The sequence below is a fragment of the Thermobia domestica genome, chromosome 10 (assembly GCF_964235325.1).
Source record: "Thermobia domestica chromosome 10, izTheDome1.hap1.1, whole genome shotgun sequence".
In the NCBI taxonomy this organism is placed as follows: domain Eukaryota; kingdom Metazoa; phylum Arthropoda; class Insecta; order Zygentoma; family Lepismatidae; genus Thermobia; species Thermobia domestica.
Window position 1 is genome coordinate 24,302,640 of NC_137463.1, and position 288,358 is coordinate 24,590,997.

The following is a 288,358-nucleotide window of genomic DNA, read 5'->3' on the forward strand; positions in this document are numbered from 1 at the left end:
GAAATGAATGAAATGGTGGAATGAAGAAAGTGGGAGGGAACGGGAGAACCCCGATGAAACCCACGCATACGGTGTTTGTCCACCACAAAGTCTGCAAAATGAAAACCTAAAAAAGAAAAAATAATAAATATATGAGAATAACAAATATATAACATTAACAAGAAATAGTAATAATAGTAATAGTAGAAAAAATAACAATACAAGAAATAGTAAAATATAATAGAAAGAATAAAAGATAAAAATGCAACAAGAATAAATAAAAAAGTAAACAACTAAAAAAATCAGAGAACGTGACAGTGTTACAGGCGCACTATAACGGTATGGACTGGCCTGAATTTTTAAATCAACCCTCGTATTCCCCCAGCTCCAATTCTTAGAAATGGAAGCAGCCAGCGAACAGTTGGAAGAGAACAATGCTTAGGAATTTGTCACCCAAAAGGTACCTCACTTCTCCAGACAGTCTTGCTTCCTCCCGCCAGTCCATATTCGGAGGAAAAATTTTGCTACCCTCGAAAGAAACGCCCACGCAGTGAGCTCTCATGATGATGATAGATTTTTACGTGATAATCTGAAAATTATTAATAATCATTAATTCCATAACTAATTGGAACTATCAGTGTTTTTGATGTGATTTCTATTAACCTATGAACCATTCATTATATATTATTAACAATATAATAATGCAAAAACTTAATGTTCTCTACGAACTATATTTTAATTAATCAGTGTATTCTTGCGCTATGAACTGGCAACTGTGCCACGCAGGAGGAGGAGGAGGAGAGAGAGCGTCGACTTCTGAAAACGACATGGACACTCACTCTAAGTCTCTCTCAAACATGTGAAGTTGCAAGTGTATATACCCTGATAGGGGAGAGAGAGAATATTTATTGTAATGTGAAAAAAAAAGCGTTAACAAATGTTAAGTAAGTTAAACGTACCCAATTTACGCTCTCCAACGCATCACAAAACATAGGAACAGTGCTACCAAAAATAAATGCTGCTTCAATAACAAGAAGAAATATGTGAATAAGAATTGTTTCTACGTAGTTCTCCCTCTAATGCAATGATTTTACCGAAGAACCACGTCATATGTCAAGGAACGGGACATTCAATTCATCACTTCCCAGCCATGGAAGCTAACTATTCGGTAGTGGACCAATAAATTTCATTTCGTATATCCGCCGGAATTGTCATGCGCGGTTCGTGTCGTTTCGAAATCTTTGGGCCAATATATTGTTAAGTAAAATATTATCCACAATTTGCGAATGTTATTATTTTTGAATCATATGTAATCCGTACAGTGAAAGTGAATGACAATAAAGTGTTCATTTAAAATTCTTGTTATTATTTTGAAGTGAAAAGTGCTAACCAGATGTGTTTAATAAGTTGTTTTCTTTTAGCGGTTAAAATGTGTATAAGTTAAAGTGTATGCGACATAAAGTATTTGTCAAAAGGTAAGGTATTCATTAACTGAGAAGTTCAAACATTACTTTCGTCTCTCACTATCCATCTGGCGTAAATCATGCATTGCCACCCCACTTTGTATTCTCTTACAGGCAGCGGACATCATATCTTGGAGCTGACGCATCAGCGATGGTGGGTATATGGCTTATGCCACTGATACATTTAACGCCCGAATCCTAGGACCGTAGGAGTGAGACTATTTGTTTACTTGCCAGTTCCTTATTGGATCTATCAGTCTTTTACAAATGAATGATGTTAAAGGAAGACTCCAAAAGAGATCCAAGGTTCGAATCCTAATAGTATCATGCCTGGCTTCCCACACGTAAACAAACTCTTTCATAAATGGCTTTCGTTACGGGAACTAACTCCTCTTGTAAAACAGGAACAAACGGTAGTCGAACCCAACTCCTTTCATAAATGGCGCCCGAACAGGGACAAACCATTATATCTGGCGCACCGAACAAAGACAGATGTTTTAGTGGGGAGAAAGCGAATTTTTGAACTTCACTATTTTGTATTCAATGTCTGGTGTGTTGTGTTTTGTAGTATAATATTTTACAATGTCAACTAACGAAATGGAAACACTGCTTGAAGCGGTGAAACAATTATCCGCAGATTTGGCTGCAACTAACCAAATGCTAAAATCAAATCAAAAAGAGTTGACCAAACAATTCGATAATCTAAAAATACAACTGGCTGAATTACGTGAAAAGTATGAAACGCACAAAAAGGTTGAAAGTAATTATCGAGAGCTGTTGAATCAGCCAAACACTGCTGAAAAAACGCAGGTAGGTCCTAGTGTATGCACATAAGAATGCGAAACAGTTATTGAAAAAGGAAAATGTGAACTTAGTAATTAATGTTCTGCGAAAGAAATATATCCTTGCATTCTTTTACATGTAGTGTTATTTACATTTTTATATTTTTGTGTTCATTTTAGAATATATAATTCATAAATCCACGTACAAAATGCTAGCGCTGAATTTAATGAATGTAAGAGCACAGATAGAGTTACAGTACGCTAACGTAATAAATGAATATAAGTATAGTACTGTTCCATTTTGCTTAGAAGAGTTTCAAAATGTTTTAGGCCTCAATGTAGAAACTCACAGTCTCAATAGAGTAGCGAAACTCGCAATTTGCGAATATGTATTTAATTTTAATTGTGAATATAGGAAAAACGTAGAAAAGGAGGTCAATCTCCGTGTACGTGGTATACGTAGAAGTAAGCAATACGAGAAATTGAAAGAGAAATGTGCTCGCGGTAAAAATGTATATTTTCAGTATGTAGCAAAAAAGTTGAAACTTCAATGTGATGACGTTAATGTCAAGAATAAGGTTATTGAAATAATAGTTCAACGGCTACAGAATAAGTACTCCGATGTCAGCTCTCTTAGTGATTATGATAGTACGTTCAATGGAGAGTTGAAAGAATTATTTTCAAGTAATGTTGAAAGTTCTCCTCAAACTAGTTTCAATGGTATCAAATCTATCCTCAAAAAACGTAACAAGGATGTCAGTTTACATACTATGTCAGGTAATGTGGGTAAAACCGAAAAGGAAAATAAAATCTCTAAAAAGGTTAGATTTATTGATGAATTTAACGTGTACCCGTTAGCACATGTTCGTCACAGTTGTCCTGAGGTTAGAACTAAAAGTTATAAGAGGAAATTGGAAAATGTTGCCGATGATATTGATTCATATCCAAACGCTGTTAAGAAAGGTAGGTTATCTGAGGTCCTAGAATCACATTTTGGTCAAACTAACGAAAGTGAAAATAGGTGGAATGAATTGTTTCAGTTATTGGATAATAACACTGTACAATTACAAAGCATTACAACCAAGCTGGAAAATATTTCTGTTTTACATAGCAATGATGTCTTTGCTCAGGAAAACGAAGTAAGTAATGAAAATGTCAGTAATGTAAATGTAAACACCGTGCAGGTTGACTTCATGGAGGCTACCTCCAATAGTAGTACGAGTGTGGTTAACGTAACCACCACTAGGGAAATAAAAAGTGATACTGTTGTAGTATTTTTAGACAAGAGTAAAGTCTGCATTTGTCCCTTATGTGATAGGAAGTGGATGGATCAGCTGTTTCCCCCCTCCGACTCAATGCTACTTGTTCATAAGAAATGTTTGTCTTTAAGTCCTGTAATTTTTGTGGTGTATACACGGCATGTTACGAATTACCCTAAAGTAAGCTGCGTTAGGCAACCAATTCAGATTGGTGAGTTGCATTATTTTTCCAGTGGTAATATATCTTTAGTGTTGCTAGAAGGTACAGTATGTACATTCGTAATTGTATGTTTTAATAGAAATGAAACCATTCCATGTTTGCTTGGCATACATCGTGCAACTAGTAAATCTGTAAAATTTAGATTCAGAAAAGGTAACAAAAGGTGTATTGAACCAAGTCAAAACGTTCAGATTGATTATCCACCAACCAACTCTTTATACTCAAGTCGAAATGTTATCGAGAAATGTAGAAACAAATTTTTGTTTGGAAAGCAAAAGGTTTTTCCACCGTGCGAAAATGAAAAATAACGAGAATTGGCAAAAAGGTCCGTAAATTAAGTAAGATATTACGCCTACGTAGAAAGTGTAAATTCTTCGCTGCCAACATTTGTAACGACACTCAATGCGTAAATGTTCCGAGTGTACAAACCAATCACAAGGTATCAGCTGATTCTCATAGTAAGGTACTACATAAATCCACTGCTTACAGAATGTTACGTTCTTGTATTAACAAAAATAAGTGGATGCCTAGTATGGAAGTTAAACTCAAAATTTTTGAATGCATGAGAATTTTACTCTACGATGTTGTACTAAATCCAATACGAAAAGGAATTGGGTAAACGATATTAATACATAGCCGGATTGCCCATTTTCCATATTTTGACCTTGCAATGAAAAATAAATTTTGGTCATATCCATTGCAAAACATTTTGTACAAAATTTCTTTTGTTATTAGTAATTATTTTTCATACCGTAAATATTTTTCAACACTGTTAGTGTTTTACAAATTTTGAATGTTTAAATAAAAACAATAATATTTTATTGTGTGTACCACGTTAATGGCTATAGCCAATAGATACAGGAAAATTTTGAATATTAATTTTTTCACTTCATACATTGTTGCACCTTATAATATATTGAAAGTGTTGGATGAGAGATAAAAAAAATCTTGATATTTCATACATACGTAATATGAAATTACTTGTAATAGCATATTTTTTCGTTAACACATTCACGATGAAATTTCATTTTTTGAATCATAGAAAAAATAGTGTTTCTTTCCAAAGTGCAAGAGTACATTTGCGTAGTGAAAATCATCAAATATAATGAAAAGAAATAAATTTGCGTAGTGAAGATGTGGAAAATCTCTAGTGAGTATTCCATCACAGTGTTGCAATTTTACAAAATTAAAAATTTGTCGAATCACAAATTTAAATATTCTGGTGAGAAACCATTCGGTAATAAACTTGAATAATCATATTTTAAATTACTGAGTTAAATCTCACAATTTTTAAATAACTATGCGTCAATTAATAGTAATGTATATTTACGATGTGTTACGTCAATTTATTTGTTTTAACCAATCAGTATGCCTCTGGGATTACTAATCAGCTGAGGATACTTGAATCTTGGTGTGGTAAGTTATTGTAGTAGTATTTTACACTTGTACCCACCTTCATGACGCGTCGTTCAGATGAAACGAATATACAATGAGACATCTTACTATAAATAAGTACTAAGTAAGTTATGTACATGCTAATTGTTAGCAACCATTGTTGCCTTCACTATGTACTAATCTTTTCGTTGAATACGAAAACATTTCAAGTAGTACTTAAAGACATTGAAGCAAAGGTCCCTCCACTATTATGGGTTATCCATATTATGTAATGCCCGGAGTAGGCAATTTTCTTATTAGTCCCCTCTATATTATTTTTGAATTTTAACTAAATGTTCTATCTTTTCACTATGCTTCGGGGATGGAAACATATTAATAAATAAATGGGGTAGGGTCTTGTATACTTTATGCAGGCAGTATATTTTTATATACTTCGAGCGTGACGAGCACACATGTGCCCAGTCTTGCATTTCATAGTAAATGAAATATTTTTAGTGTTATATTTACACATGTGCTTTTTATATGTAATCTTAATAAAAATGAATTAATCGTGTGCACTATATTATATGTTTTAGTTGTGTTGAATTATTTTGAATATTCTTGATAAATATTTTGTGTTAATATGTCAATGAACGTACATTTTTGAATTTTATGAATAATATTGGTGTTTCAAATATAATAAATTTTTATGCATTTAGCCGGAAGGAATACTTTATCTTTATGAAAAATAAAATCATGATAAGTTAAATTACTTAGTGATATATGCTATTTTTAAATGATATTATGTGTTTTATCCAAGAATTAAAAAGTAGTATTGCAGAATTTTAAGTAATTTTACTATTTCAAATTTATTGGTATACATTTAGTTTGTGTTATTGTGCATTGTTAAGTATGGCATTGAATACAATACCTTACCAATATGCAGGGACGTACGGAAGGGGGGGGACACGGGGGTCCGGACCCCCCCCGAAATTTCGACTTTTTACAAATTTTGCCTAATTTTAGGGGCAATTTTAGCAATTTTAATATAAAATAGCTTCATATTTAGTTTGAACCCCCCCCGAAATAAATTCCTGGGTACGCTACTGCCAATATGCTTTATTAAATATATTATTGTATATTTGGTTCGAATTTGGTTTGAATTTTGAAAAACAGTATGAAATACAATGCTGAACAGTATTTTGAATTACAAATAACTATTGATTTATATTCAAGTATTGAAATTATATTTTGTGTTTACATTTCAAGAAATAATTGAAATAAATGAAAGAAATAAACAAATAATAAAAATGAAAAGACTCAAAAGACATTTACGAAATGGCCCTCGCGTTATCGTAAATGGCCCTCGCGTTCGTTATTCTTCGAATTTCGCGATCATGTGCGTTCGAGTGAAGCTATAAACTGTTATTCTTCAGTGAAAACGAACTACAAATGACATTAACCCTCTATGGACTAATGGAGTGCTGTGATTACTGTAGTGTTGCAGTATGGTTATGAAGACTTGGATTCCAGGGTTCTTGCCCACTTCTGTGATACCTTCAGTGGACAGTCCGCCGTCCACCATATATAACGGTATGGACTGGCCTGAATTTTTAAATCAACCCTCGTATTCCCCCAGCTCCAATTCTTAGAAATGGAAGCAGCCAGCGAACAGTTGGAAGAGAACAATGCTTAGGAATTTCTCACCCAAAAGGTACCTCACTTCTCCAGACAGTCTTGCTTCCTCCCGCCAGTCCATATTCGGAGGAAAAATTTTGCTACCCTCGAAAGAAACGCCCACGCAGTGAACTCTCATGATGATGATAGATTTTTACGTGATAATCTGAAAATTATTAATAATCATTAATTCCATAACTAATTGGAACTATCAGTGTTTTTGATGTGATTTCTATTAACCTATGAACCATTCATTATATATTATTAACAATATAATAATGCAAAAACTTAATGTTCTCTACGAACTATATTTTAATTAATCAGTGTATTCTTGCGCTATGAACTGGCAACTGTGCCACGCAGGAGGAGGAGGAGGAGAGAGAGCGTCGACTTCTGAAAACGACATGGACACTCACTCTAAGTCTCTCTCAAACATGTGAAGTTGCAAGTGTATATACCCTGATAGGGGAGAGAGAGAATATTTATTGTAATGTGAAAAAAAAGCGTTAACAAATGTTAAGTAAGTTAAACGTACCCAATTTACGCTCTCCAACGCATCACAAAACATAGGAACAGTGCTACCAAAAATAAATGCTGCTTCAATAACAAGAAGAAATATGTGAATAAGAATTGTTTCTACGTAGTTCTCCCTCTAATGCAATGATTTTACCGAAGAACCACGTCATATGTCAAGGAACGGGACATTCAATTCATCACTTCCCAGCCATGGAAGCTAACTATTCGGTAGTGGACCAATAAATTTCATTTCGTATATCCGCCGGAATTGTCATGCGCGGTTCGTGTCGTTTCGAAATCTTTGGGCCAATATATTGTTAAGTAAAATATTATCCACAATTTGCGAATGTTATTATTTTTGAATCATATGTAATCCGTACAGTGAAAGTAAATGACAATATACTTCTTGTTATTATTTTGTAGTGAAAAGTGCTAACCAGATGTGTTTAATAAGTTGTTTTCTTTTAGCGGTTAAAATGTGTATAAGTTAAAGTGTATGCGACATAAAGTATTTGTCAAAAGGTAAGGTATTCATTAACTGAGAAGTTCAAACATTACTTTCGTCTCTCACTATCCATCTGGCGTAAATCATGCATTGCCACCCCACTTTGTATTCTCTTACAGGCAGCGGACAGCATATCTTGGAGCTGACGCATCAGCGATGGTGGGTATATGGCTTATGCCACTGATACATTTAACGCCCGAATCCTAGGACCGTAGGAGTGAGACTATTTGTTTACTTGCCAGTTCCTTATTGGATCTATCAGTCTTTTACAAATGAATGATGTTAAAGGAAGACTCCAAAAGAGATCCAAGGTTCGAATCCTAATAGTATCATGCCTGGCTTCCCACACGTAAACAAACTCTTTCATAAATGGCTTTCGTTACGGGAACTAACTCCTCTTGTAAAACAGGAACAAACGGTAGTCGAACCCAACTCCTTTCATAGCACACAAAAGCAAGTACACGCTCAACAATATTATTGTCCCATACACGGTAGGAATTCGACAAGAATGTGCCGAATACTCAGAAGAACAATCCATTCTTCACAATATAGACATTCAAACCACGCAGCAAATCACTATGCGTTACACGAGAGTGTTCGATACGCAAATGCGTCACGAGCACTTCATCTCGACGACGAGAAAGAGTTGATGGGTGTCATTCTCCAAGGTGTGACTTAACTACGTGAAGTTTATTTCCATTTGCTTGGTGTCTTCCCACTTGACAATGAGAGCGCAATAAAGTATGGACATAGTTACAGGGATCGGAAGAAGGAAGACAATGCTCTAATGCAATCCGGCCAAGGTGGCTTGTTTGGCAGCTGTTAGCACGTTCGTTTCCCGAATGTCGACATGATCCGGCACAAACCAGACAACGACGACACAATTCTGTTGCTGTAGTTGATGGCATCCCACAAGAATGTCTTGAACGAGCGTGTGCTTACTGAAGACATTCTGTAGGCTCATAACTACGCTCTGCGAATCGGTGCAAAACAGTACACGACATAACGAAAGCGTAAATGTATGGTCGAGGGCAAGTTTAATTGCAGTAAATTCAGCAGTATATACTGAACACAGGCGATGCAAGCTGACCCTCGTCAGTGACAAAGGCACAGCTAACAGAATCCTCATTTTTAGAACTGTCTGAATAAAACACATTAAAATCGGGGTACTGCTTCTAATGCTGCAAACTCCTGCCGGTATACGTGGAAACTGGTGTGCTGTTTCGAATGCAAAGATAATCGCAAATCAAGTGTTGGTGTACAGAGCAAACAAGGGGGTACAGCACGGAATGGAAGCAACGAGAGAGAGAGAGGGCCACACGAATTAGTCGGAGAAAACACCCTCACACGCGCGGATGTATCATAGATGTGCAGCACGAGAACGAGCAGCATACTGTTCGTAAATCTACCCACCACGGAGACAAGGTCTACAAGGGTGGTCAGCAACACAACTTACATGCGCAGAATAATTGCGGAGAATTCTCTCACGACGAAACGTTGAGGATTCGTCAGTCTCAACATAAAGACTAGCAACAGAACTAGTACGGAAGGCGCCAGTAGCTTGTCGAATATTCAAGTGATGGACTGTGTCAAGTTGTTTCAGCAGAGGGAAGCGAGCACACGCATAAGCAACACAGCCATGTGCACCGGATTAGACTACGGTATAAGCGGAGCAGAACAGTAGGCCTACGATCAGCTCCCCGAGTGTGGCGGGACAGAACACAAAGGAGATTCGGAGCGCAGAGACAAGAGTACTTAAGAGAACGAATGTCCGGTGGCCACATCAATCGACGGTCAATGATGAGACCCAGAAAACGGACTGTATCAACGAACGACAAACGAGTGCTATGGATATACAAGTCCGAGTCAATAAGACAAGTGCGTTGGCGGCAGTAATGGAACAACCAGTGTTTGAATACGGTGCAGTTGAGAGGAGTGAGAAGACTACCATAGAAGATTAACACATACTGGCCGTTTTCTACCCCAGTATCTCGCCTCCAAAAGCGTTGGATTACAGGACTACGCCATAACGGCAGAGCTCAAATACGAGGGCAGCTGGAAAAATTTACGCAAACTACTACTAACAGGGTGCTAGTATATTCCGCTATTACAAACTTTTGGAAAAATAGATCACTCTATGTCAGTGGTTCTCAACCTAATTCCTATTACAACCCCCATTTCATCACATCCTCTTGCCAGCGACCCCCTTATAATCTCTGGTTTGTAACATGTTTGTGTTGGATTTTTAATATATCTATTGTGGAGATTTCACGATATCCATCTATTTCTATAATAGTAGTATCTGTTTCTTGTATACTCGTATAGTGGATACAGTAACTTCCCTAAAAACGAATGGATTAACCCTTTCGTGCATAACGTCCACTGGAGCGGACACTGTTGATTGGTTACGATTGTGTTCTGTTGGAAGTCTCCACCCGCAACCCAAGTGCTTTCTTTCTCAAAAGAAGTTACCTGGGTGGCCTGACGATCTGAATTTTTCTGCCATCTAGCGTGAAACTCTGAAAGCAGGGTGTGACGTCGTCGGTAACAAAGACATGTCGGGTGGGACATGCTTGAAACAGGTAACAAAGAGGCATGGCGAGTTCTTCTGGAATATCTACTGACATCTTCTACGGAGGGCGTGCCAAGCATGTGACATTTGTTTCTTTTCTTTGTTACAATGTCTAAAACAAGCTGATATCATGATATCATCAGGTTCTGTTCTTGTATCTACAGATTTCATTCAAACTGACATGTCCTATGTAGTGCACAGTATGCATTTGAGGCATATTTGTCTGCAACAATCTGTCTACTGTAGTGGACTTCATGCATCCATTGAAGACATGATTGGTTTTGGAAAAAGTATTGCTTGCCACTTACAAAAATATACTTGGAGCCTCTGTGGCAACCAATGAGACTCATCAAAACTTCTAATATATGTATGAAATTCCAGTTGATGTCACCACACTTGACTCCAACACGTTATGGCAGACAAAATTGTTATGTTCAGAACACCTCCCAAAAAGACCATCTTTCTTGAAATCAAACTGAAATTAGAAACATGTAGACCTGTAACCACAAACTGCCATGAACGTATGTTACTTAGTATGTTGAGGATGACAGAAGTGAATCAGCATCAGCAAATGAAGAAAAATAAATTGAAGATCCTCCTCTGACTAGAAGCAACCAAAGACAACAACAACTAAAAGTGAGGTGCTCAAAATGTGGCAATAAATTTTCTCAAAGTGTTTCTATATTTCTTGGAAATATCAATGTAAATATTACAGGAAGTGAACAATTAGATTTATTTTCGCAGTTATTTACAGCTGATCTTGTAAATGACATTGTTTCAGACCAATCTGTAAGTGGATCAAAATGGCAAAGAACATTTTGGATTGACTCAGGTGAAATCAAAGTCTTTCTTGAAATAAATCTTATTGGTCTTCAGATGAAGTTTTACGTTGTAAAGTTGTAGCTGACATAATGTCAGTAAACCGGTTTGACCTCATATGGAGATATCTTCATTTCTATGATAATTCACAGCCTCCAGGTGCGAACGACAGACTATAAATTACGATATGTACTGAATAAACTGAAGGAGAGAATCGGAATTTGCTGTGAATGATGAAGAATATGAATGCATTGGCGGGCAAATCATTCCATTCAAGGGTAGACTTAACATAAAAATATATATCTACGAAGCCGAAAGATTGGGGTGAAAATTTGGGTAAGGGTAGGGAGTAGTGGTTACATGTTTTTAACTCTTATTACTTGTACCAAAATCACTTTGGCATGTTCTCTACAATATAACGTTTATTCCATTTATTTCAGTATAATTTTGCTAACTTTATGTGCCACAATTCAGAAATGATTATCTTACCCAAAATGCATGAGGTCCAATCAAGTGATGCTTCAGAGGAGTGTTTGGCGTTGTTAAACCGCAATAAAAGGGAATTCTATCGTCGATATGTGACAATGGATTAAATATGGCTTCACTATTACACACAAGAATCCAAAAGACAGTCAGCTGAGTGGACAGCAGTCGACGAACCGAATCCAAAGCGAGCAAAGACACAACAGTCGGCCAGTAAGATGATGGCGTCTGTATTTTGGGATGCGAACGGAATAATATTCATCGACTATCTTCAAAAAGGAACCACTATCAACAGCAACTATTACTGTGCACTTCTGGATCGATTGAAGGCTGAAATCGCAAAGAAACGGCCACATTTGCAAAAGAAAAAAGTGTTGTTTCAGCAAGACAATGCACCGTGTCACAAATCGATGAAAACGATGACAAAATTGAATGAATTGGGCTTCGAATTGCTTACCCACCCACCATATTCTCCAGATTTAGCCCTCAGCGACTTTTTCCTGTTTTCAGATCTCAAGAGAATGCTTGCTGGAAAGAAATTTAAGTCCAATGATGAAGTCATCGCTGAAACTGAGGCCTATTTTGACGAGAAAGAGAAATCGTACTATAAAAGCGGTATCGAAAAGTTGGAAAATCGCTATACTCGTTGTATCGCCCTCGAAGGCAACTATGTTGAATAATGAAATCGAGTTTTGTCAAAATTTTGTTTTTTTCTTACTTATCCTACGGACTTATTGAATGACCTGTTAAATGTAATTATAAACTTGGTCAATCACTAAAATACAGAGGTAAGGACTCCACATTGGAACGCAGGCACCCAAATGCACGTCTCACAATTTTTGCCTGTTGTTTAGTTTTCCGTTTTTTATGCTCCCTATCTGATGAGATACTTAGCGAAAGTACTTATAGTGCATAGAATAGAATAGAATAGAATATTTTTATTGTCATTAAATCTGCATATAGACAATACACAGCGTCAATTGAAAATTTACAAGTTAATTTCTTTTTTACCTATACCAATTTATGTTTTTCCTCGAACTCCTTAACATTATAATAACTAACCAATCATACACTTTATTTTTAAATTGAGCAATCGGTAAATTTTGCGTGTTATTGGTAACCTGTTCATGAATTTTGTACCTTGTATTGTATAGCTATTTTTGATTTTTGATAATCTGCTATACGATATATCAACTGCACATATTTAAGTATGTGCAATTTTTTTTCTTTAACCGCCTTCCGCTAAGTAATTAACAGATAAATACAGTGGTGGCTTGTGGAATAGACTAGGATTTGCAAGCTTCAAGGCAAATATTTTATTATTTTTATTATCATTGCTATAATAATAATAATAATAATAATAATAATAATAATAATAATAATAATAATAATAATATGAACAATCCCTCTCAGGTATGATTGGGGGATTGTTCATCTCCCCCGGATTGGGTTGGACTCTGCCAGGCAGTAGTCATACAATGGGATTCGGTAGCCTATGTGAGCTTATCCCAGGAATCCGAGTAACGGCGAGCATGGGCGGGAAGCTTGCCTTATAACTCTCGGGTTGAGTTGATTCTGAGTTTAACGTCCCGTTCAGCAGCGAGGCTATATGAGACGTGTACCTACTGATTAACGTGGAATCTGAACCACATGAGCTCCCGCCGGGAATCGAACCCGGGCCTCCCACGCCAAAGGCACGTACGCTAACTGCTTAGCCACGGAGGAGATCTCATAACTCTCGGGCACCATGCCTGTAGAACATGAGAGAATCTGACTTACTAACAGCAGGCTCGTATTTAGGTAAGTGCTATTCTGTGCTCGAGCAGGGCGGCAGAATTTAGGAGGCGAAAAATGTTGGAATTCTTTTTAAGATTCACAATAAAGTAATATTTAAAACTACCAACCCGCAGAGTCCCGAGCGAGAAAATATGTTAATGTGTTTAATTTGCTCGAATTGCACTAGTTACTAATTAGCTAGCATATCTGATTATTTAAAAAAAGTCATCCTCTCCCACCCCAAGGAGTGAGGATAAATTTGAACGTCAAGAAAACCCGGCAGTTATCTTCCTTATTTTCGACGTCGAAGTCGCTTTTCCCTTCCCTTTAACAATCACTATTATTAATAACACCAATATACCGTTAAACTCAGCGACCTCGAAACTATGAATTCAACACTAATATATGTCGTTTTCGATTATTTTTAAAAATCTCACCCCCTTCCTGGACCTTGAAGTTGAATTGGATTAAAACTTCACTATTCATCTCAGTGACCCCAAAAACTATGAATTCAACTCTAATATTGGTCGTTTCCAGGGAGGGAGGGGGGCATTTAGAGCACAGGGGCGCATAATATATAAATACGGGCTTAACTAGCAGGTCCGATTCGATCAATAGGATAAACTGGTAGGCACTCAGGACTTCGGTCTGGCCGCGCAAAGGGCGTATCCCACTCCTCTTAAGTAAGTATAGAAGTTACATTGTAACTGCGAATCAAGATAGAGGGATAAACCTGGAAGGTACACATAATACACAAGAACATCTGTGTCTAAATAGACGGACTACGGGCTGTATGAATCTAGCGGTACCGGTCCATAAATTAGGCCGAACAGCCGCAGCTCGTCGTCCTGGCAAGTGATACCTGGCCATAGACCACTTCAATCTAATAATAAATTATTATTATTATTTGCTTATTAAAAGAATTGTTTACAAAATCGACATTCAGTCACAAAAACTTATCAGAAAGACACATTAAATATAACGTAAGGAAATCATTTTCTTTGATAAATGGTATTCATCTAACTATCTAACTATACCCTTTTATGCTTAAGACTGGAGAATTTCTTAGTTACTTTTGTATTGAACTTCTTCATTGTTGTGATATAGTCTTCGTGTGTAGGCAAGATTGTTGCTAGGTTGACTCTATCTTAGACCATCGAATTCCTTAAATAAGTCTTCAACTCTTTCAATGTGCTAAGACAACGTTTTGATTCTGGTCTAGCTATTGGTGCTGTCACACTTTGTCCATCAATTTAACATCTCCAGTGGTCGCACTGGAAGTAAATTACTACCAGCACACTCATATGCATATACCTGTCTTAGGTATACTTGAATAGAGTAGAGCTTATTTTTATTTATTTTTTTAGAGCTGGTATAGTTTTTGGCATCTTAATTTATTACAGATATGGTATATTGTTTATATGATATATGGTATATAACAGGGTGGTTTCCCCAAGACAAGTTAAGTACAACATATTGAGGAAAACGACTTTATGCCCACCCTATAGATATGGATAACAGGGTTCAGCCTGTAAGCATATTATGTGAACTAAGCAAGGCATTTGACTATGTGGACCATAATATATTTCTAGAAAAGTTGAACAACAAGTCGGCGTAGCGAACCGAATCATATTTTTCACGAAGATAACAGGTTGTTAAATTAACATATTAGATTCCTCTCTCATCATATATCCAAAATATTATGTCTAATTCACAATCAAGCGAAAAGTTATTCCTCAAGGATCGATGCTAGGTCCTCTACTGGTCCTTGTGTATATAAATGATCTTCCTTTTGTAGCATTACAGAAGGTGACCTTACACTCTATGTAGACGATACAAAATTTATAAGGTCAGACTTGGGTTAAGAGGAACTTCAACGAAAAATAAACATTACTACTGAATAATTATTAAAAAAACTGGTTCTATGAAAACAAATTAATGCTTAATTCTTATGTAAAACTAAATGTTCGTTTTTAATTTTGGTAGGCAGGTTATTCAGCATCCTCTTTGCCTTACAATATATAATAAAAGTTGTGAATATGTACAATCAACAAAATTTCTAGGTATAACTATTGACAACAAAATCTAATGGCATGAGCATATAAAATTTCTCTGCAATAAACTTATCTCACCAATACGTATAATGAGATCTCTAGTACCAATATTAGATAACCAATCTATACTGTCAGTATACCATTCCTTATTTTATTCAAATAAGCTTACTATATCTGGCATAATGTTCTAGAGAACTTCATAGGAACTAAATAAATTTTTTGCTTACAAAAAATGGTGATAAAAATTATAACACACTCTAGTTATCGGAAAAGCTGTTGTGAACTTTTGAAAAAACTGCGGATGTTAACAATGTCATATATATACGAAGTACTATCTAGAATTAGATACACTTAAATGAATTTGAAAGTAATATGATAGACATAATTATAATATGAAAATCATTTAGCCGTAATCAGACCGAAATCATCAAACTTCTCAAAATCCGTCATAGTTAAAGGAATTAAAATGTATAATCATCTTCCAGCTGCGGTAAAAGAGAAAGCTGAAAGTATGACACATAAGAAAGTTATCTGGAAAATATTGTTGAGATTCATTTTATACTACAGACGAATTCATGTTAACAAATTTGAAAAAAGCATACATAAAACAACTTTGGTGAATGTAATTTCGCTGGTACACACATACACACACACACACACATATATATATATATATATATATATATATATATATATATATATATATACAGTAAATTCGTTGTACAAAAACAAAGGAGTGATTCCTGAGAGTAAAATAAACAAAAAAAATTCCAATAAACATAGGGTGAAAACCGCGTCGTTTACGTGTTATAGGCTGCCGAAAGCGTGGGAAAACAAACTTTAGAGTTAAATATTGCACAAACTACTGAGCGTGAACGTGATGCGGCATGATGTCGTCAAAGGATCCTAACCTGCTCTATCCAAATTTGCAGTTTTCAAATTTGTGCAATGGCAGCGCAAGGGATTCCCCAAAGGACTTTAGGGATTCCCGGACATTTCATGACGTAAATTGAGTGGACAAGAGCATGTTAAGGACATCTCACTGCCTAGAAATAATACTACGTGGCAGGTCAGTACTCGTACACGCAGATTAAAAGATGGCGGATGATGTAAAAATCACTGTGCGTGGTTGCATACCTTCTCAAAAGTACTAGTAAAGACTATACAAGAATTCACTGGAAACGCCACGTCGCTACAACGTAAAAATAGTACAACACAAGCCAATAGGTAACAGAAAATAAAGAAGTTCCGATTGCTGATCTGCTCATGTTAATGACATCACACCAAAATGATTATCTGTACAAGTTCGATTCTTCAGCTGGGGAGGAATATTTCGAATAATACAAATTGTCTTCTTGATCAGAAACAAAGATTATCAAAGGTTTTTTTTTTATTGGAGTTAAACATTAAACTTAAAAATATAATATTCTTCCTGGTATTTTTGTCCAGATATTGTAGAAATTATTAATAGATTGATTTTTTATAAGTTGATTGTATATAGGAAAAAGGACCCATACCAAAAAATGATTTAATTTCTGAAGAAATATTGATCTATATTGTTGAAGGAACATACATTCAAATAAAATATGATTGAGAGTATCTTTACCCTTGTCACACCAGCAATGATAAGTATTATTTTTCTGGATTTGAACTAATTTAATTGGTCTAAGTAAAGTACCTAATAATATTCTGTAATAAGTGATTATTTCTTTTCTAGACCAATTATTAATTTAATCCCTTGGTTTGTGAGAATGGAGTTCTACTTTCCCAGTATAATGTCCAGAGCTGGATCTATTATTCTGTTACCATTGTGATATTTCTATAGAAAGCGCCGGTTTACGATATAGTAATAACTTTGATAAGGAATTTGAATTTTAATAAAACATCTTTACTTGCACTCTTTGTTGCTGTATCAGTGACATCGCTATATTCTAAACCTATGTGAGAGCACATAAAATAAATATGAATAATAAAGTTTATATTACAAAGTTTTGGAAAAGATGTTTAATATTTAGAATGATCCATTTAACCTGATGATACAATGCCTGAAGAACACTAGAGAATTTGTATAAATACATCAATTTGATATATTATGATGTTTGATGTATAATAAAGCCTGGCGAATACCAAAAGCTTCTGCTTCAAAAATCGATAATGATGAAGGTAATTTATATTTCAAAGTTAAATCTTTTTTGGTATAAATATTGTAGCCCCTACTGAAGAATCTGGATATTTAGATGCATTGGTATATATTAAAACAGTATGAAATCGTAATTTTTGTAATTGTTCTGTCCAAATATTTTTTTTATATATTTTAGTTGGTAATTTCAGATTATCAATTTTAATGAAATTTGTGATATTAGCTTCAATACTAACGAGGTTATTCTTATATTGCCGAGCATAACAAGGAATAAGAGGTACTTAATGGATGAAAGGTTTAAAGTATTTTAATCCATTATATGTTTGATTAATCCATGGACGATTATTGAAATATGGTGGATGTTTTATATGAAAAAGATTTTCAATGCATTGGATTTTGTAAATCATTAAGGAAGTAGTACGACTAAGCCTGTTAGAATACATTTTCCAGCCGATTTTTTAAAAAGAGAATAGTTGGTGGAAGGAAATCAGTTTCCTCTATAAGTGCTTGTTTCGACAGAATCTTGGTTCTGAGAAAATAATTTCAATCAGCTCATAAATTATGTTTTTCAATCATTTATAGAATTGGTTTACATTACAAGAATAAAAAATTCCACCATAAATAAATTTGGCTACCACTCTTTGTTTCAGAATGATTGAAATGCTGAAAGAATTGATATTATATTTGTTTGATGCTTTGCATTGAAAAAACTTAAAATATTAACTACTTCCTGAGATAGATACTGTAAATGATATTTCTAATGTATTTTTTATCGAGAAATAATCCTAAATACTTGATTTTAGATTAATTAGACAATTGAATATTGTTAATATTGAGAGTAGTGATGGTTAGAAATGTACTTTGAGAAAATATTATAAATTTAGTTTTCTTCCAATTTATGTTAAGTCCATTTTGAGTAGCCCAGTAGATCAGTGATTGAAGAAAAGATTCTAGTTTTGTTTTTCCTTATGCCCAAATTAGCTGTTAACATATGAACTAGAATGTCGTCGGCAATTGAAACTAATTGAATTGAGTCAGTACTAAGTTTAAAGAAATCATTGATATAAATATTAAAAAGTATTGGACTTAATTTACTACCTTGATGAAGGCATTGAAGTAGTACGACAAGTGTTATAAGATTTTCAAATTCTAATATAGGTTTTCCTATTAATTAGTGCATTATGAATATGTGAATAATCTTGCCCGGGATATGTAAATTATATAATTTGGTAATAAGAATATCCAATATTACTGAATCATATGCTTTTTTAAGATCAATGCTAGTCGCTAAAAGGTATTGTCTTGTGTCAAATGCGTAATGATTATACAATATTACTGGAGCTAATGCATCATGAGTTGAAGTATTCTTTCTGAACCTTATTAATATTGCTATGAAGAGTCTGATTACATTTTAAGAACCAATTTAAACAGTTGAGTATTAGATGTTCAAAGATTTTGTACGTACATTTGATTAATGAAACAGTACCGGTACGATAATTCTCTGCTGTTCCAATAGGTTGTTTTGTTTTAGAAATTGGAATAATTAAAATAATTAACACCATTTTCCATTCCAGTGGTATAATACTAGTATTCCATATATAGGAGTATTTTTAATCCTGTTTGTGGTAAATTGTTGTAATGAGAATAGGTGACGCCATCAATACCTCGAGAGGTAGATTTTGTAATGCTTTTAAGTACAATTTCTAATCTTCTAATGTAAAATCATGTTCTAGGGTGGAGGTTTGATTACTTAAGAGTTGGGTTTGTAATATATGTCGTGAATTATTATCGAAAAGTGGAGACAAAAGATTGATGAAATGCTTCTACCCAATTTAAACTTCGAAAATACATGGGTATGTCCTGATTAGACATTTTTAGTATATTGTCTCCAGAATTTTCGAAGATTATAAATCAAAGTTCTAGTTAAAAGCTTATTACAAAATTCCTGCCAGTTCTGTCCTCTGCTAATTTTAATTATTCTTTTGGATTGCGCTCTTTTAAGAACAATAGTGTACAGGGTCTTCCAAAAGTCCTGCAAAAAAGTAAAAAGCTGTAACTTTGTAACCATTTATTGTATTTGTACAAAACTTTTAGTGGACTTCTAAGAAAGTCTGAAATTTTATTTCCACGCATTTTTCAACGCCAAACCTCCAGCTGAGCACCATTTATGTCCAAACATTGCTGAAGTCTTTTTGGTAATCCAAGAATGGCATTTCGACGTGCTTCATTAGTAATACCCCGTAATAATCACGAACATGTGTCTCAAATTCGCGTGGATTCTCAATTCCCCAGATTCTACAATTATGTAGTAAAATGCTTACTAGAATGATTCTCTTAGCACAGTTAGGAACATTTTCATTCATTCTTTTTATTACTACAGAATCGTAGGTCACTTACATGTTGATGTTGGTCACGGGTTTGATTTCCACTATGATAACAATAAAACGTTTCAGAAGTAGGACTATTTGAAATATGATAATTCTTTTAATATTGATCGTGTAGTCATTTGATACCGTTAAACTTGTAAGCGAACTCTGAGCTGGGAATTCAATTTTAATTTGTGCTTTTTTTCTCTTTCGTTTTAGATATTTGTTTTCTTTGCCTATTTCTTTTTTGTTTTACCTTACCTTTTCCTCTTTGAATATGGCTACCCCTGAGTTTACTGTTTTACGAGAAATTAATAGACATTATCGGCGCTTTAATCTCGAAGGACGAATGCTTGAAATTCAAATCAATATTCCGACCAGTGACACCGATATTGCAGAGTGGGTTCAGACTTCCTTCCAGCATATGTTGGATTACTTATTGGAAAATGGCGACGAATCATCGATGCTTGGATTATCCATTTTATCTCATGATGAGAAGAACAAGCCGTTTTATTTATTTTTTAGGCGTGCAAGTAATTTGACACTGGAGACTTCATGGGCTTCCTTTGATCGCATCCTTCAAAGTAAAGATAGTTTTCTCATGAACGAACCGTTCATTGTACATTTTCATCATGTGGATGTGCCCCATGGATTAGTGCGTCAAGGTCTTTTATCAAACGAGGAGTTATTAAAGTGCAAGAAAGGCATTCTACGAGTGAAAAACACCGAAAAGGAATGTCTGGTTTATGCGATTGTGATTGCTATTGGACTAAAGAAATATAAAGATACAAATAAGAAACTGTACAGACAATATCAGGACCAGAGCAAGTGTGTTGTTATTCCAGACGTACTTAAACTTTTGTCCAGATCCTCAGTGAATTTAGATAAGGTGGATCTGTGGAAGATTTGCGACAATTGCAATGATACTTGACCGATTATAAACTTGCATACGCCAGCTTTTCCGGAGATGATATTCTGTATGAAGGGCCTGGTGGCGAAGACAAGATTCCAATCAATTTAATATTCATGAATTCTCATTATGACATCATCACATCATTAACATCTGTTTTTTCTACCAACTACTATTGTGTTGCGTGCCACAAAAAATATGATCATCGTACTGCACACGTCAAGAACTGTTCGGCCATGTGTGAGAAATGTTTGCAGAAACCGCCATGCTGTAAGACCAATACGGAGAAGCAGTGTCCAGAATGCAATCGTGAATTTTATGGTGAAACATGCTATACAAATCATCTTACTGTACCATATCATATAGGCCAACCGATATGCAAGGTGGTAAAATAGTGTTCCAACATTTATTCGTTACATTTATTCGTTTGTTCATACAGGTGAAAGACAACATGATTGCACAGATTATTTTTGTAATGTGTGTCGTAAACACGTTATGCCTACCCACCAATGCTACATGAAGCCTGATACGACTCAATTAAAGCCTGGAGTATCATCAGTGTTACATGCCAAGAAGGCTATGATTGTTTTTTATGATATCCAAGCCACACAGGATATTTTCTTTGATGAAGACACGTTCATTCATAAGCCCAATTTACTGGTGGCCCAACAAGTATGTTACAACTGTGTTCAAGATGAAGATATACATCATCCGTGTGAAGTTTGTGGACAGCGTGAACATATTTTTCAAGATGATCCGATCAATGCCTTTCTTGTGTATTTACGTCAATCACGACCCAACATCAAACTTATTGTATCTTTGGCACATAATTCTAAGGTACATTATGGTCATTTTATTCTTAAATCCTTAGTGGAAGAACATAAATTGAAACCTACTTTGATCTTGAACGGAATAAAAATTTTAAGCATGAAAGTGAATCACATCGTTTATTGATTCCTTAAATTTCATGTCATTGGCTTTAAGTAAACTATCCAAGGCATTTTATTTACCGGCGACCAAAGGATATTTTCCACACTTTTTTAATACTGCTGCAAATCAACCGTATGTGGGAAAATTACCGGACATACATTATCATGGTGCAGATGAAATGAAAGTGGATGAACGAGAGAAATTCATAACGTGGTACACACCTGTTCACAAAAAGCTGAAAACTCGTTCAGAAACTAAGTCCGAAAAAGTGAGCCTAAATCTGTCACAAGTCCCGCAGATATACACATAGGGAATTGCATTTTCCCTCCGTTCTTTATATAGACACTAGTTGCAAACCGTACTGTCATCCGAGCGATGTGAAAATGTAAAAAAATCAAACTATTTATTTCTGAGATTAATATTGATTGCACACTTCATGTACAGTTCCAATATGCAAAAATAATCAACATCCTAAGTAGAAATTACTAAAAAGACCAAAAATGATTATTTAAAACTTCAAGTGTCAACCTGTGCTTGGAGCGATACAATTATCAATATTATAACGCATTTCCTTCTAAGTGCTTCCGTAGCCAAGCGGGTTTAGTAATGCTGATTGAAATTTCTGAAACGAAGGGCGACGGTTCGAGCCTCCGTGCGGAAAGTTCGTTTTTATTTCTTCCTTTTTTAAATACATGGGAACATTGTTATAAATATAAATTTGTACTTTGAAGTGCTTGGAAAAACAATCAGACGAACTGTCACTTTTCAAATCTTTGTTACATTTACTAGCCCGCCATTTCCATAATTTATGTACGAAAACGTCATCACAGACGTCAAAAATGTAAATTATTCAGTTCCTGATATATATATATATATATATATATATATATATATATATATATATATATATATATGTGTGTGTGTGTGTGTTGTGTTGTGTTGTGTTGTGTTGTGTGTCACACAACTCTGTAACACTTGTTTTTCGGGAAAAATGCTGAACTACGAAAACATGATGTATGCCTTGTCGCAGCAGACGAGTTTGTCCATTTAAGCCTACGAGTAACGAAATCACCTACAGCCAAACAGCTGCAATTGATTCATTAGTCATGGCTCATCGTGGTCAGAATGTTCGCGAGCAGCTTACTGCTCTTGTTGAATACGGTGGTATGAGTGTGAGACAAGCTAGCGAACGTCTTGGTGTTCCCTGTTCTACAGCATATACTTTGTGGAAGAAATACTCAGAAACAGGTAACGAGTCTAGAAAACCTGGCACTGACCTTCAAAGGGTTTACACCACACAACAATATCGGGCCCTAGTTGGTGTAAGCCGTCGCAATCCTTTCATGTCATCCCGGCAGTTAATGATAGTGTCTCGTTTTCCTGGCTCCTTCCTCACCTCTCGGCGACGCCTTAAAGATGCAGGGTTTCACGCATATCGAGCCGCGTGTAAGGAGCAATTGACGGATAGTCATAAAGTTGATCGACTAGCATTTGCTGAGGCAAATATTGGTCTTAACTGGGATCATGTAATCTTCACAGACAAAAAGATATTCTCTTCAGCCCAAATGATGGTCCTCGACTTGTGTATAGACCCACAGGAAAACGTTACGATCCACAGTACATGCACAGAACGCATCGAATGGGGCATGTTACTATTCACTGCTGGGGTGGCTGTGTAAGGATACAGTTGGTGAATTACACCGTATAGAAGGCCGATTGAACAGCCAGAAGGATCTGGATATTGTGCAGTATGGCTTGCTCCCCGCTGCGAGAAATTTACTTGAAGACGGCATTGTAGAAGTTCAACAAGATCATAGCTCAATACATGATTCCCATCTAGTTCAAGCCTGGTTTCAAGAGGAACCCAATGTTGAGCTAGTGGACTGGGTTCCAAGAGGATTTGACTTGAACCCAATGGAAAATCTATGGGCGGAAGTTACAAGAACTCTATACGAAAATTGGCCTGATCCCCCACCAAGGACAGCTGACGCACTTTGGGAGCTAGTTTCTGACGCGTGGAAAGAAATAGCACAAGCACATCAATATGTCCCTAGAAGATTAAGATGCGTCATCGAAGCTAACGGCGATTATACGAGATATTAATACCTGAATAATGATTTGTCTTCATACCCAGGTGACCTTCGAACTCTTTCAAAAACTCACTAAGTTTTTTCCATTTTTCCTTTAATATTGCTTTCATTGGGACGTTTGCGTTTCGTCGGAATCTGCAATATATATTTAATTCTGCTCCTTTGCTTACTCTACACAGATAGTCCAGTGGTTAGCATCTGTGCCTTTGGTGTACGGGGTACCGGGTTCTATTCCCTCTAGGAGAGGCTTATGTTTTTACCTATCTGTGATAATTCTGTGTTCGGGCTCCTGTTATTAAAGAGGTACTGCTAAAACTATAAAACTAAGTGAAACAATTAAAAAAAATAGTTACTGTTGAACGTGCGATAAGTCAGTTTTGTTTTAATATCTAAGGCCTAGCACGTTCGTTGTTGGGTCTGATAGTGGCAGGTTCAATTTCCGTTAAGGGTCCATGAAAATTTTACTTGAACTGGAATTTATTTGCATGAATCACCCGTCCCCTTTAGCCTAAAGGACTTAAACGTTGAGAAAAGTATATGGTAAAAATGAAATAAATAATAACACAGTAATAATTCTATTAATCTGTATCTATCTACATAGGATATAAATGAAAAAGACGTCGTCTATCAGAACAAAAAAATGGCTTGACCGTTCGAAATTATTTTTATTAGTTAACACTTTCACCTACCTCTGACTCATGGGCACCCAAAAGGGGCAGGGTGGGCCGCCCTCTGACTCACGAAATGTATACAAACAGAAATACCAAACATAATATATAGCAACAATGAAGATAGCCCATCCTAGAACATTTTAGGGTGCCATGCGCGGACTGGCTTGTTGTTACGCCATTTTTATTAAAATGCGTATCCTAACAGAAGAGGAGTTAAAATTTATGCCAAAAATAGAATATCTCACATTTGTGAGATGAAACTTGACCCCATGCCATTAACGTCGCCAATATCTAGTGGCCCACTTGCCGGTAAATGTCGATCGTCGATATAGCAACACATCAAAGGATTGCCGCTAGTGTGTCTCTGGCGGCAGGGTTTCGTCGAGTCGAAACAGACATCTAGAGTAGGGGTGTTGCAGTTACCACCACGTAGCGGCGATGACGTCTTTTCGGTCCGTCTTTCGATTCGTCGCGGAGAATCGGCGAAGGGACCAAAACGACTTATCGCCAGTCATGTGCATGCGTTTATTATTATATATTTGTTTTTCCTGACGAATGTTCCTAAAATGAGCTTCGGGGTCAAGAGTAACCCATGCTTCTACATCACAAGGTTGCTGTTTTGCGTCATTCCGGGAGAACTTTATATATATATATATATATATTGTAAGTGCTTTTTAGACTCATCTCAATGTAAATGAACCATGCATATAGGCTACTTAACATATTTTAGTGGAGTAATTTTGTAATTCATTGGCATTTCGTCGCGTCTCTGCCACCGGTGGCCCACTGGTGGTATAATTTTCAAAACGGAAGTGGGGCCACCGCGGATCGTTGCGGTGGAGCCATCAATTTTTGGCGAGAGGTCGCTAGTTACCTATCGATGGTCCACCGACGCTTACGGCACGGGGTAACTCTAAATTAAATTTAATTAGGAAATCACTATAGTTGCTATAAGAACTAGTTTTTGAACTTAGACTGTGTAATATTGGTCGTTTGAGGCAATCATTTCCTAAGTTCAACTTCGAGTATCTTCGGGAAACAGTAAACCGAAGATGATAGGTTCGAACCCACAATCCAACGTTCACAATCGAAAACATTCTGTAAACCTGTATTTTCCTCTTTTAAGTGTAATAAGGTATGTTGATCCGTTATTAGCTGTACTGTAGAAACAATTCATCATTGTAATACTTAAGGATAAAGTATTTTGAAATTATGTATACATGGGAGCACATGGTCGTTGCCTCAATCCAGCTATAATCAATGCCCTGAATTTCCTTCGTGCAGTTCAAACCGATTTTCTTGCAAGCTGTTATACAACGACAATTAGTCTAGTTGTCTAAGTGTCGAACTGCTGAGCCAAAGGACGAGGGATCGAATCTCGGAGATGGACATTTTCTATTACTTGCAGAATTATACATTTCACCCATAATAAAATGAGCATTCAAACAGTTTGTGTTTCCGTGGAAAAGTAAGAATTTATTTCAAGTTAAACTTGTGAGCAGTGAAGCAAAACGAATTGGGCTCATGGTTGTCCGAATACCTGACAATTTGAATAAATCATACGACACGCCTTTAGTATGGAGTTAAAGAGCTTTCTGATACGTATAAAAAATTTCACTGACCTAAAATCCATTACGAAATAGGACCTAACAAAAGCTTCAAAACCACGTCTGCGTCATTTCGGTGAACGCTGTATCGAAACTTCCTATATAAATTTCACTCACTTGACGTCTAGTCAGTCAACCGTACTTGGTTTGTTAGCTAACTATATTGAAGGGGTATAGACGAAAAATATGCAAAATCCATTTTTCAATTTTGTCAGGAAACGAAGAAAATGTGACGCCCTTATGTTTCAGAATTTTTGAACTATTTTTTTGGGAGAGGTAGATTTCACTCATCTGTTGTAAGTAGTGACTACTGCTGTTAACCATTGCTTTCTTTCATTTTGCATTTACACATCCTATCCTCTTTCAAGTTCGGTTCCACATGCCATTACATTTAGTTTCATATATTCTGTTCGATTAAATGCACATTCCTCAATCTCTTATAACATGTCCAAATTAACAAAACGGTACTCTTACTTTCTTTCTAATAATGATGATTTAGATTTCAAGAGAGTTAATTTTAAATAAACTTGCAACCAATTTGTTAATTACTACGAGCATTGAGTTCTTCCTCATTGTGTGTTGATATATATATTCTTCAGTGTTTACATTCTAATAATAATAAATATTTATGCCAAAATAAGATATAATTGCAGTATACGAAGGTTAAGTGGGTAATAAAGCAGTTCAAGCCAAAAAATGAAATGAAATCTTTGAGTTTTACGTCCCATGGTTATGCCGGTTAGGCTAAAGGAGACGGTGATTATGATAAATGAATGAAATGGTGGAATGAAGAAAGTGGGAGGAAACGGAAGAGCCCCGAGAAAACCCACGCACACGGTGTTTGTCCACCACAAAGTTCACTTGGCGGGATCAGGGTTTGAACCCGGGACCCCATGCACCAGAGGTGAGCGCTCTACCACTGAGCCACCGCTGCCCCAGTTCAAGTTAATATCTTAGTTCAATCTGTAGTATAGATTACAATTATCGTTAAAAGAAATTGAATATTCGCATCCAAAATTGATTTTATCTAGGTAGGATGGATAGGGATGCGCACGAGACAAGATTTGAGGCTGTCTCATTTCGACAATATGCTGTAAAAGTGATGTCTCAACTCGAAAAATGTATATTTTTCTATTGGAAGAGCTGTGTCTCGACTCGAATTTTGTCAGGAAAATTCTGTCTCGACTCGACTCTGCGCATCCCTAAGGATGGACTGTTTGAAGAGCCCAGTATACCAAAGCTGGCGGGGTAACCAATTACACCATTACGCAACATCTATTTCAGATACAACCATTATTATACACTTCATTTTCACAAGCTTCTTCTTATAATACCTATACAGATTTCCTACTTAAATTCAATTATAGATAATTGTTTCTTATGTAGCAGATAATATTCATGCTATGCAGTATAAAACAAGTACATATTCAATGTAAATAAGTAAAAATGTAAGATATTACAGATTACTGGCATTGCGATTTAATCCGATTTTAAGCAGTATATATTTTCTACACAATTGTTCAAATTGCTTTATAAGAATCCAGATTCTGAGGTACCCTAAGTTTTTGTAATGAAGAAAACAAGTATATATATATATATATATATATATATATATATATATATATAGATAGATAGATAGATATATATTAGGGGACTTCTGGGTTTGGTACCACCACCCCGAAATTCCATGTTTATTCAAATAAAATATGGTAAAGTGAATGAAATATCTTGTAGAATGTTCACATTTCTAAGAATGAATTTAGCAAAGCCCCCCGATATAAATATTCTAACCCCATCTCTCATGTAATCTCCATAGCAACGATTTCAGAAGAAACCAATGGAAATATTAACCGTGTGTTGAATAAGGCGGGCACTTCACCGAAGAAAAGAGAAATAAAAACATTCCAAAGAAATTGAAATGTCTTTAAAATGAGATGACATGAGTATGGCCGTTAGACTAGGAAAGAAAGAAAGGAAAAGAAAGAAGAAGAAAAGAAGAAAAAGAAAAGAGAAGAAAGAAACAGTATCTAACCTGTCCACATAAAAGAATAACCCTGAGAGAAAACATTAAAAAAAAATAACTCTGCAATTTAAATTATTTCACTATTTCCCTTTTTTTTAACCAGTCACCGTTTCAACGATTACTCCATCTTCTTCTGTGCTATACAGCACTGAATATATGTATATATCTAGATCATATTTAGAGGAGTAATAATATATTACTTCATAATTTCGATTGATACTGTTTTCAGTGCATGCCTAAATTGGGTATTGATTTTACTCTCATATATATATGTATATATTCATTCACTATTGAAATATTCTTTATAACCAAATCGGAGTAAATCCACACCATCACATCAACCTAAAATACATAAATACACAAATAAATTAAAATGTTACTAAACTACCATTAGTTGCTAGGATGCATTGGTCTACAAATTACAGAAAATAAAGAAACATTTTTCCAGCTGGAAGTTTTATTTACATTTAATAATTTGACATATTCAAATAAAAAAAAAAAATATTAAACTCCGAAATAAACACATTAATATTTTCCAAAATGGAAATACCTCCGTCCACAACGGAAGTAAACATGGAAATGGTTTTAGCAGTATTTCACATAAAATTTGCAGTATCAAATGATTTTCAAAACAGTTAGTGGTTAAACAAAAAAAAAATCTTTTATGGCTTTACGAGACAAAGAAAGTTTTATGAAATTTTTTAAATAACATTGAGTAAACTTGCATAAAAAAAAATAGCACAAAATTTCTGAACTTTAATTCTCAGGGAAGTGTTCCATCGCATTAAATATGTTGAAGTTTTCCATATTCTTCCAAAGTTATTGCAGAACAATGTATATATCTTTAGGTCAACTATTTGCAAAGAAGATGGTGTATTTATGAATAAAATTTAGTAAATCACAGTTCCTGTAAATTATTAATTCCTTGCCACTACTTGTTTCACTGTAATTTGGGCATACTTAAATTCAAGGTGATTCATAATCTATATATCTTCTTAGTACATTATTCCTGTCTATCCAAATTAATATAGTAATTTATTTCCAAACTTTATGTTGATTCCGGCATATTGGGATATCTGCGCTAACCTGTCACTATTTGCACTTCTAGAATAAATTGGATGTGATTTCGCACTATAGCAACTCCAAATGAATAACTAGGGAAACACTGTTCTATAAAGATGAACGCACTAAATTGACGTAAATTAAACTTTCAATTTGGGTGTTGGAGTTTTCTTTTGGAATGGAATGATTATTACGGATTCTTCACTGATTACGAAAATTTTCATAGCTCCTGAAGGTACTCTCGCCCATACAGAGAAATCATATACAAAAATATTGACTTTACATGGCAACATCGAATATAAATGTTAATATTTTAATTTTCCATCAATTGATTTCGAATAGAGGTTAAAATTTTGTAACAATAATAATTCCAGAAAATGTCGTCAGTATACCCATCAATGATTAAGTGAAACGACGCAGAAAATTGAAATTGAAGTGCAAACAAGCAATTTACAAAAGATTTTCTTATTTAATTAACTAGAAATCTTAAACATAGGTATTACGATATGAAACAAAATTACTGGTAATTACATCCAACAACAGATTCTGCTGTACAGTCTCGGTCTAGTTAAAGGGTATATTAAGTTAGTTACAAAACTATTATAGTAAGAGCTTTTAAATTCGTAATAACAGAAGCTTGTATATCTATACAGTAGTATTCTCGTATGGACGATAAATATCAAAAAAATTAAAAATACATAAAATAAAAAAACTTCCACAAATCTCCAACTCAAGGTTTTTTTTTCAATAACAGTTTCTTTTAACTCATCCAGATATATTTACAAAATAAAAAAAAATCATGTTAATTGCGTACGCAGGTGATTAATATTCCTCCTTATTGGTGATTAGCTAGGCCTAGCTGATGTTAAGGATACTATTTTGCTATAACTGGCAGAAATATAATCTGTGGAACCACTATGAATATCGGATTTCAGGTATATTTAATGGAGACTAATTTCTCAGCAATATGGAAACGACTTCCAAGATCATGAACCCATTTCGGAACCAAAATCCCAGAACTTCAGTTATAAGTCCCCTTAAATGAAATATATATTGGTAACATGTCTGTTAGAGATGTCTCTATTATAAATATTAAAAAAAAAGTACTTATATCAAGGAATATACAAATGGCAAAAAAAAAAATCTAGTTCGAGGAAAGAGAGAAGAAAGAAAAAAAATCAAAGAGCGAACATCGAATGCCTCCAAGCCGATAAAATATCAAGTAACATTAAAATTTATCCTTTCCCCATTCCAAATAACGCTAGCTTCTTAGATTTTGAATAATCGACGTCTTGGAGTCATCGTTGATCAGAGATACAAGGAAAAGAACCGAAGTACCAAATGAAAAACCGAACAATTTTAGGTCGTCGAAGATGATAAAACTTGCAACCATTTGTTGACTTAAACCGAAACAATTTAACATAAACCCCAAAACGTACGGTCCTCACAATACAGACCGATTTACTATCCTGAAACCCGCTAGAAGTCTGTGACCAAGCAGAGATACGAAGGAGGACTACCGTTAGAAAGTTCCCCCTTAGTACCTGCGCCCTAGTTATTCCGTCTCCGCTAGACGACCTTCAGAATTAGAATTTACAATAAAATTTCTATATAACAAACAATCTTCGTTACCACCAAAAGTCTGTTAAAAGCAAAGAAGACAATAGAAAGGAAAATTTTCCAAAAAAAAAAAAAAAAATCCCGTTCAATAAAAATGTAAGTAAATTAGTAATATAATCAAAAGATGAACTAAGTAAATATATTCTTTTTCTCTAAATCATCATTATCAATTCTTCATCCCGACATTTGACATTAGATTAGCATTATTGTCAAAACAGTCAGAATGTCAGCCGGCTTCAATAAGAGATAAATTACATGTCCGGAGGAAAGCTTGGAAAATAAATCGGATAGTTATAGTACAAGTCCATCGGTGATGTAAAATAATGTTAAACTGTCCCACTGTGAGCTCACACACATGTCCCCCATATCACGACATCGCTCTGCCCCGAAGGAACCATGACAAATGCCATGAAGTATACAAGAAGATGAAAACTTCTTCTCACATGAAAACAAAGTAGGAAGAAAGTACTTAATGCTTATATTTAAAAAACTAGGAACAAAAAAAAAACTGGAAAATACCGAAAAATAAAAAAAATCTATAGGATGTGTTAACCTGTATTACTTTTTCCTCACCGAATCTTCTTCGTTATTGGAAATATTATAAAAATATAGTATAATAACATTACAAAATAATATGCGTACGTATTAGGAAGTTTCGCAAGATATCAATACGCATCGATATTATGATACTATTCGCCTTCACTTCCACACCGAAGTGCGACTAAATTCCACTCCACCCAATCTTATGAATTAGCTTTCCGAAATTATAATATTTGACGATAGGTCTGGGAAACTCCGATCGCATTCACACACTCACTCACTTAATCTAGTGGCCTGTCATATGTATATTCATTACTGGGCTTATATTTTTATATGTTGGGTTCCTATTATATTCATAATATTCATAATCACAAATCAACATATCTATATTCTCAAGTACTAGTCAATACTACGGAACACCACCCAATTTACAAAATAGCCCATAGACTCGATAATCCTATACTATAATATGCTTTTATAAATATATATATGTACCACTATTTGTATCGTAATAAAGGTTGTCATATGTAAACAATACCACCGGGGTATTGTATACATATAAAAAATATATATAAATACTCCACGAAAACTCCCGTTCCATTCATCTAAACTAATATTATTTATCATTCCTACTACTTTCAGCTGCTCACATTTTACCATATTACTTCGAAAATCGCTAATTAAATTTCTGGCTTACCTTCCAATAAACAACGCATTACAGATTTATTGTGAAAGCTAACCGATGCGCACACTATTCGGTAAAATATTCTGCTATTTCTATCAATAACTTCTGTTAAATATCCTTGTATTTACTATCTATTAATTTGCTCTGCATATCAACAATCAGCTTTGAATACGACGCTGCTAGCGCCACATCTACAACTACGAACGGATCCTAAACTATCCAAGCACAACGAAGCGATTTAATTACTGCAATAGTTAACTATTGAAAGTTAAATTTTACGTAATAACAGGTAAAATTTTTAATGACACGTTAAGCACTCTCGAATACCACATTGGCCAACGAAAATGAATATTCAATATACACACAATGACTCGTTATCAAAATTTTCAAACACCTGGATTCCCTCACTAAATTACAGTGGTTCACATCCCTTCGCTATCACTAAATTATCCATGATGCAGTCTATCACCATTCCCACGAGACAAAGAAACATCGCACAGCGAAGAAACACGCATGGGAACTCACAGTACGAACCAGACTAAATATCTATATACGGAAGTTCGAATTCAGAGTGGTTACTAACACGAGAATAACCCGGCACTAAAATTTCAATACAGAAGTGACCATGTCAACGGGCTAATCATATATAAACAAAATAAATATGAGTCCATTATAATCACTAGTGTGTATCCCAACCAAAGCAATAATAAATATACACTACAAACTTATACACACATAAAAATATTATTAACCAAATAATTATTAATCTAAGATGGATGGTGGGATTAAAAATTCTTGCTATTGTAAAAAAAATATTATATGACGAAGCCATCTTTTAATTGTTTTGAGTAAATGACAAACATGCGAAAATGGGGAGAGAGAGAGAGTGTAGGTTAAGGTCCTACTATTTCATAATGTTCTGATGTTAAGGAAACAACAACACAAAACTCACCTAGGAACTGAAGGTTCCTAAGGAGGAAATGAAAACTTAGCCAGCTACATTACACCCTTTTTGGCACTCAACACCCTCTTTAGCCCCGCATGGCTACGTGTTCAATTTTCACATAAGCAATACGTCGTACCATTTTGAACTTGAGTCACATAAAAAAAATAATAATAATGTTTGCTTTCAGTTTTACATAAATCAAACGTGAGCGAGAGTAAAGGTAAACCAGAAGACTTTTATAGTTCAACAATTAGACATACTCAATAATTTCCAAATATGGCTGTCCTTATTTACTTAATGAAGTCTGAGTATTAGATCGCAAAACACTATTTCTGTCTATCTGTGAAATTTGATTATTCGAACATATTTGTTGTACTTACAGTTTCTTCACTTCCACACCGAATTGCGAATGAATTTTATGCCGGAAACTTTTAAACTAAAAAAATTTTGATAACCAAAAAGGGCTTGATATTTCCACCACGGTATATGAAGAAAAGACGCTTCTACATCTCTTCCTCCCAGCTTCTATAAATCTGGAAGCTAAAATCTGACCAATGACATTTCTTCTATCCACCTGTGGCAGATGTTACGAAGGAAAAAAAATATCCGCTAGCATTTGCTAGTAATTATTTAACTTATATTTATTCAATAAATATAAAGGATTCTGTAAATAATATTCTGTACTATTATGGTCCCAAAAAAAAAGAAAATTCGATGCTACAGATCTGTTACGTTTAATTATTAACTGAAATTTCTGTTTTCTTGGTATAGCGCTGATGCTTAAGAAAGCACAAAAAATCTATATGAAAAAAAATAAAGGAAAGAGTGGGGGGTATGAAAAGATTTTTTTTTTTAAATCTCCAATCACTGTAAGGATGTTACAGTTCTCGGGCCTGACCGAAGAAAAATTTTGATGTTGATTTACCGAACAGCAAAATTTTTCTTATACAATAAATATCATAACCCTATTAATATACCCGCGAAAATTATCAAACATCTTACATAACATTGCATACACACTAAACTTATTTTACTTTTGTTGGGAAACACACTATAATGATTACTTTGGATAATCCTTAAGTAATTGTTCGAACTTTTCCTGCGTACAATTAAATATTTTTAAATTTTGAAAATTATGTGTTCCAGCACTATTACCCTTCAAGGTGTGTAAAACAGCACAATTTCTCAAAATCTTATAGACTAGATATGGACCAGTATATAGTTTCATCCATTTGACAAGATCGTTGCTATCCTAATTTGTTATTTGTATAGCTGTCTCGTTGCCAGTATAGTTCGGTACCCTAATACTAAGGTCACCTTCTTCTCTATTAGTTTCGTTCCGGTTACTGTCTCTATTGTTACTATTACTCATATTGTTGACATTACCACGACCTCTTCGTCCGTTTCCTCGTCTATTATCACTACCTCGAGAATTTCTGTTATTGCCATTATTGCTATTATCATTATTATTATCATTCTGGCTCGATTCCCTATTAGGTCGATTGTAAGGTTGATAGCTATCTCTAAATCGGTAGTTGTTATATAATCTTCTCCCACCATTGAAATTCCCAGAATTAAATTCTCTCGGATATCTATATCCTGCTTGCCTATAGCTCAAAAAGTCCGTCTGACAACTTGTGTTCACTTGCGTGGTCACTGGTTTGTAAACCTTGGCCTGCCTAGCGAAATACTTCCGAGGAGTAGGACGTGAGTCAAAACTCGGCTTAACTGATCCTAATGCAGCTATTCGCGAAGCCAATTCTGAGATATCTTGACACAAATGCGAAGCTATAGCTCTAGATTCCTCAGGTGGAAGACAATTTGTTACTAGATCCACAACTTCAGCTTGATTCGGATTGTCGGAAATGCTATAGTATAACTCGATTATTCTCCACGAGAAATCAAGAAGAGATGAATATTTGTTTTTATCATAGCGCATAAACTGGAGTGCGCGTATTTGGGCCCGCTCTATACGATCACTGCAATATGTTTCTTTGAATAATACTACAAAGTCATTATATGTTTTAATTTTGTGCTTGTTGGCTTGAAACCAAGCGAAAGCATATGATGTTAATGATTGCTCTACTATGTGCAAACGTTCTTTATCAGAAAAGGGATACATAGACAAGCAATGTTCAAGATTTCTCAGAAAATGCTTCGGAATTCCTGACGAAGTGTTACCTTCAAACTTTGGAAATTTGTCAAAATCTCCTATTTTGACTTTCGAACACATATACGGTTCCATGGTTAACTGATTATTCGGTAATGCGACTGTATTTGTTACTACAGGCGACATGATAGGACATCCAGCAGAAAGAGTTACAATAGGTCTACCAGTCCACGGCTCCCCAACAGGAAAGTTACCACTAAATTTAGGAATATTAGTTCCGAAATTGGCACTTCCGACCCCAGATTTCAAATTCCCAAACCAAGAGGAATTGAGTTCACTATTTGGAATATTATAGCTATGTGGAGCTGAAGATGATACACCCATACTTGACACAGTAGTTGTAACCGGGTTCAGTTTCGGAAAAGTATTCACAAAACTAGTAGTAATTACAGAATCTAAAACCGGCATAGAAAACGATATAGTATCTTCAACTGACTCTACCCTTATTGTTTCCATATACGGTCGTTTCTTTGAAATACCGGCCAGTGGTTCAACACGGTAAGTAGAATCTTTTATTTTTGAAGAATGTATTTTATCGCTAGTTAGGACATATGGTTCCTTGTTTTGGTTTTGTAACTCAATCAGTTGCTGCCTAATAGTATCGTTAACCTCACTCACAGATTGAATTTTCACCTCTAAATTGTCAATGGATTCTTTATGACTAAACAATACTTGTTCACACTTGGCTACCTTGCTTGAGACTGTGCATGTTGACTCCTCTAATACCATGACCTTTTCATTTAACACTTTATAATTATTATCCGTTACATTCTTAATATGAATAACCTTTTGCTCTATCTGCTCTATCTGATCATCAATTTTTTCATTCACCCCAATTTCAAATTTCTGCATACGCTCCGACAACTCATCCACCCGCGTGGATACATTATTGATTTGTCCCGTTAAGTGTTCTACCTTTTTATCAATCCTATCTCCCAGTTCCGTCATATCATTTCTTACTTCCATCATATTAGCATTCATTTCCGTTTTCATTCCCATCATATTAGCATTCATTTCCGTCATCAACTCCATTAATAGCCTAAATTCTTTACTCATTGGCTCCTGCTTACTTCCATTATTGTCGTCAAGTCCATTGTTTTCGCGAATAGGAGACTTATCTCCGCCCTCACCACCATTTGCTATTCCTAAATTTACTCGAGTGGACTCTGCCACTATTTTCTGAGGATCAATTTCCTCTAATTGTTCGGATGATCTTATAGTTTGCGAATCCTCCGAACGAATTCGATACTTAGTGTCACATCGTGGACATTTCCATTCTGGATTTCCCTCTAAATCTTTGGCCCGCTCAGAATTATCTGTAATAGTAACACATTCGAAATGATACCAACAATTGCAACTGGTACACTCTACTTTACGATGCGGACTAACACGAGTGTCATTGCACTGGACACACTTAGTGTCGTTACCATTTGCATTAGCTATAGATGCGTTTACTGACGCCATTTCCTAGAATTTACGCTTGAAGAAAAGAACAAAAAATATTTTACCAAACAAACAAATATTAATAACACTTATATATATATATATCACAATTACCATGTGAGTGCCTCAGGTGTATGTAGCTTGCTATTTCTACAACTCTCTCCTTATTTTTCTTTCCCCCATTACTTTTTACTTAATGCACTTGAATACAATCTCAATGGAAACTCATGAAGCAATTTATCTTTCTCTATATGAACGATGATATAGGAAATTCCTTCTCTCTTTCTGGGTTGTTCCTTTATGAAAACTTTTTTTTTTTTTACTCGATCGCCTAAAGTTTTCTGTTACCAACCCACTATGATCAACACTTTCTATTAATCAGTAGATATTTTCATCACTATAACAACAAAGTCTTACGTTACGGTCGCCGGAATTCTAGTAACTCAGTAGCGAACGAGACGGTACGAAATCCTGTCACATGGTCGACAAAACTCTAACCCCATCTCTCATGTAATCTCCATAGCAACGATTTCAGAAGAAACCAATGGAAATATTAACCGTGTGTTGAATAAGGCGGGCACTTCACCGAAGAAAAGAGAAATAAAAACATTCCAAAGAAATTGAAATGTCTTTAAAATGAGATGACATGAGTATGGCCGTTAGACTAGGAAAGAAAGAAAGGAAAAGAAAGAAGAAGAAAAGAAGAAAAAGAAAAGAGAAGAAAGAAACAGTATCTAACCTGTCCACATAAAAGAATAACCCTGAGAGAAAACATTAAAAAAAAATAACTCTGCAATTTAAATTATTTCACTATTTCCCTTTTTTTTAACCAGTCACCGTTTCAACGATTACTCCATCTTCTTCTGTGCTATACAGCACTGAATATATGTATATATCTAGATCATATTTAGAGGAGTAATAATATATTACTTCATAATTTCGATTGATACTGTTTTCAGTGCATTGGATGTTTCGATTGGATGTATTGGGTATTGATTTTACTCTCATATATATATGTATATATTCATTCACTATTGAAATATTCTTTATAACCAAATCGGAGTAAATCCACACCATCACATCAACCTAAAATACATAAATACACAAATAAATTAAAATGTTACTAAACTACCATTAGTTGCTAGGATGCATTGGTCTACAAATTACAGAAAATAAAGAAACATTTTTCCAGCTGGAAGTTTTATTTACATTTAATAATTTGACATATTCAAATAAAAAAAAAAATATTAAACTCCGAAATAAACACATTAATATTTTCCAAAATGGAAATACCTCCGTCCACAACGGAAGTAAACATGGAAATGATTTTAGCAGTATTTCACATAAAATTTGCAGTATCAAATGATTTTCAAAACAGTTAGTGGTTAAACAAAAAAAAAATCTTTTATGGCTTTACGAGACAAAGAAAGTTTTATGAAATTTTTTAAATAACATTGAGTAAACTTGCATAAAAAAAAATAGCACAAAATTTCTGAACTTTAATTCTCAGGGAAGTGTTTCATCGCATTAAATATGTTGAAGTTTTCCATATTCTTCCAAAGTTATTGCAGAACAATGTATATATCTTTAGGTCAACTATTTGCAAAGAAGATGGTGTATTTATGAATAAAATTTAGTAAATCACAGTTCCTGTAAATTATTAATTCCTTGCCACTACTTGTTTCACTGTAATTTGGGCATACTTAAATTCAAGGTGATTCATAATCTATATATCTTCTTAGTACATTATTCCTGTCTATCCAAATTAATATAGTAATTTATTTCCAAACTTTATGTTGATTCCGGCATATTGGGATATCTGCGCTAACCTGTCACTATTTGCACTTCTAGAATAAATTGGATGTGATTTCGCACTATAGCAACTCCAAATGAATAACTAGGGAAACACTGTTCTATAAAGATGAACGCACTAAATTGACGTAAATTAAACTTTCAATTTGGGTGTTGGAGTTTTCTTTTGGAATGGAATGATTATTACGGATTCTTCACTGATTACGAAAATTTTCATAGCTCCTGAAGGTACTCTCGCCCATACAGAGAAATCATATACAAAAATATTGACTTTACATGGCAACATCGAATATAAATGTTAATATTTTAATTTTCCATCAATTGATTTCGAATAGAGGTTAAAATTTTGTAACAATAATAATTCCAGAAAATGTCGTCAGTATACCCATCAATGATTAAGTGAAACGACGCAGAAAATTGAAATTGAAGTGCAAACAAGCAATTTACAAAAGATTTTCTTATTTAATTAACTAGAAATCTTAAACATAGGTATTACGATATGAAACAAAATTACTGGTAATTACATCCAACAACAGATTCTGCTGTACAGTCTCGGTCTAGTTAAAGGGTATATTAAGTTAGTTACAAAACTATTATAGTAAGAGCTTTTAAATTCGTAATAACAGAAGCTTGTATATCTATACAGTAGTATTCTCGTATGGACGATAAATATCAAAAAAATTAAAAATACATAAAATAAAAAAACTTCCACAAATCTCCAACTCAAGGTTTTTTTTTCAATAACAGTTTCTTTTAACTCATCCAGATATATTTACAAAATAAAAAAAATCATGTTAATTGCGTACGCAGGTGATTAATATTCCTCCTTATTGGTGATTAGCTAGGCCTAGCTGATGTTAAGGATACTATTTTGCTATAACTGGCAGAAATATAATCTGTGGAACCACTATGAATATCGGATTTCAGGTATATTTAATGGAGACTAATTTCTCAGCAATATGGAAACGACTTCCAAGATCATGAACCCATTTCGGAACCAAAATCCCAGAACTTCAGTTATAAGTCCCCTTAAATGAAATATATATTGGTAACATGTCTGTTAGAGATGTCTCTATTATAAATATTAAAAAAAAAGTACTTATATCAAGGAATATACAAATGGCAAAAAAAAAATCTAGTTCGAGGAAAGAGAGAAGAAAGAAAAAAAATCAAAGAGCGAACATCGAATGCCTCCAAGCCGATAAAATATCAAGTAACATTAAAATTTATCCTTTCCCCATTCCAAATAACGCTAGCTTCTTAGATTTTGAATAATCGACGTCTTGGAGTCATCGTTGATCAGAGATACAAGGAAAAGAACCGAAGTACCAAATGAAAAACCGAACAATTTTAGGTCGTCGAAGATGATAAAACTTGCAACCATTTGTTGACTTAAACCGAAACAATTTAACATAAACCCCAAAACGTACGGTCCTCACAATACAGACCGATTTACTATCCTGAAACCCGCTAGAAGTCTGTGACCAAGCAGAGATACGAAGGAGGACTACCGTTAGAAAGTTCCCCCTTAGTACCTGCGCCCTAGTTATTCCGTCTCCGCTAGACGACCTTCAGAATTAGAATTTACAATAAAATTTCTATATAACAAACAATCTTCGTTACCACCAAAAGTCTGTTAAAAGCAAAGAAGACAATAGAAAGGAAAATTTTCCAAAAAAAAAAAAAAAAATCCCGTTCAATAAAAATGTAAGTAAATTAGTAATATAATCAAAAGATGAACTAAGTAAATATATTCTTTTTCTCTAAATCATCATTATCAATTCTTCATCCCGACATTTGACATTAGATTAGCATTATTGTCAAAACAGTCAGAATGTCAGCCGGCTTCAATAAGAGATAAATTACATGTCCGGAGGAAAGCTTGGAAAATAAATCGGATAGTTATAGTACAAGTCCATCGGTGATGTAAAATAATGTTAAACTGTCCCACTGTGAGCTCACACACATGTCCCCCATATCACGACATCGCTCTGCCCCGAAGGAACCATGACAAATGCCATGAAGTATACAAGAAGATGAAAACTTCTTCTCACATGAAAACAAAGTAGGAAGAAAGTACTTAATGCTTATATTTAAAAAACTAGGAACAAAAAAAAACTGGAAAATACCGAAAAATAAAAAAATCTATAGGATGTGTTAACCTGTATTACTTTTTCCTCACCGAATCTTCTTCGTTATTGGAAATATTATAAAAATATAGTATAATAACATTACAAAATAATATGCGTACGTATTAGGAAGTTTCGCAAGATATCAATACGCATCGATATTATGATACTATTCGCCTTCACTTCCACACCGAAGTGCGACTAAATTCCACTCCACCCAATCTTATGAATTAGCTTTCCGAAATTATAATATTTGACGATAGGTCTGGGAAACTCCGATCGCATTCACACACTCACTCACTTAATCTAGTGGCCTGTCATATGTATATTCATTACTGGGCTTATATTTTTATATGTTGGGTTCCTATTATATTCATAATATTCATAATCACAAATCAACATATCTATATTCTCAAGTACTAGTCAATACTACGGAACACCACCCAATTTACAAAATAGCCCATAGACTCGATAATCCTATACTATAATATGCTTTTATAAATATATATATGTACCACTATTTGTATCGTAATAAAGGTTGTCATATGTAAACAATACCACCGGGGTATTGTATACATATAAAAAATATATATAAATACTCCACGAAAACTCCCGTTCCATTCATCTAAACTAATATTATTTATCATTCCTACTACTTTCAGCTGCTCACATTTTACCATATTACTTCGAAAATCGCTAATTAAATTTCTGGCTTACCTTCCAATAAACAACGCATTACAGATTTATTGTGAAAGCTAACCGATGCGCACACTATTCGGTAAAATATTCTGCTATTTCTATCAATAACTTCTGTTAAATATCCTTGTATTTACTATCTATTAATTTGCTCTGCATATCAACAATCAGCTTTGAATACGACGCTGCTAGCGCCACATCTACAACTACGAACGGATCCTAAACTATCCAAGCACAACGAAGCGATTTAATTACTGCAATAGTTAACTATTGAAAGTTAAATTTTACGTAATAACAGGTAAAATTTTTAATGACACGTTAAGCACTCTCGAATACCACATTGGCCAACGAAAATGAATATTCAATATACACACAATGACTCGTTATCAAAATTTTCAAACACCTGGATTCCCTCACTAAATTACAGTGGTTCACATCCCTTCGCTATCACTAAATTATCCATGATGCAGTCTATCACCATTCCCACGAGACAAAGAAACATCGCACAGCGAAGAAACACGCATGGGAACTCACAGTACGAACCAGACTAAATATCTATATACGGAAGTTCGAATTCAGAGTGGTTACTAACACGAGAATAACCCGGCACTAAAATTTCAATACAGAAGTGACCATGTCAACGGGCTAATCATATATAAACAAAATAAATATGAGTCCATTATAATCACTAGTGTGTATCCCAACCAAAGCAATAATAAATATACACTACAAACTTATACACACATAAAAATATTATTAACCAAATAATTATTAATCTAAGATGGATGGTGGGATTAAAAATTCTTGCTATTGTAAAAAAAATATTATATGACGAAGCCATCTTTTAATTGTTTTGAGTAAATGACAAACATGCGAAAATGGGGAGAGAGAGAGAGTGTAGGTTAAGGTCCTACTATTTCATAATGTTCTGATGTTAAGGAAACAACAACACAAAACTCACCTAGGAACTGAAGGTTCCTAAGGAGGAAATGAAAACTTAGCCAGCTACATTACACCCTTTTTGGCACTCAACACCCTCTTTAGCCCCGCATGGCTACGTGTTCAATTTTCACATAAGCAATACGTCGTACCATTTTGAACTTGAGTCACATAAAAAAGATAATAATAATGTTTGCTTTCAGTTTTACATAAATCAAACGTGAGCGAGAGTAAAGGTAAACCAGAAGACTTTTATAGTTCAACAATTAGACATACTCAATAATTTCCAAATATGGCTGTCCTTATTTACTTAATGAAGTCTGAGTATTAGATCGCAAAACACTATTTCTGTCTATCTGTGAAATTTGATTATTCGAACATATTTGTTGTACTTACAGTTTCTTCACTTCCACACCGAATTGCGAATAAATTTTATGCCGGAAACTTTTAAACTAAAAAAATTTTGATAACCAAAAAGGGCTTGATATTTCCACCACGGTATATGAAGAAAAGACGCTTCTACATCTCTTCCTCCCAGCTTCTATAAATCTGGAAGCTAAAATCTGACCAATGACATTTCTTCTATCCACCTGTGGCAGATGTTACGAAGGAAAAAAAATATCCGCTAGCATTTGCTAGTAATTATTTAACTTATATTTATTCAATAAATATAAAGGATTCTGTAAATAATATTCTGTACTATTATGGTCCCAAAAAAAAAAGAAAATTCGATGCTACAGATCTGTTACGTTTAATTATTAACTGAAATTTCTGTTTTCTTGGTATAGCGCTGATGCTTAAGAAAGCACAAAAAATCTATATGAAAAAAAATAAAGGAAAGAGTGGGGGGTATGAAAAGATTTTTTTTTAAATCTCCAATCACTGTAAGGATGTTACAATATATGAATAATTTTCATTTTGGTCGTGTGGTTTTAGGTATTCAACTGTGTTCACATTTCTCATTTTAGCGTTTTCGTATATGAATTATGGACATGCCGGGCTAGTAAATGTGACAGGGGTTTGAAAAGTGGCAGTTCGTCTGATAATGTGTTTCCAATCACTTCACAGTAGAAATTTATACTTATAAAAAAGTTCTCATATATTTAAAAGAAAAGGAAAAACTTTAACTTTCCGCACGGAGGCTCGAACCGTCGCCCTTCGTTTCAGAAATGTCAGTAGCAGTACTAAACCCGCTTGAGCACAGACGCAACTTACAAGAGATTGTGTTATAATATTGATAATAGAATCGCTCCAAGCACAGGTTCCTACTTGGAGGTTTAAATATCCATTTTATGTTGTTTTCAGCAATTTCTACTTAAGATAATGGTTGATTTTGCATATTGGAACTGTGCATGAGGTGTGCAATCAATATTAATCTCAGAAATAAGTAGTTTGATTTTGTTTCTACATTTTCACATCGCTCGGACGACAGTGCGGTTTGCAGCTAGTGCCTATATAAAGAACGGCGGGAACATGCAATTCCCTGTGTACAGATCTGCGGGAATTATGACGGATCTAGGCTCACTCTTTCGGACTTAATTTCTGAACGAGTTTCCAGCCTTTTGTGAACAGGTGTGTACAACGAACACCAGAACGATACGGTACGTTTATTTTCCAAGAAGAATTGGTGAAATATTGTATCCAGGACGTCAACGTACTTCGAATGGCTTGTATATCTTTCATTACCACTTTTGAACAAGAAACTCACGTCAATCCTCTCTTGGAGGCTGTCACTTTGGCGAGTGCGTGCAATTTAGTATTTCGACGAAATTTCTTAAAACCCAATACCATTAGCATTCTTCCTGCACGAGGATACCGTCACAGTAATAATCAGTCACGGATTGCTTTCCAGTGGCTTGCCTACGTGGAGGAAAAAGAGGGACATCCAATTTTGTATGCAGCAAGAGGAAAAGAAGTTTTTGTTACTGGTTTTCATCTGGACGGCTACTACAAACATCCCGACACTGAAGAGGAACACGTGTATGAATTCCAAGATTGTAGGTTCCATGGCTGCCCTCTTTGTGTCCCTACAGGCCGTGATCAGCCCATTTATGAAAATTTCGAAGAAACTATGAACTATCGCTACGAGAGTACACAGCGTAAAATGAAATTATTACGGTCCATGGGATATAAAGTACATGAAATGTGGGAATGTGAATTTCGTCAAGTGTTAAAATCCAATCCAGCATTGGCCTCGTCTTTAAGCACACATCCTTATACTAATAAGACACCGTTAAATCCAAGAGACAGCTCCTATGGTGGCCGTATTAATGCCATTAAATTGTATCACGTCGCAAATGAAAATGAAGGCGAAGGAACTCGATATTTGGATATTGTTTCGTTGTATCCGTATATCAATAAATGTGGACGGTATCCAATTTACCTATGGGAGACCCGGGTTCGATTCCCGGCGGGAGCTCATGTGGTTCGGATTCCACGTTAATCAGCAGGTCCACGTCTCATATAGCCTCGCTGCTGAACGGGACGCTAAACTAAAATCAACTCAACTCAACTCCAATTTACCTACAGGGCAGGGCTTTTTTAAAGCTACCTTTTTGTATCCAAATGGATACCCAGTCCCAGAACTTGGATACCCAGGCCCAGCAGTTTGGATACCAGTGCTCCCTATAAAAATCTTTAAATTACTTGAACAATACTTGGAAGAGTACTTGAACAATAAAGGGCCTATCCAGTTTGAATGATGTAAACAGACCTTTTGGGAGATGGCAAAAATTCAGCTTAAATGTGGAAGAGATTATGCATATTCTAATTCGAAAAGCAAATTGTCCTAAAATGGATGGAATATACTCAAAAACAGCACGAAACACTAACATCAATGTCAATGGAAAATCTACGGAAAACAAATAATTCCTCCACTTATCTCAAAAAACAAAACAGGGAGATGGCTGAAATTAAGTTCCAAATGTAGAAGAGACTACGCAGATTCTATATTCCTAAAGCAATTTGTCCTAAAATGGATGGAACATAGTTAAAAAGCACGAAACATTAATATTAATGTCACGAAAAATCAATGGGAAACAAGAATCTCCTCCACTTATGTCAAAAACCTGAAGAGGGAGATGTCTAAAAAAAGAAATTGTCCTAAAATGGATGGAACATAGTCAAGAAAGATCACGAAACATGGAAAAGTCAAGTCAATGGAAAATCAGTGAAAAAAGTGTTGTCCACATATCTCAGAAACTGTAACAAGGGGATGACTAATAGAGAGCTTATTGCAAAGATATAGTGAAGAGCTTATAAATGATGTATAGCACATACAGTAGGGTATATATACATATAGGTAGAACATTGTCAAAAATCAAGTTGATTGAGTAAAATCAATAATAATGATAAAGTATAAGTGTCTTCTTCGAATTACCCAGGTCACTCCACGCGGAGGTTACGTGCTTGAAATATCACATCTTGATTTGGAATCTCCAGACTCGATTTAGCATGCAACGTGACTTTTGATCTGATCACGTGAAACCGTCTGGTGCTTATGGTAAACCGGATAGGCTCTTAGTTGAAATACTTGGTTCGCTTTCCAGAGATTCTCAATTCTCATTATCGCCCAATTCCAGTCTTCTCAAAGATTGTTCTCTTTAACGTATCCTGGCCTAAACATTTTCTGGCAACCAAACATTTCATGTCGGCTATGGGCAATATCGCTATTTGAGATTTGTTTAGACAATTTTTCTGACATAATTAATAGATGGCACAAACTTGTAAGAAAGTAAGAGATTGTCCACTTAGTACAAAGCGCTATTTTTAACAATTTTTGACCCTCTTTGTTGCAGTTACCTTCAGTAGAGAGGCTGAGCTCCAAAATTTTAGGATTTCTTTAGGAAACGAATCAAATGTTACTCATAATCTTCAAGCCCCTTCTCCCAAAAGTTTGGGATTCCTATACACGAAATATTCCTAGGAGAAGCCCCTATCAAAATATCTTTATAAATCTGTCGCTATTACCTTTGTGCCCATCCACCTTTTCCCGTATACTCAGATACTAGAATCTCTAATACTGAGTCACTGTATACTTTTCCGTTTTTTCTTCAGCGCGAGTTTTCTTAAATATTGCCAGAAAAAATCCTTTTCTTTGGTAATCAATCAATGCCATTTATTCGGGGATAGTAGATCATGTTTAAATTCCGTGACAGTAATTGTAATACAGGTATTAAGACTGCTAGTGATATTAACGGCTCTGTGAAGCCTATGGGAGAAACCTACTCAATTATATTCTAAACATGTAAGAAACCAAACAATGCAATTGAAGTGTGAAAATAATACTAGAAATTAATCAGTTGTAAATAGAATAACACGCTTTAAAACAGGAGAGATTTAAACCATAAAGATAAATTTTGATTACATTGTTTCTTAAAAAATAAAATATTGGTAGTAATATTTAGTATTGAATACATACGTATACACCTAAAATGATTTCGTTAGGGAAATGTTTAGTCAGGCTCACATATTGTTATTTCTTTGTTGAGTTGTTTGTCTTGTATTGTGTGTTTTTTGTCCTCTCCATCTCTCTAGTCGCGTTTCTTTGTCATTGTCCTGTCTATGTCCAACTTAAATATATGGATATAAAAATAAATAAATGAAGGAAAATATCCAATCATGATAGCACAGTATGGTTTTATCTTTAAATACCGACCTGAGGACGGATCTGAGCCAAAATGTAAAAACATGTCTGCTCCTGTATTAATGGCGATGTGTTAAATCCGAAATGAAACGGCTAGCAAAAGTCTGACAAATACGTCATTTTGTATGTCATTATTTCAAAAGTGTACATTACACAAAACTGCGCTTTAAAAACTCTGTGCGTTTGAATTTTGCTATGTGTGTGTAAAGGGCCCTTTTGTGCCTGGATACCCAGTAGCGATTTCTTAAAAAATGCACTGCTACAGGGAGATCCAAATATGCCTGCCATTCAAGATGTGAACGGTTTAATCAAGTTAAAGATTTTGCCTAGCAGAAATGTCTTTCATCCAGTACTGTCATTTCGCTCAAATAAGAAGTTGTTATTTCCACTTTGTGCTTCTTGTGCCAGAGCATTAAATCAAGATTCTGAATGTACACATTCCGACAGTGAACGAAGTCTAACAGGAACGTGGATGTCCTATGAATTTCAAAAAGCCATTGAACTTGGGAAGTAGTTGAAATTTACGAAATTTGGGATTACATCACCATATATGATCTTGAACCCAAGACCGGAGGATTATTCAGCGAATACATCAACACATTTTTGAAATCCAAGCTGGAAGCTTCTGGATGGCCGGCTAATTGTGTCACCGAAGAAGAAAAGCAGCAGTACATTCAAATCGTACAACAACGTGAAGGCAGATGCAGCAAATATAATGAAATTCAGCACGTCGTAGTCTTGCAAAACTCTGTTTGAATGCCTTTTGGGGACGACTCGCTATAAGAGACAATTTCAGCCAAACGATCATCATTAACAACCCCAAAGAATTGAATCAGAAATTAACTGCTCCAGATATAGAAGTCAACCAAATTTTACTTGTCAATGATTTGTTCTTATTTATTCCTTTGATTTCAATGATTTACCTTTATTCTTACACCTTTATACCTTTATAGATGATGTTCCAGTACAAAATCACAATGCTAATGTTGTCCTTGGAGCATTTACGACGTGTCAAGCTCGTCTGGAGCTCTACAAATATTTAGAACTGCTAGAAAGAACTATATTTCGATACAAATTCTGTGATATTTACGCAGCGACCATCAAAGCTCACAATAGAACCAGAAGTATTTCTTGGTTCAATTGCAAACGAACTGGAATCAATTGGACCAAAAGCATACATTAAAAAATTGGTGTCTGGTGGCCCAAAACAGTATGGTTTAGAAATCTGCGATCCCGATACGAAATCAATCAATTAAGTATGCAAAATTCGTGGATTCACACTCAATTATACAGCAAGCCAAAAGTTAAATTTCAGTAGTTTGGAGCAAATGATCGTTAATCAATCCAGTGAAAAAAAATCTCCATTAGCGCGCCACACAAAATCTACAGAACCCAGGATCGTCATCTTGTTACGAAACCTGAAGAAAAGAAGTACAGTTTCAATTATAAAAAAACGCCGATTAATACCAGATACATACGAGACATTGCCCTATGGGTATAAAAAAGCCAAAACAGAATAACAGTCATATTTTCCCTAATCCCACCGTCATCTTCCAAAGACGGGCAAAGAGTCAACCGTAACACGAGACATGCTTCAGCGATGCACGAGTTCCTTCTGATGCTACAGCGGAGACAAACTCAGGTGCAGAAGATGACATCACCTTGCAGAAACCAGTGGAGGAAACGAATTCAGGCACGTCACATTTGCTTTTCTTTTTCTCATCTGACTCTCTTGATCAGTTAGTTTATATTCTTGTTAGATGTTAATAATCTGTTTTTCTTCTTTTACAGGTAACAAAATAAATATTACCACGTATATTCATATGTTTTATTTTCTCTTTACAGAATTTGTACCCGTCACAGACACGTCTTTTCTTGAAGAAAAATAAATGCACACAAACATGGAGAAAAAGAAATTCTGTATTTTATTTCACATCCTAAAATAAATGTACAGAAACATGAAGAAAAAAGTAATTCTGTATTTTATTTCACATCCTAAAATCAAATTCTTTTTCTGTACCGTGATTTCAACTTTTTCTGCAACAATGCCAATCACTACTTTACCTTTGGGATTAGATAGGTTATGTAGCATCTTTTTCTCGGTAAAATAAAATTTCTGTAATTGTTGTTTTGCGAAAAAAAATCAAAACTAAATTTTTGTTTGAGAACTTACCACGTATATTCATATGTTTTATTTTGTGTACGAAACAAAATTCACTTTCAGAAAATTTTTGTGTACGAAACAAAATTGTTTTCAGAAAATAATTTGTGTACAAAACAAAATTCTGTTTGAGAAAAATTTTTGTGTACAAAATAAAATTCTGTTCCAGAAAATTTTTTAACAAAATTTTTGTGTACGAAACAAAATTCTGTTTCAGAATTTTTTTGTGTACGAAACAAAAATCAGTTTTCGTCACGAAACTGCTCCGACTAAACGAATCGATTCATTCTGATAGTGTTGGCAACACTGAAAAATCACGCGACCATTGTTCCGGATTCATTGTTGTTACAGCGAACACAACTAGACTCGAACCAACAATCTTAAACGTCTGACTTATCTCTAAATACAGCCAACTAAACAATAAGGTTATGTTTATACATTTCAATGCCAATGCTTAGCACTGAGTCAGCAAGGCTTTCCTTCAAGGTCAAAGTCGTACACGAAGTAAAATAGAAGATAACACAGATCTTCTTTCTATATAAAACATAAACCTATTGTGAAAACTGCTAGCACTGAATGGGGCACGGTGACTCAGCGCTTGTCTCTAATGTGTGAGGTCCCTGCTTCAATCCTCAGTCAAGTAAGTTCATGTTTTCTCCTGTTTCGTCATATCATTTCTCATCATCGTTTCCCTGAGCCTCGAGGGGACGTTAAACTTAAAATTTCCTGAAACTAGCACAAAGGATCAAACTCGGACGACTGCAATGTCTATAACATAATAATCAACATATGTAAGGTATCCATGTACATCCCTGAGGTATATTTTAAGGAACGAAATGGATCACGAAGTACATATCAAATTTAAGGAAATAATCTTAAATATGCCTCCAAATAATCTTATAACGTAATAAGGCTCCAAAATCAATCGTTGATACTTATCAAAGGAAACGGACTATACATACACCCTATAATGTAAGAAATAAAGATAACAATCTTCAAAATTTTATACCATAAAAGGAAACGAAATAATCCCCTCAGTGGGACTATCCCATAAAGACGGAGCATATAAAAACAAAAAGGCATGGCCTAACACCACGTGACCCCTGACGTAATCCCAAAGGCGATGCTAAGATGGACGCAGGGGCGTATCAAAGGGAACAAAAATAAGGTAGGCTATATATACACCCTATAAGGTAAGAAAGAGAATAACATTCTTCAAATTTATACCCATAAAAGGGAACAAAACATACCTATAGGTGAGACTACCCCATAAAGGCGGAGCGTAAAAATATGTAAACTAGAGGGGATGGGGCGCAAAATTTCGGTGGGCGCCATACTCCAGGGGCGCAAAAGTTAAAATTAGGTACCACAAAATGAGCTATACATATATCCTATAAGGTAAAAAAGGAAATAACTATCTCCTAATTTTATGCCGTAAAAGGGAACAAAATAAACCCCTTTTGTAGAACTACCGATAAAGGGCGAGCGTAAACCATGGAGCGTGGCCTAGGGACGCGAGGCGCAAAAGTTGAAATTAGATACCGCAAGGTGAGCTATACATACACCTGTATTTCATCAAAAGGTAACAATCACCAAAATTTTATGCCGTAAAAGGGAACAAAATCAACCCCTCGGTGGAACTATTTCATAAAGGCGTGTCCTAACACCACGTGACCCAAAGAGGCGTGGCCTTAACATCACGTGACCCAAAAGTTGCGGCCTAACATCACGTGACCCAAAAGGCGTGGCCTAACATCACGTGACCCTATGACGTCAAACCACGTGACCCCAAAAATGGGCGCCCGTGGTGCAAAATTTTGGCGGCGGCACCGGGCGCCATACTACAGGAGGCGAAACAAGTTCGGCCAAGTCATGCAAGTATTACTTGTACAGAAGCTGTATTTTATGTGATACAATCATGGGCGGCGATTAGGGGAGGCAAGAGGGGGCAGTTGCCCACCACTTTTTTGAAGTGATCCTCTAATGTATATAGTTTCATTTGGAAACGTAGTTTTTGTATGTATTTCTGGTTCATAGAAAAAAATGGTGCCATTTAGTATTCGCCGTTGGGTGAGTACGTATTGGTTATTTGTCTTCCCGTGGAGTTAAGAAAGCTACAGGAATTGCATTTTAATTAGAAGTCAAAGCAATTAATATTGCAATTGCGTGTTTCTTTAAATGTCGTAGCATATGCTTGTAGTATTGACTATCTTTAATTTTCTAAAAATAATAACATAAATTTTATGGCATGTGTGGAATTAAAAATATAAGTTGTTCATTAATCCCCAGTTTCAATATAGCTTCAAGAAAACAAGTCTCATTATTCATAACTATGATTAATATTATCATTTCTATTTATTGATTTTGCAGTTTGTTATTAAATAATCTAATCACACAGTTTTCCAGGCAGAATTTTAAGATGTTCATAAACAATGAATCAAATCTCCTCTTACACTTTCATTGTTTAAGAGTACAAAGGGCCAGTACTTACTTGCGTTGTTCTTGTCAGTTTACTTAATATAATATAAAATACTATATATACCGTATTATTAATACAAGTAATTCATATATGCATACAGGAACAAGTTGATATTCTGTATTATGTAATCTTATATTATTATCTGTATTCGTAGTCAAAATGATTGTTACCGTGCTGAATAGATTGCTCTTAATATAACTATATGAAATCTTAGGACTGTAAAATCATTCAACTAAATTCAGAGTATCACTGAAAACAGATTCTCCGTATGGACATATTTCACTGTACTTTATTTCATAATATACATAAAAGTTATTAATTCGTATTTGTAATGTAACAAATAGAGGAAAACTACAATTTTAGTAAAAATATCACATACTATTACAAAATAAATAAATAAATAAATAAAAATAAATTACACTTTTAAGAAAATAAAAATGCTTTTAAGGTTATAACCTTGATATTGACATTTTTTATTGTATTAACCCTGGATTGTTATACTTCTCTGATGTCATACTGTTGGTATACGTATGAGCCACGCGCTCACATCTGTTTTTCGTATTGTTGTCTGTCAACCATGGTATTTACAGAAATATATTAGAGCCATTAATGATGCAGGAAAAATGTATTTTAACAATATTACTTTGTTTTATAGTGTTTTATTTATGAGAAATGGTGTTACCACATACTTAGAATTTCAAAAAGTCATTTAATTTTTAAAATATTTTTATGATAACTTAGCAGCTCATAATCACTCAAAAATATTAGTCAACATAACGTAAGGTAGTCCAACATTTTTCTTTGATAAAACCAAATAATTGTTTCCATCATTATATATATACTCTGGTTTATATTTAAAGACATGTAATTTTTAGATGTTACAAACACAAAAGTGTTAATGTTATAGAAAACATTACTTGCGTTATATTGACTATATGGTTTTGTCTGTATCAAAAATTAAACACATTTGTTGTTAAACACAGTGAATATAAGTATAATGCTAACAAACTCTTTGTTGCTATATAAAGGAAAACAGAATAATTACTTACTAAAGTGCAATTACACATAGTAATCTTAGTTTAAACAAAGTACTTAAACCCCTTGAAAATGATACATTATACTTCACTGACTCAATGTAGCCATGTTAGGATTTCCTTTCGATTACTCTTATAACACGAAAGTGCAAAATTACACACGTGTAAATAAATAATAAACTGTGAGTCTATAAAAAAAAATATTATCGCCGTTAGTATACGTGTAAGCGCCACGCTCATATTCACGATATACTATTTTTTAACAATGTTTGAATTTCAACTAGCTAGGTTGCGCCACTACAGTAGCTACATCCCTTGACTACAGAAAGTACAAAAGACTGCTAATAATTTCACAATGCTGCTGTTAGTAATATATGAGAAATGAATGAGTTTACCCTGAAGTGTGCGCTGCGCTCATATGTATACCAATCCAGGGTTAATAAAACAAAACTAATCAATGTACCAAAATAATGATGATTATGTATCAGTTTCGGTAATGTAACATCGCCTTCGTCAAACACAGCATAACGTGTTTGATGAAAGCAATGTTCCATTGCCTTCATTGATAACGTGTCTGATGAAGGCGATGTTACATTGCCTTCATTGATAACGTGTCTGATGAAAGCGATGTTACATTGTCTTCGTTGATAACGTGTCTGACGAAGGCGATATTACATTGCCTTCATTGATAACGTGTCTGCTGAAGTCGATGTTACATTTCCTTCATTGGTAACGTGTCTGATGAAAGCGATGTTACATTGTCTTTGTTGATAACGTGTCTGATGAAGGCGATGTTATATTCCCGAAACTGTAACACAAATATTGTTAATATATATTTGATACTTTCGTCTGTTTTGTTTTATTAACACTGTAGAATATTTCCAACCTTATGGTGAACAAGATACAAATTGCTTTTATTCTATAAAAAAAATATAAGAAACATTTTGAAGCAGAATGTGTAATTCTTATTTTTGTGTAATATTGTAGTATTGAAAAAATTTAATTTACAACTTTTTTTTTAAGTGCTTTTACTTTTAAGCTTATAACCTTGTATAAACTTTTAACTCTCATATTAACATTTTGTTTTTATTCTACAAAAGATATAAAAGACACTTTGATCCAGAATGTCTACTTCTTGTTTCTGTAATATAGTATTTAAAAATTTTAATTTCTAACTTATTTCTTAATATCAGCAAAGAAAATTCAAATAATAAATGTATATTCCGCTAAATAATTTATTAAAAAGTACCTTTTTTTTTAGAAGATTATGGTAATATAAAAATAAATCCTAGTGACTGTTGTCCTTAACAGGTTGACTGCCGTGGGTACCACTAATGGTACTCACATTACTTGCCACGGTTGCCGTGAGTACCAAATTTGGTACTCGCCACATGTTTTCCTTTCTTTCACGTAGGCCTATATCGGTACTCAATTTCATGAGTTTTATCATGTATTTGGACAGCATAAAAATCACTCATTAAAACGATAGCTTTAGCATTCAAATATCTTTATTTTTAAGAAAGTTATTGCATTATAGATATAAGAGAGTTCTGTCCGTATATTATTGTTCAAACTGAGGTTTATAATGTGGATTTCTGAATGCTCAGTTTCGTTTGACCCCAGAATTGCAAATAGTGCACACTTTGCTGAGATATGGAAGTTGATGACGTAATTATGCACGAGCACCATCTTTGATACTCATGGCAATCGAGATAAACATTTGCTCTTTTCGCATGAGTACCGAATTTGATACTCGGGCATAACTGCGTCATCAATTTGCATATCCAGGCAAAGAATGAATCCCCAGGGAGGGACAAGCGGGAATTTGTCCCTCAAACTTGAAAAAAAAATACTGCTGATTTTATGCAATTTCCCTTTTGATGCGAGAGAATACAGTTTTTTGTCCCCCTGGATAAAAATATAGACGTCCCTAAACCAAAGTCTGAGCTTTGGCAAATCTGGAACTCAATACTCGCCACAATTCAGGCAAGGTGGGAGGGACAAATTCCCGCTTGATCTTCCCAGCGGATTCATTCTTTGTCTCGATATGCAAGATGATGACGCAATTATGCCCGAGTACCAAATTTGGTACTCATGGGAAAGAGTAAATTTTTATGTCGGTTGCCATGAGTAAGATGGTACTCGGGCATAATTACATCAACTTGCATATCTCAGCTAAGTCTTCCTTTTTTTTTCAATTTATGGGTCAAACGAAACATAATGTATGTACAAAAAGTAATGTGGCCTTGGGGACAATATGCATGATAATGCCTTGGCAGTCAACCTGTTAAGAGAAGAAAAGAAAAGGAAAATAATTTATGCTTATTGTTAGAGAACAATAATGTTTACGATTTATGATGATGAATTACATGACAGAATAAGAAATTGTTGTCTAATATACTTATTTTACATTCGGAACTACGTATGACTTGAATAAGAATAAAAATAAAATCCGACCAAGGCAAAGAGTTACATATATTAATAAACTGTGTTACAATTTCGGTACTACTTTCGTCAGATATATTACGCCTAACTTAGTTCAGGAAATAACTTCAAAGTGAGAAAAGAAAAAACAGAGGTAAGAAAATCAATGTTTCCAGTGCAATAAGCTATTATGAGTATAAAAGAGGAAGAAAGACATAAGAATAGCAGTGACAACATTGAAAGAAAATATAAGCACGATAGAAGAGGAAGCTACTAATGTGTTTGATGAAGGAAATGATAAATTGACGAAACTACAACACGGAATATTAATATAAAGACATTTTCCACTCGGTTAATTTTACTTTTACTTTACAAATTTTTAACAAACTGTTATTATACGATGACAATCTATGAATTATCAAAAATATATGTATAAATTTATTTTACGCCACTAATCTTTAATGGTTAAATATAATAATAAAAAATATAAGGAGCTTGTATGTTAATGTTCATAAGCCTGCACTGGATGTTTTAATTAAAAATTATATATACACACATATTAAGAAAAGTGACCCAACTATGTAACTTGTCGGTCAATTGACTCGAAGGAGTCTTCTAATACGAAATGTCTTGGAAATAGTTTATGTTATTCAACTTAATTCCACAAAGCACATCTCGATAATATGTCAACTGGGATGTTTAAGAACAGAAATTGTTGAAATCATAAATATTTTGAATGCAACGACCGAAATTTAGATTACCCATAATAAAAATATTGTGCATAATTAATGTTCTGGACGTAACAGCCTAAGTTATTATTTTCACTTTGTACTGTACAAACATTTCTTTTTGTATAATGTTAATGTATCTGGCCATGGATTTTTTTTGTCTGAGTTCTGGTCTCTTTTTTTAAAGTACTTACGTTAATTTAATGCAATGGGTCCCAACCGATGTATCACGCGATCTCATAAGGTATGTCGCGAAATTTTAGAATTTAAAAATGATGAAGTATGTAATAATAAGTTACAATCAATTTTGAAACAGTCTACCAGTCGCCTGCGGGAGCAACAATGCTTAGTGCTACATAGTCACTACACTATATATACTTGAGATCTTATACTATAATAATTTATATTATTTTTAATAAAAAAAATCAAATAAGTGCGTCGTGATGTCGGGGCGATCAAGTAAATTGTGTCGTCAGTGAAGAAAGGTTGGGAACCACTAATTTAATGTAACATGATTATAACTCAATAAATCAGTTAGTTTAGCTTGTAATTGTAGTTTTCTGATCAGGAAACGATAATCTTGAATAACTCTTTCGTTCATTCAATATCCTTGTATTATTAACCCCGCAATACAACCACTTTTCTCAGTAAGTATATCAAATATATCGAAACTAAAGGGTATTTTGTTATTGGAGCGATAGCATTTTGTGATGTCATTGTTAACAAAAGCATACAATTCTAACAATCTGCCTGCAACAAGACAAGTTGGTTTTGGAAAATAAACTTTCCTTAAAGTTACACCGCCACTTGTGATGCTTTGGATAACATTATCTCCAAGAGCCAGTTTATATTCTACGGCTTCACTGGAGTCAGAAAATGTTCCCAACTTAATTAAAATTTTCTTTTCTGCTTGTTGAGATGCTGCATTTCTGGTACTACCATTGGCAACTGGGCCAAAGTCAAAATGTGGGAGTTGATTGACACTTACAACTCGATTGATACTTTCTGTAATGATTACCAGACCAAGCAAAATAATGTCATTTTGTGTTCTGAACATGATTTTATATTCCGGTTCATTTCCTGTATACTTCACTAATTTATCATACCAATTAACTGTTCTTTCATAGACACGTCGAGATGTATTATTACTTAAGATACTAGGTAACGAATATTCTGAAGGCCACATAATGCTCTTAAAAATAATGATTTTCTGTTCGGCGCTCAATAAATCTGAAATCATTAGAACTTGTTGACACTCTTCAGCTGTGAAGGAAAGGAATCGGATTTTTCCTATCATTTCTTCACCTACGGCGGTCTGAAGATTAATAAGAGTGGGATGTACTTTAGATTTAGCACATTGATGTTCTGCCCATTTCTCTACAGCAGTGAAAAGTACACTTTCGTTCCTCACATTTAAATTATCCAAATCGAGAAGCTCTGACAAAGTTTCTGGGCTCGAATGGACAAAGCTTGGATCTTCTATCAGTTGTTGCGTTTGTGATTTTAACACCTAATGAAAATAAAATGATTAAATAAGTAAATATTTAGAACTTAAGTCTACTTAAACGTAGCGGAAGCAAGTAAAAAGAAATCATTATTCTCACATGTGAATATTCTCTATGTTATTGGCAATATGGCAATACACTATTCTATTCTGTTACCTGGCGACAGAGTCTCTGTTCAGGTATTGTTATGATAGTGTGAGAGCAGCATATTCAATGTCCGAAAAGGGAGAGATTTAATTTAAAGAAATTAGAAGAGAGCCAGGTAAGAGAGGAATATCAGATTTAAGTTTCGAATAGATTCTCGGTTTTAGAGGATTCGGAATGTTGAGGATACTTAAATTGAAACTAGAGATAGCATTAAAATTTCAGAAAAAAAAAAGACACGCGGAAATACGTAGGAACAAACCATGGTTCGACCAGGAATGCATTAAATTAGCAGAGAAGAGAAAATAGACAAAATCACGTTGGCTACAAAATCCGAATGAAATAACTACTCAAAATTTCGCAGACATCAGGCGGGAAACTTCCAAAACTTTTAGAACAAAGAAACGCGATTTTTTGAAAGCTAAAATTAAGGAACTTGAAGATAATAGTAAAAATAAAAACATTTGGGACATGTATAAGGAGATCAACGAATTTAAGAAAGGCTATCAACCTCGTGCTTATATATTAAAGAAAGCTGACGGAACGGTCCTCACTGATAGAGATAGCATCTTAAATAGATTGGAAGATTTCTTTGACGATTTGCAGAACACGCAGCTAAAATCTAATATGTGTGGAGAAAAGTAGATACACACCGCAGAACCGTATATTCCAGAACCCAATCGAATAGAAGTAAAAATCGCTATAAAGAAATTAAAGAAACACAAATCTCCGGGTGTAGACGAAATTTCAGCTGAGTTAATTTTAGCTCGAGGCGAAAAATTGTGGAACAAGATATACAAACTCATTCTCCTTATCTGGAACAAGGAAGAATTGCCACAAGAGTGAAAAGAATCAATCATTGTTCCAATTCACAAAAAAGGCGACAAAACTGACTGTAATAATTATCGAGGCATTTCTCTTCTTTCAACATCCTATAAAATCCTCTCAAATATTCTATTAGCAGGATTGACCCCATACATAGATGAAATTATTGGAGATTATCAGTGCGGATTTAGACGAAATCGATCAACTATCGACCAAATATTTACCATTCGACATATACTAGAAAAGAAGTGGGAATACAATACCCCGGTCCATCAACTATTTATTGATTTTAGAAAGGCCTACGACTCGGTTAGAAGAGAAACATTATACAACGTTCTTACAGAACTTGGAATACCGAGAAAGTTAATTAGATTAATTAAGATATGTTTAAATGAATCCCAAAGTAAAGTCTGGGTAGGAAAATTTTTGTCCATGAGCCTTCAAGTCGAAAATGGCCTGAAACAAGGAGATGCGTTGTCGCCATTATTATTTAACTTCGTTCTGGGATACGCTATAAGGAAAATTAAAGATAGCAACCAAAGTCTAGAGTTGAACTGTATTCACCAAGTTATATGCTGAAGATGTAAATTTAATAGGGGATGATAGGAGAACAATAGAAAGAAATACAGAGATCTTATTAAACGCCTACAGGGACATGGATTTAGAAGTAAATGGAGAGAAAACTAAATACATGGAAGTGCGTCGGGACCGTAATACGGCAAATTATGGATGCGTTAAAATATTAAATAATACTTTTGATAAAGTGGATAGTTTTAAATATCTAGGATCAATATTAACAGAGGAAAATCATATTCACGAAGAAATTAAATGTCGACTAAAAGCAGGGAATTCATGTTACTATTCGGTTCAAAATCTCTTGTCGTCGCGAATTCTGTCGAGGAATTTGAAGCTTAAAATATATAAAACGATAACCATGCCTGTTGTTCTGTATAGTTGCGAAACATGGTCGGTTACTCTGAGGGAAGAACACAGACTGAAAGTATTTGAGAACAAGATCCTGAGACGAATATTCGGACCCAAGAGGAACGGGAATGGGGAATGGCGGAAACTTCATAACGAGAAACTACATAATTTATACGGTTTACCCAACACTGTTAGAGTAATCAGTCCAGGAGGCTTAGGAGGCAGGTCATGTAGCTAGAATGGAAGAAAGTAGAAACGCTTTCAAAGTCTTGACTGGAAAACCATTAGGAAAACGATCATTAGGAAGACCTAGGCGCAGATGGGAGGACAATGTTAAGATGGATCTCGCAGAGATAGGAATACATAGCAGAAGCTGGATCCAATTGGTTAAGGATAGAAGTCAGTGGAGAGCTTTTGTGAACTCGGCATTGAATCTCCGGGTTCCATAGGCCATAGAGTTAGTTAGTTAGTGTGAGTGCAGCCAACGCCGAGCTCTTTTCGGACTTGGTCCAACCGGCCCTTTAAGCTTCTGAAAGACATGGAAGTTCCATAAAGAAAGATCAGGATCATAGATTAAAGGAGTCAGGGCCTTTGTCAATGGTGTATTATTATTAACATGCGCAATCTCTAGTGTTATCATAGAGGAAAGTAACACTCCTCGTTCGAAGACACTTTTTTGATTTCGAGGTTCTGCCGCAAGGGTGTTGAAATATCGACTCACATTGATAACATCTCCGAAAAGATCTGTGGTGACTGTTATAACTACCAAAATATCTGTACTCGTATCGCATTGGAAATAAATAAGCAATATCTCAATTCACCTCCGACTTGAACTAGATCTAGGAAGAATGGTGCAATAACTAAACCATTATTAATCTAGAACCATTAAATTTGCATCAATGACCCAATGGTCTTATCCAACTAACTCAATTGAGTAACCTTCGACCTTATCCTTCTATTGCAACCGGAAGCTATAGATATGCCACTTCCGGTTTTAACATTAAAACCCATAGTTTCAAAGTCTACCGTTGTTTCACAATACGCAACGCAATCCACTTGTTCATTAAAAGGAAAAAGAAATGAACTGAAATGTATTTTAAGTTGTCAGTTAATATTACTAATAGGATTTGAAAATATTTAATTTTACACGTATAACGGATTTCTAATAAATAAATAAATAAATAAAAATAAAAATCAATTATTATTTATTTCCATTATCACTATTACTGCTTTTATAATCACATTGTATGGTTTATTTGATCCAAGAGAGCCTAACTTTAAAAGAAAGAAACTTCTCGTCGTACCCATCTTTTTAAATGAATCCTACACCAATTCATATTTGTTGATTTCTTTAATATTTCGATGTGAATACAAATCAGTCAGTCCATTCAAGCGTTATTGTATGTATATTTTAAAATATTATTATTATTAGGTTTGCAAAGTGCGTTCCCCAGATGCAGCTATGATAGAAATGGTGAGGGGAATGCGACATGCTACTGTTATACAAAATTAGGATAAGAATCTGTAAGATTAGTAATCAACGGAGTAACATTCATTGCGACAGCTATTGGAACGATCGCTCTAATGTTAGCGTAACATAATAAGTTATCGGTGCATTCACTTGTGAAAATCCTCTTATACGCAGCGTTAAGATAAGATTCTGTAAGATCAGTAATCGGCGGAGTAACATTCGATGCGACAACTATTGGAACGATCTCTCTAATGTTAGCGTAACATAATAAGTTATCGGTGCATTCACTTGTGAAAATCCTCTTATACGCAGCGTTAGGATAAGATTCTGTAAGATCAGTAATCGGCGGAGTAATATTCGGTGCGACAACTATTGGAACGATCTCTCTAATGTTAGCGTAACATAATAAGTTATCGGTGCATTCACTTGTGAAAATCCTCTTATACGCAGCGTTAGGATAAGATTCTGTAAGATCAGTAATCGGCGGAGTAATATTCGGTGCGACAACTATTGGAACGATCTCTCTAATGTTAGCGTAACATAATAAGTTATCGGTGCATTCACTTGTGAAAATCCTCTTATACGCAGCGTTAGGATAAGATTCTGTAAGATCAGTAATCGGCGGAGTAATATTCGGTGCGACAACTATTGGAACGATCTCTCTAACGTTAGCGTATCATAATAAGTTATCAGTGCATTCACTTGTGAAAATCCTCTTATACGCAGCGTTAGGATAAGATTCTGTAAGATCAGTAATCGGCGGAGTAATATTCGGTGCGACAACTATTGGAACGATCTCTCTAATGTTAGCGTAACATAATAAGTTATAGGTTCATTCACTTGTGAAAATCCTCTTATACGCAGCGTTAAGATAAGATTCTGTAAGATCAGTAATCAGCGGAGTAACATTCGGTGCGACAACTATTGGAACGATCGCTCTAATGTTGGCGTAACATAATAAGTTATCGGTGCATTCACTTGTGAAAATCCTCTTATACGCAGCGTTAAGATAAGATTCTGTAAGATCAGTAATCAGCGGAGTAACATTCGGTGCGACAACTATTGGAACTATCTCTCTAATGTTAACGTAACATAATAAGTTATTGGTGCATTCACTTGTGAAAATCCTCTTATACTCAGCGTTATTGAATAAAGGACAACCAAATTTAGAATTCAATACTCTACTAATTACTATGTAGTACACATGAATTTTCTAACCAACTTTCGCACTGTTAAAGTTTAAATTGTATATCTTCATTGTATATATTGCATCACAATTATCTTTAACATAGCCTTACGACGTGTGGGTAAACTTGAAAATTTAAAAGTGGAAATGGACAAATGTAAAGTGAACATAGTGGGCTTAAGTGAAGTGAGATAGCCAGGGAAAGGCGAGACAGTATCGGGAAATTACACAATATTCTATTCGAGTGGCGTGAAGGTAGAGAATGGTGTCACGATACCAATAAAGAACGAAGTAGCAAGAAGTGTAACCAAAGTGGAACGCTGCAGTGACCGCTTGATGTTTGTAAAACTAAATGCAAAACCAGTGGATATTGTGATAATACAAACGTATATGCCAACAACCGACCAGTGGCGGAAATGCAAACCTGGTTAAAGGCGATCAAGAAAAATGGGAGGAAAAATCGAAAATGGAACTTAGAGCGACTAAGAAGTATGCATAGTGATGTCAAAGAAGAGACTGAAGAAAAATTCGGTGTAATTGCTGATATGATAGACAATGTAGAAAAAAATAGTTGGGAAAAGTTAAGCAGAATCTACTTGACATACATTGGCAAGATGAAAAGAGCACCGAGAAAACTACGGATAACTGACGCAACACTTAAGAAGATGGACCAACGCAAAAGGGCGAAAAGCACGGACATCAAAGAATACGGAAGGCTGAATAATGAATTGAGAAGAGAGACGGACAAAGCCAAAAAAGTACACGGAACAGATATGTGAAGAAATAATGGAAATCCAATGGCGTGGCAGATATGATGTGATGTATCATAAAGCACAAGAATTAGGAGGAAAAGCTAACAAAAGTATACGAACGTTTGGAATCAAGATCAACAAAGTCATGCGGTCACTGACCATCAAAGAATACTTAGAATTTGGGAGGAATACATAAAATATTTGTATGATCAGAAGAATCGCCCTAAAGATATTGCGATCGAAGTAAAGGAAGAGGTGGATGATGACGAGAAAGAACCCAGTATATTGAAAAGTGAAGTAATACAAGCAATCAAAGACATGCGAAAGAGAAAGGCCATTGGAGATGACGACATACCAGTAGATTTGCTCAAGGAATTAGGAGACGATGCAATGAAAGCACTGACTTCACTTATTAACAAGATCTACCTGAGTGGAGAACGGCCAAAGGATTTTCTTGATGTTACAATGATTACATTACCCAAGAAAAAGCAAATAAAGAAATGCATCGAGCACAGAACCATTAGCCTTATTTCCCACACTGGAAAGATAATTGCACGCATATTGAACAGGCGGCTGGAAAATAAGATAGAAGAAATGCTGGAGGAAGATCAATTTTGATTTCGGGAAGGAAAAGGCGCTAGAGATGCCACTGGGTTGATGAGAATTATTTCAGAACGAGTTTTAGACGTAAAGGAAGAGTTGTGTTTGTGTTTTATAGACTGACAGAAAGCTTTCGACAGGGTAAATTGGACGAAACTTCTGAAAATACTTAAAGAAATTGGGGTCAACTGCAGAGACCTACTACTTATTCGCAACCTGTACATAGGGCAACGAGTCAAGTTTGCCCTTGAATAAGGAGAAACCAATAGTGTGGAGATCGGAAGAGGAGTCAGACAAGGATCTGGTATGTTGACCCAATTATTCAACATTTATAGTGAATATTTAATGAAGGCACCATTAATAGAAATTGGAGATTTTAAGATTGGAGGGCAGATTATTAACAAGATCAGGTATGCAGATGATATGGTTTTTATAGCTAGAACCGAAGAAAGACTACAGGAGATGATTGACAAAATAGTTGACACTGGAAAACTATATGGAATGGAAATCAACAACGAAAATTCGAAAGTCATTAGAATATCACGTGGAAATTCGCCCTTACGGGTCAGACTAGAATAAAGAGAACTTGAAGAGGTCAATTATTTCAAATATCTTGGAAGTGTTTCGTCGAAAGACAAAGACGCGCATTGCACCAAATAGATCAAGTCAAGAATTACCATAGCCAAAGAAGCATTCAACAAGAAAAGATCACTCTTAACTAGCAGCCTTAATATTGGACTAGGGAAGAAATTGGTCAAGTGCTATATATGGAGTATTGGATTTTGGTTCAAAGACTTGGACATTACAGAAGTTAGAGAAGAAATATTTGGAGAGCTTCGATATTTGGTGTTGGAGGAAGATGGAGAAGATAAAATGGACAAAAAGAGTAACAAACGAAGATACTTTAAAACGGAAAGGGGAGAAGAGAACGCTTCTAGCCAGTACCCTTCGAAGGAAGGTCAATTGGATTGGACACATGTTGCGAAGAAATTCCTACCGCCATAGAAGGAAAGCGAGGAATAGGAAGAAGAAGAACACAAGTGATCAACGATTTGAAAAATTGAAGAAAATATTGGGAGTTAAACGAGGAAGGTGAAAATCGAGAAACTTGGAAGGAACATTTCTAGGCCCAAACTGAAAGTTAAGAAGAAAAAAAGCCTCATTAGTCCCAGGATCTGCCTAAAGGCAGAACACTTAATAAATAATAATAATAATAATAATAATAATAATAATAATAATAATAATAATAATAATAATAATAATGTTAACTGTGTACGTTTTGCGATATTAACGGTAACACTTCGAAAAGTGCCTTAGAAAATGATAGTTTCATCTCTAAATATTTTTATTTCTAAGGATGAATCAGAAAGAGTATTATTATTACTTTTTAAAACAGTCTATCTAACTATGGCGTCGGACCCACACAGCGCGGGGTCTGGGACAAATGCTCCCCTTACTCCACCCACGGAATGTCTCTACCTAGTCAAATTACAATCGTGTCAGGATCTGCAAAACACTATCCACAGATGTAACTAATTCAATATTTGGCACCAGAGATCCAAAAGAGAACCGTCACAATTTTATGCGAAACTTACAGTTTTAAGAGACTTTAAAAAATTCAGGTGCGTATTTATATTTTGGAGAAGTGTACATTTGAAAAACATTTTTTCCCTCTTTCGAAAACTGAAGTTTTATTTTCTTGTGCTTATTATTTTGAATAATCATAATTTTTGTTTTTAAAGATATTAATTTATTCACTGTAAATTACAGAGGTTGTTCAGTCTACATTTGGCCAATTTCGACTTACCTAAAAATTTGGAAGAATCCATGGCGCCAGGTCCGTAAGTGCTCGGTGTGTTTTCCTTGGTTCCTAACAATAGCCCGACAGCGTAATTTCCACTGTAATAGGCTTCTCTGAAGAACTGGGAGAGGAATCTTGTTCCATTCCCTTTGCACAGCTTTCCAAAGTCCTTCCACAGTTGTCCCACGCCGTTTTCCCAAAGCCCGTTTCAGCAATCCAAATCCACAATAGTCCATAGGACTTGCATCTGGAGATTTAACAGGTACCTCATTGAAAGGTATCATCTGTGTACCACTTGCCTCCTCCATCTCCCTGTAGAATGCGAGGGACGATCGTGAGGTATGTGATGAGGCCTTGTCCATGTGAATGCGCACCAGATTGGCGTCATTTCCGTACATTGTTGGAATCTCATGCTCGTAGATCGGCCGCATGAACTGCTCCTGAAAACACTGCAAATTTATCTTGCAGTTTTCCACCACCCTACGAATCTTCAGTTTACCTCGGTAATAGTAAGCAGTAACGACCATGAACCCTTTTGGGAAGGATTCCTTACAGACACGGACCCACCTTCTGAAGTTTTTAGCGCCTTTCTCTCGGTACATGATGGCTCTCGGTTTGCCGCAGTCGGAAAGGTAAATCCATGCTTCATCGAGCGTTACGACATACATCCGCCTTTGTTTTGCCAGATGCCGTTCGTACAGCTTCCGGGCGTTACAATTTCGTTCCTTTTGGTGGGCGTCCGTGAGAAGATGGCCGCGAGCTTTCATGATTTTTTCCAGCTTGAGTTGATGGTGTAACGTCCGGCTCACAGTCCCCAAAGACACGTCAAGACGATTAGCCATACACCTTTTTCCTGGCGGATTTTCTCGCATTGCCATTTTGCGAAGTTTCCTCTGCATGGTGGAGGTGACCTTGGTGCATCCCCGCTTCCTAGGCAACTTCGTTGGTGATCCAAATGGTGGAGCTTCGTTGCCCTTGTACTTTTTAATAACATTATTCCACTTTTTTTTATTCCACTTAAACTGATGTTGCAACCATTCTTCTTGCACTGTTTTCTAATGAGAGAAACACTAAAGTGGGCGTCATAAAGAGCCACAACATAGCCTTCCCAAAACCGGCTTAGTTTGGGCGGCATTTTGGTCACAGAGCGGAAACCCACACAGGAAACAAATTTAACACAACACTCACAACAATGGCCTTGTTTTGTACGTTATTGTCGTCCGCGCGGAAAAGCAACTCCGTTCCCAGGAAGCCACTGCAAAACACTGCAGGACGCCACGCGCCAGGTCGGGTGAGTCTATTCTGCCCGGGAGGGGGAAGGAACGAAATCGGCCAGACGTAGGCTGAACAACCTTTGTACTTATACTCCATTATGATTACAATTAATGAAAATTATATTAAAATACCTACCCGTAAACTGATATCTTTTAACAATGAGTTGTCCAGGTATTTCGCAAATTCGTAAACAAAAATAACAGAAGAGACATTGATGCTTTCCTCTACATATTTAATACATTCGTTCATCAATTGCGGTATACAATACTTGTTTGCAGCGTACATCAATTCACATGCCTCAAACACATCAGTTAGAGGACTTTTGAAACTGCCATAGTACATCCATCTTCAAAGACAAGAAAGAAGTAAATAAAAGGAATTGTTGAGAGATTGCATAGAAAGATAAAAATAGACAATTGATATTTTATATTTAGAGCTTTCACAACGATTGTGTAAATATTATACTATTATAAAATCAGTGCGTAAGTTCGTTTGAAGTACTCTCTGAAATATTACACTGATTTAGACAATTCTTTCATACTGTAATTGGAAATATTCCTTCTAGGTCATATCTAACCTATTATCAAACTTTAAATAAAAATGCTTTAAATAAAATTACAGGGCTAATTGTAATATTATTTAATGCCGTTTTCCAAATGTTGGTCATAAAAATGAAATGAAACAAAATCTTTTAATTTAACGACTCAAGATTATGCCTCTCAGGGTAAGGGAGACGATTATGAAGGTAAGGAATCGATTATGGAAGAACTGGTGGAATGAGAATGTGGAAGGAAACGGGAGTACCCCGAGAAAACCCACGGACACGATGTTGTCCACCACAAACGTTGGTCATAAAGGCAGAACATTTGGCATATGAGTGTTTCAGAAAATACAAGTTTCATTCACCGACACGAATTCAACATTATTTTAGCGTTTTTAAAAAATTTTCAGCAGTTGAATGCACAGACAGCAAAGTTGCAATATGTATGTTTTTTGATATTCAATTAAACTTTTCGTTAAAGATATTCACTTTACTAGACTGTTACGTTGCTCACACACTGTTCATGAAGTTTTGATATTGATCATAATCAGAAACACAAGACAAATATAATGGCAGAAGTAACAAAGAAATAAGAAACATAAAACAGATGAAATAATGCAGCATGTAAAAGAGTCATACCGTCAAGACATTGGCCACAAGCATATTACATAAATTCTCATCGCCGTAGAACATTATTCATTAACATTATAAACAACGTATTATATTGCACTATTACGATCAGTTTTCTGCTTTCCCATAAAATTACCTCACCGTTTCAGCACGCTTTTCAAAGATAGAAATCCACGGATACTGCAGTGTTTGATTTCTTGTGAAAGCTTACAAACACATTAAACGCCAAGCAATATGCAATAGGCTTATTCACTGATTTTTCCAAACTTTTGACAATGTAAATCACGAGATATTACTAAAGAAATTTTATAATTACGGCTTAACAGATACAGTTTACACTTGGTTTTCTTCGTATTTGATGAATAGGAAACAACTTGTATACATCTCGAGATGTCAAAATGGTCGACTTGTAAGATACAAATCATCTAATGGCTTTATCAAGGATGTCTTCTAAGGATCGTTTTTAAGTCCTATTCTTTTCTTGATGCATGTAAATGATTTACACCAAATTCTTGACGCCGAGAATATAGTCTTATATACAGATGGCATTAATACTTTGGTAAAAGAAAGTACAATCTCACAATTAGAAAATAATTTTAAACTAACTGTTGGAAAACTCACAATTTCAGTATTGAGCAACAATTTGGAAACAAACGCAGATAAATCTAAGGTTTTATATTTTCATCTGTAACCTAAACTGTTTGAAACCTTATTCATAGAGAATGATTGTTTAACTTTGAATTATTCTTGTTCTGCTAAATTTCTAGGATTAACTATTCAAGATAGACGTGTATGGGAAAAACATATTTCTAAATCTAAATAATAAACTACGAAGTTTAGGTTTCAATTTAGACATGAAAGGAATCTTTTTTTTTTTTTTTGGACAAACTTTGCTTTTATTGCACTATGGTAAGATTTTTCATTGCCCAATTCTTTTGGAGAGCATTGCATATTGCTTTATCTACTTTTCACATAAAAAAATCAATGCATTACGAATAATTTTTAACTTAAAATCACTCTGTAAATATATTTTAATTCCATAAAACACTAACCCTTCCATCTCTGTACATATACAAAAGGTCGGTTCACATTTATGGAAACGAAGTGGAATGACCACCAGGGGCGCTAGAATCGCACAGACAGTAAGCCACAGCAGAGCAATCAGAAACCAGTTGTGTGTAGAATTCGGTAGCAGGAAGTGAAGTGCTGCGAGTGTAAAATGCCTTCAAAAGTGACCCCATTCTGGGAGGAGTAGGCTACATCACTGCTCTTTCCGAGGAAAATTATGCTTCTTCTTTTAGTTAAAAACTTCCATAAAGCTTTACATAATAAATAAATAAATAAATAATAAAAATAAAAATAACACTTTGCCGTAGTTCTCTCCTTCTAACAAGAAAAGAAGAGTATCTGTATTCTGGCGAAAAATGAATACTTCAAGAATTGAACAAAATGGATCATACCAGAGAAAGGCAAAAGAGTAAATCGTGGACGCGGTAGACTTTTTAAAGATAGAAGATTCGTGCTTTGAACATGTCAAAATATAAAGAATATTAATTCTGGTAAAAAAAATTCGCAAATGGTGCAAGAGAGCTACTGGTGAAAAATGCTTTCTATGTTGTTGAAGAGTTTTTGTTGGCTGACTTTGAAAATATGTATAATATGTATGCAAATCCACTTGTTAATGTATCGAAACTATCTTCATAAATTATATATATTGCTAATATTAATTATTATGATTGTAATCTTAATTATTATTAATCGGTGTTTTTGTAATATAAAACCTAAGTTGGTGTTTTAATAATGTCATATTCTAAGTATTATACTTCTTTACCGGTATTTTGTATTTTACTGTACTATGTAGTGATATTCCTAAATGTATTGTATTGTTCTATGCATTTCTCTTTATTATGTACCCTGTATTTTACTGTATTAGAACTTGTATTCTCATAGTCATTGAAAAATTCTATACTTGTTAACATATATTGAAGTTAAAAAGATCAAAAGAACGCAAGAAATTAATCAAAAACTTACAAACAAAAAAAGAAAATAATACAACAACGACGAAAAAGAAAAGAAATTAACCCAATGCAAGCTAATCTACCAGAGATTTTTTTGTCTAATTATCAAAGGATACCATGTAATTTACATTATGTTTTATGAAGCAAGATAGCCTTCATTTTCTTCAACTTCTTCCATTGTCAGAGCTGCTATTCTGACCCCTTACCCAAGGGCGCCGATTTCTCTGTAAATTTGGCGAGGGTGGGGGTGGGGGGCACTCAGACGCAGAAGGTATATATATGAGGATGTTAAGACAAATTGCATTCAAATTATGCCAAATATTGTATATTTATAAATACACTAGCCCCTCCCCCCCAAGGATCAGCGCCCTTGCCCTTACCATTACAAGAATCGAACTGTAATGGTATATGTCGTTTAACTTGACTATTTATATGTGTTTTCATTTACTTTTTGTTTGTTTGTTTGTTTATTTAGAATTTCATCTGTGTTCTTTTCTATATTCTTTACATGCTCTACCTGTGCATGGAATGACCTTCCACCCACCACACGACAATCACATTCAATACGTCTACTTAGAAAGTCGGCTGAGCAAGTTCTTCCTGATTTGATTGAGGTTTACTGAAACCTGATAACAAAACTGCTTATTTTCTTTCCTTTTTCTTCATTCTTCTCGTGTGTTTTTGTACTCTTTTAGTTTTACCTCAATATTTTATATGCGTACCAGTAGCTGATTGTATGTGCTTGTGAATTTGACATTGTTTTTCTTGATCTATTACTACTGTTTCGTGTGTACTTGATTATATGTATATCTTTTTCTATGTTAGATATGTATTATTTCGTTAAACACAAACAATTTGCTGAGCAAAACAATATATTCACATTAAGAAATTGCATACGTGTGACAGTTTCACCAACTAACACTTTGGCTTCATCAGACACTATCATAGATGTCTCTGATGAAGCCAGAGCGTTAGTTGGCGAAACTGTCACACGTATGTAGATTTTTAATGTGAATATATTGTTTTGCTCGGCAAGTTGTTTGTTTGTGTTTAATTATACACCAAGCAAAGCTTATACTTATGGAAAGTATTATTTCGATTTTGTTTTTAATACTAGTAACTGTAAAATTTATATTGCCATGGTTAAGCGGAAGACAAGGTATGATTAACCGTACCTTCATTATATAAAGTAAGACTAAATAAATAAAATTATTTTTCACTTTTTCTATCAAAACTGCAAACACTTTATCTGAGATGCTAAAATTTTTGTTCACTGAAAAAAAGTTTTTGAACACATTATTCTTTTCTACATGGTTAATTCTGAACTATTCTCAAGTTACCCACGGATTAATATATATATATATATATATATATATATATATATATATATTTGTCTGTCATCACTGAAAATATTTACAATTATTTCCTGCTTTTCCTTCCGTTGTGTTTGAGACTTTTTTTTGAAGCAAAAAATTATAATCAGCAAATATGAAAGTTAGGAAAGTCATATATGAAACTTAAAGTAACATTTTCACAGTTTTCTGAGTTAATATTATAGCCAGAAGTAGGAATGATTGGATAGTGCCAGAAATAATACACCCCATATTACACCACAATCGAATATTTTACTAACGCTACCGTAGAACAGTCTTTTAAAAAATAGTCAAGATGGAATTCACCTTCCATTGGAGGAAAGTTCACCTTGCATTCTTAGGTGATTTTATTTTCAAATAGTGAAGTAATGGGGGAATGTTGAAAAGTCTGAAAGAACATATACACCATACTGAATAAAAATGGAATAATTTTTAAGAAACTTACAATGGAACTTCGGTTTAAAATATCGGCAGGATATAATTAAACCCTTTATTTTTGACTGACTTTAATACATTACAGTGCGATTATTAGGAAGCCTCAAAGATAATATACGCCAAGTTGCATCAAAGTCGAATAATTTTGAGGAAAGCTAAAGAAAATTATTTTCTTATTATATTATTAAAACAAGGAGGCCTTTAAGTTTTGAGGAACTTACTTCCTTTTATTTCCTTATCTTTGACTGATTTCAAATGCATACAACAGGGATGATCAGGATGTGCTAACAAAAAGATATACATTATATCTCGTCAAAATCGAATAAGATTTTTCAAAATGTTTTTCTTCAAGCAACATGTTTCTTTAAATTGCACTGATGATGGGAACAGAGCAACGTTTAAAACATGTGTAGGTATAATTTGTGCAACAGAATGTTTTAGGTGAGTTTCGGAGCTTCAATTCAGTTTGCAGATGAGAATTAATCTTTACAGAGATTATACTGAAAAACTGTTTTGTATGAGTATGTACAAACTATTAACTTGGGTGAGTTTTACCCATTTATTCTTGATGGAAGAATAATCTTATTTTCCAAGGATGGAACAACACAGATAAGTGGACAGGCAGGTATGCAAATGCCGGATGAGATGAATGGTGAAGACTTGCTACGGTTGCTTCAATAATAATGCCATTTTGATTTTTACAATCAAATATTTACTCAACTAGACACAACAATTACATTTTTTAAAGTGCAGTAGTGATATATATATATATATATATATATATATATATATATATATATATATATATAGAGAGAGAGAGAGAGAGAGAGAGAGAGATTAATAGATTAATAGATAAGGCATTCATAAGATTAATTTTTCAAAGATTGCTAGATAGGTAGTTCCCTTCTAAAGAAGACTGTACAGATAAAAATTGATTCAAAATTAATCCGCCATGATCAGTGCCGTGCCGTGGAAAATCAGCACCCGGGGCGAGATTATACGACGGCGCCCCCATACATATGAGTGAGGTCGACACACCCAGCCGCGAAGCGCTATGGTTGGCGCGAAGCGTATGAAAATTTTCAAAAATAAACCCTGCTTTTCCTTGATTTTGAGCACTTTTTATATTTTTTCCTTCCATTTTAAAATAAAAAATGAAATGAAATCTTTGATTTTTACGTCCCACGATTATGCCGGTTAGGTTAAAGGAGACTGTGATGAAATAATGAATGAAATGGTGAAATGAAGAAAGTGGGAGGAAACGGGAGAAGCCCGAGAAAACCTACGCACACGGTGTTTGTCCATCACAAAAAGTTCACTTGGCGCGAGCTGTCCTTCCACTTTATATATGTGCATACGCGTTTTTCTAAGATGAGTAACATTTTCCCTTGCTCTGCCCATGGCACGGTACTGACCATGATAAGGCTGTAACTCAGTCCACTGTGCCTCACATGTAGTGTGTGAGGTTTAGGAATAATCAAATGTCTTCCTTGATGCGTTTGAATGAACGTAAGAGACATGATACTAAGGATGAAATCTACTTAGGATTACAAAACGTGATCCTCTTATGTACAGTGCAAATTATTTCAATGTTGCAATGTGGCTAACAAAAATGGATATTCACTAACATAATTTCTCAAAAGAACTGCGAAAATGTTACTTCGAGTGTATGTATCAATATTTCTTATCTATAAAGAATACATGGTTATCTTTTTACTTACAGCAACCTATAGTCAAATTGGTTCCAAAACCACGCCGATTTTGGTGGGGAAAATGTTTAAATTGCAGTCAAAAAGAAATTACTGTTTCTTGCTTTCGTTTGGAAAAGAACTACTCTATTTCCGAATTTTTAAATTTAGAAAAAATATGCTCCTTCAATTTTATATTTTTCTGCTAATTGAATCTTGTTGGCAATTGATGGAATGGAAGATGGCTAAGCACATTGAAATAAAAATGTTTCAAGCATGATGCTTAACTGTGTACATTTTTTTTGCATACCTCATTCATTTGCACAGGTAAAAGCAAACAGAAAACTGTGTCACGATCACAGTGTGGCAGATGTTTCGTCTAACTCCACTATGCTTGCCTTCTGATGAATATGAGATATGAGGTTTTGTTCCACTGTTAATAGTTTCCTGACTGTACTGCTCCTCGTCTGCGCTGAAAGAATAAAGCTACCGTTTTAATTTTTCATTGTTTGTGTTGCAAAACCACCTACACAGCAGTAACAATAGCATGAGTGATTCCTTGAAATTACTCACTGTACTGTTCTAGATGCCTCAAGGGTACAAAATGGAATATGCTTTGTTTGCGATCAAATAGAGTTGTGTTCATGAGGATGTGAATTCACTAACTTTTATGCAGCTTTAGTTTTAAAATGTGTACATACTTACTCCAACATTTTTTTGAAAGCATCAGGCTGAACGTCGGGCACAGAAATTACTGGATTCTCCTCTTGACCCTCTGACAGCGAACCATATAACATCTTTTCGAACACTGGACTATGTAGTGAAAGTATGAGTTTATGGGCTCGAAATTCCTGTAAGAAACGAAGAAGTAGTGCACTAAAGCAAACGCCAACAATTTAGGCGGGCTGCGCGCGCACCTTACAGCTCGCTGTTGTCAATTCTCCCTTGTCATGTGCCACCTCCTTCCCCTCCTGTTGCAGGAGTAAGCAGACGACAGCCGTTTACCTAGACACAGCTCAAAGCCTGCGTTCTGCCGTAACTAATCTTCAACAAGCGCGCGAAACATGAAACCTTGACAGTGACTGAGCAAGACAAATGTAAATGTGGCAAGTGCGTAGGTTGCTAGTTGGCTCTTGCTCTCTCCACCCACTTTTTGTTGCGCGCGCAACCCGCCTATATTTTTGGCGTTTGCTTTAATATACACACTGCATTGATATATCAAGTATGATTATGAAATTAAAACGCAACAGAAGTCTTCAATTCTAAAATAAAAGTCGGGTCAGAGAAATTAATTATTGTTATTAATTGTTATGTTCAAACGTGTAAACTCAACTACTGAACGGAAAAATGTCAACGGTCAACTAAGCATGGATCTCCTCATAAGTCTGAATAACAATAATTAATTTTGTTAATTAATTGTAACAGATTCCATGAGATATAGTAGTCAGCCAATCAAATTGCATTAACAATAACTTTGTCAGTAGTTAACCAATCAGATTGCATCACCTTATACAGTGAGTTGACTAAATTTCAAAATGTTGTAGCGTATTAGGTATCATGTATTGCCTTTAGACGATGAGTCATGACTACAACTCTTAACATTCAATAAAGTTACCCATCAGTTTTCTAAAGTTTGAGGTAAAAATCAACCACCACCAATGATCTTAGACTATAAGTTGTGACTAAAGTAGAAAGTATTGTTTTATATCAATCGATTATTGAACATTCAAACTTCACGTCTCATACTAAAATTTTGTTTATCACAATTCCCAAATTTAAAGAATGGTTCTACGTACCTCTCCCATAGTGCATCAATATACCTATTGTGTTTTTCAGATGTAAAGCATCACGGGCAGTAGCCAATGCTGTGCGATATTCCGCGCGGTGTTGCCGGATTTCGGACTCCCCTTGCCCTTCTCGCTCTTCCTCTAGTTGAGATTATTACACATACATTGGCAATATTATTCACAATGTAAATATACTATTCCAGCAAACTCAAAGATTTTGGCTGTGTATCCTAGAAGTATATATAGCAACTGAATAACCTACCTATTAACTTATTCCAGTGGAACTGCTAAACGTTCGTCTTCAACACTACTTTCACTATCGTCTATGTCAATTAATATTTCGCCATTGTCTGAATCTGACTCTTGTAAATTTTTTATTATAAGTTCCAAAAATTGTAAACACAAAAAATTATTCTTCGAGCTTCACTTCGTAGCACTTTTTTTTTTAAAGAAAATTCAGCACTTGTACTCGGTTTCCTTAAAGACATTGTCAACTATAATTTTGGAGAACAAATGAACTACCACGAAAGAAAGCAATCTAGATACTGATGAATTCTGTTTATGCTAGAAGAAGAGAAGTTGCGTTCCTACACACACAATCAGCTCCTTTGCTTCCATGTCTGTTCCTATAATAACATACTCTTATACTTGATGTAGGTCTCACAACAACAATCCATCTGATTCGTAAGCAACACGATATGGTCGAGTTTGTTGTGGGTTACAATAATTTATGACACCACTCAGACACCTGGTGCTTTTGCATCCCTGCTAGAGGAGTAAAGAAGGAGTACGTAATTGGCCACACATACGTAAGGTATTGAAACGAAGAAAAAAAATCATACTGCGTTTCTTCTGTCGAATAAGGAAGAATCTTGCATGAAGGCAATTTCAAAACAATATTACGAATGTCCCATACCTTCTGTTCTTCCACATGAGCTCCCGCCGGGAATCGAATATATATATATATATATATATATATATATATATATATATATATATATATATATATATGAATCAAATTGCAGAGGCTTGTTATTTAATTCGATCGCTTACTATTCTCAAGGGTGTAGAAACGGGGGAAAAGAGGGCCTTGACTTTCCAAACTATTTCCAGCCCCGAAATGAGGTTCATCTAGTATATGTTTAGTAAATTTATTTAATAGTTAATGCAAATTAGGAACGTTTATAATAAAATAAGATTTTTTAAAAAAAGAAAAGAGAAAACATCATCAATACAGTTACTGTACCTAATTACAAGGACTCTGATTTCTCTGTAAATTGGGGAGGGGGTGCATTCAGATGCAGAAAGCATATATGATGATTTTAAGACAAATTGCATTCAAATTATGCCTAATATTGCACATTTACAAATAAAATGAGGGGCCCTGGCTCCCTCAGTCCCCCCAGGATCTCTCACTACTATATTATTGCATAATAATATCTGAGTTGATATTTTTTCGAGTTTTTTCCTTTTAGTATTTTAACCTACATAAACACAAAGTCGGATAAACAGACTGCTAGAAACAGCATTTGTTTTCTTATGAATAGCTTATTGATTTATCTCTTACAATCCGCTTTACAACTTCAGTACTGTCAAGATCCGTCTTTTGTTAAGGTAGCATCGAGAAAACATAATATGTGTATAGTATACATGGTGAGTTAAAATGCTTTCATATTCTGAAAGAGGTCATTTGTTCTGTTTTTAATGTGTGAAAAGCTTTCCTTCCTCTGAAAGTAATGTTCCCCTAGAACAACCTGTAGGTTACACCCCTGATTATCCTTTAATAAAAGTTGAGTTCCATTTCCAAATCGAAGAAAAATCCACTGGAAATTAGACGGGACTCAACGCTCGTTTTACTAATTGTTTTATATGGAAACCTTTCAAAGCGTGTATCATGACAACCAGTTATCATAAAAAGATGTAGTTTTCACGTATGTGTTCGTAATTCTTTTCTCTACTTCGTAAAGTGAGCAGTTAATGTGCTAATACAATATTTCTAATAAGCGCCTCTGCTATTGTCAAGATTCGCAGTAGCGCGAGAAGTCAGCGTGCAGAACTGCTTGTCGCGAATTGTCAACACCGCTCAAAGCCAATTGGACGCCGCGTAAAGCCAACTCAAGGCCATGCCGCTTCTCATCTGAAATCTGCTGTAAGTCTTTGAATTAACCATATAATTATATGTTGTAGTTTGGTCTCAATTAGGTCAATAACGTTCGTCAATTGTTTACCTTAGAAAGAAATAAGCAGAACCAGCTGTGGTCTAGAAGCGTATCATTTGATAACTTTCAAATTTAAGGAGTACCGCAACAAATTTTGAAAAGTAGCATTAAAGGAAATGATTTCCTGTACACGACCATATATTCATAAACCTCATCAGTGTCAATAACACTGCTTACGTTTATATTTTGGTCCATAGGCAGGAATAATCCAGACCAATAAAATCCATATTACGTAATTTCATTTTGGCAATTCTCAAATTTAAGCAAAGTGATCCTTCAAAGTTTAAGAGGAACCTATCAATGTAGAAATGTCTTGAATCCATATCATATCATAGGTCAATAAGTGACCATGTGACCATACTGTATTGTGACTAAAGCATTTTGGTGAAGGGCGATCAATATTTTATTGGCTTTGGCTCAATATTTTGTAAACCTTGTTATATTAAATGCAAATAAAATTCAATCCCCAGTCTGGTGCTGTAGGTCATTCACACATGCAAAGAAAACAAGGAAGTCTCATAATAATTTAAAACTATGTCTAGTTAAAACATTCTTCTAAATAGGAAATATAAAAATATGTTACGTAGCAATGTATCAAGGAAATAATAACACTTCCCACTTCACGTTATGAAGTAAGTCTAAAAATGTAATGGTAAGCGGAAGAAATGACGCTACCAAAACTAGGAAGAAAAGGTAGGTGGACGAAAAAGAGTAGGGAACGAGAGAGAGTTCTGAAGTGACCGTCTGACTGGAAGGATCGGCATCTCAAAATTTTCACTCGTCAAAGTCTGGGTGAGTACAATGCTGGTTATTAATTGATATCACACTTTATTATTCGACCTTGTCTCAAAATTCGTTTAATTCTTATCCTACCTTCAAAATTCATTATGACAGCTATTATAAATTTTAACGTAAGGCCTCAGCACCAGATTTGGGAAATTTTCTGATCTGATATCTCTACTTTTATTTCTACAATCTAATTCATCCATCTTAATTAATATTTGCTCTACTTAAAATTTAATGGTTAAGTTTATTATAAGAAAACTCTTCAAATTGCCCCCATGCTATTATGGTTATTAATACATTGAGTTGTGTGTGGATAAAATTGTATATGTCAACGTCCGGATTCTCGGTCCAATATGTTGGCATATGTTATGGTGGAATAAGCGCCGAATTTTGTGGCTAGCGCCCGTGTTAGAAACACGTTATAGAACAATTTTCCGTTTAAAATATAGATATAGATCCCGAAGCCACACATATGTGAGTAAGGAATTAAATCATGCAGAGAAAAATTACATGGGATATCAGATTTGTTATTATGCAGGATGGTGCTGATATATATGTTTGAATATGTGCATACCATTTCCTATAGAGAATTCTGTGGTAACTTACAACAAAGAAATATTACATATACATATAGATACGTTTTGCGTTCATGTTTGAGTTGTTTTTCATATGTCAGGCATTCTTAGGATATCGTATTGCAGTGCATTGAAACAGGAAATGCTTATGTAGACATTAGCGTGTGCGAAGGTTATCTTGAAAAACGAAGTTAGTTTGAGTACAGAAATCACGTTCAAAAATTAAATATTATTCTTATAAAACTTATGAGCAGACGTAGGGTGAAATTAAGATCAGATATGGCGACCCCTCTATCTCCCTCCCATAATGTTTCTCAATCTAGTTCTCAGTCTGGAACACCCAACCAAAATTCACGACCTATTGTAAATGTGTATAGCAATGCTTTTCCTTTTCCTAAATATGATCCGAAAGAAATGACTATTTAGCAATTCTTTTCTGCATTTGACGATACTATAAAGCTAAACAAATTATAGTTCACTTGTATAGTAAATGAATATTTCTTTGAGTTTTTTCTTAAGATGACTTGGTTTTTATTTATTTATTTTTATAATAATGTGTTCTTGAGATTCTTTTCTTCTTGTTTTTATTTTACTATTTTTTTAAAAATTAATTCCAGTAGATGTCATGAATTGAATAATAAGTTTTATAGATGTCCAATTACTCGTGGCTAATATATATTTATATGATAACGGTGCATATCCATGAATATGATACAGTTTTTTCATAAGGTTGTCTTTAAAATGTTGATATAATTCGCATTCAACAGTAAATGGTTGATGGTATCTATTCCTTTGTCACACTAGCAGTGATAAGTTTCCTGTTTTTTAGTTTGATATAATTCATAGGGTGTTAATGCAGTGCCAAAAAGTAATCTATAGTAGAGGATGATCTCTCCCCTGGTCCATGACTGTAGAAGTTGGTCATGTTTATTTTTTCTTGTTGTATTAATATTCCAGTAAAATTCTCCTGGAAGGTGTGTTGTTGATTTCGCCATGAAGTTAGTTCATTATTGATCGTTTTTATTATGTCTGGATAAAGGTTTTGCGGAGTAAGCTTGAATGGAATCATGATTCCTTCCGTACATGCACTTTTGACAGCCAGGTCGATTGTGTTGCTATTTTCTATATTTACGTGCAATCTCATGAATCCAAATATTATTGAATACTTTTGATTGACCATGTAAGAATAGAGATATTTAATATTAAGTATGATCCAAGTAGCTCTATTATTCCAAGCGCTGTGGCAAGGGCGGTTAGTACACTTAGTGAATCTGTACATATAAAAGATTTGATGATTTTATGTTTTTAGACGTATAATAGAGCTTGTCTCATGGCGAAGGCTTCACCGTTATAAATGATCATATGATGAGTTACTTGGAATTTGTGAGTGATATCTCCATCTGCTATATAAATTGCTGCTCCAACATTCGAATTGGGATATTTAGATGCGTCCGTGTATATAAATGAGTAATCTTGAACATATTGCTGTATTTGGTCTTGACATATATTTTGAGAAAGTTGATTTTGAAGTTGGACATTTTTGAGCAACTGTTCCATTAATGTAAGAAGATATTATAGTTTTAATGTTAACCAAGTTTACAGAATATTTCCATGCATAGCAACGGAGAGACGGTAATTTATGTATATATTTATAATGACGTTGTAATTTGATGTATGCTCTAACAATCTAAGGTTTGTTTTTGACGTATGGAGTTTTCCTGTTTTCCATTATAGTAACTATTTTTTGAAGTTTTGAATTAATTGGTGAAGAGGCTTTGCTGAAGCTGTTAATGATAAACTTGTAGGCTTGCTTGAGGATCTCTAGTTGAATCGGCACGCATGTAAATTTATTTAAAAGTGCTATTTTCGGGCAAACTGTTGGCTGTGAGAAACTTACTTTTCTATATATAGTATATATAATATATAGTATTTGTTCCATCTTGCTATATAGTGTTTATTGATGGTATTATAAAATTGCTTCCGAAGAGAATGTTTGCTTGACATCCTTGTTTTAAAATCGTAATTAGCGTAAACGGATTAATTCCCCATTTTTTCGCTGATAAACGTTTAAGTAGCCGTGAGTACTGTTCAGAATTCCTTAATAAATGTTGAATGTGATGATTCCAGTTGAGTTTCTTGTCGGGATATAGTCCCAGATACTTAATACAAGATTCAGATAGAAAGTTTGATGTTATTATCTGTCAGTGAGTGTTGAGATAAATTTCTTTTCCGAGAGAACATTATGTTTTTTTCAATTAAGATCAAATCCATTATTATGCATCCAAGAGACAATTTGTTTTACATTATGTTCCATTTCAGTGATGCCTTGTTCAATAGAAGCTGAATTACTTAAAATTACACCATCTGCGAATGATCCTATAGTACTGTCATTCCAATTTAAATTGATTAAGTCTGATATGTTGAATAAAATAGGACTCAGCTTACTGCCCTGTAAAAGACCTAGGGACATTTCTCATGGTTGCAAGTAGGAGTTTTTGTTTTTTATGTAAACGTTTCGATTAATAAGAGTGTTGTGGATTATTCTGATTATTTTTTCTGGGATTTGATTATTTTTTATTTCATTTTTCTAGTAAGTATATCCAAAATAACATTATCATAACTACCCTTAATGCCAGAATAATTTACTAACATTGAGATTCTAGTAAGAAATGCTTCATAAACATCTAAAATTAGTTGAGCCAGTGCGTCATAAGTTGAAAATTTCCTTCTGAATCCCGTGATATTAAAGACAAATTTTTGATATTCTAAAAACCACTTAAGTCTATTTAGTGTTAGATTTTCAAATATTTTGTAGACACATGATAATAACGCTATTGGTCTGTCATTATCTTTTGAACCTGCGGATGTTTTTGACTTTGGTATTGGAATTACAAGTACTTTTTTCCATTCTAGTGGTATATTGCCAGTGTTCCATATATGATTATAATATCTTAATAATAGTTGCAATTCTGATAATGGTAAGTTTTTATAATGCTTATAGCTAATTCCATCAAATCCTGGTGCAACATTGCGATGAATACTGTTGATAACTGTTTGTAATTCAGTCATACTAAAATCTATGTCTAGTTCTGAACTAAGGTTGCTAAACAAATCTTTCATTAATAGTCGATTATTATTTGCTGTACAGGAGGTTAGTTTTTGATGAAAGTGATCTATCCAAGATAAATCGTGAAGATATAATTGCATATCCGAATTGAGTAATAGTTTTTACATTTCTTCCAATAAGACCAGATTTTGTATGATGATGTTCGGTCTGATAAAGTATTACAAAATTCTTGCCAACTTTGGCGTTTAATTTGATTGATTATCTTCTTTGATTCTGATTTTTCCTTTGGTGTTCTATAAAGAGGCTAAAAGTACGTTTCTTAAGGAAATTCTTAATTGCTATATGACAAGCATTGACACTTTGTTGACAGATTATTCCACCATATGGGTTTTCTATTATTATTATTATGTGATTTTTGCATAACTGTGCCCTTAATCGCAGTTTTCTTAGATTATTTAGCGACGATGAAGTAGATTTGATTATTTTAAATAAATCAGTCGGTTGTGTTGAAATTGTAATTTTGTAATCTGAGCACATGAAATTGGAGCAAACATGTTGAAGTTTGGGTCGAAGTCCGTGTACATCAGGATGTGATAATTTTGCTGTGGTTCTTATATAGTGGGTTTTGCAAATTTTGGAAGATGATCACTACTTCACGGGTGAAAGTATGTAGACCACTCAGTTTCTATGTAATGTACATATTTAGTTGGATCCAGTGCATTAAATGAATTTACGTAAATACGAGTAGAACAGCCATCGTTGAGGAAGGTGTAATTGGAATTGGAAAGAGTTTGTAGAACTGCTTTTCCAGACTTGTCATTTCTGTTGGACCTGCATATTTTCGAGTTGGCATTGAAATCGCCTATTATATAATTTATGTTATGACTTTTATCCAGTAACATATTCCAAAAGTTGAGGTCTGGTTGTATTTTCGGATATATATATATATATTTGACATTTTTATGTTTTCGATGATTAAGCCTAATGATTGAGTATGACGATGAATGGCGTTGAAATCCAGAGTGAATGTTTGATATTGCATATGTTTTTTTTAAAATAGATACAGCTATGCTTCCGTGAGAATCGCGTCGAAATTGATTGGTGCAGTGATAATTTTTAATTTGTAAAGGAGTCCCGGAATTACACCATGTTTTCTGAAGAAAAATAAGGTCTGGAGAAAATATATTGATCAGCAACTGTAGATAGTCTCCTTTTCCATAAACACTCTGGGTATTCCACTGTAATATCGTAAAACGTTGATAATGAGTTCCTGCCACAAAAAGATTTTTTTTAAAAAATCTAAGATTGAATCTATATTATTGAGAATTATTACAAGTTGCGAGGAGTATCTATTTTCCAGAGTGGATGTAAAGAACGATGTGAGGTATTTTTTGATAACATCCATTCTTTTTTGTATGTCACATCTATCATATCTTTCATGTTATCTTTGTTTAATATTATTATTTTGGATTACTGTTGTATAATTATGAGATCTCCATGAGATTGGGATGAATGGAGACTGATTTGTCTTCCTCTTTGTTCCGAATGATGTATAATCTTTTTGAATAAAATTAGTTTTTTGAGAATATTGGTTTATTGAAAGTTTTATTTTGTAGTTATAATCATCCTTTGAGATTGGAGTATGTTTAGGTATAACTTCTGAACTACTCTGTGCTGCAGAGTTATTAGTACGATTTGAAGAAAAAAGGAGGATTGTCGTGGTGCAAGTCCAGTTAGATTGAAACTTGATTTTGTTGCAGCATTTAGCCTCGGCATTTTATTATCAAGTTGGTTTTCCTCCTTTTTTCTGGAGGAATGTCGGGATGTTCGTGTTGAGGAGTCACTAGCGGAAGCATATCCTCTTAGCATGCTGCTGATGAGTAGGTTTTTGTTAGTGAAGTAAATGTGAGAGGTGAGTGAAATGCTGATGATCTAGATGAGTTTCTGCATTGGACTTGGGAATTAATTGTATCCGTTTGCAATGTCTTTCCAAAATGGTGTTTGGTTCATTAAAAGATAGTCTTTCTCGCGCCATTAATTTCATAATCTTCTGCTGGCGCAATCTCTACGGACAGTGAGGAAGTTTGCAATTCCCGCAATTAATGCAATGTGGAGGACTGGAACATGAGTCCGGTATGTGATTACCGCCACATTTTATACATAGAATTTTATTGAAGCGACAGCTTGCCCTCCTGTGACCAAATTTCTTACATCCATGTAAACATTGCGTTATTATTGGAATATATGTATGTACTGTACGTTTTATATAATACTGAAGGGAGGACTTTCGAATCGAATGTTAAAATAACTGTAGTAGTAGGTTGTAATTCGTTTTTCTCATTTTTCTTGTATATTGTTCTTGCTGAGGTTACTGGTACATTGCGTTTTATATCATTCAATAGGTCATTAATTTCCACCTATTGAAAGCAATACTTTTTTACGATGCCTGTCAGATAGATTGCATGGTGAGGAATGAAAGCTTCCCAACTGTGTTGAGTTAAAATGGAATGTTCTAGAAATTTATTGGCTTCTTCTTCCTAACTAAGTAGTACTTTGACTAGATTACAGCCTATACTATTTACTTTTTCTCTTCAAGAGATTTCAGCGAAAAATAATTTTCGGCTGATGCTCATTATATGTTTACGTCCTAATTCCTCGTTTTGAGATTTTAGAAAAACGTAGTATGGTGCTAGGTGATGTATTTGGTATTTGATTTTATCTAATTGATAGGTATATGTTATTTTTGTTCAATGTTATCTTACTAATTCTTTCAGATTTGATGCAGGAGTAACTTTTTCATTTCTAATTTGTTTTTGTTTAGGCAACGATTCTCTACTTTGATCCGTTTCCATTTTCTCTATACCTTGTTGTGAATCTGTTACCGTACTTATTATTTGTTCAGCCATTTTTACATAAATGATTATTTATACGATTAAAATGCATATTCTATATACGGAAAATATTATTTAAGTTGAACACTAACACAAACACTGCGAAATTAGAAACAATATTAATTAAACCTACGAGAAATAATATGAACGGTCTCACCCGCTAAAGTGGAAAGTTCTAGCGCTTTCTGGATAAGAGCACTGTCTATTTGTAAAATTTGTCTTTCTTTTGGAATATCTTATTATTTTTACCCACACTTATTTTGGGTAATGATTGTCTATGGTTCTATGACACTTTTAAGAAACTTGGACACTGAATAGTTGGATCTGAATGTGATTTAGAACTTGACATTATAAATTCAGAAACAAGACGTAGTTACAGATTTCTCTATTCTGACACCATACTTCTTCCTCACCCGCTTTCTTTTTCCTACAAATTTCTGCTGAAAACGTAACATTTCAAAATATGCTTTTTCAGTCAATTTCGATGTGTGTATTATTGTATATAATTTCCGTTGTTTTCTTCCCTTGGTAGTTACCGTACATGAGATGTTTTCCACCACACTGAAATTTTAAGCACATTTAATTACATGTGAAAGTGCATAGATTGGAGATGTGGTTAAAATAAATTTGAAGACTAAATCTCAAAATATTAATTCCCTCTTTCGTAGCTAAATTCAATTTAGATACGAAACGATGGTGGGCACGTGCCATCAACTTAGAAACAAGCAAATTAAGAATGAAATCGTATGTAACTAATACATAAACTTTAAAACAGAATAAAACAAACCGTAATCCAAACATGTAATGTTAACACAATACATGTGGCTTTGAAATAGACCCCTACTTGAGGACTGCTTTATCTTCAGAGGACAAAGACCATAATCCTGACTGGCATTACAGTGATAGTCTTCGCTCACATTGCACATACATGGCATCATGGTAATAGAGAGAACCGACATATAATGGAAATGTGTAGCGTAGAGTACATTTCAGTAATTAAACCATTAAATTAGTTCTATATCATACAATATAATCTTACCGACGCAATAAAATATATATTCAACTTGAAATCATTAATTCTACGATTTAGCGCATATATTATCGTACCTCATTGCCAACTGTAAAATGACAATCGACCAACAACTGTGTTTCCATAATATGACGTAATTTGTCTGTCAAGTTTGGGGTATTTTGCCAGTAATCCATTATTTACATTCTGAAAAAAACATTAATTAAATGTAAGTAAAATAATGGGCGAGAAATCGAGACAAACAAATCACTGTTAGTAAAAGCGAATGATAATAATTAATATTTGTGGTAAAATTATTATATTCTACATGAGGAAAAAACTATTATATTTTCAAGTTTATGGTTTACGCTAAAGGATAAAGAATATTCAGTACTAGTTTTGGGTAATGATGACGTTTCTTGTAAATGAAATCAACGTGTTATTAGTAGATTGTTTTACTAATTAACAGAATAATAAGACAGAACAAGGATAACGATAAAAGAATAAGGTGGACAAAAACTTTGTGCGTGGGTTTCCTGGGGCACTTCCGTTTCATCCCACTTTCTTTATTCCACCATTTCTTTTTCATTTCTCACCATCACTGTCTCCTTTAGCCTAACTGACATAACCGCGGGACGTAAAACTCAAAAGTAGAGGAGAAACCTAACTACGGGCTCACCCTCTTCCCACCACCGCTAAGTGACCCGCCACTAGCCAATAGTATTTAGCGCAGTACTTTAGTTAATTTATACATCATCCACAGTACTTTATAGTTATATCCATAAAAATGAAATGAAATCTGTGAGTTTTACGTCCCACGGATATGCCGGTTAGGCTAAAGGAGACGGTGATGATGAGTAGTGAATGAAATGGTGGAATGAAGAAAGTGGGAGGAAACGGGAGAACCCCGAGAAAACCCACGCACACGGTGTTTGCCCACCACAAAGTTCACTTGGCGGGGGCTGGGATCGAACCCGGGACCCCAAGCACCAGAGGTGAACGCTCTACCTCTGAGCCACCGCGGCCCCTACATCCATAAACAATAAGTACACTTATATCTAATACTACAACTAACTTATACCTAACTTATATCTACCCCTTACATCTACAACTCTTCTATCTTATAATGCCCCATGGTATGGTATTTATCCCATTCTTTAAGACATATCTCTTATCATGTACACAAGTTAAAACTAACTTATTTACTTCTATACTATATATACCTTATATCATGCCTATAACTTCCAATCAAATTCATCTACTTATAGTAAACAGTCTTTATGCTCGTCAAATTTAAGTTCTTTGCATACAAAACCTTTTTTACACTTTGGCTTTCTTACAACACTTTTCCTTATCAAACTTATCTTTAAAGTCTTTGTCTGTTAGATCCATTTGAGGTGCTTTTATTGAGTACATCTTAGATATTTAACCTACAAGCTCTTCTATAGTTGTGCCTTTAACCTTATCCTTCATCTTACCAAGTATTTTCTTAATGATCTGGGATACTTGTATCTGTTATCTTGAGATTAATCACTTGTGTCGAGGTAATCAACATAATTTTTTATGACTTCGTACACATCTTCTGTTTGAATATGGTAAATATAGCTATCGGTATCTGTATAACATACTCCATTTTGTCTTGGTATTTTGGCTTCCTCACATTATAATGGGAGTCGTACATTAAATAATCTGATAGATCTAAGATACTCATTCCAACATATATTGGTTTATTGAAAGTCAATTTGGTTTTATTCGTTATTATTGCACACAGATTATCTGTATAAATAATCCTATCTTTAAAATTTGGTTTAGCAATTAGTTTTTCTGCTCTTGCTTGATCACATTCTATTTTATAGGTTACATCTCTTTCTAACATTTTCCATTGTCTTCCCGAATACTGAGTTATTCATGAGCTTGTAAAAGTCTTTCTCAAAATCATTTGTTGCTTTAGTTCTCATCTGTTTGTTTAAATCGATATAATTATTTAACCAATCTGCTTGTTCAAACTCTATTACAATATGTATTTGCTCAAGTTTCAATCCAAGCACGAGCGTCGTTTCAGATTTTGCTTGGGGGCAAGACCCCTTGATATAAGTAAAATTTTGCGTTTGTCACTGATTTACTACTGTTCTATTGATAAAAACTATATACATCTCAAACTCAGGGGGGGCAAATGTCCCTCCCTACCCCCCAAAATGACGCCCATGAATCCAAGTGTTAGACATTCTTTTAGGTTTCGATAGTGAATCACATATTTTTCTCTATCATATAGGGTTGTTAATAGCTTTGATTGTTTTGAACCAGGTGGACACATCTTTTGAGGAGCCAATGGATAGTCTGGGATAGTCATGTATTTATTTTGGATACTCAAGATCTACTTATAATGTATAACAAGTATCGGAATTGTCTTGTATATTTGTGAAGTGTATTTCTCTTATCTCGTCTTGGCTTAACCATCTAAATCCCTGTACATGATTCATAGCCCAGCCGTATAGGTTATTGACATCTAGGTACATAGTGTAAGACTCTTCTTTATTCTCATCGTAATCTTCCATATACTTATTGTTTGCTTTTACATATCGTCTCGGGCTTTGACTAATACCACCTCTTATTCCTTTCTCTATCATCAAGATCATATCGTAATCTATTAGTAACTCTAGTTTTATATCTGACATCTTTAACATTGCATCCCAAGCTAAATTTGGTGCTGTCATATACCATGCTAGATCAAGACTATAAACTTTAAGACATGTCTCTCTAAAGTTCTCAAACAGATCTGTTAATAACAACACATCAGATTTTAGATATAGGTCATGGTATTATCCGAAATTATCTATCTATATATATAAAAGAGAACGTACAAATCCTTTGTCCGCTCATCACGCTAATACGGCTGAACCAATTTCTTTTATTTTTGGGGGGTTATTAGGATTTGGACCCTAGATGGTTTTTATCATATCACTTTAATTTTCAATTACCAGTGTCTTGAGATAATTGACCATTCAGGTGTCCATTACGTACAAATCCTTTGTTAGTTCATCATAGGTATAAAAATAAACGTATTTATATGCAACCCGCATGACCGTGTCACTCGGCGGGTTAACATAAATGACAGGCGTTATAATGGTTTTTATCATATCACTTGAAAGCGAAAAAGTAAAAATTATCTAAGTAACAAAGTTTATTGCGTTCGGGGGTGACCGCAGCGAATCGGGGCGGGTTAACATAAATGACAGGCGATATAATGTTAACATTTACTGCAATCTTCTATGGTTTTTATCATATCACTTGAAAGCGAAAAAGTAAAAATTATCTAAGTAACAAAGTTTATTGCGTTCCGGGGTGACCGCAGCGAAGCGGGGTGAACGCTGCTAGTTTAACTTTAAATGCTTCCCATACTTTCTTCGCATGCTCATAATCCTCATCACATATGTGTATTGGTAAGGTTGTTGAAAAATGCTTCCTTTGCTGGCAATTGTCTCCGTCTAAACTTATCCAGTCACTAACATAATCATACGGGTAAACACCTTTTCTTATTACAAGTTTCAATTGTTCTTCATCAAGATAGAAGTGTTGTTGTGAGTCATTTGTTCTCTCGTAAGATTTGATGATAATTTACTAAACTGCATACCATAAATCTAAATGAATCTTTGAATTTTAATTTGATAGTTTCAACTTTCTTACTGAATGATATGTATTGTTGTTCGTTATTAGGTATTAAATCTATTTGTTCTTTATTACATCCTAGCTCTTTTATAAACAAGTGGGAGTCATATCATGATAAGTTATGTGTAATCATTGGCACAAACTTAGGTACTCTAACTTTTAGATTACAATTGTTACATAATGCGGCTACAAACTCCAGTTTTATGATCGTGATGTTTTACTTTATGATTCTCTGGTGTATATTCTAGTTTACAGTAAGAACAGGATGTAGATTCGTTGAACTTCTATCTGTTCACGTGTTAAAAGTAACTAATTTTGTCTATACATATTTGATATTTGTTTGGCTTCTTTCTTTAACATTCTTATGAACTTCTTAGCTGCATCTTTACCTCTATACACAACAGGATCTGTTTTACTTCCATCACTTTTTACAATATGGTAACAGAACCCAGATGGCTTATGCAGTTGATATTTTTGGTATATGATAAGTTTTCTGGATAGCATTATTCACATCCCATAACCTTGTGCAATAAACATTCGAAATCAGCGTAAATCACAAACGGCATCTTAATCGTATATTGGTAGTTCTGATATTCAACATATGTATCTTCTGGTGGCATTTCTATTTTAACAGCTTCGTGAGTAGAACAATCTCTCTCATGTTTATCTAATGCATCTTGTGAGTAAAGGTAGAACAAGCATATATCACATAAATATTTTTGAGCTCTCCATTTAGTTATTTGACTGCTAACTAATTTATTCAAGTCTTTAATCCAACAATAGTGTGTTTTAGTTTCTTCTTTTACATATAATTGATTCACATGTGTCTTCTTTGTTTTGAGTATGATATAAAATGTATATAATGTATTTTTCGTTGTATGTATAAACGTTAAACAACATATCGAGTCTTCTTTCAATTTTTGGGATGCCAGTTTTACAGGACAATCGATATCTTTTAATTTTTCTTCCAAGCCTTTAACAACATGCGTGTATTTTGATGGTCGTTGTAGATGTTCTTCAACAGGATGTAATGCACAAGTAATTGAATATAAGAAATCTTTTCCATCTTTGTTCTTTACATTAATAACAGAATGTTTCCTTTAAATTTCATTTGGTAGTTCTATATATGATGATTCTCTATACGGTGCATATTTATCAATAGCTAATTCTGTGGTTTATATTCATGAGAGCCCATCCAGAAACTCTAGCATGAAGCTCATCCATTCTTGTTCTTAATATTTCTTTAGCATCAGTTGTGAACTCTTAGATTGGTTGATTGAAATATATCTTTGTTATTAGTGTTGAAGTAAAAGTTTTGAATTTCTTTATTTATCTTATAGTGACATTCTATCAAGAGATTAGCCTTTATCGAACCATATTTCTCTAAGCTGATGTTCAGTCTATTTATTAAAGTCTTTGGTGTTGAAGTCAAATATTGCTCTAGAGGATCATGTTCTTTATAATCTGTTTTGAATCCCCATGCCTCTAATTTTGATTTAAATGGTGAATCTTGGAGCTTTACATCAATTGGTATTGATTCAGGTTTCACTCTAGGTTCTTCAATTACTTCTTCTTCAAATGGAAATAGTGTTAAGGCTTTTTTTCTATCTAGTCTTTTAGGTTTGAGTTCTAAAAGATGTCCTTCATAAATGGGAATACGTTCTGTTTTCTTAGGCTTTCTTTGAATGTTTTAAGATCATCTTTCTCTAGTAAGTTAATAAGTTCAGCTTTCCGCAGTCGGGAGTAACCTCTAATACTCTTTCTCTGCAGAGCTGCTTCAACTGAATGACAGGGTATCTATTATAACTCATCTTATTTCTTAGAACAAGTAAACTTTTGTCAAATTCAATTTTTGTGATCCATCCTTGTCTTCTCTCCGCGACTATTTATTCAGTATATTCGTAGCTAACCCCTATATCTAAAGGCATTCCGTCTATCCACAACCTGAGGACGCGCCGTGCTGTGGCGACAGGAACCCACATTACATAGATGATATTATCATGAAAGTTTTACATACTGTTAATCAATTGATGAACAACACTGTTATTCAGTTGAACTAGCCCTAACAATGTTTGATGAGTGACACAGTTATTCAGTTGAACTAGCACTAACAATGTTTGATGAGCGACATACTTAATCTAGTTTCTAGGTTTTGATTCGAAGCTAAGTATATGTTTTGTAAATCCATTACTAAACTTCTTTAAACCTTTGTACTGCATAAATATTCTCATGTTTTTCAAATCACTCTGTACTCGCTCAGTATCTTCGTTGTATCTATCTGGTAATGTACTTTTAGGAGTATCATCTAAATGTATTAATACCTGTGAACCATTCCTCGTTTGGATAATATTTCAAGCTGTAATTTCATAGAACTTAGACTTATCTAGATCTGCAAGTTTAACAGGTTGTAGCTCTTTGTGTTTAGATTTTTCAGTTAAGTAATAGGTTGACATGTTTTAACTTTGTAAATTCATATGATGGTATAACGTAGATGGTCTCGTTAGCGGTATTTCTTCAAGTAAAATCCGTCCCCCTTCATGTTAAATTCCCTGGTAACGGGATCTTTCAGACTGTATACATTTTTGTCAGTCTTTGACAGAATACGGACCTGCATATAAAAGTAGCAGTTTCTTTGTAATTTCTGAAAAAGCATCACATTTTGGGAATCTACGCACCAACAATCGTATAGCACAGTTCGGTGCTGTTTATCTAACTTTCTCTTTCTTGCTTGTGCATTTTTCTTCAGATTCTTTGCTGCTATCTCCGAGTAATACTGAATACTCATACCTTTCTACTTCCGGTATGTCAAAGAGTTTAGCAACTTCCTTTGACATAGATTGTCCGAAATGCACTTCATAAGGGCTAAGGTTTGTCGACAGATGTTTTGACAAATTTAAACACTTCTCTATCTTATCTCGGTATTTTGGCCGTTGATACTGCTTGTCATGGCACAACTTTCTTAACATTCTCACTGTCGATTTAACCCCTACTTCCGCGATATTTCCTTGCGAATAATATATTGTACTATAGATAGGTCTATAGATAGGTTTTATTCCTAGCTCTTCTAGTTCTCTTTTCCAGCAGCAGTTGGGAACTGTGACCCATTATCTTTTACGGCAAGCTTCACTGACGGACACAGCTTAAGAAACTCCTTCAGTTTCCTTAAGGCAGAATTTGTGGTGGCTTTTCTAGAAAGCATCCACACACACAAGTATGTAATTTACGTTACCAATTCCTACCGGCAAATGCCCTAACCAGTCTAAACAGATCATGTAGCTATGTCTATTTACGACAACAGGATTAAGTGGTCCAGGCTGGTAAGAGTGTGGTGCTCACGCCTTCTGACACAGCACACACGAAGCCGTGTACTTCCTTATGGCATTTCTCATCTTTGGTCCGACGAAATATGCCGACAGCATTGGCACGAGTTTACTCGCAGACAGATGACCACGCTCGTTGTAATATTCGAGCAGTGGCTGCACAAGCACTTCCGGTATGCATATGAGTAGCCCTTCACAATCACGCTTGCATAGCCGACCATTGGAAAACACAAATTGGTGGTTGCTACTTTCTCTGAACACTCTTTGTTCATTAACTTTCTCTTTATTTCTCCATACACTGGATCTGACAACTGCATCTCTGGCAAGATAGAAATCAATTTTCTCAATTCATTAGGAATCTCAGAATGTCATCATCGACTCGTTTAACACTAACTTTTCTTCTCGTCAAATTCCTTTCTAGTGTAGGGAGGATACCGTAGCAAGTAATCATTTAAATTGTCTTTTGACATCACGTACTCGAATTCGAATTCTAATATGCTCAAACGGAGCACCCTGAGCACCCATCTCACAAGCCTCTGTGAAGTAAGTCGACATAATAGCAAGAACCTAAGATATTGATGGTCTGAACGAATTTTGAACCAGTTACCAACCAAATACTGTTTGAATTTGTTCACGCCATCTATCACCGCTGCTAATTCCTTTTCTATGATTCCGTAATTGCGTGCCGCTGAATTAAATATTCTCGACGTCATATCTATTATCCTAATGTTGGCATGATCGTCAATCTGATATAAATGTGATGAACAACTCACATTGGATGCTTCGCATTCTAAGATCAATTGTTTGTTAGGGAGTGGTCTCTTAAATACTACTTTTTCCTGAAATACTTCGCGAATGCTATTGTATGCCTCTTCATGAAATAAAAGCCATTGAAATTTCACCCCCTTTTTCAAAAGCTGGAAAAGTGGAAAGAGTATTTCTGAATATTGAGTGCTGAAAATCCTATAGAATTAACAATAGCCAACAAAACTACGTAAATCTCGTACGTTTCTGAGTTTTTTAAATATCAGACTTTCTTCATCTTCTCTGGACACTTCCGCATGCCTTCGGGAGAAAGATCATACCATATGATGATTATGCGTTGCTTCACAACTCACCCTTTTAAATCTAAGTGTTAAAAATTTTCCGCGCAATTTTCCCAAAACTACATCAAGATGATGCATGTGCTCATCAAATGTGTGACTAGTAATTGCGATATCATCTACGTAGTGGCCGCAAAACTCTCTACATTCGTCACCTAGAACGGAGTCAATTGCCCTTACTTACAATGCAAGACTCTGTTATGTTCCGAAGTGCAACTTAACGATAACGTAAGAAATGCCTTCGTGGAGAAATCCTAAGTGCTGTTGGCTAACTTCATGCACTTTATTTTGGAGAAAACTTTCCATGCTGTCCACGGTTGAAAAGCAGCGTTTGTCGTACAGATCTTGTAGTTTACTCAACGCTGGGATTGGTTGATTCATCTCATTCCTCGTAATCTCTCTCAATCTTCTTGCGTCCAGACTAATGCGGGTCTTCCCGTCCTTCTTCGGGACCACGATCAGTGGACTCGTGTAAGAGGTTGGCAACTTCTTCACTATTCCCTAAGCTAGCCATCTGTTTATGGTATTAGCCACCTGAACTTTGTGCTTCATTGCATAAGGATACATTTTAGCTTTTATGGGTCTGTCATCTGTAATCTCGATGGTTTGTTCATAATTACGAATACATCCGAGATTCAAATCAAAAATCTCCCTGTGTTTATTTAGCACGTCAAATAGCCGTTGTTTCTCATCCCTACTCAAATCAGTATACTTCTCTACATATTCTCTTATCTCACCTGGTGTAGCCTGGGTACGAATCTTTTTCCATTCATGGGGCGAGTATACTACATTCGCCAGTTCAGCGGTGGTTAGGAATTTCATATAATCGAACCGAGTGCGCAGTGTTGCCGTCTCTCTCTCACGACATTCTTCTGCATTCAACAACTTCAGCTGGACATTCGTATGGGGTCCTCTATCCGACACGCACATACTACTTAAACTAGAGAACTCATTATTTCTATCGACTTTTTCTTCTTGGAACTCCCAAGATAATTTTCTTATAAATAAATCATTTTCTTCGATTTCAATGTCCCGAAAAGCAATCTCTATCTTATAGGGATAATTCAACTGCAACACGCCCTTGTGGTAGTTAAGAACGGCTCTACTCTCAGCAAAGAATTGCGATCCAATGTTCAAATCTCGGTTATGCCCTTTTACTATTATGCGAACGATATAAAATGACCTTCCAAGTATTTCAAGCTCCAACATCACCTGACCGAGAATTGAGGCGACAGATCTCCCAAATGCTGAACTAACTCTGATGTTAGTAGATTTTATGAACGCTGGTGGAGGGTCACGACACTTAATTTTTCCCCATAACTCTGAGCTCAATGCGCTCACCGTCGCTCCTCTGTCAATAAGTGCCAAATATGATTTCCCAAACAATACTACTTCCACTTTCGGAAGGATAATCAAATCATTAGTGGGCATCTTCTCTGTGCCCTCATCTGTGGTCTCGAAAAATCGCGTTCGTCTCTCCAAACTTTTTCTATCTAATTTTATTTCTTTACCTTTTCTTAACACTAAACAATTTTCCCTTTGACAAACGTCGATGCTTTCTCCACACGAAAGATATTGTCTCACTACAATTTCTCTACATTCACTACAGTTATGCAACTGTTTATTTCCTTCAATTACCCTTAAAATGATTCCCAATTTCCATCATGATTATTGCAACTACTAACTTCTAAATTACGCACGCTCCAAGGATTTAATTTCGGAGGCTCAGACAGAATATTCAGAAAACACTCTTTCTTCTCGCCATCTGTAAGCATGCGAGAAATTCTCAGTTTCTAAAAGCGCTCGGGCTATTAGGTCATGATCGGTTTGGAGTTTGTTGTCCTCTTGATATTTGACCTGTCCTCTGATCTTGTGGAACCAACACATTGATTTCCTATGGGTAGTTGTCGTCCTTGTGGCTACCCACATTTCTTCTACCTCTTTGGCCACGCCTACTTCCTGTTATCGAGCCACGAGACCCCACGTTTTGCGCTTGCCAGTTGCCATCACATAACTGCCAACTATTAGTGTTGCCACCTCTACTGTTGTTGCCTCTCCCATCCCTCTGATTGTAAGGTGCACTATTCTAATGGGCTCTTCTGCGAACGCGGGTGGGGTTATACGGCCTATTATTTCCGTTAGAGGGTTGTATCTGCTCTTCCTCATCATCGAGTGACATGTTTATCCCCCTTCTAGCATTCGAGCTATTATTACTGGGTGGCTGATCGGTAGCCTGCAATTCTCCTACCATATTCAGGAGTTTCTCAATTGTTCGTGGTTTAGACGAGATTATGCAACGTTAAATCGAGAAAGGCAACTGTCTCGGTAACACACGTAACAAAACTTGTGGCAGTGGCGGATCCAAAATTCTGTTGGTGTGACTCCAGAGCAACTCCAATAAATATTCAGTGGGCTCTTTGCTTCCCCGAGTCTCGAATCCCGAAGTCAATATCGACGCACGCAACTTCCCGGTTTTGTCAGATTTTCTCATTTTTGGTGTATAATATGGACACGTGCTTGGTGCCGTTGAAAAGTATTTCTATCCTGAAAAAACGAGGTATGAACCATGATACTACGATAAATAGTAAGAAAGCAATGGTTGTTTGAGTGAAAGTCTATGAGTTACTATTTACTTCAAAAAGTTGCAATCCTAAAAGGGCTAGAAGGGGTTAACGGGGTTTGTTCCCCAGGCGCCAAATAGGGAGGGCGCAAAATTGGACAAATAAATGAGGGAACGTCTTGGTTTGGTTGGTCAGAGGGGCGCTAAGGCGAGTTCTTGCCCCGGACGACAACTAGCCTAGTTACTTCGCTGGCTGTAAGTCCACGTCTCATATAACCTCGCTGCTGAAAGGGGCGCTAAATACTAATCCAACCAACTAACCTTGTCATCCTTATTTCATATATCGATTTATTATCTAGGAAAGTACTCTAAAATTCGACTAATAACATGTGCATTTCATGTAAAAGAACACCGAAATTTTCTTGACTTAGTACTGAAAGCTTTCCAAGTAATGGCTTCAGTTAGATGCTTAGAGTTTAACAACGTAAGTTGCCTTTCCCATCACCAGAAACATAATGTAAAATCTACAACGTTAATTGAATTAAATACAGCAGATGCAAATTGGCATGCTTTCTGTATTTTTTCCGGATTCAACACTTTTGCTGCGAAATGGTGAGGTATTACAACAAGAACACTGCCTACGACTTGAATCTGCAAGGGTGGATCATAAGTAGGCTAGAGAGAGGAGACACTGTATGAAAAAAATAACAAAATAGGAAACTTAAAAGTTTAAACTATGAAAAATATCAAAATCTAATTATATATTTTTTTAAAAGATGAAGTATATATGTATAAATCACGTTACATATATATTACGTCACGTATTCATGGACTTTTCTAAGACATATTACGCATAGGTTTACGCCATTTATTTCAGCAATAAAGGCTTTGGAAAAATAATACCCAAAGGCCAAAGAAATGAAAAGTACAGTAACTGGTTAATCAGAAACTACAATCGAAATGTGAATGGTCCTTGTCTGGGTCAATCCATACGAAGTGGTCCAGAGCAGGTTGCTCGACCATCTCCGAAAATTATAAAAAAAAAACATGAACTTTGTGATGAACCTTGTGTGATGAATATTGTTTATGAGAAGTTCAATAACACTATTCACGATATCGTATGTACAAGTGTTCCTGAATGGCGGCTATCTTTGTTGTCGGTGGAGTGCCAATGTTTACATTTGCAAACGTGTACGAAAAGGACAGTTGCTCAGGTCTTACGAATCAGTCGAACAAAAAACAAAAATGAATGTTTACAGGAGAGACAGAGGTACGCGGAGAATACGTACTCACGCTTCTAAATAAATATTCAGGGCTGCAAACCAATACATGGAATCACCAGAAAAAGTACAGAAAATTACAATTTTAAAGGGCTGTATTTTGGAATGGCAAGGTTGCTTTACATCTATTCTATATAACGCAACCTTGTGAACATATTAACTTCCGTAACTGGGATTGGATTTCAATGACATTTTGTTGCTACATTGAGTGCCTTAATACCGTGGTCCAGTTTGACGATGGATGTAGTGAGTGCAAGGGGGAGCTAACGTGGCAATGATCCCATATAGACGTGGCAATGATCATGGAGCTAGAAAGACGGAACAAACTCCACTCGAAAGCTTTTGCACAATTGAACACAAACGAAAGCGAGCCTAATTGCTGAACCATGTGTGGTTTTTGAGATCTAGCATGAAACATCCAAATATTTAAAAATTTCCGGGCTACGACCATCGTAACGCACGTCCTTTCTTCACGTTTTTACCATGTCCTCACTTTTTTCTCGATGTAATATCAGTCATGATTTTTTACAGTAGTTTATTCACATACAGAATTACTTTGTGGCCTATGCAGCATTTTGTTTTTAGCACTTTGCCCTCCTGAGATATTACGTTCCAAAAATGGCATAAAAATCACAAACGTCAGCTTTCGGACCCTCATAAATCTATGGTGTCAATAGTATCATAGCTGTGGATAATTCTGCAGACTCTTTACATGCAATAGTATTCAGCACAAAGCTTATGAACCTAACACTTTAGTCATTCTAACATACAGTCCCTTTAAAAGTGTAATTTTCTGTACTTCTACTGGTGATTTCATGTATTAGTTTACAACCCTGGATATTTATTTAGAAGCAAGAGTGCATATTCTGCGTGTGCCTCAGTCTCTCCTCTAAACATTCGTTTTGTTTGGTGTTCGTCTGATTCGTATGTCCTGAGCAACTGTAGTTTTCGTACACACTTACAACCACACATTTTTGCGTTCGCTCAGCCAACGATTAGACTCCGTAACGAAAGAAGTCAGCAGTGTATGATGTGAAGAATGCATGCTGCTCTGCCAGATTATCAGGGAATGTCTCCCTCCTAAGAAGTGCTCAAAATGCCAGGATAGATAGTAGTCACTGAGAGAGGCGTCAGGAGAATGTGGTGGATAAAGAAGTGTTTCATACTGCAAATCAGGGAGAGTCTGTAACGTCCCTTGAGCAACATTTGCACGTATATTGTCAAGTAGCAATATGATGTCATGTATTTTGACAATTTCTGGATGCTTGAAGGCAATGTTACTGTGAATTTCATGGTGTTCAGTACTGTTAATGATTGTTTTGATGGGAAAGGACATGATGAATCAACCCGAACATAAATCTCCCTATGATCAACATCTTCTAAGGTTTTTGGAAGCTTCGATCAGTTACTGTCCTGACCGTTTACAGTAGTCGTAACACATTCATTTTACATCAAAGAGCCGACTCTTGTACAGCGGGGGACACTTCTAAATGGTACACCTTAGCCGTAAATCTCCATATGGCTGTACCATTTAGAAGTATCCTCCGCTGTACACATGAGTGCCGACACGAGATCGATGACACAAAAATGACAATTCGATGTAGGAAACTTTCTTGGTGTTTTTTTACACTCACAGAACTGCACATCTCCACCAGTTATGCTTATTGGCCGTTGTCACCTCAACGCTGTCAATATTTTATTCGCGTCGGCACTTAACACGTTCGCTGCGGTAGTATGAAACTGAGCTTTTATCTCAGTGCTATGCGAGTCAGCATGTGTCTCGTTGAAAGTTTCTCCGTCTGACAACTGTAATGCTTAATTGAGGATTGTCCTCATTTGTAAGCTAAAAACAGGCAAATAAATATGAATATGACTCGTGCATAGATCTTAATTTGAGCTTCTCTCCACAGATGATGACACAATCTTTCGAATTCACACTTCAGACATCTGTTGAGAGAATCTGAAACTACATTACGCCAAAGCAGGACGCGTTACCTGACTCGTGCAGCACGTGGATACTGGTAGTGTTAAAAATCTGTACAAACGAAAATACCACAAACGTACAGAGGTAATGTAATGCATAGAACGGCACCTCACGGAAATGTAGTCACACAAGCCACCGGTGACTCGTAACGCAGCGAACGTGTTAAGTGCACAACAGTCCGAAAGAGTCCGATGCGTCTCTGTATATATTATGCATCAATCTTATCAAAACTGGGATTCTGTCAGCCTCTTCAAGTATAAGGACAGATTTCGGCCTGGTTTGTTCATGAATTTACCGAAATTCTTTGTATTCTGTTGCTGGCCGGTAGCCAACCCAAAAATGGAGAGGCGGCTGAAGTTAGGGGGCCCAATCCAATCATATTATAGTTCATCACCATATTATAGTTCATTTGCAAGCATATGATTAAAATTTTAGGGGGCCTGCCCTGTTGTCAACAGTACGATACACTTAGATGTAGTGGCAGCGAGCATCTTAATTAATAGTTAGTTCTTTGAGAATGCAGATATGTTTTAGTTTATCGTTAAAATACAAAATATGTTAAACAAATTGCGATGTACTAAAACGATTACTTACCGTTACTTTCGATATACCAACGGCTTGAATATTTACTCCTGGAATTCACAATCAGGTTGATCACAAAGGTTTTGTTCTTGTTTTGCTGTCGTGTTTGCATGTTTCACTTCGATCACGATGACTGAAGGACAGCGTCGCTTACATACGTGGATTTTGCTAAGGGGAAGGGAAATATCGCATGACATGACACACTAAGCAGACATACTTGGCACTTTTTTTCTCTCCCTATCTCCCACACACGTTCAACATTGAGAAACGGGAAACCCCCGATTGAAGAAGAATTTGAGACAAATTTGTATTGTATGCAAGTGGATTTAAAAAGCAGAGGCAATATGTTTTATTACAATTTTGACTTGACATACCGGTTATCTAAATGTTGAAATACGGTGAGGGTATGTTTCATAAAAGATTGCAATGTTATTTACATAATGTCTCAAAACCATTGGAGAGCTTCTCCGTAATTACGGGGGGTGGCGCATGGAGTAGTTCTTTCCCTCCGCCTCAACTTTGAGAAAAATAAAAACTATCATGTTTATGTTGTATTATAGAGAGTTATACACGAAAATACTAAAAAAACAGTTCTTATACAAACAATACAAACAATTATTGCACAAAAATCAGTAACACGTACACTACTTTTCCACATAGCTCCCGTAATTTTCCAGGCATTTTTCACAGCGTGGTATAAGTTCATGTATTCCTCCGTCATAGAATGTTGCCGCCTCTGTTGTCAACCATGTGGTAACATGTTCTTTCAACTCTTCATCGTTGTTAAAGCGCTTACCACCAAGGAAAGACTTCCGATGCAGAAAGAGATGGGAGTCGCTAGAACCTAGGTTGGGACTGAATGGAGGATGACCAAAAATCTCCTAGCCAAACCTTTCAAGGAGTTGTTTGGTTATAATCGCAGTGTGTGGTCGGGCGTTGTCGTGAATGAAAACCACACCTTTTGAGAGCCTTCCTCTGCGCTTGTTCTGTAGTTAGGGATGCTTACGAGTCGAGACACACTTTGTAAAATTCGAGACCAGTCGAGACAAACGTATTTCTCGACTCGAATGTTCAAGTCGAGACTGCTCGTAAAAATCTCGACTCGACTCGAATGTCTCGAAAATCTTTCTATAATTTTTAATATTATTTTGAAGAAAGTATCCACTCAGAAACAGCCTTGAAACCAATTCCAGCATTTATTACTTTAGAAAGGTACAGAATGCATAAACGTAATAGTTCACCTTTCGAGATCAAGATGTCACAAGGCCAGGAGTGTGATGGAGTGGTTCGAGGACATGTAGCTCCAATAGTGTGCAGCACTGTACCACTACACTTCACTTTTATGTTTAGTGATAATAGTGCATTTTAAATTTGTGCATACTTGTATATGGTGCTATTTCAAACAAAATATTTTAATGCTGAGTTGGCAATACTGCTTCACCTATGGCAACACTGCTTATGGTTTTCGATAGGGAATTTTGCTCTCATTATATTGTGCAATTTTTGATTGCTTTAACGGTTTCAAGATATTTATTTTAAACATACATAATTCCATGAAATAATTTTGGTCCATGTTCCGTTAAGGGGGTCCAGAACTACACTGGACCCCCTTAAGCTAACCTAACCTGACTTGACCTGACCTAAGCTAACCTAACCTAACCTGACCTGACCTAAGCTAACCTAATATAACGTTATATTATGTAATCGAACGAAAATCAATAGAAAGAAGTAGTGTCAAAGACACTGGACCCCCTTAACGGAACATTGACCATAATTTTTTGCATATTCGAATTTTGAAGTCCCTTAGCTCCTATGCGTCTGGTCCATAGCACCTTAAATTTAGCTCATTTTTATTTCTCATGATGCTCTATCAGATCTGCTATGTTGCAATAAGATTTTAGCGACAACTTATGGGACTCTCCCGTGTGAGTTCTAGCTAAGAGTCTGCATAGGCTTTTTTCACGTGATCGTGATACATTTTCCTGTGACTGTTCGAGCAAATAACAGAGAACGCACTGCAAAACAGTAGATACTGATACGTTGGTGAGATCTGCAGAATGCAACCACTTCTTTGAGATATAAAACAGATAACTAGTTGGATTATGTTAACAATAAAAGTTTAGGTTACAAATAACCATGTGAGCACTATCCTGATTGTTACATAAATGATACCCGGTGTATCATCCCGTTCCTTGGGTACATATTGAAATACAGAAAAACAAATTCGAAAACAACAAAAATGTACCGTATTTCTTGTTATTCATTGTAAACAAACTACCTAAACCCTAACATATTTGAAAACCCCCTCGTGGCTATATGTTAAGCGTACTCGCTTGCTGTGTAGAAGACACGGGGTTGATTCCGGTTGGAAATTCGTACAGTTGGGATTCTACGTCTCATATAGAGATGTTCTCGGTGCTGAAAGGGATTTTAAAGTCCAGAACAATGAAGGAATTTGACCTGTTTTAAAGCTAACAAAGAAATTCGGTTAATAAAATTGTGAATGCAGTGTGGAAAATTTAAAATATCATGGGGAGTGCTGAAACATTATTATCTTTACATTAGTTAAAGAATAATAAACATCCCTTGTTACTGACTTTACATCTTAATGATATTTCACATAGGGCTTACTCATCTCATAAGACATAATTTTAAAATTTGCAGAACGTTGATTTATGTTTGTATTTAATAAGGTGCGTCGGAGTACTTTTACGTACCAGGTTTATTTTTTCAACGAAGAATAAGAAAATAATAGCTGAAAATGAAAAACTAAATAAAATTTTTAGTTTTGCGTCTTACGATTATGCCCTTGAAGCTAACGCAAATACATGATTAATGAAAGCACATGATTACGGAAGAATTTGTAGGTTGATACTGTGGGGAGAAGCGGGAAAATCCCGAGAAAACCCACGGATACGATGTTGTACACTGACAATTCATATGGCCTTGGATCGAATCAGAGACCTCTTACATCAGATGAGCGTTGTACATCTTTTCTTTCAATCAAAATTTCTTTTCGATTCTTATTTTCTCCATAGGGTCTATATTCTTTTCATTGCCAGTATTTCTTTCAGAAACTATGTTCCGGGGGGGGGGCACACTTCGTATTCCGGGGTGCACTGCTGATACTATTCTATTTATTATTATATTATAGACATATTATTTTGATCTCCTCCGGGGGACAGTGCACCCCTAAAAAGCATGCCTGGAAGAAACACTGTTCATGACTACTAGATTCGACAGAGAAACAAGCACAGGCACATTGAAGACAGTTACTAATCCACGTACTCTTCAAAACGAGTAGAATCCCTAATGGTTTTATCTCAGGATCATCAGCCTAAAATTTCAGACCTCTCGACATTGCCCCCAACTGTCCTTAATATTTTTGAGATTGTGTCACTGTCGAGTTCGGTAGAAATTCATAAGAGTAAAATAAGAAAGAGTTAACAAGTTAAAAAAAAAAAAAAAAAAAAAAAAAAAAAAAAAAAAAAAACTAGTGTAGCGTTCAGCTCTATTATGGGAGATCCATCGTTCGTTTGCACACTACGTAAGTTTTCAGTGGATAACATCGTACTCGTGTTTTTTTCTAGGGATTATTCCGTTTCCTCTCAAATTTTAATCTATCAATCAGTGGCGTATTTAGGGGAACTTCCGGGCTTAAGCCCCCCCGAAATCTTACTAAAGTATATGAAATATCTTGCAGAATTTTCACATTTTCAGGCAAAGTCCCCCCCCGAAAGTTAGCAAAGCCTCCCCGAAACAAAATCGTAAATACGCCACTGCCATCAATTATTTCATGGTAGCCTAAAGAGCATAAACGAGGGATGCGAAATTAAAAATTTAACTTCATTTTTTATTTTCAGTTATTTTTTCATCTTTCATGGAAGGAAGAAGACAAAATGTTGATACATAAACGTATATCCGAAGCATCCTTGAACTTTTCAGCTAATAAGTGGAATAATAATCTACTTTCAAGAGCGCCCATGTTGTGGTTTCCATAAGCAACATTTCAAATATAGTTTCAAATTTTGCGGTAACCGGTCTAAAAATTCTATTGGGTTTTCGATCTTTCAAAGTACAATTTCCTCTAGGGGGGGGGGGGGCGATTGCCCCACCTTGCCTTCCTGTTGAGCGCCCTTGTCTACTTTAAACGAAAATCACGTTTCGGCTCTTCCCATGGCATCTTCATTATCCACATTGTATTGACAATTTTATTATCACGAATTACTTTGTTAGCTTTAAAACGGATTACGTTCCTTGATTGACTTAGAATTCAACATGTCTTTTAGTACCAAGAACATCCCTGTGGGACACCGTGGAACATATCTGTAGCGTCCCACCCAATAAGCAGATTTTTATTTCACGAACGTGTGTAATGCTTAGTGCAAAAAATGTGCGTTCATACCCGCATTAAAAAAAAAAAGAGTTCTTCATAATTACAAGAGAATCAAATTTACAGTACAATTGGGTGGGGCCAGCAAAACGCTATCCACCTGCACATTTACCCAGGGTAAAGACAAAAGCTCAAAGCTCTTGACAATTTAGTGCAAAAAAAATGTGCGTTCATTTCCACATAAAACAAAAGAATGTTCGGTACATAATTCAAAGGAAATAAAATTTAAAATTGGATGGGGCCAGGAAAACGGTATCCAACACTGAAAAAAAGAATTGTAATTAAATTGCCAAACATCAATGTAAAATCATTTACCCTTTATTTTGTAAGTTGATATACATTTCCTTAGATTAAATTACAAAATTTGCTGTGTCTTTTTACAGATTTACAGTAAATTTATAAGAAAGTATGATATTTTTACTGATAAAAATGTAATTTTACACCCTTTCATATTAGTAATTTTACTTTAAAGGGGTAAATTGATTTACATAGAGGAGTGGCAAACAGATTGCCACCATTTTTTGTAAATTTACCTACGAAATTTTTTACAGTGAACCTGTCCGCTTGAGTAAGTTGTAGAAAATTAACTAAAATCTACTGAGAACTGAGCGTTCATTTCCAAATAAAACAAACCAAAAAAGTTCGTCAATACTTCCAGAGACATTGATCGACCTTCAAGGAATCGACCCGTTCTAGGCAATTCCGTGCCGCCAACCCGCGTTGTCAACACATGGAAATTAAACATATCGGAAAATTTAGTACAAACCAGTTGAGGAAGCTCCAAGAGCATTACCACAACGAACTTAAAAAGAATTAGTTTTTCTTATTAACTTCTACAGGTTTTATATCAATTTTTGTATGTACTTTATTATGCTCATTAAACAATTCTTGTAATATATTTATAATTTCCTTGAGTATTAAATTTTTCCTCTCATATTTTAAGAGTTCTGTTAAAACGTTCTATGATATATTGTTTTATGAAGACACATGCTCAAAATGGAGGGTTCAAAATTGAAAAATTTGCAAAATATCATCTCTCTATCTCCGGTTCCCGAGATATGGTTCCTTAAATCTCCCGAAATCTGAACTTTTTTGGTCAATATCTGGGGAACGGTTACCAGTTGGCCAGAGGCCACCGGTTATTATTTGGTACCAAAATGCTCATCATTCTCTTAGGTATTGATCAACACCAATATCATCTATCTATGACTTACGGTTCCCGAGATATAGCTCCTTAAATCTCCCGAAATTCGAACTTTCTTGGCCAATATCTAGGGAGCAGTGGCCGGTTGGCCACCGGATACTATTTGATACCAAAATATTCACCATCCTCTTAGGTGTTGACCAACACCAATATCATCTTTCTGTGACTTATGGTTCCCGAGATATGGTTTCTTAAATCTCCCGAAAACGGAACTTTTTGGGCCAATATCTCGGGAACAGAAAGAAAATGAAATGAAATCTTTGAGTTTGACGTTCCACGATTATGCCGGTTAGACTAAAGGAGAAGGTGATTATGAGAAATGAATGAAATGGTGGAATGTAGAAAGTGGGAGGAAACGGGAGAACTCCGAGAAAACCCACGAGCACGGTGTTTGTCCACCACAAAGTTCACTTGGTGGGAGCAGGGTTTGAACCCGGAACCCCAAACACCAGAGTTGAACGCTCTACCACTGACGCACCGCGGCCCCTCGGGAACAGAAAGAATGACGCGAAAAATTCCTTCACTTCTTTCAGATAGTTTTTGATGCTCTATGGAATGGAAGGCTCAAACATGAAAAATTCGCAAATAACAGACACAAACACACACAGAGACAGAAGGCCTTATGCACAGTCGTTCTGACACGTGATTAGTACCATATTAGAGTTCGACTAACATGTTTCTGCAGTAGGCAGGCCTTTAGTATGGCGCTAATTATACGTCAAAACGACTCTGCATAAGACCCAAAAAATTCAGTAACGAAGTTAAGTTCGTTGAAAATGTACGTTGTTTTACACACACACACACACACACACACACACACACAAAAGTAAATCGATAGCAATACTTTCGGTGATATCGACCTTCAAAGAACACACGTAAAAATGAAACCTGTCGGAGAATTTAGTGCAACACTATACGTTAATTTCCACATCAGACAAAAAGTGTGAGTCAGCACTTTCGGACTTTGGTTCTCACCCGCTGTGTCACGACACACTTGTATGTCATGTAGTCCCAGCGGCATAGGGAAGGGGGGGCAGAGGGGCCGGACGCGCGCACAGTCCAGTTGTCAAAGTTAGAAAGTACACGCAGGCACGTAGCCAAGGGGTATCTGGGGGTTTGGACCCCCCTTCGAAACCAGAAATGAAAAAAAATAAGGAAGGATAAAACAAAAAGAAACGAGAAAAAGTTTGCCAGTAAAATAGTTTAGATTGATCGAGCCCCTAGTGTGATAACCACAGTATTTCATGTCACGTCCCCCCAATTACGAAATCCTGGCAAAACGAACCAATATATGTTGCCAGTAAAATACTTTAAAATAATCGAGCCCTTGGTGTGATATCCACAGTATTTCATGTGATGGACCCCCACCATTACGAAATCCTGGCTATGTGCCTGGAACACGGAAATAATCTACACATCCGCACACAAAGAAAAACATCTCTTTAGGCAAGGATTCGACATATTTTTGCTTTGGAAGCAAGTTGTAAGTTTTGCACAAATCGGTAACTGTACAAAATAAAAAGACGCACTAAGAACTGCGTACGTACTTTCAATTAGAATATACCATTTTCATAAAGGTATATTTCAAAACCTTTTTTGCTGCAACTGAACGTGTGCACGCTTTATGGTAATTTTCGATGTATCTACTACAGTCTCGCTACGTTCTGCACTTCAATTATATATTGTGATAATTGTTGCAGAATTTTCTTCAAAGAAATTTTAACTCTTTACCCACTCCATAAATCATTAATTGACAACCAACGTTTCCATTTCAGTATTTAGTCATTTTTGCCGAAATATTTGAGGAAGAATCCCGCTATCCAATTTTCTGGGCGGGACAATCCCCTCCTGGAAAATTTGTGGGGGGACGCGTCCCCCTCATCCCTCCGGCGGGCACGCCCGTGGCAGGAAACATATGTTAGTCTAACTATTTATTATGGCTCTAATCACGCGTCAGAACGACTCTGCATTGTCAATTACTTCGATGACATCTGAAGCTGTCCCTACAAAATGGCAAAATTGACAACAATGCGTAACGCCAAAATACGAGCTAATGTAGTAAAACGGCTATCAATTTCGAATTCAGCATCCTGAAATTAGTCAGAGTCAGAGGTTTTCCTTTCTGTAACCGAACTGACGTCGGCCAGTGTAATTAATTACTTGAATATAATCGATTATCTAAGGACAAGGTTATAACAACAAAGTATCTAACATATATTACTGAAGTATTATTCAGCAATAAAGTCAATGCTTTGAATTTACTAAACCACTTAAATATGTAACTAGTGTTATTTTCCTTAGCAGTACAACACAATCAGTCTCTTTGAACACAAGCACTCATCCAAGTTTTGCAGTTCTTTTGAAATCTTCAATGCAAGCTACACGTATAAGCACACGAAGACTGTTGTGACAGTAATTTTATTTACTTTTTTTTTTTTTTTTTTTTTTTTACGTAAATAAGCATTGTTCGAAACCTGCGTTATTATACTAATTAATGTCCAAGTGTTTGAGTCACCAACCGAGATTCGAAGCGCATCTTCTTCATTCTTAAGAAAAAATCACTGATATAAAATCACGGAGGTTTTTTTTTTTTTTTTTTATTAAGTAGAATGCTTAATTTCTTATATGCGAGTTGGTTGTAGGTTCGATAGGAATGCGTTCAAGGAGAGACCTGAGAAAATTTACGCAGGACAAAACATTTCCCCAAGTAAAAATAATCTAAAATCTCTACTGGATTCAATAGGAGGACTCATAAACTTAACACGATAATCATGTCCATGAGCTTTCTGGGAATTCTCTAGTACTATTATCCAACTACGTTAGAAATCAACAATATTATTTCATCTTTGTTTTCTTTAGCTAATGGAACATACTCATAAATTGTTTCTTTTTATTAGCTCATGAAATGTATATACTTGATTTAATTGATAGAGATTGGTAAGTAGTTGTCCATGTGAAAATTTAGATTTTCTGAAATGTCTTGAACACACGAGTTAACATTTAAGTCAACAAATAGAGATATGATAGTACAGTAATAATAACAAACTACGGGGGTAACTCGGCTATTCGGCTATTCAAGTAAATTACTTAGGCAATAATTTAGTAATTTTGTATACATTCTAAAGTGCTGAATGACTTCTTTGGAAATTTGTATTCATTTATTTATTAACCACAAATAAAACTCGGGATGTAGTTTTGCATATTTTGAACAAGAATTTTTCAAAACGTGATATTTTCTTTTCTTTCTTTTTTTTTTTAAAGCTGCCTACTATTTTAAGGTTAATTTGTATTTCTGGGCTGTGTTGGCGGCTACGGTCTAAGACAATCCTGGTTAGAATCCGCGACCCTAGCCACTACCTCGTGTGGCTGGGTACGGCTTACTGCATTGTTGATAGAAAGAGGCGTTAGTGACATCTGGATTTTTAAGTTTTAATACTTTCTATATTTTATTTTTATTCTTTTAAAACTTTTATAATGAAATGAGTTTACCGGAGAAAAAATAGTCACCCCTCTGCAAACAAAAAGTTGTTTTCTGATGCTCCACAGATATCGATGCAGAATCTGTGGATTTTCCTCATCGAATTGGGGCGGTTATCAGAGCCAGATGTGGTGTCTCAGTATTAGTGTGATCTATCCATGGGATTACTAATTTTTTGTCTGGTGAGTACCCATTGTCCCATTGACATCTGACATACCAACTAAGCTTTCTGTAACTGATACATTTATCTGTTATAAGTTATGTAGCTCAAATGAACATATATATATTATTTTTCGGGCTGTAGCTATTACAGCAGTTTACATTTTCATTTAATTTTGTGCAGGTGTGTGCCAGTTGCAGTAGCATACTAAACCAAAATTGCATGTGAAGAATGCTCAGAGTCAAATTGTCGAAAGTACTAAGGCGAACACTTTTGACTGATTCACTCACTGCCTCAAGATTTACAAAAATCAACTTGTACAAGATCTATGTGAAGCATTTACATCAGCCGACATCGCAATAATCAAGTTGCAAAATCCAAAAGTGGAGGAGTTTCTTGAGAAATACTGTAAATACTGTCATCACCTTCCGAGTCAACTTTAAGGAAAATATGTATTCAGAAAATTATGACAAGGAACTAATTCATTAATATTACCTTGATTCCTTGTTAAACGCAAATGAATTGTTTCTGCTGTAAATGCAATTTGATCTAATTATTTGTTTTATAAGGACTAAGACGTTATTTGTATCTATTACTTACTTCTCACATTAAATTTATGTTTCACGTCTTAATCCTTATAAAACAAATAATTAAATCAAACCGCATTTACAGCATCAAGATCTGTGTTTTACATTACAGGTAATTTACAACTTTTGATTCGGATTCTGCCAACCGTGTCTCGTAAGCACAAAAAAATTGCAGAGGAAAATGTTACAAATAAGTTTGCTCACGTTCATATATATATATATATATATAAAATGAAATCCACAAATCCTAAAGAAACTGGAAAGAAGTCATCTACCGCTGCCAGGTCTTTGCAATATTTGGAAGAATTAAAACATCAGCTCGATATAGTTTCTGGGCAGTTTTGGGAAGTGAAGTAACGAAAGTAACGCGTTACTTTTTAAGTAACGTTTCCTAGTAACGTCCATAGTTTGCGTTACATTTCGGATGAGTAACTATTATATATATATACATATTTTCGGAAACAAATGTTTATTTCCTGTAAGTGAATTTCTCAGAATGGAACAATGGAGCATGAACTATGTATGTCATTGACCGACAGTCACCGGCACACAAAGAAACAGATAAAATCTTAGAGCCATTGCTGTTTTTGGAAGATGATGCAGCTTCAGGGAAACCACATGTACTGATTGCAAGCACCTGGAAGATTTTTGTCATAGATTTTGACAGCTCCAAATCAATACATTCAGTGAGTGAACTACCAGAGCAATGGTAGTCCTTTTTACTTTGATTGGTTTTGTTTTAAGAACGAAAATATTTTACCGTTCGAACGTTCGAAAGAATACCTTTTTCTCAAAAGCTGAGGATGCTGGTGGACTGAATTTAAAAGTCCAGTTTCTAAAGTGCACCGGTGGGAAATATTTATCAACAGCTAGGGTGCCATAATTAACAGTATACAGTAATGGATTAATATGAAATTTTAAACTTTGTTGTGATGAGTGGGCCTGCTTTTTTACTAGAAAATAGTTCGTTGACCTTATGTAATATTGGAGTTCTCTCAAATCAGTTTGCGTATCCTACAGTCCCGTTGATTATAGAGTTTGGAACAACTAGCTTTAAAAAGCATGTATTAATTTTAGAGTTACTGGCAAGTTTTGATTCATCCCCAGTTCATATGTTCTCATTTTATTAGTTGTTGTGTAATGCTTCTCTATAATCTGTACTTTTAATTTTACATAACACCATTGTTACTTTTTAGCAGAATAATAACAAGCAGCCATTTTTTTTTCTAACGCAGTATGGTGTTTTAGTCAGTATTACATTATATGAAAATGTTCATATAGCTGTCAAGTAAGAATTTGTTCTTGTATCTACATAAACCGATTCAGAACGTAAATATTGCGTTTATAAAGTCAGCGAAGCACATCAAATTTCCAATGAAGTAACTGTCCACATGAAAGGATATAGCAGCGCTACTAATATCAACCTACAGTTCTAAATATTAACGATGATTGGGGAAAATCAGAATGTGCAGTAATAATAATAATAATAATAATAATAATAATAATAATAATAATAATAATAATAATAATAATAATAATAATAATAATGGTAGAGTATTAGTATGGAAAATTGAAGTAATAAAATTTTTTTTTTTTTTTTTTACATATTCATAGTTTTGGACCTAAAAGTAACGCGTTACTTTCGAATTAGGGTAAAAGTTACTTTTGGGGGGCAAGTAACGCGTTACATTTTAAGGAAAACTAAAGTAACTTGTAACGCGTTACATTTTTACAAGTAACTTACCCAACACTGGTTTCTGGAAATGTAAGAAGGACTTTTGCTAAAATGGAAGATCTTCAAAACAACAGATCATATTCAATCTTACTCCAAATAAGGGATGTACAAGAACGTAAGCACACATGTATTCCTAATCACTTCATGCTATGTGGAGCAAAGCTTCTCGTGATGCAAAACTATCTTGACAGACAGAAGATTTAAACTTCTTCTGAACTCTATGGAGAGATCTGTCGATATTTACTGCAAATTAATAGTTCTGCGTATGACACGAAGCATGTACTGAGGAAGTAATTTTGTGACTAAAGTAATTTATTCCATTTATACTTAAAATATGGAAAAAAAAACTCCGAAATAAATTTTCATATTTCTTCATGTTTTGGCATTTTCAATTTGATATTTTCCTGAACTTTTCTTCATAAAAATCTGTCTTTAGTGATTACCAATAGCTCTGGTACGTTTTGATGAGAATAACAACCACTAACCACCAAATTTTGAATAACAGCTAAAGAGTGACTGCTCATTTTAATCTTTTCTCGGAAAAAGGACTCATGCCAGAAAAGTGATAATCTAATTATGATTCTCAGGGTAGGTATAACAGTCAATGTATGCTTTTATTAAATATCGGTAAATCGTACGTGCCAAATTTAAAGACGGTATTTTGAATTTCCAAATTCCCAATACTTAAATGGGTAACTATAATATTTGGACCAGATTCAGATTGTTTATATGAAAATAAGAATTTTTAACTTGAATATATTTGCTAAAATACCCCTTTTGCCAGGAAAATGACATTCAAAATGTATCGAAAAAAATAAGTTTCGTTCATAAGAATACCATTTATTCACTTTTTTGCAATTGGCAACTTTGAATTTTGTCAAAATATTAAAAATTCTGGTATCTCAATCCTGAATACTCTATTAACAGGTGAAATGTTCAACTTCCGCAATAGACAGGTGACCAATGCAAGCCGATATATTTTTTTCTTTTTTAAGTATGGACTCAGTGGCCTTGAGAAACATCTTCGTTAGAAGGACACATCACTTTTAAATGTAATTACTAAAGACCGGAAGTTATGGCAAAATAAAACACCAAAAATGGCAGGCAAAATAGAAAATTCCAAAATTGTTCTAAAAAAATGGAAAAATAAATTCCAAAAATGGCACTTTATGTGGCAGAAATGAGCATATTTGTTTTACTTTTAAGACTTCATCTTAGTAAAAATAAATAAATAAATAAATAAAATATAAAAAGTTGATATCTGATTACACAGATTATTAAAATAGCAAAATAATTGTGAATAAAATAGTCATTGCAAGAATCACTAATTTCATTCATCATCTTGGAATTATGAGGAAAGAGGACACATCAAATTTTTAGGAAGAGTACATAGTACATAAATATTAGCAGTTTTTGTAGCTCAAGAAAAGCTTAACAGAAATAGGCTTATGTGTATGTCTATGAAAAAGAAACGTCTAAAAAATTAGCAGAGATAAGCCCACCTTGGCTCTTGGGAAAGCAGTCCTGCTACATAGTGTATAGTTCACTTCTTGTTGCAGGAAATAACAAGGAGTTTTTCTATGTCTATGTCGCCTGTCTGTTAAGATTAATTTGAGATGCGAAAACGATCTTTTAACATTGCCGATGTGAGAGGAGCATATTTAAAGCACGCGATAACAATGAGATCCAAACCCATATCAACCTTGCTCTCACCATCCAAAACTTCGGCATAGTGAGAGAGGAACAGTAACTCACAGAACAGCATCAAGAAACAACAAGATTGAATTCCTTTAACTGAAGAAATCATTTGTTATCGCACATCTTCTACCGTTTATTCTTTCCAGGAATTTGTGGGACTCAGTTGGTTAATAATGGTTGTGGTTGTGGGACTCAGTTCAGCCCCTGACGGCTAAGAAACCTTAAATTCTTATCTCACTGATTGACAATGCGTTCCTCTCTATCAGTTAGCAACATGACATGCATTTCTCGCTGCAAGGAAAAATTAAAAAGAAGCAGTTAAGAAATGGCGTTTATCAAAGATTTTTCTTAAAAATGGCAAAATATGGCATTTTGCCTTAACTTTCGCTCTATAGTAATTACAGACTTTGCTCACTGCCAAAAATGTAGCTATAAGGGCGTCATCTTCAAATGCAGGCTTCCACTTGTATGCTTTGAAGCATTTTATCTTGTGATTTATTTTTCCTTTTCCCCTGGTTCTTCACCCTATCTGATGAATCGTTTTACTGAAAGAGCTTAGGCAATTTCTATAAAAACAGATTATTCATATAAGTCATTGATATATACATGCATGAACAAATGGGCATGCATGCTTATAGTATTATCTGTATTCGTGGTCAAAGACGACTTTTTACGCGTTGGATAGGTTGCGTTTAATACAAGTTTAACTAAATGAAATCATGGGAGTGTAAAGTCATTCAATTAAATACTGGTTATCGCTGGAAACATATTTTCCGTATGGGCATATTTTACTGTGCTGTATTTTGCAATATACGTACCGTACTAAAAAGTAATTAATTCATATCCGTAATGTAACAAATAAGAGAAACAAAAGCTACAATTTCGTGTACAACTTCTGTTGAGAAGTAAATTAACTTGTTTTTATTTTTTTTAAATCAGTAAAAATATCATATACTCTTACAAAGAAAATGTTTATTTAAAAAAAATACATTTTTAAGAAAATATAAACGCTTTTAAGCTTATAACATTGATATATAAACTTATAACTTTCATATTGACATTTTGTTTTTAATTCCATAAAAGGTACAATCTAGACAGAATGTCTCCTCCTTGTTTCTATAATATTAATAGTGTTTTTTAAAATAACTTTTTTCAAATGTTTTTGCTTTTAAGCTTACAACCTTGAGATATACACTTATAAACTTTGATATTGGCATGTTTCTATTCTATAAAAGATACATTATAAAAGACATTTTTATGCACAATGGCTACTTCTTGTTTCTGCAATACTAATAGTGTTTCTAAAAAATTAACTTATAACTTCTTTTAAATGTTTTTGCTTTTAAGCTTATAACTTTGGTATATAAACTTACAACTTTGATAATGACATTTTGTTCTTTATACTATAAAAGATACAATATAAAAGAGATTTTGACACAGAATGGCTAGTTTTGTTTCTTTAATATTAGTTTTCTTTTTAATTACAACTTCTTTTAAATTTTTTGCTTTTAAGTTTGTAACTTTGATATTGACATGTTTTTATTCTACGAAAGATACAATATGAAAGACATTTTGACACAGAACATCTACTTCTTGTTTCTATAATATTAATAGTCTTTTTTAAAAATAACTTTTAAATGTTTTTGCTTTTAAGCTTATAACCTTGGTATATAAGCTTATAAATTTTGATATTGACATGTTTTTATTCTATAAAAGATACAATATAAAAGAGATTTTGATACAGAATGGCTACTTATTGTTTCTTTAATATTATAGTTTTTTTTTAAAATTACAACTTCTTTTAAATGTTTTTGCTTTTAAGTTTGTAACTTTGATATTGACATGTTTTTAGTCTATAAAAGATAAAGTACGAAAGACATTTTGACACAGAATATCTACTACTTATTTCTTTAATATTATAATGGTTTAACAGATTAATTTATAACTTCTTTTAAATGCTTTTGCTTTTAAACTTATAACCTTGATATATAAACCTATAACTTTGATATTGACATGTTTTTATTCTATAAAAGATACAATATGGAAGACATTTTGACACAGAATATCTACTTCTTGTTTCTGTAATATTAATAGTGTTTTCTAGAAATTAATTTATAACTTCTTTTAAATAATTTTGCTTTTAAGCTTATAACCTTAATATATAAACTTATAACTTTGATACTGACATTTTGTTTTTAATTTCATAAAAGATACCATATAAAGCAACTCTTGATACAGATTCTTAATTTGTTGCTTGTGTAACGTTCTATATTTTTTTTTTAAAAATATAATTCTTTCCTAACTATCAGTAGGAAACTCGAACACTAAATGTGTATTCCACTAAATCAATCATTTAAAAATATCCCTTTCTCGAGGATTATAGTAATATAAAAATAAATCGTAAAGAAGTTCGGTATTTTGTAGACTGTCGTAGGGAAAAAAATCGTAGATTTTTATTGTTAAAGAACATTCGTGTCGTCTCTTACTCATGATGATATATCAGATGACAGAACCAGAAATTGTTATCTAAAAAGCTCATTCTATATACGTATCGCTTAAATAAAAATAAAATCTGACCAACACAAAGTTATATTAATAATCTTTATCACTGTTTCGGTAATATAGCATTGTCTTCATCAGACACAGTGAAAAAGGAGAAGATACAGGCAAGGGAATTAATGTTTCCGGTAATACAAGCTATTATAGGTATAAAAAAGAAAGAAATAGATAAAAAGGAAAATGATGGTAAAAGTAAAAGAAAATATTAACAGGAGAGTGGGAAATATTTTAAATGAAGGCATTGGTTATTGTTATTATTATTGTGAAGTATTCTGCCTGTTGGTAGGTAATGGGACTAATAGGCTTTTTTTTTTTTTTTTTTTAAATATTATTATTTTAGTTTTGGGCCTGGAAATGTTACTTCCACGTTTCATGATCTTCAGCTTCCTCTTTTAACTCTCAATAATTTCTTCTATTTTTCAAATTATCGATCACTTGTGTTCTTCTTCCTATTCCTCGCTTTCTTTCCATCTTTCCTTCTATGGCGTATGAAGAAGACAATTTCTTCGCAAGATGTGTCCAATCCAATAGGCCTTCCTATGGAGGATGGTGTCTAAAAGTGTCCTATTCTCTCCTATTCGTTTTAAAATACCTTCGTTTGTTGCTTCTCTGTCCATTTTATCTTCTTCTTCTTCCTCCAACACCAATTTTCGAAGCTCCTAATATTTCTTCTCTAACTTCTGTAGTATTAAGTCTCTGAACCATACAGTCCAATGCTCCATATAAGCACTTGACCAACTTATTTCTTAATCCAATATATATTGCTGAAGGCATTGATATATTGCCGAAACTGTAATATATTTAATACGTATATGATAGTGATCTATAGATAATCCATAATATATAAGTTTATTTTATGCATGTAGTCTTTGGTTCTGGTAATAATAATAATAATAATAATAATCATAATAATAATAAAGAATAAGAACCTCGTATATTAATTGTCATCAACTAGCACTAGAATAATTTTCTAAATGAAATTATATTCATACGTACTGTATATTGAGGACAGTGACCAAACTATAGATCAGTGGAAAATTGAGCCTAGAACACTTGAGGTTGTAAAAGTATATATATATATATATATATATATATATATATATATATATATATATATATATATATATATATATATATATATATATATATATATATATATATTTATTTATTATTATTTATTACAGTGAAATTTCATTTCAGTTACACTTTAGTCATTTATATTTTTTTTCAAGAGTCATTGCTAAGTGTACTCTTTTTTCACTTTCACGATCTGGTAACCCTAAACAACGGTCGAAAGTATGATAGGACAAACAAAAGAATCTCGTGGATTCTATATGGAATCGGTAATATGGCAACGATATGTCTGAAGGAATAACTTGTTGAATTCATAAACCTTTGACGAGGAAGGTCCATAAACCATGAGATATATGTAGAAGTACTTTCAGTGCATGATCGCCATCTTGAACGGCGCCATATTGAATCGCGGTCAAATATGATAAATAGCAAGGGGGTCATGTGGAGTATTAAATAGCACTGGAATTTACTCCTGAATCCATTTCCGTAACCAAACTTGACATATCTGGTTTCACTTCCGAGTTAAGAGCTCTCTCACCCACAGGAACATATAAGAACTGTGCAAGTTAAATTTGTGTTATGCTACACGGTCGTGCGAACACTTGCAGGGTTTTAGCTAATGCAGTAGTAGTAACTTGATCTACAATAGCCACTATACCAATCAGATCTTGAGCCTAGTGAGAGAAATCGTTAATTAAATTGAAATGCATGTAGTGAAAAATGGAATAGCAGCACTATAACAAATTATATATATTTCAAAGTGCGCTGTATATATGAGTCTTTGTGTTGCGATTATGCATAGCATTTAAACGCAGTAATAAAAGTTAGGTGCAACGGTACATATGACTTTACAAAGATATGTCTTGAAGTTATTAGAAAATTAATAGAAAAATTTTATAAACTGGCGCACATAAGCAAATATTAGCCTACTAACCTCTTGCCCTTCAGTTGTGATCATGGAGATCCATAACGAAGTGATTAGCGCACAGCATCGTGTAGCAGTACAAACACTGAACAAATGCACTTTCGTCACAATCTTCATGACCACAGACAATATTTTCTACTTGCAACATAGTCTCCAGAAAATTTGTAAATGAATGAACTATTGCTCTTGTGACATACCAACATTTCTGCCATGCATATGCAAGCATGTCCTTTAGGACTGGCGCACAAAATTGATGATATACAACAGAATGCATTCTCATTATGAAAATTCTGTCATGTAACTTGTTCTGATTACTATAAGCAATGAATTTATGTTAAAAATAATCCTCAAGTCTCCGAATTACCAGCTTATATTACCGAAAAAAGTATACATGAAGAGGCTGAATAAATTTAGTGGTCTTTGGGCGTATAACTTCAGCACGAATGTTTTTACCATGTAACAATTCTCGCACGTCTTCACCCGTCTGTCTACTCCACGAGTCAAGCAACAGCACGGAATCCTCTTTCACATCAGGAATAAACACGTCTTTTAGCCACCGTTTGACGTGTTCGCGAGTGAGTTTACCTGATTTGCTCGCATGAATAACAATGTTGAGAGCTGTCCGTGTAGCTAACTGTTGCTTCACTTTGGGTGCGAACACTCCTTTACGCTCAAAATTACTTACAAGTTCGTGGCGCCCTCCATCGGTACTGCTGGAATTCAATATAATGTTGGCCCACCCTTAGCCTTGATGACAGCTTCCACTCTCGCAGGCATCCTTTCAATCAGGTGCGGAAGGTTTCTTGAGGAATGTCAGCCCATTCTTCACGGAGTGCTGCACTGACGAGATATGTCGGTGTAGGTCGGTGAGGCATGGCACGAAGTCAGCGTTCCAAAACATCCTAAAGGTGTTCTATAGGATTTAAGTCAGGACTCTGTGCAGGCCAGTCCATTACAGGGATGTTATGGTCGTGTAACCACTCCGCCACAGGCCGTGCAGTATGAACAGGTGCTCGATCGTGTTGAAAGATGCAATCGCCATCCCCGAATTGCTCTTCAACAGTGGGAAGCAAGGTGCTTAAAACATCAATGTAGGCCTGCGCTGTGAGAGTGCCACGCGAAACAACTGGGGGTGCAAGCCCCATTCAAGAAAAACACGACTACACCATAACACTACCATCTCCGAATTTTACTATTCGCACTACACATGCTGACAGATGACGGTCATCGTGCATTCGCCATACTCACACCCTACCATCGGATCGCCACATTGTGTACCGCGATTCGTCACTCCACACAACGTTTTTCCACTGTTCAATCGCCCAATGTTTACGCTCCTTACACCAAGCGAGAAGACGTTTGGCATTTACCTGCGTGATGTGTAGCTTATGAGCAGCCGCTCGACCATGAAATCCAAGTTTTCTCACCTCACGCCTAACTGTCATAGTACTTGGAGTGGTTCCTGATGCAGTTTGGAATTCCTGTGTGATGGTCTGGATAGTCTGCCTATTACACTTTACGACCCTCTTCAACTGTCGGCGATCTCTGTCAGTCAACAGACGAGGTCGGCCTGTACCCTTTGTGCTGTACATGTCCCTTTGTGCTTCACGTTTCCACTTCACTATCACATCAGTGGACCTAGGGATGTTTAGGAGTGTAGAAATCTCGCGTACAGACTTCTGACACAAGTGACACCCAATCACCTGACCACGTTCGAAGTCCGTGAGTTTCGCGAAGCGTACTATTCTGCTTTCTCACGATGTCTAATGACTACTGAGGTCGCTGATAATGAATACCTGGCAGTACATGGCAGTACAATGCACCAAATATGAAAAACGTATGTTTTGGGGGTGTCCGGATACTTTTGATATATTATTATTATTATTATTATAATATATATATATATATATATATATATATATATATATATATATATATATATGTGTGTGTGTGTGTGTGTGTGCGTGTGCGTGTGTGTGTGCCTAGTCGTGTTGGGGAAGTGTGTATTTGGATGGTATATGCGTGGGACAGAAGCCAAAGACTGAACGACTGCTGTAGTGTGTTTCAAACCTAACTCTGACAGAGTTCTACCAGATGTCATTTCGTACTCAAACCTAGACTGATCTGTATTAAAGATGCATTCATTCACTGTTGTACAGTTTCTCATGTATTATTTTATTAATTTTAATCTCAAACTTTTGGGTATTATCAAGTAATTCATCTTCGTTTTCAACATCTTTCTTACAAATTGAGTAATCCTTCGTGAGCAAATCCTGTGCTCTTTTTTTAAATTTGTTAATGAAACCACGAGAAGCACGGAATGGATAGTTCAATTTCCTCGCTGTCAGTAACATCCACGCTTTCAAATGAAAATTATGTACCGTACGTCCTTTAGTGCGATAAATGTTGAATGTCTTTAGTACTTCGTATTTTAGTAGTGACATGACATGAGAGCGAAGAGGTTTGTTATGAAACTTCAAAACCTTATACACAAACGCCGTATTGCATTTAATTTCTTCGCTGCAGCTGCAACATTGTTACGTTTCCCATTCTTTTTCAATAATGCAACGTGCTCCTGAATTTTTTGTATTTGTTAACGACAGCTTCTGTTACACGTACAGATTTAGTCCGGCTTAGAGATGACATCTCATACTCGCTCGTAGAATTCTCACTGTCACTAATTGATGGACTAGTTATCTGTTCCAAATCCTCTTCGTTTGTCGAATCTTCATGCTCACTCTCTGTGTCAGTGTCTGCATCTAATGTGTCACTAACTGTTAGAGAAACATCATCATATTTGCTTGCTATCATTACAAGCAATGTACCTGCAAATGTCTTATCTTCTATCCCATTCTCACTCACAACATTATATTTGCCACCACTACTTGATTTAAAATGTTGACTACGTTTATCGGATTAATTGTTCGCATTTTATGCACGGAACGAATGTTTCACTGGTCAAACAAATGCGTTCGTACGGAACGTCACACGCTGCCAACACCAAAATCGCTGTACTACTACCGCTTGTCATTCGAAGAGAGACACCATACACCTCACTGCACACCCATGTTGCAATGCCTGTAGGAAAACTCTAAATTCTGCGTGCTATGTCTTAAAACTCTAAACAATAGTCTAAAGTCAAAGGAAATAATAAGTCTACTTTGTTAGTTTTTAATAATACGGAGTACAATATTGGGGAACTTCACCACATTCCCATAGAGTATTTCAAACACCAAAAAAAGCCATATATATCATTGTGAGTGATAAAGCACATGAATATACAAATCCCAAAATGAATTTCTTGAGTTGTCAAGTACGTGATTTAAATAATAAATCAATCCTCGGAACACCTGTTACAATTAGTTATTTATCAGTTTTGATATGAAAACTAGTCTTGCCCTTATTATAAGCGAGTGTTTTATCGTTAAAGGTGGAAAGTTGCAGATATTTAATTATTTAATATTAAAGGAGAAAGCAAGGAAAGAGGCTTGTTTTATGGATTGCAACTTGATATTGAATCTTCTAATAATCTTTATTGACATCTATTCTCAGCAGATGTGTATGCATTCTCTTATCACTAATAGCAGAACCAACACAAAAAAAAGTGAATTCTAAGTTTCCAGGTGTATCTTCTTCTAAGAATAGGCTGTGAACTGATAATTTAAATCTCCTTCATTTGTTGTAACTTCGTGCATTAGCAATAAATCAATTGTATTTACACAAACTAACAATAAATACATTAAAATATTTTAACTTCGTAATATGCATGGTAAATTATAGATTAAGTATGAGTATTGGAAAAGAACGCAATATTCTGCTACAATGAGGGTCTTTGCGTAAGGTTTCAAGATTGGAGAAAAAACTTAACACACTATAATGGACCATGTAAAACTGCCTAAAATAGATTTTTGGTTTGATTCAGTTTAACGTCCCACACTTATGCCTGCTACGCTAAAGGAAATGTGGACCTATTGATTATAGTGGAATCCGAACTATTTGGTCGTTCAACTAATATGGACCAGTTTATATCATTTTTCTAATATATATCCGAACAATCCCTTTGGTATTCTCTGCTCGTCAGTGCTATTAAAGATGTGTTTCATCAACCACCAGTCTATTCCATCGCACTTCGAAGTAGGTATAATTTGTAGCATGCTGCTATTCCACTTTTCAATACAGGTATTTCAATTTAATTAACGATTTCTCTCACTAGGCTCAAGATTTGATTAGTATAGTGGCTATTATAGATCAAATGACTACTACTGCATCGGTTAAAACCCTGCAAGTGCTCGCACTACCGTGTAGCATAACACAAATCTAACTCGCACAGTTTTTTGTTCCTGTGGGTGAGAGAGCTCTTAACTCTGAAGTGAAAACAGATATGTAAACTTCGGTTACGGAAATGGATTCAGGAGTAAATTTTAGTCTATTTGATACCCCACATGACCCCTTGCCATTTATCATATTTGACCGCGATTCAATATGGCGCCGTTCAAGATGGCGATTATGCACTGGAAGTACTCCCGCATATAGATGCTCTACCTTGATTTACAATGTTGAAGTCAGATCTACCGAAAGCTTTTTCATTGTGTGCCAAAAGGGTATACTTGGACATTGCCTACTGAATTGCAAGATGGCTTCGGTGTAGCAGCTCAAAGAAGCATTTGCGCATCGAGTGACTATTACTACGTTACTTAACAACTCGAACTGAATCTTGTTACTAATTTCCATTAAAATTCAACTCTGACGGTTTATGGACCTTCCTCGTGAGTCAAACTACCGAATTTCAAGTTGCCCGTACTGAACATATTTTGCATTATTACTGTTATGAAAATGATAGACTTAAGTTATTGTTGTCATTATACATAGTACGAACCAGGGGCGGATCCAGAGGGGGGAGATCGGGGCGATCGCCCCCCCCCAGAAGAGGAAGCTTTCTTATTTTATATATATAAATAAAATCCATCCCAAAGTTTGGAGCCCTTAAAAGTAGCAGTGTGACTACCCACCGCCCCCCCCAGAAGTCGGTCCTGGATCCGCCCCTGGTACGAACATACATTTTGACGGTGCTAATGTATTTAGTCATAGTCTGATTCTTGTCTCGTTTTGACGAGCTACTAATGCAACATGCAACATTATTATAATCCAATAAATCAGCTCTTTTAACTGTAGTTTTCTTCTCACGAAACAATACTCTTACATAACTCTACTGCGCAGTCAATATCCTTGTATTATAAATCCCCCAAGAAAACCAAGTTGCGAAGTAACTATATCAAATATATCGAAATTGCAGGGTTTTTTGTTACAAGAAAGAAAACTTCTTGTACTTCTGTAAATATTAGTGTACAATTGAAACAATCTGCCTGCAGTGAGGCAGGTTGGTTTCGGGAAGTAAACCTTTCTTAATAATACAGTTTCCCGGTCAATGGTGATTTTCTCAACATTGTTGTTTTCAATAGTCCAGTTATGTTCTACGACTTCACTGGAATCAAAAAGGGTTTCCAACGTAATTCTGATTTCTTTTAATGGAGACTGATACAAGGTACTTTGTTGCGTAATGAAAATTAAAAGCCCGCATAACATAACATCATTATGTGTTCTAAACATGATTTTACATTCCGATTGATCGTGTCCATCATACTGCACTAATTTATCGCACCAATTTACTGTTCTTTCATAAACGCGTCCCGAATTGTTTTTGCTGAAAATGCTAGGTAACGAGTACATTGAAGGGCGCACTATGCACTTAGAAATGATGATTTTTTCTTCGGCAGTTAACAAATCAGAAATCAAAAAAACTTGTTGAAACTCTTCAGGCGTGAAGGAAAGGAATCGGATTTTTCCTATTATTTCTTCACCCACGACTTTCCTTAGTCTAGACTGATTGGGAGGCAATTCTTGTTTAGCACACTGATGTTTTGCCCAATTCTCTACAGCAGTGAAAAGTACAGCTTCGTTCCTTACATTTAAATTATCCAAATCAAGAAGTTCTGACAAAGTTTCATGGCTCAAATGGACAAAGGATGGATCTTCTATCAGCTGTTGCGTTTCTGACTTTAAAACCTAACAAAAATGAAAACAAATTCATAAATACACACTATACTGTACTTGAGTCAAATGAAACATAATGGAAGCCAGTAAAAAGAAAATAAAGTAATCACATGTCAGTAGTCTCCATCACCTCCAATTTACTTTTGTCACTGTGCTGCCACGCATAACACGCTTCTGTTGAAGAAGTTTTGTGACTGTGAGAGCTGTGAGAGGAGACAATGTTGAAATGTCTCCTTGCATGAAAAAAAAAAAAAAAAAAAAAAAAAAAAAAAAAAAAAAGATCAGGGATATAGACTGGAGGAGCCAGAGTTTCCTAAAGGTGATTTTGGCTGAGTAGGGTTTAGCTTTTTCGTAAAGAAAAATAACGCATTCTGTTAGAAGACAACACCTTCTATTCTTAATGACTTCACTCACTCAGAGATGTTACGCAGTGACGAGCACTAGTTCATTTTAGGCATCCGCCAAATTTCATTTCAATATTTCTCAAAAATAAAAATATGAAACATAGTAAATATACACAGCACCGGATCTATCGTGCGTGCAATACATGCATTTGCACGTAGTGGCATAATATAAAATTAAAGTATATGAAAAATATTTAAACTTAATACAGTATTTCTTGCTGGAATCTCGTTCCATGATGGCCTTAGTTAAATTCATTAATTTTAACCATTTCCATAATAGGCCTACATTCACAAGTAGTGTTCACTTTGTATTAATTTATGCTCACGTGGGCACTGTTAATACAAGGCTTATTTTTTAAAAAATTAGGAGCCATATTGAAACAAAACGAAAATATGCAAAGGAAGAAATTTAATTACCTCTGTTCCTGTTCATATGTACATTCTATTCCGAAAAAATGACCTCATTAGTAATGGCTGTTTTGAGCCAAAAATGTTCGAAGTCCAACTTCGGGTATCTTCGGAAATAGTAAACCAATGATGCCAGGTTGAACAACATGGACGTCATGATTGGGAAGACATTCTAAAAACTCTAAATATTTAACCATCAAATATGTCAGTTCGGGAAACAAACTAAGCCAATTGCTAAATCAAATATTCTACATGTATTTCGTTAATGGTTATCCAATATTGGACTTCCAAAGGCAAAACTGATTAAACTTATTGACAACTCCCAGTCACGACTTCCCTTCACTTTAAATTTAAAATAGAGAAAGACTGAGAAAGGGATATAGAGGAAGTCAAAGGAAAAGTGAAGGAAAGCAGAAGAGAAAGAAGAAGAAGAGGGGTGCCAGAAAATCTTCGCAGATAATGGAGGACAAAAGATTTTTATGGGATAGGTATATTGGATAATCTATGGTAAAACAGAAGATAAAAGAGGGAGGAGAGGAAATAGAAACAATAGAAAAAGTTCGGGATAATTATCCAAATACGGTAAAGAGATTCACATGAGTACTAAAGGTACTTCATATTCCAATTCTATTGCTCGAGAATCTAGTTTGAACTGTTCATGATAAGACATGTTCCCTCATATCACTCTGACCTGGATCCAGGCAACTACACAAGTTGGAGTTACTCTGACCAAGCTCAGATGATGAGAAGTGCTAAGTTAATCGTTTTATTCGTTGTCTCTGATCATTAAATAATTTTGATCCATTCACTGACTTATGCAGTGAACCAAACACATGTTTGAGTTAGCAAGAAAAAAATCCAAAAGATACGCATATCTTCCATAAATCGGAGTTCTTGAAGTTTGGAACAAAACTGTTATTACCCCTAGTTTCATTCCGTTGCTTCGGCATGCCTTTCAGAACCGATTTGAATTAATCAGAGATTAGTCACCTTCATGACCTAGGTCATGATTCATATGTAAACATATTTTCCAATTAAACATACACAAAACAAAGATTATTAACTTGCATTAAACTTTAGAATTCACTACTTAAAACTAGAATTATTCTTCACTCACCCACACATTCATACCGTATTTGACAATGTATTGATACAGGTAAATAGTGCTTCGAAAGGAAACTATCACCTATATACAGTTTCGTAACATTTATTACACAAGAAAAGATGTTAGTTACATATACATACATATATATTAGTATACATAGAACATACTTTTGAGTATTTTTATGACCCTTTATTAATGATTACTAGACTAAGTTACCTGAGGGATATGGATTAAAAATCCATACATATTTAATGGTAGAATTCAATAAGGTTACAACTGAATTGAATATCCATAACTACAAATCGAATCTCGTTAGTTTTTAAAAGAATAAATAAAAATAAAGGAAGGATTTTACTACGCGAGTCTATTTGCTCGACGTTTCAAATATTATCATTCATTTTGCGTGTCCATATTTTACTCATTAAGCGTCCATGAACGTAATATCTCCCTTACAATGTACACATACGATGATATTTATTCATTTCAAGGTAGCACATACTAAATTTACACAGTCATTAAATTATATTACATTCGTTTTCTAAAACCACTTAAAATTCCACTATTCAGATCTGAATGAACTGAATCTTTATTCTTATCACTTAAATATGTGTATAGTCCAATTGAGATTTACTGAATATGTCAAAATTAGGGTTACACTGATACAACTTAAAAGCAGTGAATTAGTAAAATTATTTATTAGGATCGATGTCATGGGTGGACTTGTCATAGTAACTTGGAACTATATTACAAACATTGCTTATCACTGCTGCGATCACAGTCCCTTAGATGAATAACACTATTCAAAGTTGGAGATTCATAAACAGCGGAAAGGAAGAAACAGGGATACAAATGTATAGGAGGATTCTGGGTTCAAGATGTTTATGGATTCATTTGGTACTGATCATGTATCACGATAACCTGCCTCTTCACTACATGCACTATGCAATTAGTAAGGTGATACATATATGTTAGCTACATATATAGGTTGAATTACATCACAAGGAAAAAGGATAATATTTAAGTGCAAGATACTCTATATCTAAATTTTATCTTTTGTCGAATTCATGAAAACTATAGCAACGAACATATTGGTTCTATCGCAACCGATCGGAGAAGCAATGAAACCCTTCATCTGCATCAAACGACGTACCTTCATATCATACTATATTCTTCATATAAAACGTACATTTGTTACATGTTTATAATTCTAAATACATATATTTACTCATTTACAATTTGCAGATAACTATATCGTTTACTATAATCTCAAGGTTGGACATATATATATATCACATATATGTATGCGACAAAGAAAATCGACAAATGAAATGAGTAACCACACGAAACCACAAAAACCTATACATATTTTATTTAATCCTTAGTGGTTCAAACATAGTAGATATCAAGAGTAACAGGTAGGCATGACCGCGAAATAATATACACTGTGCAAGGTAATAATAAGTACGTGGTGAAAATCGATTTATAGCATTAAAAATTTGGCAGTTTACAGTACAGAACAAACAATTTAAAAGAATTTAGCAATAAGTTTCGTGGCCCATGCACACATAATCAGTAGCTATTCATCTCTAATGTAGTGTTGAAACGTAATTGAGCGCAATAACCACGACGATGGTGGTGGCCGAAATATGTCATATTGATATGTGAAGGTTGAAAAATTGTGTAAAGTATTTTAATGTTATTTGACTGTGAGAAAGTGAAAGCATAATTAAATTATCCACCGGATAATCGTTCACGACTACAGTGGGCCAAACTAGCGATGGTAAACTGTCCCTTGGTGTACGACGAATATATATATATATATAACCCCACGAATTATAACTTACAACATCTAGTACAAATCTAAACAAATATCTAGATAATGTCTCTAAGTTTGCATTAGTTACGCTAAATGGTTATGCAAATTGTGAAGTTAAAACAATGAGCAGGTTGAAAAAATATATATATTAGGATAGAACATACGAGGATAGACAGAAAGAAGATAAAGGTATACAGAGGAAGATAGAACAAAAGAAGTAGACGGACTATCAAAATGTACAACCATTGTGTTGATTTGAAGCCAAAAATATTTCTATGCCGAAAAATTTGCAGCCTTCACCATACAGGCCCAAAATGTCTCCCTATGCGCGAGAACAAGTCCGTGATCACGATAAGAATCTCACAAAGGATAAAAATTTCATGAAATTCTTACCATTCACTGTTCTGGCCAAGCTCATAGGGATTACAGCCGGGTCTACCGGAAGGTTGGTGTGGTCTCTTAATTAAGAAATTTCTAGCAAAAAATCCAATTCCTTAGAAAACTAAGGAGAAGAGGTTAAGATATGGAGAGAGATAGCTTAGAAGTCAGCATGTAAAGAAATATCCAAGACGAGGATGACCAAAAATTTAAAAAATAAATAAATTTGTAATGGTAAGTTAAGATAAGCCAAATCTTCCTAGTCACTCCCAGTCCGCAAGACTCGTGAGCTCTTGACGTACCAATTAATTTCAATTACTATATCTTTAAAAGTAATGGAAATGAAGCTTCATGAACATGGACTTCTGGCACCCTGGTACGGGAAAATCAACTTTTACCGTAGTAAACATATTCGCCTTTATCCATCCCGTCACGTATGTAAACAGTAACTGATTTAATTCCGTAAGGTAATATTGAAGAAAGATAAAAATTAACAGCACACCAGTATTATCACGAGTCAAAAGTTATGAGCACACGTATACTTTAACTGGACAGCCAATTCATTAATTAGATTATACGTTTTGTAATTTCCTTTAAAATGGACGAAAATATTTAATAAACAAACACTACTCACATCGTCAGATCAAGTATACCGTTAATGCATACAAACATTTACAGATCAGGTTCGCTTGAGTCACTAAAGTGCGTAAAAGGGGAGAAAATTTATGAAAATTTCCGAAATACTAGTCGTTTCAAGCAACACTATTCCTTTTATCACTCGACCGATTCATTTCAGTCGCGATGCTTTCATCTCAATTTAAATAATTACAATCAGGCAGCAAGTTACCAGGTGTAAACATAGCCAACCATGTATACAACGTTCCCTTCCGTACGAATTTTTCAATGTCGGGGCCACTGATCGAACATTTACTATTATGCACAAACAGTCATACAACTGTTTTTAAATCATGACCCTAACCAATGGCAAAAAGAGTAAACTGGGCTCACATCTAATACAAGGTGTCTTATTCAACTACACTTACTATATTTTCATATATAATTACTTATTTTTATTTATTTATTTACGTTTCACATCATAAAGACTCATACTCAAGACACCCGATTCTTAAATATGCCCACAACTGCCTATAGCAGTCACATTCTACATCTTCAAATCCATACGCCACTCTGAATAAATACTTAAGCTACTCATTATAACCTATATTCACATTATCCAATAAGAATGATAGAGTAGGGGCTATAAACTTAAATAAAATTCGAGCACTGACCACTACACGGGAAATTCGCACGAACCAAAATTCATTTCTCCCGAATACGAACGACACCCTATGTTTACACTCTGCAGCTTGTTAAAAGTATATATGCAAACAAAATTGAGTAATTTTACTACTTTACACTTCTAACATGCATATTGCAGTGTGAAATGATTCACGTTTCTGCCCTGTACTCATTTATAAATGTATATATTCTGAAAATCAACGAGTTAAGTATTCACAGAAAAAGAAAAAAGAAAGATATTTAAAGCTGTGAAATAGTAACAATTCCGGCCTTCGACGAGGGGAGTAGAGTTATGAATAACCGATGATAGTTAAGAATATAAGCAAAGTTTAATTTTATTCGCTGTTCGTTTATTTGACTACAGAACGTATAAAAATTTTTAGGATAGGTCAGCAGTAAGGTATTTTATCGATTCAATTACTCACGCAAATTGTAGCCGTCTAACAATTTCAAACATACTTTAAAGAATAGTCATTTTAAACTACTTAGCTTCTTAAGAATTTCAGTAAACAAAAGACTCGCGTTTGTGCGATTGTTTTTTTGCGTCAGATAGCACTGTGAAGTGAAAATTAATATTTGAACTGGGGAAATGCGCTGTGTACTATTAAAGACAAGCTACATGTTATATATTATGAAATAAATATGCAGAATCACGACAGATCTGATTTATAAATGAATTAGTTATTAGGTTAAGCCAAAAGAGATGAATAATTGGGAATTCAGTAATACATTGTCATTAAATAAGTTACTAAATATTCTCACGCATACCTTACTCTACTCAAAACACACATATATTGCTACGCAGATATAAATACATATTACTACACAAAATTCACTAATTATCGGACCAGGACCAAGGTGTTTGCAAATAAGAACAAAGTGAAAGGAACTAAAATACCAATTCGTGAAGACCTGTGTTCTCAGCGCTTGCAGCTCTACAAAGCAGCATCAGCTCGGTTTGGCTTTAAGGGGGCAGACTACTAAATATTTTTCACAAGCTAACAATTTTTCTTTTGCCTGTTTTTCGTAAGTGAAAAGAGATAATGAAAGGTGACTTACCACAATAATAGATAATTTATTCTACACCTGAAAATACGAATTGGAAGAATAATCAGTGTTGCCATCCATAGAAATGAAAGTGTGGCTAAAATTTGAATTACCCAAAAATCTTGATTAAGTCAGAGACTAGAAAAATAAACTCAACGGTAATTGATGACTTATCATGATATCTGTGTTCCTTGTTAACTACTTCTTAAATATTATTTGTATTTATTTTTTATTTATTTTGTAAGAACTTATGTAAGTTATTACAAAATAAATACAATTATTATTTAAAAAGTAGTTAACAAGGAACACAGATATCATGATAATTCATCAATTACCGTTGAGTTTATTTTTCTAATATCTGACTTAACCAAGATTTTTGGGTAATTCAAATTTTAGTCACTGTCATTTCTATGGATGGCAACACTGATTATTCTTCCAATTCGTATTTTCAGGTGTAGAATAACATTATCTATTATTGTGGTAAGTTACCTTTCATTATCTCTTTTCACTTACGAAAATCAGGCAAGAGAAAAATTGTTAGCTTTTGAAAAATATTTAGTAGTCTGCCCCCTTAAGAACACTTGGACTTACGATAAACAAATTGTAGTGAAACATGGAAATATTAAGCATTATATTAGTAGCCTTGCTCAAATAGACAGCATATAGGTGCAATCCTGGTAGCACGTTTCTGTGAATAATTATAAACACTTTCTTACAATATATTTCTATTCAACTTTATTTTTGTTGCTAGTTTCGTGAATTATTTTTATAGTTCAGTGTATTTAACATATCTTTCAATAACTATTTCAATTTGTATTTGTACTCCACTTCATATTCCAAAGCTAGGGATGTCTAAGTTACATATATTTTTCTTGTCCAGTGCCTACAACATTCTCCTCATGTGTCGGATTTCTTGTGTGTCTAGTTGTGTTGTTTATATATCAAGTGTCGGCAGCACACACTTTGTTCTGTGTGTGTGTGTTCATGCTATTATTTTGCTGTTATGTCGGTATTTCATCTTTTTTTTTTTTTTTTTTTTTTTTTTAATGAACATTCTGGTAGGTAGAACTACCGAATATCTTGTACGTATGTATAGGGAAAGGATTCTTGTAAACATTTCAGGTATATTACATTACATTGCATCTGGCTATCTTCTCAGGATAGGACAATGAATGACACATTCGCAGACTTAAATATGGCAACCTTGATTTCTAACTGTTTCAGTGGGCTTGACACTTCCTCCCTCATAGAAAGTGACAATGACCTTCCTACCTCCCCTTTGGAAACTACCTCCCATGACTAGAGACTAGAACTTGCCGAAGGGAACTTCAACGCTACCATTTCAACGCGTAAAGCCTTCTTTCAAATTTCGTGGAAACTGAAAGCATTGTATCCTCTTTTAAACATGTGCATGCAGTACTTCTTTCTGAGTCTTGGCTACAGGATTCCCTCTCAAACAACCTCGTTCATTTATCAGGTTTCTATCTCTTTACAAACAATAGAAAGGGTACACGCAGCGGGAGTGTGGCAATATACTTACGAGACAACTTCCATGTCAAACTTCTCTCTCAGTCAGCTGGTGTATATAACAGTAGTTCAGAATATAATATACTCGAAGTCACTGTAGGTCACCAGACATTGCTTTTGAGTGTTGTGTATCTTCCCCCTGTACATCTTTCACAAACTTTGTTGACGATATTACAAAACATTTACCCATTTACCAGCAATCCATAGTAATGGGTGATACAAATTGGGATCTTTTAACAACGAAAGACGAAGGCTTGCAATATCGGGATACGATCTCGGGCCATAATCTTGCTATCTGTCCTCTTGGTCCAACCCATCATATAAGGAACTCAGAATCATGGATAAATGTGATACTGGTATCCAAGGAAGAACATGTAATTAGCCATGGTCAAATCCACACACCCGGCATCTCGTACCATGATATGTTATATATATCCTACAAACTTCGAGTTCGGCAATATAAAGCTAAATTCACATCATACAAAGACTTTAGGTACATGAATGAAGTAGACCTGAACATCGACGCTGCCTACTTGCCGTGGCACTCAATAAACTGCCTCCCTACAGTTGACGAGCAGGTAAATACTCTAAAGTCTTTAATAATAAGTTTATATGATAGACACGCCCCCGTAGTTAAGAAACGCGTTTCGCGACCTCCATCATTATGGTTAACGGATGAATTACGTTCGTTAATGGCACGGAGAGATAAAGCTTATAGAGCATATAGGAGACATGTTAAAAATAGTGATCCTTCTAGTGATAGCACAATAAATTCCAATACAAAATTCGAAAACTACAGAATATTAAGAAACCGTTGAACTCAAGAAATAAGGAAGGCAAAACGGGGCTCTGCCTATGAAATACTTAAATTCGAAAATAATGGAGCAGTTCTTTGGATACGGCTAAAAGCATTAGGTGTTGGGAGAAACATAACTAAGAATGCAGTTAACTATACGCCAGATGAATTGAAAATTTTTTCTGTCAAAGCCGTATGATACCAGCTTCCATGAAACTTCAAACGATGAAAATATTGTAGCTTCGGAAATTAACTCTCTGTTCTCGTTTTCTCACGTACAGCCTGCACACGTATTAAAAGCAATCCAAATAAAATCTCAAGCTACTGGTACAGATGATATTTCAATAACCATGATCAGGAAAATCCTACCGCATGTACTTAATCCTATCACTGACATATTTAATTACTCTCTTTCCACAGGTACTTTTCCCACAGTATGGAAACTCGCTAAGGTCCGCCCACTTCAAAAAAGAACAACGCTGACAATCTCGCAGACTATCGTCCTATCAGTGTCCTTCCCGTGCTTTTAAAAGTTTTTGAATATATTGTAAATGATCAAATTCGGGAATACTTAACAACAAATAATTTATTGGATACTTTTCAATCTGGTTTTCGAAGTAATCATAGCACATGCACTGCACTAGTAAACGTAACGTATGATATAAGATGGGCTATTGATAACAGAAAACTGACGCTTCTGACTCTACTTGACTATAGTAAGGCATTTGAAACGATTGATTTTACATATTACTTCAGAAATTATCATTATTGTTTAATTTTTATGAATCAGTGGTTAAATGGTTTCATTCTTACCTTCAAGAACGTAAACAAAGAATAGTGATCAATCAGGATCACATATCGACATGGCATTGTATCAACAATGGAGTGCCGCAGGGTAGCGTACTAGGTCCCCTTCTCTTTGCCCTTTACATTAATGATCTCCCTAAAGTTCTCACATACTGTAAATACCATATTTACGCTGATGATTTTCAGTTATATGCTTCTTTTCCTAAACAAGATATTAATAATGCGATTGAGAAAATAAATACCTACATAATTAGCGAATTATAATACGGCTCACGGGTTATAATTAAATGCAACAAAATCGCAGTGCATCTTAATTGGCTCCCCAAGAATTCTCTCTTCTATTAATATCTATCAGCTCCCAAATATAAAATTGTCCAATACTGTTATTCCATTCTCTACAAGTGTCAAAAATTTGGGAGAAAGACTAAATCAAAATCTCTCCTGGTCAGATCAAATAAATGGAGTTTGTAAGAGAGCATTTGGTGCCCTGCATACGTTAAATCGACAGGGTTGGCAAAAACCATGGTTTTTATTGAAAAAAACAAAAAAACGTTTTTTTGGGTTTAAACCAGCTTTTTATGGTTTAAATAATTTGCTCTATGTATTTATATTACACATGGCCAGAAACAAGTGTTTTGCCTTGGTCTTATTATGCAACAATCGGTTTATGCTGGAAGGGTCACATAAACTTAAAGCGGAATCCAAACCGCTTCTCGACTTACATCCGAGAGAAAATGCCCTCCATTTGAACTCGAAACCTGGACTAAGTGGCCACAAAAGTGATACGTCTGCCGACTCACTCACGAAGGACTCCTGATAAAAAATATGTTATACTGATCTTTACGTACTTGTTAATATAATTGTCAAGAGTCATTTCAGAAGGACAAAAAGGTAAAACAGTTGCACAATTGAAGCCATTATACAGAATTACATATGGACAATTTCAAAATACTGCAGATTACAGAAGAACTAATTTAGTCCAAGTTAGTTCACTAAGATTTTTATTAGTCCAAGTTAAAGAAATACAACGACTTGACTTGCATATTAGTAAGAAAAGCGAATAAAGATACGAATTATTTGAGTCCACTTTGGCTCTGACCCATTTATACATAAATAGATACCAAAGATACTTCTGATTTCAATAAATGCCTCTCGTGGGTTTTGTATGACCCTCTCCCTCGAAAATACGGCATTTCGATGTATTTTATCAATAGTAAACATTATTAAAACGAAACAATATTTAGAATTTTTCTTTGATTACAATTGCATATCAATAATAAACTATAAAAATCACAAAAGAAACATTGATAAACAGAAGTTCCTTTTGAAGTATAAACTCTTTGAGTAATAAATGGGGAATTTAGGCCTGAATATAATACAAATAATATACGGGAGTGAAACGTGATAACCCACAAATGTGTGTTCATCAAGATTTTACGAACACTTACACTTTTACGAACATTTTTCTTTTTTTTGGGGGGGTTTAAACCAGTTTTTTTTTAAAAAAAACCAGCTGGTTTAAACCACCTTGGTTTAAACCAGCCAACTGTAAATCGACTAAGAAATTTCTTACCAATATCTCTTAAGATCAAACTTGTCAATGTACTGGTGTTTCCACATCTTGAATATTGCGACTCAGTCTATTCTGATCTAACCGAAAATCAATCAAAGCGCTTGCAAAGAGTGCAAAATGCCTGCATTAGATTAATTTTCAATTTAACTTACAGGGAACATCTCACGTTTTATAAAAAACTGTCATGGTTGACGTTAGTTGAAAGAAGAAATTTACATAATCTTACCCTATTGTACAAAATACTTACTACAAAATACTTTAATGATCTCCCTAAAATTCTCACATACTGTAAATACCATCGTACGTCAGAACCATCGTACCTAGCCCGTAGATTTTTATATTTATCAGACTTTCATGTTAGAAGCACAAGATCACAAGATAATTTCGTGCTCTCCATACCCCGTCACAATTCTGATTCATACTCAAAATCCTTCACAGTAAGTACTACACGCCTCTGGAACAGTTTACCTCAATTAATACACAACGTTTCCGCAGTTGCCAAATTTAAAAAATCTGTAAATTCTCTTCCCTTAAGTAAAGATAAGAATACTGCTAGCACATGAGGCATCTTCGTTTTACCAGATTATTAATAACCCATATATGAACACACAACCAATAGGTAACCTATGTTAATTTGTACAGCTTATATATTCATACTTCTAGTACCGCTATATGCAATATGCAATTTAGGTTTCTCCATGTTATTTTGTTTCCTCTATTTATATTATTTTCAATTTTTGTTTTGAAGTGTTTAACTATTTTTTTACTTAAGTAGTATATTCTTTTTTATGTGGTTCAGTACTTTAATTTTTTAATTGTTAGTATTTTCTATGTAATGGTTTTTTTTAAAAAAAGAATGTATGCACGTGGTTAAGTGCTCGGAGAAGGCTGCAGAGCCTTAACTTCGCCACGTAAAAGAAATCATAAATAAATAAATAAATTCATGTTAACTACTACTTTAATGATGTCTCTTATTCATACATACGGTTCTGTTCTGCCAACTCAAAATAGTGGCGGAGAATCCCCAAAAGTACCTCAAAGCACATCATAGATGCGTTTATCAAGCATTAGCAAGATAGGTAATTTAAGATGTACCTTAAACTAATGGAAACAATTTGGGTTTACTCAAAGTGCTCTATTCGTAATAAGGCTACATTCCAAACTGTTTTAAAGAGTACCAACCCAGGTTGAGATGGAGGAGATTACCATTATTTTCCCCTTCCCTGGACGTGTTTCTCGCTACACCACTGAGCCTGGGGAAACTTAATAACATAAATATGATTAATTTTTGAAAGTAAAAATTCAGTTATATGTAGGCTTGTTCAAAAAACTGGCCATCCACATCTCTTTGAAACACCCTGTACTCTTACCCAGAGTCGGAATCAAATAAAACTGACCATCCACATCTCTTTGAAACACCCTGTTCTCTTACTTTGGATTTTCTTTGGCCAATTGAAATCTTTATTTAGAGACAGGATATTAGAATGACCTACGCACGGTTGCCAGAACATGACGTCAGACTTGGGTAATTTGAACAAAAATTTGAAAACTGTATTGTATTAATTTTTGTACTTTTTCCATACATTTAGCACTGTATTACAATACATCTGAAGTAGACACGTTATTTATATATAAACACAAAGATAAAAGAAATAATAATAGTGTTAATTACATACACTAAGTTAATAATTATGTCTTATATTTTGTCTATCATTATTAAATATAGAGTAAGTAATTATTACTTGTAGTGTATGTAGAAATCCTTGGATATACCCCGGTATATCTAATGCTAAAAAAAAAGTAATGACACTGATTTACTTAGATCGTGTAAAATTTTTATACAGTTAGCAATTCATATCTTCCTCTACCAAGTAAAAGCATCGTTGTTATAAATATTTCTGGAGTTCTTTTTAAAATTTAGCAATACAGTTCTGAGTCTTTGTATCTTTGAGAAGTTTATTGTAAAGCATGATACTAGCGTATTTACACCCTTTCTCATACAATACAGTTCTGTGTTCTACAATGGAAAACATTTGTTTCTTGTATCATGATTATGTTGTTCTACTCGTGTAAGTACACTCTCTAAGGGTCTCTTTACAAATATCACTAAATTTAAGACATACAAACAGGGTACTGGAAGTATACCATTTTTTTTAAATATTGGTTTGCCGTGGTCCTTTGGTTTACCAATGCCATCATTCTTATTATTCGTTTTCTGTATCGCAAAAATTACTTTGACTTTGTATGTATTCCCTCAAAATATAATGCCATATGTTAAATTTGACTGGAATAATCCAAAGTAAATTGTTTTAAAGGTAGAATCTTTTAATACGTTTTTAAGTAGCCCTACTTTAATTGCGAAATAAATCTGATTTAATTTTTTACTAAGCTTACTTATGTGCACACCACAGAAAAAAAAAATTATCTATCCAAATTCCTAAGAACTTGGTTGATTTCACATAGTCTATTTTGTTATTTTCAATTAAAATATTCACAGGCTGTGCATGTTTGTTGCACAAGTGATGAAAATTGATGCTTGTGTCTTTTAAGTGTTCAATTTGAGCTTGTTTTTTTGAATCCAGGGACATAGTATAGAAAGTATTTAATTTGAACTACCTTCAACATCCTCATTTTATTCCCCTTTTACTATAGTATTAGCGTCATCTGCATAAAGGGACAGTTCTGCTGGAACAATATTAGTTGGTAGGTCGTTAATGTATGTCAAAAATATTAACGGCGCTAATACGGATGCCTGTGGCACTCCACACGATATCTCTTGTTTCACCGATATGTGGACTGTAGTTTGGTATGTTTCTCTGTTATTGTATGTAATTTGTACTATTTGCTGCCGATTTTTCAGATACGATTTAAGCCATTTGGACGTGATGCCTCTTATTCCATAATCTTGTGGCTTTGAAAGAAGATTTCTATCTGACATTAGGTCAAATGCATTGGAAGGATCAAGGAAAACACCTATACACTTCTCCTTATTATCTAAACTTTCATGTGCAATTTATAGGAAATAATATATTGCAGTTTCCGTTGATTTCTCTTTTAAGAAGTCATGTTGCTCGTGTGTTATTAGATTATGTTTTAAGTAAAAAGGATGCTACACGGACAGTCATAGTGGTTTCTACAATTTTTAAGAAAGTTGAGAGAAGTGACATAGGTCTATAATTTTCAATATCTGATTTGTTGCCTTTTTATATATTGGTTTTATTTTTGCAATTTTTATATATTGGTTTTACTTTTGCAATTTTTATTATAGTCGGGAAAAATCTTCATTTAAAAATGACATATTTATAAGGAAACACAGGAGGTCAGCAAGATATTTAATGCTTTTCTTTACAATACTTGGCGATATGCCATCGACGCCAGCTGACCACTTACTTTCCATTCTCATAACCACTTTTATTATTTCTGTATTAGTAATTGAATGTACATAAATCGTATTGTTGCATTTTTTTGAACATTTCCGAACTGGGCAATGCTGACCCATTATTGTACATTTATCATAAGTTGCTGTAATAATTGTCAGGCGTTCTATATATACATACAATTACAAGGTTATAATCTACAATTTCTAGTGCACAAATTTCAAAATGTTTTTCTACATTTAAATATTTAAACCTAGTGCATTCTTACATTTTAGGCCCCTTTCCCCATATATACAAGCTTCCTCTTTATATGTATTGGAAACAATGGTAAAAGTCGTGGATAAATCATACTTTTGAATTCTCTATCTGGATAATTTGAAGTAATATAGTACAAACATTTTTAATGCTGGACAGACTGCAAAAGACTGGACAGATTGCAATGAGAAGAATTCAGTCTCAACTGATTTTCAGTTACCAGAGGCAATCGTAGGGAAGAGTGACGTAAAATCTCAACCTATGTGATGAAGAAGATGAAGATGAACTAAGCGATGAAGTAAAAGAACAGCGTGTGGCCAATCTCAGCAGCAAAGAGGTGGGTGGGGAAAACGTAGTGGTGTGGTGTGGAATCTGGAGACGCGCATTATTGGACCGTACTTCATCCACGGCTTCCTGACAGTGAGAAATATCGTGATCTGCTCAAGGATGATGTTTTCCTTGCTCTCGAGAATAAGGACGGTGATTTCCCATCTTTTTTCCAGCAAGACGGGGCTCCACCTCACTATGCGTTTGTTCACGCCAATGGCTCGATAGACAATTTCCGGTACATTGGATCCGAACCAAAAACGGTAGGTGTAAATGAACTGCACCACTGTCCCATTTAAAATTCCAAAGCTTCCAAGATGGCCGCCATGGCAACCATGTCGTGCAATATGGTCCATTACCCACCCCAATAACATATACCATGAACCAAGTGTGAACGCCAAGCCGTTCGTGTGCTACAGGGGTGTTAACCGACTTATGCCTCACCCTGTAAATAATTAAGATTGTTACTCATATTTGTAGTTTTCTGTGTTGATGCAGTGTTTTTGGTATTGTATTTTCCATGGTATATATGGTTTATGTGCGAGTATATGTTTGTCAGGGTGAACCATTTACCTTGGTACGTTCTTTGTAACTTTTAAACTAATGAACAAAAACGCTGATATTTTATACTGAGAGAGAGGAGACTGTTTGTTATACTTCGTAATATCACAATGTTAATAGTTCTGCCAACCCAACATAAAATTATATTGTTTTCAAACGGCTCTACCTCACGTTATAACATACTTCAAATCTGAATGTTAAATAAAAACTCTGTTATTTTTCAGTTGCAAATTAAAATTCACACAGTTCTGCTGGATAATATACATATTACAATTCTGCCTTGTACTGTATGAATGAGTCGTAGTTGTTAATGCAAATAGATTCTTTTGTTCGATTACATATATAGTTGTGCGATAAGTATATAAAATAAGTAATGTCAATAATTTACATTTTTAAAAAAACATTTTCACATGAGGGTTGTTTAAGCATATTAAACATTCTAATATTTTTTTCTGTGTGTATTCGGAATGTACTAGCACTTATTCTTGAATACCACCAAAATATAACACCATAGTTTATTATTGAAAAATCTTTACTACAGTATAAGGACTTGACAGTTTCCTTGCACAAACTACCTTGCAGTCTACGAAATGCGAAGCACAGCGAACTGAGTATCCCATGTTAAATTTTCATTAACATGTACCCCTATAAATTTAATAGATTTTGATTGATATAATTCTGCATAGTCTATAGTGAGTGGTATAAGTTCATTTCTTTGGTCCAGGAATCGAAATTTGACAATTCTAGTTTTTCCTAAATTCATAGTTAGTTTATTTGTTTAACCAATTAATAATTTTGTTAACGTCTATCTACTGAGCCTTCTTGCTTCGTCTACTGAGTCTTCACTGACAAGAACATTTATACATTAGCATACAACGTTCATTTGACACAGCCTAAATTGTTAACTAAATCATTAATGTACATAACAAAAGAGGGCCTAGTATTGACCCTTGTGGTACTCTTTTTGTTTGTCATTTTTAGTATTGTTTCAATTTTTTAATAATCGATTTTAAAACTGTCTGATATACAACGTTTTTGACTGTTAACTTTGTTTTGATAATTAGAACCAAATGTCAGCTATTGAGTTATAATTTTAATTTAAACAAAATATGATTTATTAATGGTTGCAGGCTTCGTTCTTTTACAAAATTAGCAAATAGTATAGTGGTAACACATAGAATAGATTGTTCCCTTACGGGATACCAATTTTTACTACCCTATCCACAGCTCAAGATAGGACAAAAAAAGGAAAAATGATTTACACCGCAACCTCCAGTCCCATCTTTCAGAAATAGTTTGATCTTTGTTAGCTAATATGCTCGTCTGTTGTATGTTGAAGTGATGATCCCCGCTGCTTCCACCCACCTTTTTTATTTGAAAGTTTATCTTGTCGTTTACTTTTCACCTTGTTAAAATTTACTTTAATACTTATTTATCTAAAGATTGGGTGTTAGCATGCGGGGTCAGGTTTAGTTCAATTCAAATCTGGTTTTTATTTATTGCTATTTAATGTTTCTTTAAACGTAATCTTTAGTCATCTACTATCTTAAAAATATTTTAAACACTTAATAACAAAATTTTTCCTTCGTCTTCCCAGGCGGGTATGTAACAGTATAGATGATTTGAACATTTCTCTTCTACTACTTACCTCTTTACAGACGCTAACAGTTTGACTACGTTCAGATAAATACTTCATCCAATTGTATGCCACATTTCTGATGTCATAAGAATACAAATTTTCTAGCATAATACCATAGTCTATAGAATCAAATGTCTTAGATAAATACCAATTACCAATATACCATTTACCAACTAAATTACCAATTACATGCTTTCTTTTGCTTATATCCATCGCTACATCAGAAATGAAATTAACGATTGTAGTGTTGGTTGATTTCTGGCTTTGAAACTATAGTATCACGAACATCGAAAAAGCTAAATTTTAGAGGGTTCTACAGCAGTAATAACGCATAGTGAGAGGAACAGGATAATGCATAAGTACCTTACCGTCGAATACTACGGTTATTATATGATGTATTTCAAACAAATAGAAACAAAATTATAAGGAATTGAATAATTTTACTTCTTTCATACTACTTTATTTTGAAAAAGTGTTTAATAAGTATCACATGCAATTCCCTAGATGGTTTTCGGATAAAGATCATAGTGTCGTGTACAGCAATTTGATATCTCAAATCATTCTGAAGGTATGAAAAGAAATAGTAAAATTTGATATATTGCTTAAAACGGCGTATTTGTGGGTTCTTTTTAAAACAATTTTTGATTTACTTTGCTGCCGTAACATTACAATAATATTTTTTGGTAAGTGTAATTACAATAAGTTCTCGAAAATACATAATTTTAAACAGTGTTACAAATGTTAACAGTTTTTTTTTTTTTTTTTTTAACCGTATCTCCAGAACAATTTAAGGTATAAAATTGCTGTAAGCGGCATTGGAATCTTCAGATCTATTGAAAACCATCTACGCAACTTGAGAAGATACATTTTAAGTAGTTTTTCGAAATAAATGCTTTCGAAAAAAAGTCAAATTTTAATCCCTTGTAACTTTGTTCGTATTTATTAGAAACCTATTATATCATGATCATAGTATTACACACTAAAGCACTTTGGATTTGTGTTGTCCCGTCTGTCTCATTTGCGTCATTACTGTTGTAGAGGCTACCAAAATTTGGATGTTTGTGATACTGTAGTGTCTTTAGTTTGCAACACTGCATAACAAATGTAACATTATAAGTTTTCATTTAACATGTAAATTTGAAACAAGTAATAAAACTGACGTAGTGCCATTCAAAAAATGAAACTGTTAAGTTGGCATCATTGTGATATCACAGAGTATGTCAAACAATGCCCATTTGCTGATATTTTCATGGTTCAAAATTTAGCCCTTTTTTATCCATTAGTTTAAAAGTCACGACGGAGTTATCAAGATAAATGGTCAGATTTTTTTTACTCACAAACAACCGTCATTAATAATACACAGTGTTATACAAGCGTGCTTTTGCCATACAACACTACGATTATAACGAGAACGTGTTTGCAGCCCCAATTATGGCTCTAGTGGTTAATTTACCAACTATACGTCTCACAGTCAAGAAATTTAAGACTTGTCAGGATATACTATATCCAAGGAAATTTCTTTGGCAGATTTGCGTCCATTTGTAGATAATCAAGGGTTATTGCAGCTAGGATTTTTGCATTATAGTGCAATAACAATTAATTCCCCCCCCCCCCATCTGTTCATTATTTAACTAGACTCGTCGTCATAGTAGAACATTTGCTTTTATTGCATGCAGGACAACTACTGTTAACATTTCTACGAGAATAATATTGGACTCCTCATGCTAGACAAGTTATCAAACTAGTATTATATAAATGTTAACCGTGTTTCAAACTGCAAGTTGTAACATCAGAACGACTAAAATATCAACTTTCATCACACAAAATGACCTCACGTTCATTTCGTAATACACAAATTGATTATGCCAGACCTGTGATACTCAAGAATGCACCTAAAAGCCATATCATGCGCAAGGACTATACGTACAGCTATATTTATTTGCCTAGCAATTACAGCTGTTCATTTGGAGTTAGTAACAGATCTAACAGAATCAACATTATAGCAGCACTTACATTTATATCACGAAGAGGAAGATGTTCTCATATTTTCAGTGGCAATGCATCCAATTATGTCGGAGCAAATCATGAACTAAATTCATACCACAAGCTATTCATTTGAGGAAGGCTCCAGGATTCAAGCCATAACTTGACATTTTATTCCTCCGAGATCTCCACATTTTGGTGGTCTTTGGGAAAGTGTCATCAAGTCAATTATCATCTAACGTGAGTAGCTTAAAACACCGCACTCACAAATGAAGAACTGAGTACTACACAGATAGAAGCATGTCTCAATTCTATACTACTACAGTTTTGTAGAATGACGCTATTGACCCTACCTATCTTAATCCTGGTTATTTTCTTGTTCCTTCACCATTGACAAGTTTGTCTGAACTAGACTTAACAGATGCTAAAGGAACTTACCTAAATGGCAACGTATTTAACAGATGCACCAATACATTTGGAGGATACAGGGGAAAACACGCTAAGTCACATTTCGTAAATTTTTCAGGAGAGAGGTTTTTTAAAGCATGGACAAAGCGGATTCTTTCTTATATGGGACTCCTTTAATCGTTCAGAAAATGGGATCAAGCTGTTACTTTCGCAGTGTTGTTATACTATTTGTAAGATGCCGCCTTTAGCTGTCTGAAGGGACAAATATCTCAAAATCATGTAATTTGGATTTAGCGTGTTTTTCCCTTGTACCTTTCATTTGGAGACGTAGGTTTACATATTATCTTCAAGGATTTCAATATCGGAACAAATAGAAGAGGATATAAGAGAACTCGGAAGCATATTGAGGAAAGAAGATAACCTTCCACGTTTCACCCTTATCATGACATGTGGGAGTAGTCCACAAAGTTTACAAGGGCAAGATGGATTTGTATGGTGGTAAAAATCAGAACAAAAACTGGGAATTATAACGTTCGATAACCAAGTGGTTCCTTGGAATTAAAGCATTCTATCAATTCTGTATTTCCTTATTTGTTGATTGCATCCAATCAAGAGAAGGAAGTATATAGGAACTGTATTTCCTTTAGTTGTATTAACAGTACTGATATTTGAAGGTTGGCAGCAGCACTACCAAAACAAAAGAGTATGGTGAGCAGTGTAAGGAGTTGAGCGCACAAGTACTAAATGTTCAACATCATTTTGTTAAAGGTTTGAAACTACAATATTCTGCAATAGGATTCAATTTCTTCCAAATAGCATCAATGTAGTTTTGTGTATTCAATATACTTTGTACACAATACTTTATACTTTACACAACAGTTACTTTATATGCATCACTGAAAACCATTAGCATCATTGAGTTTCATTGTGGTTTCAGATTTCAAAAATATTTTCTTCTTCTTCGAAAGCTCAAGTTCTGTTTTACAATGTGTTCATTATTTAAAAAGGAATACCATGATAATTTTTCTTTTGGGGGATTCAATTTATTAATCTTAAGAGATTTTTTTAACTAATTTATTCCTCATAGACACCACATTATGATCACAATTAAGTAATGACACTCATCAATACTCGTATAAGCATACGTACCTTTAAACAGATATCCTTTAACTGTGAGTTATCTATGAGTTTCGCAAATTCATAGGCATGAATTACTGAAGTGTAATTGATGTTTTCCTCTACACATTTAATGCATTCGTTCATCAAGGATGGTATACAATATTTGTTTGCAGCGTATATCAAATCACATGCTTCAGTCACATCAGTTAGAGCATCTTTAAAACAACCGCAGTACATCCATCTTCAAAGGAACGTGAAAAAAGAAAAGAAATTAAAAACATTGTTGTGAGATTACATTGAAAGCTAAAATTAGACAAGTAAAATTTCATACAATGTATAACTTTCACTAATATGTGTAGATCTTCTACTATATTATACAGGAAGTTTGTAAATATTACACCGATCTGGATAATTCTTTCATAATTGAAAAGCATATTTTTAAGATTATGCTCAGTGGCGGATCTAGCTCGGGGCCGGGGGGATAGGCCTTCCCAATTTTTTGGGTGACAAAAATAACTGATGCTATTATTTATATATTTTTGAAAGTTTATAGTAAACTCATGGTATACCTATCATAGGCTGAGGTCTGGCTGGACCCCCCAGTTTTTACCTTCTAAATCTGTCACTGGTCATGCTTTAATTAAATGTGCTTATTACATGTGTAATTTTAACATTATTTCATACTGTTTTCAATCGTTGGTCATAGAGGCTCAACATTCGGCATATGAAGGCTTCAGAAAGTACAAATATATCAACCACTAACGAATTCAACATGGCGGAATCAGGGAGAATGCTTTTTTTTTTTTTTTTTTAACGTTTAAGTGCACAGGCAGCAAACTTGCAAAGTGGATGTTTTTCTGATACACGTAGCTAGAAAATTTTGTTCACGTGCACGAAATTAGGGGATTTCATCTTGAAACGGTAAATTCAATTTTGCGGGAGCTAGGAACAGACCACACAGACGCACACAAAGCCTGAATGTACAAGTAAAAGCATAAAATTTGCTTTGATAAACATATATGCTCATCTTATACACTTGCTTGACTTTTGGAAATTTCATTTCTAAAGATGGGAAAAGGTGTTGAACAGTTGACGTAGTCATCTATTTAAGTCTTCTAGAGACTTCTTAATAAGTTTGTTCCCAAAGTCTTCATCTAACTTCAAAATGTTATAACTTAAAAACAGATAATTGTATTTTAACGAAACGCTTACTGTTCGAAAGAAGGAATGTTCAAGTTTTGTTTGGGGTAGTGGAATTATTTTTCCTTTATGGACTCTTAGCAAATCATAATTATAAATACACACTGCAATTACTTTCCGTAATAGGTTTGTTAAGTCCAAGTCCAAAATTTGGAGGCCAATAACTCAGAAACTAAGCGTACCCACTTGACCAAATTTGAAATGTTGGTAGATCAACAAGCTCAACATACGTGTGAAATACCATGATGCAGGCATTTGATTTTTCATCTATTCACTATCAAATTTAGGGTTTGGACTTTGATTACAAGTAACTCGAGGACCAAAGATCTGCAAAATATGCTACTTCATGAAGGTCTACCACCATGCAAAATTTAGTCAAGATCAGGTGAGCTCCATCAATTCGCTTTTAGTTGAATTTCTTGATAATATTGAGTTCAAACCCAAATTCGATGGCCATTAACTCGAAAACTATAGATCTGTACAAAGCTCGTCTACCTTTACCACCATCCAAATTTGATCAAGATTGAATTGGTTTTATCGATCGTGATTTTAGATTTTTTTTTTTTTTAATTTCACCAATTCCAAACCCAAATTTGATTGTCAATAATTCGAAAACGAATGGTCTGTATATTACCATATTTCGTTAACATTAAGCTACACGAGGTCAACTACTATACTAAATGTGGTCAAGATAGGATTAGTATCGTCGATACTATGCCATGTATAATGGCATTTTAAGAACCCGAACTTTCATGGCCAATAACTAAGAACCAAGGCCCGTACACCATCATATTTCATATGTGTACTAAAATTGTCATAATTTATCATCTTTTATTTAAAACAAATGTGCCTTTTTGATTTTATGTTTTCTTCTTAATTACCGTGTGGCAGAGATCTTTGTCTAGCTTCCCTAAGATAAGCCTGCCCTATGAGGCAACAGACTTTGTTTCATTGTTCACAATTTCCTGGTTCTACTGCGTCTCGGTTACAGTCGATATGAGGTTCGGCTTATAGCAGAAGTGGAAAATTTATATCAAAGGTTCTTTTTTATTTTACACATTTATGTATGCAAAAAACCATCGAGATGATTTGTTCTAAATAATTCAAGAATATACAAAATGGAAATCTTCTTTGTTTGGGTGTGAATAAACTTATGCTCATGAGGATATGAATTTACTTTACTTTTATGCAGCCTTAAAAAAATTAAATACTTACTCATGTATTTAAGTACATCGTGATTTTATTAGGAAGACCTAGGCGCATGTATGTAATAATAATAATAAAAAAAATGTAATAAACGGCCATTTTTATATATATATACATTCAACTAGAACTAGAATATCTACACAAAATTTGGAATTGACCTATGAAAACGGCACGTTTCTAACACTTGTGGTTTTCGAGATCTCATTGTCGAAAGGATTGAAGACAAACATAAAAACCTAGCATTTTAATATATAGACTAGCTGAACTTGCGCTGTCTACTCAGTGCATCGTTCTGTTATGACCATGAATCTCCTTCCCACTGTGCATGTCTCCTTACCCACACCACTAACGCTCTCGCCTTCGGTGCGACTGATCCCGGGTTCGATTCCCAGTGGGGGCACTCGGTCGAAAAAGTGTCAAGCGCTTTTTCAGGCCAGCCAGCCATCCTGAATGAGGTTTTCCTGGACTTTCCTTATTCACACCAGGCAAATGCCGGGATGGTATCTAAGTTATAGATCCTAGGCCGCTTCCTTCCTTCCTTTTCCTCGGGTAGTGTGCTCGCCGAGGGACGTCATCCCTCAAAAACGAATCGAGCTAAACGGCCATAGATGCCAAAAGCTCAGAAATCTAAATCCTATTCCTTACCCATCCAGGTAAAGGATAGGAGACTCACAAAGGAAGTGAATTGCTATGTATATAATTATAGATGTTGGAGTGAGTTTGTAGTAAATTTGTAGATGTAACACGATATCAAGTGGAAATATTTTTTTCTAATAAATCGCGCGTCTCCTGAGGCCTTTGAAGTTGCCAGCATGCAATAGGTTTTGCCATTCAGATATAAACAAAGCGCCTGCAATGTCCGTCAACCAGCCATACGCAACTTTTCTACTGGTTGCCTAACCGTAGTTTCGGCCTGCAACAATGTTAATCTTATGGGTCCAAAACGGCCCTTGAAATGTTGAATAGAACAATACCGATTTTTTAAAATTTGAATGAAAACTGGACAATCTACACAAAATTTGGAATCGACCAGCGAAAGCGTTTTGGAATCGACGTTTCTAGCACGTGTGGGTTTCAAGATCTCATTGTCGAAAGGCAATAAACATATAAACCTAGCATTTTAATATACAAACTAGCTGAACCTGTCGCTCTACACAGCGCATGAACATGAATGATGAATCTTCTTGCCATTTCTTACATCTGTACATGTCCCATTACTTACACAAATGAAAGACGTCTTGATAAAAATAGGCAAGGGGTACCATAAAGGGGAGATTTTTTCAATATCTCGCACCGTTCGCATGATTGATCCTACTTCCGGTTGGAGATTTTAGTTCATGTATGATCAGTGTTTTTTTTCTTCTTGCATGCAGTAAGCAAGTACATTACACACACTTAATTATACTATCAGTGATATATGTGTTCATTGAACAAAACACTCCAAACCATAAGGATTCATCTTAGCCTGGAGAAGTGGTTATTCTTCGTTTTCATTATAATTTGGCCATGAAACAAACGCCTGTGAGATATACAACTCCTGTATATAACCATATTATGTTGGAATGTACAACTCATAGGATATGATGCCTTTTTAAAATTTCAACACTTTCAATATACCCCTAAAAAATGTAATAAAGAAATAACGGCCACATTTTTTAAATATTCAATTAGAACTGGACAATCTACATTGGATTCGCCCAGCGAAAACGGCACGTTTTTAGCACTTGTGGTTTTGGAGATCTCATTGTCGAAAGGATTGGAGACAAACATATAAACTCGTCTTTGGAGTCACTTCCTTCGAAAAGGCGTGGGATCCAAATCCGAGATATGGCACACAATAGGCTACAAACTTATCGCCACAAGTATATGCAGAGTTCACTTCCTCTATGGTTAACAACAACCATCTGGTAATGATAATTAGTCCAAATAAAGATATCCAGATGGCGTACCAAAAGGCAGGACATCTCTATCACACTCACTATGCTACAACGAATGTTCTAATTTCATGATCTACCTCTTGCAACGCTACTCTGCGTAACGATACTCAGCATTGCACTTTATTTTCTGACATTGACCTACCAATAATAAAACGTTGTCTGAAAATATTTCGACACTTTACTAAAGCAAGGAACTTGAATTAAATTTCTTCAAACATCTTGACAATTTGATGTTATTAGGAGTTTCTAGTACGAAGCGCAGTGTAGCCACATCAAGCAACCTTTTCATAGTAGAGTACAGGGGAAACCACACTTATCTCACACTGGTTGAGGATTGAATTCTTCACTTCCTTCAACATTCAATACAGTTGAAAGGATACGGTAGTGAGAACCTGAATGGTATTCTCGGGAACAAACCTTACGTGACAATTTTTTTACGAAGCTATCCTACAAAATAGCTTCACACAGTTCGTCTCGTAACTTGCTTTGAAGGATTTTATTTTATTTTTTTTTTAAATGATACACTCAATGTACCACATACTTAATTCAGTGATTTAAATCCATTATACGGTTAATTAAACTACATAACTCTAATCGTATACCGTCATATTGACTTGTACCACAGAAATGAATATATTTAAAGAATCTATATAATTATAATTAACTACGATAATAATTGTTCGTTTAGCATATGCAATATAAATAGTACTCCAAAATTTCCTTTTAAATACCAACTTTTTTCAGTTTCCTTTCCGTTAAAATAGCTTAGATCTTAAAAGAAAGTTTCATGCCTTAAAAAATTATGAATCTCACTATTCGCTGGACTCTGAAGTCCACACATTGTTTAATATTTATTATTTCAAAAATAAAAATGACATTACCATAATAAGTAAAATATCTGTTAACTAAGTAAATTTTTACTCTACACCACGAACACTGTTTCTGTTTAAAAGTCCCTTTTCATTATATTTCGGTTATCTCTGTGACCATGATCCCAGGCATGTACAGTGTGAGCTAAGACTAACATTATAGTTCCATTTAAAATAATGTTCCTTGTTCTGTAAAGAGAAAAGAGCTTCCAAGTACTCTAGAAACCACATTTACTATCAATTAAATTACACGCTTGTCAATTTTAATCTAATCACTTCCTATATGTTATCGTAATATCACTTACCATACAAGTCGACATTTGAAGTTTAAATGGCGGTTAATCCCCTACATCGACCCGTCTAGACACTTGGTCATGGTCATAAAGCTGACAGGGTGAAAGTCTTATATCCATATTTTAACAACACTGAAAGAAATGTGTTCAAATATTTCTTCACTAGAACAGTAAAACCTGAACTGAACTAAGACCCGGGTAACCTTGATCATCGATGGAACAATATCTTACTACTTGTAAGTTAAATTACAAGAGCAAATTAAAATACAGTTATTTATTTCAGAACTTATACATTGCATAAGCTGCAACCAAGTGACATCATTTTGTAAGACAATTCCCACATTGTAACTATAACAATAAATCAATTTAGAAAAAAAAACAAAAAAAAAAAAAAAACTGTATTTCTAAACTTATGCACAGAACAAGCTTGAATCTAATGATATCAGTTTATGAGGCAGCCCATACGTTGGAATTTGATGTTGCAACATTGATTCAGTCTTTTTGAAGTCATCAGTTTAGGAAAATGTGCTCTGACACGAATAATTGTATAATAAAACTATACAATTAGATTTAAAGGTCACGTAATTACAGTGAAGTGAAAACTACGAGTGATATTGTTAGAGGTTGCTTATTATATAATTTTTTGAGGTAGTGGAATGTACTGAATATATGCTATAAAAGTTCTCTGTAGAACTGGTAACACGCCAGGAATTAACTCCATAAAAACAATATAATTTCTTTAAAGTAAACTTGTATGGTACGTGATATTGAAATATAACGGTGACATCTTATGATAAAAGTTCAGTGAAGTGATTGAATTAGTATTGACAAGAGTGTAATTTAACTGGTAACAAGTGTGGCTTCTGGAATACTTGGGAGTTGCTTTCCCTTTACAGGACACGGGACATTATTCTGAATGGAATTATAGTGATAGTCTTGGCTCACATTGCACATCGGATCGTAATCACAGAGATGACCGGAATATTTTTCCGATGTTATTTATATGGGACATCTTTTACACCCTAAAATTATTGGGCACTTCCTGTAGGGCTACAATGATTAAATTTGGCATGATTGTAGCCTTCCGAGATTAACCCACAAGAAAATTGTCAAAAATGAATATTTTTAATTTTGGGTAGATCTAAAGGGGGTATGTAGAAATCTTCCATGTTATTTAAATAGGCGTTTTCTTGGGATACAAAATTTTAGCTTTTAGCTAATTAAAATAGGGGGAAAAAAACTTGAAAATTGGTATAATTAAGAAGCCCCCAGCTGGCCAAATTTTGGAAATATTAAAAACAAATGCATGAACTTCATTCTTGATGCAAAGGCTGATAATAACACATGCGAGATCGTAAGCCGAGCAAATGTGGGAGTCTGGGAGGCGAGACCCCAGCTGGTCAAAAACCAGTAATTAAAATAGAGTCTTGAACAGGAACGGTGTCTGAGGTGCAAGATAAAGAGTTTATTTATAATTATGTACCATATTCAGTAATTGTACCACTGAACCGGTTTTATATCATGCAATCTGATCTAATTGATGCAATAAAATCTACCTTCAATTTCAAATCATTAATATGTATAATATGGTTCAGTGTAAAATCACCATACCTCATCGTCAACCTTAAAATGACAATCGGCAAACGACTGTGTTTCCATGATATGACGTAATTTGTCTCTCAATTCTGGTTTCTGTTCCTGCCAGTTATCCATTGTATCCATTGTTTATATTCTGAAATTAACCAGAAATTTAACGATATTAATCAAATTTACATAAAATCTCAAACAAATCACTGCTAGTAGAACTGAATGATAAGACATTTCTATGGTAAAATTAATTATATTCTCTGTGAGAAACAATCTATTTTATTTTCAAGTTTACGGTTTACGCTAAAGAACAAAGAATATTCAGTAATCTTGGGTAATGACGACGGTTCTTCAATTAAATAAAATCAACGTGTTACAAGGTTACACTGAAAGTTTCGGGAAAATGACAGAACGCAAATACATCAAAGTATAGCAATTTTTTTTTTATTGCTTTTCAAAGTACTTCCCCTGTGCAGCAATGCACTGTTTCATGCGATACAACCACATCTTGAAACGGTTATGCCACTCCGAAGTTGGAACCTGCGAAACATGCAGTTTGTATGCCTCGATGGCTTCTTCTGGAATGCAAAAGCACTTCCCACGCAACATGTTCTTGATTGTTGGGGAAAAAATTCACTGGAGGCTAAATCAGGGGAATAAGCCGGATGTGTCATGACTAGACTTCGGATTTTTGCATATTTGCATGTTTTTTTCCTGATGTGATATTGATATGCTCTTTAAACAGAAATTCGTTTCAGGTGTTTTGGGGTAAAATAGTAGAGTTTTATAGTGCATATATTTGCATATTTCGGAGGTTAGTGCATGTTTATGTCGTTACTGCATATAAATGCATATCTAAAGGAACGACCAAATTGATAGTTTTCAATGTCCAACAACTTTCCTCATAAATTGAATTTCAAGTTTCTGATATAAATTAGACTCAAGATCTTAAAATGGTTTATTGTTGTCGGTTTACAATATCTTCCAAGGTCATGTGAAAGGAGAATAACAAAAGGGTGAGTGATTCATCCTCCCGACAATGATGCGTGACTGTCACCTTTTTGGAAGAAGATATAAATAACGGTGTCAAATCACCCACAACAAAATTTCCACGTCATCCATCTCAGAAGTTAAAGTTGCTACTGTTGTGTGTGTGTGGATTTTGAAATTGTGTGGTCTTGTGGCAGTATAAGAATGCCAAAAGAAAAATCTGGATCCATTTAGTTGTAGTGAGACATCTTCAAACTCGAATTTTAACTAGCTCAGAATTTTGTCCAATTTTTGTCCACCCAAGAAAGAAATTTGTACCATTCAAATAAACGAGAGAGGGCCATTTCAAAATTTGTTCTCATCGATCACCTGTAGTGCGGAGTCTTAAAACTTGAATTTTAACTACCTCAGAATTTTGTTCAATTTTTTTGTCCTTTTTTGTCCACCCAAGAAAAAAATTTGTACCATTCAGATAAACGAGGGAGGACCATTTCAAAATTTCGGCCACTTCAATCACCTGTGGTGCGACATCTTAAAATTCGAATTTTAATTAGCTCAGAATTGTGTCGAATTTTTAAACATTTTTGTACCACCAAGAATAAATTCTGTACCATTGAAATAAACCAGGGACGGTCATTTAAAATTAGGCCACTAAAATTACCTGTACTAAGACATTTTCAAATTCGAATTTCAGCTATCTTGATGGTACAAAAATCTCCAAAAAATAGGGAAAATTCTAAACTAGTTAGAATTCGGATTTAAAGATGTCACACTACTGGTGATTGAAGTGGCCAAAGTTTTGAAATGGCCCTCTTTTGTTAATTTGAATGGTACATTTTTTTATGGGACAAAAATGTAAGGAAATTGGGCAAAATTCTGAGCTAATTAAAATTCAAATTTGAAAATGTCGCACTACAGGTGATCGAAGTGGCCGAAAATTTAAATGGCCCTCCCTCGTTTATATGAATGGTACATTTTTTTTTTGGGTGGACAAAAATGGACAAAATTCTGAGCCAGGTAAAATTCAAATTTGAAAATGTCGCACTACATGTGATCGAAGTAATAAAAGTATACAGGTATAACAATACACAATTCTCCCTCATACTTATTTTGTCTATCAATACAAAACTTGGTACACACACTTCTTATCCCCTATACTATTTTTCGAGATACATTTAGATTGTCTACTTTTACCCGAGGCCACTCCAGATGGGTCCAAAGTTGATGGGAGGGATTTTTCCCATTCTTTCACCTGTTCAAATGCATTATGGGCCCCAATACATAGCACCTCTGGAAAGCTTGTTTCATGCTGAAGAGAATTAACTATAAATTATGGTTTTCCAATGAACAGTGTTGATGCGATAGCTATTTCACTGCGATTTTCTTTATACCAACAGAGTTAATGGACCACAGGGACTTACTCCGTTGTCCATGGTACCTAATTTTTTGTGCATGAACATATCTTTATGTTTATCGAATAGACTAGGTTTGACTCGGATGTCCCGATGGCACGTTCATGTCTGTTCCTTGTTAGCTAGTTAATATTCAATTTTGAAGATGTCTCACTACAGGTGATCAAAGTGGTCGAAACTTTCAAATGGCCTTCCTTTGTTAATTTAAATGGTATAATTGTTTTCTATGGTGGACAAAATTCCTGAGCTAGTTAAAATTCAAATTTGATGATGTCGGACTACAAGTGATCGAAGTGGTTGAAATTTGTAAATGGCCCTCTTTAATAATTTGAATGTTATAGTTTTTTCCTTGGGTGGACAAAAATTGAACAAAGGTGTCGCAGTACAACTACATGGGCCCGAAAAATCTTCTAGAAGTTACCTCCTGAAGCAATAGATTGAAGTTGAGAGACGTTAAAAATTCAAGATGAAAATATATTTTTCAAAGTGTATGCTAAACAAGTAATACTTTCAAAGTAAGTAAGTTTGTTTTCAGAAAAGGACATTCGTTTGTTCGACAGCAAAAGCTCAAACTTCAGCAACGCTCTTTTTTTTTTTTTTTTTGCCTTATATTTTCATAGCAGTTTCAAGTCTGGTAAGAAGTTTATGCAACTATGAAACAGCCTAGATGTAGTTTTCTTTTTGCATACTTGACAGAGTTCATTCCAAAGAAACCGTTGAAAAATGTATTTCGGGAAGAAATGAACAACCTTTTTAAAAATGAGCTCTAAATATGAGAGTATTTAAATATAAGCTTGTGTTGCTTTCATACACACCTCTGTCTCGAAACGTAAATTCCCTACTAACGAGGGAACCTATCCAAGTGTAACTCTGACTTCGAGTCGAGACTATGGCCGGTGGATACCTTGTCCCAAAAGAACATAACACGAAAAGGGATACATTCTCGATCGCAACCATTGCGAAGATATTGTCACAACTTAACGGATTTAAAAGCGTGGCCATAGATATTCTGATGTAGATTGTATTGACATTTTGACCAGTTGCCCGTTTGCACAGGGTTATCGTAGAGAGTTGAGATTTGTTCTATCTTTTTTTATTTAACAATAGCTTTCATACAGTATGCTTCTTGACCGCAGACAGTATGCTCCATTTGCAAATTTTGAGTTGGACCCCGCCTGGGACCCTGCGAGTGCCCCGGGGACTCAATTTTTCATTCAAAAAGTGCTGGGCTTCCCACACTAATTTGATATGTATTCGCTGAGTTTCCTTACCCGACCGTTTCCGAAAAGTCTGGCCTGGAATCTGACTTTGTAATGTATAGTATGGAGCTCAATTTCAAACTTTTCACGCTTATATCTCCGCAACGGTTGCGATCGAGGATGTATCCGTTTTCGTGTTATGTTCTTTTGGAACAAGGTGTCTAACGGCCATAGTCTCGACTCGAAGTCAGAATTACACTTGGATAGGTTCCCTCGTAAGTCTTCAGTTATGTTTTCGATAACTTTCCCTTCTTCCCATTTATTCCTTGTTCAAATAACTTTATTCCATTTAAAGTATCAATATTATAGTCTACATTGTAAATTATTGCCGTTTGAGAGGACAATGCTACGGTAGAAGAAAATTGGATACAAAAAATAATTTCAAGTGGATTTATTTTCTTTTAGACAAGAACATAAGGGTTTTTAATATAGACTTTTAATACAGTAAAAATTGCCTTCAACAGACCTCTTATTAAACGAAAATTTATTTTAAACTGAAATATTTCACGATCCCATGAATTTAAAGGTAAAATAAAATGTGTTAAATTCTCTTGATTATGCGGAACCTGTGTTGCGAACAACGGATATTAAAATACACTTTTTAACAGAAATTTTCAAGTTCCGTAATGCACTGTTTAAAAAAAATTTAGACATTCTGTGAGAGGATAGGTATATGAACTACGTTGTTTGTAAAGGTCTTCGTTTACTTGTTACCCTACACATTTACGCTTTAGTCCACCACAATGTAAGGCCCTAGATACCGTGCGGATTTTTGAACGAAGTGCAATTTACATAGTTATCTGCAAATACCAATAACGCGTTCTCTAGCTGTTCTAGAGACATGCACAAGGAGCATAATATACACAATAGATCAAAAGGGAGCCAAAAGTAGAGGGAGGAGCGCTGAAAAAGGCATAGCATCTACTTCTTGTCTTGGCATTTGAAACCGTATGTAGGCTTTTTTTTTTTTGTTTGTTTTGTTTGTTTGTTTACTGTAAGTTTTATGTGTATTAATTCGTAGCATAAATAAATAATATAATTGAGTATGTTAGGCCTATATACAACATTTTATTTTATCTTACTATGTCCATTATATATATGTACCTTATTTATTTTTCTAAGCATAGAGCTATCTTGGTTAAGTTTGAAACCTTTAACGGAAATATTTGCGAGCCCTGTTCAATTTCTCTAGGCAGGTTTTATTATGAGCTTATGTCAGAAAGGTTTATTTACTTTTCTTAGTATATTTATTCTTTATTCACAGATACTTGGCGCATTATTTGTAAAACAATGGCGGATCCGGGATATGATCAAGGGAGGGGCTAAACCATAGTTTGCATCTTTATCCAGTGTAAAGCAGGATTGAAATACATTTTATCCCGTTTATACCTGAGCGTCAAGGAGGGCCCGCCTGTATATATAGAAGTAGATGTATTTTAATTTCACATACTGACTGTGAACTGTTTGGACCCGAAGAAACAAAATTTATTTAAGAAGCCTTGGACGCTTGCGGAGCTGAAAACATTAAAAGCGACCTTGCATTTATCAATACTCATTTCAGTTCATAACGAGATTAGGAGAGCGATGATTAGGACTCTTTGCAGTGCATTTGAACTGTTTGATTCAATAACGAAGCAGAAGCCCTAAGACCAATCGGACAAGCATTTCTTCGAAACGCATATTCAATAGACGCGAAAAATCCTGGCATTAAATTCTTGTCTAATGTGAATAAAGTGTTCCTAAGAACAACGACGCACGAATTTCAGATTTAACAGCAAGTAACATTGCTTCTTTGAAATACTATCCCTTAACAACCCGTGATACGGAAGGAACATTTTCGATGTACAGTGATATTTAAACTGATAAATGCAAGTTTTCAGCAGAAAACACCGAAAACTACATAGTCGTATATTGTAGCATGAATGCATCATAGTTATACACAAATATACGTAGTTCAAGTAATATAGTTTTTTTTTTTCTAAAAATAAAATTCCTCATTTAACTTTAGCTTTTGATTGGTGCATATTTACAATTTTTACTGCATATTTGCATATTTTCAGTGCATATTTTCGTGATTTTTACAGCATATTTGCATGCATATTTTGCCGTTTTTAAGTGCATATCGATCCGAAGTCTAGTCATGACTTCAACGTTTTCCTGGTCCAGAAAATAACTTGTGGCAACTGCTGTGTGCGAGCTGGCATTGTCATGATGCAGAGTGATTCGACGGTTGGAGTTACACTTTCTGATCACATTCGGTACTTCTGAGAGACATATCGTTGTGTATCATTCTGCATTGACTGTCCTACGATTCTCCAGTGGGCCAATTGCAATACTACCTAATTTACCAATAAATGGTGCGATCATTTGTTTGGAGACACTGTGTGCACGAACAACTTTGGTTGGTTAGGTTCATCGCGGATCACCCACACAGTAGAATGTCGCTTTGTTTTCGGTTCGTTTTATCACCTGTTACGATGTTAAGCGCCAAATTAGATGATCCAGGCTTGAACTGTTTCGTCATAGATTTGCACCACTTCACACGGGCCTCTTTTTGTGCTTGAGTTAAATTTTGTGGGGTTCAATGAGCGAAAAAAGTTTTTTCATATCTACATGATCATGCAATAATGTTTGTATTTGGCTCATGCCAATGCGTAAGGTTCCCTGAATTCCGCGATAAGTCACATGTCGATCAGTGTTAATTAATTCACGAATACCTTCAATGATTTTGGGCACAATGGCTATCGATGGATGACCTCCATTATCCTCATCACTCACAAGTAAAGGGTCCAAATAGATGAATCGCGTTGCAGGATGAGACATAGTGCGCCTAAAGTTATAGCGGCTGGGCGCCATAAGAAAGGGAAGGGGAGGAGTTAAAGTTGGTAGGAGAAGGGCTATGTTATGTTATAGAAATACATCAAATAAACTGTTGAATCGTAAAATTAGTGAACGATAGACAATGCAAACGGTGGTGGTTTCATATATTGGCAAAAGGAGAATATGCAGAGTAGATCATGAACCTCCGCCGCCATCTTGAAATCTACGATATTTTTTTTAAAAAAAATGGAAAGGTAGTCATGTGATATATCAATTAGGTCCAGCATGTTCTCAAAAAGTCAATTATGAACGTTAGTAACCGTTATTTGTACTTAGTTAGAAGATTTAGGATCATCTTTATAGTTATTTGCAAAAATCTCGGAGACTGATACTCGCATGTTGAAAGTTTGGATTATCACGAAAACACATGTAAGTTAAACATAACTACAAGCCAAGAAAACTAACAGTGATATTTGATATCCAAGTTATATATTGTTACATTCAGGGCCGGATTTCCCAATAGGCCCGGTAGGCCCGGGCCTATGGGCGCAAGCTCCCAGGGGGCGCACGGCCGAGAGAAAAAAAAATAAAAAATATCTGAAATAAAAATAATTAGCCATAACTTAACATATTTTTTGAATTGATTTAAAAAATCAGGCTAATAAAGCATTCTGATTTTGAAGTTCATTGGAACAAATAATTGTTGGTAAAGTTAACCAATCTTTTGTTAATACATTAACGGTATTTTGTTAAACCCAGAACCAAGTAAATTCCTCAAAAAACATGCAATGATAAAATTGCATCGTGGAGTGGAGTTTAAGCAATTAACATATAGGCCTGATATAATTTTTTAATAAAGGTTTTTAGGAAAGTAACTTTAACCAGACTAGGGGGCGGAAAAATTATTGGGCCTAGGAGCGCCAAAATGTTAAATCCGGCACTGGTTACATTATTATTTATGACATTACTTCCAATTTGCTCCATATAGTGCCGCAGAGAACTGTTCCGCTCTGGAAGAACTGCTTCTGCTTTTTTCTTTCTTTCTTTCTTTTTTTTTTCTTTTTTTTTTTTGTGCTTTTGGTTGAAACAATGTGGAGTTTATACAGCTACCTTTTGTTAAATGCCATACTGACTAATATAGACCATAACACAATAAAATCTGATAGATTACAATGCAATTAGTACTAGTGTTGTAAAAAAACGTTTTTTTTTTCTGTGAAGTTTTTTTTCAATAAAAAACATTGTTCTTTTTCATGTTTTTTTTCAAAAGTCTGTTTTTTTTCTGGCAACAATTATTTATTGATTTATGTTGCAGATTATTGAAATAATCAACAGAACTTGAGTCGAAGCCCTCGTAACTTACAAATCGTTTGTTTCTTTGTACCTATACGAGCAAAACGTGTGATTATTCCTTTCGGACTCAGGTCATTTTTGGCGTTTTCCTACATTTTCAGTTAGTGACTTATTGCTCAAAAACCATTCATTCGATTGATATGGTTAAGGCCTTGTTTTTTAGAAAATGGATATGGCTATGTTTTGGTGTAAGTTGCATTGCAGTGTTCCCAACGGGTGGGAAATTATTGAGGTAAATGTATTGGTGAAAATTTACAAAAAATTCCCTAACCGAATTTCAATTTTTTTTTTTTTTTTTGTATCTAGCACCACTGCTGTTATATGAGTTCAAGTCACCTAAATAAATTCTTTGGCGTGTTGACAAGGTACAGCGAAATCCCGAAGTCGCTGACTTCCATTCAAAGAGGGAAAGAAAAAATTCTCTGTCATCATACACATGAAAGTTTGACACTTTTTACGCCTCAGAAGCAAAAATCAACAAATATGCCGGGGCTACAGCTTCTCTAATTATCCTCTTGCAACATTTTATGGTGCGTTCTGTAGAGCACAGAGGAAGCTTTCAGGTAGTGGTTCGTTTGTTTCAATGTAGCCAGCAAGAGGGTAATAATAAGAGGGGAAAAAGGAAATTTTCCGAATTTCTCACCTAAAATCAGGAATTAATTGTTTTGGCTGGAAACACTGCCATCAGACAGACGAAAATTATCTGAAAATAAACCTTAGTACTCCAAGAATATATCCTACAAGTATCATGGCGACATCTAACAAAATAATCACGAAATTTTAAAAAATATCTAATTCTACCTCAGAAATTCACCATTTTCTTACCAGTTCCACAACATGGTTTATTATAAACCTCAACTGTACTTCTTCTAATTACTCTAGTGAAACTTTTTATGGTGCGCTGTGTAGGCTAAGAACGAAGCTTTTAGACACTGGTATGTTTGTTCGAGTGTAGCTAACAAGAGGGAAATAATAGAAACAAAAAAGGAATGTTTTTTCAAAATTTGCCCCTAAAATCTGGAATTAAAATTTTCTGTAGCTGGCAATACTGCTATCAGGCACACACAGACTATCTTAAAATAAGCTGTGATATCCCTATAATATATCCTTCAAATACTGTGAGGATATCTAATAAAAAATATCTCAGTCCACCTTAAAAAAATCACAGTTATCTTTCCAATTAGAGAACAAGGTCTACTGTAAACCTCAACTGTGCTTCCCCTAATTATCCTATTGAAACTTTCTATAGTGCGTTGTAGGGAAAAGACGAGACTCCCAAATACTGGTACGTTTGTTCCGATGTAGCCAACAAGGGGGAAATAATAGAGACAAAACAGATTATTTTCCCAAAATTTCCCCCTAAAATCTGGAATTAAAATTTTCTGTAGCTGGCAACACTGCTACCGGACAGACACAAACTATCTTAAATTAAACATTTTTACACCACTAATATATCCTACAAGTATTATGGCGATATTTAAGGAACAAACCTTCTAATTACCAAAAATATATTACGGTAAACATAAAAGGTAAAAACTAGAAAAATCAAGGTCTAGAACCTAAATACGAATTTTTCGTGCGCCCCCTAATTACCCCATTGTAAAGATCTGTACTTGCGTTTGTTAAGTAAGGACAAATGTTCGATTGGCGTAAGTTGACTTGCACTCGGACGTATAGGTACGGATTTATAAACAAAAATCTCGAATTTTTTGCCCAAATTTAGGGACGTTTTAATTTCTCTAATTGGCAACACTACGCGCAGGCCCGTCCAATTGATGTCAACAGTTAGGTATCCATCCAAGGTATCTATCTGGTAAGTCTTAAGGAGGTCTTTCTACAACGAAGGAAGCTACCGGGAAAAAAGGAGTAAAGGAAATTCGAAATTAGAAAATTCTCAAATTTTTGACGGGTGAAATTTGAGAAGGAAATTCGACACCAGAAGAAAAAGAAATTAATATGATAAACTATGGTCCAACCATATTTGGCAAGAATAATATCCCGATATCTTAATTAGTGTCCACACAGGAGCGGATTAAAAATGTGACACCCGTGTGTGCCACTTTGGCCACCTAGTGTATATTTGATTACAATTTTTTGACTACTAACCCATGTTGTTGTTGTAGTTAAGGTCTCGACTAATAATAATATCGTTGTTGGAAACAATAACTTTATAAGGAAAATTTTCTCTCCTTTTTACATCTTAGTTCCAACACCGTTGGTGAGAAATGCAGGGTGTTTCAAAATGAATATCGGGGTTTTAAGTCTTCGCATACTTATTACATTTTACGTACAATTATAAGCAATGCATCAAATAAAAGAGCACCTCAAACAGTCTTTGCTACAAGTGTCCGATGTGAGATTTATTCGTCACATGGTACACATCTAGTCGATAGACGAGAAAGGCCCATAAACCTTACGCCATAGGGCACAAAACACATTCAATTTAGGGGAGTCTCGTTTCAACTGTACCATCTCCTGAGGATTTGCTGACGGCCAGATGCAAACATTATGAGCGTTCACATTAGCTCTTAGGTGAAATGTCGATTTATCACTGGAGACGACACGATCCAGAAAATCTACATTGTTATGCAGCAATATTTCACTTGCGAAATTGGCACGTAAACCGTAGTCTGTAGGCTTTAGACCTGTAGCAACTGCAAACGATAAGGACGTAGTTGCAAGCGTCTCCTTAATATTCTTCACCCAGACGGTTGCACTGTACAGATTCAGTCTTTATTAAAACACAAAAAGCTTTCTGCTCTCTAGTCTCCATCTTTGCTACTTGCTCTTTCTAACGGCAGACAGAAGAAACAATGCATGTACATGCGTGCGTACAAAACTGTTTGAGTTGCTCTTTCATTTGATATAATATTTATAATTGTAAGTTAATTGTAATAGATACTACAAAGTTTCAAAACCCTAATATTAATTTTGAAACACCCTGCATTACTTCAAATTCAGTCATCCTATATTCATGTCTTGTATATACATATACAAGAAGTGCCATTATTATCAACTACTAACTTTCATCATCATACACACGGCCGTCCCTAGGTAATTTGTCGCCCCGTGCAATGGCGTAATTTGCCGCCTCCCAATTTCACCAGAAAGAACAAATCTTAAAAGTCATGATTTTAAGTATGCTACTCCAGCATGAACAACGAAGGGGAGGGTAAGTATAGTCGCACTCAGAAAGGCTTAAATACTAAAAATGCAATCCCGTTGTGTCTGTTTTTTTTCTTTAAATATTAATCTATTATGTTAGTGAAAGATAAAGCAAACACACCTGCAGAAGAAAGATGGTAATCCTTTTTATAAAATTCAATATCAAGCTTCAATCTCAATGTATCGGTTTGCAATTCCAATGCAACTAGTTCTTTTATCTTGATTTCTTGATTTTTCTTCTACATCTGTTAACATTATTTTAAAAAGTTGTTTCTACTTTCAATGATAAGGAACTTGTTTCTGACAAAATCAAGACTAGTTGTCATATCAAAACTGTGATAACTTACTAAATGGAACAGATATTCGCTACTATTCGAGAATTTAATTCTTGCATTTGAAAACAACCAAGCAATTTGTGCTCGGATTGATTCGACCATTTGCTTTAGCATTGTCCATGTAACCTTAAACTAATGCAACCTAAACATAATTTATGAATGTAGTATTCAAATATGTCAGCTTAGTAAATGTAACTACCATCATCATGAAGTCTGTTTCCAACAAGAAATATTTAATTTAAATAATACAGTTATAACTAGAGACCGGATATTAGGCAAAATGCCTATTCTTTAATGCTAAAGATATGATCAAAAATAAGGTTTTAAAGTTTATATCGGGGGTTATAGTTTCGATTTAAGCCAACTTTATTTTGCCTATTTCGCCCCTCACTGCATAAATAATTGCTTTAGTGCCTAGTGTTGCGTATTCCATGCATTTTCTTTGAAATAAGATTTAATTGGGAAATATATATGATTTATATACTGTAAATAACACAAGCACATGGTACATTACAATCTCTCTCTCTTTATATATATATATACAGTAGAGCGTCGATTATCCGAAGTAATTGGGGGACATGGGTGTTCGGAAAACTGGTTTGTTCGGATAATCGAACTGTACTGTACTGTACTGTACTGTACTGTACTGCACTGTACTGGACTGGACTTCTACAGCCAGTGCCAAACCGACAGAAGTGTGCTGATTGTTGAAACTCAGCGACTGGCGGCTTGGCCGGTCAGCAGCGCCTTATGAAGGCCCCATTAGAAGCAATGTTCCGCCAGCGGTGGCTCAGTGCGGCGACTACTGTGGGAAACTTGGTTTGGGAGTGAGGGGGATGATGGACAGTAGGGTGGGAGGGTAACAGGTGCGAACGAGTACACAGTTCGGTTAAGCGATCGTTCGGATAATCGACGCTCTACTGTATATATATATATATAATATGAAATACATATCAAACTTCGTTTTTCACATATAGAATGAAAGAAGACATTAACAAACAGGTATGTTGCTATATTCTTTGAACACTATTTATGACTTTAGTGCCTATTTTACTGCTTATTTTTTAAAATTTTAAGTGCCTATTTGCCTGCCTATTTTCCAAGTTTTTAATGCCTAAACATCCGGTCTCTACTTATAACAGATTTTGCCGGACCTTCCAAACTTGCCGCTCCATGCAAATGCACGTGTTACAGGTATGGTAGAGCCGGCTCTGCATATCATGTATATCTAGTCGAGAAATTATTTATATATGATATTTAGAAAAATACTATTACTCTCTGTCCCACCCTAGGAAGATTATAAAACGGAAATGACGTTCAACTAGCGCGATGTTGCCACTTATTATGAGTAGGAGGAAGCCGATTTGAGAAAATAAAAAAGAACACAAACCAAACAGCGCAGCGGTAAGCGACTCAATAATAATAATAATAATAATAATAATAATAATAATAATAATAATAATAATAATAATAATAATAATAATAATAATAATAATAATAGAAGAGGAATTGTAATTACTTACCTCACGTAATCTATTCCTGGAGGCAAGAAGCACCCAAATCTTTACTCCACACAAGTTCAGTGGGAGGGAGTTCGCAATGATAAGGGGGAGACGAAGAACTTAATGCCTTCTATTCTGTAGGAGACTTCTGTGTTAGAAGCAACTTTATTTAACATTTGTATTACTTCAAATTTGTTGCAGCTTGAATCACATTCAACACTTTTCTTTTTAACCACTCTACAATTTCTTTTTTGGAACATGATTTCGTAAGGATTTTTTCGTCTTTTATTGAGTATGTGCGGTCATTATCTATAACAATCACGGAATTTGGTGGTACATTCGGAAAGAGTATTTCTTGGAAATATTCATATTCTGCTACTCAAATTCTTTGTGATAATCAGCTGTTTTTGTGCCGCGAAAAACGAGGTCAGCTCCAGGAATTTATCCACTCTCAGTCATGGTATGAATCACACTATTACTCCCCCCCTTTTTTTTCAGAGATGCCTTGACGCCTAAGGACAAACCCTCTCTCCAGCTTCACTGCCTGGTTTCGAAAATATGAATAAACGTTTAATAACATGATTTTTTCACCAATAGAAAGAGGTTTCCCTTCTTTCTTTGCTTCTTATAACAATGTGGGAATTTTTAGCCACTGTCTCCAAAAATACCACTATAGCAGTTAAACACAAAATTAACTACTAACAGCACTAATAGTAACACAGATAACACGGAATAACTATAACAAGAAAATAACAAAATAAAACAAAACAGAAGAAATTTGCACAACAAAATTCACTGAACTATCACAGAACACAATGAATCAAAACTGTCATCCCGCTTCCGCCGACGTGGCAACAACTGAGCTCATGTTGCCAAACTTACCTTATCGTAAGAAGTTTAACTGATAAAGAATGAGTTTGCATACCTCTATTATTATTCTAACAGTCAGTCCTACTTTCTTCGTGTATCTACTGCAAAAGTAGCTCCATTTTAAAAAAGTTTTTCGATACACTAATATTTGAGTGAGAGTAAATCTGACAATCTTACTTGTGTCATGCTTCTGCTGTTGTTGTCGGCTACCGTTAGGGTTGCAAGCACTTATATTAATATGCTAGATGAACTTACCAGCTACGCTGGACACACGAACAATTATAAACTGCCGCGCAAGCCAACTCTGAAGTTTAATTTGTTTTTACCACAATCTTCAAAAACATTTTAAATTCTGTCACTAACCGAATTCACCAAAACTGTTTTTGGTCTTAAACCGGCTCGTTTTCTACTAAAAAACGGTTCGGTTTTCTATTAAAATCGGCATCAGTTACAAACGCAACAGTTTTTAAATTCGAAAGAATTTTCCCTGAAAATCGGAATTTTCATAATCTTCCCAGTTTTTGAAAAAATCTGTCGGTTCTTTTAAAAACCGTTATTTCTTCACGCACCAGTAGTATGGAATACCACACAGGATAGTGGGTGGTCCGGAACCCTCCCCCGTAAAAGTTGTTTTAGGCTTCATTTTTTACAAATTTATATTCCCCCACCGTTTCAATGACTTGTTCAAGCGAATTTAGTTTTGCTTAAATACTTTCAATAGAGAAAGGGCAAGCGCATTTAAACAGGTTCTACATCGTAAATAACAATAAAATACATAAAAAAATACAGTGCACTGAAAATAAGAATAGCATAGGCTATTAACTTTGACAGTTTTAAAATTGGCTACCTATAACTTTGACAAAAATAATAATGCAGGAATAAAAAAAAAACTTTTAGGGGTGTATAGCCCCGGATCGTCCTCCCTGGCCACACTACTGCTACAAAAGTTAACATAGTCTAAATTTTTGTTACCTTTCGTAAACCTTTCGTGATGAGGAGGGAATCTCATAATTTGTGGATGAAATTAAGAAAACTCAGGGCATAAATATAATTTACAAAACAATCCGAATAAATTTTGAGATAAGACGAGAACTAATCCTTCGATAATTGACACGAGAAGTAAGTCTTCCATGATCGAGACGAGACGAGAAAACCTAATTTCTCGTCTCGTGAGCAACACTATTTGCACAAATTGGAGATTGTCACTATTCATCTAGTGACCACGAAAACTATGAGTTCTACACTAATCTTAATGAGTTTGGACATTTTAATTTTCATCCCCACCATGTGAATGGGGCTAAGCTTAGACTTGAACAGCTTCGGGAGAGTTACTATTTATTCTCAGTGACCCCTAAACTATGAATTCGACACTAATATCAATCGTTTCCGATTATTTTTACATATCAACCCACTACCAACTCGTAATATACTAAAAGCGCGACCTCCCACTAAAAAGGGAGTCAATACGTACGCCAGGAACTTTTTCTTACAGGGATGTTCAAAACAAAAGGGGGTGTATTCACAAAGCAATATATTCTGTAACTCAACTATTAGTGATAACTGGTTTAATGGTCTCTTCCCTTTCAATCTTCATTTATACGTATCAATTTTCCTTTAAAAAAAAATTAAAAAAAAGGTTAATTATTTCTCGGAAGGAACTACGGCGCCCAAAAGAGAAGGATTAAGCATGTCTATTTTGTTGATTGTCTTGATCGAAACTCCGAAACAATGAAATCATGTGCTTTACAAAACCAGACATGAGCATGTGTTTACTTCATATTTTGAAAGGAAAGAAATTAGCAAACCTTTTTTTTAATTGATGCAATAAACATACAACACTGATTGATGGAATTGGATTTGAAGAAAGAATTGGATTCCTTTTCTATCCAGGGGGGGGGTGTAAAAAAATTGAATGTTGGAAGGGTTTAGAATCTGAAGGGAATTCTCAAAAACGCTAAAATTCCTGGGCTGTCTGCTTATTTTTGAAAAATGTCAAATTTCAGCTTTCTAAGTTGAGCGGCTAGTGAGATACTTAATTTTTTTTTGCAAAAATTCGGACTCCTCCCCACTCCTCCTTGGTATGCTATTATAATTAATGTGATATGATAACATCTTAATTGGGATTGGGGTCTAATATAAACCGAAAATCTTTTCATTCTGCTTTGCCGTTTGGCCATACATAAAATTGGATTACACACGCTATTAAGTTATTTTAAGTAAAGATATAAATAACTACATAAAGTGACTTGTGTTGTTCACTTCCCACTTGTTCTACGAATAGAGGCAACCGTAAGGTCTGTAACCTTGTTGTATGAGACTATATGCACATGTATAAAGGGGCAATAGTCTTTCATCCTTTCTGACAGAAAAGTGCACTTTTTGCTACTGGCTACACTGGTTTGACGCGTTTGACGTATTTCCGTTTTATATTCTTCCTAGGGTGAAACAAAGATTAGGCAAATTAGTATTAGTTTTTACCTTTACACAAGTTATTTGAGTTTTATACTGTTTGTGACATTATTTTCGTACATATTAAAGGCCTGCTTTCACGAAAAAACAAAATTTCATTTCTACTTTTATTTCTTAGTTGATATTCATGAAAACTGCTGAAACCCGAATTGTTAATAGCTATGGTATTCATGTAAATTGTAAAATATTTGTAGCGTATTAGTATCTAGCGTTTAATTTATGTTGCATTTTACGGTGATTACACCTACATAAAAATATTTCATACTTAAATAGACGTAAGATGCATTACAAATGACTATTTGAAAAAAAACGAAATTTAGAAAAAAAACGAGAGGCAATGTTTTTTTTTCTAAAAAAAACGTACATTTCTGAAAAAATACGAACGGTTTTTTTTCTATTTACAACACTAATTAGTACGTACTGTACCTAAATCAGTATTTTCTTCACCACTTGCTATATTTCCATTACCATTTCAAAAAATAAATAAATAAATAAATAAATAAAATAAAATAAAATAAAAAAAATCAAAATTTCAAAATGGCAGATTTCAAGATGGCGCGGAGATTCGTGACCTAATCTGCCAATTCTTCTTTTGCCAGTATGTGAAATTACCACAATTTGTATTATCTATCTTTCACTATTTTTACGATTTATCAGTTTATTTAATATATTTCTATAACATAGCATAGCTCTTCTCACACGAACTTGAGCCCCTCCCCCTCCGTTTCTTATGGCGCTCAGCCGCTATAACTTTGCACATATATATATATTTCCACATCCTCTATCAGGCGCACTATGTCTCATCCCGCAACTCGATTCATCCATTTGGACTCTTTACTTGTCAGGCTGACCCGAATTCCTGAAACTACCTGTAAATTGTCGTCTGGGATGGGGCTTCATCAGGAAAAGTAGCAGTCAACCGACGAACACACTCTTACTGTGTTAACCCATGGCGAAAATCGTAATAAATCATGGCACGGAAGTGCTCTCTCGTCAGGCCCATGTTTGATTACAACAAAGATTCCGAGTTACATACGGTTTTATTTTTGGAGTGAGCAAAGATGACAGTTTATAACTAACTACAATTAGTGGCGTAATAATAGTTTTGGCGCCCGTAGGTAAAATTCCTAGTGGCGCCCCCTCAGCCATCGAATAGGCCCCATGCATGACCATCTTTAACTTATGCGTTGGCGCAGAAACTGCCATAACCCGAAAATTATCAGTAGGACGATATTGACAGTTTTCTTTTTATATCGTTGTGGTATATCTTTTAAAAGTGAACTGGACAGAGTGCCCTGTTCTTTAAAAATATATTCATGTAAAATTCGAACTTTTTTCCGCAGTGGTAGTGTAAATAAACAGTAATGTATCAACTAGTATTACCAAAAGAATTTCAAATGAATATATCTGTTACGAATAAGGAAGTTACGATTTTACATAACTATAGAATAAATAATAAAACTTTGTGAAACCGCTTATGAGCGTTTATTTCTATTTTCAGTTTTTTTAAATCGACAAATTGTATATAAAATCAGAAGTGTTTCCTTCTCACTTTCGCTTATGCATATTCTTTTATCAGTTCACAGATGTCCAATTCATGGGCAAAATTTTCACAGTCAAAGTGTACTTTTGCAGCCCCCCACATAGTCCTAGCCTATATTTAACATTTTATTACAGTGATATTAGAAAATACATTGGAAAATTTATTTTGGGGTGTTCGTTTGGGCGCCCCGGATAGTTGCCCAGTTTGTCCGACACTTGGTGCTTCTGCTTGGTTCTGAGTAACCGCGGTGCCTCATAATCATGGCAACACTTTTTTAACTCGTTTTAATCCAGATTTTATAGGTCATAGAATTTGTCATTATTGTTGAACCTTTTGTGCAGGGGAATTTTATTTAAAGTTAGTAAGCTCAGCACATATAATATTGGACTGATATCGTATCAATACAGGAGGATTAATTTCTTGGTCATACAATGATATAACTTCGACGAGTTTAAAGTAATGTTAATAATTTGATACGCAAATGTAATAAACTGCAAGTGAAGTGAGCAGGAATTTTTATTCTTGCCATATTCAGAAAGAAATACCACGAAAAAATTTTGTTCTATTTTTATAATTTGCTTCTTTTTTATTAAAAACCTGAGGCGCCCCCTAATATACCGAAATTCCCTGCGCCCGTAGGCAATGCCTACCCTATTGCTACGCCACTGACTACAACAAAATATAACAGATTACATTGTTTCCAGTACGTGATTCCCGAAAACTTCAGTACAACTCTCGTACTAGTAGACTGTTTTATCTAACTCCTACAGTATTGTGAGAAAGATAGAATAAAACACGGATGGGTATGTCCATGGTAACTCACGTTACGTAATGACGTATATTTTGAAGAATACTAACCACAATAAACTTAAAAGCTTCGGTTTTTTTTTTTAAAAGGAAAGCTGTCATATTTATACAGATAATTACCAAATATCGTCATTTTATACGATACAGCAAATCTAGGAGAAAAGAAAATACTATAGTAACTCACGTTACAAATATTTTTCCCTACATTCAGAACCTGTGATTTTTTAGTACATTTTCTTTTGTCCTGGCATAGCTATGTGTATGAAATTACTATGTGAGATAGGGACACATAATTTAATTATGACAAAAATATTAAATTTTTATCTACATTTTATGACTACTTATTTTAGTGGAATATGCACAGAGTCGGGTAACTCACGTTACATTTGTCAACAGTCTTTTATTATTAAGTATAAGCAAAACACATTTATAATAATTTGAAATAAGCACAATTTAATTAATTTTTTTTAACAAAAGAGACACTGACCAAAGCTTAAAACTTTACTTTATTTTAAATTATAATTTGTTATTTTATATTATACTTTATATATATATATATATATATATATATATATATATATATATATATATATATATATATATATATATATATATATATATATAAAGTATAATATAAAATAACAAATTATAATTTAAAATAAAGTAAAGTTTTAAGCTTTGGTCAGTGTCTCTTTTGTTAAAACAATTAATCCAAAGCCATGAAAAGTCTTACTAATTTAATTAAGTTGAACATTGAACTTAACTTTAAGGAAAGGTTTCCTCAGTTATATAAAATTTTACTTGCGATACCGACAGAAAAAAGTAAGACCTTTGTAATAATGAATAAGGCTTGTATAATATAATCAACATTAAAACTTAGTAGATGAAATGTAACCTACGGGAAAAATAAGAAAATAGTAATTCTCTGAAAAAAATTTAATGATGCCAGCTACATACAACTATATTTTTTATCAAAAGAACAACTTGACTAAAAATTATAACTATATTCCTTTCATGAATTTTTGTCCCTATTTCCGTGGACATACCCGGATAATGATGAAAGAACGTCTCATATAACCTGCTGAAAGGGACGCCAAATTACCAAGCTAATCTAACCAACCAAGCTTTTTACATTTATTTCATCCTTCATTTTCTTATCTTGGAAAGTGCTGTCAAATTCGACATGTTCATTTTATCTACAATAACATGGATTTTTCTTGAGTTAGTACTGAAAGCTCTTTCAAGTAATGGCGTCACTCAGATGCCTAGAGCTTACGTCGCCGCAAACAGCTCAAGTTCCCTTCACTATTACCAGAAACATATGTAAAATCTGCGACGTTTATTGAATTAAACACTACAAATGCAAAATGGTAGGCTTTCTTTATTTCCCCCGGATTCAACACTTTTATTACGAAACGGTGAGCTATTAGCCTTATAACAAGAACACTATTTGAACTCCCAACGACCTAAATCTACAAAGATAGGTCGTAAGTCTTGCAATATTATCAGAACCCAAACAACAGATGCGTGTATATGCTCTGATCGACCGTACATACACTCATGTCCAAAATTATTGTCGCATGTCTATAAATATGTTCTAGGTATATAATTTTATAACGAATTCGCCAAGTTTTTCTTATAATGTTAGTACGTGTATAATCGGCAAAGACATGTATGTGGCAAATTTCATGTCAAAAGAACTGTAAATAAGAAGGATAAAACGAAAATAAAATTTTCTTGTCTATTTAGCAACATTTTATTCTACTCATTTTAATTTTCGTATTTATAATTCTTTTCCTATGAAATTTACCACAAATATACATTTCCCGATTATACACATAGTATCAGTATTAAAAGTACCCTGCAAAATCATTATCAAATTATATTCTTACGAGAAGACAGTTATAAATATGCGACAATAATTTTGGACATGAGTGTACATCACACTGGCCCAAGAGGTAATGTGGCAAACAGACTATTTAACACGGAGGCCGCCATTCCATTAATATCTTCTGTCAGTTTTTAGTTGCAGTGGCGATGAGTGATTAACAACGTTTGATACGTGAGCTCTTACTATATGAGCTCCTACTCGGACATAACGCTGTGGCAACAACCCAAAATATTTGTTATGCGAAAGGGGAAATGCAGTGAACCACAGCATAGCACCTCGTTGATTCCAGGTTGTGAAATGTCGAAGATCAGTCACGGTCCGGCTGTCCAGGGTAACAAAATATGAAATCATACGGCACGCCATTGAGGAAAACCCATCCAACAGCACACGAGCATTGTCAATTCAACTCCGCGTGCCTTCCAGTCCACCATCCGGATAATTTTGGCCATCTCAAGGTTTTATTATACAGCCTATTTTTGGTTAACTGGAGAACGAATACTTCATTTGCCATAATGAGATAATTCAATATAATATATAAATTCCTTACTTGAAGCGTGTTTGGTGTATTGCAATTACAAAACAAGTTGTAGAATCAACAGATTGTAACAACCAGACTATCGAATAAGCGTATTGTCAACAGTGAAGTATGTAAGGACACTACCACTGAATAAATATAAAAACTATCGGACTATCAAATGAAGTTCAACATTACTCTCGAATATTCATTCGATAGTGTTCATTGCTACACTGTTGCTCAGACGAACGAGGTATAATGTCATTGCTGTTACACACCACGCCCTCTTATTACATTCAGTGGAGCTACCACAGCGCCATTTCCCCAGAACAACCGCTGTCTAATTCAATTGCTCATAAGTGTATATTGCAGATAGTTAACGCTTGGGTCATAAGTGCAAAATAGCAGAAGTGCAGGGTTTGCCCACGTAACTCCAGCCCGAAGTTTTTTTTTTTTTTTTTTTTTTTTTAATGTGGACCCACCTGGGTTTTAGAGCTCTTCATTAACTTGTATCAATGGTATAAACCAAGCTATACGGCCTTGATTTCATTTTAACGAGATTTTGAACGTTTTGTTGGGTGCAGTGAAGTAACTAATGGGGGGTGAGGCAAACGGGGCTTGTGTCTCGGGCACCGGATATGAGAGCGCAAAACTGAGCAAATATTTATTTTTACTAAAATCCATTGGGGGATGTGGTAAGAGAATAGTCACTCATCACTCGCCAATCACCGCGCTCAGCAAGCCACGAGTAACCAAGCTGGCAACTCCCCATAAACGTCAATACAGCTTTTCGCGGGAAGCCAACGACGTTATACCTTCCTACTAGGCAAGGACACGAGTTTTAGCAAACTAAAGATCATAAAAGTTATCTCAGAAACTTAACAAGACAATAACGACTTACTATGGTTTATATCCACAGAGCATAAGCTAGCTTCAAAGCTATCTTTCGGGGCCATTGTAAAAGCCTTTGCAGCTAAAAGAGCCCGCAAAGTTAAATTTTAGTTCCAGCTTTTCAAATTGTGCATGAAGTTTTGCAAGTCTATCGGCTGCCGAATTTACTGATCTCCTGTACATTCCCTACTGATTAAAAATATATATATGTGTAAACATACATCAGATGTTATTAAAACTCCGAAATTGTAAAATTACATTAAGAAAGTGTTCTTACTTATTTCTTTTAATAATTATTTGAATATGCTCACAAAAAAAAAAAAAAAAAAAAATCGAAATTCTACTGTGGATTCTTTTCGTATTTGATAAAATATGAGTCATTCTTTTGTGTGTTCAAGAAACGGAACAAATACATCCCAGTTCATTCGGAAATGAAATGAAATCTTTGAGTTTTACGTCCCACGGTTATGCCGGTTAGGCTAAAGGAGACGGTGATAATGAGTAATGAATGAAATGGTGGAATGAAGAAAGTGGGAGGAAACGGGAGAACCCCGAGAAAACCCACGCACACGGTGTTTGTCCACCACAAAGTTCACTTGGCGGGGGCTGGGATCGAACCCGGGACCCCAAGCACCAGAGGTGAACGCTCTACCACTGAGCCACCGTGGCCCCCCACCCAGTTCATTCGGGTTGTGAGTAGGGATGGCCAGACGGATCCGGATCTCGGATATACGGATCCTATAAGATCCGGATCCGAAATTTCGGATCTTGGATCCGGATCCGGAATTTCGGATCTTGGATCCGGATCCGAAGTTTCCGATATTGGATCCGGATCCGAAGTTTCCGATATTGGATCCGGATCCGGATATCCGGTTCCTGGATCCACACTTGAAATTTCGAAGTTCAGATTCGGACTCCTGTTTTGAATATTTTAGGCCTTAGATTGAGACCCAGAACTAAAATATCCATATGTATAAAATTTACTAGGTGAATTTTATCCAACTCAGTGGGAAGACAATTCAATTTAAATGACAAAAGATTACATCCAAATCTCATTTTCACATTTTTCAGGGTTAGACCACTGTTGCGCACACCCCATCATTTAGTCTTTAGTATATCTTTAAACGTACTACAAGTATGCCACTTTCATCTCAAGTCAGTAGTTGTATATATCTGCCTTTTGTTATATATTAATCGAGTTAGGATTAAAACTCGATTGTTTGTGAGACCTATGATAATATTTTCAGAATAAGTTATAACGTTGAAAAACTGCATAGTAATGCTGCATATTTTCTTTGTCCCACATTTGTCTATCTTATACAGTCGGCTCTTATGATTAATTCAATCATCTGAACTCCTGCAGCATTACGCTAAAATCATGGATGTCTTTGAATTTTCATCATCATTTCTATTTTTTTTATTACGAGCAAAATAAATATCATAAGCGGTATTTTACATAATACATATAGACGCAGATCAGTCAGTTGGTTGCTTAAAGTTTATAGCAAAGCTATTACATTTCTAAGACACTGGTGGCCTTAGAACAAAATCCATGGCTTTCCCATAAAATCTTAAATCTCTCTATATAAAAAGGGCAAAGTCCTGAGTGACTGAGTGATAGATCACCGTACAGGCCAAATCGCTTAAGCTCCAAACTTGAAATTTGGAGTTTATAGGCTTTGTGACGTAGGATACCACTAAGGAAGTCCTTTGGGAAATTCGACGAGGAAGGGGGGGAAATGGGGTGGAAAATATTGAGATGGTTCTTGACGTTAGATACTTCAAATTTGGTATTTGGGTTTCTCATTGAAAATAATTTGATACTTGTTTAACTGCTTTTTGATATTTAAATTAGAAGGGGCAGGAAAGATGTAGAAAGTAAAAGAAGGGGCGGTAATTGCAATTAGTATAATAATATGCCTATATCTCGTAAACTTAAAGGGTTAGAAATATGGAATTTGGTATTTGAACTTCTCACTTAAAATAATTAGATACGTATTTCAACGTTCTTTTTTGATATGTGGCCCAGAAGGGAAGAAAAAGGGCGAGAAGAAAATTAAGTGGGGATTACAATTATTGTATTAATATGTTCAATCCTTTAAGGTTAGAGACTTGAAATTTGGTATTTGCATTTCTCATTGAAAATAATTTGATGTGTGTTTCAGTGTTTTTTGACGTTTTAGTAAAAAGGAAAAGAGAAGAGATGGAAAGGAAAGAGGGTGGGGATTGTAATTATTATAATAACAGGTCGATATCTGGGAACCTCTGAAGGTTAAGAGCATAGAATTTGGTATTTGGACTTTACATTTAAAATAATTAGGTATGTACTTAAGCGTTTTTTGATGTATGTCTTGGAGGGGAAGAAAAGGGGCGGGGAGAAAAGACTTTTATATCTCGGAATCCTGGAATGTTAGAGAAATGAAACTTGTTATTTGAACAAAAATTCGTTATGAAATAAAATCCTTGAGTTGTACGTCCCACGCTTATGCTGGTTAGGCTAAAGGAGACGGTGATTATGAGAAATAAATGAAGAAAGTGGGAGGAAACGGGAAAACCCCGAGAAAACCCACGAGCACGGTGTTTGTTCACCACAAAGTCCACACGGCGCGAGCTGGGATCGAACCAGGGACCCCCAAGCACCGGAGGTGAACGCTCTACCACTGAGCCACCGCGCCCCCTTAAAAATTCGTTATGTTTGCAGGCGTATGATGTGTGAGGCCGTAGACCGAGCAAATGTGTGGGCTGGGGGGAAAGCCCCCATGTACTCGCACTGAAATTCGGTATATCTCGGGATACCGAAATGTTATTACATACAACTTGGTATTTGAACTGAGATTCGGTATGATTGTAGGTTTACGAGGTACGAGGTCATAGGCCGATCAAATGAGATATCAGAGGGTCTAAGGGCAAATCCCCAGACATTTCTTTTTAAACTGATTATGATTAGAGGCTTTTGAGGTGCGAGGCCCTAGTAACGGGGGTCTAGTGGCGAAGCCCTCAACTATCCGAGGTCTATTAAGTATATAAGTGTATTTGCGTAATGACTGGAAATTGCATGTATGCCTGTGGCCAAAATTGCATGAGTAGCCACGAGAAATGATAATCCTTTAAAATAAAAATTTTAAAAAGCCACCAAAATGTACTCTTGAATGAGTTGTATATTATGTTTGCGCAGGGGCGAATCCAGAACGGACTCCTGGAGGGGCAGATGGATTCTTAGGGGGCGGTTGGGGATGCTAGCAGTGAAAAATCACTTAGATGATCTGAAATTGCCACAATTTACTACTAAAGTACACTGTTAATGGTGGCGCTGGGTAGGGGCGAACGACTTTTCGCCCTCCCCCTGCATCCGCCTATGTGTTTACATGAATGATATACTGTAGCTCCTTATACAACCTATGCAGAGTTAATAGTAGTGGATTACTAATTACAAGGATACGTGTTACTGCTCGAGGCTTCATATGGTATTTTGTATACACACACAGTACATTAATACATTGATTTTGATACATTAATTGCTATTTAGAACTTTATCTCTACTACAATTCTTAATTCTAACTGGAGTGGTACGGTCACAGAGAAACGTATTTTTAAAGAAAGAAAATAAAAGCTCATCAAGAGCAAGAAAAGGAAGTTGCTCCTTAATTTGATTTGATCTATATTTTATGGGCTGTTCTATTAGCAATGGCCTAGCCCATCACGACTAGTAAATGGCCTCATTCAGTGACCATAATAACTCAGAAAGAATTAGAAAAGTAAGCAGCCTGAGCCTAATAAAGAAGCTTGGGCTTGAGACTAAGGTTTCATCCCAGCATTTGACTAGTGTTACAGAAAACAAAGGACAAATTTCCATCAAGACGACCGCTTTAAAAAAGATTTACTACCTTTTCGGTCAAGTATTTCCACTAGAATCGAATCTGACAATGAGATTGCTCTCATCTAAGTCGACAGTTTTGCTCAATCAAATTTGGAGTAATTGTGACATATTAAGGCACGAAAACCAAATATCAACAGAATGGAGAGAATGCAAGGCTCAGATACGATCAGATACCAAAAGTGTCTTAAAATCTTATTTTAAGCATAGGAATAAAAATCACTTTGTCAATAATTTCGAAAATTTTGCTGATTCGGAAAACCCGAATTTTCTGACACGGAGTTTCGAATCCGGATCCAAGATTCGGTTTCTCGGATCCGGATCCAAGATCCCAAATCTCGGATCCGGATCTGGCCATCCCTAGTGAGTCAGCACAGCCACAGGGAAGGCCACGGTGGCAGTGGTATAGCGTTCACTTCGACCCCAGCACGCGCCAAGTGAGCTTTGTAGTAGACAAACACCCGTGTGTGTAGATTTTCTAGGGGTTCTCCCCTTTCCTCCCAATTTCTACATACCATCACTTCTCATCACCGTCTCTTTTAGCCTAGCCGGTATAGGCGTGGGACGTAAAACTTCCTCAGCCACAGGGCTTAGGCTCCATTCTATTTCCTCTTCTTCTGAGGTCCCGTTTGCCGACAGAAACGGATTGTTTCCTTCGTCATGAGAAATATGTGATTACATTGTCTAAGGGCTGCTCTGTGAGGCAGCCGATTGTTAGAAAGAGCGAAGCCAGGACACATAAGGAGGGAGTAACATAAAGCATCGCGACTTCCATTTTGTTGCTTGGCTATCAGGGTTTCAAACTCTATACTAAAATAATGTATTTCTTTATCGGTCATTTCTCGTTTGTGTACAGAAACAAATGTTCATATTTGTTTCTTAATTATTTTTCTTCATATTAATTGGGAACACACACGACTTTATGACATTACAGGATCGCCCCTGAACACTGATCTCATCTCGGAAAATGCATCTGTTTCTACTGAAAAAAAAAAAAAAAAACTTATCAATCTAATCTCGTCTCGTGGATAGTGGCGGCTTTTGCGGGTAGTCCGAGTAGGCACGGACCTACTCAAAAATTAGAAAATAATATACGGACGCTAAAGACACAATAAAGAGTAAATATATTTTCCACCATTTATATTAATGGTAGATAATTATTTAACAAATAGCATCAACCACTACCAATTGCGGCTTTAGCGGGTAGATCCTACCCAAAGATTTTGAAACGGTAGAAGATACGATAAAGAGTAAATATATTTTCCACTATTTCCATTGTTCACATTTCTATATATTAATGGTAGATAAATTTTTAACAAATAGTATCAACCACTACTGTAAAAGTAATTTCCTGCTGTCATTAAACAATCAAGTGTGTAATGTATCCATAAGCGAGCGAGCGGGTCTACCAAACATTAAAGTCCTAAAGACCCCATGCTCGTGGACAACCTGAGCCCTCCATTGGTTAATTCGCGTCGGCACTTACTTGCATACGGGTCCGAAAGAGATCCGATACGTCACTGTATATATTATGCACCATTCTAAACAACGCCGGAATTCTGACAGCCTCTTCGAGTATTGGGGCAGATTTGTTCAGGAATCTAAAGAAATTCTTTATATTCCGTTGTGAACAGTACATTTAGTTGTAGCAGCAGTGTGCAAATTAATTAATAACTAGTTTAATGAGAATGTATATAAGTTTTTGTTTATCGTTAAAATACAAAACATAAACAAATCATGATTACTGAAATGATTACTTACCGTTATTTTAGCTATGCCAAGCGCTTGAATATTTACTTCTGGAATTTAAAATCAGATTGATCTTCCTGCCGTACTCGTTTGTTGTTTCACTTTCGTTACAAATACTGAAGGACAACGCCTCGTCTCCTACATACACAAGCTTGGCCAAGGCCAAGGGAAATATCACGTGACACTACCAGCATACATGCTTGGATCCTCCCCTCCTCACCCTCTCTATCAACGGGAATTCCCCGATTTAACAGCCAGTTGGGACAAATTTGTACCGTATGTTTCATATACACCTCGATTCTTCCAGTGCATTAGCTTGGGTTGTGAGAACCACGGCATATTCATTCACAATGGGTGATATCAATAAAAATAAGTAACTACTCCTGAAAAGTCCTGCTCGAGAATCAGAATAACTACACCTGGAGTAATCTCCTCCCTCAATTTCGTATCAATAAAACAAGCCACTACTCAGGTCTAGTCTGCTCCAGATTTATGAACGTTTACTCGCGCTTCCTCTGCACGTAGCACTGAGTCGTATCAATTGAAAAGTCCTGCTCGAGAATCAGAATAACTACACCTGGAGTAATCTCCTCCCTCAATTTCGTATCAATAAAACAAGCCACTACTCAGGTCTAGTCTGCTCCAGATTTATGAACGTTTACTCGCGCTTCCTCTGCACGTAGCACTGAGTCGTATCAATAAAAGAAGTGATTATTCACTTCTCCCATTCATCGCGCAGTCATTTCGTTGTTTTTAACCTATGGCGTAGTATCTTAAAAGCCATGAAACGGGCAAGTAGCAACGATAGCTTCAATCAAAGTGCATTTGTAAATATTCTAAAAGAGTTTCCAGTGGTACTTTCAAAGTCACAGCTACCAGAAAGTAAACGAAGGAAAGCCAAAACTTTGAAGGTAATTACAGTGAAATGCAACGAAATATCAAATACATCTACGACTGAGACACAATTCAAAAGAGAATCTTTAATATTCGAGCGAGAATAAAACAAAAATAAAAAAGAAGAAAAAATAATAAAAAAAAAAAAACGGGAAAGAAGAAAGTAATACTGAAACCATGGGAACGAACCTATTTGAGCTGATGGATGTTGATTGGAATCCAGCAATATCAAGATTAACACGACAAGCGCATATCACGTGTTGTCCAAGGTCTTTGTAGATTGTTTGGCTTTAAGAACGAAATCAGACACTTGGCTCCTTTGTTTTCTTTTTTAAAAAGTCCAGCCACCCACGTCATAAATCACGTCCATCTGATTGCGTTTTCCACACCATACTTGTTCCCTTTCGCCTTGACATAAACAAAATACATTCTCATGTATACACCCTTTCTATCAACGTCGAGTTGAGTTGATTATAAGTTTAACGTCCTTTTCAGTAGCGTGCCTATATGAGACAGAACCCACTGATTAACGTGGAATCCAAACCACATGAGCTCCTGCCGGGAATCGAACGCGGGTCTTCTATGCCAAAGGCATGTACGCTAACCGCTTAGCCACGAAATAGCTCTTCCTATTAACGTATTACTCTCCAAAATACTAGGTTTCTTTAATGCCAGTTGTGTATAGTCAGATGCTCCGATAGCACCCGGAAATGTATATTGTTCTTGCCACTCTGCCTTTGCTGTTTGTATATTACGCACACTTCCGGAAACAATCCATTTTCAGGTAGTCATAGACAGTACTTTGAGCCACACCAGAATCCTCTGACATTCCGACCTGGAATCCCGGTTCACTCACGTAAGGCAAGAAAACCAAGGGCACCGATTTCTCTGTAAATTGGGGGGGGGGGCATTCAGATGCAGAAGGTATATAGGCCTATATCAGGATTTCAAGACAAATTGCACTCTAATTATGCCAAATATTGTATATTCATAAATACAATAGGGGGCCCACATGAGCTTTGGGGGGCCCGGGCCCCCCACAGGATCGGCGCCCTTGAAGAAAACCCGCATCTTTTCATCATTACGTAGTCCACCACCCCGAATTTCGGTTGATTCTCCTTTAAAAATGTTGTGCTAATCACTACATTTTCTTTCATAAAGTTATAATGCTTTTTGTAATCTCCATTTCCAACATTTCTATGCAGTTTATAAGTTTTTCTACGTAGTAAAACAATCATATACTCTGCCATATTTCGCACGGAGCCACCTATTTAGCTTGCTCCACAAATTTGGAGAAGTTACTAGCATCACAGAAGAGTCTTTGATTTTTATTGATATCAAACGCGGAGTAGTTACTCGGCTCGAGAATAGAGGTGTAGTTACTTCAAAAGGGCGGGGCTTCTCCGAGGTCAGCCGAGACGACTAGTGCTCAGTTCTCTTTTTATTGATACCAATGCGAGTAACTACTTCAAAATTGGGCGTAATGAGTAACTTCTCCGTTTTATTGATATCACCCAATATATCATATAGATAGATAGATATTACCATGTTTACTCTGATAACCTATTTACACTGATTTTTTTTTTTATAGTTTCAAATTTTTGTTTTAAAATTTTTGATTTTAACTTAATAATGATTAAAATTTTCAATAAATCATGTGCTTATTCGAAATGTGAAAATTATCATTTTTTTCGGTTTTGAAATTATACATAATTGAGCACAATTTTGCAGACCTGTCATAACATAGGCCTATTTCATGTAATAAACTCTTTGTGGAAACTTTCTTCTCAAAAAGCGAAAATGCATGAAAAAGGTTGCATCTTGGTTTGTGCCACATTCGTTGTCTGACCAACTAAAATAAGGTTTTCATTCGTCTGCTGTTCTTCTCGTAAGTTTGTGGTTATTATAATCACATTTTAGAACACATTTTTACTTCATCAGTGGGCACATTTCAACGAACTTGTTATAGGGTTGCCAACTGGCCGGTTTTCACCGGCCTAGCTGGAAATATTGCTGTTACTTTGATTAAAGACCAAGGTGACCAGAATTTTCACTTGCGAAAACGGGACGCATACGAATCGGCCACGGGGGGGGGGGGGGGGATATCTGACTTGGGACTCAGCAGTGTTCTCAATTTACAAAATACACAATTAAGAGTGATAACACACCGTTTCTAACTTTACGTGTACCATACAACAAATAATGGTTCCCAATTGCAAGTTCTACCCACCAATTCTTGTAACTAGTTGAACACTCACAAGGGAACCTTCCGAAAATGATAGTTGCAGTGAAAGATGTGGCCTATGCCAATTGAAAGAGCTGTAACAGAGATGAGCATTCCCAAAAAATTAGCTGCCCATAGCAATAGGTTCAAGAAATATAAGGGGTGGAAGTTCGGGAAACAGCAAGGTTGGACAAGGGGAAAAAGTGCAAATTCCGCAAAAAAAAAAAAAAAAAAAAAAGGGGGCACGGCAAAATACAATGCTGACAAGTGATGTATAGAAAGAGACTTGCCACAATAGGGAAAAAATGGAGGCCACCAGTAGGGTTAACAGTGTTGCCAACTGCAATAAAGGTACATGTTTTGCAAAGAGCACTATATGAATTGATTGCAATATTCAGTGTCATGTAGAACATAAGATATGGCGTGTATAATCAGTGGTACAATCTAACAAAAGAAAATAGAAAAAACAGAAGTACGAAAAATACGGAAAAGACGAAGTTGGCCATAATGCGCCACATTTGATCACGAGCTGTGCATATTATAATGAACAAAACAAGAAGCACCGACTATGCAGGAAACCGACGTACCTAGAGTCGAAAAGAAAAACGAGTTCCAAAATTGGCAGCACTGGCCATGAACATCCAGACAAGTCTAATATAGTTAGGCCACTCGCTTCACAAAAAGAAAATTCCGGCAACAGGCATTAGCCTTCACATCATTTGTACACCTTGTCTCAAAAAGGTTGAGTGCATTCTTTATTGGTGTTTTGAGGCAAAAATTTTCTAAGTCCAGCTTCGGGTATCTTCGGGAAAAAGTAAGCCAGGTTCGAACCTCCAAGCCAGCCTTTGCAATCGGGAAAAAGTTTGCAGATGTGTTTTTCTTCTTTTAAATATAATAAGACTTGTTACCGAGTGTTTAAAAAAGCAACATTGATTGAAATACTTAATGATATAATATTTCGAAACCTTTTATTAATGTGAGCACATGCTTGTTTGTCATTTAGCTCTTTATACGTAATGGAACATTTAAATACGTTAAAGAATCTTTCCATATGTAAAAGAATGCTCAAAATTAAGAAATAGAAAATAATTATCGCCTGAGTACTAAAATAAAAGTCAAAGTAGAACAGAAACAGCGTTTGTAATGGATATGAATGTCATAATTATCTTGAGATCCGTTATACATCGCTAGAAGCTTAGTTCTAGAAGTCCTTGTGTTAGCTCAGTGGTAAGCTGTCGGATTTCAAATCATAAGGTTGTGAGTTCGAATCCCATCTGGGTCAATACTTTTTTTTAAAATTATATTTTCCGCAATGCATGAAAAATTATATAAAATAATTACTTTAAAATACATAAGTTGTTTATATATAACATAATAATTGCAGAACATAGTAATTATTATGTTTAAAATATAACATCTGAGATAATTTTCACAGTAGGTCGGTATTATATATGAGGATGTAAATACAAGTTAAGAAACTCGTTCAATAGCAATAAATAAATCATGTAGTGTATTTATTTGCAGCTATTTGTCATATAGAGAGGAATTCTCAACATTCATAATATAGAATGTAATTTATGTTCTTGAAAAGTTATTCGATGCATAAACAGAGGGTATAAACAGAGAATCCAAAGTCGGAACGCTCGCAAAAAAATTCATGAACCCCAAAGGTCACGTGGGCAGACTGGAATTGTCCTTATGAAGCATGCCACAGCAGAAAGTCTTTACATAGATTTTCAATTCAATTCCTGATATATGCTTTTGCAATGTGGAAGTGGTGATGCCTTGAGTCGCCCTCTCTCGCTCGCTCGCTCTCTCACTCTCTCTCAATTTATACAGAATATAAAAGTGGATTTATGTGTGTGTTTCAACATAATTCTGATATATCTAGAGCAATTTTAACTATATTTCTTACAGTCTGGAAAAAGAGTACTGTCGGGATACATATCAAAAATGCTAGAAACGGGTCGATATTATTATTGAATCCATAGTTTCGTGGTCGCTTAGGTGAATAGCTCTACTTTCAATTCAAGTCCAATTAAGTTCCCATTAGCACCCAGGGTGGTTACGTAGCGACATAAAGATATCGAAATCAACCGATATTAGAATCGAATCATAAGTTTTCAGCGCCGCTAACAGTGCAGCATTTCCCATTAGTCCACATTAGTCCCATTGCCTAGAGGGCAACATATTTGCAGAGTGCAAATTTTAAAACTTGAATAATATTTTATTTTTTTCCGTATGAAAAAGTTAAAAATCATGAGCAAATATACTATTTCACGAACAATCCTCTTTTACTATTCTAATATGTTTAATAATAGCGTAAGAAATGTAATAGTAATTCAGAACATGTTTCACAGTTGTTATTTTTTCTTACATAGTTGTAGCTGTAGCATGTAGTGAGTGGAATTTAACTGTAATAAATTCACTAATTAACCATATTCGAATTAAGTTTTATTTTTAGGTTCGGAATGAAGGGGCGGAGAAATATGGAGTTATTGGGGGCACCGAGCTTTTCTACATTTTACTTTCAAGATCTCCATTTTTCTTTTGTCATTTGTTCCTAATAAAAAAAGTTCAGTCACTTTTGGATTGTCATAGGATAGCAGGAGTTGGATTTTGGGATGCAGCCTGTGAGATTCTAGAGGAGCTAACTGCTTGAAAAAATATTTTTGAATCATCTGTAACATATGAAATAAGAATATGTATCATAAAAAATTGAAAGTAACTATGTCTGCGTAATCATCACGGTCAAATTGCAAAGTCAAATGAATTGACGTTTGGTATATAATCAGGCTCCAATCCCAACTGGGAAGTTATCATACGCGTGTCACTTTCATTATAATACATATCCTTAGGGGGAGTAGAAGTCCGAATTTTTGCGAAAAATTTAGTATCTCACAAGCCGTTCAACTGAGAGCTGAAATTCAGCATATAACTCTTTATTAAAAATAAAGAGAATATGCCCTGGCATTTTTTAAAATTGTCTTTTATGAGCGGGGGGACGGGGGTGCATTTTCTATATATTGGAAATTGGTAGTGGGTTGATTTGTAAAAATAATCGAAAACGATTGATATTAGTTGAGAAAAAAATTGAGGAATGCAAACTAAAGCTCTTTTTGAATTTTATACCCACTGCTTTCTATTTATAAATGCTGAAGCTGGTGTTTAATATATGGAGCGTTCCGAGCATAAGGCAATCAAGCCATAAAGTTAGAGAAAAATGGCCATAAAATTTGTATTCTAAACTTAATTACATGGGCATTTCCAATTAGTACGGCATGCTTAATTATATAGAAAATTAGTTTCTCTCTTTTTTTTTTTTTTTTTTTTTTTTTTTTTTTTTTTACGTTGGTCTACTTTTCCTTGATTGGAAACTTTTAAATTTCACCCTATTTTCTACTGAAATGTGTCTGTAAGGCAACAAAGAAATAATTACATATGATAAATTTAAATTCATTTTAATTCGGAAGATGAGAAACACTTTGCCATTATATATCGTAAAGGTCAGACCCACCAGCAGAGCCGTAGCTAGAGATTTCGGCGCCCGGGGCGAAGCAGAATTCGGCGCCCCTACACTCATCTTACTAATCTTACCAATCATTATATATATATATATATATATATATATATATATATATATATATATATATATATATATATATATATGTAAGAAAAGCAGCTTTTGTTGTTATGCTACGCTGAATTTTTATAAATCTTCTTGGAAAGACCATTGCAACAACTAAAAATGATCATTATGTATCCTTTTTCAAATAAGAGATTTTTTCAAGAGTGTTATTTTGGGCTTTTTGTTAAGATTGACAAAACTACGTTTGGTTGTATACAAATTCATTAGGAGAACAGTTCAGGAAAATTACTACTATGTACAACGTTTAATACTATCGATAAGAAATTATATTTCAATACATTAAAAACTATGTGCTTCTAAATTGTTCGAAATGGGTGACAGTATTAATTTCCAATAATAATTGTAAACATTTTAATTTTATTCTGTATGTGACCACATCAATAGCATTTTAATTTCGATCTTTTTACGGTAAAAAATATTTTGTGAAATGTAATGGAAATTCAGAAGGAGCCTTCTTTGTGAATTTCTAAATATTGATCGATGGAGGTGAAGAATATGTTCAATGTTTGTACTTAAAATCCAAAATATACTTTGGCTACTACATATGTCTGAAATTATAGTAATTACTTAATTCTTAATGAATGAAATATCCGAATTTAAGCTACTTATTATTAATTAACGTATTAAAATACACTAACACGTACTTTAATTAAGAGTGTGCGTACTTATGTTTTGAATGTGTGTAGATAGATAAAAACATGACACAACTAGACACGTATGCACAAAATAATATGCTGGCAATACAAAAAGTTGATGAAAAAATGACCCCAATAAATTCCTTCAAACTGGAAGAATTTTATATGTTAATGGAATTTAAAAATAAATCATTGGTATTGGTAGTGATTAGTATCTAAAAAAGTTGAACTTCTTTGGGCTAAGTTCTGATCCCTTAAGTCCCTATTCTACAACTGCTTGAAGTTCGAAAATGTTATTGTTCCCCTCGTTTACCTTTATTTTTAATATTATCGCACAAACAGCAGCTTGAATGTGTCTCTTCACTCTTCTCACTTTCATACCTTCATTCTCACCGTCGCACAGTGGGGCCGAACCAGGCAATTCTTATCAAAAACTCGAAGAATGAAGTAAAAGACTGACTTGATATAATTTGCTATAATGAAGCCTTAATAGTGTACACGTAAGATAGTGTGCAGGAAAATAAGTGATAGCAACTTACAATGAACTCATGGGACGTGTAAATTTGGTTATCCGCTGAAGCCGGAGAGAAGATAGGAAATTGATTTTGAATGCGACTATTTCTACATTGCGTGTAGATATTCATTGACTGGTAAACATGGTGACACGACCGACATGTATGTATCGTTTTGTATATTTAGAATATTGATGTGATGTGTAGTCAATAATCATATTAGCAATGATGCTAATATCATTATCATATCCTTATGATAATCCCCTACTTAATATCATATTTGGAAAATGCTGTGGTACTGAAAGCATATAAAATATGGTCAAACGATAGAATGGCATTTTACTAGAAAATATGGCATAATATGTCTGTGATTTTTTAATATGTCGTAACAGAAACATTGTTCTTATTGTATGCAAAGAGAAAACCTGCACATATTTGCACGTGTGGAAAATATAGCACATGAAAATGTTTGAGGAAAACCGCATTCTGGATGCAATGCTGCTTTTGAATTGAGCTGGGATGAATGTGAGAACAAGTGTTAGGTTATTAGACATGCACGCAGTGACAAAGTTGAATATAGGTCGATTCTGGGAATTTTGCCCAAAGACCCATCTTGTTTCCAACATCTAGTCATACTTCTCTGTCATTCACCAACAGAACTAAACTCTAGTCAAACATATTTGATTAATGGTGGCGACATTTTGAAACGCCAATGCTAAACAATCTATGGACCATAAGATAGAACCATATTAAAATGGTGTTGATCAATTCAGTATTGTGTTTTTGTGATGCATGCACAGAAGTGACATTGGAATCAACTGTAATGAGCCTCCGCTCGCTCCAGCTCAGAGTGTTCCAATCAAGCTATGAAATGAGCTCACGTAATGCACGATGCAATATATGAAACAACCTGAACAGGTTACTAATGCTTGTAAATCATAATATTTTTAATGTATCTGATAATATATTCATATCGAGAACTTGTGATGAGATAATTTTTATGTATTGAAGGTCCTTGCATCTTCATTGTCATAACAAATCCTCCACAACTTTGAAATAATTTTGAGAAGCAAGAACTTTTCTTCAATTTTATTATTCTTCAGTTGTAAAATGAATAAGTACACTCTTTCCTTTCATACATAAGAATATAAGCCAATCGTAAATTGCCAAATCAAAGCATATTGCCCACGCGTTTCTTTATGCCAATCATATAATCTGTTATATAATTTAGGCGCGAATATAAGGGATATTTCCTTTTATGATTAAAACTCTATGTTTTTGATTAAATAATGTCGAAATAACATTATTGTAGCCACTGCATACGCCGAACTAATTGATTTCAATTTTCCGCTTCATATTGCGAATTCTTATTTTTGCCAAGAATTCAGTGCTTTGGCCCCACTGTGCGTCGTGATTAATCCGATTGGGTAGAAAAACGTTTTGAAGTCAGCAAATTCATCACTGTCAAAACGCCGAACAAGACTTTGCTCGTTTCTGATTTTGAAATGAAATGAAATCTTTAAGTTTTACGCTGGCCCCCCCTTAGCTACGGCTCTGCCCACCAGTATTGTAACAAAGAGGTGCTTGAGCCAATGACGGTAGAAATTCAAACTCCGATAAGTGATAATTTCACAGTCTTGTTTTATTACAAGTGTAATCTCTTTAGTCAATGGAGAGGAGGACGTGGGTCATCGGTCAGAGTTGATGTCGATGGGTTTTGGTGGGTCGGAGTTGGTCGCAATGGTTCAGAGTGGTTCATAGTTGGTGGTGGGTCAGAGTGGATCACGATGGTTGATGGGTCAGAGTGGGCCAATGGGTCATTTGGGTGGTGGGTCATAGTGGGTCATGGTGGGTCGTGGATCAAATTTTCATTGACCCAAACCATCTCTGGTTAAAATTGTACTAAAGATAAGAGGCACCGAAGATGCATGTCGGCTATTATGCTCAAATTTTGCGCATGGATAGTACTCCACCAGAAAGCAATAAATCTGAAACGGTTCACGGTATGACCTCCTAGAACTCGAGATGTAGGGGTTTGTCTGATTGGCTAAATTAAGACGTCAATAATTTATCCTTCAACAACCAAGCTTTTTATAATCGTTTCCGTGGGGAAGTCAGAAGAACACGTGCCTAGTAATCGTAATATTGATAGTTCGCGTCCACCCCGGGGTATTTGTTTTGTGTTTTTTTGTTTCACCTAGATATAAACAAATCACACATATAGGCATTTTAACACATTTTGGGAGAGTAATTTTGTGGTTCGTTGGCGTTTCATCGCGTCTCTGCCGCTGGTAGTAAAGTTTTCAATATGGAACTTGGGCCATCACGGATCGTCGCTGCGGGGCCACCAATTTCTGGCGAGAGGTTAATAGTTGACCATCTGTAGTCCACCGACGCTTACAGCTTAGGGTAATGAACGATGTCCTTGCCTTGTAGACTTCATGACTACCGACGTCGGCAGTCAACTAGCTTTTAGTATTCCTTTACTAACCATCTATCGTTCATGTTTGTACACGGTGTTGTCATAATAATAATAATAATAATAATAATAATAATAATAATAATAATAATAATAATAATAATAATAATAATAATAATAATAATAATAATAATAATAATTATTATTATTATTATTATTATTATTATTATTATTATTATTATTATTATTATTATTATTATTATTATTATTTGTAGTAACAGTAGTATAATTGATGATAGAATAATTATTGTCTATGTATTGTCTAGGTAGGACTACACACAGGATTTGGCTCGTTTTGGTTCGACTTGACTCTAATCCGAGTCGAGTTGGAAGATATTTTTCGCGCCGAGTCCAAGAGTAGACCTCAAAGATGTCTGTTTCGAGTCCAGTCGAGTTTCAAAGAAAAGTCGTTCGTGCCCATCCCTACTAATGAGAGCTTAATCGGAGTTAAGCGAAATTGAAAGTCTCACTATTTATCTAAGCGACCCCGAAAACTATGAATCTAATATCGATCATTTTCTAGCAATCTTTTATATGTATCCCCCTCCCATTCACCATAGGTAACCCGACAGCACTCTTTTTGAAACTATAAGAAATGTGGTTAAAATTACTCTAGGCCAGTGGCTCTCAATCTAATTCCTATCACGATCCCCTTTTATCACACGCTCTTGCCGGCGACCCTTTTATAATTTGTTTTATAATAAGCTTGTGTGGGATTTTTAACATACCTATTTCTATAATAGTAGAATCCATTTTTTTTTTTTGTTTATAGTGAACAGTGCCATGGAAAATCATTGCCCGGGGCGAGAGTATAGTACGATGTCACCGTATATATGAGTGACGTCGACAGACTAGCTACGAAGCGCCACCATGGTTGGCACGAAGCTCAATAACATTTTCAAAATAAACCCTACCTTTCCTTAATTTTGAGCACATTTTATTACGTTTTTCCTTCTATTTTACACATGTGAACATGCACTTTCCTAACTTGAGTAACACACTTCCTCCGAAATGTGTGGCCCCTCTTTTCGGCGCCTGGCACTGACAGTGGATACAGTAACTGTAATATCTATATTCCCAACGACGAAGGTGCTGGTTCAAGATGGATGTTAAACTCCTTCATTGAACAGGCCATTAACGTATCCGATCTAAGCCCACAACTTCTTGACCAAATAATAGAATGATCATGCGACAAGTCTTTGCAACTGGTTTTCTGTAACGAAGACTTGGACAAGTTCTGCCTGATGAGGAGAGAAGAATATCCTGGTCTGGTGATTGCTGCTTTAAAAGTAATAATTCCATTTGCTATATCGTACTTGTGCGAAAGTGTTTTTTTTTTTTTTTTTAATGGTAAACATTAAAACAAAGATAAGAAATCGCTTATCAGTTGAAAACGGCTTGATAATATTCGTCATGAAGATTGAACCGGGCATTGCTGCACTAGTGAAATTACACCATGCTTAGGTATTTCATTAGGTTTTAATTTTAATTGTATTTCAATGTGCAGGTTTTGTTTCATGTGTATTTTTCTAGTATTTCTATATACAGTTCTCATTAGTTTTATATCATACCTCTTTGATTTAAATTCATTTTTAAACAACTCTACTAACTAACTAACTCTATGGCCTATGGAACCCGGAGGTTCAATGCCGCGTTCACAAAAGCTCTACACTGACTTCTATCCTTAGCCAATTGGATCCAGTTTCTACTTTGTATTCTTATCTCAGCGAGATCCATCTTAATATTGTCCTCCCATCTGCCCCTAGGTCTTCCTAATGGTCGTTTTCCGTTTGGTCTTCCAGTCAAGACTTTCAAAGCGTTTCTACTTTCTTCCATTCTAGCTACCTGACCTGCCCACCTAAGCCTCCTAGACTTGACGACCCTAACAATGTTGGGTAAACCATATAAATTATGTAGTTCCTCGTTATGAAGTTTCCGCCATTCCCCATTCCCGTTCCTCTTGGGTCCGAATATTCGTCTAAGGATCTTGTTCTCAAATACTTTCAGTCTATGTTCTTCCCTCAGAGTAAGCGACCATGTTTCGCAACCATACAGAACAACAGGCATGATTATCGTTTTGTATATTTTAAGCTTCAAATTTCTCGACAGAATTTGCGACGACAAGAGACTTTGAACCGAATAGTAACACGAATTCTACACCCTTTGAAAATGTTCAGTAGACTTATTTTTTATTGTTCTTTACAGTGTGTATAAAAAATAAAAGTATGCCTATCAGAACAAAATTAAAAATAATATTTAAAAATAATTTCTGGTATTAGATTCTAACTATATTTATCTCTTCCGCCTATCTTCGCGATCCCCTAGGGGCCGCGACTCCCAGGTTGAGAAACCCTGCTCTAGGCATACATGAGTTATGATGGAACATACATACATACACTTTTATATGTATAAATGCAGATAAGAGAGAGTTGAGAGAGAGCGATTAAGGAATTACCGCTCTCAATCTCTTCCCTTTACTTTTGCGATTCGTGAATTTCTTACGTGACAGTTTGGTGCTAGCTAGTTTTTTGTCTTGAACCACGATCCGATTTTCGATATGCTCTACCTAAATGCTGTAATGCGAATATTGAGAAGTTATCTGCGATGAAAGTAGCTGCAAATAAATATATTACATAACTTATTTATTGCTATTACACGATTTTTTAAATTTGTATTCAATATTCACACATAACACACCGACGTTCTGTGAATACCTCAGATGTTATATTTTAAAGATAAGAATTACTTATGTCGTGAAATGATATGAATATATATATTCAACTCATATATACAACTGATGATATGAAAATATATATACAACTGATGAATTGTAATGTAACTATTTTACATAATTTTCATGCATTGAGGAAAGTAGAATATCATAAAGGAATCTCACCTGAACGGGTATCGAACTCACGATTTAAACGCTCGGTGGTGTACCAATGAGCTAACATGACCGCTTTTCGGAAGCTGCTTCTGAAATATAACTGAGCTCATACGTAAATGCTCTTTTCCGTATGGAAATCACAATGACGAAACGAGAGTGTGAATACATAGTCTCGAAATATTGTATCATTAAGTATTTCAATCAATGTTACTTTTTTCTACACTTAATACCATTTCAACATGTCTTATTATATTTAACAGAAGGAAAAACATATCTGTACATCTTTTCCCGATTACTAAGGTTGGCTTTGGAGGTTCGAACCAGCAGCTTTAGTTTACTGTTTTCCGAAGACACCCGAAGTTGGACTTCGAAAGTGTTCGTCTCAAAACAGCTATAATCATATCGCTCAATCTGTTTGGTATATGGTATATGTTTTTATACGTGTAAAGTCAGTATAACAATTCATTCTTTAAACAGCTTTTCGTATGTATTAATATTCCTTTATAAAAACTGTTTTTATTATTATTATTACGGTGCACCATTTTCAGATTTCTTTCGCGAGTCGTTGACCAAGTCGTTCGCCACCAGCGTTGCCAGACTCACAGCTCGGAATTATTCCAAAACCTGATCGAACTTATGCTAGATTCGGTCAAATTATGCTAGATCCTCATAATTACTAATTCAGGAGTTTAAAAAAAAAACAAAGTTGAGATACGATAACGTAACTTAAAATACACAGAGAGCAAGAATGCATGGATAGAACTCAATACTTCACGCACCAAAATTTTAACTCAACTAAATTACTGCAGTCGTTGCCAAACTCAATGGCGTATATATCGTATAAATGAATGCAAAGTTTTTGTTTACATATTTTGAAAGAAAATTACTTCGCAGCATAAGCGGAGTTGGGAATCGTCTGCTGGGGGAGGGGGCAGATTTTTGGTCGGTCTCGGAGCTGTCATTTCAGGAATAAATATGATCATGAAGTCAGAAGTAAAGATGGTGAAGTTGTCAAAAAGTTGGGGGGAGAATGGCCCCCATAGCTCCGCCCATGCCTCGGAGTTAAAGGATTAGAAAACCCTGGGTGGAGCCACAAAAAAAAAAAAAAAAAAAAAAAAAGCCCAAAGCCGTTCCGAACTTACTTAGGAAAATAAGACTGCCTGTATGGTTTACCGAGTGTATGAATCAATGGAAGAGGATACATTTCTGCCGTTCTTTTTCTTCCCACGACCAACTTCTCCAGGTTTTACGGCTTTTTGATAACTTGCTGAAATTGTGCTAGATTTGGGCAGGATGCTAAAAGCAAGATGCTAGGTGCTAGAGACATGCAAATTATGCTAGATCTATCATCATTATGCTAGATCTGGCAACGCTGTTCCCCACAATAGGCGTGTCGTTCAAGTAACCAATCACACGTCAGGTACGAGCTTTTACCTATTGCTTTCTTCTCACAGCTCAGAACATTGGTAACTATGGATAGACGTACAGCAGTAATTACTTTATGGGAGTTGGAAGGTTATTCTGCAACTGCAGCTAGCAGGCGAGTAGGTGTCCCGGCCTCTACAGGAAGGCAATGGATTCGGAAATATGGTGCTACAGGTCAGACTGGTAATTTACGATCTCCTGGTCGTCCGCATGTGTCAACCGAAGCCCAAGATGCGAGATTAGTAAACGAAGCCCGGTTAGACCCACTAAGGACGTCTAGACAGATAAGGGAAGCTTCTCTCTTTCCTGGTAGTAAGCATACAGCTCTGCGAAGGCTTCGTCATGCTGGGTTACGTGGCCGTGTTGCTGCCGTGAAGGAAAAACTCTCAGACGACCACAAAATTTACCGTCTCGCGTTTGCACAGGCGAATGTGGGTCTCAATTGGGAAAACGTAGTTTTCTCAGATGAATCCATATTCACAACATCAAAGGAGGGACGCCGTTTTGTGTATCGTCCGAGAGGCACCCGATATGACCATGGATATGTGGCTGCTTGCAATCGCAGTGGCCATGTATCTATTTTATGTTGGGGTTGGATTTCCAGTCGCGGAGCAGGACAGCTTCATAGAATTGAAGGACATCTGGACAATGCTCAGTACTTAGACATTATCAGTAATATCATGGTGCCATCTGTTTCAGCCTGATGGTGTAATTCAGTTCCAGCAATACCAGTCGCCAATACATAATTCCCGTGTGGTTCAGGAATGGTTCGCAGAGCACCCTGAGATTGATTTAATCGACTGGCCGCCTCGTGGAGCAGACCTCAATCTCATGGAAAATATGTGAGCAGAAGTGAAGCGTACTCTAAGGGAAAGTTGGCCTGAGGCAGATCCACCAAGAACTCAGGATGACCTGTGGCATCTTGTTTCCGAAGCATGGCTGGAGGTAGGGGAAGGAGATAGATTTGTCACCCATGTAATAGATTCCATGCCCAGAAGAATGGAGCGTGTAACAAATTCAGAAGGGTCTTGGACACAATATTAATGACCCCGCCTTAACTCCCGAAAACAGCCCTTTTCAGGGCTACCTAAACGCTTCTGAAAATATTTCTAGAAGTAAACCACTCCTTGTATCCGATTTCTGTGCAATCCTACTAACAAAAGAATGATAATTAGCTGTAGGCTTTGAACTCAAGACCTCTTCAGTGGCAAGTCCGTACCCTACCAGTGAGCTAACATGAACACGCAAACCTAACCTGAAGAAACACGACTTTCAATTTCTGGTATTCGATGACAATGATGCTCATATACTTTGCAAATGTTGTATTCAACTTGGGATATTCTGCAACACACACACACACATAAACAAAGCGAAAGAGAGAGAGAGAGAGAGAGAGATGAATACACAAAAGCATATTCAACGTATTCGAATGAGACTCTAAGTAACGACATTCCGTTCTAAAGAGAATTTGTGTTTCTTCCCGTGACGTTAAGGGGATCGGGAAAAGCTATGTGTCTTGAAGCAGGATACGACTTTGGATACTCTGTTTATACACTTTCTATATCCGTAGGAATATACTGTATTTCACGAATATAAATAACATACTGTAATGAGAATATTGAGAAGTTAAATCTGTATGACAAATAGCTGCAAATAAATACACTACATAACTTATTTATTGCTATTAAACTATTTTCCTAACTTGTATTTAACATTCTCATATATAATAACGACCTACTGTGAAAATTATCTCAGATGTTATATTTTAAACATAATAATTACTATGTTCTGCAATTATTATGTTATATATAAACAACTTATGTATTTTAATGTAATTATTTTATATAATTTTTCATGCATTGCGGAAAATATAATTTTAAAAAAAGTATTGACCCAGATGGGATTCGAAATCACAACCTTATGATTTGAAATCCGACAGCTTACCAATGAGCTAATACAAGGACTTCTAGAACTAAGCTTCTAGCGATGTATAACGGATCTCAAGATAATTATGACATTCATATCCATGACAAACGCTGTTTCTGTTCTACTTTGACTTATTTTAGTACTCAGGCGATAATTATGTTCTATTTCTTAACTTTGAGCATTCTTTTACATATGGAAAGATTCTTTAACGTATTTAAATGCTCCATTACGTATAGAGAGCTAAATGACAAACAAGCATGTGCAAGGTTTCGAAATATTGTATCATTAAGTATTTCAATCAATGTTGCTTTTTTAAACACTCGGTAACAAGTCTTATTATATTTAAAAGAAGAAAAACACATCTGCAAACTTTTTCCCGATTGCAAAGGCTGGCTTGGAGGTTCGAACCTGGCTTACTTTTTCCCGAAGATACCCGAAGCTGGACTTAGAAAATTTTTGCCTCAAAACACCAATAAAGAATGCGCTCAACCTTTTTGAGACAAGGTGTACACACTCGTCCATATTGTACGTGCAATTCTTCGATGAGACAATGGTCCAAACAGAAGATACATTTGCAGTGAGCACAGCGGAATACTGCCATTCCGTCATACATGGTACAATGATCGCCTGTGAATGTCTCGAAACAGAACTCTAGAGGTGTTGGAACCTTTGGTGGTCTTTCTATCACATATTCACACCAGTAGAAAGCAAACATAATCAAAGGCTTGATCTGCTGTGTGTTGCTGTCTGCAGTACTATCACCGCCTATATGATGTATCCAGAGTAGAGATGCAAGGGCTCGAAAAAAAACAGGCTTTTTTGAAAAAAAACTCGGTTTTTTCTGCTTTGCTTTTTTGCTTGGGAAATTTTGGGCTTTTTTCAAAATACTGCTTTAAATTGATAAAACAGACTTTGTATCGCTTCTCTATAACACAAAAATCATTTAATTAGTGGTTGATGCTGATAATAATATAAAACATCGAAAATAAACTATGAATTTCGAAAAAATATTCCAAACAATTTTTCTTCAACATTTTACATTAGGAATTCCACAGGATTAACCAATGTATATAATAAGAATTTTTTAACCTCCTATATACAAAAGTAAGCAGAGTTGGCAAGAACCGTGGTTGTTTTTGAAAATGCCAAAAACCCGTTTTTTGGGGGATGTTTAAACCAGGCTTTTTTGGTTAAACCAGGCTTTTTTGACTTAGATTTTTTGCTTTATGTATTTATATTACATATTCACAGAAATAAGTTTGTTTCGCCTTGATGTTATTATGCAACAGCGGGGTTATGCCGGAAGAACTCCCGTAAGCTTAAAGAAGTGCGGTCAGTAAATTTCTTAAGTTGAGAATCTCCCGCCCTAGCCATTGGGAAAATCCCGTCATTACTTGAAATGTAAGACAATAACGGGAAAATCCTGTTATTGCTTTGCATGTAAAATTTAAAGGTCAACGTACCATAATCAGTACGCTAAAACTGAGGTATTAAATTACAAATTTAGTACCGGTACGTAGATATCATTGAAAGTCCAATCCAAGCTAATGTTGGAAGCTACGTAGGCAATCGATAAATTTTGCCAATTTCTATCAATATATTTAAGCAATATTGGCTTCTTTATAAAACATCACGCATTTAGGCATGCAGAAATATACAATTTGGTTTGTTTCGTATATTTAGTCTTAACATCCTTACGAAATACCGAGATTATCAAGGAGAAGACTTTCGCTTAAACTGGCATCCGAACCGCTACTTGGGTTACGCATGAAAGAAGGTTTGTGGTTCGACCGAGAATTGAACATGGGACACCTTGATTAAAAGGTGAAAGGGAAATAAAACTATTGCAGGTGGTTTGATATCTGGAAACGTTACCATGAAGTTCACACGATTCGCATTTTTCATTCTTTTTATTTTTGTGGTTTAAACCAGTTATTAAAAAGAAAAATAAATAAAAGTTGGTGTAAACCAGCCAACCCTAAAAGTGAGCACTTCTTTTTAAAGAATACACAAATAACTAGCAAAATAGTATGTAGTATTTTTACTTCAAGATATTCCATACCCTCTTTTTGAAACAAAATAAAATTAAAATAAAACATAAGAGAAATACTTAGATTTATATGATACACTTAAAGGCTGCACATCTAGAGCTTTTGGTTCTGTATATTCTTGAAATTCTACAGTTAAGTTTTATAGAACCACCATCACAGTTTACCCAATCTTCAAGTTTTCTGAATTTTTAACAAGAGGGATTCAACATATCATCACGGACCCCCCCCCAAAAAAAAAAGACTACGGAATATATTTAAGTTAAGCTAAATACAACTGCACAACAAACATGACTGAGTGATTAGCTTTTGCGCTTCTATCGGGAAGTCCGGTATTCAACCAGCATTCGACCATTCTGACAAAGCTTTTCTTCATTCCATCTGTGAATGTAGAAATAGTGCGTGTATTGTGAGTTGGGCGACTTCCTTTTTTATTGTTTTTAAATCGTTATTATTACTAATTACCAGCAGTGACGGTTTTGCGAAGGTTAGGGGGGCGGTCTTTCGGACTGAAGCCCGTTCCCCAAAGTTACGGAATGTCTGCAACAAACGAAATATCTATTATTTATGCCTTTACTCATAAACTTTAAGCTCCCGTCAAATAAAAATTACGAATGTTTAAAAAAACTAAACATTAGTAAGAAACCCTTCCCAAAATACTTTTCTAAATCCGCCACTGATTCTCAGTATAAAATGATTTTTAAAGTTGTATCCGTAAGATTATTGCTAAACATATAAACGAAACGAAATATTAGTTATGCCTGTACCCATAAACTTCAAGCACTTCCCAAATAAAATTAGGACTTTTTAGGAAACGAAACAATCAGAAAAAAAAAACTCCTAAAGTACTTTTCTAAATCCGCTACTGATTATTTGTATAAATTGGTATTCAAGGTTGTGTCCGGAAAATTATTGCTAAATCACTTCACAGCTACAGTACAACAGAAATGTGGAAGTACGGTTTGACGGATATATTGAAAAACGTACGCTTTGACGGATAAATAGAAAAACGGGCAAGTTTAACTTTTGCGCTAGAAGCTAGAGTACTAAAAGCTCTTAGAAATGAAACACGGATGACAGACTAGAGAAGAAAAAAGATGTCGATAACTCAAAAGTTAAGATAAAGTTAAATAGCCTCTAAAATTACCCTCAAATACTACATTCTTCATGTTAGCTTTAATTCGTAAAACATGTGCTCCATCCATCTTGATGGTGAATTTCAGAGCGAAATATCACATTCAGGTCATGTAATTCTTATCTAACTATAGAATATACTATAAGAAAGCTATTTAGATAGAAAAATCATGAAGTTGAAAAAAGCCAAAATTTCCAAAATTCTCGTTTTTTTCCCAAAAAAGCCGGCTTTTTATGTAAAAAAAAAACCATCGATTCAAAAAAGCCGACTTTTTTGCATCTCTAATCCAGAGTGTCCCACCTAACTCTGCAACTGAAATAGTTTCAAAGCGAAAAAAAAAAAAAAAAAAAAAAAAAATGTGACACATCCAGTTGTGCAGGAATGTACCGATGTCAGCGGGCGAGAAACTTCTGTGAGACGCAAGTGCCCTCAAGTCCCCCATCATAGGGTCCCAGGGGCCAACTTCAAACTTTCAAATAACACCATCGGTCGAGTTATATTTCTTTCGATAAATCATGGAATATGCAACAACGCATATCAGAAATATTTACTATATGGGATTTCAAAATGGCCGCCAAAAATATCTGCTCTTTGACAAGAACAACGTGCATTTTTGGCGGCCATTTTGAAACCCGTGCTTCAAATGGCAAATGTTTCTTATAGGCGGTGTTGTATCTATCCAGAGAAATATCATCCGCCCCCTGTTCCCATTTGAAATGTTGCGGTTGACCCCTCGAGCCTTATGATGGGGACCCTGGGGACTTGCTTCTTACAAAGTTTTCTTGGCCCTCGACATGAGTAATTCCTGTGCAATTGGATTTGCAACATCTCTTTTCGCTTCGCAGCAATTTGAGATCACAATGTTCGATGCCATGTTAAGACACAACATATATTTTTGGCGGCCATTTTGAAAAACATGCTTCATATAGCAAATGTTTCCTATGTGTGTTGTTGCACATTCCATGATCTATCGAGAGAGGTACCACTCGGCCCCTGTTGCCATTTGAAAGTTTGAAGTTGGCTCCTGGGGCCCTATGATGGGCATACTGGGGGCACTTGCTTCTCACAGACTTTTATCATCCCCTGACATTGGTACATTCCTGCACAACTGGATCCGTCACATTTTTGTTCGTTTCTCAAATCTTTCAGGTCACAAAGTTTGGTGGGACACCCTGTATATTCCCACATACGACCCAACCATGACATAATGTTTACTTCTATTATAGGTTGTTGGCTCAACCCAACCATTTCATGTTTCCCGACTTGGCATTGCCTCAACCACTCTAGCATTGATGCATTCCGAGTGATGCCTGTTGCCGGAATTTTCTTTCTGTGAAGCGAGTGGCCTAACTATATTAGACTTGTCTGGATGTTCATGGCCAGTGTTGCCATCTTTGGAACTCGTTTTCTGTACGTCGGTTTCTTGCATAGTCGGTGCTTCTTGTTTTGTTCATTCTAATATGCACAGCTCGTGATCAAATGTGGCGCATTATGGCCAACTTCGTCTTTTCCGTATTTTTCGTACTTCTGTTTTTTCTATTTTCTTTTGTTAGATTGTACCACTGATTATACACGCCATATCTTATGTTCTACATGACACTGAATATTGCAATCAATTCATATAGTGCTCTTTGCAAAACGTGTACTTTTTATTGCAGTTGGCAACACTGTTAACCCTACTGGTGGCCACAATTTTTTTCCCTATTGTGGCAAGTCTCTTTCTATACATCACTTGTCAGCATTGTATTTTGCCGTGCCCCCTTTTTTGCGGAATTTGCACTTTTCCCCCTTGTCCAACCTTGCTGTTTCCCGAACTTCCACCCCTTATATTTCTTGAACCTATTGCTATGGGCAGCTAATTTTTTGGGAATGCTCATCTCTGTTACAGCTCTTTCAATTGGCATAGGCCACATCTTTCACTGCAACTATCATTTTCGGAAGGTTCCCTTGTCAGAATCCCCACTCAATTCCCATTTAAAAATTCAGAAGTACTACACGGCTGAATCTTAGCAACGAGTGTTGGTACGGAAGAGAGTAGAATTTGCATGGACGATTTATATTTTGAATAATAATTACAAGACAACTAGGTCATTTTTACTTAAAAACGGCACATTTAGTCGTCCCGTTCGAGAATCAGAAAAAAACGGGACAACGGTTGGAAAAAAGGGACTGTCCCGGCTAAAACGGGACGTCTGGTCACCTTGTTAAAGACATGACCAATACAAACTTCTTACCAGCCCAGTGGCGGCGATTGGACGTTAAAGTGGGGGGCGCGGGGCAAGGCATTTTATGTTCCTGTAGCTTTCTTACCCCGTGTAACGTGGGTTCCTGTCACCACGGCATGGCGCGTCCTCAGGTTGCGGATCGAGGAGAAGGCCTCTAGATATAGAGGTTAGCTGCGAATATACTGAATAAGCAGTCGCGGACAGCCGACTAGGAGTGGTCCTCCAGCTTGGGGGTTTGGGTAGGGCTAACAACCTCATCCTGTAAAAAAAAAGCACTTGTTCAGAAATATTCACAAAAGCCTCGGACAAGGACTGATAACTTGGCACGACCTCAGCAAAAGAAAATGGACATGAGATTTGGAACATGGAATATTAGGAGTCTTTATAGGGCAGGCGCGTTAAAATCCGTAACGAGTGAGTTAGAGAAATACAGGATGGACGTAGTAGGAGTTCAGGAACTTAGGTGGGAAGGAAATGGATCTGAGAATTCCGGAAATTTTACGTTCTTTTACGGGGAAGGAAACAAAAATCGCCAGTTAGGAACAGGGTTTTTCGTTCATAAACGTATATTACCAGCAATTAAACGGGTTGAATTTGTCACTGACAGACTTTCTTTTATTACTCTTAAGGGACGGTGGTGTGATATTATTGTTTTAAATGTACATGCCCCAACTGAAGATAAGGATGACGATATAAAAGACAGTTTTTACGAAGAAGTGGAACGGATATTTGACCAACTCCCGCGATACCATATGAAAATTCTATTAGGGGATTTCAATGCGAAGGTAGGACGAGAGGATATTTTCAAACCGATTATAGGGAACGAAAGTCTGCATAAGGAAAGTAATGACAACGGTGTTAGACTCGTAAATTTTGCAACATCCAAAAACCTAATCGTGAAGAGTACAAAATTCCCACATCGCGACATTCATAAATACACTTGGACATCACCAGACGGGAAAACACATAATCAAATTGATCACGTTTTAGTAGATAGAAGAAGGCAACCTAGCATAATTGATGTCCGGTCGATTAGAGGGGCTGATTGCGACACCGACCACTACCTGGTAGCAGCGATAATACGAGAGAGGTTATCGTTGAATAAAGGTAATATTCATTGTCCGAAAACGGAGAGATTCAATTTAAAGAAATTAGAGGAGAGCCAGGTAAGAGAGAAATACCAGATTGAAGTTTCGAATAGATTCTCGGCTTTAGAAGATTCGGAGTGCACTAGTGTTGAGGATACCTGGATTGCAATTAGAGATAGCATTAACATTTCAGCAAAAGAAAAATTGGGACACGCGGAAATACGTAGGAACAAACCATGGTTCGACCAGGAATGCATAAAACTAGCAGAGAAGAGAAAATAGGCAAAATTACGCTGGCTACAAAATCCGAATGAAATAACTACACAAAATTTCGCAGATATCAGGCGGGAAACTTTCAGAACAAAGAAACGCGATTTTTTGAAAGCTAAAATTAAGGAACTTGAAGATAATAGTAAAAATAAAAACATCCGGGACATGCATAAGGGAATCAACGAATTTAAGAAAGGCTATCAACCTCGTGCTTATATATTAAAGAAATCTGACGGTACAGTTCTCACTGACACGGATAGCATCTTAAATAGATGGAAAGATTTCTTTGACGATTTGTTTAACACGCAACCGAAAACTAGTGTGCGTGGAGAAAAGGAGATACACACCGCAGAACCGTATATTCCAGAACCCAACCGAATAGAAGTAGAAACTGCTATAAAGAAATTAAAGAAACACGAATCTCCGGGTGTAGATGAAATTCCGGCTGAGTTAATTTTAGCTGGAGGCGAAAAATTGTGGAACAAGATACACAAACTCATTCTCCTTATCTGGAACAAGGAAGAAAGAGTGTAAAGAATCAATCATTGTTCCAATTCACAAGAAAGGTGACAAAACTGACTGCAATAATTATCGAGGCATCTCTCTTCTGTCAACATCCTATAAAATTCTTTCAAATATTCTATTAGCAAGACTGACCCCATACGCTGATGAAATTATTGGAGATTATCAATGCGGATTTAGACGGAATCGATCAACTATCGACCAAATATATACCATTCGCCAAATACTCGAAAAAAAGTGGGAATACAATAACCCGGTACATCAACTATTTATTGATTTTAGAAAGGCATACGACTCGGTTAGGAGAGAGACATTATACAACGTCCTTACCGAACTTGGAATACCGAGAAAGCTAATTAGATTAATTAAGATATTTTAAATGAATCCCAAAGTAAAGTCCGGGTAGGAAAATTTTTGTCCACGAGCTTTCACGTCGAAAATGGCCTGAAACAAGGAGATGCGTTGTCGCCATTATTATTTAACTTCGTTCTGGAATACGCTATAAGGAAAATCAAAGATAGCAACCAGGGCCTAGAATTGAACGGTATTCACCAGGTTATGGCATATGCTGATGACGTAAATTTAATAGGTGATGATAGGAGAACAATAGAGAGAAATGCAGAGATCTTATTAAACGCTTGCGGGGACATGGGTTTAGAAGTAAATGCAGAGAAAACTAAATACATGGAAGTGCGTCGGGACCGAAATACAGCAAACTATGGATGCGTTAAAATATTAAATAATACTTTTGATAAAGTGGATAGTTTCAAATACCTAGGATCAATATTAACAGACGAAAATAATATTCACGGAGAAATTAAATGTCGACAAAAACAGGGAATTCGTGTTACTATTCGGTTCAAAATCTCTTGTCGTCGCGAATTCTGTCGAGAAATTTGAAGCTTAAAATATACAAAACGGTAATCATGCCTGTTGTTCTGTATGGCTGCGAAACATGGCCACTTACTCTGAGGGAAGAACATAGACTGAAAGTATTTGAGAACAAGATCCTGAGACGAATATTCGGACCCAAGAGGAACGGGAATGGGGAATGGCGGAAACTTCATAACGAAGAACTACATAATTTATATGGTATACCCAACATTGTTAGGGTCGTGAAGTCTAGGAGGCTTAGGTGGGCGGGTCATGTAGCTAGAATGGAAGAAAGTAGAAACGTTTTCAAAGTTTTGACAGGAAGACCAATCGGAAAACGACCATTAGGAAGACCTAGGCGCAGATGGGAGGACAATATTAAGATGGATCTCGCAGAGATTGGAATACAACGTAGAAACTGGATGCAGTTAGCTAGGGATAGAAGTCAGTGGAGAGCTTTTGTGAACGCGGCATTGAACCTCCGGGTTCCATAGGCCATAGAGTTAGTTAGTTAGTTAGTTAGTAGCTTTCTTACCTCTACGGGAAGACAAATAACCAATATGTACTCACGCAACGACAAATAGGCCTATTACACTAGTTAACAAATTTAAACTTTTTGTTTGTTACATGAGAAAAATCACCTGATCTTAAAGGAACTTTTTGCGCTGAATTCGAATATGCACTCGGTTTCTCTCCATCACGTACAGTTTTCCCGTAACAGAGGGATTTTCGGGAAATTCCCTCAAAAATTTCCTCCTAAATACGCCACTGAAGACAATTCTGCTCCCCTGATCTTTCCCAGCATTGTTTTTCAACTTCATAAATATTTTGAACATCGCTTATATATATATATATATATATATATATATATATATATATATATATATATATATATATATATATTGGGAACGGTCTTACCCGTCCCCCCAATGTTGAAGACAGATTTGCGTCGATGCCTATAAATGAGAACCTGAAATCGGCATGGATCATTTTATTGTATTTACAAGTAACGACCACTTCTTTAAAATTATCGAAACAGATTAACAAAAGTATATTAATTTTTCCGTCACAATTTTGGATTTGGAAAGTGAAATTTATTTTTTAAACTTATACTTCAACTACAGGAATTGCTTTAAGAAGTTATTTTTCACTCTCAAAAATGTATAAAATTCCTTAAAAGTATTTTTTTTTCTGATACAGTCCCTGTCATCTATAAAATTATCAAAACGAACAAAATATATCGTTGATATATGGAGAAAGGTGACAGTTTTGGATTTACAGAATGAAAGTTACTTTTTAAATCTATAATTTGAACTAGATACAAATTTGAAAAAATCCGGTCATAAATGGGCTGGTACAGGGGCGGCGACTCGGGGGGCAAGAGGGGGCAGTTCCCCCCCCCACTTTTTTGAAGTGACCCCGTAATGTATATAGTTTCATTTGGAAATGTAATTTTTTGTTTACTGGTTCATAGAAAAAATAGTGCCATATAACACTAGTTAACAAAGGTTTTGTTACATAAAAGGAAATACCTGTTCTTAAAGGAACTTTTTGCGCTGAATTCGAATATGCACTCGGTTTTTCTCCATCACGTACGATTTTCCCGTAACAGAGGGATTTTCGGGAAAATCCCTCAAAAATTTCCCTTTTCGTTTATTTTACACCCCAAGATCTTGTCCCCTTGCATATACTAACATAGAAATTATACCTAAGTATACTTTGATTCATATTTAACAAACCCTCCAAGTTTCGTAATAATCGCTTTATTCTTTCTAGAGAAATAAATATGTTTGTATGTATACTGTGTGTACTGTTTATTGCACCTTATAGTAATGCTTTCAGATCTCTTAAGTTGAGGTAAAACGTTTTGCTTTATTACCACAAACACATATATAAAATATAATACAATATAATTTACAAGTGTGACAATTTACAATAAACAATAATACAAATGTACCAAAAGGTCATGAAAAGACAATCAAAACTATCACAATATATGAAACTTCCATTGGGTTACAAAAACGTACACTACTTCCTTCTTTTGTAAGAAATGTTGCATTCTCTAACAAGACCCCAACAATAGTCCCCCATCATTGAAGAATCCCATCGTCCCTGGTACCTTTTCTCCATTGCCATTATATCTTGGTGGAATCTTTCCCCCTGTTCGTCGCTGAGAGCACCTAGGTTAGCAGGAAAGAAGCTGAGGTGGGAGTGCAAAAAGTGGATTTTTAAAGACATCCTACAACCCAATTCTTTGTATTTCTGTATCAGTCCTGTACGATTTCTGTGTAACTCTCAGTTTTGTTATTGCCCAGAAAGTTGCGCACAACACACTTAAATGCTGTCCAGGCAGCTAGCTCAGCATTGTTTAACTTGCTGTCAAAGCTATCATCAAGCATTAATTTCCTAATTTGGGGACCAATAAACACTCCCGCTGAAATCTTAGCATCACTCAGGTTAGGGAACTTATCTCGCAAATACTTGAAACCTTCACCAGATGTGTCCATGGCTATGACAAAGTTTTTCATAAGTCCTAACTTGATATGAAGTGGCGGTAGTAATATCTTATTAGGATCTACCAAAGGAGCGTATTTGACGTTGCATTCTCCAGGTACGTAATTCACTCTAGGTTCCCATTCCTTCACTTCATAATGTTTGTCATCAGCTCGGCTATCCCATAAACATAAAAAAACATTGGTACTTCGTGTAACCGCTTTGCAGTCCTAATAAAATACCAACTACCTTGAGATCACAACATATTTGCCAACAATGGTCCTTGTAATTTATAAGATTTAGCAAAGTTGACATGGTGTCATAGGATTCCTTAATCTTCACTGAGTGCGCAAGTGGTATAGAAGGTTTTTTATTTCCATTATGTAAAAGGACAGCTTTAAGGCTGACCTTTGACGCGTCGATAAATAACCTCCATTCTTCTGGAACGTAAGGAATTCCTAGCTCCGCCATCAACCCATTTATATCCGTACATACGCACACATTATCTTGCATTGAGAAATAGCTTGAAAATTGAACATGCCTTTTCCTGTATACTGATATGTTCGTTTCTGCATCCAATAAGTTCCACTGCTGAAGCCTTGATCCCAGAAGTTCCGCCTCTTGTTTTGTCAGATGCAAATCACGGACTAGGTCATTAAGTTCACATTGCCGGATGAAATGTGGCTCGCGAACACAGTCAGGGATGAACGTTGGATCCTTGGATGTACATGTTGATGTCGATGGTTCACCAAGGTCATGATCATCATCAGAGTCTTTTGGCCATATCTCTTCCCAGTTGGTAGGGGGTTCGGGAAGTGGAAGTTCTTTTGCATTCTGTTACATTTGATAACAAATATTGATAACCATTTCATGAACAAAACGAAAAACTTTGAGAATTGTATATATATATATATACAATTCTCAAAGTTTTTCGTTTTGTTCATGAAATGGTTATCAATATTTGTTATCAAATGTAACAGAATGCAAAAGAACTTCCACTTCCCGAACCCCCTACCAACTGGGAAGAGATATGGCCAAAAGACTCTGATGATGATCATGACCTTGGTGAACCATCGACATCAACATGTACATCCAAGGATCCAACGTTCATCCCTGACTGTGTTCGCGAGCCACATTTCATCCGGCAATGTGAACTTAATGACCTAGTCCGTGATTTGCATCTGACAAAACAAGAGGCGGAACTTCTGGGATCAAGGCTTCAGCAGTGGAACTTATTGGATGCAGAAACGAACATATCAGTATACAGGAAAAGGCATGTTCAATTTTCAAGCTATTTCTCAATGCAAGATAATGTGTGCGTATGTACGGATATAAATGGGTTGATGGCGGAGCTAGGAATTCCTTACGTTCCAGAAGAATGGAGGTTATTTATCGACGCGTCAAAGGTCAGCCTTAAAGCTGTCCTTTTACATAATGGAAATAAAAAACCTTCTATACCACTTGCGCACTCAGTGAAGATTAAGGAATCCTATGACACCATGTCAACTTTGCTAAATCTTATAAATTACAAGGACCATTGTTGGCAAATATGTTGTGATCTCAAGGTAGTTGGTATTTTATTAGGACTGCAAAGCGGTTACACGAAGTACCAATGTTTTTTTATGTTTATGGGATAGCCGAGCTGATGACAAACATTATGAAGTGAAGGAATGGGAACCTAGAGTGAATTACGTACCTGGAGAATGCAACGTCAAATACGCTCCTTTGGTAGATCCTAATAAGATATTACTACCGCCACTTCATATCAAGTTAGGACTTATGAAAAACTTTGTCATAGCCATGGACACATCTGGTGAAGGTTTCAAGTATTTGCGAGATAAGTTCCCTAACCTGAGTGATGCTAAGATTTCAGCGGGAGTGTTTATTGGTCCCCAAATTAGGAAATTAATGCTTGATGATAGCTTTGACAGCAAGTTAAACAATGCTGAGCTAGCTGCCTGGACAGCATTTAAGTGTGTTGTGCGCAACTTTCTGGGCAATAACAAAACTGAGAGTTACACAGAAATCGTACAGGACTGATACAGAAATACAAAGAATTGGGTTGTAGGATGTCTTTAAAAATCCACTTTTTGCACTCCCACCTCAGCTTCTTTCCTGCTAACCTAGGTGCTCTCAGCGACGAACAGGGGGAAAGATTCCACCAAGATATAATGGCAATGGAGAAAAGGTACCAGGGACGATGGGATTCTTCAATGATGGGGGACTATTGTTGGGGTCTTGTTAGAGAATGCAACATTTCTTACAAAAGAAGGAAGTAGTGTACGTTTTTGTAACCCAATGGAAGTTTCATATATTGTGATAGTTTTGATTGTCTTTTCATGACCTTTTGGTACATTTGTATTATTGTTTATTGTAAATTGTCACACTTGTAAATTATATTGTATTATATTTTATATATGTGTTTGTGGTAATAAAGCAAAACGTTTTACCTCAACTTAAGAGATCTGAAAGCATTACTATAAGGTGCAATAAACAGTACACACAGTATACATACAAACATATTTATTTCTCTAGAAAGAATAAAGCGATTATTACGAAACTTGGAGGGTTTGTTAAATATGAATCAAAGTATACTTAGGTATAATTTCTATGTTAGTATATGCAAGGGGACAAGATCTTGGGGTGTAAAATAAACGAAAAGGGAAATTTTTGAGGGATTTTCCCGAAAATCCCTCTGTTACGGGAAAATCGTACGTGATGGAGAAAAACCGAGTGCATATTCGAATTCAGCGCAAAAAGTTCCTTTAAGAACAGGTATTTCCTTTTATGTAACAAAACCTTTGTTAACTAGTGTTATATGGCACTATTTTTTCTATGAACCAGTAAACAAAAAATTACATTTCCAAATGAAACTATATACATTACGGGGTCACTTCAAAAAAGTGGGGGGGGGAACTGCCCCCTCTTGCCCCCCGAGTCGCCGCCCCTGTACCAGCCCATTTATGACCGGATTTTTTCAAATTTGTATCTAGTTCAAATTATAGATTTAAAAAGTAACTTTCATTCTGTAAATCCAAAACTGTCACCTTTCTCCATATATCAACGATATATTTTGTTCGTTTTGATAATTTTATAGATGACAGGGACTGTATCAGAAAAAAAAATACTTTTAAGGAATTTTATACATTTTTGAGAGTGAAAAATAACTTCTTAAAGCAATTCCTGTAGTTGAAGTATAAGTTTAAAAAATAAATTTCACTTTCCAAATCCAAAATTGTGACGGAAAAATTAATATACTTTTGTTAATCTGTTTCGATAATTTTAAAGAAGTGGTCGTTACTTGTAAATACAATAAAATGATCCATGCCGATTTCAGGTTCTCATTTATAGGCATCGACGCAAATCTGTCTTCAACATTGGGGGGACGGGTAAGACCGTTCCCAATATATATATATATATATATATATATATATATATATATATATATATATATATATATATAAGCGATGTTCAAAATATTTATGAAGTTGAAAAACAATGCTGGGAAAGATCAGGGGAGCAGAATTGTCTTCAGTGGCGTATTTAGGAGGCTGTCGGGCTCAAGCTCTCCCCGAAATAAATTTGTTAGTTTTTCGCATTCCACGTACAACAATAATTCTTCTTACCATTTGTAAGAATGTCATTCACTTTCCATTTTCTTATGCTCTTTGTTCAGAAATAATGCTGTATTTGTCAAATTTCATTCCATGTAAGAACTGCGGCCTTTGGTTCTTTCTTTCGTCCTTTCTACTTTTCTGTTTCTTTTTCTTGGCGTTACTTTCTTTCATTTCGCCTAGCATACTTTACCGACCGTTGTCAGTTGTGATTTAAGTCGGCCGTCATCAGTAACACCAAAACTAAGAGGAGTTGATAAGCGAAACTGGTATTCCACACCAACTTGCGCGGATATCAACATGACAGGACTTTATTATAACAAAGGAAAAATTATATTGTTTAGTTATTTTTAAGAGAAGGAAATGTTTAAATTAAAGAAAATCAAAACGGGGGAATAATTAGCCCGGGTAATTAGGAAGGCCAAGAGGATGCTTCCTTTTTCTTGTATGGATAGAATAAAGGGTTAGATTCATTCCTAAATTTTTGTATCATATCTAATAGGATTTATCGGTCTGCAATTCTTGCCGTTATAACTTCAATTTATGCATAAATTAAAATATATTTAATTCTCAAACTCAGGTGGGCAATTGCCCACTTCCTTCTTTGTGTTGGGCATAGCCCCTCGAAACAAAATCCTAAATACACCATTGGTTGTCTTCAACATTGGGAGGCGGGCAGATTTGAGGCTTATTCTAGAGGACGGAGATTAAACTCATATTACGGTAGATGAATCTGATCAACTGTTGTAGAGTATATTATATATTAGGCGATGTAGATGAAGTAGAAGTACATATCAGTATTACAAATCACTGCCGTGAACACATTCTGAAATCTGAATACATGCATATTTATAATTGGTATGTTTCTAATTAGGCATCCACAAAGATCCACGTTAAAACTGTTTTATAATAATATAAATACTGACTTCCCCAAAACTATGAAGAAAGAATACCAATTATGTATGACGCAAATATAGGGCCTACTATTTGAGCAAAATGATGATAATCTCAATAACATTACAGGAATCGTTACAGAAATTTGACGCATGTCATATACTCTTTAGTTAACAGATGTAACCTTAAGATTATGGAGAAAAATATTCCAGCAATTGAATTCTTTTCTTGGCTTACGAAGCATCCTCTCTCAAATGAAAAATTGAGACACGCGGAAATACGTAGGAACAAACAGCAGAGAAAAGAAAACAGGCAAAATTACGTTGGCTACAAAATCCGAATGAAATAGCTACACAAATACGTAGACATCAGGTGGGAAATTTCCAAAACTTTTAGAACAAAGAAACGCGATTGTTTGAAAGCTAAAATTTAGGAACTTGAAGATAATAGTAAAAATAAAACCATTCGGGAGATGTATAAAGGGATCAACGAATTTAAGAAAGGCTGTCAACCTCGTGCTTATATTTAAGAAAGCTGATGGAACAGTTCTCACTGATACAGATAGCATTTTAAATAGATGGAAAGATTTCTTTGACGATTTGTTTAACATGCAGCCAAAAATTAATGTGCGTGGAGAAAGGGAGATACACACCGCAGAACGATATATTCCAGAACCCATCGAAGTAGAAACCGAATAGAAGTAGAAATCGCTATAAAGAAATTAAAGAAACACAAATCTCCGGGTGTAAACGAAATTCCGGCTGAGTTAATTTTAGCTGGAGGCGAAAAATTGTGGAACAAAATACACAAACTCATTCTCCTTATCTACAACAAGGAAGAATTGCCACAAGAGTGTAAAGAATCAATCATTGTTCCAATCCACAAGAGAGGCGACAAAACTGACTGTAATAATTATCGAGGCATCTCTCTTCTGTCAACATTCTATAAAATCCTTTCAAGCATTCTATTAGCAAGATTGACCCCATACGGAGATGAAATTATTGGAGATTATCAGTGTGGATTTAGACGAAATCGATCTACTATAGACCAAATATTTACCATTCAACAAATACTCGAAAAGAAGTGGGAATACAGTAGCCCGGCACATCAACTATTTATTGATTTTAGAAAGTCTTACGACTCGGTTAGGAGAGAAACATTGTATAACATTCTTACAGAATTTGGAATACCGAAAATGCTAATTAGATCAATTAAGCCATGTGTAAATGAATCCCAAAGTAAAGTCCGGGTAGGAAAATTTTTGTCCACGACAGTGGCGGCTGGTGGATTGTGGTTTCCGGTGTTGCAGTAAGAACGATAAGAGACAGAAGATATAAAGTTGACTCATTGACTAATCAGCATAACTTTAGATGCAAATGCTATGTGACATGTTAAAGTAAATAAAATTCTGTTTTTAAAAAATGAAAAATGCAGAACATTTTATCCGATTAATCACCTTAATAAATTAATAAGTTCATTCTCCTCTCTTTGATTGGAGCAAATCTGTCTAATACATGCTAGTTGAACTCTGGTATTCTTATTGTCAGGTCTTTTTCGATAGAAAGCATAACCAATGGTGATAACCTTTCTTGGGACATTCAATTCCTTGAAAGTGTCAATTCTTTTCATGTAGAAAAATACTTTTCGTCTTTTGCTGACGCCATAGGTACTGTTAATATTAATTTCAGAAGCTTTGTAGATTCACTAAATATTTTTCTAGATTATTGCGAACGATTTATTCTAGCAAACTCAGCACCTGACAGTGATCCGAATTCCTCTTCAGCGTTGACTGAAGAGAGTTCGTAGCAGAGATTAGTGTTATAAAAAAAATGTACACTGAACACACTTTATTCACAGTTTATCCAGGAAAATTTAAAATAAATTGAGGAAATGTATCTGGTGCAAACAACACTACTGCCACAAGATATCCTGTAAATTTAAACTGGTTTTTTTTCGAACACTCTCCTGAATTGCCCTTTGCTTGTTTTTTCTAAGCCTTAATTGCAAATTTTTCCTCAGTTGAAAGCTGGTCAATGTTTTTTGTAAGTTATTTACAGAAGTCATGGTATACAATTCATTCAGAATTTGTAGGTTATTTACAGAATTAAAGCACACACAATAAAATTAAACCTAATAATTAAAAACCAAAACAGCTGATACAAAATAGGTACTGGTATATGAATTCCGAATGTCACAAATTCATACATCAACACACACACATGTGCGTAACAGAAAAAAATACATTCCAAATCATTCGTCTTGGTTGTTACGCAATGCACAATGAACACAATATACTTGCACATGAGGCAAAACAATGCTTACCAATATGATATGTTGTAACACTGGGGTTCCTCTATCGGAAGCCAAGTTTTGTAATGATAATGTTATTGTCTCGGGCGCTAAGTTTTGCAACGATTGAAAATAACTAATAATTAAAGGAAAATTTCTGCTCGGGCTGCCAAATAGAATTACTGCGTGATATTACGAATAAGCAGATCTTACGTATTTGGGCGATGAAGAATATGAAACGTATTGTTTTCGGAATTCGATTCCTTATCTCTAATTTGCATATTTAATCTGCACTAGAATGAATAATTAAGGCACTCACGGATGAGCCTAATATGCATCAGAAAAATGAATACCTGACCTTGTACTTGAAAAGTGAATGGTATTGATGAGCGACAACTCATCTGCCTATTACACAAATAAAAAAATGAATGAGAGTTTGGAGAATTGAAGTTGACTCCACGGGGCTCGAACTTCAGTTCTCCAAGGTAAAGATACAGTTTTGCTAAGATGGTTAGGAATTAAAAAAAAATGATATATATAACGAAAGATGACCTAAGTCTAATCGATCCTGTTTTCCCCATAACGGTGTCTCCAAGGCGCTAGGAAAACAGGTGCGTAGTTAATAGTTAAGTGATTTAAACATGCGGAGCAAAAATCTCACAAGCTGCAAAGCTGAAAGAAAGATTTTTTTTGCTAATGGCTTGTTCAGTTGGCTACACTGACTATCACTCTGTCACCGAAGTGTGTGGAGATAGCAAAAATAGTTAAAAAAAAAAGCAACAAATAAGGAAAGTTTAATTTAAAGTTAAAAAAAATGAGTTAATTTAGATAAAAAATTTCTGATGGTCAATGTAACCGTATTTCAACTTTTTCAGTTCTTCTAGGTATGCTAATACCGGTTAAAGAAATAGGCATATCTTTGAAATGATAACCACATAACTGCTTTGGTTCTAACGTCAAATAGACTTTTAATAAATTTAACGAGAAATAAGGTGATATCTACAAAAATCAACAAGAAAGTTAATTTGGATTTACAAAAAAAATGAATTAATTGACTTTACTGAAAATGAATCAGACTTTTGGCTGTTTTGACCAAATAATATGATTTCTCTTAACACATTCTTCACTGTACAACGTAATATTCAAATTATTCAATCTTGACTGTAAAATTTAGCAACAATCTATTTCTACTCAACTAAACTGACAATATTCGATTCTTTATAATTACTATGACGTAGTTATACAAACAAAAATTTCTATTAAACTGAATATTAATTAGCAAAATGATTTATTGTTTTCCCCATAGACATAAACGACTATTAAGTAATTTGCCCACAGTTACTCCTCTTTTTATTAATAAAAGAAATGGAAATAAGTTTAAGAATCGGATTGCGGAATGAAAGAATTAATGGTTTATGTTGCTTGCAAGACTTACTGGAGAAATAGTTTAGAAGCGATAGTATGCTTTTGAGAAAATTTAGTGCACTGTTTCTAATGAACTCTACTGAATTTTCAATATTAAAAGATTTGCATAAACCAAACATAGCTTTGTATACATATTATATCAGTTGGAAAATAATACCATTCACAATAAACATCGTTACACAACACTAACTACACAAATATTTCATATCCAAATGCACTACACAGAAATATATATATATAGTACTACTATTATTATAATTTGGCCAATTGATCAAAATAATTACATTGTCGACGCTTTCTGATTTTCTCACTGATTCCTTATTTTGCGAATACACGTTTCTCCATAGCTATGGACCCTATCTGCGTTCGTTGCTCAGATAGGTACCTCCGAAGGGATTTACTCGAGTATCTTAAGTTGTTTACCTTATTTACGAGACTCTAACGATATTACGGGATAAGAGTGTTTACACTTATTTGTCTGAAACTTACTCAACATAGCACGTCTTTGGAACCTTTATATTGATTGTTTCTTTTAAGAATGAGTATAATAAAAATTGACAAGTTACAATAAAATCATATTAAGCCTGTTTACCGCTCTGACACATATTTCCCTAACACAACCTATACAAATGTTAAAATTTGAAAAACTAGACTTTGACGCTAAATCATAGTTTACTCAAAACAGAAATTACATTACATTCACACATCTTAAACGCGATTTATGTTTAAAAGAGAAATAATTCATACTTGATATAAATAAATACTGGATTGCATATAAATGATTATAATGACGGCTTCAAGGATCTAAATATTGACACATTACGATTACAAATAAATGCATGATTGAAGATCAAATCAATGTATACAAATTTCACTAGTAAAATAATCAAAAATTTTATGGTACTTATTCAAGAATGAAATTAACAGTTCCTATATCAGTGAATTAATTTTGGAAATGCAACCAAGGCATTAGGCTATTTGTTTACTTCTTTTAAAAAGAAAGAAAAAAAATGCTCTAAATGTTTACGGACAGTTCCGTATGAATAAACAATGTCCCGAAGTTTCTAGAAAAAGGTGAGTATGGAGATCACGAATCACGGAAATATTGGCCATAGTCCTTCTTCAATAACGAAAATAACAGAATACTTTGTCCTACCTTAATAAGTCATTCCGCTTATATTTCCACACTTCAGAAGAAAACTGCACTGTACTTAACTGACCGTCACAATGCTTCCTAATGTCCCTTCTCAGACCCCGCTGTCCTCTGGATTCAACTCCCGGAGAAGAGGTCCTCGTTTGTCTGAAGCGTCTGGGTCTTCCTGTGGCAAGGCATCTGTCTCGAGTATCGGGGATCGAACCCGTGTCTCCGTCCTTCATCTCCATGTTGTTGAAATGCAACGATGCGTCACTTATCAAATCCATCTGCACTTAAATTTCACTCGCACAGTTTATATATATATCCGCCATACATCGCACTACTTTTCCTGTCTTTGCACTTTATGCGGGAAATCAACGTATATAGAATCACAGACTCACTTCAACATCACCATTTATGTAGCGTTACCGTAAGATGATAAGAATTATCTGTCGATGTTTTAAATATTTGTATAAATAATCTTGTAACGACGAAGTTGCTGTGGATAACGCGTGATTTAAGTAACTGGCTGCTAACGGGTGTCTAGCTAGCCATTTTTCTGAAATTTAAACACTTAAATATATATATATATATGTACATATGAGTTGACGTACGCTTATGAATCGCGTGTTGGTGATGTTTTCACGATGAAGTGTCGACTTAGAGTAACCTCTCTTCCGTGTAGGCGTTCTCCCAGCTTTCTTTATTTTTTTAAAAAAATAGACGCTTCATTCTTCTCTTTGTGAATTTTGAATTTCGGATTCTGATTCGCCGCTTTAAGTTCGTGACACCATTTCCCAAAAATCGGTTGATAATTTGGCTTGGGTTTCTAGCGTCTGTTCTGGGCTCGTACGTGATGTTAAAGAGTTTCATAAGCACTTGCGAAGATTGTAGATAAAAAATTTTGGTTCCTGTGTGTCTGTGACGTGATATTTGCGATATGGAGGTACTTAGGTAGTGCGACAGTATGGCTGGAGTAACAATACCATCGACTGGCGAGGTAGAACGGTGGGTGGTCTATTAGTGCGGTTACCGTCTTATGTTTTTTTTTTCTTTCTGAAAAGCAGAGAAACTTCTTTACCTGGGACAAATGAAAGAGGTTCGCTTGGCTGCTAAATGAAACAAAATAAAATTTTCCTTGACTTTCAAAATAAATTGAATTTACATATAAATATGTTTTAATTTGAATATATGAACAATTAATTGAGTGTGTGAGCGTAATTGTCACAATACCCCCCTCCCAAGATGTAGCAAGTGCTGCAACAGAGTGAGGCACGGCTGCATCTAAGGAGAAGTAACATTTGCTAAATATAAAAGTTCAAATTCTAACAAAAAGTACAAATACATGAAAATCCTAACCCTAATCTATGTTGAAGAAAATTTATAAATTCACAAAAAATCCGAACCCTAATGTTAAAATTTCGTGCAAGCTGAGAGAGATAATCTCAATCTAGATGAGAGGTCTCAGGTATTGAGTTGTTGGTCAGTTCAAGCTGCTGGACACAAGCTTATGAGGCATGTTTTAAATAATATGACCTTATTCTTAATTGTCTCTTGGAGTTCTTCTTTATTTTCTATGCGCGGGATACGACTTCTTATATTTCTTCCAAAGTGCTGGCTGCCCTAGGTAATAAAACAACAAAACAACAATATTAAATAATCTTCAGCGTCTTGTATCATCGGGAAAGAGAGCATTGGTACAGGGGGTGGCATGGAGCTTCAATTCCTCCATGTGCGAGGGCAAAGCCACTGCTCGCACTTTTGCTTTTATTCTTCGGCCATGATTCATCTTCAGTACCATAACTTTAAAATATAAGGAGAGTAAAACGATTAAGGCAAAGTTCCATGTCGCGAACATCCAATTGTGGGAACTTGCAAACATCTTGGTGGATTTGTCATCTGCTCGCTGCTCGTAGCTCACTATTCTTAGGCTCGGCGCGTTTTCGCAGGTATCATCACCAAGGCGAAGGGGTGCGTTGAGTCTCTGCTCTAAACGCAAAACTCCACTTCAGAGAGCTCAAATCGGGAATCCATCTCTACCGATTGCTCTGTATACAGGCACTTCTTCGTGCATAACAAAAATTACATCTCCTGGGCCGGTTTTAATGCTGGGTTGCACACATTGGTGAACATCTTTTTCCAATCTTCCTCTGTAACTTTGATTGCCTCACATCCGATATCTGAAATAAAGTTAAAACCAATGATGGTAAACAAATTCATTTCTGGGCATTATGCTTCCATATAGTACATATTCTTATTCTTTATGTTTATCTTCTAGGGTTAGCCGCTTGGATAAGAGATGCAGGTACATTCAACTGAGCTATGCCATAAACAAAATTCTCTTATATTTCTTTCATCAGTTTCCTGCTAAGTTTTCTTTCTTCGCGCTAGTACTTTATTCTTGACTTATACTTTTCTTGCAGTATCTTCTTGCAATTTTTCTTTACTTCTTGCCTACAATCATTGTATTTCTGTGCTTCCATTAGTTTTCATGCCATTGTGTATCTTAGTCTGTTTTCCAGCAAGCTGTCACGTAACCTCGACTCGACCCTGGACCGTTGGAGTCAATTTTAGTATGCAACTGTCATGGCCGGGTGAATGGTGACAATGCCGATACCATTCTTGTCATTTTCCAGGCTTTCCTTGGTACAATGTGAGTACTGCCAATTGTCATTGCTCATTTCCTGAGTGCTCACCACTTTCCTATTGGCAATCAATGTATCCTGTTGGCCACTTTTACATTCTGCTTCTGACTTGTGGTCTTCTTCTCTGGTGCCTTCATCATGAAAATAACTTCTTGGCGGATTTGCTTCGTTCTGCCAGTTATCGTCACTTATCTCCTGTGTCTCTACTGCTCTGGCCTGACTGTGTGTATCTTGCCGGTCACATGGATTTCTCTGGCCGTTGTAAGTTGTCCATGAGTCTTGGTCCTCGAACTCAAGTACTCCTTTTCCTTCTACATTTCTGGAGTCTTCGGCCTGTTTTCTCCGTACCTTCAGGTGATTATTCCTCCTGCAGTAGTTATGGCTGCGTTGCCATACTGGACGTTTGTCGTGGAAACCTTTCATTCTTGTATTTTTGTTTCGTCTTGGTTGTATTCTTGTCCTACCAGGGATCATTCTTCCACACAGTTTACGTTTGTTCTTGAATTTTGGAGCGTTCACAGCGTTGGAAACACTTGTGCTTATCTCTGCAGGTGTGGGGGTTTGTTTGGCTTCCTGGTGTGTATCCTGCACAATTGCTTCTGATGGAAGTTCCTCCAGTACTTCCGTGTTCGACTTCTCGTGTTCGTCCAGCCTCCTGGCTTGCTCCTGTCGTTTCCTCGAGAGGTATTCTGCCAAATGGTCTTGTTTTTCCATGAGCTTGTCAAGTTTTCTATTTTGTTCTTCTCTAAATTCTTCGATTTTCTTCCTCTGTTCTTCTCTAAATTCTTCGTTTTTCTTGTTTTCTTCTTTTTGTTGTCTCATGAACTCATGTAACGCTGATAGAAGAGATTCCTGAAAATCGCCATTAGTGCTGTTCGGCCTGTGATGCTGTTGAATGTTGTCTCTACTTCCTTGAGTGACATCATTTTCCATAACTGGACTTGTATTCCTCTGGTCACCACATTCAGGACAATTTTGAGCCTCATCCGTGGGATCCAAATCCTGTTCCCATAGGTCACGTCCACACGTGCGACAACGTTGTGCTTCTTCCATGGCAGACATCCTGTTTCTTGGTCGTTGCCTCAAGGTAGATGGCCTCAACTGTGGCATCTGCAAGTAGACTTAAATAACTGGATTGTCAGAATGATTCTTATTAAAATTTGTCTAAAATTAATTCTAATTATCTGACCTATGCTGTCAATCACTCTAAATTTCGTACTCTAAGTTCACCTTAATACGCAAAAATATTACTATTTCATCAATGTAGCATGCCAAGCTACTTTATCACCACACGTTTTCCACAACAACTTAGTTCATTCTTGTTTTTTTTTTTTTTTTTTACTATATTCATATGGATATTTATGTGTATATACAAATAGTGTATTAATTAACAGATAACATGTCTAAAACACAATAATATGTAAGTAATAAAATGCACGTGTAAATAAAAGTATTAAATCTAACCTATTCTAAACATATATCTATATATGACTATATAATTATATTAATACTAATGTTATTCACTAGAAACAAACTTAGCTAAATTTATGCATCAATATGCCAAAAATTTGCATGTTCACTTATATTAGTCGCTTACCTGGTGCATTACCTTTTTGTTTTCTTCTTTCCTTCTTTTCTTCTCTTTTTTTTTACAAACAAAATGGTGTATCTCCTTTCTCTTCCAATCACACAAACCAACAAACAAACGTGAGGTAAGAACTATTATTATTATTATTATTATTATTATTATTATTATTATTATTATTATTATTATTATTATTATTATTATTTTTTACGCATGTGCTGAAATGGAATAAAATTGGATGCGAGGGGGAGTAGAACGCTTAATCGTTCCCTACGGGTAATCTCGAAATAATGATTCTTTGAATACAAAGTTACCTAATTTCATATCACGCTTCCCATTCTTAAGTTTACTATTGTGGAATAGAATTGATTACTGCTTTCGTTCGCTGTTCGAAATTTACTATGTATGCTTCTCCAAACTAGATTTCCTACTTTTTTTTTTTTTTTTTTTTTTTTAAGCTTACTACGCTTTTCGGTCCTGAAATAAAATTAACTACGCATGTTGGTCCTTCAAATAAGATTAACTACGCATTCGGGTTCCTCAAATAAGATTAACTACGCATTCGGGTCCTTTAAATAAAATTAACTACGCATTCGGGTTCCTGAAATAAGATTAACTACGCATTCGGGTCCCTCAAATAAGATTAACTACGCATTCGGGTCCCTGAAATAAGATTAACTACGCATTCGGGTTCCTGTTCGGGAAGCCATTTCTTGTAACACTGGGGTTCCTCTATCGGAAGCCAAGTTTTGTAATGATAATGTTATTGTCTCGGGCGCTAAGTTTTGCAACGATTGAAAATAACTAATAATTAAAGGAAAATTTCTGCTCGGGCTGCCAAATAGAATTACTGCGTGATATTACGAATAAGCAGATCTTACGTATTTGGGCGACGAAGAATATGAAACGTATTGTTTTCGGAATTCGATTCCTTATCTCTAATTTGCATATTTAATCTGCACTAGAATGAATAATTAAGGCACTCACGGATGAGCCTAATATGCATCAGAAAAATGAATACCTGACCTTGTACTTGAAAAGTGAATGGTATTGATGAGCGACAACTCATCTGCCTATTACACAAATAAAAAAATGAATGAGAGTTTGGAGAATTGAAGTTGACTCCACGGGGCTCGAACTTCAGTTCTCCAAGGTAAAGATACAGTTTTGCTAAGATGGTTAGGAATTAAAAAAAAATGATATATATAACGAAAGATGACCTAAGTCTAATCGATCCTGTTTTCCCCATAACGGTGTCTCCAAGGCGCTAGGAAAACAGGTGCGTAGTTAATAGTTAAGTGATTTAAACATGCGGAGCAAAAATCTCACAAGCTGCAAAGCTGAAAGAAAGATTTTTTTGCTAATGGCTTGTTCAGTTGGCTACACTGACTATCACTCTGTCACCGAAGTGTGTGGAGATAGCAAAAATAGTTAAAAAAAAAGCAACAAATAAGGAAAGTTTAATTTAAAGTTAAAAAAAATGAGTTAATTTAGATAAAAAATTTCTGATGGTCAATGTAACCGTATTTCAACTTTTTCAGTTCTTCTAGGTATGCTAATACCGGTTAAAGAAATAGGCATATCTTTGAAATGATAACCACATAACTGCTTTGGTTCTAACGTCAAATAGACTTTTAATAAATTTAACGAGAAATAAGGTGATATCTACAAAAATCAACAAGAAAGTTAATTTGGATTTACAAAAAAAATGAATTAATTGACTTTACTGAAAATGAATCAGACTTTTGGCTGTTTTGACCAAATAATATGATTTCTCTTAACACATTCTTCACTGTACAACGTAATATTCAAATTATTCAATCTTGACTGTAAAATTTAGCAACAATCTATTTCTACTCAACTAAACTGACAATATTCGATTCTTTATAATTACTATGACGTAGTTATACAAACAAAAATTTCTATTAAACTGAATATTAATTAGCAAAATGATTTATTGTTTTCCCCATAGACATAAACGACTATTAAGTAATTTGCCCACAGTTACTCCTCTTTTTATTAATAAAAGAAATGGAAATAAGTTTAAGAATCGGATTGCGGAATGAAAGAATTAATGGTTTATGTTGCTTGCAAGACTTACTGGAGAAATAGTTTAGAAGCGATAGTATGCTTTTGAGAAAATTTAGTGCACTGTTTCTAATGAACTCTACTGAATTTTCAATATTAAAAGATTTGCATAAACCAAACATAGCTTTGTATACATATTATATCAGTTGGAAAATAATACCATTCACAATAAACATCGTTACACAACACTAACTACACAAATATTTCATATCCAAATGCACTACACAGAAATATATATATATAGTACTACTATTATTATAATTTGGCCAATTGATCAAAATAATTACATTGTCGACGCTTTCTGATTTTCTCACTGATTCCTTATTTTGCGAATACACGTTTCTCCATAGCTATGGACCCTATCTGCGTTCGTTGCTCAGATAGGTACCTCCGAAGGGATTTACTCGAGTATCTTAAGTTGTTTACCTTATTTACGAGACTCTAACGATATTACGGGATAAGAGTGTTTACACTTATTTGTCTGAAACTTACTCAACATAGCACGTCTTTGGAACCTTTATATTGATTGTTTCTTTTAAGAATGAGTATAATAAAAATTGACAAGTTACAATAAAATCATATTAAGCCTGTTTACCGCTCTGACACATATTTCCCTAACACAACCTATACAAATGTTAAAATTTGAAAAACTAGACTTTGACGCTAAATCATAGTTTACTCAAAACAGAAATTACATTACATTCACACATCTTAAACGCGATTTATGTTTAAAAGAGAAATAATTCATACTTGATATAAATAAATACTGGATTGCATATAAATGATTATAATGACGGCTTCAAGGATCTAAATATTGACACATTACGATTACAAATAAATGCATGATTGAAGATCAAATCAATGTATACAAATTTCACTAGTAAAATAATCAAAAATTTTATGGTACTTATTCAAGAATGAAATTAACAGTTCCTATATCAGTGAATTAATTTTGGAAATGCAACCAAGGCATTAGGCTATTTGTTTACTTCTTTTAAAAAGAAAGAAAAAAAATGCTCTAAATGTTTACGGACAGTTCCGTATGAATAAACAATGTCCCGAAGTTTCTAGAAAAAGGTGAGTATGGAGATCACGAATCACGGAAATATTGGCCATAGTCCTTCTTCAATAACGAAAATAACAGAATACTTTGTCCTACCTTAATAAGTCATTCCGCTTATATTTCCACACTTCAGAAGAAAACTGCACTGTACTTAACTGACCGTCACAATGCTTCCTAATGTCCCTTCTCAGACCCCGCTGTCCTCTGGATTCAACTCCCGGAGAAGAGGTCCTCGTTTGTCTGAAGCGTCTGGGTCTTCCTGTGGCAAGGCATCTGTCTCGAGTATCGGGGATCGAACCCGTGTCTCCGTCCTTCATCTCCATGTTGTTGAAATGCAACGATGCGTCACTTATCAAATCCATCTGCACTTAAATTTTACTCGCACAGTTTATATATATATCCGCCATACATCGCACTACTTTTCCTGTCTTTGCACTTTATGCGGGAAATCAACGTATATAGAATCACAGACTCACTTCAACATCACCATTTATGTAGCGTTACCGTAAGATGATAAGAATTATCTGTCGATGTTTTAAATATTTGTATAAATAATCTTGTAACGACGAAGTTGCTGTGGATAACGCGTGATTTAAGTAACTGGCTGCTAACGGGTGTCTAGCTAGCCATTTTTCTGAAATTTAAACACTTAAATATATATATATATATATATGTACATATGAGTTGACGTACGCTTATGAATCGCGTGTTGGTGATGTTTTCACGATGAAGTGTCGACTTAGAGTAACCTCTCTTCCGTGTAGGCGTTCTCCCAGCTTTCTTTATTTTTTAAAAAAAATAGACGCTTCATTCTTCTCTTTGTGAATTTTGAATTTCGGATTCTGATTCGCCGCTTTAAGTTCGTGACACCATTTCCCAAAAATCGGTTGATAATTTGGCTTGGGTTTCTAGCGTCTGTTCTGGGCTCGTACGTGATGTTAAAGAGTTTCATAAGCACTTGCGAAGATTGTAGATAAAAAATTTTGGTTCCTGTGTGTCTGTGACGTGATATTTGCGATATGGAGGTACTTAGGTAGTGCGACAGTATGGCTGGAGTAACAATACCATCGACTGGCGAGGTAGAACGGTGGGTGGTCTATTAGTGCGGTTACCGTCTTATGTTTTTTTTTTCTTTCTGAAAAGCAGAGAAACTTCTTTACCTGGGACAAATGAAAGAGGTTCGCTTGGCTGCTAAATGAAACAAAATAAAATTTTCCTTGACTTTCAAAATAAATTGAATTTACATATAAATATGTTTTAATTTGAATATATGAACAATTAATTGAGTGTGTGAGCGTAATTGTCACAATGTTCTGGAAAGGAAACCTCGAAACCCGCCAAATGAAGGATCAGCATGTAACAGAAGCCGAAAATCAAAGAACATCAAAACAAACAGCACTGCCAGTTCTACAGCCAGAAATGTTAACTGGGAGGGGTCCAAAGTATTTGAACGAGGTCCAATACGTCTACATAATATGGAACCTGTCTTATACTGCACCGGAAAAGACGATAAGTAATTCTTACTGTCACCTATATTTTAGAAAAAAAAATATATAGAACGAGTATTATATATTATTTTTATAAGAAAAGAAAGAGTACATGATGAGCCGTAAAATAAAATATTTAGCCTACATGAATCGTTTCTCTGTTAAACAAGTATAGTTCGTTAAGAAAGTCTAGAAATGTTAGAGAAGTTTCGAAATTTTTGGGAGGTCCGGACCCGGTGGACCTTCCTCGTGGCTAAGGCACTGAGCATCGCTAACTAGTCCCAAATTCAATGTGGTTCCCCATCATACAGTTTTATGTGGAAATTATCAAGAGTATAAAATATACTTATTTTATAAAAGAAATATGTTTATACTAAAATACTATCCACAGAGTGAGGAGGGGGGGAGCGATTCAACATACTGACTTATTAATATTTGATTCACAAATTACTGTAGAAGAAGCCTTCATTATCAATATAAGCTAAGAATTAACTTGTAAATGCGGGTCTGCTTTCATTTGTTTTCTCCTCTACTAGATATTTTCTTTCTTATTTTGTAATTTTGCAATCACTTTTTTAAATTGTCATTATATTGATTTGCTTCAGTATGGTCCCGTAATTTAAAAATATGATGCATAAAAACAAATTCCATTTGTTAATTGCTAGTGAAAGAAAATTCAGAACTCTTATTTAGCGCGAAAAACCCTCTCGTTCTGTGGAAACCGGGCTGTGTTGCAGAAGCACTGCAACGATTAGCCCCTTTAACTTCTGAGATAGGGGAAATGAGACTTAACATTCGCTCCAATTGCCGCGCTGAGGGAATCTGGTCGTTGTATGCTCGCTGCAACACAATATAAATTGAAGACTCTGTGACGGATTATTTTTCGCTTTTTAAAACGGATTAACGGAACGGACAGTTACAAAAGTAAAAAAATATGTTATTTAAAGTGTATATATGCGAGTATTAAAAAGTATTTTTTCTGTTCTTTACTATTATTGATAATAATATTTTTTTCTTGAAATACTTTGGTCGTTGCGCAACGCTGGAACACTAACATTAGCCGCCACTGGTCCACGAGCATTCACATCGAGAATGGCCCGAAACAAGGAGATGCATTGTCTCCATTATTGTTCAACTTTGTCCTGGAATATGCTATAAGGAAAATTAAAGATAACAGCCAGGGCCTAGAGCTGAACGGTGTTCACCAGGTTATGCGTACGCTGATGATGTAAAATTCAATAGGGGATGATAGGAGAACAATAGAAAGAAATGCAGAGGTCCTATTAAACGCTTGCAGAGACAAGGGTTTAGAAGTAAATGTAGAGAAAACTAAATACATGGAAGTTCGTCCGGACCGTAATACGGCAAATTATGAATGCGTTAAAATATTAAATAACACTTTTGATAAAGTGGATACTGTCAAATATCTAGGATCAATATTAACAGACTAAGATCATATGCAGGAAGAAATTAAATGTCGACTAAAAGCAGGGAATTCGTGTTATTATTCAGTTCAAAAGCTCTTGTCGTCGCGAATTCTGTCGAGAAATTTGAAGCTTAAAACATATAAAACGATAATCATACCGGTTGTTCTGTATGGTTTCGAAACATGGTCGCTTACTCTGAGGAAAGAATATAGACTGAAAGTATTTGAGAACAAGATGCACAGACGAATATTCGGACCCAAGAGGAACGGGAATGGGGAAACTTCATAATGAGGAACTACGTAAATTATACGGTTTACCAAACATTGTTAGGGTCATCAAGTCTAGGAGGCTTAGGTGGGCAAAATATATAGCCAGGATGGAAGAAAGTAGGAACGTTTTCAAAGTGTTAGCGGTAAGACCAATCGGAAAAGGACCATTAGCAAGACCTAGACGCAGATGGGAGGACAATATTAAGATGGATCTCGCAGAAATAGGAATATAAAGTAGGAACTGGATGCAGTTAGCTAAGGATAGAAGCCAGTGGAGAGCTTTTGTGAACGCGGCATTGAACCTCCGTGTTCCATAGGCCATAGAGTTAGTTAGTAGGGATGGGCACGAGTCGAGTCAAAGGTAATTTTCTCGAGTCGAGTTCCGAGTCGAGTCACTGTTTTGAGGTCGAGTTTCGAGTCGAGTCGAGTTTGATACATGGTTCGCTCGTTCAGCTCGTTTTAGCTCGTTTTGATATCATGACCTGACTAGACTGGAAAGAGAAAGCCATGAGAAATATAAGCAGTAATGTGGATTACTTTTAATGTTGCTCACGAGAGGGGACATTGCTCGCGTCTCGTCTTGTCTCGAGAACGAGACAACAATAAATTTTTACAACGAGACAGTCTTAAATGTCGTGAGCACCAATGTAAGTAAATACTGTAGTTCTTACTATCAAGGCTGAGACCTGTACGGTCGAATTTTTGAGCCCAAGCACAAGCCCAACCCAGGCAGTGATGTCAATCGGCTCAGCTCGATTCAACTGAGAGAACAGCTCGATCCGGCTCGGTTGGGATGATCCATCGGCTCGGCTCAATTGAGCCTATAGCTTAAGCCGGTTTGGTGGGGATGAGCCATCGACTCAGCTCAATTGAGCAACGGCTCGAGCCGGCTCGGTTGGGATGAGCCATCAGCTCAGTTCGGTTCGGCTCTGGTGAGCCATCAGCTCAAGCCGGCTCGCTTGAAGTGAGTCATCGGCTCAGTAGACATGAGATGTTAACGTTTTTTCTGCGCTCGACTCTGTGGTGAACAAGCCGTGAGCCGATCCATTTAAACCAATTGCACCATTAGAGTCGGCACAGATGATTCAACATGATCAAATGGATCGAGTTTGTTTGTTCTCTAGAAGTCAGATGTTGCTTTTATTGAAGTGAATGTATATCTGGTTCAATGGATCTTCTTGTATCTGGGCCCTCGTTTACAGAAATTCTTGGTTCGGCTGTGAAGAAGACTATTACTTAACTAAGTTCTTGTAAGCTGTCTTGAAGAATTAATGGATAGAAGCAGTGATTAGTAGTTTTCGTTGGTTCAGGTGGGTGGGGCTATGAGTCCCTCTCCCCTCCTTTGGGTATGACTCTAGTACTCTAAATCGTCTCCTTAACTTTCAGAGCTTTTTGCTCATACAGAAAATCAACCGGAAAAGAATAATAAATTTGCTTCTACCACTTGTTGAAACCGAGGCAAGCAAACTTGTCGAGAATAGAGCCGGGACCGCACACATAGAAGGCAAGTATATTCGCCACTTGGTAGGGAAGAGGTAGCGGAAAAATGTTCCTAATTAAAAGTTCCTTAACGTAACAATTAATTTTCAGTTATAGATAGATACTCTATTACAGATACAAATGCATATATAGGTAGCAAATGCATTCATCAAGAAATTAAGTCAATGCAATAATAATAGAGAAACCTATAGGAGAGACTCGATAGATCTTAGGTTTAACTGTTTGTTACTCATCTACTAACAACAACGCTTCGTGCAGCAATGTGGTAATGTTAGAATAGCGGCAGGTTCAACAGTTGACTTCTACATAATATGAAACAAAGGTCGAGTTTGTTTGTTCTACGGTCATTATTTTCTATTTATGACAAAACTATTGTAGCATATAAGAGACCGCGAATAATAGGGGAAGACAGCGAAACATTCTATTGACAATTGTTCGTTCTCGGATTTCCTCCCGAGCAAGATACCTTCAAGGAGTTAAATACCTTCAAGGAGCAAGGAGCTATATAGTTCATTGACATCACAAAAAAAAAAAAAAAAAAAAAAAAACATGTGCTACACAATATTTTTGAGTAGGCCCTATATTCTCCTATACTACAGAAAATTGTAGACCATACTAAAAAAAATCTGGTTTTCCTTATTGCGACCAAAAATCTCTAGAACTAAGTACCCGGCTACTTGAGGCGATCGCAAAGCGTATTTATTGCTCATGCGTACGCTTGGAATACGCTGACCATGTATTTAAATGTAGGTGCCTAATTGCAAACGCGAAAGCATTAAAATCGCGGAGAAAACGTCAGCTCGAGCGTATTTGGTGCATTTCGTAACAATAGACCGCCTGCTGTTTAAAAGATTTCAAAAGGAAGAACAAAAAGCAAAGACGTGTTGCCAGGCAAGGGGATTGTAGCAAGAAACAGCTGCTTGGAAGACGCTTTGTGCAGAGATTGGAACTCTGCTATTATGAAGTATGTGTGTGTATAACAAAAGAAAATTCAGAAAAATGCAAGGAAATTCCGAAAAATTAACTAATCACAGAAAAATCTATGTAACACAATAGGGTTATTTCTCGTGATACACTTGATTGACAGTTAACTGGTGCCATGGTAATCTATAAGCAAATGAAATAACTTGAATTTGAGCTTTTATCTCTGAAGCTCGAATTCCACCCCGAAGCAGATAACCACAAGTGTAATCACAAAGAGAAATTTTCAGTTGTGTTTGAAAACGTGTCCTGTGTACATCTCCAATCATGGTTAGTGCGTTTAACACAGAGGCACTTATAATCGAAATACAAAATAGGCCATACCTATATGATTTAAGAGATCCGAACTACATGAATCGTGATTTAAAAATAAAAATGTGGAGAGAAGTGGCTGAGATATTTGTTCCAGACTGGGAGCGAATGGAACGGAATTCTCAGAATGAAGAAAGTAAGAATATTTTTATTTTATGATTTCATTTAATACTGTTAAGTAGAGCTACATCGAACCAAATTGTATGTTCACTATGAGTAATAATAATAATAATAATAATAATAATAATAATAATAATAATAATAATAATAATAATAATAATAATAATAATAATAATAATAATAATAATATAGTAATAATAATACTTTGTTAAAGTTGTGCCAACTTCCAATATACCAAATATATATCAAAGCTTACGGCGCAACAGCCCGAAAGGGCCAGGGCCGGCTATGCGACATTTTATGGGGGGGGGATATGTTAGATGGTGGAACAATTGCTCTTAGATGGTTTAAATCATAGATGTGTGCACGGGAGAAAGGCGGAAAATGCCACCTCTAATAGTTTAGTACTTAAGTATATCGAATATGTTTTAAACAGCAAAGACAATAATTTTGAATGGGGATTCAATATATCTTATTCTCTTTCCAGCCTTTGAAATGACCGAAAAGCTACGTTGCCAAATTATTTCGAAACTTAGTTTTGTAAAACAAACACATAATGTTTCAGTTTCCAGACATTTCTTTCCATGCAGCTTAGAAATATTCCTGGGAATGATATGTTTATTTTATTTATTTATTTTTTAACTGCAACTTCTCGTGTTGTATCAACTTTGTTCTGAAACTGAGAATAAGATGCTAAAATTGGAAGAGAGTAGGAATTTCAGAATAAGGCAAGATCATGGGAAGAGGAAAACTATCAGATTAAACCAGTGAATTGGTTTAAAATATCAAGATGTAAATTTTATACTTGGTGGCTTGGAATTTAAGCGGCCCTTTCAACACCGAAGCTATACAAGATGTGAACCTACAGTTTAAGGTGGAATCTAAACTACCTTTATGCATTGAAACTTTTCAATGATCTCCCACCAGTATTCGAATCCGGAATCCCATGCTCCAAAGGCACGTGAATAACTAGTAAAGTATAAAGTAATGTAAGTGTTGGAATTTATTGATTGAGGTCTAATATTTGTTTTCGATACAGAGGATATCTTAAACAAAATGCCTCTTGCTCCGTCTCTTTCGACTATATTAGCGAGGCTATATCAGACGTGAACTACAGCTCAATGTGGGATCCTAAGCACATAACCTCCTGCATAGGATTGAATCCAGGTCTACCACGCCAAAGGCACGTACGCTTGCCGCTTAGTCACGAAGGAGCTCCATATATTGATCGAAACGAGACCGAGAATGATACGATCTTCTTCGACTCGAGACGAGACCGAGAGTGTATTGAGTTTAATCTCGTCTCTATACCATTCCTAACATACATACACCGTGTACACATCCTTTTTATACAGATATACAGATTAATGTGGATGTAGGACTAAATTGAAAAAGCAACAATCTAACACCAACTGAATTGTTTTCCAAGTTTGATTAAGATAAAGTAAGCTGTTTCTTACTTTACTGTACTTTGTCTGTACTTAGTTCAACAAAGGGGAAAAAATAACTATGACAAAGTTTCCTCTATGTTAATACTATGATGATAAATTTACCGATGACGAAATTACTGTGTAAAATTTTCCGGTAACGAAATTACCTACATGCTAATATTTTCGTGACAAAATTACCAGTGACGAAATTACCGTGACAAAATTAAATAAGTTCGGCAAATTGCCTAGAATGGAGGTGGCAAATTGTCCGCTTTAAATAAATTTGGTGCAAATTGTTCGGTGTCAAATTGACATACACAATGGGCCTTGTATCCAGAGCCGTAGCTAAAGGGGGGCCAGCGGGGCGTCCGCCCCGGGCGCTGATAGCAAGGGGGCGCCGAACAAGCAAGGAGAAAGAAAAAGTAATGTTGGACATGAATAAAAGATAGTCGCCCCCAGAAAGTATTGGCGCCCTATTAGATAAATATTGCTATCGGTTATCAATGAAATACGTAGATTTCTTAAAAATTTTCTTGCTCGCTTCGCTCGCAATCCAAGAGTTTAAATAAGTCACAACAAGTTTTTACTGATTACTTAAAGAGTTATTATAGATGATTTCTTAATTATATGTGGTATACAAGGTGCCGAGTAATGAGTTATAGTGTACGCAGGATCATTTTCAAAATCAGGGACGAACAAACTCGTGCTCGGCGTTTTGACAGTGATGAGTTTGTTCAGTTCAAAACGTTTTTTCTACTCATTCGGATTAATCAAGACGCACAGTGGAGTTAAAGCACTGAATTCTTGGCAAAAATAAGAATTAGCAATATGAAGCAGAAAATTGAAAGAAAACCAATTAGTTCGGTGTGTGCAGTGGCTACAATAATGTTATTTCGACATTATTTCATCAAAAACATAGAGTTTTACATCATAAAAGGAAATATTCCTTATATTCGCGCCTAATTTATATAACAGATTATATGATTGGCATAAACAAACGCGTGGGCAATATGCTTTGATTTATCAATTTACGATTGGCTTACATTCTTACGCATTAAGGGAAAAGTTTACTTACTTATTTTACAACTGAAGAGTAATAAGATTGAAGAAAAGTTCTTGCTTCTCAAAATTATTTCAAAGTTGTGGAGAATTCGTTACGACAATGAAGATGCAAGGACGCTTCAATATAAAAATTATCTCGTCCCAAGTTCTCGATATGAATATATTATCAGATATATGAAACATATTATGATTTACAAGCATCAGTAATCTGTTCAGGTTGTTTTATATATTGCATCGTCCATTACGTGAGCTCATTTCAGGGCTTGATTGGAACACTCTGAGCTGGAGCGAGCGGAGGCTCATTACAGTTGATTCCAATGTCACTTCTGTGCACGCATCACAAAAAAAAAAAAAAAAAAAAAATACTGAATTGATCAATACCATTTTAATATTTTTCCACCTTATGATCCATAGATTGTTTAGCAAACATTGGCGTTTCAAAACGTCTCTACCATTAATCAAATATGTTTGACTAGAGTTTAGTTCTGGTGGTGAATGCCAGAGAAGTATGACTAGATGTCGGAAACAAGATGGGTCCTGGGGGCAAAATTCCCAGAATCGACTTATATTCAACTTTGTCACTGCGTGCATGGGGATCAAACGTCTAATAACCTAACACTTTTTCTCACATTCATCCCAGCTCAATTCAAAGGCAGCATTGTATCCAGAATGCCGTTTTCCGCAAACATTTTCATGCTCTATATTTCCCAAAAGTGCAAAAATGTGCAGGTTTTCTCTTTGCATACAGTAAGAACAATGTTTCCCCTACGACATATTAAAAATGACAGACATATTATGCCATATTTTCTACTAAAATGCCATTCTATCGTTTGACCATAGTTTATATGCTTTCAGTACCACAGCATTTTCCAAATATGATATTAAGTAGGGAATTATCATAGGAATATGATAATGATATTAGCATCATTCCAAATATGATTATTGACTACACATTACATCAACATTCTAAATATACAAAACGATACATACATGTCGGTCGTGTCACCATGTTGACCAGCCACTGAATATCTACACGCAGTGTAGGAATAGTCGTATTCAAAGTCAATTTCCTATCTTCTGTCACTAAGCAGCGCCTCTCCGACTTCGGCGGATAACCAAATTTACACGTCCCATGAGTTCATTGTAAACTGCTATCACTTCTTTTCCTGCACACTATCTTATGTGTACACTATTAAGGTTTCATTATAACAAATTATATCGAGTCAATCTTTTACTTCATTTTTCGAGTTTTTGTTAAGAACTGCCTGGTTTGGCCCCAGTGTGCGACGGTGAGAATGAAGGTATGAAAGTGAAAAGAGTGAAGAGACACATTCAAGCTGCTGTTTGCGCAGGAATATTAAAAATAAAGGTAAACGAGGGGAACAATAACATTTTCGAACTTCAAGCAGTTGTAGAATAGGGGTTTAAGGGATCAGAACTTAGCCCAATGAAGTTCGACGTTTTCAGACACTAATCACTACCAATGATTTACTTTTAAATTCCATTGACATATCAAATGCTTCCAATTTGGAGGAATTTATTGGGGTTATTTTTTCAAGTTTTTGTATCGCCATCATATTATTTTGTGCATACGTGTCTAGTTGTGTGATGTTTTTATCTATCTACATACATAAAACATAAGTACATGTATATATATGTACGTGTACTCTTTATATATGTACGTGTTAGTGTATTTTAATGTCTTAATTGATAATAAGTACCTTAAATTCGGAACTTTCATTCATTAGGAAATTATGTAATTACTATAATTTCAGACATATGTAGTAGCCAAAGTATATTTTGGATTTTAAGTACAAACATTGAACATATTCTTCACCTTCATCGATCAATATTTAGAAATTCACAAAGAAGGATCCTTCTGAATTTCCATTACCTTTCATAAAATATTTCTTACCGTAAAAAGATCGAAATTAAAATGCTATTGATGTGGTCACATACAGAATAAAATTAAAAACTTTACAATTATTACTGAAAATTAATACTGTCACCCATTTAAAACAAATTAAAAGCACATAGTTTTTAATGTATTGAAATTTCATTTCTTATCGATAGTATGAAACGTTGTATATAGTAGTAATTTTCGAGAACTGTTCTCCTGATGAATCTGTATACAACCAAAGGTAGTTTTGTCAAGTTTAACAAAAAGTCCAAAATGAGACTCTTGAAAACAGCTCTTATTTGAAAAAGGATACATAATGGTCGTTTTTGGTTGTTGCAATGGTCTTCCAAGAAGATTAATAAAACTTCAGTTTAGCATAACAACAAAAGCTACTTTTCATATATATATAATTTTAACAAGTTTAATTTATGGTACTGATTTATTCTTTTGAGATCTTTAAATGTATTCGATGCGATATTTAACTACTGTATTATGTAATTTTAATATTTATAAATAAAAAACTAAAGCAATATGACATTAATGTTAGAGTATTAATATAAGAATTATAATCATATAAGAACATTTTCAAAGCAAGTGACACTTAAGTATAGGCCAGAAGGAGAAATTAGTAAAATCATACAATCAAAATCCTGTCCATCTAAAAGAAAAATACTTCCTCATATAAATCAATGGGCTAGAAAAAAAAAGATGGCAATTCAACATCCATGAAAAGACACACACGCTTCTTTTCATTAAAGTCTATTATCGAAAGCGACTCTGAAACGATGGCGTGTCGTTTGCCACACTCGATTTTGATGTAGTTTGTCACAATAATTTTATTGCGGATATATCAGCTCCTATTACAGTGAAGATTAGCACATACCTGACCAAACAGCTAAATGTTGCTAGGCACTCAGACCCGCAACCAGAGGGGGCTAGGGCCCCCCTAAACTTTTCGTGGCCCCTCCAGACCTCGATATAAAATGCGATTTTGTAATTATTAATTGGGTGCACTTTAAATCGGCGTTTGTCTCTGCGTCTTTTCTTCTTTATATAAGAAGAAACTGCAACTAAGACCAATACTTCTTCGATAGCCTTCATGTCTTCTCACAAGAAACCAACTGAAGCAGGTCATTCTCATTTTACACTTCTGGCGCGGGAAATAAAAGGAAAAGACCTGGAAACCCTGACTGGCTCATAGCAGTGGCGGCTAATGTTAGTGTTGCAGCGTTGCGCAACGACCAAAGTATTTCAAGAGAAAAAAATGTTATTATCAATAGTAGTAAAGAACAGAAAAAATACTTTTTAATACTCGCATATATACTTTAAATAACATATATTTTACTTCTGTAACTGTCCGTTCCATTAATCCGTTTTAAAAAGCGAAAAATAATCCGTCACAGAGTCTCTCATTTATATTGTGTTGCAGGGTGTCCCGACAAAACGTACCAGCGACAAAACGTACCACTTGAATTTTCGCGATAAAACGTACCACTTTTGATGACCTGTCATAAATGACAACCTATCATGGATTAATTAAAGCATTTCTGATATTTATTCCACGACAAAAACTGAAAGTATTTGAGAACAGGATCCTGAGAAGAATATTCGGACCCAAGAGGAACGAGAATGGGGAATGGCGTAAGCTTCATAATGAGGAACTACATAGTTTATACGGTTTACCCAACATTGTTAGGGTCGTCAAGTCTAGGAGACTTGGGTGGGCAGGTCATGTAGCTAGAATGGAAGAAAGTAGAAACGCTTTCAAAGTCTTGACTGGTAGACACATAGGAAAACGACCATTAGGAAGACCTAGGCGCAGATGGGAGGATAATATTAAGATGGATCTCGCAGAGATAGGAATACAAAGTAGAAACTGGATGCAATTAGCTAAGGATAGAAGTCAGTGGAGAGCTTTTGTGAACGCGGCACTGAACCTCCGGGTTCCATAGGCCATAGAGTTAGTTAGTTAGTTAGTTAGTTATTCCACGACAAAACGTACCACTTATATAAATTACAATCTGCCATGGACTAATTAAAACATTTCGGATATTTAATCCGCGACAAAACGTACTACTTCGTGTTAAGAAACTACTTCCTCATGAGCAGGTAAAACAACGGCAATATAAGGTTGAGAAGAATAGACAGGTAATGTATCGAGTTGTCAAGTGCAGAAACTCATTGGTAAAAGAGGGCTCATTTACAGAGGAAATGTAGCAGCCTATAAACTGAAAGACACAGCTATAGATCATGGAAACTTTTTGGATATTATTCCTTTCTTAAGCAAATTTGATCTTCCGCTTAAAAGTAATTTAGATAAGGTCACCGAGAAGAGTCATATACGAGGAAGTAAGCAGGATAGTGGTCGCATAACTTTGACTAAACACGGTGAATTATGTTTTGAATGCTATCAGCACACTTATCAGAGAAGATATTTCGAAAGAAGTCTCTCAAGCTTCAATATTTTCTGTTATATTAGACACTACTCAAGATATAGTAGTTTCAGGCCAGTGCTCTGTTGTTTTACGGTATGTTGCTAAAATGGTTGTTAAACAAAATATTTTTGTCATTGTAAAATGCATATCTACCACAGGCCAGTGTCTTTGCGGTTTACTGCTAAAATTCTGCAAAAGTTGAACCTTGATATTAAGAAGTGTATTTGAAATTCAACCGATGGCCCAAGTAACATGCAAGGACAATATTCGGAATTTTTCAATTCACCTATGATCAATTACACGTGTGATTCAGTTGATTTTGAGTTTAACGGCCCTTTTAGCAGCGCGGCCATATGAGACGGGACATACTGATTTACGGGAAATCCGAAGCACATGAGCTCCCGCCGGAAATCGAACCCAGGTTTCCCAAGACAAAGGCGCATACGCTAACCGCTTAACTACTAAGAAACTCAGTTACACGTGTGGTGCTACGCTCATATACTCAATCATGTCATATGTGATCTGACAAAAAATTGCATTAATTCTGTGTCATTGTTCTGCTGAATGACTGTGCGATATTTATGCGTGAGTCTTATCAGCGAATGTACATTTGGAAGATCAAATGTTAACAAAGGCGTCTTACGGTTATTGCGGAAACAAGATGGTAGAAAACACACTGTTTTTCAGAAAAAGTTTGGTCATTTTTCGAACTCAAAAAGTGCTTTGTATATAGAGTTGACAATAACAATTAAGAAAATTGCTTCTACAGAAAATATCAAACCAAAAGCTAGGTGTAAGGCAAAAGGATATATAAAAGATCTTCTCAAGTTCAAAAGAATTCAGACAGCAGAAATGTTCCTTAAGATATTTCAAGTAACGACCTCTCTGTCAAACTATCTCCAAATAGAGGGTGCTGCTAATGTAGTCCTATCGGATGATGCAGACTACTCTGTTCGAACTGAAAGAGTAGAGAGATGATTTTGAATCCGTTAAGAATGCAGCATTAAGCTTTGCAGAATGGGCCAATAACAAATTTGAAGACTTAGAACGTGATTTCTTTTTTTCTATTGACCTATCAACAATTCGCCTTCAGAGATGGACAAAGATTTTTCCTGTGAATATGAAGATGAAGCTGCTTCTATCCAATGACCAGGTACTGCATCGAAGCATTCAACACAATATTGGACATGGTAGTTTTGAGTATTTCTTCAAGATTCAAGAAGCAATGTACTTTATGGATTATTTGGACCCTAGCTACTTCAACCAAGGAACCTAGAACTTCCAGACGTGCCTTTCGATAAACTTACATATTTTCTGAAAAACTTCAGTTAAGAAGTTTGCAAGGATACTATAAATGTATTCTCTTGGACTTTTGAAGGGCGTGGATATCCTTGAAAGTCAGTCTTGATGACGAGCACAACCGAGGAAAAATGATTGTGCTGATGGTGCAAGTGATTCAGAATTAGGAGAAAATACATTTGTTTACAAGGAAAGCGAATGCAAAACGTGTTGCAAAATTGTCCAATGTGCTGCTTTTTAATTTTGCAGAATTGTAATTTGTGCAGTAATACTTATCCAGGTTTCCAGCATACACATTTTTATTGACTTTGCCCGTAACTCAGGTAACATGTGAAAGAAAGTTTTCAAAATTGAAATAAACTGAAATACATTAAAAATAGGCTAACGAGTACCATCTCGCAGGAACATTTGAAAACATTTTATTGATGTCTATGGAAAAAGATTTATTAAAAAAATATTTCGAATGCAAAAGTGATAGATATAGTAGCATCAAAAACTAGTACACTAAAACATCTGCTAATTTTGTAATATAGTATACATTCTCCTTGAACTTCATATAATATTTTGAAAAATTCAGAATAATATACTGATGAAAGAATATCAGGTTTTAATTGTCAATTGTTAATACTATTGCCTTACTGTAGAAAGAAAACTGTGCAATTGATTTGTGACATTGAGATACTGGTGCCCTTGTGGGAGAAAGCACCCGCGCCCCTCTAACAATGCCTATCCGTCTCTGGTCCAAAGCCTGGATAAAGTGTGATGGAAATAAGCAAATATTCAAATATTGCATATGCAAGATTCTTGCTGGTCTTGGTCTGGCGCGAATCTTGCAGGTATTGTCTTGGTGTTGCGAGAATCTTGCAGGCATGGTCTTAGTCTTAGTCTTAGTCTTGCATCGGTACTTTCCTCAGCACCAATCTGTTCAACTTTTAACCTTATTTTGGCCGATATATATATACTTATATACCGTCCGATCAAGTGGTACGTTTTGTCGCCTGACATTATTTGATAGCTGATTGGAAGACTCTTAGAGGGTGCTTCGCAAGTAGCCCTCCAGGCAAGTGGTACGTTTTGTCGCTTGTCATTATTTAAAGTGTTTTTAGAAAACCCTTCACAAGCAGCCCTCAGGGTAAGTGGTACGTTTTGTCGGTGGTACGTTTTGTCGCTAGTACGTTTTGTCGCGTATTCGTGTTGCAGCGAGCATACAACGACCAGATTCCTTCAGCGCGGCAATTGGAGCGAATGTTAAGTCTCATTTCCCCTATCTCAGAAGTTAAAGAGACTGGTCGTTGCAGTGCTTCTGCAACACAGCCCGGTTTCCAGTGAACGAGAAGGTTTTTGGCGCTAAATAAGATTTCTGAATTTTCTTTCACTAGCAATTAACAAATGGAATTTTTTTAAGCATTCATATTTTTAAATTACGGGACCATACCGATGCAAATCAATATAATGACAATTTAAAAAAAAGTGATTGCAGAATTACAAAATAAGAAAGAAAATATCTAGTAGAGGAGAAAACAAATGAAAGCAGACCCGCATTTACAAGTTAATTCTTAGTTTATATTGATAACGAAGGCTTCTTCTACAGTAATTTGTGAATCAAATATTAATAAGTCAGTATGTAGAATCGCTCCCCCCACACACTCTGTGGATAGTAATTTAGTATAAACATATTTCTTTTATAAAATAAGTATATTTTATACTCTTGATAATTTCCACATAAAACTGTATGATGGGGAACCACATTGAATTTGGGACTAGTTAGCAATACTCAGGGGCGTAGCCACGAGGGGGATCCACCATGTCCGGACCTCCCAAAAATGTCGAAACTTAACTAACATTTCTAGACTTTCCTAACGAACTATACATGTTTAACAGAGAAACGATTCATGTAAGCTAAATATTTTATTTTACGCCTCATCATGTAGTCTTTCTTTTCTTATAAATATAACCGTTTTATCATTTTTTCTAAAAATATAGGTGACAGTAAGTAAGAATTACTTATCGTCTTTTCGGGTTCAGTATAAGACAGGTTCCATATTATGTAGACGTATTGGACCTCCGTCAAATACTTTGGACCCCTCCCAGTTAACATTTCTGGGTGTAGAACTGGCAGTGCTGTTTGTTTTGATGTTCTTTGATTTTTGGCTTCTGTTACATGATGATCCTTCATCTGGCGGGTTGCGAGATTTCCTTTCCAGAATATATCACATTGGTAAGCATTGTTTCGCCTGATGTGCAAGTATATTGTGTTCATCGTGCATTGCGTAACAACCAAGACGGATGATTTGGACTGTAGTTTTTTTCTTTTACGCACATGTGTGAGAGTGTTGATGTATGAATATGTGACATTCGGAATTCATATACCAGTACCTATTTTGTATCAGCTGTTTTGGTTTTTAATTATTAGGTTTAATTTTATTGTGTGTGCTTTAATTCTGTAAATAACCTACAAATTCTGAATGAATTGTATACCATGACTTCTGTAAATAACTTACAAAAAACATTGACCAGCTTTCAACTGAGGAAAAATTTGCAATTAAGGCTTAGAAAAAACAAGCAAAGGGCAATTCAGGAGAGTGTTCGAAAAAAAAAAAACAGTTTAAATTTACAGGATATCTTGTGGCAGTAGTGTTGTTTGCACCAGATACATTTCCTCAATTTATTTTAAATTTTCCTGGATAAACTGTGAATAAAGAGTGTCCAGTGTACATTTTTTTTATAACACTAATCTCTGCTACGAACTCTCTTGAGTCAACGCTGAAGAGGAATTCGGATCACTGTCAGGGACTGAGTTTGCTAGAATGAATCGTTCGCAATAATCTAGAAAAATATTTAGTGAATCTACAAAGCTTCTGAAATTAATATTAACTGTATATATGGCGTCAGCAAAAGACGAAAAGTATTTTTCAACATGAAAAGAATTGAAATTTCATGTCCCAAGAATGTCCCAAGAAAGGTTATCATCATTGGTTATGCTTTCTATCGAAAAAGACCTGACAATAAGAATACCAGAGTTCAACCAGCATGTATTAGACAGATTTGCTCCAATCAAAGAGAGGAGAATGAGCTTACTAATTTATTAAGGTGATTAATCGGATAAAATGTTCTGCACTTTTTATTTTTTAAAAAGAGAATTTTATTTACTTTAACATGCCACATAGCATTTGCATCTAAAGTTATGCTGATTAGTCAATGAGTCAACTTTATATCTTCTGTCTCTTATCGTTCGTACTGCAACACCCGAAACCACAATCCACCTGGGTCATAGTATGATTTACAACTCTGGTGAAAGTAAAATTACCGAGTAGCCACCTAGGTCGCGTTCGCTGTGAGGGTTAACGAATTGAAAACGCTTTCTCGACTAGCCACAGTAAATATGTAGATCTAGCAACCTGTTATATCCGCTTCTGCAAACAGTGTTTATATACTTTATTTGTGTTCCTGAGTCTTTTGACGAGCACTATGCGTTTGTGAGGGGGAAAAGGATTTCTTTCTCTGGAGACCGACTGGTTATGATTTACAACATGCTGTTTGGAACAATATTTTTGGACATCTGTTTCGTATTTTGTAAATCTGCCATAGGTAAATTGGACAAAATGCTCTTTCTTTTTTGTGTCCTGTACGTTTGTTTGAAGCGGTAAAACCTCCAAACTTCTAGATAGTGAGAGGATTGGGCCATAAATAATCAACAGAAAGATGCGGAAAGAAAATATTTATAAGCTTCTCTAAGTAGCGGCCTATCTGATTTGAAAGGAAATGAAATTAAATATTTAAGTCTTACGTTCCACGCTTATGCCAACTAGGCTAAAGGAGACAGTGATGATGAGAAATGTAAATATTGGAATGAAGAAAGTGGGAGGAAATGAGAGAACCACAAGAAAACCAACACACACAGTGTTTGTCCACCACAAAATTCACTTGTCGCGAGCTGGGATCGATCCAAGGACCCCATGCATAAGAGATGAACGCTTTACCACTGACAGGGTGAACCACCGCGGCCCACCTAGGTGATTTGTCCAAAGGACAAGCCTATAATATTTTTCTGATAATAATACGTAGCGTTTGCCACGAACATTAAAATATTGAATAATTCAATAGATTCTGTGGAATGAGGGGGCTTTATCGTCTTTTTCAGGTCTAAAGGTGTAAGAATATCTTGAATAACATGAAAAAATGTTTATAACACAGAAGGACACTAGAAGTGTCTTTCATTTACCCAAATTTTGCTCCCAAAATAGTGGTTGCCCTGAGTGACTCTCCGCACCACCACTTTTTCGAGGAATATACCATTGAAGTTATAAATTAAATGGAGATCAAAAGCATCACAACTTATATTTCTGAAATTAAAGGATAACTTCCAATTTTCTTACGCAAAGAAATCTCGTGTAATATATTTCTCATGATTTACACCTATCAGTCGTTTGAATACTTCTCGGTGAAATTTCAATCAGTGAGTATTGTGGAAGTAGGGAGGGGAGTGCAGAACAACAATCCACGTAACATTAGATCTCTTTAAACAATAAAAAGTTCTTTTATTTTAAGTTATTCTGCTATCTAAGCTATTAGGATAAGGGAGAGCGAACAGTTAGAAACAAAAAAGATGCTAGAATTTTCTTCGTGGATGGATGGATTGATTTAGATTTCTGGGCTTTCGCTATCTTGGCCATTTAGCCCGTCACGTTTGAGGGATGGCGTTCCTCGACGAGTACAGTGTCCGAGGAAAGAGAAGGAAGAAAGGATTTGGGAAGGAAGAAAGCGGCCTTGGACCTATAAGGTATGTACCACCACGGCGTTGGCCTGGTGTGAATAAGGAAAACCTCATTCAGGATTACTGTCCTAAAAAAGTTGTTTACACATTTTCGAACGAGTGCCCTCACCGGGAATCAAACCTGGGACCGCTCGCATCGAAGAGAACTTTCATTGTATAATACTATACTGTTTTCAATCATTACGCAGGAAACTAAGCTGATTCGAGGTCTACCAGCTTCTGGGTGAAGAGATGCCATGGAATGCACTTTCCCTGGAAATGTACTTTGTCTTAGAGCAATTAATTCGGTGGGACCTAGAAGCTAGGGATGGCGAAAAATTTTCGGATCCTGATCTTGCCGGATCCGGACCCAGACCTGGTTCTCGGATCCGAAATTCGGATCTCGGATCTGGGTCCGGACTTCATATCTGCATCCGAAGTTCGGACCTCGGATCTGGATCCGAAATTCGGATTTCGGATCTGGGTCCGGATCACGGATCCGAAATTCGAATCTCAGATCTTGATTCGTATCCAACCCTACATCTGAAATTGTGATGATAAAATTGAATATCTAAAATTCGTCAAAGGACCTCGCACTTTTCTTATGGAAAGTGGCTTTCGGCTAATGTTGTTGAAACTTCGCTGGTTGAAACTTCGCTTAACATGTGGATCAAAAGTCTCAATGGGCATAAAGACCGAAATCCACTCCTTTCCCCCCAAAACCGCCTCCAAGTATCTGGGGGGGATTGAACTGATTGCAGCATGTAAAACAATTTTTGGTTTAATCAACTCAACAAGAACCCCGAACAACCACATGTTAAACTATCTACTACCCCACTTGACCCCCCCGACCCCCACATATCCCCCCCCGCGAATTACCTTACGGATGTTCCATATTACTGAAGTTTATAGTTGCGCATATGTGTTGAAATACCTACAGTTTTGGTCTCACCGACGATATAGTGGGTTTCACGTATCGCTGATTACGAATCTGAGGTGAGAGTTCTAGAATTCAAGATGGAGGATCAATATGGCGGATCAAAAACACGAAACTCCTGAATGTAGCCACAAATAGCTGTTTACTAGGTTATTTTGGGCCGTTGGCTACGAATCTGAGGTCAAAATTCTTGAACTCAAGATTGCAGATCCAATATGGTGGATAAAAACGTCGAAGCCACAAATCGTAGTAGACTAGAGTGTTTTTTAAATCGCTGTTTAAGTACGCAACATTCCTGGATACTTCAGCCACCACGTAAAATTATTCTGCACCCTTGCCCTTTACCAAAACCCACCACATATATCTTAATGCTGAACGGTGTTAAAATAATTCATCAATTATCTGTTCATTATTTTCATCATTTCGGTTTACATCATCTAATGTGTTACTTAGCAATGAGTCATCGGGATATCTAATATTCTGTAAATGTCGTGCATGGCCTAAATACCACAAGACACTTGCAACGTGCGCACATGTACCTAATGTACGAGCACCGCTTTGATATGTACAGTAGTAACCTTGAATAACATTTTGATCATAATCCTGGTCATTGTGTTAGTAGACAGAGGATACCGCGATGCAATTATTTCACTGGAATATTTAGGAATTGATCATAGAATGCCCGCACTCGTACTACCACGTGAAAGACAACTATCAACAGAAGATGCGAATACTTCTCGACTAGTTACTAAAAGTCGATGGATAGTCGAGGCAAGAAACGGGCATCTAAGATCTGTTTATAAGTTTCTAGCACAAACGTTTCTAGCAACAACGAAAGAAACTGAATAGTTTCTATCGCATAGCTGGAGCTATTTTGAACATATACCATCCCGTTATTTTCATGCAAGATGCAACCATTAAAATTACCTAGAAAAATGAGAAATAGGTCAATCATGCCGAACGTTGTTAAAGCAAGAGTGGAGGTAGATAATCTTATTAGAAGGAACGGTCAATGGGTACCGCTCAATGATCAAGGCCTAATTGATTTCCCTGTACTTAACTTAAACTACTTACGAGATTTGACTGTAGGCACATATTTTATTTTTATTTTATTTTATTTTATTTATTTAAAGAAGAAAATTAATATATTGGATGTATCCAATATACTAAAGAATATACATAAAAAATACATAAGCATATTAAATTATAAAATAACAATATACAAAATATTAATGAAATAAAATAAAAGAATAAGAAAATTAACTGCTACAGAAATTAACAAGTAACTTTTCTACTTATAAGTGCTATTACTTCTCTAAAGGAAATCGGACTTCCTGATTCCCTTTATTGGTAGAGTTTAACGTACCCGGTATTCAGAGATGACAGGACTTCGGACTTCCAGAAGTCATGTCTATCTCACAGTGTCGGGTAACTTAATTCAATGCACTTATTTCAATATTGCGAATTTTTTTTGTATTTTTTATGCAAAGAATAAAAAGAAAATGGCTCACATAAGCAAATGCTTGTGTGTGAGCCTGATTCTCGTGTTTTATTTATTTTCTTATCGTAACATATGAGGTTTATTCTTACTTTTAACTAACAATAGTTTTTTTAAACACTTTTTAATTCTTTTAACCATTGTAAAATTAACCTTTTATATGTTTTGAAATTACTTTCTTCTTTGATTCGGAGTGGGAGTTCATTATAGATCTTCGATGCTCTGTAATATGTTTGGTGTTGAGTTATAGATTTAGTCGTTGCTCTAATTTCTAAATTTTTGTTTGCCACATTTCTGGTTATATACGCATGTTTTATTACTTCCCAATTGTTTCTGTTCTTTTTAACATATATTAATACCTTCTGCAAATATAATTTTGAAAGTGGTAATACTGAGAATTGGTCATAGATTCTATCTAGTCTACTCTCAAGTCCCTTTTTTAAACATATTCTTACAATATTATTTTGCTGAACAATCAGAGGTTTTAAATGAGTAGGGTAAGCAGCTCCCCAAATTAATATACCGTATGTAAGTATACTATTTACAAGAGCATAATATACAGTTCGTAATATTTTTATGCTTACAATGTTTCGTAATTGAACAAATTTATATAATAATTTTCTTAGTATCGTGGCGATATGTGTAATATGAGAAGACCATTTTAGATGCTTGTCAATAAATATACCTAAGTATTTTACTTTATTTTCACTAATAAGAGGACTACAGTTACATTTTTCAATATTTTGACAATGATGCAATTTAAGTGACATGTTTTCTGGCTGTCCTGTTAAAGTTGGTGAAAACGTTATATACCTGGTTTTTTCAGCATTTAATACTAACTGATTATTATCAAGCCATTGTTTTACTTTCTTCATTTCTGCTTCAGTTTTTTTAAATACATCTGTCCATGTTTTACCAGTAAATATAAGTGAGGTGTCATCAGCAAATGATTGTATATGCCCGTCCATTTTTAAATTACACAAATCATTTATATAAATTAAAAATAATATTGGGCCTAATACAGTTCCTTGAGGGACTCCTTGTTTTACATATAAATAATTGCTTTGAAAATTACCTATTTGGACGGCTTGTTTTCTGTCTTTCAAATAACTGTTAAACCAAGATAGCGATATACCCCTTATTCCACATCTTTCTACTTTATTTAAGAGAATTTTGTGTGATATTGTGTCGAATGCTTTAGCTAGGTCTAGGAAAACTGCTATTACTTTTTCAGCTTTATCAACATTTTTACAAACAATCTCTGTTAAATTGTATACTGCATCTGATGTACATTTACCTTTTTGAAATCCATATTGATTTGAAGAAAAGAATTTATTTTGTTCAAGAAAATTAACTAATCTTCTCTTCATACATTGTTCTAACAGTTTAGCACAGTTACTGAGGAGTGATATAGGTCTATAGTTATTAGGATCAGCCTTTGATCCTTTTTTATATATAGGTTTTATTACAGCAGTCTTAAAATCATCAGGAAATACACCTGTTTCTAAGCTTAGGTTAAAGATATACTGCAAAGGTTTTAATATATTTGATTTCGTATGTTTCAATACACTTGCTGATAATCCATCTATACCAGATGTTGTTTTTGGTGACAATTCATTTATGAAGCGTTCAATTTCCTGTTCAGTGATTGGAGTAAAGAATATAGAGTTTACTACTTTAGTTTGGGAATTCAAATTCAAATTTATTTTATCATCAATCTCTTTGTTAACTATTTTTTTTGCCAACACTGGAAAAATGCTCATTAAAACTCAACTATTAACATTGGATCACGTTCAAACGTTACTAGACCATTTTTAGTGTTTAGTTCATTTATTTCTATATACTTTTTGTCATTTTTATCTATAATATCTGTTATTACCTTCCATAATTTACTAACATTGTTATTACATAATGTAATTTGTTTTCTATAGTAGTCATTTTTAACTTCTTTTATTAATTGTGTAAGTTTATTTCTATACCTTCTGTAATATTCCTTAAATTCTAAATCGTTTTGGTTTTTTATTACTAAACGACTTAATCTATCTCTTTCTCTTACAGAGTTGACTAATCCTTTTGTTATCCATGGTTTTATTTTGCGATATTTACTACTTACTTTTTTATTTTTATTGTTAATACATGAATTACTTATACAATTTTTCATTATTTGGATGAAATTCGAGGTTGCAGTATTAACACAATTACTGTGTATTATCAAATTCCAGTTACATTTTTTCAATTCTTCATTTAATAAAGTATAATCTATAATTGTTCTTTCATATGACATTTTTTCCCTCTTTTGCATTGTAATGGGAACATTTATACTAGTGAGAAAGTGGTCAGTTATACTTGTTTGCAACACAGCTGATGTGACATTCAGTGGACTTTGGTACTTTAAAAATATATGATCTATACAAGTCTTACTATATTCTGTAACTCTAGTGTGTTTATTTATGCATGAAACATAACCATGACTATATAGTAAGTTTAAATACGTGTCTATATTTTCACAGTATTTGTCACTTAATATATCTAGATTGACATCACCTAAAAGCAAAGAGCAAGTTGATGAATTTTTAAGCTCATCATTTAGTGATTGTAGAAATGCTTTCTCATCACCACTTGGAGTGCGATATATAGCTATTATGTTACAACCTTCTGCATTGTTTAAATGTAAGCGCATTCCAGTGGCGTCAGCAAGATTCAGTTCCGTTACCTTGTCAATGTCAACTTGCTCGTTTACAAATATCATGACACCATCTGCACGTGTTAAAGACCTCAAGTAGATATCTCATCCTCTTACGTAAAAGATAAACTAATACGAGATAACGATTAGCAATTCCAGCTTGACGAAAACGTAACTGAACCGGCATTCCTGCGCATACGTCTCTACTCAAGGTTCCGCAATGCAACTAAGCATCAAGTTTTCATAGCATATGTAGCCAATGATGAAGATGACCAGGATTATGATCAAAATGTTATTCAAGGTTACTACTGTACATGTCAAAGCGGTGCTCGTACATTAGGTACATGTGCGCACGTTGCAAGTGTCTTGTGGTGATTAGGTCATGCACAACATTTACAGAATATTAGATATCCCGATGACTCATTGCTAAGTACCACATTAGATGATGTAAACCGAAATGATGAAAATAATGAACAGATAATTGATGAATTATTTTAACACCGCTCAGCATTAAGATATATGTGGTGGGTTTTGGTAAAGGGCAAGGGTGCAGAATAATTCTACGTGGTGGCTGAAATATCAAGGAATGTTGCGTACTTAAACAGCGATTTAAAAAACACTCTAGTCTACTACGATTTGTGGCTTCGACGTTTTTATCCACCATATTGGATCTGCAATCTTGAGTTCAAGAATTTTGACCTCAGATTCGTAACCAACGACCCAAAATAACCTAGTAAATAGCTATTTGTGGCTACATTCAGGAGTTTCGTGTTTTTGATCCGCCATATTGATCCTCCATCTTGAATTCTAGAACTCTCACCTCAGATTCGTAATCAGCGATACGTGAAACCCATTATATCGTCGGTGAGACCAAAACTGTAGGTATTTCAACACATACGCGCAACTATAAACTACAGTAATATGAAACATCCGTAAGGTAATTCGCGGGGGGGGATATGTGGGGGGCAAAGGGCGGTGTCAAGTGGGGTAGTAGATAGTTTAACATGTGGTTGTTTGGGGTCCTTGTTGAGTTGATTAAACCAAAAATTGTTTTACATGCTGCAATCAGTTCAATCCCCCCCCCCAGCTACTTGGAGGTGGTCTTTGGGGGGAAGGAGTGGATTTCGGTCTTTGTGCCCATTGAGACTTTTGATCCACATGTTAAGAACTATCAACCAGCGAAGTTTCAACAACATTAGCCGAAAGCCACTTTCCGTAAGAAAATTGCGAGGTCCTTTTTTTCCAATTCACTAATATAGTAGGTTGCTGTGTTTTCAAATTTGTCCATAACACGCCTATGCTACCTTTGTTCTTTATTTTATTTTAACCTTGCAATATTTACATGTTGCACTTTCTGCCGAAGTCTCTTTAGTAAAATGTTTCCAATTTTGACTTCTCCCCATTTCAGAGTATAGTGAACTGTCTGAAAACTGATATAAAGGGTAACAAATTCTTCTGTTTAGCTCCTCTTTGAAACTTAATGTTAGCTTCACATTGAAAATATTTATTTTAATCTTAGAATATAAACTTTACTATTTTCTCATATACAAATGAAATATCTTTTAGATAAGGCCCTTCTAATCGTATGAATAGTAGACAAAACAAACCCTTTATTAATAGTAGTTTCCAACTCGCTAGAGTCCAACCACCAACAAATGTAATAATGAATATCTTTCACTTCGAAGGTATATACAACAAAAAAATAAAGACTGGTTGGCGTGGAACAACAGTAGATTTTTAAACATACACACGAGAATTTCAGGGAAGCGATATGGTTGTTTTCGTTGTATGACATTATTACCTAACTTATGGCTTGCCCTTCTGAGATCTGAGTTTGTTGAAGGAGTAAACATAAAACAGATTTCTGTTATTTTTTTCTTCACCCTCCAGGCTTCTTTAATCATACATTGCAGGACGTAACCAAAACATCATTGAAGCGTTTTGTGTTTTGTATATTAAAGTGTTGAAAAATATTTAACATATTCGCATTTGTTCATGTGATCTCAGGTTCAATTCTCGGTGGGAACATACACGATGTGAACTACACAAGTTTCATAATAAAATAAAATATTGTAAAGAGTAAAAATGTGAGATGAAACTCCGGCTTACTGCTAAGCTGGTTATTTCTCTCGGAGTTGGAAGCACTATATAACCTTCAGTGGGTTGCGCGAGAATCGTGTCGTTCGGGATGACGTCACGTTGCAACCGAGGTTCTAGTTCTAAGCAAAGAACTCTTCGCAGTGTTATAAATGAGGTGAGTGGGATAGGTCCTTTGGAAAATAAGAATGGGTCTATAAAACATTTTCCGTATAATTGAATATATCTTGATTAACTTCTATAGATACTATAACTGACCTTGACTATAGTGTTTATTCAGAATTTATCAATATTACTTGTTATATATGGAAGTATTAATTTCTAAAAATGGTGTAAGAAAAGAAAAGAAAAGTAAAAATAGTTAATCATACTGTTAACGTAAAATGGTTTGTATAGGCAGACTTATGCCTCAAGTTAAAACTTGTTGATTCTTGTTTTCTTGCAAGTTAGAATAAAGTCGCTAGTCAAGAATTTGAATATATTGCTATTACAGAAAATTTTCAGGTTAGTGAAGACATTAAATGAATGATATATTTCTTAGATCGTTTTAAAAAGGAAAAAAAAGAAAATCGATAGAATTACGGTTAAGGTGTTGCTCGTAATTCATGCATATTGACCCATTTAAGATATTTTTCCTCCCACATTTTCATTCCTATGGGAAGCCACTTGGCAGTAGCTTTGAGTTCCATACATTTTGATGAAATTATTGTAAAGGTTCCTAAGTTCTATATTTTGATTTACTATTGGATGTAATACTTACTTCAGAAAACATTTGTTACTTGAAAAAAAATCTTTTGGAAAAATAATTTGCTTGCTAACGGAGATTTCTATATATGCTATTGTTGCTTGTTAAAATGTTTAAATATTTCCTATATTTTCATTTATATATCACTTTCGGATTGTTATAATAAAATTTTCCACTTGTTAGAAAACCTTTTACATTTACAAGTAGTCGTAGAAATTCTCCTGATAATCTTAATAGTGATATTTGCATATAATATAAGCCTCTTCCAGCATTGAACCTCTCACTCCACGTCGTCATTATTCTCAGGCGTGGGGGAATGGAATTCTCCTTTCTCTCTCCTTTTAAAATTTTATATTCTAAAGGGGGAAGTGAGGTGACGTCCGTTCTCGCAGGACTGTGGGTAGTGGGGGCTATTTAAAGGTTATATATGTGTCGTTCACTCGTTACATATATAATTTTTAAATAAAATATTAATTTATAACACTGCCCTGGAAAGGCAATTTAAGCTGGCTTCTGGGTCCTGCTCGGGGAGGTCCAGCCAAAGTGTTTCCCTTTATATTCAAAAATTTATGTGTATTTATTTGGTCGAATTAACCTCTAAATTAGATAATATATTTTCTTTATTCCATGCCTTTCTTGTTGAGTTACTATAAATGTTGTATATGAATGAAGATACAAAATATTTAATATAGTGTTGCCGGGGTCGGATACAAAATTTAAGGTTTAGTAAGTCATTGTGTAATAAGCAAAAAATTATTGATAAGGTTGTAAAAATAATAATAATTATCCTTTTGGTTTCTTTGAGCTCAATATTTTGTGGTGTGCTTGTAAGGATGGCACAGTCAAAGGAGACGCATGTAAAATATAGATTTTCGGATTCTTCAAGTTCTAGTGGGGATGAATTTCTTGGATATTCTTATGAATTTTGTAATCCTATGTATGACAATTTAAGGCCTGCCCATATTCAAGTGAATCCTCACGAACCTTTGCTAGGTGGTCAAAATAGACCATTTCAGGATCAAAATTTTAACGTGAACCTACAAAGTAATGTGGGACACAGTTCACGGTTTGCGAATTCCTCCCCTAATTTAAGAGCAGGAGGGAGTCAGAGCTTTCAAAATAAATATAGAGACCGACCATTTAATATGGCAGCTTCATTAAATTTAAATTTTGACAAATTTGCTTCGGAAGGAATTTATAAATCGTTGTTGCATGATATTAATAGTCTACTTATAATAGATGGGACCAATACTGAGTCTACATTTCAATTTTTATTAAAACTTGATAGTATTGTCAGAGGTAAGGGTTTGCCTTTGGATCTTGTGTTGGTAGCTTGTCTTTCTCGTACAAAAGGAGAAATGCAAGAAGTTATACAATCGTTCATTGGGGACGCTTCCCCTTGACAAACAGTTTGTAGACGTTTAGTGTTGCGATTTATTTCCACTATTGGTAGAACACAATTCATGCGACTATTTTTCTACGTTCCCATGCGGGAGGATCATTCATTATATGAGTTCGTAGATAATAAATTATCGATTATTCACGTACTTGATATGTCCTTTGATGAAGCCGCCATTTGTAGTTTAATTACTAATATGGTAACGCCTTCTGCCCATCAATTTCTAGCTGAAAGAGGTATGCCTATCGATTTAAATCAATTGTATTTATCTGCAGAACACTATGATGCCTTGCATAGATATAGGAAAGATTATTATCGATTACGTAATCAAGGTAGTAGTGTACGGGACTTGGTGCCACCCCGTAAACCATCTTCCTTTATCAGAGCGAAGAACACAAAACAGCAAGTAGTGTTGCAATCACGTAAACCTATAAATTTGCATAAAAATTTAGTTTCTTCAGCTATGCATTCTTTACCATCTAACTATAAAAATTTTGATAAGGTGGAATTTTCTCATAACCATAATTTAGAATCTCAGTATTTAACTCAAAATAACTTAGACGTAAATCAAAATGGAAGTAAATTGAAAAAAATGTTAGCTATTCCTGTTTACATTACGGGTATGCGTTTTAAGTGCTTAATTGATGCTGGGAGTACGAGCTCTTATCTAGCTCGACATCTTTATGATGAACTTAGAAAAAGGTCTTAAATAAAGGCAGAAAAGGTGAACGTTCAAACGATCGGGCTTGGGAATGTACAAGTTACAGAGAATATGAGAGTTAGATTATATTTTAAAATTGGAAGACAAAAATTTTCAGAAATTTTCTTCATCGTGGACTCTAATGAGTTTGATCTTCTGCTTGGAAATGACTTTCACACGAAATACGATGCAATCATAAATGTTGCCGGTAATTTATATAATATAAAAGCTCGGAAGTTAGTGGTTCCTATGATCCGAGCTGATGAACTTTTGTATGCCCAGACTTCTCTCGCTTCTGCATATACTTCTAGGAATGGGGTGAGTGGAAAGCAGCCGCCATGCGACCTTGGTTGTCCGAAAGCTACACCTCAGCCTAGATCTCTTGGTAATTCTAAACAGAGTTTGACTCCATCGACATCAGTAACCAGAGACAACGGAGTTAACACCACGTTTGACCCTGGAGTGGAATTCGTTTTTGATCAGTCCATATACCGGAGACTAGACCGGAGGAATCTCAAGGTAATTATACGGTTCCTGATCAATTATTACAAAGTGATTCTAATTTACAGGAATATGTTAATAACTTGTTAACTTCCTATTCAGATGTAATAGGGAATAAAATTGGTAGAGTTAAGAATTTTTCTTACAAAATTGAACTTGCTGATAAAACTCCAATTCGTTTGCAACCTTATCAACTACCAACTCATAAGCAAAACGAATTAGATTCTTTTATTGCCCAGCTTTTGAAGGACGATATTATAGAAGAAGTAGATTATTCTCCCTACACATCGCCCTGTCTCTTAGTAACAAATTCAGATGGAAACAGTCGCCTTGTAATTTCATACGAAGTGAACAAAAAGGTGATGGTAAACAGCTATCCTTCTCCTAACATGGAGAATGTAATATCTAGTATTTCGGATAATAATATTTTTTCAAAACTTGATTGTAAATCTTGTTTTCACCAAATTCCTCTGTCTGATGAGAGTCGAAATATTACTGCTTTTGTAACAAAAAATAAAATCTATCGATATAAATCGGTGCCAATGGGATAAGTGTTATCACCTTTTGTTTTAAGTAATTTGGTATCAAAGGTCTTTGAAGGGTTAATTGGTAAGAATTTAGAGATATATTTTGATGATATAATTTTATTTAGCAAAGATATTGAGAGTCATAAAGCTCTATTAGAGGAGGTATTATCCCGACTAAGAAATTGGTGAATTACTATTTCTAAAAAAAATCCTGTTATTTTCAAACTAGTATAAAATATTTAGGGTTTCGTTTTAAAAATGGCAACATGTCTATAGATCCTGAGAGAATCAAAGCTTTCCAATAGATACCCAAACCCAAGAATAGAAAAGGGGTTAACAGAATATGTTCATTTTTCTCGTTCTATTCAAAATTTATTTATGGTTATTCAGAGTTAATTGCTCCCCTTTAAGAATTAAGATCAGTAAAAATGCCTTTTAAATGGACTAAAGTTCATGATGAAGCCCTACAAAAATTAAAAGATGCCTTCTGTAGTCAGGTTATTTTGAAAGTCCCAGATATGAATTCCAACTTCGTTATACATTGTGATAGCTCTTTGCGTCATTTTTCTGGGGTTCTCAGCCAATATGATTCGTAAGGGAATCTTAGACCTGTATCTATGTTTAGTCGGGCGATTCCACAATCTGATTGGAGTAAGAATATATACGAATTAGAACTTAAGGCTCTTTTTATCTTTAGAAAAATTTGAGTATTATTTGGCAAATCCCTTTGTAGTATATACTGACAGTAAGAGTTTAACCTGGTTCCTTAATATCCATAAAAGACAAAGGAGATATGGAACAATGTTAGAGAAAACCTCAAGGTTTAAATTTCGTATAGTATATGTAAGATCAAAAATAAATAGTATAGCCGATTTCCTTTCAAGGGTTGGAAACCATCTACAATTCTATACAAAAGACGATAACACAGTTGAAGTCATAAAAGATCATAATAAAACAGTAAATTTGTCTTTCATTAATTTTTGGCAAAATCCTGTGTTTAATGTGCCTCTTACAGATCACCAGAGGTAGGATCGTGAGTTAGGAGAGATTATCAATAAGTTAGAGAGAAAGGAAGAAGTTCCTCCGTATGTATTAAGAAATAAGATTTTGTTTAAACAGACTGAAGGCAAAGGGAATAATGGATTTAGGATAGTAATAACTAATTCTGTAGCTCAGTCGATTATTGAATATTCTCATTGTCCAATAATTCATGGTGGGCATATGGGATATCGAAAAACTATTGCTAAAGTCGCTGAAAAGTATACCTGGCCTACTTTATATTCTGATATTAAGAATTTTATACAATCTTGTCATTTGTGCCAAACCTGTAAAGATTCTAATCGAAAACCTATGGGTCAATATTTTACAAATAAGGTAATACACCCAAATTATACTTGGTTTATAGATATTGCGGGGAAATTGCCTAGTAGCTCTGGATTTGAATATATTTTAATTGTCACTGATGCCTACAGTCGTTTTGTCTTTTTATAACCTTTAAGACGACTAACCTCAAAAATCATCTGTAATAAGTTACAGGAATTGTTTCTTCGATACGGCTTTCCTGGTAAAGTCCTAAATGACGGAGCTTCTTATTTTGTGAGTGATTACTTCTTGAAATTCTTGTATAGCTATGGCATACAGAATGGAAAATTCTCCCCATATAACCCTCAATCGAACAGAGCCGAACGTACGGTGAGATCGGTTAAAAATTTAATTCGTATTTATGTTGATAAGTCTAAACAGAATTGGGCCCAATTACTATCAAAAATTGCTTTTACTATTAACATAAGTATGAATGAAACTACTGGGACTAGTCCGTGTGAACTTTATATGGGACGGAATTTTTACCATTCATTAGATGTCAAATGGTTGATGGATTTAGATCTTCTAGACGATGACCAGGATAAAGAGCAAAAATTAGTCAATATAAATAATAACATTGAACGCGCTTGGAAACATAGTGCGAAGGTTTATACTCAAAAATATAGTCCGGTTAATTTAAACATTGATGATTTGGTATTGGTTAAAAGGTTCATGAAAATTTCAGCAGAAAAACATTTCAATCCAAAGATCGCCCCTCAGTTGGAAGGCCCTTACCGCCTTATTTCTAAACCTACACCAAATACTGTTTGGCTGGAAAATATTGAAAGACCATCTGTACATATAAAACGTCATGTTCGTTTTTGTAAAAAAATATTTTCTACCGAGACAAGTTAATCAACTTAACCCATAAGGTAACACATAAAAATGAATTGATGTGAGAATTGAGGTTAATTAATTTATTAATATTGTACTTATATATATATTTTAGGATGTTTGTTCGAACAAAATTTTGTGTTGTATATATTTTTTATTCCTGCAGGAATGCCTCATCCGAGAAAATGAGAGATCACCCTTTTCATTCTGTAAATACCTCATCATCATCCTTTGTGTATGTTTCTTGTAAGGAATTGGAAATTTATGTAGAAGTTTGTGAAGAAGGCGTTAGCATTACAATATTTAAGGAAGATTTTGGTAATGTATTGAAATAATTTTATTATTCAACTTGGGATTCTTATGGATAAGTAATTTTTTTAACGACCCTCGGATAATATGTAACCTACCCAAGTTTCATAATAAAATAAAATATTGTAAAAAGTAAAAATGTGAGATGAAACTCCGGCTTACTGCTAAGCTGGTTATTTCTCTCGGAATTGGAAGCACTATATAACTTTCAGTGGGTTGCGCGAGAATCGTGTCGTTCGGGATGACGTCACGTTGCAACCGAGGTTCTCGTCCTAAGCAAAGAACTCTTCGCAGTGTTATAAATGAGGTGAGTGGGATAGGTCCTTTGGAAAATAAGAATGGGTCTATAAAACATTTTCCGTATAATTGAATATATCTTGATTAACTTCTATAGATACTATAACTGACCTTGACTATGGTGTTTATTCAGAATTTATCAATATTACTTGTTATATATGGAAGTATTAATTTCTAAAAATGGTGTAAGAAAAAAAGAAAAGTAAAAATAGTTAACCATACTGTTAACGTAAAATGGTTTGTATAGGCAGACTTATGCCTCAGGTTAAAACTTGCTGATTCTTGTTTTCTTGCAAGTTAGAATAAAGTCGCTCGTCAGGAATTTGAATATATTGCTATTACGGAAAATTTTCGGGTTAGTGGAGACATTAAATGAATGATATATGTCTTAGATCCTTTTAAAAAGGAAAAAAGGAAACCGATAGAATAACGGTTGAGCTGTTGCTCGTAATTCATGCATATTGACCCATTTAAGATATTTTTCTTCCCACATTTTCATTCCTATGAGAAGCCACTTGGCAGTAGCTTTGAGTTCCATACATTTTGGCGAAATTATTGTAAAGGTTCCTAAGCTCTATATTTTGATTTACTAATGGATTAATACTTACTTCAGAAAACATTTGTTACTTGAAAAAAATCTTTTGGAAAAATAATTTGCTTGCTAACGGAGATTTCTATATATGCTATTGTTGCTTGTTAAAATGGTTAAATATTTCCTATATTTTCATTTATATATCACTTTCGGATTGTTATAATAAAATTTTCCACTTGTTAGAAAACCTTTTACATTTACAAGTAGTCGTAGAAATTCTCCTGATAATCTTAATAGTGATATTTTGCATACAATATAAGCCTTTTCCAGTATTGAACCTCACTCTTCACGTTGTCATTATTCTCAGCCGTGGGGGAGTGGAATTCTCCTTTCTCTCTCCTTTTAAAATTTTATATTCTAAAGGGGGAAGTGAGGTGACGTCCGTTCTCACAGGACTGTGGGTAGTAGGGGCTATTTAAAGGTTATATATGTGTCGTTCACTCGTTACAATGAGCAAATTGAAAGCTGAAACAATATGAAAATGGTATATGAAAGTCAGGAAATTGATATTAAAACTTTAGCTATCTATTGGGACTGTAAAGCTGTAGTTAAATTAACCCACACGTTTCGTGAAGATATATTACGTCGTTATTGTTTATTAACTATAAACTACCAGATACATCCTCAGAGGCCACTTTACACTGTAGTAATCAACAGATGAAAACATTGGAAAAGGAATGGAAAGAAGTTCTACAGAGGTTTAGATCAAGGTACTAACCTAGCATTTGCCCAGTATAACTGAGGAACAACCCTGGAAAATCCTCAGTCAGGATGGCTGGTCTCCGAATTCGAACCCGGTATTATTCAGTTACGAAGCAAGAATCCTAACAAGTAGCCTGAGCTCGCTCCGTATTATTATTATTTAATTAACGTAATGTTTTAAAATTAGTGCAAATTAAACCGTACTTTCTTTATTGCTGATGTTATAGTTAATAAGCCTACAAGAGAGATCAGTGCCCCATCAAGCAAGAATACTAAAACTGGAATTCAGAAAGCAGAGGTGAAGAGATTAATGAGGATGAGGACGAGGAAAATTTGTACGATTCAAAAACTGAGTAATTATGACTCCATCACAGATATATTCACTTACATACGTCAATTAATATTTCTCTGATACAGAACACTCTTACTTTCTATAGTGGCTGGAAAATGGCCCGGTTTTGTAAACGAACACACTAAGCACGTGCGTATAGGCGCAATGTCCGTGCAAAGAAACATAGGTAAAACTAGAAAACATATAGGGAAAACGAGGGGAAAATGATAATCCGCCCTTCAACTTAAAAAAAACTAAAAATAAATAAACTTAGAGCTACGAAAGACGCGAGGCGAATTTTATTGAAAAGATTGTTTTTCCTTAGTGATTAGTTGTGCTATGAACATGAATTAAAAAGAAAACAAGTAGCTAGCTCTGAGATTCGCAAACTAGTTGAAAAGAAAATAGGCCTATTGGATAAAATTTAATAATAAAGAAGGCATTTATGATAATTAAACTAAATTCTTGGCACGACAGTCCTTTGGTACCTACCAGCGGGCTTACGTTGAAAGTGGGGATGTGTAGTCAACGTATCGACACCCGAAGTCCCTAATGCCGGCTTTCTAAACTGGAGTCCGCTACCTCTTACTTAAGATAACTCCCCAATTGTCCTCACGATGCTGGGTCAACATCGAAATTGTTGAGTGCCTCTCCGGAAATTGAACCCGTGACCACGGGCACCGAAGGCACGCTCTCCGTCTTCTATAGACGAAAAGCTATAGTTACCCACATTATCTAATACAGAAATAAGTTCTGATTCTCTAATAGCTGCTGATGGCGATAGTCAAGGTTTACCGAAGCATGATCCCAAACCCAAACTGAGATATTGATCTCACTGGAACGCCTGAAAAGTCATTGTGGGTAAGTGAATTGCCCACTTGTCAGGATGAAGGGCGATGGTGATGTGAAATGCGGGGCTGTCAGAGGTACTACTTATGATAATTGGATTTATAATATTCTATGTTGCCATAAACCCTCTTCAAGAACAAAACTGTTAATCTTAGCTTTGAAAATGTTACATAAGGAGTTTTATTGCTTTCATTAGGTTGCATTAGGAATTATCGGATTTATTTTAAAATTTAACTTTTACATCTCTTCTGATTTACGAATATTTAAATCGCGATTATCCTCTTAATGTCAATTATTTATATTTTAAATCATTTAGAACCAACTTTATAAATGGTTAGTCTTGTTATATGGGAATAATTTAGACCAGAAGCAGTCTACAGGCTAAGTCCAAAAGAATCTTGGCCGACCTCCTGATAAACCACTTCTTTCAGCAAGGTGAATTGTGGCAATCCGATACCCACATGAGGAAATCTTCGGTTCAGTGTGAAAGCTTCTATAAGAACTAGCACTCTAATCGGTGAAATGTGCTTTGCTAATTTTTATTCAATGTAAAAGTACCTAACTTTATTGCTAAAAAAGAAAAGGCCTTTATTTCAAACAAGTCCCCATTAGTTTTCGTATTTGAACACAATACTCATGAAAAGACATGTTAAAGCGCGACTTGCCCCTGAAAAAGAATACTTATCTGTTTTTAGTTTCGCGTGTTCCCTAAAGTACCGGTACATGCGGAATTAGTGCAAGTGGCTTCCGCTCGCATTACCTAGGTACAAACGGCTACGATCTTGGTACTAGCACATGTTTCGGTTTCCAGATCTCAAATATTTATCTTTCAGCCTGATTCTATGTATGAATCCGAAATTTCAAATCTAGATAAGGGACACCAAAATTCATAGTTTAATCTCGGTGCTCATATTGTGATTTACTAAATAATTGTTAAATCTAATTGTAAGGTATACATTTGATATTTTGAGCAGACTGAGCAAGATAAATATACGTAAAAACTAGTCAGTACTTGTCTTAACTGTTTATGTTTTCTTAACTGTCAATGAAATAGGTGTATTGAGGAATTTTAAATATTCGAGTTTTGTATTCCGATTTCAAATATAAATGTGTGTGTATTTCATCTCGGTCCTGCAACCGGGTGGACCTAGATGCAGCATTCGAACTCTCATTCGGATCAAATCAGATTTTTCTTAGTAAGGCAAGCATTTGATCTTTAGTGTAGAATGAAGGAGACAAATAGACTTGTCAATATTCGTCTTAATTTTCTGTTTTCTTCTTCACTGTCAGGACTTCGTCAAATTACTTTCGGCGAATTTTAGATATTCAAGTTTATCACAATTTGGGTGGGATGTGGGTTTGGATCAAAATCAAGATCTGAGATCCGGATTACGGATGCAGATCGGAATTTCGAACCCAGATCCGAGAGTCAGGATCCAAATCCAGATCCGAGATTCGAGATCCGGATCCAGATCCGAGATCCTGACCCAGATCCGAGATCCGAATCCAGATCCGAGATCCGGATCCAGATCCCAGATTCGAAATCCGGATCCAAATCCGAGATTCGGGTCCGGCCATCCCTAGTTCAAACAACTCAACTTTTGGTAGGTATCACAGAGGATCGAGCAGCACAGCAGTTGAACAACATTATGTGGTTTGAACGCCATCAATCTGCACTCAGACAAATACTCCAAGGACATGATAATAACACTATGCGAGTTGCCTAGCAAAGTTCGACTTTGATACTTCGGAATGTAATTTAATTCATTTAAATTAAATTATGGATGCAAATTTTTTATGCTTGTTAATGTCCAAATATTAATCTTAAAATATCAATCTCTTTAGTAAGGATATTGCATAATAACAGTCTTAGAACAACCAAACAATTGCAAGGTTACTTTTATGTCCCGTGCGTAACGGTGTGTCTAAAAAGAAAACATAATGTAAAGCTAATTAAATTCTATTTTCCAATTTAAAAATATAATGCACAGTTAAGGAGAATGAATGTAGAACACAAGTGATGGCATATAAAATGAAAATGCTGCCATAAATTGCAGAGAATATCCAATGAAATTGAGATTGTCAAAAGAGCTTTTTGTCTGAGTCCCGTGCGTAACGCTTAATTTTGGCTTATAACTCAAATTTGCAATTGTTTTGAGTGTTTCATATTATTTAACTATGCACTAATGATTCCCCCCTAATTTTGACATACTTTTAGTTTTATTTGAAAATAAATTTAAAAAAGGAGTTTTCTTGTACAAATGTCCCATGCGTAATGCTGAGAATCGCCCTATAAGACAAATTGCACTCAAATTATGCCAAATATTGTATATTAATAAATACAATAGGGGGCCCACATGAGGTTTGGGGGGCCGGGACAACCCGGCCTCCATAGGATCAGCGCCCTTGTGACCAGGTAACGCAAAATTGTATTGTGCATCACCAAAAGTCCACTACATGTCGTTTGCATCAAGAGAGGGAAGAGTAGAATGCAGCGAGAACATATCAGGTTCTTGCACGCTGCAAGTGTTAATTCCAATTCCTGATACGATGTGCGCGCCAGATTTTGGTTGACTTGTAAACTTCCCACCACAACTCTGAATTTTTTACAGGAAGTCGACTGACCTGTGGAGTATTCATGAATGGAGATAACTCACTTTTAACAAAAATGTCACATATAAGGTTCATGCATGCGCCCACAGATGTATCCTTTCAAAGCTCATGGATTAAAAGAATTGTGGTGTACGTGAAGGATACAGTAGGGATGGTCGGATCCGAAGATCCTGATCTGATTGGGTCCGGATCCTTTGGATCCGGCTCTCGAAACTCGGATCTGGGTTCGAAATTCCGATCTGCATCCGTAATCCGGATCTCAGATCTTGATTCTTATCCAAACCCACATCCCACCCAAATTGTGATAAACTTGAATATCTAAAATTCGCCGAAAGTAATTTGACGAAGTCCTGACAGTGAAGAAGAAAACAGAAAATTAAGACGAATATTGACAAGTCTATTTGTCTCCTTCATTCTACACTAAAGATCAAATGCTTGCCTTACTAAAAAAATCTGATTTGATCCGGATGAGAGTTCGAATGTCGAATCTAGGTCCACCCGGTTGCAGGACCGAGATGAAATACACACATATTTATATTTGAAACCGGAAAAGAAAACTCGAATATTTAAAATTCCTCAATACACCTATTTCATTGACAGTTAAGAAAACATAAACAGTTAAGACAAGTACTGACTAGTTTTTACGTATATTTATCTTGCTCAGTCTGCTCAAAATATCAGATGTATACCTTACAATTAGATTTAATAATTATTTAGTAAATCACAATATGAGCACCGAGAATAAACTATGAATTTTGGTTCCCCTTATCTAGATTTGAAATTTCGGATTCATACATAGAATCAGGCTGAAAGTTAAATATTTGAGATCTGGAAACCGAAACATGTGCTAGTACCAAGATCGTAGCCGTTTGTACCTAGGTAATGCGAGCGGAAGGCACTTGCACTAATTCCACATGTACCAGTATTTTGGGGAACACGCGAAACTAAAAACAGATAAATATCCTTTTTCAGGGGCAAGTCGCGCTTTAACATGACTTTTCATGAGTGTTTAGGAATGCGCACGAGTCGAGATTTAAGCCTGTCTCGACTCGTCTCGAGAAAATGTTGTCTCGACTCGTGTCTCGACTCGAAAATACGTTGCTGTCTCGACTCGACTCGAATTCGAGTCGAGACGTCTCGAAATTCCAGTCGAGACGAAATATACCTGTTAAAATATACACACACACATCAGCTAGACTATTATGACTACCTACCTAATTGTTAGTTTTTCCACCTTTTGGCACGAATAACAACGGCACCGCGTCTTGGCATGGTCGCAATGTCCCTCGATGGGTCGCTGGAGAGAGTTGGCACCACACAAGTCATCCAATTCCCGTAAATTCCGGGGAGAGAGTGATGCAACCTCACGTCACGTTCAATCACATCCCAGATGTGATCGATTGGGTTCAGATTCGGAGAGTTTGGGGGCCAGCACATCACTTGGAACTCGCTCCTGTGTTCCTCGAACCACTCCATCACACTCCTGGCCTTGGTGCATTATCTTGTCGAAAAATGCCACTACCGATAGGAAACATCGCCGTCATGAAGGGGTGTACGTAGTCTGCAAGCAGCGTGCGACGCCTCGGCCTTCATGGTGGCTTGCTCGAGCTCCACTAGACACATGGATGCTTACCTGAAGGTTCCCCAGATAATAATTAAGCCGCACCCAGTTTGTCTCCGTCCCGCAGTACAGATGTCAAGGAGCTATTCCCTTGGAACACGACGTATTCGCACCCTCACATCGTCATGATGAAGAAGATATCGGGATTCATCAGACAATGCAACGCTCTGCCATTGTGCCAAGGTCTAGTGGCGATGGTCACGTGTTCATTTCAGTTGTAGTGCCGATGTCGTGGTGTTAACATTCATTAGGAGTATTCGGTACACTGTGTGTTCGGACTAGTGTTGTGAAGGTCTGTGAAAAAATGGAAATTTTGGGTAAAAAAACAGTTTTTTACGGTTTTCCCGAGCTGGGGAAAAAACGAAAAATTTGGGTATTGTCAGAATCATCATTTTTGTTAATCACAGAATCATTTTAGTTAATATGTTAAATCAAACATGTATTTCATAGAGATATCTTCATTGTTCAATGTAAAATTCCGGAAATTTTGAAATCATTTGTTCGGATATATTGGCAAAAACAGGAAAATATAGTTTAAAAACTATTTCTTGGCCTGATGCTAGTAATCTTACTTGCTGTAACACGTCTGCAACATATACAGTGGGAAGTCGAAAATCCGAACTAATTGGGACCACAGGTAGTTCGGATTTTCGAAAATGACCAAGAAAATGCCTATTAGGCTTACATACTCTGTACTGTATGTTCCTCTATCGATACAGTAGTTATTCAGTACATACAGTAATTACAATACCGTACGTAAGGCTACTTACATTTAATGTTTCTGAAGAACCTGCTTGTACTCTAAATAACACTGTTTTTGTAAGTCACACTTAAAACTTATAGGCCTAAGAAAAAATAAATATACATGATAAACAATTATATATAAATGAACTTTTGTAAAAACACTGACTTCACATAACGTCGACGGACACACCATTGTTTGTTTATCGCTAGCGTTAAGACAAAATGTAAAAAGCTTCTAGGGTCCGCGTTCGGATTTTTGACGTTAGGATTATCGACGTCCTATTGTATATACAATGTATTTCGCTAACGGAAAAATACTTAAAGCAACAGGTTTTAATTCTACTTTACACACATATACCGCACAAGTGAGTGAATTTGAGCAGCAAGAAATATATTAAATGAAACTTCCGTTAGTTATTATTACAGACTAGCAGAATATCCGTTCTTCGCACGAGGAGAATACTTCCATTTTGGACACAAAGGGCACCAAAACTGTCACCAATGAACTTGTTGAGCCCCAAAACTATGAATTTGACATTAATATCGATAATTTTCAATTATCTTTACATGTTACCATCCCCCTTACAGTACTGATGGGGCTGAATTTGTGGATTTAAACGGCATCTTCTGTTCATCTCAGCGAGTATGAATTCGAGGCCATTTTCGATCATGTATATATATACAGAGGCGGATCCAAGGGGGCTATAGCCCCCCCCTTCAGACTCAAGTATACACTGCATAAAATGGGCTTCAATCCTGCTTTACACTGGATAAAACTGCAAACTATGGTTTAGCCCCTCCCTTGATCATATCCAGGATCCGCCACTATATATATATATATATATATATATATATATATATATATATATATATATATATATATATATATATATATACTGTATATTATGCTCAAAAAATTAGGGGTTCAGCTGAAATATCACACAAGACCTTAAGATAGTGTATGAATAAGCTTGTGTTTGACTCATATATATCATACAAGAAGGAATGCTTTAAGATAAACTAGAAAAATGGGGCACATACTGGTGTTGGGGCACGGAAAACCTTGTTCACATGGCTCATGACACAAGACGGTTATGTGTGTACCTCTCGAACTGCCCATAAACAGGCAAAGCAACAACACTGATTGTTCCTTAATATGTCATATGATCACTTCGAATAGCCAACAGAGCCTCGCACCTGCGTGGCATGGATTCAATCAGATTATCGATGAGTTCTTGGAGGATGTTGTGCCACTCATCCAGAAGAGCGACTTCCAGCTCTGGAATGGTTGTTTGATTTACTGGCCTAGCGGCAATTCGTCTGCCAAGCATATCCCAGACATGCTCAATTGGAATGAGATCCGAAGAGCATGCTGGCCACTTCATCCGAGCGATACCCTCAGCATCCAGCATCTCATCCACTAACTGAGCACTGTGAGGACGAGTATTGTCATCCATGAAAAGGAACGAATCACCAATGGCACGAGCATAAGGAAGAGCAAGAATTTTCATGATTTCATCCCTATATCTGAGAGCCGTCAAAGAGCCATTTCGGATGATGTGGAACTCAGTACACCCACCAATGCTGATTCCTGCCCACACCATCAGTCCACCACCATGATACTGGGATCTTTCTCGCATAAACATGGGATTGTGTTCCACACTCTCTCCAGATGAAAACACTTTGATTATCAGGCTCCACACTGAATAGAGTCTCGTCAGAGAACAAAACACTGCCCCATTCATTGCGTCCCCACCCACGATGTTCCTCCGCCTACGCTCTTCGATCAACACGGTGTCGTGCAGTTAATGGGACACACACCATAGGCCTACATGCGTAGAGACCACCTTCTCGAAAGCGATTGCGATCGTTTGAGTGGATATTGTGCGTCCTGTTGTTGTTCGGAAGGCTCGCGGGAGCAGAGTTGTATTCTGACGCCGGTTTCGACGGGCTGTTAACGAGAGATAACGATCGTCTCTGACTTTGTTTGCTAGTGGACTGCCCTGTCCTTGTCTTCTTCGAACACTTCCAGTTGTTTGTAATCGATTCCACAATCAGGAAATCACACTTTGTGCCACTCCTATGGTATGTGCTACCTCCCGCTGTGACTGACCAGCTTCCAACCTGCCGATAGCTCGCCATGCCAACGATTCTGGCAAATCACGTTGTTGCGCAATTTCACTACGTAGATTTGTGACGCACTAAACACAATGAGAACAAAGGTATCCTGGAGCTGGAATGTGTTGGCAACGCCACACTATAAAATGATATCTGGTAGCGCCACGTCACTGATCACGTGCACAGATGTTCTAAACGGTTCGTTTGCACGTTGGGCCTTCATGATTTTAATCTGAACTGGACAAGATACAGTGTTCTCACATTATTCGTAAGAAGTTTTACATGTGTTTTCATCTGATTCCCTAATTTTTTTATCAGTATATATATATATATATATATATATATATATATATATATATATATATATATATATATATATATATATATATATAAGTTAAATATACCCATTCTTCGCATGGAAGTCAAGGCCTGTGGAAGTAGTATATTACCCTCATTTCCGCGACCGCAAAAACTATGGATCTGAGACTAAATCGATCATTTTGGATTACTTTTACATGTCTCGGTATCCCCCGCCCCGCTGACTCCCGACTCGCATACAATGGTAGCTCAATTTGCAAGTGATAGCTAATAAAAGTGTCACCATTCATCTCAGCGATCGCGAAAATTATGGATTTGACACTAATATCGGTAATTTTGGATTACTTTTACATGTTTCGGTATCCCCCCCTTCCCCCGCTGATTCCCGGCCCGCATACAATGGTAGCTGAATTTGCAAGTCATCACTAATGAAAGTGTCACCATTGATCTCAGCAACCACGAAAACTATGGATTTGACACTAATATCGGTCATTTTCGATTACTTTTACTTGTCTCGGTCCCCCCCCCCCCCGCTGACTCCCGAAGCACATTCAATTGTAGCTGAATTTGCAAATCGTCGCTAATGGAAGTGTCACTATTGATCTCAACGACCGCGAAAACTATGAATTCAACACTAATATCGGTTATTTTCTACTACTTTTACATGTCCCGGTAATTGACCCCTGAGACCCCCTGGTTCGAAATTTAACAAAATCGTTTAACTCTGGTCTGGAGCCTGGACCAAGGTATTCGTGACTAAAATTTGGTATCTCTCGGTCAATTTGTCTGGTTCCCAAGCCGGTTCCGGTAAAGGCCCCCCTGAGACTCGCTTCGTCTTGATCTGGGGCCTAGGGCAAGGCACCCCTGACCAAAATTTGGTAACTCTCGCTCCACTCGTCTGGTCCAAAGGCCGCACACAGACAGACAAACACACAAACAAACTCTTTTATTTTATTTATATTAGACAGCTGAATATACCCATTCTTCGCATGGAAGTCAAGGCCTGTGGAAGTAGTATATTACCCTCATTTCCGCGACCGCAAAAACTATGGATCTGAGACTAAATCGATCATTTTGGATTACTTTTACATGTCTCGGAATCCAACCAGGGGGTCTCAGGGGGGCGTTTACAGGGGATGCAAAAGTGGTAGGAAATGGCCGATATTACTGTCCAATTCATAGTTTTCACGGTCGCTGAAATCAATGGTGAAACTCTGATCGGATTAACTTCCAAATTCACTCTAACTCCCGGCCCGCATACAATTGTAGCTGAATTTGCAAGTCATCACTAACGAAAGTGTCACCATTGATCTCAGCGACCTCGAAAACTATGGAATTGACACGAATATCGGTCATTTTGGATAACTTTTACATGTCTCGGTATCCCCCTCCTCGCTCCGCTGACTCCCGGCCCGCATGCAATTGTAGCTGAATTTGCATATCATCGCTAATGGAATTGTCACCATTGATTTGAGCAACCGCGAAAACTATGGATTTGACACTAATATCGGTCATTCTGGATTACTTTTACTTGTCTCCGTATCCGACCCCCCCGGTGACCCCCGGCCCGAATGGGGTGAATTTGGAAGTTAATGTGATTAGAGTTTCACCATTGATTTCAGCGACCGCGAGAACTATGAATTGGACAGTAATATCGGCCATTTTCTACCACTTTTACATGTCCCTGTAAGCGCCCCCGGAGACCCCCTGGTTCGAATTTTGAAACAAAATTCGTCGTGATCTGGGGCCTGGGCCAAGGTACCCCTGACCAAAATTTGGTAACTCTCGATCCACTCGTCTGGTCACCAGGCCGCATACAGACCGACAAACACACAAACAAACTATTTATTTTATTTATATTAGACTAGATAGATTCTTGCAAATTATGCCAGATTTTCATATTATCTTTCCGAACTAATTTTAAAGACCCGCTCCTACTTATCTTTATATATATATGCAGTATATCTATATTTATATCTATCTATATCTGTATATATATATAACAAACGCAGGAATTACCCCCTAAGTAACGTTCCTGGAGGACCCCTTTCTCAAAAAAATTGCTAGGGAAACACTTATAGAAACTTCAGTTTTCGTGCCGGACGATTACCGAGACCTGGTGAAAAAAAAAAGCTCCTTTAGCGATCGAATTCAAAAAATAGTTCTCCTCAGGTTAGTATTCACTGAGAATATTTTTATAAAATTTAAATTTGATGGGTAAATCAGTGGACTTTGATTACATCCACATCGTATCCACTGAGTTGCGAAATTGTGTGCCTCCAGACATGGGCGGCCGAAGAAAATTTTCTAGGGGGCATATTCAATGTTTGCTATATTAGTCTGCATTTAATGTGCATGGTTTGTTATATTACGTATACATTTTCGTGAGCCAGGGAGGTTCATTCTTATCAAACACGGAGATTATGAAGGAGCAGATCTACTGTACAAAATATAATAAAAAAACATCTCTTTCGGATTTCTGTCATCCCGCAGTCCAACCCCGAGACGGAAACATAAGAGACAGGCTTTTTGTTTTTAAACAAGATAACGTGAACAGCGAATGCTTTACATTGTGAAGATTATATTAGTGCAAATTAAACGAATATAATTTTATAACTTAATATACATATTACTAAATGTTGAGCTCCCCGTAGCTACTGTATGTGGTTAGCGTATGCGCCTTTCTCGAACGAGGTTTCATTCATGGTAGGAGCTCATGTGTTTCAAATCCGACGTTAAACTGTACGTTCACGTCTTGTAGAGCTTTGCTCCTGAAAACGACGCTAAACTATAATCTAATTTAATATTACTAAATATTAAAAAATAATGACTTACCAAGGTGACGTCAATTTGGCAGTCATCAAATCCATTTTATACTTTCACTTAATCCAGTGGATATTAATACAACAATTACAAGACACACGCGCACATAAATACTCAGAAACAAGAACATACACACGTACACATACACAAATATGAACGCTTCAAATTTTTTACATGTGGTGGACTGCGCTGCATCAAGCACTGTTATCTCCGTCATCATCTTCTCATGTATCTGCATTATTTGATTTATCCACAGATTTATTATTTGTACGCATCATTCATTTTAGCATTTTCGGGAGGGTTCAGGGTTCTTTCTTCATTTAAAGAGTCGGTTCTCTGTATTGGAAAGAGAATCAGGGGAGGAAGGGGGAATTTATACTTTATGAATGGATAACATTTTAAGAAATATATACAAAACATGCCGCTTCCGACGCAGCACTGAAACATTTCTGACGATCATACCCCCTCCCCTCTCAAGTTGTAAGTGACAAGGGACAGAAACGGCCCAGACACTCAGGGATCAGTTGACAATAATAAAACTATGGGTAAGTAAACATCTTGTGCAGAGTCACGTTTTGCTTATTTTTGAACATTTCTGTGAATTCAACAATACAACAGCGGAAATACTAACTGGTTTTTTTTACTCCAACCATCGCTTCAACTAAGGAATAATTCCCAACGGTCAGTGAGTCATCTAAATTTTCGTTCTTTTTCTGTTCTCCAGAGGAAAGAATGAGATTTTGCCAAGATTCTAAAGTCAAGATGATAGATGCTAAATAGTGAATTATGCTAGATCTAGCACCAAGATGCTAGATATGGCTTCACTGGCGGGCTTTGATATCTACAGATGTTTCTGCCAAAGCATACAAAGAAACAATAGCACAATAGTTTCGATAACTTCTGTGTGGTCCTTCGGTAGGCTACACATCCGGTAAGAAGCTCAATCCTAATTGTAAAATTGGTAGAAGGAAAGTAGTTTGGACTGCACCCGTGGCCAAAACAAAAGACTCGTAGCCGGCTTGTATAGATAATTGAATTCACATTTTCAAGTATCCATTTACTGAATGCCCATATCGTGTATGCATGCATTATTTAATAAGTAAATAAATTACACAAACAATTAATTATGTCAGTGATAAACGGTGTTTATTGGGGAAAAAAAACCTCTCCAAACAATGAAGATTAATCTTAGACTGGAGAAATGGTAATCCTTCGTTTTCATTATCATTTGGCCATGAAACAAACGCCTGACAGATATACAACCCTATATACAACTATGTGAGGTTGGAATGTATAACTCGTAGGGTATGATGCTTTACTTTTTCAAGAATTTCAGTACTTCTAGTGAAATGATATCTTTAGTTTTACGTCCCACGATTATGCCGGTTAGGCTAAAGAAGACGGTGATGATGGGAAATGAATGAAATGGTGGAATGAAGAAAGTGGAAGGAAACGGGAGAACCCCAAGAAAACCCACGAGCACGGTGTTTGTCCACTACAAAGTCCACATGGTGCGATCTGGGATCGAACCAGAGACCCCAAGCACCGGAGGTGAACGCTCTACCACTTAGCCACCGCGCCCCCACAGTACTTCTATTGTACCCCTAAAAATGTAATAAAGAACTAATGATCATATATTTTTTTTAAATATTCAATTCGAACTGGACGATTTACACAAAATTTGGAATCGACAAATGAAAACGGCATGTTTCTAGCACTTGTGGGCTCGAGATCTCATTGTTGAAAGGATTGGAGACAAACATATAAACTTTTCTTTGAGGAGAAACATATACGCGTAAATCTAGTATTTTAATATATGTAGACAATAATTGGAATAGTTTTATTTTCGAGTGCTATTTTTTAATATTCGCAATATTGAAATTTTTGAACTTACATTTTTCGCGTGTTCGAAAAAAAGAGATATCATTATTAGTAAAATTAACCTAATACAAACATATTAATTTTTTCAATTTTTCCGGAAAATCGAAAAAAACCGTTTTTTTAAAAAAAAAAGGTTCAAAATTTGCGGAAATTTGACAACACTAGTTCAGACACACTTGTACTTTGCCCAGCATTAAACTCTGATCTTAGTTCCGACGCTGCAGTTCGCTGCCTGTTCTGTTTTACCACTCTGCCCAGCCTACGACGTCCGACATCTGTAATGAGGTGGGGGCACCCAACCCCTCGACATTTGGATGTCTTTTGCCCTTGGTTTTGCCACTTGTTGAAGACAATCACCTCAGCACTCCTCGAACACCTGACAAGTCCTGCAGTTTCCGAAATTCTCGTGCCGTGTATTTCTGAGTGAGTACTTTCTTCAAAATAATATTAAAAATTATAGAAAGATTTTCGAGACATTCGAGTCGAGTCGAGAGTTTAACCAGCTGTCTCGACTCGACTCGAGTCTCGACTCGAAAATTCGAGTCGAGAAATACGTTTGTCTCGACTCGTCTCGAATTTTACAAAGTGTGTCTCGACTCGAATCTCGACTCTAATTCGTGTCGAGTCGAGTCGAGATTCGAGACATGTCTCGACTCGTGCGCATCCCTATGAGTGTTGTGTTCAAATACGAAAACTAATGGGGACTTGTTTGAAATAAAGGTATTTTCTTTTTTAGCAATAAGGTTAGGTACTTTCACATTGAGGAAAAATTAGCAAAGCACATTCCACTGATTAGAGTGCTGATTCTTATAGAAGCTTACACACTGAACCGAAGATTTCCTCATGTGGGTATCGGATTGCCACAATTCACCTTCCTGAAAGACGTGGTTTATCAGGAGGTCGGCCAAGATTCTTTTGGACTTAGCCTGTAGACTGCTTCTGGTCTCAATTATTCCCATATAACAAGACTAACCATTTATAAAGTTGGTTCGAAATGATTTAAAATATCACTAATTGACCTTAAGCGGATAATCGCGATTTAAATATTCGTAAATCAGAAGAGATGTGAAAGTTAAGCGTTAAAATAAATCCGATAATTCCTAATGCAACCTAATGATAGAAATAAAACTCCTTATATAACATTTTCAAAGCTAAGATTAACAGTTTTGTTCTTGAAGAGGGTTAACGGCAACATAGAATATTATAAATCCAATTATCATAAGTAGTACCTCTGACAGCCCCGCATTTCACATCACCATCGCCCTTCATCCTGACAAGTGGGCAATTCACTTACCCACAATGACTTTTCAGGCGTTCCAGTGACATCAATATCTCAGTTTGGGTTTGGAATCATGCTTCGGTGAACCTTGACTATCACCATCAGCAGCTATTAGAGAATCAGAACTTATTTCTGTATTAGATAATGTGGGTAACTATAGCTTTTCGTCTATAGAAGACGGAGAGTGGATGGTATATATCGCAGGAAATATTTGATACATAAGACTTAGATTGTCAGTATTTAGGAGCAACTTTTAAAATAATCAGTTGCTTTAAATGTGCTACGGATTAGCCGAGGAATCCCGACGCCATAGTCGAGTGGTCTGCGGCATTAGGCTGTGGATCGTTTGTTGTGAATGTCTTGGATTCAAATCCCGCTTCGGGCATAGGTGTTTTTAACTGTCCTCGTAATCCGTGCAAAGCGTTCAACAGATTTAATAATCTGATAAAAAGCTGTTACCTTCTTATATATAAAAAACAGTGATTAGCGCGTGCCTTCGGTGCCCATGGTCATGGGTTCAATTTCCGGAGAGGCACTCAACACTTTCGATGTTAACCCAGCATCGTGAGGACAATTGGGGAGTTATCTTAAGTAAGAGGTAGCGGACTCCAGTCTAGAAAGCCGGCATTAGGGACTTCGGGTGTCAATGGTTGACTACACGTCCCCACTTTCAACGTAAGCCCGCTGGTAGGTACCAAAGGACTGTCGTGCCAAGAATTTAGTTTGTTTTAATTATCATAAATGCCTTCTTTATTATTAAATTTTATCCAATAGGCCTATTTTCTTTTCAACTAGTTTGCGAAACTCAGAACTAGCTACTTGTTTTCTTTTTAATTCATGTTCATAGCACAACTAATCACTAAGGAAAAACAATCTTTTCAATAAAATTTCTCCTCGCGTCTTTCGTAGCTCTAAGTTTAGTTATTTTTAGCTTTTTTTTAAGTTGAAGGGCGGATTATCATTTTCACCACTTTTTCCCTATATTTTTTCTAGTTTTACCTATGTTTCTTTGCACGGACATTGCGCCTATACGCACGTGCTTAGTGTGTTCGTTTACAAAACCGGGCCATTTTCCAGCCACTATAGAAAGTATGAGTGTTCTGTATCTGAGAAATATTAATTGACGTATGTAAGTGAATATATCTGTGATGGAGTCATAATTACTCAGTTTTTGCATCGTTTTTGCATCTTCACCCCTGCTTCCTGAATTCTAGTTCTAGTATTCTTCCTTGATGGGGGACTGATGTCTCTTGTAGGCTTATTAACTATAACATCAGCAATAAAGAAAGTACGGTTTAATTTGCACTAATTTTAAAACATTACGTTAATTAAATAATAATAATAATAATAATACGGAGCAAGCTCAGGCTACTTGTTAGGATTCTTGCTTCGCAATTGGATAATAGCCGGTTCGAATTCGGAGACCAGCCATCCTAACTGAAGATTTTCCAGGGTTGTTCCTCAGTTATACTGGGCAAATGCTAGGTTAGTACCTTGATCTAAACCTCTGTAGAACTTCTTTCCATTCCTTTTCCAATGTTTTCATCTGTTGATTACTACAGTGCAAAGTGGCCTCTGAGGATGTATCTGGTTGCTTATAGTAAATAAACAATAACGACGTAATATATCTTCACGAAATGTGTGGGTTAATTTAACTACAGCCTTACAGTCCCAATAAATAGCTAAAGTTTTAATATCAATTTCCTGTCTTTAAAATACCATTTTCATATTGTTTCTGCTTTCAATTTTCTCATGTATGTTCCCACCGAGAATTGAACCTGAGATCACATGAACAAATGCGAATATGTTAAATATTTTTCAACACTTTAATATACAAAACACAAAACGCTTCAATGATATGTTTTGGTTACGTCCTGCAATGTACGATTAAAGAAGCCTAGAGGGTGAAGAAAAAATAACAGAAATCTCTTTCATATTTACTCCTTCAACGAACTCCCGACCTCAGAAGTCTATATAACGGGCAAGCCATAAGTTTGGTAATAAAGTCATACAACGAACATAACCATATCGCTCTCGTGAAATTCTCATGTGTATGTTTAAAAATCTACTGTTGTTCCACGCCAGCCAGTCTATCTATCTATCTATCTATCTATCTATCTATCTATCTATCTATCTATCTATATATATATATATATATAGTAGTAGGCCCCGACGTTGGCGCGAATGACTCATCCTCACTCTCTTTTACGACCGGTATTTTTGAACTTCGTTCCCTTTTACGGCTAAGATGAGTGCTTTGGTACCTCGATTCTGATTGGCTGAGAGAGGTCACGTGACTTTAGGACCCGCCCACGCGGGAAATTCAAATTGTCAGGTCACGTGGTATGACGTGATGAGTCACCCCACGGGGAAATCCCTCACCAGGATTTTTGAAATTTGTTCCCTTTTACAGGTAAGATGAGTGCTTTGATACCTCATTCTGATTGGTTGACAGCTGTCACGTGATCTTAGACCCTGCGATATTTGAAATTCGTTCCCTTTTACGGGTAAGATGAATGCTTTGGTACCACGATGCTGATTGGTTGATAGAGGTCATGTGATTTTAGGCTCAGGGATTTTTTTTTAAAAGTTCGTTCCCTTTTACGGGTAAGATGAGTGGTTTGGTACCTTGAATTTGATTGGTTGATAGTGGTCACATGATCTTAGACCCTGGGTTTTGAAATTTGGGTATCCTCTTTGATGAGTACTTTGGTACTACGATACTGATTGGCTGACAGAGGTTACATTATCTTAGACCCGCTACACGCTGAACAGGTCACATGGTATGACGTCATGTTTTACCCTTGCGGGGAAATCCATCATTAATTCGTTTCCTTTTACGGGTAAGATGAGTGCTTTGGTACCTTGATTCTGATTGGCTGATAGAGGTCACGTGATTTTAGGTCCTAGGATTTTTGAAATTAGGGTGTCCTTTCTGATGTATACTTTGGTACCTCGATTCTGATTGGTTGATAGAGGTCACATGATTTTAGACCCGCCACACGGTGAACAGGTTACATGGAAACCCCTCACTCATTTGTTTCCTTTTACAGGTAAGATGAATGTTTTGGTACATCAATTTTGATTGGTTGATAGAAGTCACATGATCTTAGCCCCCCCCCAGCCCATGCGAGAAATTCAGAGTGCTATGACGTCGATTCACCCTAGACCGGGATTTTAGAATTTTGTTCCCTTTTTATGGTTATCCTTAAAGTTCCCATGGAGGGTTCAACCCCCTCCTTAAATAACCCTTTTTTTGGTATCATGATATTGTACTGAAGTTTACATTAAATACTATCGTTCTCTTTGACAGATAAGATGATTACCAGCGGGAGGGGGGGAATCCTTGTCGCTTGTAGATTTCTTATAACACATTGTTGTGAGTTTAAGCGATTTTTTTTAAACGCTCAGTAAGCGCTTCATTAATGGAAACAGTGTTGCCAGATTTTTCTTATCTAAACTGCTCCGATTCTTTTCGAAACGGTTCCGGCAGAGTGCAAGAATTTTTAAACTAAAAATTTTTTTCGAACTAAAGAAATTTTGTAACTAAAAAATTTTCGAACCAAAAAAATTGAAACAAAAAATTTTCGAACTAAAAATTTTGAAACAAAAATTTCAAAAAAAATTTCGAACTAAAAAATTTAAACAAATTTTTCGAACAAAATAATTTTAAACTAAAAACTTTCGAAATAAATTTTCAAATCAAAAAATTTTCGAACTAAAAATTTTGAAACAAAAATTTAAAAAAAAATCGAACTAAAAAATTTCGAACCAAAAAATTGAAACAAAAAAGTTTTAAACAAAAAATTTTCGAACTAAAAATTTCAAAAAAATTTCGAACTAAAAAAAAATTGAAACAAAATTTTGTCGAAGTAAAACATTTTTTAAAAACAAAAGTTTCGAACTAAAGATGTAAATCACATCTAAAAATTTTCAAATCAAACTTTTTATCGAACTAAGCTTTTAAAATTTTCGAACTAGAAATTTAAACCAAGTTTTAGAAAACTAAAAAGAAAAATCCTAATAAATGTTTTTTCCAGGAATCGAACTCAGGTCTTTCAAACCAAAGATGTGTATGCTAACCGCTTAAATGAGATCGGATTTAATCATGCTTGGTGGGTTTCGAACCATGATCCTTGAAAAGAATACACTTATACTTTAAGAAAATAAATTGGCAGTGTAACGTGGATTAAAATAAAATGCTGATAGACTTTTTTGTGTGTTCGCACATGTGATTTAAATGCAAGCGTCAGCCGATGTTGTATCGTATTACTTTTGTTTTACTACGAACGTGTCAGCATGATTCATGAAACAACATTTGAATATTTTCAAATCAATTTTTTGAACTAATTAAAAACCAAATTTTGGACACTAAAAATTCTTTAATTAATTTTTCGAACAAAATCATTTAAACCAAATCTTGGATATATTTTTCACCTTAAATTTTCAAGATTACCATGATTTGAAAACAAGTGTTCAGGGTTTCAAGAAATAATAAAACATATTTTTTTCAGCTTGTATTTTAACGAAAGGTATGTGCTCTTCTCATACAATTTTATTAACATAATAAATACATTATCTAGTTAATGAATATGTTGGACGTGTCATCATCTTCGAATCTTGTAGACGTATCCTGTAAAGAAAAAGAAGAAACAATGGATTACTTTATGAATTTCTTTTTTCCTGAAACAATAAAAACGAGTCAATATTGGTAAGAGAAAAAAAAACTTACTCGTAAATGATGGATCTGTTTAGGCTCATCTTCCTCCTCGGCTCATCTTCCTCCAGCATTTCTTCCACTGATGGTGGGTTTGGTGGTTTATAAACTCTTCTGGGTACTGCATTTTTCTAGGTGTTGCTCTTTTATGGTCAAGGTTTCTCCTTGGATACGAGATGACTACATTTGTTCCACTGATGGTGTTGGTGGTTTATGAACTCTTCTGGGTACTTCATTTTTTTTCTTGGTGTTACTGCTTTATGGTCAAGGAGGAAAAAATGGAAAAGGAAAAAAGAAATGTCGGCCTTATTGGGTGTTTACAATTTTTTCTTCATCTTCTTCTTTTTCCAGTTCCAACTTCTGTTTTTTAACGTACCCGTACGGAACCGTATCATAAGAATTGAGTTCTTTAAATCGACGTTTTGTGTATCGGATGCTGTACATTTTTTCTTCTTTGCGTGTGACGATGGTATAGTCTTTGGTCCTGCATATTTTATGGGGGATAGTGATGGTGACTTGTCCACGGCATTGATTTGTTATCATTTCTTTTAGCGTGTTGAAATTTAATTGTTGTCCTGCATCATAGTTTAATGTAAATCCTCTAATTTTACATATGTAGCTGGTGACGTTGGTATCTGGATTGTATATTTCTAAGCTGTAATTTTTTGGTCCTCCACTAACAAATGTCTTGATGTACGCTCATGGTCCATAAGACTCCATCTCATCCGATAAGCATCCCAAGTACGTAGAAGGTTCAATGGTTGGCTCTCCAGGCTTTTCTGTAAAAATCACAGAATCCGTGTCGAAATATAAAACACGTTCCTGCAACATTTCCAGGTACTTGTACAGTTCCAGACGTGCCTGACATGTTGTAAATGCACCTAACACGACATTGGTGTTTCGGTTTTGAACAGGCACATGTTCATTGTACTCCCAGAACGCATACAACATCGTATCATTGATGGGTACAATTTGATGGAGTTTAATGTCGGGGGAAGTGAGTTTTTCATAAAATTCTTCCGGCCGATCAATAATTGTGGTCTGGCTAAAGTTTGAACGTTGCGAAAGTTTTCCCCATAGAGCGTTAACACAAAGCTTAGATAAACTTCTTCGTGCAGGATTATTTTCAATTTTGGTCGGATCCAATGCAATACCTTCACGCTCCAGGACGGTTTGTATGAATTTTGATTTGTCTTCTTCGGTGACACAGGAACTGGGCCAGCCAGAAGCTTCCATTTTTGATTTCAAAAATGTATTGATATATTCCGTGAACAAGCCACCTGTTTTCGTGATGGGATCATATTGTTCAATGTCATAATCCCAAATTTCAAAGATTTCCACCGGTTGATATCCTAATTCTATTGCCTTCTGTATTTCATATGATACCCATGTTCCAGTGAGGCACCGCTCCTGATCGTTGTGCGTACACGTTGCTGTAGGGTCTGGGTTCATTTTTTCGGCACACGCAGCACACAGTGGAAACAATAGTTTCTTGTTGCATCGGTAAGGCAGGAGACCATGATAAAGATGGCGACTTGGTAATATCGTCATTTTGATCAGACCATTGACTTTATTTATTGATGGTATATTTTCATCACCCTGTAGATAAATTCTAGGATGGCCTACAGGGTATTTAGCACACTTATTTATGTAAGGATAAAGCGAGACAATATCGAAATATTTTATTACTTCTCCTGCTTTTTCGTCGACTTGGTGGTACAATTTCACACAATTGGTCCTTCCTCCAAAAAAGCTATCTCTTGGATTTAATGGTCTGCGGTTCATGTACGGGTGATTCTTCAGATACGTCGCCATTGCAGGATTTTGTTTCAAGAACTGATTAAATTCGCACTCCCACATTTCATGTACAATGTACCCCAATTCACGCAGTCTTGCATTTTTGCGTTGCGTTCGTTCATAACGGAATTCCATTGTTTAATTTAAAAATTATTTGTCTATGAAATTTAGATGCGTATAGTGGATAGTATCTTATTACTCAAGTTAACAGCTAAACAATAAATTTGTTAGTATATTAAAGAAAAGAGTTCAATGTATATGTTTATTACAAAGGATTTCTAAATCACTATTACAAATGTGCAGACGTAATATTATCAAACATTAAGTATTAAAATGAGCTCAAAAAGTCTGCAAGACATTACAACAGTATTCATTAATAAATAATGAATTCTTAGCTTTTAAGAGCTGTTATACTTGAGGCCATAGCAGGAGACTGCCTGAAGAAATTACTTCTTCAAAGAGACTTGAATTATTCAAAAGGTAAAGAACTTACTCTTAACGTTAGGAGGTCTCTCTCTCAGCTCGATGTTGACCATCATCGTTGAAGCTTCAAAGTCCAATTGTAAGTCGCAAGATGACGGAGTAGCGAAGACCAAGTATGATGAAGATTGAGAGCAATTGAGAATTGAGATAAATAGTTCCAAAATTTTAAGCTTTTATACTAGTCTGAGAGAGTGAGTATGTGACAAACAACTTGTACGTAAGCAGTCCTTGTGACTTATTTTCGTTGTGGGTTTTCCTTTAAAAGTTGTTTGTCTTATGACGTCTAACGTTGTTTTTTCGTATAACACTGATGAAATGTTCTTAATTGTACACTCATATACAAAAGTTTCGTTTTTAACATTTCAATAATTAATTAAACATAACATAGCCTCTTCTGCTAAAATTGTTCTCTTATTTGAATGCAGAGTCATCAAATTTTAAAAGAGAGCAATGAACATTTTTTTTAATATTTCAATAAATAGTACGAAGTAACGAATGTTCACTGTATATAGTTCTTGTAACTTGAAACAGAGACACTGATTTTGGGTGGAGTTAGTATCACTTTCACTTTTGTGAATCACTACACAAGTGTTTGTAAACATAGTAGCGTGGTGGTTTACTGTGTCATGAAACCAAGTTCATTGTCATAGAGAAAGTTAACCTTGACAGTGTAGATACAGCAAGTGGGTCAAAGGAGAAGGAACGTCTTCCTTGAATGATGAACTGCGATGAGCGATGACTTGAGAAGATGGAGCATCTTATGAGACGAAACCATGGGCAGGAGTGTACTGATTCTCATGGTCCGGACTCCATAGAATCACACTGATCTGGATCAGGCAGGGGCGACGTAACAGGGAGCATCCTTGTTGAGAGGCCAGCTCTTCGTGGGATGACTGCACTGAACATCATGTCGGATGACGGAAACCCTGGCTGCGAACTGATGTCTGAAGATGTCAATACTGCCGCTGGTCGTCTAGTGATGCTGGAGAGCGAAGATGAATACAAGATGTAACACAAACGATAGTCAAAGACGATAGTTTGTGGCTTCTTGTAGCGAAAACACATGGGGTGGGGTGGGAATTGAACTGGGGTCCATCAGGTGGGACTGGATCACTGGAGGTGACTGGTTCGTGTCCAGGCTGAGTCCACTTCGATGAGGCATCTGCTGGAGAACCACTGGAAACACCTGCTGGAGGCTGGAACGTTGACTGCATGGGATGCTGCTAATGACTACTGAAGAATCAGGAATGCTGTGTTGACTGCTGTCTGCGGTTAAACTTGACTGAATGTCCATGTGATGAAGACATCTGTGATCTCTGGAGACGAAATCATCCAGGAGGCTGAAGTCAGCTGAATGCCGCTGGTGACGACATGATTGCTTGGTGCCGTGTAGGATGAGGAGAGATGAGAGAGAGATTAATATCTGATATCAAATTATATACATAAACGGGAAGGAAAAGGTATATAGGGTGGGAAGAAACGCGAATTTAATGGGATAATGGGAAATGGGTTTGTGTTTTATTACACATATACATATATTCAACATATCCCATAGTGGCTGGCTTGAAAATAATAAACTATGTACACTTCTTAAAGAGATTTTGATATAAGTATGTGGAGAACGGGTAATGTTTTTTTTTTAATGTGTATGTAATACCTTTCAAAATTCTTTGTGTCAAGAATATTGTATAAATCCTTGAGCGAAATTCGTTTTCAACTTAACACCCATAAACTTGTCAGTCAAACTCTGTTGCCTGAGTCTTAGCTAGTGAGAATCAGACGCAGAGGGAATGAGTACTATCTCTATATTCGGGTGATATTTATTGACAGAATGGAGAGGGGAAGGCAAAGAATAGGTGGGTGGGTGACATATTAACTTAATCCAAAGTAAATAATATTAAAATTTAGGCATTTATAGTTATCTATTTACAGATATATATTACCTATATACAAATATAATACATATTCTAATAAGTATACACTAAATATAAAAGAAATTATGCTAAATATGATAGCAAATACTATATATTTATTTATTTATTTATTTTAATTCTCTCATCTCTACCTGAAGGAAATGTAAAACATTTCTATGATAAAGAAAGCAATTACTTTGTATATATATATATATATATATATATATATATATATATATATATATATAAGAACTATTGTAGTAAATGAGAAATATCTCTAATATATAGATATAATATTATTTTGGAGCATTGTTAGCCATATATTTACGATATTTGGCCTGAAAGGCAGGATCTGGTGATGTGTCTGGGATGTAGATCTTTAAACGATCTATTGCTACGGGCTGTAATGTGCCATTGATGTCTATGATATATTCATTATTGTGATATGATTTGGCTTTAACTGTATGTGGGCCAGTATATAATTCAGACATTGATGGCGATTCACCCTTTTTTGTGTATAGTTTCTTTACCATCACCTGACTACCTAACGGATAATCTCTGGGCTTAGTTTGCGCTTTCGATTTCAACTGTTGAAATACTCTGTTCCTATGAAATTGGACCAAGGATCTAAATTCATCTATTTGTAACAATCTATTATCTTGATCTATTTTCTGTAAAGGAATTTGTAAGATATTGTCGATTGGAAACCTAAATTGTTGCCCATAAAGTAACGTAAATGGAGCTGTACCTGATTGTGTCAGTGGCGTATTATTACAGACGCTGACTGCTTGTGTTACGTATTGGGACCAGGAGGAATGATTTAATTTTGAAAGAAAACGAATAGCCGATTGAATTTTTGAAATTGTTGCTTCAACAGAGCCTATTGAGCGATGTGATGCTGGTAATGCATATTTGGCTTGAATATTGAGGGATTTGAAAAATTCTTGTACTTTGATAGCAGTGTGGTTGGGAGCCTTATCCATATGTATAACTTTTGGTGTGCCATAACGCAAAATGATATTCTCATAAATGAATTGTAGGAAGGTATCTGTGGTCATATCTTTGACAGGTTGTGCTACCGCAAAGGAGGTTACTGCTTCTGTTGCAACGTAAATATAATTATAACCATTAGATGTTGGTAGCTTGCCTATGGCGTCTACAAACCAAGTATCAAAAAGTGCCGACGGGGGATGGGTTTGTATATGAATTTCATTGGAGCGATAATTACGTTTAAACTTATTGCATTCTATGCATCCATTTATCTTTGTCCTTAGCCAATTTTGAAGATTAGGAATATAATATCTATCTTTTATGAGAAATTTGATTTTATGAAAGCCAGGATGGGTGTCTGAGTGAAACTCTTGAAAGACTGTGTCCTTCAATGCATCGGGAATGCATAAGCGTAATTTGTTTCCTGCTGGTGTATAAATTATCCTATATAACTTATGATTTTGTATGACATATTGTTTGGACCAAAAGGCATACTTGAGATGATTAGTGTCTAGATTTTGTAACACCCTGTATATCTTAGAAAATTTGGGATCTAAACGTTGTAATTCCGCTATGTCTGTGTTGCTATCTAAAACCAAAAAAGCATACGGGTGTTCTTCCGGTTCTATCTCTTCATATTCTTCCGGAGATAATTCCAAAGGATGTCTGGAGAGGTAATCATAAAGAGAATTTTGTTTTGATTTGATGTGCCTAATAGTAAAATCAAAGATTTGAATATAACTTAACCATCGGACCATTTGTGCAGTAAGGTTAGTGGTTTTCTTAACAGCTACTAATGCTAAATTGTCTGTTAAAATGGTGAAATGTCCTCCTATTAAGTATCTGTAAAATTTACGAAGCGCAAAGAAAACAGCAAATAATTCTGCATAATATATAGGATATGCTTTGACTCTAGGTGGGAGAGTGGCACTAGCAAATTGAACTATAGACCAGTGTGTTTCATTTGGTAATTTTTGTAGGAGCGCAGCCGCACAGCCGACGGAACTAGCATCTGTGACTAACATGTGTTCAGCGGAGGGATTATAAATTTGTAATATTGGAGCAGATGTTACCATTTGTTTTAACTTCTCAAAAGTTTCAGTTAGTTCAGGAGTCCACTGTAAATTTTTGTCTTTCGATGCAGCAAATTTATGTAAAGGAGCAGCAACTATTGATAGTTTATTATAAAACATTCTATTGTATTGTAAAGCTGCTAAGAATGCTTTTAATTGTTTTGGGGTGCGTGGTCGTTCGAGGGAAGTTAAGGCTTTAACTTTGTCAGGGTCCTGTGAGATATGGCCCTGATTCACTATATAGCCTAAGAATTTAAATTTCTGAACACCAAATTGTGTTTTATTGAGACTAAATAAAAGACCAAATTTCTCTGCTGTTTGTAATGCTTTTTCTAGAACTCGAAGCATACCATCAAATGTACTATTGAAAAATATTAAATCATCTACATACGAAAGAAATTCTTTGGGGGAAAAGTCTCGAAACATATCTTTGACAATTCTATGTAGAATTAATGTGGATGTACGAAAACCTTGGGGTAGCGTATTCATTTTAAAAAGACTATGTGGAAATCCTAATTGATGAACACTGAAGCTAGTTAATTCCTGATCTGCTTCATCTAATTTTATCTGATGAAAGCTTTGCTCCATGTCAGTTTTAATACTATACTTAGCCTGTGCTAATTGGTCTAATATATCTTGTACACCTGGAGATAATTCACTTACAGGTTTGGAACGAGAAGAAAGTTCTCTAAGATCTAGAACTAATCGGACTTGGTTCGAGTCCCGTTTGGGAATAGCAATCAGATTGTTTCTATAAAAGCTATCCGATTTTGAGATGATACCATTATCAATCATCTCTTGTATTTTTTCTTTGACTCTAGCTCGCAGTCTAAACGGTATTGTGTAGGTGGGAACCGTCCATGGTTCTCTATCAACCACATTAAGTGTAGCTGAATAACAATCTATTATCTGAAAATCTTTGTTATGCCAAGAAAAACATGTAGGGTGTCGTTTCAATACTGCAAGTAATTTGTCTTTCTGGTCCTGTGTTAAATCTGGGTTTATATTAAATTTACTGTAATCAATATAAGGTTTAATTTTCTCTAGGCGTTTGGCAACCCTATCTCGTGTTTGCTTTTTTGTTGGCTCATAAATTTTACGGATAAGATACATGTGAGCAGATTGTGTATCTTTCGGTAACAAAGCGCCCTGAGCAATGTGAGTACCTTTCTGCAAATAACGTTTAGAGTTTCCTGGATTCACTATTGGTAAATACATATGATTTGAGTTTACTGCAGTTTGCATAAAAACACATCCTTGCATATTCTTTATTATAGGATTTTGAATGACAAATTCCGTGTTGGAAACTGGAGTGTCAAGAGTGAGGGGTACATATCTTATTGAATTAGGGGGTATCGCCGTGCCTTGTCTAACATAGAAGTTAAATCTACAATTTCTACTGACTTTAGCGGACAATGAGGTTTCTTTATCACTTTCCCGGGGAAATCTGTGTGTGTCCCCATAATGGGTAAGAGTGATCGTGTTAGCTTGGTACGAAATGTTTGCCTCATGATTAGTTAGGAATTTATTGGAAAGTAGAATGGGAATGTTGGCGATAGGTGAAATACGGAATAAAACCTGAAAAGTTTTACCAGATATAACTATGGGAATATAGGCTGCTTTTGTCAAGTGTAAAGGTGTCGAACTTATGCCATAAACTTTAGTAGCTAATTGAAATATCTTGCAATTTCGCGGTACCAAAGAGTAATGGATTAGTGACGTCATAGCACCTGTATCTAGTAAGAAGTTATATGGCTGGTCTGAAATAGAACCAGTTACATAAGGAAGTTGATTCTTGAATATCAAAGGCACTGTTACTTTAGTATTTGGTTGAGTAGGCGGAATGGTATGGTGAGGAACGGCATGTGATTCATATTGAGTACCAATTGTACTCTTAACATTTTCATAGTTAGTACTATTGGTAATAGAATGAATCTGTAACGGAGTAATGTTATTTTGAAACCTTCGACTGGAATTGGACTTGAACGGCAAGTCAAATGAATGCTTAACTTGAAGAGTGTTTGCACTCTTTGCAGATGGTATAAAGGATGGAGCTTCCGGATTTAATTTTGAATTTCCATGCAAGAAATTATTCGGCCTAAAATTCTGAGGTGAATATATTGGTATAGTTTGATTCAATTGCGGGGTTGGAAACCAAAAGGATGCAGGGTGCCCAGCCCCTATTGATCCCCGTTTTTTGGCATTGGTGCATATTCTAAAGCTGGAAAGGCATTGTGGGGATAGAGAGAGCCATAAGGCTGCCCAAATGGTGGCATGTGATACGGAAAGGGGGGAACAGCATAATACTGTTGATAAAATCGTTTAGAATTTTGCTTGCCATTTGAAAACCTATTTTTCTTCTTATTGTTACCTTGAGAAGAAGCTTGTCCAGTTTCATCGTTTTGTTTATTATTATACCTGTGACGGAAAGCACGTCTAGATTTCTTTTGATACTGACTTTGCTTATTTTCTTCAAGTTGTTGTTTTGAAACAGTGGCAATAACCTGTGTTGCTTCGTCTCGCATAGCTAAACTTACTTGTAACGCCTCGAGCTGTTTTGAAATCTTGTTTAACTGTTCTTCGGACGAAAGAGAAGGGGAGGGAGTGGAGGTAGCAGAATCTTGGAATTTTACATGTTTGTTTTCCTGCTCAGTTCTATATCTTAACAATGCATCAGAATTTTCGATAATTTGTGCTTTTGCTATTAATTGCGAAAAGTTATCAAATTGATGTTGAGCAAATAGCGGTACAAAACGTGGTTGAAGGGATATGATCGTTTGCAGCAAAAACGATTTAAAAGGCATGGGGGGAGAAATGCGCTGAGACAGATCATACTTCTCATATAGAAACGGAAGGAGCTTCTCATCTTTGTTTTGTTGTCGTTTCTGAAATAAGAGTGAAGCCTCGAGGGAAGAGGAGGAGGGAGAAAACTGTTCCAAGAATTTGTCCTTCAATGCGGACCACGACAAACTTAGATACTGTTCATTTCTATTAAGCCAAAGCGCTGGAAACTGTGTCAACGAAAGTTTGAAGACCTGTTTCTGGGTGTCTTCATTCAATTTATGTAATAAGGAAAATCTTTCAAAATTCTGTATGAATGTTTCCGCGTCTTGACCGTCAGAATTTGAAAAGGTATCAATAAACGTAGGGAAAGTAACAGAAGGAGGAGTGGACGATGTATTATTGTTGTGCTGTCTACGAGCCATTTTGTAAATATTTCTTGCACTAAGTGTTTTAAAGCCCAAAATAGAAATGTAAGCCAGAAACCATTAAGACATGCAGAGATATGTATACATGTAGTATTTCAATGCTCAGGAAGAAGTATTTTCATAATGTAGGCCTCTTATTATCGGCATAGCAAATGCTAATACGCCTTTTGAATGATTAGTCTCTATTGTTCGCTAGGGAAAGCCATGTTTAATTTAAAAATTATTTGTCTATGAAATTTAGATGCGTATAGTGGATAGTATCTTATTACTCAAGTTAACAGCTAAACAATAAATTTGTTAGTATATTAAAGAAAAGAATTCAATGTATATGTTTATTACAAAGGATTTCTAAATCACTATTACAAATGTGCAGACGTAATATTATCAAACATTAAGTATTAAAATGAGCTCAAAAAGTCTGCAAGACATTACAACAGTATTCATTAATAAATAATGAATTCTTAGCTTTTAAGAGCTGTTATACTTGAGGCCATAGCAGGAGACTGCCTGAAGAAATTACTTCTTCAAAGAGACTTGAATTATTCAAAAGGTAAAGAACTTACTCTTAACGTTAGGAGGTCTCTCTCTCAGCTCGATGTTGACCATCATCGTTGAAGCTTCAAAGTCCAATTGTAAGTCGCAAGATGACGGAGTAGCGAAGACCAAGTATGATGAAGATTGAGAGCAATTGAGAATTGAGATAAATAGTTCCAAAATTTTAAGCTTTTATACTAGTCTGAGAGAGTGAGTATGTGACAAACAACTTGTACGTAAGCAGTCCTTGTGACTTATTTTCGTTGTGGGTTTTTCTTTAAAAGTTGTTTGTCTTATGACGTCTAACGTTGTTTTTTCGTATAACACTGATGAAATGTTCTTAATTGTACACTCATATACAAAAGTTTCGTTTTTAACATTTCAATAATTAATTAAACATAACACCATGGTGTCTTCTGGATTGCCATAGATGGGCTGATTACGGCCTGTAGTAATACACACTTTACACCCGTGATAAAAGCAGCCAGGATGCTCGTAGATGTGCTCCTCTAACGTCTCAGGATCTTGGTAGTAGCCATCAACATGGAATCCCGCAATAAACACTTCTTTTTGTCGGGCCGCATGTAAGATTTGTTTTCCTTCGCTTTTTTCAATGTAGGCCAACCATTGCATTGCAGCGATCGATTGGGTACTTCTCCATCGATAGCCATGTGCCGGTGGAATTCCAATGGTGTTGGGTTTGAGGAAATTCCGGCGGAATACTAAATTGGAAGCACTTGCAATCGTGATCGTCTCCAAGAAGGGATTCACTTTGGTTTCTGCTTCAAATGACGTCATAAACGAAACGCATGCTTGTCGCAGTACATTGACATCTTGAATACAATAGTTGATAATTTCCTTCTGGAAATCAAACGTGTCATTACGATGATCGTTGTACCATTGCATGAACTTGTTTCTGTCTTCGACGGTCATTTCATTTGCACCATAATACTTCGTTTCTGGAAGTGGTCCAATATACGATTGATTTTCTTTGGTGTTGAAGAAATGCGGGAAGTATCCTTTGGTTGCGGGTAAATTGAACGCTTTTGACAATTTACTTAATGCCATAGGCAGGAAGTTCAAAGAGTCAATGAACGTCAGATTATTCAACGTTAAACTCAGTATCTTGGTCCCATTTAATATGACGTCAGGTCTCCATTGGCATTGTTCTACCATGGTCTTTAGGATGAAATGTCCATCGTATCCCTTTGAGTTATGAGCAAGACAGAAAATCCTATTTATATTGGGACGACGTTCCCGCAAGTACTGGAGAAAATCATAAACTGGATCGTCTCCTTGGAAAATATGCTGGCGCTGACCACACGTACTGCAAGACTGCTGGATATTATCGTTTTCAACACATGCATAACATACTTGTTGTGCAACCAATAAATTCGGAACGTGTACATACATATTATCACCAATATTCTTGTCTTGCATAGATTCTATATCGTAAAAAATCAATAATGCTTTCTTTGCGTGCATGAGCGAAGGAACACCAGGTTTCAAGCATTGTCGATCAGGAAGCATAAAACATTGATGTGATCCCGGAACAATCTTCTTACATACATTGCAAAAGATCTCATTACAATCATGAATGCGTTGTCCACTTCGCACAAAAGAATATACTCTGTAGCATTTAGTACATTGCTTCACCATTTTGCATACAGGTTCCCCATGATGATATACAATATTACGATGATTGTTAAAACATTCTTCGCCGTAAAATTGACGATTGCAGTCGTTGCATAATATCAGCGTTTGGTTCTTGTCGCATAGAGGTCTCTGTAAACATTTGGAGCATGTTACAGGACAATTTTTCACATGTTCATTACGTTTACTATACTTTTTATGGCACGCTTCACAGTAGAAATTGGTTGCAAAACAAGCAGTTAAAGATTGAATGATGTCAAAATGTCCAGCCAAACA

General features: G+C 35.5%; 1 protein-coding gene across 2 annotated transcripts; it reads right to left on the reverse strand.

Moving 5' to 3' along the window:
* Positions 1-51,550: 51,550 nt before the first annotated feature.
* Positions 51,551-179,141, reverse strand: LOC145662379 (BTB/POZ domain-containing protein 6-B-like). Of its 2 annotated transcripts, XM_081727896.1 has the most exons (6): positions 178,968-179,141; positions 144,450-144,660; positions 85,330-85,438; positions 73,603-73,748; positions 66,348-66,558; positions 51,551-57,239 (listed from the first exon to the last, which is right to left on the reverse strand). In XM_081727896.1, exons 3-6 carry the CDS (start codon positions 85,426-85,428, stop codon positions 56,331-56,333), a joined length of 1,365 nt encoding a protein of 454 aa, XP_081584022.1. In that variant the 5' UTR covers positions 85,429-85,438; positions 144,450-144,660; positions 178,968-179,141; the 3' UTR covers positions 51,551-56,330. The 2 variants fall into 2 exon arrangements, with proteins under 2 accessions (XP_081584022.1, XP_081584023.1); XM_081727897.1 differs by lacking the exons at positions 144,450-144,660; positions 178,968-179,141 and adding an exon at positions 99,739-99,849.
* Positions 179,142-288,358: the final 109,217 nt, after the last annotated feature.

What these genes read in the sequence shown, in the direction of transcription:
- LOC145662379 (XM_081727896.1), bottom strand. Translation starts at nt 85,428, where the DNA reads ATGGATTACTGGCAAAATACCCCAAACTTGACAGACAAATTACGTCAT. An exon ending in GCTTTCAAAAAAATGTTGGA is followed by an intron (nt 66,559 to 73,602) that starts GTAAGTATGTAC and finishes TTGTCTTTGAAG; the next exon opens with ATGGATGTACTATGGCAGTT. An exon ending in TAAAAGATATCAGTTTACGG is followed by an intron (nt 57,240 to 66,347) that starts GTAGGTATTTTA and finishes TATTTTCATTAG; the next exon opens with GTGTTAAAATCACAAACGCA.